The sequence below is a fragment of the Drosophila elegans genome, unplaced genomic scaffold, assembly GCF_018152505.1.
Source record: "Drosophila elegans isolate 14027-0461.03 unplaced genomic scaffold, ASM1815250v1 contig_468, whole genome shotgun sequence".
Lineage (NCBI taxonomy): Eukaryota > Metazoa > Arthropoda > Insecta > Diptera > Drosophilidae > Drosophila > Drosophila elegans.
In genome coordinates, this window is record NW_024545855.1 from 1,275,452 (window position 1) to 1,504,708 (window position 229,257).

A 229,257-nucleotide genomic window follows, 5' to 3' on the forward strand; every position below is an offset into this window, starting at 1 on the left:
CCTATCCCCACCCGTTTCTATCCCATCTCAGCCCACAATTAGCCAAACAAACTTTAATTAAAAATCGAGATCTTTTCCATTTGGATAGTCTATATATCATATTAGGAATCATTCTGGATGGGAATAGTTTACAATGTCTGCTATAATAGATCACCAGTGTAAGTTCCGTTTGGAACCACCTACGCAGAACTTTTTGCAGTTCAAAATGTGTTAATGTTGACGGTATACCAGCTTGCGTCCATTTTATGCGTTTCGTTTCGCGCGCACATCCCAAAATTCAAATGGGCCGCAACGAAATAATGGCAAACCAACACAACACAACAGAAAACGAAAGGAAAGACTATGTTTTTCTTGTTTTTCCTCTTCGGTAAGTGTGCGAGTACAGTGCGTAGTGAAAATGTAATGCAGAAACCAAAAAGTCTATTTCAATTACCGAGCTATTTTGTATATCTTATCGGAAGAGCAATCTAATCAGTCGTTTGAGATCACAATTAGGAAAAAACTGTATTGCCCAGTTACTTTTTCATATTTATCATATTATCAAGAATAAAAAAATATATTTAATTTATAAAAATACAAACATAATTTTGTAAATGGTAAATGGTAATGGAACATTGAATTAAAAATCATAGGGAATCATTTAGTAAATCATATTTCTGTCTTCCCACAACACTTTTGTGACACACTGCCCATCTGCGATTGTGTGGAAAATGCAAGGGAAAATTCATAAAGCGGCGGATGTTTTCTTAATTTTTAATGCTTTAGTTTTATTTAAGTGTTTATGGAGAAATAACTAATGAAAAACGCCTTGAATTGCATATTCCGCCGCAGTGGGATATTAATAAACGGGCGGCGTGCATGGGCCTGTGCTTGTGTTAAAGCGCAACATGATTCGCTCGATTTAAAATGCATTTCCATGCCAATGGCAACGCGCCGAGTTGCCGCCCTTTGATTTATAAAACAGGCCGTTGCGTTGCCTTAGCCGATTCCCCAGTCTCGGCCTCATCCCATCCCAGAACTTCGCTCCATGTCGCCGCCGTTTGTTTGCTTAATGTCAATGCAATTAAGGGGAAATACTTTTGGGCAAATATCTCATTGCCAGCGACCGTGCATTAAAACAAATAGGCAGTCTCGTTACTTTACAGCCAGCTTCTCTTATATTTCCACGCTTTAAATGCTCTTGCGAATGTTCAGTTTAAACATGAAATCTTAGCTATTCTAACACAAAACAACAAGCCAGGTTGTGGATTGGGGTGTTCCATGTTGACCAGGTATCCGGGGCAAAGCTATGGAAGATCAAGAGGGATTGGTTAGAGATTTGTCGATTTCTGTTAAATATTATAGGAGCACAACCAATGTTCTGTTTTTAGTAAGATAAGAGACTAATCTTACTAAAGCATTAGCACTTTTTAAATATTAAGTAAGCATTTGAGGTGTTATTAATTAACTGGTAAGAAAATTATTTCCCTAGTAATTAGATATACACATCCTCAATTTTTACAAATAATCTAAATAAATAACTAGCTTTGTTTGTTAAAATCAATTTTATGTTTGAAAACTGATACTAAAACATTTGTTCAACGATATTTATAAGTTTTAGGACTTCTCCATTCTACTAACTTCATTGATTAAGATCAAATGGACACTTAAACTTTAAAATATAATCCTTATTTTACCGAAGTATAACAAATGCAAAGGATCACATACAGATTAGTTATTTGGGCACACAAATAATTAAATAAAGTAACGAAAACCCAGCATAAATTAAGTTTTTGCGACGATTGGTTGTGCTATGCATTTCTGCTGGAAACTTACACAATCAAAACATCGAAATATAAGGGCGACTACACTGAATCACGGATCTTGCGGGTTTAGTGGCTTAGCTTAGGTATGGGGACTCCGACACTTCACTCCTTCTTGGGCACACTCAGGTCGTAGAAGAGCTTGCCCATGCCGCCGATGCCGACCAGAGCGAGGGCCATCGTGATCCGGTAGAGCACCTGGTCCATGGCGGAGCCCTTCAGGAAGACGGGCTTGCCGTCCTTCTTCTGGAAGTGGTCCTGCACCTTGCGGATCTCGAAGTATCCCTTCTCGATCTGCTCCTTGGGCACGGCGGCGGACCTTCGGCCAGCGGTGGTAGCGAAGCTACGGACAACAGCCTGTGTGAATTGTACAAAATGTGCGGTTAGTTCTGGGCGCTCCAGGGAACTTACGTAATTGCACGGGGAATTCTGTGTTTTTTGGACACATGAAACTCGTGCTTCTTCTCCAGCTTGGAGCCTGGAGTACCATCAATACACCTATTTACTTACTCTCGACAGATTCATCATCTTGCTTGCGTTTATTTTTAATATTTAGCAAAAATCGAGCAGTTTTCCTGGGCGAAAAATATCGAACCTCAAATATGACAGCTACAGCTGGAGCAAAATCGATGTTCTATCGATAAATCAATAATCGATACTTTTCCAGCACTTTTTTGCCATTCACCTGAAAGTTTATGTTTTTAGAAATAAACAAAAACTTACGCAGCTGCCTATTAAACGTTTAATTTATAATATCATAGCTTTAAAAAACACAAATCGTTGCCATGGGCTTTCTCACAGTATTAAAAAAGATGCGCCAGAAGGAAAAGGAGATGCGCATATTGTTGCTGTGAGTTCTTTGGATGTTAAAACAAGATTAGTGATTCATAGCTGGCGTTTCCTTTAGAGGCCTGGATAATGCCGGCAAGACCACGATCCTGAAGAGATTCAACGGCGAACCCATAGACACCATCTCACCCACACTGGGCTTCAACATAAAAACCCTAGAGCACAATGGCTACACCCTGAATATGTGGGATGTTGGTGGCCAGAAGTCCCTGAGATCCTACTGGCGGAATTACTTCGAGTGCACGGATGGCCTGGTTTGGGTGGTGGACAGTGCGGACAGGATGCGCCTGGAGTCCTGCGGCCAGGAATTGCAGGTCCTGCTGCAAGAAGAGCGCCTTGCAGGAGCCACACTACTGGTCCTATGCAACAAGCAGGATTTGCCCGGTGCCCTCTCATCAAATGAAATCAAGGAGGTACACAGTTTTTACTTTAGAGATTTAACAACATATTTAATATCTCTTATCCCTAAAGATACTACATCTAGAGGAGATCACCACGCATCATTGGCTGGTCGCCGGAGTTAGCGCAGTGACTGGGGAGAAGCTACTCAGCTCCATGGATTGGTTGATAGACGACATAGCCAAGCGTATATTCACTTTGGATTAAATATAACTTCCTTACTTCTCCAACAAGTACATTTTGTATAGTTTCTCCTGCTTTTCGTCGGCAAACTCGGGCTTAAAGTTCACTCTGTGTATGGATTCGAATCCTTCATCTAGTGCTGGTTCCTGATACTTCTTCTTCATCATGTTAAAGACCATGTCCTTGATTTTGGAGTGCTTGGAGTCGGATAACTCGCGGAAAGCGATGTTGTGCTTCACCTGAGCCACGGGCACGTTCATCACAAGACAGCGGCAGGGAACCTTCATTTCGCTGGCCAGCTGCAGGAATTTCTTGCGAGATGCTGGATCCACATTGGTGTTGTCCACCACACAGGACTTTCCCGAGTCGAGGAAGCGTTTGCAGGCAGTCAGACAGTTCTGAGTGCTTCCCAAGGTGTCCGCATTGACCATTTTGTAGCCCCGCGATTGGAAAAAGGTGCTGCAGAAGTGACTTTTGCCGGAACCAGGCAACCCCACCATTATCACCATTTCACAGGGGTGACCCTCGAAGGTTAGGTCATCTGGTTCAAGCAGAGCCAACTGGTCATTTACGGCAGTGGGATCGAAGTCCGGCTTGTTCCACTGCTCCACTCGTTTGCCCAGAAAATGCACCTCTGGCGTGTAGAACGAAATTCCAATGTTGGCGGCAAAGAGTCTGTCGGCTAGAGAGTGATCCTTACGCTGCTTGGTGACTCCCTTGCCCGTCTCCGGTCTTCCAGCTGCATCGCCCACGTAGAAACAGCGATCTTCCTTAATCTCCAGACCTTCATTCATTTCGTTTTTAAGATGCTGCCACATTCCAGTCAGCGGTTTGCGGTAGAAGCCATCTCCAATGGCTATAAATACCTGAACGGGAACTCCTAGTTTGGCCACAATTTGCTTGATCTTGACCTTAAAGTCATCATGGTTGACTTTTCCTCGAGCTATGCCACCTTGGTTAGTGAAGAAACAGATCTTAAACCCTTCCTTGTGAAGGCTCTTCAGTTTCTCTGGGACTTCGGGAAATATGATCTGCCAATCGTCTGTGTTTTTGGGGAAAACCAGTCCCGATTTAGTTTTAATAATGGTGCCATCCATATCGTAGCCGGCTATCTTTTCAGAGGGTCTCACGCCGTTGCTGGTGAAGATTACCAGTTTGCCATTGCCAGCAGAGTCCCATTTCTCGGCCTTCTCGGTAACCAATGATGACGTGGGCGATGGAGCAGCTTCCTCCTGGTCATCCATTGGTGGCGGACTGAAAACCACCTCGAAGGGATGCCTGCCGTAGACGATCTCCACCAGATCGCCGTGTTTCAGCTCACATACCGAATCCTGCATCACCATCACGCCATTGACGCCGCAAGGATTCACTCCCAGAACTTTCAAGGCCACAACGGCCTTCTTCATGTCCACCTGCAGTTCAATTTGCCGCTTGGAGCACTTGGCATCTCGGATTCCCGTTTCCCGGCTGCGTCCCACGAAATTCTCGCCGGCGGTCAGGTGAATCACTTGGTGCTCCGGTTCCGTGGGTTTCAGGCTACAGATCCTGGCAGCCACATCCTTGCCAGCTTTTCCCACCGAGCGGTTCAGGTACTTAGCCATGGACATCTTGTAGCATTAACTTCCAATTAAAAAGCATTGTTTGATTTCAGCGAATTTGTGGAATTAGCGCGTTGCAGTGCGGCAATAAAGAAGAAGAAATTGTCATTAACACAAAAGAGAAAACAATCGCTGTGAATGAAATGTACGGTTTTAAAAAAGAAAATTTGAATTTTAAATTAGTAAAAAACAAAGAGTGCAAGATCTAGCCAAATTAAAGAAGGCTTTTTATAAATTAGCAAACAATACTTTATCATTTCAATTGCTTTCCAGTCAAAAGCAGTCAAAATTTCGTTTAAAATAGTCACACGTTTCATAAAATAATGCAACGAAATTGCCTCTCATTGCGCGTAAGTAAATTTTAGTCTTTAAATCATTTATACAATTTGAAGTTATATTTTTTACAGCCCCTCCTCCGGGGAGTCGGTGAACTGGGACCATTATGTCCACCCACTTGTCTATTTCGCAACTCTGCAGCTTTGAAGTATGCCACTGCAGCTCCAAAGACAGCTCCTGGCAAAGTACCTGAGAAAATGCTCAAGTTACGAAAGCAATTTCAAGCGGACAACGATTTGCCTATTTTTCTCAAGGGCGGCGGAATGGATAATATTTTGTACAGATCGACCTGGGTACTTTGCATACTCGGATTAGCTGGCGATATCTGGTTGTGGCTTGGCTATATTATCGCCTAAAATAATAAAGGATCGCGCAGATAATCCCGAATAAAAAACCGAACACTCAAATTAATATGTATTAGGAAACAATGTTTTACATTCTGTACATTCTTTTGGTTAATTACTAGTATCGTTTCTGTACATAACTAGTTTCAATACGGCAAATTAAACACACTTACATTTGAACATTATCAAGTTTTTTACATCTGTTACATTTTCAGGTCTCTAAAAGGTAATTATTTAAATCGTGGGACATGCATGATTGAAAAGCTTTTCAAAATCTTTCGAATCAAATTAAGCCGAAATTCAAATTAACCCGCCATTTACTGGCCATTCGCATAACATTAATTATTATTTAGGATATTTTGAATCTTAAATATATTTTGTCGTAGTGCAGCTGGTCACACTGCTTGCACAACTTGCAATTTTGTCGGCATTTTTTTACTGCATTTTTCTTACTTTCAAAAGGTACGTAAGCACGAAATTCCAACTAAACTATGTATTTTTACCTGATTTAACACTTTTGCCGGAGAGGTTTTCGTTTGTTCTGCAATTGTCTAACCATGTAGATTTATAATCACTCACATTTTCCCAAGTGAGCAGCTAGTTTTCACGTTTTCGGGCTTCATTTTAGCCATAGATTTTGGTTTTCCATATTCTCTTGGCAAAAAACCCCGCTTAACTGCCACATCTGCAGATTTGTGGGTTGGCCAGAGATAAAGTGCATCCATCATCAAGTTTCAATCATGTGTTCCCCCAACTCTTTGGCTTTTCTTCCAAATTAAAGTAGCATTTTCACGTTTTCCAGTTGAGCGACTCAAGTGTCATGTAAATAAAGTCTTCAAACGAAAAGTTTCGAAAAATTCCCCAGTAATGTTTTGGCTAAAAGGGGTCCAGAGGTCCCGGCAGCAACTGAACAGGCTCTGCCAGTTCCGTAGTCGTCCAAATTACGGGAGCAGTCCCAGTGTCCGGGCGATCCCATCGCCAATCTCCATCTCCAGAAGCTCAGGATTTTGTAGATCCCTCGTTCGTTTGTACAGGTACTTGCCAGGTGATATCTCTCTCTATGTAAGACATCTTATCCATCCCCATCTCCTGCCATCTTTCCAGTTGCAGTGCAAATCTTCCCCAACCCGCTGAGATGGCCAGTAAAACCGCCCACTTCGTCCTGCCCAACACGCAGCCCATCGCCGATCTGGACTGCAAGACTGCCTTCGAGAACCTGACGGACAAGGAAAAGCTCTATGCCCACCACTTCAGCAAGGCCTCCTGGGACGGCGGCCTCATCGCCCTGATCCAGTCCAGTCCAGAGGCACCGCTCATCTTCTCCCTGCTGCACCGCATCTTTGTGGCCGAGAAGCCGGCGGAGCTGAGGGCCAAGGCCCTGGAAGCAGGAGTCTCTGCGGATGACTACACGGTAAGGGGTCTATACAGTAGGGCTCCTAGGATCTATTGAGAGAAATACCTAGCTAGTTTGCTAGTAGATAAGTGCACTTATTGTATTTCTTAACAGAAAGACACAATTTCATTCAAACTTTGATCTAAAGATTATAAAACAAGTGTACAAATGAGATAACTAGGGTGTGTGAAACCATCTTTAAAAAGAACAAAGCTTGAAGACAATACTCCAAATGTTTATATGACAGCTTTAATATCGTTTCTATAAACCGTCCTCTTTTCAAGATAATACTCTAATGGCTTTTATGGAATTAAGTGTATGAGTATTTCCACAATTTTGATAATAAAAAAGTTCTCTAAATACATAAAAATACTAATTAATGGACTATTCTGTACTTTCAGGGCTTCCTGGTCTACACCTGCGGCGTGTTCGCCAATGCGGGCAACTACAAGGGCATGGGTGACAGCAAGATCGTGCCCAATTTGCCCGAGAAGAAGTTCGAGGCCATAGTGAAGTCCTCGGCTGCCTACGCCAACGAGCCGCGTGTGGGAAAGATCTTCGAGAAGGTCAAGGATCTGATCTATGCACTGGAGTCGCGCAACGAGATCCTGGGCTTTGCTCCCGATGGAATCACCACCTACTGGTCGGACAACTGCACCAAGGAGGACTCGGAGATTGTGAACTCCTGGCTGACCTCCAAACGCATCGAACCCTACATGTGCCGCACCTTCAAGGTGTCCGAAAATGGTAAAACCATCTACGACGTGAAGCTGGGATCGGTGGCGGACTCCGCGCAGGACGGGATCACACTGCCGCTGGAGGAGTACAAGGGCAACCAGTTCCGGGTGACTCGCGGCGACTACCAAATGCTGCTGCAGCGCGTCAACCAGCATCTGCTGGAGGCCCAGAAGTACGCGGCCAACGACAACGAGTCCAAGATGATCGAGCACTACGTCCGCTCCTTTGAGCAGGGCTCGCTGGCCGAGCACAAGGACGGATCGCGTTGGTGGATCAAGGACAAGGGACCGGTCATCGAGACCTACATTGGCTTCATTGAAACGTACAGGGATCCGGCCGGAGGTCGTGCCGAATTCGAAGGCTTCGTGGCCATGGTGAACAAGGAGAGCTCAGCGAAGTTCTCCGAGCTGGTGAACCGCGCCGAAAAGCTGGTGGAGTACCTGCCCTGGACGGAGCCTTACGAGAAGGACTCCTACCTGAAGCCAGACTTCACATCCCTGGATGTGCTCACTTTCGCCGGCAGCGGAGTGCCAGCAGGCATCAATATTCCAAACTACGACGAAATCCGACAGGACGAGGGCTTCAAGAACGTGTCGCTGGGCAATGTGCTGGCCAACATCAACCGCAAGGACCCCATTCCCTTCCTCTCCGAGGAGGATCAGACCCTGATGAAGGAGTACAAGGTGAAGGCTTTCGAGGTGCAGGTGGGACTCCACGAACTCCTGGGCCACGGCAGTGGCAAGCTCTTCCGCATCGACGAGGCCGGCGTCTACAACTTCGACAAGGAGAACACCAAGAACCTGATCACCGGCGAGCCCATCGCCAAGTGGTACCTTCCCGGAGAGACGTACGACACCAAGTTCGGCGCCATCGGCTCCTCGTACGAGGAGTGTCGCGCCGAGGCCGTCGGCCTGTATCTCTCCCTGCAGCGCGACATCCTGGAGATCTTCGGCTTTAAGGACAAGGTGGAGCAGGACAACATTATCTACATCAACTGGCTGAGTCTCATCTGGAACGGCATGGGCGTGGCGCTGGAGATGTTTAACCCCAAGTCAAAGCTGTGGCTGCAGGCGCACTCCCGTGCCCGCTTTGTGATCATGAAGGTGCTGCTGGAGGCGGGCGAGGGACTCGTTAAGGTCGAGGAAACCGAAGGTGGCAAGAACCTGCTGCTGACAGTGGACCGCAGCAAGATCGACACGGTGGGCCGGAAGGCGCTGGGCGACTTCCTCACCAAGCTACAGGTGTACAAGTCGACGGCCGACATCGAGGCGGCCTCCAAGATGTACGAACACTACTCAGAGGTGAACGAGAGCGGCTCGCATCCGTGGGCCAAGTGGCGGGACATTTGCCTGGCGCACAAGAAGCCACGCATGATCCTCGTCCAGGCCAACACGGTGGTGGGCAAGGACCAGAAGGTCCAGCTGAAGACCTATGAGCCCACGCACGAGGGCTACATCCAATCCTGGGTGGAACGCTACCCCACCACCGACATCGACGATCTGCTGGAGACCATTGTGGAGAAGGACAAGAAATACTTCCCGACTGCCTTCAACAAATGAGAACATTTCGCATTTAACAAGTTCGCCTGTACTTTGAAATCCATTTGTTAACTACAATTCTGAGAAAAATTATAATAGTCATTTAATGACAGAGTAGAAATTTTAATTTACAACTTGTATTTCAATTTCACTGAGAGATTTGTTCTGTAAAGCAGGAGAAAGGCATATTTATATGAAATATTTTTTGTTTTATTCAAAAGTAATTTGTTTTTAAAACTATTTTTTACAATGATTTTGAAAAAAAAATGTTTAAGAAAAATTAAAATTAACCTCTATTTATTAGGAAAATTTGAATTAAAAGAAAATGATCTTTTTAAATATTAAATGATCCCATAGTGCTTCGTAGTGAATGATAAAATACTATTCCTGGTCGCGGTTGCCATTCACCGTTGAACGCTAACAAGGACCTGTTGCTAAATATTTGTATTATCCAAGATACTGATAATTGTATATTTACATATATAAACAGACTTAAAACCACAATGGAGTTTGTAAAAGTAGCTAGCAATCTTTGATTTCAAAGTGCTCATAGTTATTACCCAAAAATATTCTGTTGTTTATTTTATTTTTTTTGTTTTGGTTCCCCTGGATTTGCTGGGTTTCTGTTTGGACTATAGCAACCACCATGGCAACCGCAAGAAATGGGCGTGACCAGGAGGACTCCGGAATTTTCAGCATCGGAAAACCGCAATTCAAGTTGCCACAGTCGCTGCGCCTGGAGCACGACTTCTATAGCTCCCGGCTCTTCCAGAAGATGCAGAACGACCTGGAGAAGGTGAATCGCAGTCTGGAGCTGTCCAAGGAGAACCCAATGACCAGGGATTTCATTGAGAAAGCGACCATGACGCAGGAAATGATGCAGATGAAGCACGCGGAATTTGTGGAGAAGAAACGCCGTCAGCAATTGCGACGGGATTGCGAGGAACTAAGGGTTTTGGCGGAGCAACTGCGTCTAGCAGCCATTTCCAAGGAGCTAGCCGAGAGTCTGGAGGACCGGAAACGCCAGCGACAGCTGTCCGTGAAAGTGGAGGCCCAGGAAGTGGCCGAGGAGCGATGCCTGCTGGAAGCCAAGGAGCGCGAAAGGGAAGCCGCTTTGAAGGAGGAACAGCGACGCCTGCGTGAATCCTTGGCAGAACAAATGGAGGAGAACCGGCGACGTCGCCAGCAGGAGCACGCCCAGGTGATGAACGATCGCGAGCTCAGCCAGCTGAGACAGAAGCAAATCCAAGAGGAGGATCGCGCCCAGCAGCTGGAAATTGAGCGGAAGAAGCTGCAGAAGCGCCAGGACATGCTGCAGTCCATCAAGGAGAACCAGGCTCTCAGGGAGTGGCAGCGGGCCCAGAACAACCAGGAGCTGGGTGACCTAGCCCAAAAGCAATCGGAAATCGAGCGAAGGAAGCTGCAGTTGGAGGAGGAACGCCAGGATGTGCAGCGCAAGAAGCAGGAGATTAGCATCCGCCTGGGTCAGCAGGTTCTGGAGATAGAGGTGAGTCATGGAAAGTCCATCATCATTAGACACTCATCCCATTTTTTTGCAGAATAAAAAACGCCATCGGGACAATCTGCTGCTGGATCTGCTGGAGGCGGAATACACGGCCAAGAGTGACGAGCGATTCCGCCAGCAGCTGCAGCAGGAGCAGTTGTCACGTCGGCGCACCAGACAAGAGTTGGATCGCTACCGCCAGGAGGTGGAGCACCGCAAGATGGCCCAGATGCAGCTCAAGCGGATGGAGTTGGCCACGCAGCAGCAGGAGGCGCCGGATGTGAGCAGTCAGGAGGCGGAGAAGCAGCTGGAGGACTACCGCAGGCGCAGGGCCCATGGGGCCACCTTGCTGGCCATGATCGAGGATAACCAGCGGAAACGCGCGGAGGCCACCGCCGAAAATATCCAGTACTTCGATGCTAAGACGAAGACCGATGCCGAACAGGAGGAGCGTGTCAAGCAGGAGCGGTTGGCCATGTTGGGACAGGTTCCCGCCTCCGTTCTTCGGTATCTGCCCAAACATGTCCTGACCTCCAAGGATCGCGAGCATTTCTGCCGGGAGGATGTGCAGGCGTTGGGCGGCGGAGATTCCTAGCCTTCTTCTAGATTGTAGTTTCACAATGGACATGTAATATTTAATAGGCAATTCATTTGAATTGGTCCTTGGCATCTCAACATATATAATTCAAATTTAAACCGCCACTCTGCGTACGTGACGTGTATCACTTCGGCATGTGGCGTTGCCAGATCTTTGTATTTTCCCATGCAGCTGCCACACCTACGAAAATGCCATGTTCGCACCAAAGAATAAATGTCCCGATTATTTGGAGCCGGAGAAAGTACATGGAAAAGAGTTTGCAAGAGGGGAAATACCCTCTGTGGATGGAGGAAGGCGGATGGTGGCTCCGTCTTGCTTGGATGGACTGAGCTATATTTCTTGTCACTGTTATAGCCAAGTTACACTCACAGACGTGCGTGAGTGACAAGAAAATATCGTTAGAGACGAATACACATCGATGTGTCGATGTTGGCATCGATAATCTGCCAAACATCGATACGACCGATATTTCGGAAACATCGATTCATCGATATTGCCATCGACCACCTCTATGGCGAACGCTGACGCTTACTGTAATTAAAAATCTGACGTACAAACAAAAACACGGAAATCGCAGTGAAAGGGCGGTGCACAAGTGACAGTGTTTTGGCAAAATGCCCGGGCAAGTTTTGATTATGTTTAGCAGTGCCTAGAAGGCAAAGTGCGCGACGCTGAAACGCAAGAATCGCGATCAACCGAAACGCGGAAATCGAAAAGTGAAAAAAACCAAGTCGCAGACAGCGAACTTTGGACACAGACAATCGCAACAAACACAGACGGAAAAACAAAGAAAAAGCGAAGAAATGTCGGCGCAACGACTGAATGCAGCGGAGCGGGATCTGGAGAAGTTCATCAAGTTCCTGGTCTTGAAGTCCACCCAGGTGGTGGTCCAATCCCGGCTGGGCGAGAAGATGCAGACGCAGTGCAATCCACTGGCGGGCAGCGATTGGTTCAACATTGCCGTCCAGGATCATCCGGAGGTCCTGGACGAGACCAAGCGGGCCCTCAATCTGAAGACCGGGGAGAGCATCCTGCAGCGCCTGCCGCTGTGCGTGGAAATCTCCCTGAAGACCGCCGAGGGCGACCAGATGGTCCTTGAGGTGTGGTCGCTGGACCTAATCCCACCCCAGAACGGCTCCTCCCCGGCCACAAACGACCTGAACCCCGAGGGTCAGACGCTGAAGGCAGCCCACGCCATCTACAACCGCATGGGCATCATGCTGAAGTCCCTCATCTCGCTGACCCGCACCACGCCCGCCTACAAGTTGTCCCGTCGCCAGTGTCCCGACTCGTACGGCATCTTCTACAGGATCTACGTGGACAGGCCTCAGGTCCACACCCTGGGCGAGGGCCACAAGCACGTGAAGATCGGCCAGCTCAGCACCATTGTGGGCTCGTTGGTCATGTCGGTGGCCTACCGCACCAAGTTGACTATCTCGCCCACGGCAGCGCAGGCGGAGAGCAACACCATCATGCTGAAATCGGACCACTTTAGGCCCGCCACAGATGCCAGTTCACCGGTCAACCAGCAGCAGCTCCACAATGGCATTGCGTTGGTCAAGAAGCTGGGCTTAGGTGGTCTTAATTCCGCCCAGAACCCAGCAGATCGACGCTTCATCGACATCGAGAAGCCGCTGCGTCCGGGGGCCTTCACCGATATGGGCAAACTAAAGCAGTACACGGAGGATGACTTTGTGCTGCCCGAAACACCGCCCTTCGAGTGGCTTCTACGTGGGCGCGGCTCTGTGGAGTCCCTCAACCGCCTGGATAACAATACAACCGCGAGTGTGCTCAGTAGCAATAACAACAACAATCCACAGGACAGTAAATTCAACCAGAGCAGCAATCTCAACAATAACTCCACGGGCTTCAAGAGTTTTGAAAAGAACTCGGGCAACTCGGTGTCGCCCATCAAGAGCCTGCTGATCCCCGCCAGTGCCACAACCACGTATCGTCACCATTCGGAACCGGCGCTACAACCGCCGCCCGATGATGATAATCTGCTCAAGGAGCTGCACTTTCCCTTCGCCTCGCCCACGTCGCATGTCAACGATCTGGCCAAGTTCTACAGGGAATGCTATCATGCGCCGCCGCTCAAGGGTCTCAATGAGCTGCAGGCAGAGATTTCCTCGGTTTGCTCGACCTCACCGGTAACCAATGGCTCTGGCGGCGGAGCAGCATGTGGTCCCACGGCAGCGGCAACGGCGATTGCCACCAGTTCCGCCGATGCCAGCGCCATGGATGACCTGTCCCGGCAGTTGGAGCAGTTCGAGACCTCGCTGGAGGACTACGACAAGCTGGTCTCGCAGTTCGGACTCACGGGCTCCTCGTCGACGGGCAGCCGCAGCAGCGGTGGCCTCCAAATGAGCAACTGAGTTGGATTATACCCCCAGACGTGTCATTAGTTAGACCTTATTTATAGAGGGGCGGTCAAGGATAAACTGAAAGTGAAGAAAACTATTTTAAGAGAACTGCATGGAAAAGTATAGGTCTGGTAGTTTAATTGGTTACTGAAGAGTTAACAATTATTCTTTAAAAGATAAGCATTCAAAATTTGTACAAATAACAAAGTGGAATATTTATCATTTTCTACCTTATCATTATAATCAGTTATTTTCCATGAAAGTTTGTAAGAGAAAAACGAATTTTAGACCTAATAATTCCCCTAAAGCCTTTCTTAAAATTGTCCAAAGATTGTCAACTAAAAATTTGACCCGCCCCACTTTTTATGTATGCCATTGTGTTAAGTTGAGTTGATAGGCTGCTTTTTGATATTACCCGCTATGTAAATACTATATGTAAGGCTTTTGTAGGCTCTAGGTCCGTCTAGGTTGTACATAGGAATAGAGAGCTCATGTCACGTTTTAAAGTTTCCGATGCAGCAGTTTAGACCTTACATTAGTAAGTGCCACATGCATATACATATAGACGGCTATAGCTTGTGCATATGGTAGTAAGTTGGGCGTACTCGTCGCTTGTTTGTTTGTTTGTTTCTTTGTTCAAGTGCCTTTCGCCTGCTTGTAAGTGAAAAAAATCGTGTATGTACATAAATAACTATAGATAACAGCAATTAATCAGAAAGCTAAAAGGTTTATTTGTGTTGTAAGTGAGCAAAAAAAAAGCCAGATGGCCGATTTAAAAACGAACTGTTCGATGGTATATGCAATGCATAACCACTAATCGAAAAAGCGAAACTATTCGAAAGACTTGAAGCATAACGAAATATATCTATCCTAACTTAGTTGGTACTGTCAGGAAGTTGAAAAGAACAGCTAGTGTTTTCTTTTAACTTTAATCTTGGTCGCCGTTGCTATTTATTGGTTTTGAAATTACAAAATTATGCCTACATATATGAGAATTGAAATTCGAGTATACATCAAAAATACACTTAACAATAAGAGAATAATAAAATTTATACATACATATAAACAATGAATAAAAGCAATTGTTAATCAAGACACTAATCAAAATGTTTACTTCACTTTAATGAGGCGTGTCACTTGTTGAATCTGTATGATCTATAGTCTATGCCCTAAAGTTAACCTTGCAAAAGGCAGAAGAACGCCCAGATGTACATATATGCTGTATCTTTTAATATCTAGACCATTCCGGATCGCTCAGGTCATGTGACTTACCTATACGAGATACGAGGTAAACACTCCCCCCAAAGGGTTTTTCCGCCGCCTTAAACCGGTTTTTGTTTGTTTTCATTTTGCATACTTACTTTATCGTACTGGAATAGCATTCTATCAGTCAATCAGTTCGAACAGTATTGTATAATGTACGTCAGAGTCAAGAGTGTTGCGCTGCACCTGACTAACTGCCAGTTTGTTGTGGTCGTTATCAATTAACATGCGATTAGTATGCTCGATCTCCCCACAGCTGACGACTCTCCCAGATGACTGTATAGTATATATCTTTGAGCTAATCTCTGGTACTATTTGCGCACTCCGGGGATTGCAATATTTTCGCATTTCAGCCGCCATTCCATGGCGAATTAACGTCACTATGGCAACGGCAACGACATCGCAAAGGCTAAATAGTTTTATTTTTAACTAAGCACATATACTATTTTTTGTTGTTTCGCCGATCCGATCCGCAAGTTATCTGCTGTTTTGCTTTGTGCCCGATTCTTTATTTCGAGTGCTAATGACATTGTCATAGTGCAAAACAAACGGACAGCTGTACACGCTTTTGGTTGCCTTCACGTGAGTGGGTGGAACTAAGAGTTTGGGTGGTGTAGAGTTGATAGCTTAAAAACACCTGTATCTTAAGGGTTCAACAATCGACAGAACATGTTTTGTAAAGTAGTTTTAGACAAGTGAAACAAAAGAAATGTATTAATTTCTGTTCTCTGTGATTTGAGAACCTGTCTTAAAATCAAACATAAATCTAAACTAAACGACAACAAATAAATTGTTTTGGAAAACAACAGATCAAACATTTATATTACTTTTAAATTTGTTGTAAACCCGTACAGTTTAAAATAGCTTGATAAAAAGCCAACCTTCTTTCGTTATCGGAATTTTTTGGGGTCAACCTAGCACAGTTCTAAAAGTTCCAACTTTGGCAACAATTTTCCTAATTTCTGAGTTGATAGTAAACCAACTACTTGTTGTCCACTTTATAATAATATTAAAATGCTTTTAGTTTAACAACCCCTGTTGATTGTGTTAGCTGGTGTCAAAAATAGAATGCCGGGGAACAGACTAAACTACAGGCTATTCTGGTAATGAACTTTGGTAACAAGTCCGAAAGATAAAACTTAACGATCGCACCGTGGCGACAACAGGTCGCCGGCACTGCATTTGTGTGGGGACACCACCTCACCTCACTCGAATATATATATATATGCACACAGATTTTGTTTTGGCTTTCGGTTTTAATTGTCCAACGTTTTCGCCGTCCGCCTTTGTTTGAAGTTCGCTGTTGCCAAGCGCCGAAAATGGTGACGCGTTGCCAACAATTGAATGTATTTATTTGCCTTTTGGCTTCGGACTGCATATGAAATGCAAACTTTGGCAGGCGGGAAAATTGCTTTCGAGTGATTAATTTTTACTTTTTTGTATCTGCCGGTGCCAACGCTCCAAATAATCTACAGCTACCCACGGGAACCGGATTGCACTCTCTCCCCCGGTTTTTTCCCTTCTTCCGGCGCCCACGCACCTCAAATTGAATTTTTTACAGTATGCTTTCAGTGAACTCATGATAAAATGAATTCGCATAATTAAGAAACCTCAAATACCATTAAGATTTATTTTTCGGGACTTAATTAAATTGATAATATGGTCTTTTCAACAAGATGGGTTTTTTTCCTTACTAAAATAAAAAAATAAATTCTTTCCAAATGTAACCCATTTATTTATTTTACAGTACACAAAGCTGTTTTTAAATCATGTTTGTTTTTAAGTAGTTTGATTTATGGAGGTCAGACTGTATCTTCTTGAGGCAGCGGAATTTTTTGATTGTATTCACGTGCCGAGGTAAACCGTTTCAGTTCAAGTAAAATCCCCCGCAAGGTGGATTCGTGTTTCGAAATTTCTTGATAAGCTCGCCCGAGCAATAACGATAAACAACAAATGGCGATAAAGACAGGGCCCAAATGCAATGCGGACGCGGTCAGAGCTATAATTGCGTTTTTATGCAACGCGCGACCGCATATTTGAAATTGTTGTTCCAAGCTCGCTTAGAAATCGACAAAAAAGATGAATGGACGAGCTTGGAAGCTCCGATTCTGAGCTTTCCATGCAGCTGCAATGGGTTTGTGCAACTCCAAGAGAAACCCACTCATGTCTACAGGGGCGTATAAAAGAGGGCGGGTCCTTGGGGCCAAGTACTCTCTTTACAATGGGGTCAAAATATCTATTCTGAGCAGATTTAGTGTATAATATAATTGTGAATACTAAATTAGCTAATCTTTAAGATAGCATTTGATTAAATGGATTATAAAGTCCACATACAAAAAAACTATCAAAACAATACATCTATTCTTAAACATTTTCAATTTAATAATAACTGATACTTTATTTCTAATCTCTATAGAGAGATAATAAAGTTGATTTCGAAAACTTTTTGTAAACAGAATTTTGATAAGATTAGATTGATATTTATCTTGATGACTTGATGTCATTAAACTTATTGAAAGTGTATATTTCACTTGGAAAAACTGTATGCATTAAATATGTGTATCTTTATTTACATTTATTCATCTAATATTTATAAGTTTCAATTTTTTTTTCACCAACCCCTTTGGAAAATATTCCGCTTCTACCACTGCAAGCACTGGTACTAGTTGTCCATCTGGTTTGCCGGCTTTGGAAACCAGCTGCAATAATAGTGAGCATAATTGAATTTATTTTTAGACACCCACTGCAACTGCATCTGCATCCGCTTGTAGTTTCCACATTCCACACCGATTTCCATATGTTTTAACATGTTGCTCATACGCCCGAGTCACATTTTCATTGCTTTTGGGGTTGGGGGTTGGGCTGGTCTGGGCTGCCTTGGCGAATTTTTGGTAAACAACAGCATAAAAACATGCGTAATAAACTTACAGCTACGCGTTGCTACGTGCCGAAAGTCTCGAAGCCGCCCGGTTTCCAGGTTCCACCAGCCCACTCCCTTTCCACCACCATTTTCCAACCATGTGACAATGTGCAGAGAAAAAAAAACAATTTTTTTTTATGGATTTTCTATTTATTACTTTGAGACTAGATGTTAAGATTTTAATATTAAAACAATATATTAAAATAAGAACAATTTTAATTGTTTAACAGAGAAATAAAAAATTGCAATATTTTATATATTTTGTAACAAAATAAATTTTAATTATTTTTGATGAAACATTATACACAAAACGAAAGGTAATAACAGATTAACTAAATATTTGATTTATTAGTGATTTGTTCTTTTCTTTAAGTGGTGTGGATGCTATCAATATGATATGGGAAGTGGATCCAATGCTGTTCTTATGGCGATTGTTGTTCTGCCATCTCGTTCGCACACCCTGCGGCCTTGCCGGCCACCTTGTTTGTTTTCGTTATGCTGGAAAAAAACTCATTTTATAATAATAAATAAAGGCGACTGACAAAAGAGTGAGATTGATAAACAAAGAGCGCTGATCGATTCGCCTGGCAACCCGTTTTAACGGGACAGCGCTCCATAAAGCGAGATATAATGAATAAAGCAAATGAAAAATAAGGCAAAAACCGAAACTGCAGCTGGAAGTTTTATCTCATTTCACATTGCGGAAGTCGGCGAGGGGTGTTACGAAAATATGACCCTCACACCCGCAAGCCGGAAGTTTGGAGCAAACAATTACAGACGAACGCAATTGTTCGGAGAAACAATTAAAACAAACGAATAATGAATGCATTTACATGAACCTACTAAGATCCATCAAAACGAAAACTCGGCAAAAACTAATTAAAATGTTAGGAAAAGTTCTTTTAACTTTAAGTCTTTGATGTTTTGACCACTTCAGTTTTCTATTTAAACAACGGCTAAAGATATTTTCCTATTTAAGAAAACTATATTTATTGAGGAATTTCGTAGTTTTTTTTTACCATTTCAAAATGCTATTGAAAAATAATTACTTTTAAGAGAGAAAACTAGTTTTATTTTTATCAAAATTAAGTTTTGTATTTTTCTTTTCAATAATTGTTAAATAATATTGTATACTGGCATTGATGTGGTTGATTTTGTTATTTGTACATAGGTTCTAAAGATAGCACTAAAAAATGTCAATATTGCATTCTGATTCATGTTTTTCTTTATGCCAAGAAACATTTGACAATTCAATGTCAAAGGAGTTTTCCTGATACAGTTTTAATTAACATGTGAACGGAGCTTGTTTATAAACAAATAGTACATGAAGGTATAAGTAAAAGGTAGTTTCGCTGATAAGACCGCGTTACGAAACATTTTCTAAGAAGAACAGCAGTTGGCCAGCAACTGATAAGAAGGTGAAACAAAGAAGCAAAAATGCCACAAGGCGATAAGTGTGGCGCCGTAAATCGTAAAATTCTTTAACAAATGTATTTTGGTTATTTGGACTAATCGCAATGTGTTTAGTAGATAATAATTTTCAAATTGGCGCTCAATAGCAGCAAATCGATTGGTTTTTCAGGGCTACCTTCCACACAAACTGATAGCGCTATCGATAGGCAGGTATTTATTGGGATTTTTTAGTATCAAAATATACTTGGTTTTTCTGCGTCTTTTTCCACGGAAGCTGTTAATTAAATGAAGTGAAATTAATTGCCATCGCGAAGTGGCTTTAATTAAAAAGCGTTCTTAGAAGGTAAAGATGGCCCCTTGTGTGAATTGGAGTCCTTAAAATGTGAAATTAGCAAGTGAAATGGGTGAAATTCTTGTGTTGCGCCTATTTTGGCACGGCCCATTGTTGTTTTTGTGTTGCGGCAGTGATGCGCAGCCTGTCCTCTCTGCTGGAAATCAACCGGATCTAGCTAGAAACCCGCCCAACTGACACCGCCAATAGCCAGAAGACACAGATTGATCATTTTTATGTTTTTGCAGTGTTTCGCTCGTCGTGATCCGAAAAAGTCGTAGACTAGGTGCAACAGGTGCCAATCGCAAGTGAAAGCCAGTCGAGAGTAACAGAAAAAAAAGAAAGGCCACAGAATGCCGCCCGTGCAGTAAGCAGATTGTCCCGCCCCACTTTCCAAACGTCCTTGGGCCTAAAACGCCCATTTATTGCATCATTTGGCAGGCCAAAAATCATCGTTTCACATTCGCATAAACCCGCATTGTGCTAGTTGCTAGAATCAGTAACCATTAAAGGCTAATAATGCGTATATCATGCCCTCATCCAACCTTAACCCTCTGCAAGCCATGCGGGCGAATTAGAGCCCTATGGAATGCAATTTTCCTGCCAGATGTTTACTCCATCGGTGACGTCATGGCAACATTCAAATTTATTTTTAAACGCCGCCACTTGAGCGATTGTGTGAGTGTGCGCCGTGTTCGTGTGTTGTTTACTATTTGTTTGTGCGTCTGTGTGTGTCGATTTGATTGAGATTATGTGGGCGATATTCGTGTTGGAGGCAAATCCAAATTTGAATTTGTTGCTAGAATTTCTAAACCATTTCATTGATTAAAACAGTAGTGTTAACCTTAGTTTCACCAAGGAAATGATTTGTATTTATAATTAAGGGATTTATCTTAATGTAAGCTCTTAAAAGCAAGCACATTGTTTTAGGAACTTTAAACATCGGGTAAACATAATTTATACTTTTAAAATTCAGTAAGATTTTTCCAATGTCCAACAGTGAATATGGTTGATAAATTCGAAAACACTTACCGAGTTTAGAAATCAGCAGTCGATCAAATATGATAGTTATTGCAACTTCAATAAAAGATTCATTATTTCAGCTTTTAAGCTATTTTCAACTTTGTGTTCTTAAGACCACCACCATTTACACCATTGTTTAAATGACTTAAACCAAGCCGGCTATGAAGTAGATAAATAAAGCAATCTTTTTGCGACGATATAAATATATAAAGTGCACAGAACCTGTTTAAAACTGATATCTTACCCATCACTGAAGTCATCACATCCGCACTTTTTAACGCTTGATATCCAACTGCCATGCGACACTCGCTGTAACGAAAGCTACAAATCCAAGGAATGCCAGAAAGCTCTTTCGCTGGGCATTCGATGGAAATATGATTCAGCCAACGTCAACAGAGCCGGCAAAGCGATAAGTCTCATTGTTTTGTCCAGTTTCTCGCTTCACGCCCTACCCTAAAGTTGTGCTCCTTCGCGCTATAAAAGCTATAATCATGATGTACTCCAAGGCTGAAGTGTAAAGGCTTCTAAACGCCATTGCTTTACCCCCAACTAATAACGATCTTCTTCTGACTTTGCAGAGTCCAGGCAGCAAACATGTCGCTAAGTGCAATGCATTGCACACGATGCGCCGATGGATTCGAACCCACCGAGAAGATCGTCAACTCCAATGGAGAACTCTGGCACACACAGTGCTTTGTGTAAGTATAAACTGTATAAATGTGAAAAATTCTACAAGCTCAGCGCAAAGGAAATTTAGGAAATTATTTGTTTAGGGTGTCCTTAAATTTTCGGAAACTTTTTTTTTAGTTCGAAAGATGTTTTATCTTTTTAGTTGTATTCAAAAGTTTAGCTTCAGCAAACGTTTTGAGTTAGAGTAATGATTATTGAAATTTTTTGCATTAAAGAAAACATAAAATTTCAATATAAGTGTATATTCAATATATTTATGTGTAATAAATGTATAATATAATTTTTAAAATTTTTGATGAATGTCGTCATTCTCGATAAGAATTCATCATCGCAGCTAAAAAACGTTCATGATTTATACAAAGCTCGTTTATTTAAGTTTTTATCAGTCCCTTTTTTGACTTGCAAACATAGAAGGAGAGGCTGTTTCATTCGCAAATCATCTACTCATGCTAAATTGTTTTTCAGATGTGCTCAGTGCTTCCGACCCTTCCAGGATGGAATTTTCTACGAGTTCGAGGGCCGCAAGTATTGCGAACGCGACTTCCACGTGCTGTTTGCGCCCTGCTGCAACAAATGCGGCGAGTTCGTCATCGGGCGGGTCATCAAGGCCATGTCAGCCAGCTGGCATCCGCAGTGCTTCCGCTGCCAACTGTGTGCCAAGGAGCTGGCCGACTGCGGTTTCATCAAGAACCAGAACCGCGCCCTGTGCCACGAGTGCAATGCCAAGGTGAAGGCGGAGATCACCGGCCGCTATGTATGCCAAAAATGCCAGTAAGTTTTGAGGCTTTTTGGCTTGGAAACGTGTGCTGATTCATGTGGTTGATGGTGGTGGTTCTCTACTTTTCAGTGGCCTCATCGACGAGGAGCCATTGCGATTCCGCGGAGAAGTGTACCACGGCTATCACTTCAGTTGCACGGCCTGCGGCACTGAGCTGGATTCCACGGCTCGAGAGGTTAAGAGCCGACCAGGATTGGCCGCCAACGATATGGTGGGTTTTGGGTTGAAAAATCCAGAGCATTATCTGATACTAGTTCCTATCATTTGAAGTTGACTTAAGTTCACAAACCATTTAACAACAAATGTACATTATTAACAATATTTGTTGTTTACATATTCCATAACAGAACGAACTGTATTGTCTGCGTTGCCATGATAAAATGGGCATTCCCATCTGTGGCGCTTGTCGTCGGCCAATTGAGGAGCGAGTGGTCACAGCGCTGGGCAAGCACTGGCATGTGGAGCACTTCGTGTGCGCCAAGTGCGAGAAGCCCTTCCTGGGCCACCGGCACTACGAGAAGAGGGGATTGGCCTACTGCGAGACGCATTACCATCAGCTCTTTGGCAACCTGTGCTTCGTATGCAACCAGGTCATTGGAGGCGATGGTGAGTGAATCTATTTAGTTTGTGTGTGTTCTAATGCAATTCTTTTCTTATATTGAACAGTTTTCACTGCCCTGAACAAGGCCTGGTGTGTTCACCACTTTGCCTGCTCCGTGTGCGACACGAAAATGACACAGAAGTCCAAGTTCTACGAGTATGACGAGAAGCCGGTGTGCAAAAAGTGTTATGAGCGATTCCCCAACGAACTGCGACGACGTCTGCGCACCGCCCACGAGATGACGATGAAGAAGAATGTCTAAGACAGTCTGGAGCCAGTCTTTAATCCACACCAAACAGTGCCTTTGTCGTTGTAGACCAGCTTTCTCTATCATATTTAACATTCGAGAAACGAAAACAAAACCAACTAAACCCAATTGTGCGTGTCTTTTCAATCTGTTGTAACCCTGTTGTGTGTAATTTCTAATGTAAAAAACGTGAATCAACGGCAGCTATAGCTAGGGAACAATAATTGTCTATTAACAGCTTTTAACGTTGTTATTTAATTGAATTTTATTTATATATAAATGTTTTTAAAATGATTTCAAACGTAATGCTTATTTGGCTTATTTGGGAATAACAAGTGGCACTAGTAGTGCCATCTTTTGTTCAAAAAAATATTTCGAGCTGCGGAAACACAAAATGCATTTTTCTGGTTACAAACTCATCAGTTTGGCGATAAGGGATCGGGCTGTTACAATGGCTATGTTGTTCAGATAGTTAATACCATCAATATGAACTATTTGGTGAACCTTCAGCACCTCCGATAAATAAGAAATCTGTGCTGGATTCGGCTTATGTGGAAAGTCTGTAAGTACCATAGATATTACATATAAATCTTAATTTAAGTTGAAGTAATACAAACCTTCAATCACGCAAAGGTTTGTGTTACAGGGAGTTGTGAAGTCCAATGGATAGCGACGAATGTCCTTCTCGGTTATATCCTCCACATTGGTGTAATCCAGGTACATCACACGACACTCAGTCTGCGACTGCTTGGTAGTTATAATCTGCTCCACTCTGCCACGATACCACAATCCCTCGAATCTGGCGAGCACATATTCTCTTGCGCTGTCAAAAATGGAATTAAAGGGATCAACACAAATTAACAGGAAATAAATAAACAAAATAATTACACTGGTTTGTACGGCTCCGAATTGGTAATTTCCGACAGGCGAGAATGCAAGGTGGAAAACTCACAGGCGTAGGTGCTGTCAAATGCCCCAAAAATACCGCGAGCCATTTTCGAATTATCCACAACGAATACATCGATACCTTCCTTACTTTGGATTGAAAAGCGACGTAGCTCAAAGGGCTAAAAAGAGGAACATTTTTTTTTTTTAATTTTGGTTTCTAAAAAGAAATACTTGAATATACTTACAGGTTTCAGCAATGGTTCGTTTTTGGGCTTTACTATCCCATTAACTTGCGGATTATTTCTTGAGATAGACAGCAAATCCAATTTTTCCTTAAGTTGTGGCAATCCCAAGGGAATGGCTTTATCACTTGTTGAAGTAGTTTTTGAAACTAAGCATTGTGTTAAAAATTCTTTGACTTCTTCATCTTTAGATTTTGCTAAAGTTCGAGGAGCTGTTTTGATTTCTTGATGAGCGGAAATTAGTTCTACATCTTTTCCAGGCAACGCATTATCTTGCGAATCAAGAGCAAGTTTTTTTGTGTTGGGTTCGTCTTTAATAAATTTAATTTCTTCAGCTTTAGTTTCTTCAGGTTTTTTGTCCTTTTCAAGATTTAAATGAGTTTCCTGGGTAACCTCGGATATATTTGAATCTTTCACATCCTTTAATCCTTTACAACGTAGAAATTCCGCCAATATTTCTCTTGGACTCAGTTTTTTTATATCCTGTTCTTGAATATCGTTTTTATTCACAAATGAGCGGAAAAACTCGCTGAACTGTTCAGTTGGATCATCGGCCTTTACATTATCCTCAGCGGTAGGAATTCTTTCTTCTTGATTCTTAATTTCAGCATTCAGTGTTAAGGGTTTTAAGGGTTCCTGGGACACAATATCTGATGTTGGAGACTCAGTTTTTGGTGGATCATTTTTACAGACTTCAGAAATAGTTTTAATAAGATTAGATCGCGAAAATTCCTGCGCAACGGCAAGGATTGTTTCTTCTTGATTTTTAACTTCGGCGTCCAGTTTTTTCAAGGATTCCTGAGACTCTTCTTTTGGTGGATAATTTTTGCAGACTTCAGAAACGGTTTTAGTGTGATTAGGCTCAGCAAATTTCTGTCCAGCGGCATCTCGCATCTTTGCATTACTAGCCTCTAGGTCTCTTAAGAAATTCTGAAGCTCTATTTCTCCTGGTCGAGGATCTGATTTTTGTTGCTTCTTAGTTTGACTAGTCTCTTGGTCAATAGAGAAATACGGAATCATTGTTTTTCCTTCTGATTTTTTTGGGTTATTAATAAATGAGTCAAAAAACGTTGATTCCCGCCCAGATGTGGAATTAGGCAGACTTGTTGCCTTATTCTTTGAGTCTATGAAAGGCAGCATTTTTTTAAAATCCTGTTCTTTGATATCCTTACTTAAATTCTCTGATTGGCCCAGAACTTTTGCGTCAGGTTCAATATTTTTTACAAGTTGCTGGTGCACAACAGCTGTAGCTTGAGACTGAACTATTGGTGCATTAGGAATCGATTGTTTCGTTATAGTGGATTCCTGTCCAGTTGGGGAATTCTGCTGCTTTGGCACTTCATTCTTTTTGTTGTTAAAAGAATTATGGGTTTCATACACCTTTCTATTGGAACAGAAATCTCGTATCTTTGCATTAAGAGACTGTTTTGTATCCGGATACAGCAGTTCCACATAGATGCATCCTGGGGTTTTTTCGTGAATTGCAATAAACTTTTCACCTTCAAATTGAGAGACGAAGGCGATGACTTCGTCGGTGATGGCATAGTTTGGCACATCCTTAAGCTGAACCAGCAGACTTAAACAGGGAAGCGAGACCAGTTCCATGTTAATCTCCCGCATATCCGAAACTGTTCTTGACTTTGTGATTCCTTGATCGATGAACAAAAGGCGAGCACTGTTATTGGATAGGAAGTTCATCACCCTGGCACGCTGAAACATTCCATTGTGACGAGCTAGGCAGAGACCAGGACGTGGCTTTACCATATTGGGCAACTCATTTCCAATGGCATTAACCTGCGAAGAGTGCAAAATGTGTTTCATAAGAATACTCATCAGAAATGTTCCCTAACAACGAACTTTCTCCAAAGTAGTTTTTAAATAATTTAAAATTGCAAATATTAAGGTTCACTTGATTGAGCATTACGAGTTATGAAAAAAACCAAATAGGGCGTACAAGTTTTTAATCCTTTAATTTGTAAAGAAAATTTTGAAGTTTAATGAAGGCCATTTTATATTCTATGAGATCAAGGGGTGATATGTAAGTATTTTGTATTAAGTATGGATAGATATTGAATTTTTTAAGAAGCTCTGAAACCAGAAATATACGTTCCATCAAGAACTTGCCATAAACTACGTGTTTTTGCAAAGATTTTACTTATGGAAAGTTCGGGTGAATGAAAATTGACTGTATTTGTATACAATACCTTCTCGCACACTTGGGCAAATGCCCTGTCAGCAATTTCGCTGGCATCGCGTATGTTGCATCGATTCGCGGATCGGAATCCAGTGATGCACACCAGACTATTGCTGGGCGGCATGATCGCATTTGGTGGTGAATTATTTTTGTTTTTCGTTTTGATGCCGCTGATATTTGAGGCGTTATTGTTGATTGGGATGGGAGTGGGATTCGGTGTAGTAAGATTGCCTTTGGGAGCAATGGAGCGGGTGGTATTGACGTTACTGCCTATATCAAAGCTCCTAATATCAGGAATTATGGTTGGAAAGGGGGCTGGAGATGGAGATGCCCCTACTACGGTTTTATCAGTATTAACCACCGCACATGCTTCCTCCAGCGATAACTCCTCGCTCGTCAAGTGCACCGAATAAGATTTGGGGTGGACCAGAGCGGGCAGCGGGAAGCAGATATAGCGATGACGTGGCCAGTCCTTCAGCTGGCAGTCTTTGGCGCAGTAGAAGTCCCCGCAGCGCTGGCAAACTCTAGCCGCCACGGCTGCGCAAAGGACACAGGTTCCTTTTCCCTCCGGCAACTGCAACATTTCGATTTTTTTCGGGTTTGTCTTGGTTTTCTTAGGGGCTTCTATTGATTTGATTTTTACCTGGGCACCTGCGACTGCCTTCGGGGCTGCCATTTTTTTCATTCAAAATTTCTGAAAAATTCACTAGAAGGACGATTTAATCAACGTCAAAGCTCCGACACAAAAACCCAATGGCCCGCAGTGTAACCGTCTGTTGAAATCGGGGTTTCCCACTAAATTCTTACGCTTTCTCAAAGAAATCATACGGTATATTTCAACAAAAATACTAAACTTCCGTTGGACGAGAAAACAAATGCGCGGGAAATTTAAAAATTAATTGATAATAATTTGTTAGTTATATAAGCCAGGAATAGCGATGCATAAGTTTAAGTACTTATTTTTTTACAAACTATTATACATATTATATTATACATAAGATAACAAAATGTTAATGCAAAACAATTTTATTAGAATGGAAAAACTACTGTAAATGTTAGGGCCGGCAGGTGTCGTATTTGTAGCACAGTGTAAACAGCTGTTAGACTGCCGTATTTAGTTATCGGCAGAACTTGTTATCGATAACGCTGGCCAATATTCAATTCCGCTGTCCGAATTGAAATGTTCGTTAAATTCATTTACAATTTATATATCTCATTAAATCGTTGGAGTCATTAAAGTTGGTTATTTGACGAAATATTTTAACTATTGCTTTGCTAATTCAATAATTATTAACTGATAGTTTGACTCCAGAGATGTGCACCCAAAGTTCTAGTGTCTGGAGTGATCCAACAAGCTGCGCATCGTGGCCAGAACTGCTGGATGATGGTTCTGTCCACTTTCAGACATTACAGAACCCTTGCCAGAGAAGGAAATCAGCTGGAGAGGATTGCCTGAAAAACTCACTGAAGTTTCGAGGCTAGTTGCCAGAATTTTGACACTTCCGGCACATTAAAGAAGGCCATGACCCTGTTACCATATGCGATTGTAAGTAGTGCAGCGGGTTTTATAAAGAACTCGTGGTTTTCAAAACCACAGCTGCTTCAATCCTGGATCGCAGAAAAGTACCCTTAGTGCTCCTGCACCATCTGGGGTGTGCTCCTACGCCTGCGTCCACTGGAACCGGAGTCACGAGCGCATTCACACCGGCGAGATGACCTTTAGTCGGACGGGGCAGCTCCGAAAGCACGAGAGGCGTCACAATGATAAGCTGGAGACGCCGATTTTGGCCAGTGCACTCTGAGTCGCGGTCAAGGTGAGCGCTATCTATACAGTCTAATCAGTGGTTTTGGGAGCCTCCTTCAATGCCCAGGTGATGCTTGCAGCTCACAACCGTTCCTATTCTCAAACCGACAAGATGTTCCGATTTAAAGCGATGCTGGTTGTCATCCTGGTGATGCTGATTGCTGAAGGCAGCCACTCTTTACACAGGCAGACGCGTGGAGTTCACGTTAAACTGCCAAGGTAAGAACTTATCTTATATTATAGTAAAATGGTATTCTAATTAAGACATCTGTTTCTGACAGTGGCAACTCGGCGGCAGTGTCCAGTGCAGTGCGCAGTTTAAAGGAGAAGGTTGAGCAGCAGACAGAGGTTCTAAGCCGCCTGACCAATGCCACGGAGAAACTGGCGGATAGCTCGGGGGCCATTCTGCGTAACTGTGCCCTGACCGACAAGTACGGGTACACCCGCATCCAACTGGAGGAGGGCAGTCGTCCGTTCGATGTCTTCTGCGAACAGGCACTCGACGAAGGAGGCTGGACATTGGTGCTGCAGCGATTTAATGGCACGCAGCGCTCGGCGAAGGAATTCCGCGATGGCTACAACAGCATCGCTGATGGGGAGTACTTCCTGGGCACCGACAAGCTGTACGCGTTGACTCATTCGCGCGACCACGAGCTACTCTTCGTGATGGAGTTTGTGGACATGACCACGCGCACCTATCAGGCGCAGCGGTTCATCCTGCAGAGTCCCACGGCTTACCTCACTTGGGGAAAAGAGCAGGACACCGCTCGCTACAGTTGGTCTTTGTGGGAGCAGGAGATAGCACGCTTGCCAGCGGGAGAATCATGGGAGTCATACGAGGACTGCTCTTCTGATGTTTGCGGCCCGGAGCGCTTGTGAGTTCTATTTGCTTACGTACCATTCCAGACGAACAAGCTAATTCCCTTTTCTTAGCATTGTCTTCCTGCTAAAGTGGAACTTTGCTCGGCAGAACTTTAGTCCCATAATGGGACGTCCGGCTATACGGCTTTACAAGCTTCTGCTGCGCCCATCCAATGCCTACTGGACTGTTCGAAACCCATGATCTACCATAACTTATACAATCCTGGTTTGATTTTCGTTCTACTTGTTTTACGTCTAAATGCTCCCTAAATTAATCTTATGCTTAGCAAACCATTTGTTTGTGAAGACATTGTCAGACTTAATTGGATTAATTTTCCACTTCTAATTCTACTTTTAATTCCGTATAATGAACGCTAAAAGTCTACCTTTTTAACCTCTGTTCCACAGAAAGAAAACACACACATGAAGAAATTTGCTTTTTCAAATGTTTTATTGCATGCAGGTAAGAGTTAGTAATGTTTCGTCTTGTAATTGGTTTACATTTGCTTTGATTTTGCAATTATCCTACAAGTTACAACAAGTGACGCAGTTATATGCTATATATATCCGAATAGTGTATAGATGTATATCGGGATTGTATGGTATAATCTTTGATGAAATTAAATAATAATTGAAGAGACAAACTTGTACTCGTTAATAACTAGGTTGAGAGCACATAAGTTGTTGTTTGATTTCCATTCGATCCTATTTGTACAATAATGTTTATGTATATTTATATATGCTTGTATATATATAAATATGGTTAGTCATCTTTTGATTTGATTTTCATGCATTTCGAGTAATGTATCGTACTTGGCTTAATTTAGTTACGGGTTAACTACGAAATTAGTTTAGATCTTCGGGTGCTATTCCTCTCGTATGGCTCAATTCTCTTTGGGTTTGCATCGGGTCGTATTCGTATCTTTGTCTTCCATTATGGCGGCGGGATAGCTGCACTTCCACTTCCACTTGGGGTTCGGTTTGGGGGTCTTGATCAGAGTCAAAGGTAGGGGTCGGGTCATGGGGTCACTTAGTCTACAAAAGCGTTGCCTCTGGGTAAACGGAAATATGAAAAGAATCGGATTTAAATATCTAGCTGGACATGGGGGCAATCAACTTGGTCAACAGGTGAGAGAACAGGTGCATAACTGGGTGCCCATGGATCCTGTTTAAAGCGCCGAACCCAGCTCCATCCTGCGCTGATACTTACGCGCCTGCACGCTCAGATCGTCGAGTAGTAGTTCGCTGGAGGACTTGGATCGCTTGGGGAAGATCAGGGCCTTTCGCAAGGGTGTCACATGGGCAATGGCCACCTGGGAGCGGGACTGCGGCTTAGGCGGTGGCCTTGGCGCGCGCTTCTGCTTGTGCGAGGGCTTCCTCAGCTGCTGCACAAAGGACTTGCTGACGGTGGAGCCTCGATTGAAGTCCTCTGGAGTCTGGTTAAGCGTCGCATCGCCAGGATATTTCTGCAGCGCCTTGTGATCCTGCGACTTCAAACGCTCGAAGAGATTGGTCAAAGTGCGGGAACGGGGTGGCGATGGAGCGGGATACTTGTTAAGATTCAACTGCGGAGTGCTGTGCTTGGGCGTACGCCCCGCCCCCACACTCATGGCCGTGGGTGTGGTCGAGGCCGTCTGCGCCCGACTGGCGAACACCTCGTCATCCAGTTCGCTGAGGCTCACCAGCATGTGCTCGTCCTCGAAGAGATCATCGGTGTTGGTCTGCGTTTGCGTTTGTGTGCCCTTCTCGTCCTCGTTCTCGTTCCCGTCATCGTAGCAGGAGAAGATCTCATCGAAGGCCGCATTCACAATGAAGGACTCGTCCTGCATCTCCTCATTGTCCTCCAGGCTGGCATGTTTGCGCAGGGTGCCAAACAGATTCTTGCGATAGTCCTCGAAGGTGGACTGCTGCAGTTGCTCGCGGGATGGCTGCCAAAGGTGGCCGGAGGTGGCCAGTGTTTGGGTGCTGCAGCTGTTCGTGAGGACCCCCTCGTGCAAGGATTGCTGCTTTTGCGGCTGCGACTGTGTTCGTGAGCGTGTTTTTTGCTGATGTTGCTGGTGTTGCTGCTGGTGCTGCTGCAGGTGTTGCTGCTGCTGCTGCTGCAAGCGCTGGCGGTGCAATTGCTGCACCAGCCGCTGGCGCATCTCCTGCGAGCGGCGCTTCAGCTGGCTGTACCTGGTGCCAGAGGTGCCGCCCGAGGTGCCCTGCTCATACTTACTCAGCTCCCGGTCCGCATGGCGATCCTCCTCCTCCGCCAGGCGCCGCTGCAGGGCCAGCGTTTCGAAGGTGTGCACCACACTGCCCACGTGCGTGCTGATCTCGGGGATGCCGAGGTCCCCGCTGAAGAGGTCCGCATTGCGACGCGTCATCGTGGCATGGTGCCCATGGCCGGGGGCGTGGCAGTGGCGCAGGGGCGGCACTGGACAATCCCCGCCCGCGAGGGTGGGAGCATATTGCTCCAGGAACTCGCACGAATCCTGCTGCCAGAGCAGATTGCCCAGCTCATCGTGACCGCTGCTTCTGGCCTGGGAACTCGACTGGAGGTGTTTGTTGTTGTGAGCAGTGTTGTGGTTTTTATGGTTGTGTCGATGTTGTTGTTGTTGTTGTTGTGTGGTTTGAGTTGGCAGATATTTCAAGCAATTCGTTAATGAAACAAATAAACAAAACTCTGATTAGCCGAGTTGGGGACAAAACACGGTCTGATTTTTTTGGGTGCACTGTTATATGGTGGCTGGTGAGCTTTTTCTCTTTTTTTTTGTGGAGACAATGGGCCAAAGGGTCTGGGGGTCAGGGAGTTAGGGGGTCAGCGGGTCAGGGGGTCAGGGTTAATGGGACACTGGTGGGCCTGGCTTAAGTCTACAATAGAAGTAACTAGCTTAATACGCTTATCCATTCTATGTACACAGTTAACAATAAGCTTTATATATGCCATTTCAATGGCTTTCAATTGCGTTTCGACATTTGCTACCAACTAAATTAGTTTATAGACTAAGGTAAATATTCAATTCATTTAGAGGCTATCCATTCGTAAACAACAAGCTGCCCAAACAAATGGCATTCAAAACACTTAAACTCTTTCCAAGCCTTTGCTGTCTCAATATACCTATGATGCGGCAGCTGTAAAAATGCCAGGAATCGTCTTCCGGCAGCCGCAGCATCAAATTTGCATTGCAATCAGGTATGCGAATGCATCTTGCAGCTCCAAGTTCTATTTGCAAATTCTCTCAATCAAATGAAAACTTTCAACCATTTGGCGAACACAAATGTGTGAGTGTGTGTTTGTGTGTGTGCACAGGTATTTAAAGGATGTCCCAAAAATCCATCAGTATTCCATTATTTAAATATGTAGGTCCTACTTCAAGTACAATGGTTTCAAATTGCAATTATAAAAGTAATTAGTGAAACGACTGCACTTCATGTGGAATTTTAATTCCCAAATGCACACCAATTAGGATAATGTTAAGTAATACCAATTAAGAAAATTTAAAATAATAAGAAACAGAAATTACAGAGTTATATAAATGGAAATGCATTGTATACTGCAACGACTGGGTTGAATTTCCTTTTAAAACATTGTTTCACTGCTTAATGTGGCTGTATAATGATTTTAAGAGTAGCAATTACCGTGCCCATTTACCAATTATACAAAAGGCTTATATGTAAGTGTTAATTGGAAAGAACTCATTTTTATGATTGTGCAATTTATAATAAGCTTAGTTCTAGAGATGAGTTTGAGTTCTGTGAATTTTGTTTGTGCTCCAAACAAAAATCAGTTTTAGAAATCAAAGAAAGTAAATCAGAAACCTAGAAAAATGTGTGCAAATGCAGTTGAACTTCTATAACTCAAGCCAGGCAAAAATTGAGTTCTTTGTTTTATTATATTATAATTTAATGGTACCACTTCTAGTCCGGGCAGTTTGAGTTATGGAAGTTCCCTTTGAAAGTACTAAAAACAAAAACATAACTGCTGATTTTAGGGGACACCCTTAACCATTTTCCGAGTTAATAAGTGTGTGTGCTGGTGTCTAATAATAGTTATTATCAAATGGTAGGCTATCACTAGAGCTGGAGTAGTGCTGCTGCTGTTGCTGCGGTGGCAGTGGCAACACTTGGTTGCTGCAGCCATTGCGCTTGGCCGGCTTGCTGTTGTTGCCGCTGCTCTTTTGCTGTTGTTGCTGCTGCTGTTGCTGCTGTTGTTGCTGCTGCTTGTGCATGACCTTGAAGTCGTCCTGCGACTTGCTGCTGCTGCCCTTCGAGCCGTGCTTGCCATTCTTGTGCCCCTTGCCGTGCTTAGTGTGCTTCAGGCTGTGGTGCTGCTGCTGCTGCTGATGTTGCTGGTGCATCTGTTGCTGTTGCACATGCGGGTGGCTGTAGCGATCGCCACCGTGTTGCGGATGGTAGTGGTGCTCGATGTGGGCAATGTTGCTGCTGCTGTGGTAGTGCTGGTGTTGCTGGTGTGTCGCCAGTTGCTGGTGGTTGCTGTTGTCGCTGGCGGTGCCGCTGCTGCCGTAGCTGTAGATCTGCGACTTCGACTGACTGCGCAGCGGCTGTTGTTGCATCGTGGCCACACTGTAGTGGTCCAAACTGTCGAAGGTCTGCAGATAGTGCGGATTGATCTGGGTGCAATAGTCGCCGTTGTTCTGCTGCTTGCGATCCAGTGTGTTGCGCGAGTTGCTTCCGGGATGTTGCTGGTAGCTCAGGTGTTGGTAGTGCGACTCCTGCTGCTGCTGCTGTTGCTGCTGCTGCTGCTGCTTGGCCCCGTTTTTCATGGGCAGCGGGGGCGGCTGGGGCGACTTCCGATGACCGCTCGACTTGAAGCTATTGTTGCCGCTGTTCAGGGTCAAACTGTTGTTGCTGTTGCTGTTGTTGCTGTTGCTGTGGTTGCTGCTGCTGCAGTCCGATTTCGTCTTGATGGCCACAAACGCATTGGGCAGCGGCGGCAGCAGGGGCGGCGTACCGGTGGGCGTGGCTATCGTGGTCGAGGGCGAGCTGGCCACGCCCACTTCCCGATCCCGTTCGCGCTACGCGATGTGATGACCGCCAAATGTTCGAAGCACCGGCACGCTCTGATTTTTGTGGTGTTTTATTTTTTATTTCGGGAGGGGTTGTTGTTGTTGTTGTGGTTGTCGAGTGGGTGGTGTTACAATTGTGGTGTGCGTGAGTGTGACGGTTAAATGCGCATTGGTTGGTTGTTGTTATCGGAAAATGAAATGTCAGAGCGTAAAAAGAGACGAAAAAGGAAAAGAGTAGACACTTATCATATAAATTGTGTATGATATAAGTATTTAAATATTTTTGCTTAAGAAGAGTATACGTAGGTGTCGTGTTGTGAGTGTTAGTGTTAGTGTTCGGTTTTGTGGGGAATCGGGAAGTGCGTCCGTTGACATTTGTCTTTACTGTGTTTCTTGTTTTTCTGGTCACAAACCGATGGCGGTTCAAGTTGTTACTTCATATATACATATATCATAGCTAAGCTCGACTCACGTACAAGTGACAAGTGACTGGGCTACATGGTGCTCATCAAAAGGTATACAAAAATAAGAGTTAAAACAAAAGTCTAGCATTTGCGGGCTATACATATATTTACACAGTGTTTTCTTTTTGGTGGTCTATCTAGGTGCACAACGCTTGGCCAGCGCCTTGTGAGCTTCAAGACAATAATTATGCAAAACGTTCCACTTACATTAAGAATAGCTGCAGGTGCTTTTTTTTTAAGGGGGGCGTGGCTTAATTCGTTGGGAATTTCATGCAAGGATGCAATTGCAGGCAGGCGAGGGGAAAGTGCTAATTGGCGACCAAAACTTATTAAATTTTAGCTGCTGGAAGTTAAGCCAAGTCACACCCACACAGTTACACATGCATTTACATAACACTAATTAACCAGGCTAATTTGAGAAAAAAGCGAGCTGCAAGTTTGCATTAAGTTAAGTTAAACGAAGTTGTCGCATTTAAGGGCCTTAAGTAGTGACTTCTGTTGAGGCTGCTCTGGCTTCTTAGGTAATTTGTACATTAAATTAAAAAAGTTTCCGCGACGCAGCAGTAAGCGCAACTGTTTCTTCTGCCTTTGGCAGCTTTTTTCTGTCTGCGAAACACTGTAAATGCACTTTATGCATAGTCAAAAATGCACTCACACACATGAAGGCGGAAAAATGGAGAAATGGGGGGGAAAAGGAGAAAAGCCGTGGGGTGGTAAAGAAAACTTTCAGTCGCTCACTCAATGCACTCTCAAAGACACTACAGGGTGCACTTGTCGAGCAACTTGGCTCAACGGAAAAGTTGACAAGCATTGACATAATTTTACGCGCAATGACGACTTGAAGGAGCCGCAGGATGTGTCTGCATGTCGGTTCCTCGAGTGCACAAGTGCACAAGCACACCCCACTTACACTACCCTCTACCATTGCCATTGCCATTGCATTTTCTGCACCGTTTAGCTACTGGTATATTCGCCAAATTGATGGAGATTTAATAGACCTGCCACATAATTGTGGCTAATGATGGATGACTGCGAATCAAAGACCATCTGCTGCCCAGAAAAGTCCGCCGAAAATCAGGGAGCGGCGGAAAAGCGGTAGCAGCATCATCAACAGCAGCCGGAAATGGGAAAATGGGAAAGGGAGCGGAAAGGGGAACGGGAACGGGAAGAGTGGGCGAATGCTGGTGCTTTCGCCGGAAGTTCAACTCAGTGCCACAAAAATTTGAAAACTTTGTAAACAAAACTTTGAACTCGGCACTTTTGCTGCTGGCGCGAAACGAAACGAAACGAAAAACATCAGGCGACGATCCGCAGGACCTTTAGGATAAAAATGGCTGAGCTTCCCCTTCCCCTTCCCTCTGGCTGTCAACTGCACAAAGTTTTCCACACGGCAAATGGTAACTGAACTTGCTCAAAACTTGGACCAGGACGACGACGAGGACGAAGACAGGCACTGGAGTTCAACTGAAATCCACTCTGCATACAACAACAAAGGCGTTCATCAATTGTCCAGCGGATGTTGAGTTCAGCTGAAGCGGGAATGGGGTTTTAAAGGAGCAAAGGGGACCAGAGATGCAAATAGTGAGTGAGCAGTGACAACGACAACGACAACGGCAACGGCGACAACGACAGTTGCAGCCAGGCTTCCGCTAAACTCGGCTACATCCGCCCCCCAAATCACCGAACCACCCAAAAACGCCAACACAATGAAAAAATTCCCCTTAGTTCCACTTCTTTCTCAGTAGAACTAGATTCAAACACTTACAGTTTGTTTCTCCATCTCTCAAATCCACCAATTTCATTGCCAATAATAACCAAATTTTTTACTTAAAGCAGAGTTTCTTTTTTTTGCAAATTAAATAAAAGAACAAAACAAAATTTTACGCCTTAGGTCTTTCAAATATTTTCATTTTAATTTAATATTTTATTTAATTTATTCAAATTTATTTGCTTCCCCCATTTTGTCTCGCCCTTTTTTAAAATCAGAATAGTAAGCAACCTAATTATAAATTTGTTTCTTTTAAAACGAGTCTTTAAAACAAATAAAACGTGTGAACAATTCTAAAACAAAATATAAAATTTATAAAACTGCCGATTTAAATAGTAAGGCTTTTTTTTCAGTGCACCCATACCCGCGCACCGATCAACGCTAACTGCACTTCAAAAATGGCTTCTATCTGCCGTATACTAAACTACAAAGTAGAAATACCGAAGAAAAAGTAAATTTAAAAGAATATTCTTTTGTAAATATTACTTTGTGCTGCTGTTGTAGAAGTGGAAGATGGCTCAGCTCGTTCTGCATTTCATTTGAAGAGAACGATACAAGTTTTCCTACAGATGCTGCTGTCCACCCCCCTCCTCCTTCCTTTTTGCATCCCCTGTACACCCCTCTTTCACAACCCTTTTCCACCCACACGCATGAGATTGTTGTTGCCGCTTTGTGCACTATTGTAATAACTATCTCGGCGAGTGTTTGAAATGCGTTTACCGAAAACTTTTACAGCTCTGCCGCTGCGAGAGTGCAAGAATGTTTACGCTTTTCTTTCTTTTCTTCGACATTTGGGTGGGAGGTAGTGGGATGTCATTTTCTTATTTCAGATTTACATAAAACGGCACGTCGCTGTATTGCATAAAAGATGCCAAAAATAGTGCGCTCGATTTCTCCCGGGGAAATAATATTGCGCTTACTTTAAGTTGCACTATCAATTCGCCGTAATGAACTTATACACAATTTGAATTTTAATTAAAGTATAATAATATATGATTTTAACCCGATACATAATAATCAATATAAAAGTAACTCATATTTTTCACAATAACTTATTGGAAAGTTTTAATATAAAAGTTAACAAAAATGGTGGAGAAAACAAAACATCTTCTTAAAACATAAAATTCCACAAGAATTTTTTGTCATTTTTCATTTATTTTAATTTTTAAGATTTAAATAGAACGCCAATTTGTTGTGGTGCATTAAAGCTGCCCAAAAGAGTATGCAACGCCTTATGCGCTTGCACAATATATTACGCATACGCCCCGTTGTAAATACCCAGTAATGGCCCATAAAGATAGCATATTGGTGTAGTAATTGTCGAAACCCAAATCACGCCATAAATAACCGAAATGTACGTCCGAAAAATATGCGCAGCGAGCGCAGTTTAATTAAATGATTAACACAGATATTTACGGCACGAGACAGACGAACAGGCAAAAAAAAAAAATGAGGGGCTTTGCACCTGCAAGGACTTCCGCTTTTACGTCGCACACGAACACGGGTCAACAGGAAATACAAGTTGCGGTCGTGTCGCTTTCAACGCCAAAACCTCCTGTTCCCCGGAATTCCCGATTCACTCTACTATGGATACACCGGTGTATAGTGTATGCCATATCGCAGTGTCCTGGGAAACGGTCAATTGCTTTGCTTAAACATTCGGCAGTCGGCGGTTGGCCGGCGTTTGTTTTGTTTGCTGATTGCGCAAATATTTGCGCAGGCATTAAACGCAGAATTGATGGCCAAACGGGACGGTGCCGTGCGTCTGCCGTGACCAGCGCCCGGCCGAAATATAAATTTAAATATTAACGCCCCGACTTAACCTCGATGAGTCGCCATAGCCCTGCGTCGTCTGTAAGCTTTTTTTTTTGTTTCAGTCTCCTCCGTCTGACTTCTTGACCAAAGTGAAAGGCAAACGTTTGCCTTAATGTTAACAGCCTCGTTACTTTTTATTGCACGCACCGCGCCAAGTTAGAGGTCGAGGGTAAGCCCAAATTTTCTGTGTGGTCATTACAGGCACAGGCAAAAGCTTTGGGGGAAAAAAGGTACCAAAATTGTGATTATGGACACAAATTTGCGCTTAAATTGTGGGCATTTCCTTTCGCTTCTGTTGGTTAAGGCGTTGGCGCATTTTATTAAAAACCGCTAAGTCATTAAATTTTATTACAAGTTTAATTTTTCAATAAGGCCGCATAAACGGAGAAAAGGGAAATCCAAACGCGGCACATTTGCGGTTGTAAGTGAATTTCAAAAGGGATGAAATGACGTGGCCAGTTCACGGAATGATAGAAGTAAGTTCATCATTAACCTTAGTTTATTTTTATACTCAATGGTTTTTGTTTTTATGAGGACCTCATATTGTATTGAATTTTTAATCGGAAATAATGGTGGCTTGCTTAAAGAGATTGATGAAACTGTTAGTTTTAAAGATTCACATAAATTGGGTCTTGGGAAATAAGGTTAAATAGGACCTTTAAATTGGCTTGGGATCTCATATTACTTTTATTGATTCTTTTTGTAAAAAAGTATGATACCTTACTGAGAAATATGCGCCTTTTACATTTATCAACTATCCTAACAAGTATTATTTGATAAAGTATACATTTTATAATCCACATTTGATCTAAAGAGTTATTACTATTTTCCTCAGAGGATTCCATCAAATTAGTTTAGAAAATCTAACCGCACAAGCTTTAATATGTTTGTTAATTTAATGTAAAGGACAAAAAGTCATCACAAAGCTAACAGTTTAACTCGTGCATTACCAGTGTTGTCAAAAAATGACTATATTAAGCGCCGCTTAAGCAAACACAGATGCGAATGATGCCGAAAGGTGAAAAAGTCGTGTGCGGGTGCGTGTTTGAGTTAGCTATACGGCCACTAGTTGTGTATATTTACTATTTTACTTGGCCAACCGAAGGCGGGAGAGCGAGACCGTAAAATTCAAATTTCATGTGTTGTTTGCCCGGAGCATATTAAAAAATAAAATGCACCTGCAAACACAGAGCCATGCACGCACACATAAATTACATTTATAGTGGTACAGCCGGCGGAAACTTAGTTCTCCCATGGAGCATGCCATTTATGACATCCGCGCTAAAGTGCCGAAAAAAAATAGACGGAAGGCAAGGAGTAGAGTAAGGCAACGCATAAAAAGCATATTAAATGCCTTTTGCTTTTGCCTTTCGCCGTTGTTCGTCGCCATTGTCTTCGCAGTCTTGTAAGACTATGGACTATGGCTCGAATCAGAGTCTGGAGTCTGGAATCGGGAATCTGGAGTCCGGGGGATTTTTGTTTGTCATCTTTTAATGGCGCAATTAGAGCGCACAGAATGCGTTTACTGAAATCTGAGCGGCGGCTGCTACTGCGTCTGCTTCTGCTTCTGATGCTGCCAGGCGTCATAAAGGATTTTTAATAATAGCGCTAAATTACAATAGACAATATACGCAGGCAAACACAAACACAAGCACAAACAGATGGGCAAACACATGGCAGCAAATTGCGTATACGGCGTGTGGCACTTTGAAACAAAAACCGAACCACGACAATGCAAAGTTCGGTCGTTGGGCGTGGCAGTTGTCTGCCAAGACGAGTTCGACTCGCTGTTTGTTGTTAGCTGTAATTTGATGCGCCATTGTTTTCCTTAATCCCACTGCACCAGCCATTTCCCCCCACGCTTTTCCGCACCCGCTTTTCCCCACTGTCAGTTGAGATTCTTTTTGCCACTGCGTTTAGTTTTCGCTTCCAAGCCATTGCTATGCAATTTCGGGCACCGCCTTGAGGGTAATTTATGCGCGCATTGTTTCTTCATTTTGCGGGGTCTGTCATTAGTTGAAAGTGGGAGGCAGTGGGCGGTGGTGGGCGTTTGGTGTCAAAAGTGGCTGCAGCAGCTGCAGGAATTTATGGTCTCCGAGTTGTTTTGTTCACATGGCCTGTGGCTCAGAAGTAAACTTTCCTGCCGCCACGTGAACTCCTCTGGCTTTCAAATTGTTTTCTGAATTTCAGACAGAGCTTACTGCCAAATGGCTGAATTAAACTCTTTAAGGCAACGAGAATCGCATTGCATTGCATCGACTGACTCAATAAACTTGGAGCGGAAATGCACACGCAATAAATTACGGCTTCTGGAAGAGGGTGAAGGGGAAGCCGAAGAAAGGGCGGCAGTGCAACATAAATCCATTTTTGGAAATTTATGGTGCATTGAACTTATAACGAAATACAATAAAATCTGCTTGCCCCTTTCCAGTGAAACGAAGATTCGGAACCTCTCAAACGGAAACAACGAGTGATAAAAATAATACAAATTATTTATGACAAAGAAGTGAACTACCTTTACGTCATTGATTGTTAAAATCTCTTTTTTCAAAGTGTGGCTCAAAGTTGAAAAAGATAAAGTTCATATAACATGTTTTATCCCAATATTTTAAAAACAAGATTTACTTTATTTAATTTATTTCCTGAAGACAGAAAGTCTTCAGATTTCGTTTAATTTTTTGGCTTATATTAATAGTACTATAAATGCGATATAAATAATAAATAGCTATTAAAAAAATTGTATTAAATTTAAATTGTTTTTCGTGAGAACAATATTTTATGAAAATATGCATAAAATATGCATAATCAAGTCTACAAAAAAATGTTTGAATATAAATTTCGTTCAGAGGCAACAAGAAGCTTGTTATATTTGGTTTGCATACAATAACTATTTTAACTAAAAAGGAGTATAAATGCCCAAAACATTAATTTTTTTTGCTTTAATTTATAATAGATATTTATAGTGTTATCAGTTATGAAAGTGATTTCTTTGCAAACATCCATGACCTTAGTAACGGAGAAAAAAAATTGATTGGTCTTCAAACGACATTAAACAGACAAAGCTGGACCAAGAGACAATCCATAAGTGCTTTATTTTATAGGGTACACCTAGCGCTCGTCAATATTCGACAATGGTTTTCCTCTGCATTTTCCGAGTTGTCCTTTCCCAAGCTCAAGAAGCAGCAGGCAAATGGCGTATGAGGAGGTGAAAGAAGTCCAGCAAAAGATATAATATTAATGTCACAGCCTTATATGTTCTTTCCCCGACTCGACTGTCTCCATTGCCCTTCTGTTTGTCAGTATGTCGACGTGTGTTTGTCAATGCAATGAGCCATTAAAGCGTCGTTGAAGGAAAGGCTCGCAACTAACGAGGCCATAAGAAGGCAATGACGTAGAAGTCAAGCATCGAGGGAATAAATCATATCAGGCCATATTCAGGTCAGTACGCACTTAAGCCACGTCTTCAGTTGAACGTTAAAGGGAATGCGATATTTATGGAATTCTTCTGAGGAGCTATCATCAGTACTTACGCTGTTTTGGCTACTGAAATAGGGTAAGTTCAACTTTCTCTTTGTTTTTGATAGCTCACAAGGCGCTTATTTGAGCTGGAAAATCTTATATGCTTACTCTACAAATACCATTCAAAAGTTTCAATCAAAGTGGTGCAGAGTGCAACGAGCTTTTTATTTAAGTATTTTTTTGTGCAATACTAGTGCAGATTGAGTGAGACAGAGAGATGGTCTGGTAAAATTATAATGCAACTAGAAAACTTATAATTACTGATAATAAAATCATAATTAATTTTTGCCAATGCAGAAAAACAGCTTCAAAAAAAGCACAACATCGAACGGGCGACAGAAACGAGATAGACAGACAGTATTGGGATGGAGTGGAATGGAGAATAATATAAAATTATAATTTTCAGTTATGGCTGCAGGTGAAATGCTTAATTCAATTTAAGTCAATTTATGTTAATGTTTTTTGCTAGCTAAAAATGTTTAAAATTGCAATTAACCGAAACGCAAAAAAGTATGCTATGTACGTACATTTAGAAAACTTTTATTTTTTCTCTCTCCAACTAGTTAGCAACAACACGAAAAAATAAAGCTAGAACGAAGTTGCTTGTTGCCATATGTAAATTACTTTGGGGGTTGTGGGGCGAGGTGGTGGTGCACATCTGAAGCTCTAAGGGGCTGAGGGTGTTAAAGTGCACGGGTAATTATGCCTGGCTTAGAGGCTACGACAACAAAAGTGTTGAAAAAAAATGTTTAGTAAACGAAAAGAGTTGGTTGGAAAGGGGGCATGGGTGTATTCTTTTTTTTTCGGCTTTGTTACTCTTGTCTCTGGTGCAAAGTTGGTGGCGGTGGGTGGTGGTTTTGGGGAAACGTTAATTCATTTACAAACTTAAATTGAACGTGAAATTATTAATTGCTTGCTTAATTAATTTATAATGAGTTTTTCAGTGGCATCTGTTTCGCGTCAGTGCAAAAGAGAGATATAGCAAAAGAGTGGTGGTGCAGCTAGGCGAATTGTTGATATCAAGTATGCGCAGTGTGTGCCATGATCGGGGAGCAAAGGTTTAGAAAATGTATGGAATGCCGTGTACAGAGTGTATTCGAGTGTTTCAAGGTTTTTTGTGTTTTGTTTTTTTTTTAGAGGGGTTTAGGTTGTGTTAGATGAAGAGTTAGAGTTTCGATTTTTCTGTGGGGACTATTCTTCGGTTATCACAAGAAAGACATTCAGTTTAACATTACATTATGCACTGGATGAAGCGTACACTAGTGGCTAGATCGTTGGATAATTCATCGTTAAGGTAAATATTTATTTATATATATTTGGTGTATATGTATATATATTGGACACAAGTATCGAAACGAAAATGACTTGAAAGTAAAACTCCAATAAAACGTTCGAATGCCGCTTGCACCACATAACAAATCATGACTCAGCTCATCGAAATTTGGTAGAGTGTGAATGGGGAATATATAGAGTATATATAGGTAGTATTGTAATTGGCAAACCACGATCATCAATCATCAATCAGCGAGCGAACGAGCGAGCGAACGAACGAGGAACGAATGGCAGCAACTTCCGGCAGGATATATACGTATAGATTTATATATTCTTGTATTTGTTTTTGCGGGTGTGACTTTGTGTGTGTGTGTATGCTTGGAGGTATAAATATCAAAGAAAAAATTCAATTCAGTTCATTCGCTTATTATTACATCATCGAAAGTTCATCAAAAGATAAAGTAAAATGTAATCCTTTACATAAATATTCATATTCATTAATATAAGGTATACATGTCGGTATAGGTGGATTTTATATATATATTCAAGGTCAGTCATCAATCAATCAATCCATATCAATTAAACAATTTACAAGTATGCGTATATATATATATATATATAAAGAGAGAGAGAGACAAGAGACAGAGAGTGTGAGAGAGAGGAGCAAGACGAGGGGTTTTCTGGCTGGGTGGGGTTTGCTCACCAAGTCCACGTAATGAAAATTAAAACACACTTAAACCAAAATTACTTCGAATGGTCTTTAAAATATTTGACTTGGCTTCAACTTAAAAACTGTAAGTACTCGGCAGGACTTTTTCTTTTTCTTTTATTACTGCTTTCACTCTCGGAAGAACTGGTTTTAGATTTTTTTAGATTCTGAAAGCTTTTCTCTAGCCGAATCCTCGCTTGTTTCCGGTGGCGTTCACTTGTTGTTTTCGGAACCGCTTGAAAGAATCTCATACGTGGAAATTGGTGAATGATTAGTACTAAGTTCGGTTAACATAAATCACAGACATTACTTAAAAGGTTTCGCATTCAAAGTCATATTCAAATTCAAATTGAAGCATATGCCAAGTGGTCAGTGTGAGTGTTTGTGATTGAGTGACTGGGTGGGCGGTGTTAGTGACGTGAAAGTGGGCGTGGCCAGATTTGTATTTCGTATTTTCGTATCTACTAAACTCGACCGTCAACAAACTGCCGGCAGCGTGTTTAAAAAGTATTTGTTTCAATCAACTAACAATGTATGGTGAAGGAGGGGATTTTAACTGCGCGCAGAGATTTAAAAAATTCATAACGATGTAAAGGGTGAGGGGTAAACTGATAGCTCTGCGCTCTCATGAATAAATCAGAACGGAAAAAAAATACTGAGGGGGAAAAACATGTTTTATTGTTCCATATCCATCCATACATACAAAGAGAAAATTATCCAAACGTTTGCACAAGGCACATGGCACACACACACGCATACGCAGACACACACGGCGACAAAGTGGGAATACAATGAACGAAATCAATATTAATAATAATGCCCGATGCAATATTAATGGGAAACTCAACTGCAAAAGTATTAAGGCACACACAACAAAACTGAATACATGTGAACACGAGTATGAATAAATATTAACACGCACACACGCATTCGCAATTAAATTGTTTTTATTCGTTATAAATTTGTTTCATTCATAATGTGTTACTTATGCTTTCTTCCCATCATCGGTATAGTTTTTTTGTTGTTTTTTTGTAATTGTTCTCGCATTTTCTATAAATTACTTGCTCTGCATTATTAGTAATTATTGTATAACTATTTATATAACTTATTTATTTGCCGGAGTTTTGTTTCAGTTTTCTTGCTTAACAATTCCATGAAGATTGCTAAAAATTAAGTACAAACAAAATAGACAAAATGCCACAAACACGAGACAGAGCTAGAGCGAAAATTGGAAATATAATGGATTTTAAAACTAAATAGTAACATACATATGTGAGTTGGTTGGTTTACGGAAAGGAATAGAAACTAAAGGGCTATTGGCTAGTTAAACTAACTTTTTCTGCAGGGACGGTAAGTCAAGGTTCTATACTATGAATAATTCTTTAGTTTGTTCAAATACATTTAAAATGGGTAATATGTAAGGGATCTTTACCTAAGCTCCAGATGAAATTTGAGTGGTTTAAACTAATAAGAAATTTGGCTACATTTCGTTGTACTGTATTTTAAAGAATTTTCAGCCAATTCCCATTAACTTTTTAAGGTTAACATTTTTTAATATTTTCTTTATATAGTAAAATACGAAATCACGACCTGCAGGGGAATGGTTTGTTTTTCGACTTAATTACGGGACAACATCCCAACGTAAATGAAAATTTGAAGAACTTGGTGCAAGATATTAAACTCGACAAGGGGTGAGTAAAACTTTAGAGTACCAGAGTTGCATAAGTTAGTTAAAATAAATAAAAAACGAAAACATAATGGGATTACAAAAATCAGATTCATTTTATTGAAATAAAATTGATTGCTTTTGCTAAAATAAAGACTAAGATTAAATATTAATAAATTTATTGTACATTAAAATAAATTAATACCAGGTGCATACATTTATACATTGCATTTAATTGAGGCCCAACGACATGGATCATGTATCGCTCTCGTCTTTCGGCAAAGCCAGTTCTTGGCTCGACTTCGTTATCTGAATTCTAATTGGCGTCTGCAAACGCTCGGTTTCGTATATTTTGACCTTCAACTAAACGGAAGGGGGATAAATGTAGGTTTTCTTAATACTTAGTTTGGTATAAAAATAACACACAAAATACAAAAGGTGTGGTAGTAGGTATAATTTAATGAACATTGAACATACAAATCAAGAACAAATAATCAAGCTCAGAGCCACTTAACCGAAAATTGGTTACACACAGATGGAAAACTTTGATCATACCATACAAATGAGTTTGGCAAATAACGAAATTAAATACTTTGGACAAATTGTTACTCTTTGCCTCGCACGCAAAACAAATAAAGAACGTGAAATAAAACTGAATTGCGCTATATGAATGTGTTCAAACAACGGGCCGGGAAAAGATTCGAAAATTGTAAAATAAATGCGGCGCATTTGCTCTTTTTCGATTTCCGTACTTCCCTTGTGATTATTAATTTTATTAAATAAATAAAGCGATTTTTCGATACATTTTTTTCTTCTGGACTTTAATTAATTTCTGTGCGAATGCATTTAAAGAGAATTCTGCTTCACAATATACGCATTTATTTATTGCTGAAACATGAATGCAAACCAATTTTATGACTGACAGCGGAATGAAATTATTAAAATTACGCATTATGATGATTGCTGTTGTGGTAATGGTGTTATTATTGTTATTATTTGCACTGCTTTCTGATTTGTTTGCGCCCCGATGCGAATTATTCGGGCTATCGAGTGGTTTGTTGGATGGATGTATGGCTGAATGAATCGAAGAGCTTATTTATGTCCTTAATTGCTTGTAATTAACTGCCATAATTGCGCAAAAATTCGTTTGAACTCAAAGTCCGTGAAATGTCGACGATATGCGTGACTACAAATATTGGAGCTCACTTCTGGGAAATCAATTCATGCTCATCTCTCAAACGAATTAATTTTATTTCGGGGGTAAATTAGGCTTAAGATTATTTTTTCTTGATTCTTGAGCCATATTCTTGTGGGTGTTAACGGGTGCTTTTCGAATTTGTGAAGGTGAGCATTTTGAGTGCAATCATGCGTGTTCCTGTGCCTGTGCCTGTGATTGTGTTTGTTCTTTTTTGGGGTGTACGATTGTGTGTAGCTAGATGAAATACCTGGCAAGGCTAAAGTGGATTTGGATTTGGCCAACTCGTTAGCTGTCATTAATTTTTGCATTGCGTAACAAACAGGACTTTTCGAAACTATCCAAGTGGCTCTCAAGGCTGATTCCCAGATATATGTTGCACCAAAAGTGTTGCGGCAACATCTAATTGGATTATGAGATTAGCAGAACTTTCACCAGTCAACCATGCCGTTTTTTCTTGGCCTGTCTAGACTTAAACTTGCATTGTTTGCTTTTCGGCAGAAGGCGCGTTAAATTGTTAAATGGTGCACACAGTTGATTCGGCCAAATTACGCTGCGCTTAACAAATTGCATGGAAATGTTTGCCCCAGCAGACGGATGGGCCAAAAGTTTTGGCCAATTTGAGTCGGTTCGGGCCATTTGTCGGCCAGAAGTTGCAAGTTGCTTGTGATTTATGCACTGACAGTTTGTGGTGCGTGTCTGGGCCTTTTATTTATGAGTTTTGTTTCGCCCTGGCCTGCCTCGCATCGGGAACGCAAACAAATGCAGAAGTATGCAAAAGATAATGGCATTTATTCTGGCCTGTCGGCCGACTTCAATCCGCCTGTCTGCTTTCTCTGCTCTGTGGTTAATTAAAACGCAAAGAAAACTTTCGCATCAAATTGGTGAGCAACACAAAATACACCCACACAAAATGCAAAGTACGGAAATAACCTGGTCATATATGTAAGCACGCACAATGTGTATATTGTAAGTAGTAAACAAGTAGTAAAATCTGATGTATGTACCTGTAGTAATAAAAATAATCACGTTTGGCAGGAAGCAAGGCAAAATCATAACAAGAACAACACGAATAAGGTTTTAGTGAGAGGCAAACAGAGAGAGAGAGAAAGATGGTGTAAGAACACACAAAAATCAGTTTATAGCAATTCACATTCGTTGCGGTTACATTCTCAGTTTGGCGGAGCCAAATAAAAACGAGAAGAAATGAAATGAAAGGGCCAGTATGAAAAGAACCGAAAGAGGGGCTAAAAGATAAGGCCAAAAAATGTTGCAGGTTGTTAATCAAACAAGCAGGCAGACAAACACACGACAAGCAAACGTTGCATGTTGGACAAAATGAAAGTGTAAATATTTTACACGCGCGCGCCCAAAAGCAGGCAATAAAAACTTGATTATGGAATTCGCATTGCTGACTCGAATCGCATGACTCTGGTTGTTGCTAAACACTGTCATATACAAAAGTGTGTGTGTGTGTGAGTGTGTTGGACGGAGACACAAACACAAATACAAATACAAAATGCAAACGGAAACGGAAATCAGAGCAGAAACAGAAACAGTAACTGTAACAAAAAGACTAAACCGAAATAGAAACCGAGAACTGAAAACCGAAAACCGAAAAAGTAAAAGAAACCGAACCGAAAATATTTGGGAACGTAACTAGAATTGTTTTGAGTTGCACAAAATGCATCGAGCACAGACAGTTGGTTACTGGATTACAGCATTACAGCATAACTGGAGTACTGGATTACTGGATTATTTGCTTTGATTTAATGCTTTACATGGTTCTTTTGAGGGGCGGGCAAGGAAAACATTCCGCTTGGTGTAGAGTATAGTACTTTTTTTTTTTTTTTGATTTGTTTTTTTTTTTTGTTTTTTGTTTTGAGTATTACAATATAGTTGTCGCACCTTCGGGAATCTCAATCTCATATCGAAAAGGAAAACTAATCGAATCGAATAAATTTTGGTAGTAGTATTTTGTAGTAGTAGTAGTAGTAACATCATTAACATAAGTTATACATACATATACATAATGTAAACTAAATGAGCATTAGCATGTTAACGTAAAACATAATGAATGCGTTCAAGATCACCTACACATACATACGCTGTATGTATCAATAGGTACGGTACTGTACTGTATATATATATATATATATATATATGTGTGTGTGAGATGTTTAAAATGTACTTAAGTAAACTCGGCCAGGGGCCGCTCATTTTTGTCATTTTTTGGTTTTTTTTGGTTTCCTTCTTCTTGCATTACTTAAACGTAAACAAACGTAAACACACGAACATAGGGCTTAGGCATTATAAGTATATATGTGTATAAGTATATAGAAATATATAGAAAGGTGAAAAAAATTCAAGTTGTACAAAATGCACGCTTGGCGGCAGTTTGTGTCCTGAACACAGGTTTTCAAATCGAGTGTGGTTGGTTGTATCTGTATTAGTACCAGTAACTGTTGTATGTGTCATCTGTCATCAGTCGGTAAATAAAATCTAGCTCCCTTGTTCACTCTTCAAATGTAATGCCTTTTGGTCAATGCACAGAAATGGAAAATCTATTCATTTAAATTACCAAACCTGAATTCAACTAATTGGACTGCTGGTCAAAAACATAGATTCGAGCTGAGGCTACGTAAAAGCCATTGAACACTTGCCATTATAAAGTCAAGGAACAAATCTACCAACAGGGAGATTTATGGCCGACCAACGATCGCCAATAATGATAAGATACTTGTCTGGCACTCAACCCCATCTTAATGCCCATCTCCATGACAATCGCAACGGTCCGTTGTCATCAAAGTATGTAATTTTAATTTGACTTTTATTAATTTATATGTTTCAGGCGGAGCGACAGATGCGATGGGCGGCAGTTGCGACTGTGCCGATAAGTTGATGGTCAGCCATAAAGCAGCCAATGAATTATTGTTGTTGCCAGCGAGCAAACAGCCATTGAGGCGGCATCAGGCATTGCATTAAGCCTGGCAAGTCCGAAAGAGGGGACAGGAGAGGACAGGAACGTTGACAGGAGAACTTACACAGAGTCCTGGGCATGCATTATGCAGCAATTGCTGTTGTCAACTGACAATGCAGCGAAGGCAGCTGCCGCCTGCCAGTAAATTAAGCGGAAAAGTGTGTTGCGGCATGCGGAAGGCGTGGAGTGGGGTGCTTTCGATGGGTGCCAGGGGGTCCTGAAGGACAAAAAATAAGGCAGGACACTCACATACAGACAGACCAATGCGATCTGGACGTTGGCTGGCAGTATTATTTGCTGCAGTCGGAAATAACTCAACCGCAAATGAGATAAATTGCGCGCACACAGATAATTGCATGGTGTCCCCCAGACGGCGTTGTGGCATGGAAATGAAATACATTGCACATACGCCGCGTTGCCTGAGCCTTTTTGTTTTTTTTTGCCCCTCATCGGCGAGCTCATTGCTGTTTTTATACGCGAGTGTGTGTGCTGCGGCGTCCCAAAGCAATCGGCATGTTTGTGACCCTCCAGTGTGTGCGTGAATTTCCTTTTTCGGCCGCTGTACAAATATTTATGTGGTTGCCAGCGCAAACGACACCCGGACTCTTGTAATGAGAAAAAATTGCGCATACGCACCGTGTACGCTCATTAATGGCGATCGCTGATGGCACTCAGCAGGCCGGCTCGGTAATAGCTAGTATTATTTGCAATGCAAATCAATTTCGTTTAACCAAATTATGCCTTTCCATTGCAAGCTAATTTTTCGGTTCGTTAAATCGATTGGAAGCTCGTAACTGCTTGATTTTTTCCCATTGCAATTCCACAAACTTCGGCAGAGTTAAAAACGAGCGTAGATAGTTATGCATATATTCGTAGTTATGTACTCTACGGTACGTGTGTAGTAACTTTGCACGAGTTTGATTTGTAAAATGAAAAAAAAAACGGATACCGATAGCAAAAACTGAACTAGCAAGTAATTGAACTGGAGTTTGAAGAACATTCGAAAAACTCTTTATCTTTATAGGATGCAGTACACAGTATTCATATACACTTTACGGATATACATACACATACACATACACATTTAGGAGAACGCTTAACATGGATGTTTAATTGATTTAACTATAAATTTGATTTATGCTGCTTCAATGTATGTGTCCTTCGCTAGGATTGTGACTAATAAATGTATGCTTTGCTCTATGCTAAATACGAGTTGCAAATTCTTTATCATTATCCATATCTTTATCAATTTTAATTGAATTGTTGCATTATTGTCGTAGTTTACGTTAATTTATCTCCTAGCATAATCAAGTGGATAAGCATTTTCCTATGCAAACGATTTAACTATCCCCTTCTTTTCTGATATGATACGAATAATTGGCTCCTTTTCCTACTCCTCCTCCTCATCCTCCTCCACTGCATATATTACATACTCTATATATTTGTACACACGACCATGAGTCCTAATCAGTGTAAAAGCAAATGTGCCAATTTGTAATTGTAATTTTTGGCAAGGCAAACAAATGGAAATAACTAGCAATCCTTGCTCCCCGATCGATTGCTAACACTCGTACTCCAGGATAAAACCAGGATCCCCCTTGGACGTGGACGTGGACATGGACCTCGAATGTTGCTGATGCGGCAGCAGCAGTGGCCCAGTTGTTGTTATTGCTGTTGCCGCTCCACTGGACGACGATGTTGCCGCTGTCGCTGCGGCTGCTCTGCTTAAATTTACTTGTGACAACATTGCGGTGGCCGTTAATTTGCCATTGTAGGCGAGGGCGGGAGTCAGGGTGGGCGTGGCCGCGTGTCCATAGTAGTTGAGTGCGGAGGTGAGCGGCTGCTGTTGCTGCTGATGTGGCTGCTTCCCACGACGATGTTGCTGCTGCTGGTGCTGCTGCTGCTGTTTGGCCATATAATCCGTGCTCGTATTCGCCGAGGCATTGCGCAATGTTATGAAGGCGTCGAAGTTGTCGGCGGTCGAGGAGGCATTCGAAGTGCTCGAGTTTCGGCGGTTGCCCAAATGTTGTTGCTGCACTTTGGGCGCGGTGGGTTGCAGGTTCAGATTGAGCTTTAGTTGTTGCTGCTGCTGCTGCTGTTGCTGTGACATTGATGAGTTCGATGAGGACGAATTGGACAAAGAGGAGGAGTTGACGGAGTGCGCGGGCGGGTGTTGCTGCTGATTCGCATAGTATTTGCGCAAATTCTCCAGCATATAGCGATTGTTTGCATTTCCGGCTGAGCTGTTGCCGGGTACCGATGTAGCTGATGTTGCTGCTGCCGTTGCTGCTGCTCCTCCATCGCCCAATCCTAACACTGCCTCTGGCTTTGGCTGATGGAGATGTGACCCTGCGGTTGGCATTGGCATCGTTATCTGCTGCTTGCTGCTGGTGGCATACAGAACATCGGAGCTTTGTGCCGGCAACGCCAAATTGATGACACTGCTGCCTGTTGCAGCAGTTGGCATTGCGGTTGCTGCTGCTGCTGCTGTTGCAGCCGGGATTGCTGCGTGCTGTCGCTCCATCTCGAGCCTGGGCCTGCCCTTGCCGCGACTTGCTCCTCCCGCCTGATAGCTGCGGGCATAGTGGGCCTCCATGAGGTCGGCCCTTCGCTGTCTGGCCACATCCGGCAGCTCTGCCCCTCCTCCTCCTCCTTCTCCGGAGGTTCTCCTGCCAAATCCGTAGAGCTCGGCGCGTTGATAGGGCGTCGGATAGGGCTGCCTGCTCCGCTGCTGCCGCTGGAAGTGCTCCAGGTAGCTCTCCCCTCCTCCTCCCACCAGATGGTCCCCACCATCATCATCAGCCACCTCCTGGCGTTGCAAGTGCTGATTGAGCGACTGGTAGAATGTGCTCTCGGCCAGATTCTCATTATAGGAGGTCGCACTGGTCGCTCCAGCCGGCTGATGCCAATCAGCATCTTCGCACTCGTTCACGCTGACGCGGATGCGTATGTCGCGGGCCATATAATCCGGCCTGCCAGCTGCCGTCACCTCCGTTTCACCCAATCCTCCAGCAATGGCAATCCCATCGTCATCATCATCATCATCCTCCTCCTCCTCCTCCACACCCCCATCGTCGTAGAAGAATCTCGCTGATTTGGCGCTTTCCGCCAGCAGCAAGTCCTCACTCTCCTCCAAAGCCAGAGCATAGCTCGTTAGGTTGTCAAAGTAGTACTCGCACATTTTGTCCGGATGCTCGTAGCGCAGTTTGAAGTCTTTTGAATCGGGCACCTCCTCATCCCGCTCCCGCTCCCGCTCCTGGCGGAGATTGGTGGTGGGTCCACTGAACACGGAGGCATAGTCGGAGCTGCTCATCGAGTCCGAGTTGAGGGCTGAGCTGCGCCCCTTCGACTTGGAGGCAATGGGCAGGGTGCCGAGGTTCTCGTAGTTGGCCGCATAGTTGCCCGCCTGCGATTGACTCCGCTTGTGGCGCGCACGACGCGGCGTCTCGGGGGCAGGACTGGGCTGCTTGGCCAGGGCCCTGCGCTGGGCTCCACTCACCCGACCCACGGAGTGGGCCGACTGCTTGGAGCTGCCCAGCTGGTGGTCGAAGTTCTGCTCCAGGTAGGCATCCAGGTAGTGCAGATTCTTGCTGAGATCGATCTCCGACTTGTAGCTCTTGTAGATGGTGGCCTGCTTGCAGCGCGACTCGTAGCTGGAGATGTGTGCCCGGTCGCTTATGAAGCGGAAGCTCTCGTCCTTGGCCAGCGTGTGGAAGCCACTGAACTCGGAGGAGGATCCTCCGCCTCCTCCTCCTCCTACTCCGCCCTCGCCACTGCTCGCCTTGAAGTTGCGGCACTTGTCGCGTATCTTCTGGATGCCCTGCCGCGTCTTGGCCTGCAGTCGCTCGAAGTAGTTGGCCTTGGTCACCGGCGAGGTGGCGTGATTGAGTCTCGGGTGGTAGGCAGTGGTGTGCTGGATGTCATAGCCGCCGCCGCCCGAGGCCCGCATGCTCTGGATGCTGTGCGTCCGGTTGGGATAGCTCAGCCTGAGCTTTGGCAACGAGGGGGGATCCTCCGCAGCTCCTCCTCCTCCTCCTCCTCCTCCTCGTTGGTGTAGTTTCCTCAGTGACAGTTGCTTGAAGATGGCCTTCGATCGCTTGGGTTTGCCACTCGAGGTGTTTGTCCTCCGGCCAAGCAAATCTCCCGAGTCGTTGTCAAAGTCCTGCCTTTCGAATCGCCTCACAGGCACTCCATGCAGATAGTGATGTTCGGAGGGGGGGTTTTGATTGCGATTCGATTCAAAGAGTCTTCTCAAACCCCTACCTTGCCGTTGGGGTCTGGAACTTCTGGCATTGGCCGCATTTCTCAATCGCGAATTAACACTAAGCGTGAGGATCTCATCGTCGTGGAATATGGAGAAGGGATTCGTGATCACCGTGGAGCTGTCTCCCGCCTGATTGCTGGCCGAGGGACTGCCCCTCAGGCTGCTTATGGATCTAGTCTTAAGGCTAACGCTACTCTTAGGCCTACTTATGGCTACTTCCTGCTGCTGCTGCTGCTGCTGCTTACTTCCTAGTACTACTACAACTTTGGCTTCACTGTGCTGCTGTGTTAATGCCACCTGGCCCAAATCCATTTCGGATCGGGAGCGGACTTGTGGCAGGATCGACCTACGCCGCAGCTCCTTCAAGGAGTTGCTCTGCTTGCGAAAGCGATAGAACGGATTGTTGATGCTCAGCTTTTGCAGCAGGACCTGCGTTTCCTCTGGGGTCAAAGGTCCTACTGGCAGGGGATCCGGCTCCGTACCACTCGTCACATTCAGGTGGAGCAACTTGGAGGCAGTCACCACCGGTTTCATCTCCCTGTTCATATTGTTCTCCAGATCCCGCTTACTACTCTTGCTGCTAGTCAGCGAAGAACTATTGCCCTCACTGTTGCTGTTGCGGTTGCTGTTGCTATTGCTGCTGCTGTTGTTGCTGCTGTCGCTACTGGTTTTGGCCACCTCTGAGGTGTTGTTATTATCGCTATTGGTCAGGGCAGTAGTTGTGGATGTGGAACTGATTTTGTGGTTGTTATTATTGTGGCTTACATTGCTACCCTCGTCCAGTAGTTGCTGTTCGTTCGGTGTTGTTGTTGTTGTTGTTATTGTTGTTGTCGTTAGTTGTTCGTGTTGGTGTTGGTGTTGCTGTTGCGTCAGCTGTTCGTTGGATTCGCTATTATTGGTGTCAATTGCCTGCTAGACCCTAGTGGGCGGTTGTAATATCATTGCAGCCATGCGTACCTTCATTGCCTCCGGCGATCCATGTCCCGGATACTGTTGCTGCGGGTGTTGAGATGCGGCATGTAGAGCGGCTGCTGCTGCCGCTGCTGCCTGCTGCTGCTGCTGTTGTTGCTGCTGCTGTTGCTGTTGCTGCTGCTGCTGCTGCTGTTGCTGGTGATGATGGAAACCCGCGGGCGTGGTGTAAATCGAATCACCTTGAGGGCCACTCGTGCTATCCGAGCGTGATTTCAAATCAGCTTTCTCGCTGCGGGCAAAATTGGGAAGAGAGAAAAAGAAGGGGACACCAAATCGTTATCGAAAATTGTTTGCCCAAGTGACAATTGTGTGGGTGGTGGCTAAGTGCTTGGGTGGCTGTTTCGGCTGCTATCGCTGATTGGCAAATTGTATCCCTCACGATTATCTGAATATCTATTTAGTTTGTGTCGCTGCCTTGCCTCGCCGCAGGCCATTGTTTACTTGGGGCTTGGGAAATTAGATATTTCCCCATCAACTCACTCTTGAGATGAGCCTGCAAAACGAATTTTTTGGAAATGTGTGCAGAATGTTCTTGAAGCGGAAATTCTAAATCCATTTCCGTTCCCTTTTCCATATATATCCATACATTGAGGCTCTGAACTGGTCTGTGCATAGTTTGGCAAACAAAATATAGCAGTTTTAAGCTCCTAAACAAGGAAAACAAAAGGTTGGAGAGGGGCGTATGGCCAAACGACCGCCCATAACTCATAATTCTCGGTGAGAGTTTGCAACAACAATGAGCGATAGGTTGTACCCCGATTTCCTGCTATTGGAAAATAAAAAATTATTCATATACACTTTAAACTTAAAATGGAAATGGAAATGTGCTAATGAATGTTATTGGTTTTATGTTATTTTGAAAGTAAAGATGGATGAAAAACACCAAGTCTTTAATTTTTAATACTTCTTCACTCAGCCATTCTAAAGCTTAGTATTGATCTTAATAAAACAAAATTTGGAAATGAAAAACTCTGCTCTCTAAACTCTAGAATTCGGTCATGAATTCTACAATTTTATTCCATTGATCCCTTATAAATATTATTTTCCATTAGCTAATCCGTTGCAAACATGATTTACTTTTTTCGAACTTTTAAAAAGGGTATTTCAGCTTTTTCTTGGCCAAACAAAAGTGCTCGTTCGCCGGTGCATATATTGAATAAATGAAAAATGTATAATATTTTATGTCCCCCCCACACACACACACACACACACCGGCGAACACATTTTTCATTGTTCCAATTCTGTACGTGTGTGTTATGTGTGTTTGTATGAGTGAGTCAGTTCCTGTATTCGGCCAGTAGGAGCGCATAAATTGGCACGCCAGCGCCACCTGTTGGCTGCAGGATGCGGCTGCATAAAAATATATCAAAATGGTCATTTATCTATGGTTCTTTCTTTCTCTCTCTGTGTATGCGTGTGAGAGTGTGAGTACGGGAGTGTGTGGGAAGGAAAAGGGTGTGTACGTATTACGCTTCAACTTACCTGTCTTTATCCGATGATTTATAGCCCGTGGAACCTGTGCCATGCGAGAAGTGAAACGAAAAAGAGAAAGGGGAAGTTTCATATTAGAGTATGCAATATTCAGGAATATAAATTCCCCCCATTATTCTCTGAAGGGTGTGGTTGCAAAATAGTACAAATTAGCTGTGAAAATACCGCTGGCAATTTACAAACAGACAGCTAGATGGTATTTTTTTTTCCAATTCGCCCTCGGAGCCGTGATAAACGAGCCAAGGACTTATTGATTGCGAGGAACGTGTAAACTCCCGTAGAGGTGTTTGCAAATTTTGATGGATATCGTCGAAGGGGTGAAGGCTTCCCAGCTCGGGAGATATATATGCTATAGTATCGGGTCGCACTTGAGAGATCTGTCAAACGCTATTTGACAACTCGGGAAGGCAGCTGCAGCAGTCAGTCAGCCAGTCAGCCAGTCAAATTGACAGCTTGATTGACAACTGAGAAATTGCGATTAGGTGGCTCAGCTTGAAAAGTGCTTACAGATGTGTGCTGGAATGGCTCAAATGTCCTTCAGCAATGGCAAAGTTTCCCTTGCTCTTTTGCAAATTGTTTTACAATAGTAAAAAGTTTCACCGCTTTTTGTCTGCGTTTTGATTTCTAATTAGGCTGTGCGCGCGAAAGCACTGTTTTTTTTTTCCTCAAAGTCGGAGAGATGAAAATGTTGGCGCAGCTAAAACAAAAAGCTGCCACGAAACCCTTAACCCTTTTGTGTAAGCGGGGGCCTGGCTGGTTGGTGGGGCAACAGGAAACGGAGACTGACCGCAGGCGTTGGACGCTAATGAATATTTTATGAGATTTATTTGAGTTTCGAGTTTCAAGGAGAATAGCAGGGCAAACAAAAAAAGAAAAAATAAGAAAAAACAGAGCCGACACAACACACACACAAAGCGAAAAAGAGACGCATCCATCCTGGCAGCCATTTTTTCCGCCATGACCGCCTCCTTCTCGCATTTCAGTTGCCAGTGCTTTGTGAGCTGGCAAGTTTTTGTGTTTTTGCAATTAGTGTGACAGCAGCCTCTAGGGGGTTTTTTGTTGGAAAGGGGGTGGCATAATCAAGGAGGAAGTTTTAATTGTCGCGGCCTTGACGGCACTGCCAGTGCAATTAATACGGGTCCAATGATGGTTAGGATTTCGGTTGAAATATACCATAGAACCCCCCATTTTTACTTACCCTTGAAGCAGCATCTCTTGCTCTTGATCGCATAGATACACAGGCAGACCAGCAAAAGGATGGCAGCCATGCAGCCCCCGGCCACGCCCATCAGATAGCTCATCTCGTAGGGTTCTGTCCGGAAATTCCATACGATTCGATACACGGATTGGTATTCGATGTAAAGGTGGTGGTGGTGGTGGTGTTGATTATGCAAGCATTAAGAGGAATTTTCATTTTCATTTGCACAAGGTACTTTATGCAATACATGTATTGCACGTCGTAATGATTTTAATTAAAAGCATTGGGCTGCAATGCAAGGGATTTGGTTATGCTTAATGTGCGAGCGTTCTCTTGACTATTTCGCTTTAAAAATACTTATTAATATGTTCATTTCTATCTGTATTTAAGTTTGGCTTATATATTGCAATAATGGCCTATTTAGACTTTAAATAGTTTGTTACACAAACCAAATTTGACATATACATAAATACAAACAATATTTATTCTATTTTTTGTATGAATAATTCCATTTAAATGAATTATAAATATGAGTTTATATAAACCCAATAATGTTTGCACAAATTACTGAAAATTTGTTCAATAGATTTTTATATTTAAACTGCGTTAAAAAGAGTTTCAGAGTTTGATGTATAATTTTTCGAAAATAATCAACATTTAAAACAGTTGTCTATAAATAATGGTTATCAATATCATAACCACATAAATGGTGGTACAATTGAGTTTGATATTTTATTAAACTATATTCCAAAAAGTTTTATGTTGTAGCCTCTTATTTTGATAGACAGACTTTAGAGAGTAAACTAAAAAATAAAACAGTAGTCAACAAAACTTGCTTCTTTAGTCTACCCAAATAGTGATAATAATGTTTGTATGGTGCGTGAATGTGGAATGTTTGTCGAGATTGTAACTTAAGGGTGCATTGGGATAATGTGGGTTGGGGTAAAGAAAATTAAGAAAAGTCTAAGCACCTGCAAACGTACCCTCCACAATCAGGTGTATGGCATGACGATCGGTGCCCCGCTCGTTCTCCACCACCAAGTAGTAGGGCCTGGAGTCGTGCTCGTCCGTGTGGAGGATGTGCAACGTGGACAGGTAGCAATCCTCGCGGGTGTCCGGCTGCATGTCGTCTGCCCGGAAACGATCTGTGGGGGGTTTCCAAAACAAAAAAATAAAAGTGAGTTCTTGTTTCTGCGAATTGACTTTCGTTGGCTAAGTAATTGCACTAGAATTGCACACAATTTGTCGGCATCCGACATTAATCATTCGATTCGATGGGCTAACTAGCGTTGGGTGCGGAGGAAAGGCGAAAGGATTGGTCGGTAATGCGCGCCGTTTGATTTGTGTCAGTGGCAAGGAGAGCACGCAGGATTACACGCACGAAGGACGACCAAGGATGGACACGGACGGACAAGCTGAAAATGAAGAATAATGCGACCCACGGACCAAGCATCAGTGTTGCCAACTTAGCTATTTTTGGGACAGCCTTTTCACAAATTAAGTTTATCGTTTTGGACGTAAGTGTCTTAACTACACAGTTCATAAGTATATATATTTTTTAGTTTAGATATTCAATTGTGATCGAAGTTGTTGATAAATTGTAATATAATTTTCCTAAGCTAAGTAACTAAAATTGTTGACAAGGTAATATACCTTTAAATGGTAAAATCAATCAGGAAACATTTTATAAGGTTTTTTAATATGTGGAGCCTCCTTAACATAAAATGTATTTGTTCATACCAAAACATTTTTCTTCGAATTTTTAAAGAATTATTTATTTGATTTATTAAATAGTTCCTAAAAAAAATTGCTTCAAGCTCTTGACTTAGCATTTGTAATTTAATCTACCAATTTTCAGATAAATTTAATGCTGACAGTCAATATTGGCCAGGAATAGGCAACACTGGCAGTCGGGGATGCAGTTCAAGTTCATGGAAAATGAGGAAATGGCCAAGATGGAGCGATGCAGCTGCATCTGCTGGCGGATGTTCATCCGAATATAGTTTCAGCTGGAAAATGAGGTGTGGTGTGCCTGTGTGTTGCCTGTCTGTTGGAGCTCGGATTACCGGCGACTGACAGGCGTGGGAAGTCTGCTCGAGGCATCCTCTCTTCCTCGACCCCATTCCCATTCCCATTACCAGCCCTTTTCCAGCGGCCAACATGAAACTGGCTGTTTCTTGTCCGACTCTGACTCCGTTTGGTCATGTAATTTGTCTTGATTTGCGGAACAACCCGACGCGACTCGCGAACGTTTTTGTGTCTGGGAATGGTTAATCTAATGAACCCCCGAGCGGGCAGAGCCAGCGTTCGGCATCCTGTAGAGCGGCGCTAATAGAATTCCGTTCCGAGTAGGCAAAACTAAGACCAGCGCCTAATTGCATTACCATTAGCGGGCCAATGGGGCGGATGGGTGCCCATCAAACAAGTATACGCACCGATGCCCGAGCCGGCCTCCAGACGAAGCGAGCCCCATTCCCAAGCGACGCGTTGTGGCCGCGGATCCGCACAGACGACCATTGTCAGGCTGGCCGCCTCTCCTCGCTTCACGGCCACGGTGTGCAGGGAGGGGTGCAGGCGCAGCACCTGCGGAGCACCTGCAAGGACACAAGTAAAAAGAGGTGAAAGATGCATAAAGGAGGCGCGTCCAGTCCACACGGCCAGATGGCTTTTTAATTGAGTTGGTGCGGTGCAACGCATTCGCCAAGCCATACTGCCAAAGATAATTATATAGAGTGGTTACAGGGTGCAGGTACAGGGTGTCTCCGCTTGGTCCAAGTCAATTGCTTTAGGGGTGAAAGGATCTTGGACAGGCAGTCAGGCTAAGTAACATTTAAAAGAAAACTTTCTTTTTTTAAGCCGCGGCAGTCAGACTCAGAATCATTTAAAATTATTTAGAGACCGAAATATACATTTCACCCTATTGACTAAAAAATTTTTATACGATTTCAATCAAACAAAAAAATGTTTGAAAAATACTCAAAGAAATTTTATTTTGACAGACAAAAATCCTTTTACTTCTCTTATGCTTTAAATTTCTTGTTTTTTCTGATCTACATGTATTTTGTAAATTGTAATTTGTATCTATTTAAATAGATAAATACATCCATTTAAGCCAAATATGTACATTTCATTGTATTGATTAACATTGTTTCAGTAGCATTTCAATCCAACAAAAACCGTTTTGTAAAATACTTAAAACAATTTAAATTTGTTAGATGGTATTTCCTTTAAAATTAATTGATATTTGCTTTTAACAATCTACAAATTTTTTTGTCAAACTAATGGTTGATTATTTGTGATTTTAATGAGTTTTACGTTGCTGTATCTTTTTAATCAAGAATAAATACATTTATTTTTGTCGAATAATGAGAAACGGTAACTTTTCCTTTTTTTTGACACTCTGGCATACTGTCGCAGTTGGTTAGTTATTTTGTTAGTTGCTCGACACTCACAAACATACACGTAGATATGTATAAAAGTGGTGGGGACTTTTTTGTGTGTGTAATGTATATTGTTCGTGTGCATGTTTATTTTTGTGCATTTTTTTTGGTCCCCGGCTCTGCTAAATTGCTCGTGTCCTTGGTTGGTCATAAATTATGTACGTTCTGTGGTATTCAGCACTAAATTTAAATATTTCTTGCTGCTCTTTTTTCTAGAGTTTTTTCTATTTTTTCCCCCTTTCAGTTTGCTGTACAGTTTTTTGCCCCCGGCAGTTGCAGCTCCATTTTTTTTCCGCTGGCTCTGCGGTCATAAGTTCATTTTGATTTTGTGTTACGTTTTGGTTTAGTCCGTTGGCCAGTTGCAAGTTGCCAGCCACCGCGAAATTGTATGGCCATGGCCATGGAGGAAAATTTAGGGGAAAGTAGAAAGTGGAGAGCGGAAAGCGACGAGGAGCAGTGGCAACGCAAGCGCTTAAAATGTTTTGCAGGCGCTTTCCGGCTGCAGCTTTTAATGGAGTTTTGTTAGTTGTTTTAAGTGTGCATTAGTTGCACGGGAGCGGAGGATTTAAATGAGTAGCCCGAGGAGGAATAGGTTTCTTTTTTTGTCCGCTTGCGTTGTCACCTTCTCTGCGGCTATGCTGGTCATCTCCATGACGCTTTTTTCCATTCCCCAGTCGGGGCTAAAATTGACATCGAAAAAAAACAAACGAGAGCTGGGCTGGAATGCAGATTTATGACCGCAAACATGGTTCGTTCTTTAGCCCGTGATACTCTTTCCGGTGAGTCCGATGGCAAATCCTTGCGGCAGTGCCGTTCCAAATGTCAGGTGTAAAAGAATGCATGTTTCGAGCCATGCCCTGTTGTCGTCATATTTTGTGGCTTGCGGTTTTTATGGGCGCACCACAAACACAGAAGCAGCAGCAGCAGTAGCAAGCTCTGCAGATAGGAACTTACCCACAACCTGCAGCGACACCGGATCGGATATGGCCACCCGCTCCTGGCCATTGATGTAGCTGGTCGCCCGGCACTCGTACTCGCCCTGGTACTCGTAGGTGACGTTGTCGATGACCAATCTGGACTCGGAGCCCCGCTCCACGTACTTCGATCCATGGGCCATTCTGCAAGGTAAATTGAGAAAATCAGAAAATGCAGTCAAGTGTTTACGAAACAAGATACAGATCAAATAAAGAAATAGTTCATTAAATCAAGTAATATGCTAGGTAATTAATTGAAAAAAAATTTAAGTTGTCATGGCCTGTTATAAAATGACTTAAATTTATTTATGGATAGACGATCTAAAATCTTCCACAAATTGTTTCTTTTTGTAATTTCAAAGCTCTTTTTTCCTTCTTGCCGCTGCTTAAAACCCATATGTTTATTAAGGGAGCAACGCTCACTGATCATCATCATGATGTTTTCTTAAATATATGTAGAGATAAATTAATAAAAACAATTAGCAAAAATACCTACTTATTATTATAGTTGCTTTTTTTTATTTAGCGTTATTTAAAAAAGACCGCAAATGTATAGGCAAAACCATTTTGTAACTAAATTTGTAAGTGGATGTTTAATGCTTTGTTATATACCACTATAATTAAGTTAATTCTATTTTTACTAAGACAAACGAACATTTTTTACTTTTATTATTATCAGTTAAGGGATATCTTCTTTGTTTATATGTATGTGCGGCGAAATAAATTAAACCTAAGTTCAGCAATAAATCATTATGTTTAATAAAGCTTTTAGTTTTTCTTTTATCGATATTTAATGATTAAATATTATATTAATAATACTACATTACGACTTTCTTAAGCTGGCAAGCAAGAAAACGCTTCAATATTCACATGGGGTGACCCAGTCGAAGCAGCAATTGATTATGATTATGTGCAACTAATATTGGAATTCCATCTGGTCATGGTGCATGTTTTACAGTACGCTCTTTGAGCTGCTTTAAGTCGTGCAAAATGAAACTGATGCATTCAGCAGAGGCCAAACCGCCTCTTTCCCTTTGAAGCACCGCAGCTCTCTTCCAAATGTCCTGCGTGGCTGGCGCTGCAATCCTTGCTTGGCAATATTGAAAATTGCGTATGCGTATGAGTTATTTTTCGGTGCAGGCTGCCTGCCCGGACTCACAGACGAGTGAGTGGGCCAACGAGCTGGCTCAAAGAAATATTTGATACATTTTTAATATGAGAAATGCCTTTCAGGCTGCGAAATGCTCTGGGCCCCTACTGGCTCATCGGTCTGCCCACAGATTCTTTTGAGGCAGCCGCAAAAAGATGGAAAAAACGAGGGCCAACAAATATTATGCATTCATTGCCATGGCGCTTAAAGTGACAGCAGAGATCTTTAAGTCGTTTCTTGGTAGCCAGCAATTAAAAGCAATAAATTAGAAAGCCATTCAAATGCAAATCTCCGAAGTCGAAAAAGTTTGGCAAGCGTTTTTTCGTTTGGGTTCTATACCATTTCTCCACTTCTCATCGAGGTCCAGGCAGAGTAGAGAGTGGAGAGTGGAGAGTGGAGAAATCACGTAAATCAAAGTGACAGAACTCCGTGTCCTGCGTCGTGTCCTTGGGTACCTCATTTGCAAGGCGTCCGGCCAAGCTCAGTTGCACTTGCAGCCCAGTTAAAGGACACCAAGGACACTGGGCCAAGGCACCTGGGAGGTGGAGATTAAGGAGCTGCCGAGCATACGTCGCTTTTCCTGTCAGCGGCTCACTCCGTGGCATTGATTTATTACCCCAAATGGCCCCAAATGGGCGACTCCCGCTGTTTGTACAGCACGGCACGCGCCATTTAATTCTGTGGGTGGTGGAGTGGGCGGCGGAGTGGGCGTTGCTGGTGTTTGGAGAACATGCGTGGAAATTAGTTTTCAACAATTGACATTTAATTTCTGATAAACACGCGCGCATTCGGTTCATTAAGTCAACACGTCAATGTGTTGCATGTGGCATTCGTTATTAGATTGCGACACCTTCGCATTACAACTATTCCGAATCCCATATCCTATATATCCCCCGATCACGATCTGGCATAGCTGCGTATGTTTTATGCTAGTCCGATTGTCTGGGGGCAAGTGCAGACAAATAGAATCACAAAAATCACGTACTTACGTGGCAGCGTCAAAGAGCTCTAAGGGCCAGAAAGAGACAGACAGGGAGGTAGAGAGAGAGAGTGAGGGAGAGAGAGAGAGGGAGCTGTGCACAGTCATATGCATGAGGAGTGTTTCGATTTTTCCACAGAATTTGCCTGCTTTGCATACTAATGCACGTTGCCATCAACGAGGAAAAGAGAAACGGAAGGAGCATAATCCTGCAAGTATTATGGATGGTTTCTTGCTACCCTAACAACAAAAAGGGTATATGCAATGGAGTCTACAATTTAATTGTATAAATTTAAGACCCAAAATAGCATACAATAAGTGAATGCAATAAAATTTTTGTGTATTATTAGTAAAAATGTAAGTACATTCGAAATTAAATTAACACATTTATTCTGGCTTACATTCTGACTTCAAAATATTATAAATTACAGGGTACTCCAGTAGTAGTATGTCAAAAGAAGACCTTCTTCCGTGTTGTTTTTCCTCGGTTCAAACAATTTCCGAAGAGCAGCTAATTAAAATTACGCGAAATATCATCAGCTCTTGTGGCAAATGGGCGTGGTGCCGCATAAAAAGGAAATGTGCAACAGGAAACCTGCTCATGTAAGAGGAAAATTCCGTTCTTACAGAAAAAGCTGCCTTAAAAATAAAACTCACCGAAGGGGCTGCTAAACATACACAATTAAAGCATAGAGCGTGACAAAATATTTAGCATACGCTGAATAAGTCGAGTTTAATTAGAGCTGCTATTCAGCCGATAACAATGAACATTTCCGAGACCAGAGGAGTTTACAAACGGGCAAAGAACTTAATGCAAAGACGAGTCAAGTTTTTCACGGAACCAAGCAGAGGCTATCAAAAGTATGAAACCCAAACTGCCGAGGAACTCTAGGGAAGGCTACCGCAAGTGGGATATTTTCACAATTTCAACAACACTTAAAGAAACTGTTTTTTAAGAAGTAGATTTAGCTCTTGAAAATCTGAAGAAAATGTAGCAATTAACAGTCTTATTTATAAGCCTTATCCTTCTTAGCGCAAACTCTCAGTAAAATTAAAAATAAATTTTATATCCTTTTTTTTTGGGGGGAAAATGCTGGTAACCCTTTAATAACAAGTTCAGGGAGTACAAACATTTTTTAGAAACCAACAATTCGTTTTGCTTTATTTAAAAGGGTATGCAACACCTGGCCTTTATTAATGAATCTATCGGACTTCCGAATTCAATACAAATGGTTGCATATTTTTAACAAAATTTAGAAGTCCTATTTATAGCTATTTGTCAGTGAAATTATTAGAAATAACCTCTTCTAAAACCGAAAGAGCTTAGCGCCCAGTGTATATATGTGTCGATGGACTCACCTCTGTACCCACTTGAAGGATGGCAGGGGATTACCATCAGCCAGGCACTCAAATGCGGCGGGACTGAATAGCGGGGCGGTGGTGAGTCGATCCGGACCAGCTGAAATAATTTTGGGTGCATCTGGGAAGGGAAGGGAAGGGGGGTTTGAAATAAAGCCGAGTTCGTTGAAAACTTTGTCCAAGGTAAATAGTGAGATACGTACATTTCACATCCAACTGTACCGACAGCTGCTCAGAGGTGCCCACCGAGTTCTGCGCCTGGCAGGTGTACAATCCGGCATCGCGACGTCCGACGGGACGCAATTGCAGAGTTTCCTGCCGGGCAAAAAGGTGGAAAGCGACGAGAACGAGATCAGCAGGCAATTTAATACAATTACAAATTCCTGCTACACTTTAGATAAATACCCGGCGTGGGGAATCAATTTTGGAACAACATAAACAAGGGCGAAGCTGGCTGACTCACCTGCAAGCTGGCTATCTCGGAGCGTCCGGCCCGCCGCCAGACGATGCTGGCCGGGGGATTGGCATCGGCCACGCAGCGCAGCACCAGGGCATCCTTGTCCTCCTCCAAGTCGATTTCCGGTGAGCCAATTAGACGGATGCTCGGCGCGTCTGCAAGAAAACAGAAGCGGAGACGTTCAACTTGGTTAGGCAAAACAAAAACAGCAATACAAACTACAGAAACAGCAATAGAGACTAGAGAAACACACAGAGTCAACAAGCCGGGCAAGTCGAGCTCCTCTGGGACAAGTCAACTCTTGAATTGCTCAGCAAAACAGGAAATTACAGCAAATTGTTGTTAATTTAATTGTTACAGCTCTCTGTCTCCGATTCGGATTGGGATTTTGCTGTTTCTGCAGTATCTGTGTTTAGTTAGCAGTTAGCCCGGACTTGGAGTCCCACTTTAAGCCAAATCTCTTTGGTGACCCCGATTCGGGATGCAGGTGTGTGGCATCACAGCCAGAGCCAGAGCCAGTGTTTGCCCATCGTTATCGCAACACTCACATTTCACGTCCAGCCGCGCCTCCACCGCCACCGATTTGGCCGTGTAGGACTCGTGGGAGGCGGCGCACCGCAGGATATCTCCGTGGCGCTCCCGCATGGCCGACACCTGCACCACCGAGGTGGCCGACCAAGTGCGTGGATTATCCGGCTCGGTGGCATTCATTTGCGGGTGGATGGCCGAGATCTCCTGGTCGCCTAAAGGAGGGAGAGAGAGAGAAGGAGTAAGCGGGATATGCGAATTAATTAACATTAACAACTGCCGCTGGATAACAACTGCAGTGGGATTATGCTCCACACCCCACTCAAAACAATTTTAGAAACTAAGTTAAAACATAAGGACTGCTACATGAATAAATATGAGAAAATGTAATATTAATTATTTAATAACAATTAATTAGTACTAAAAACTTCAAAGAAAGTATTGATTATTATTATGTAAAAAGCCAAATAATCATAGGGATTATATCATCATTTATAGAACAATATTTTCAGTTTCAGTAACAAGTATAATTTTATGTATGTATATATATTTTTTTAATCTTAATCTACGAATTAGAAAAGTTAATTTTTATGACAACTCATTACAAAGTGATTTTTTGTAGGGCTGTTTGAAAAACTCTGAATACAGCAGTCTAGACATCCGTAGTTAAATAATTTTAAACAATATATTCCGTTGTTTTTTGTTGTATTTAAATTGGAACTATACTCTTTTGCCTTCCAAATAAAGTTAAGCACAACGAAGCGTTCTTAATTTCAAAACTATTTTAATACGAAAACTATATTTACTTTTAAATATGTTCTACTGATTTTAATGTTTCTTAAATAGCTCTTAATATACAAGTATCACATCAAATAAGGGCAAAGAATTAAATTCAGAAAATACCATTTAGTTGCTTATTAAATTCTTGAAATCAAATTTTTGAATTTAAAAGTTAAATAAGAACCTTTATATATATATAGTGGATACAGAGCCACATTTTTCTCTGGGTGCATTGCCCATTTTGCAGACTTAAAGCTACATAAATTTGGTGGGGAGTGGTCGGGAGGAGGAATGCCGGTTCGGCACATACCCAAGAACCATTTGAGGGTGGCCGGAGGATTGCCGTAATGCGAGACGCACTTGACCGTCGCCAGGGCGCCGGCGTCTGCGGTGATGTTGTGTCCCGGCGGCACGTGTACCGCCTCGTATTCGAGCCTCGGCCGCTGCGGCGCCACTGCAAACAGAAGATTAGTGTCCTTAACAATTAGGTCCTGGGCATTTACGGTGAATTGGGGGACACTTTGCATGCGCTGTGTGGGAAATGGCCCTTCAATCGAGTCGATCCACTTACCACGTACGACAAGGCGCACTGGCTGGCTGGTGAGGGCATCCTGGGTGGTGAAATCACTGGCCGTCACTTGGCACTCCCACAGGCCGTCGTCGAAGTCCAGCGTGGCCGAGCGGATCCACAGGGAGCAGTCGCCGCCAAGCTGCACCGCCGGCGGATGGAGGTCCAGATGCAGGACGTTCCCGTTGTCGCTCGTCGGCATACGTGAGGCCCATTCGTACTTCTTCGTGTAGATGCCAACGGGCTGGGGGCAAAGAAGTGGATTGTGTTAGTTACACACGGGGAAAAAGCAAGGACTAAATTGAAAATAAACTACAGACAGTATTAAGTATCATTCAATACTAAATACATCCCCATACTCTTTAGTTTCGTTTATAATCCAATGAGTCTAAACCTATAATCTAAGTCCTTCTTATTAAGCCAAATATGTTTTATTTTCATACTTTCATGGTTTTATTTTAAAACTCATCTTATTGAGAAAAATTTTCCAGGTGAGAATAGTTAAGTTTCTATGACATGGGTTAAATAATCAAATATGTAATAATTGTTTTTTTATGCACTTTTGAAAATAATTTGTTTACAATTTTAATGTGAAAAACATTGTTTTTATTGTTACCAACCATTTTGCATGTGTTCATACATTTGTTTCCGTGTAAAATAAAGGCGAAATGATATGGATAGGGAAGAAAACGACGATGGTGTTGAAATGAACTGGGCGTTGTCTACGACATGTTTAGCATGTTTAACTTTTCGATGCAGTCAGGCGTCTAATTTGGTCTCCAATTTGCCCAAACATTCACAGACAAATCGGCGTGCAGATGGACAGGAGAACAGGAGCACAGGAGCACAGGAGCACAGGAGGTGGTCTTTGCCTGAAATTCCTCCCCAAAACTCCACCCCTCACCCATTTGCCCACCCACTACTACGTGTCATTTAACTCCATTTTCAGCCGTCGTCCCAGTCGCTTCTGTCTGTAAATTGGCATTAGTTTGTTTGCTAATTGGAAATTAAATTACAATTAGTGATCTCTGAGCGTGGCATCGTTCGCATTTAAGTATTTATGGGAACCAGCACCCAAAACCCCCGGAAACAGAGCAGCTTAATTGCATTTCGGCTCTGAGCGTTGTCTGCGTTGCTAGTGGCGTAATGGGTTAAATTAATTGCTACATTGAATTTTCCTGCACCAGGGACAATAACAACAATCGGCTGAAACGAGAATTCAAATTTATTTAAAGAAAACGAAAGGAAAGGCAAATGCATAATCTAATCTCTGTTGCCTTGCCATTTGATATTTAGTGTTTAAATTTGCGGCAAGTGCATTTTGTTTGTCCGACCGAAGCCGATAAAATAAAGGGCGACATGCATCTGGCCACCTTGAGATGTCTGGCCAGCCAGCATAAAATACAGTATCTCTGTTTTATTAAACAGCTTGCGGCTGGCATATAGTAAATGTCAGATGTCCGATGTCCGAGATACTATGCCATTTGATTCCACTGACCTCAGGCCACAGGGAATAATCAATGGGCGGTCGCTGGTCAACAAGGGTTAAGTTAAGTTTGGGCGGCTTTGCGGCAACAAAAGATATGGGCTCAATAGAAGACCGAGCTGCCCGAAAAACAATTTCGGCTAGCAGATAAAAAATCCGAAACCGAACAAATATTTGGCTGTGGCCCATTGATGCAGCTATTGCTGCCAAAACATTCTCCAATCGATACTCGTATCGGCATAATTCTCTGCATTTTCTAACTTCAAAATAGAAGCTGCAGGCACAAAAAAAAGTCGAGGGGAATAAAAATGTGCGATGCCCAAGAATTACATTTATTCAAATGGCTGGACTTGGTTGTACTCGAATATTCTCCATTTGTGCTTTGGAATTATCAGGAAATGCACTGCAAAGAAAACACAGATGAGGCATGGATAGAATTGAAAATTTTTCCGCAAACATCCTTTGGCTAAATTAGAATGCAGCTCGTGAATGGACATAGCTTTACTCCGCTCCCCGTTTTTTTTTTTTTTTGCTTGGGACAAACCAAATGTCACTTCTTATGATAACTACACATTGAATATAGGGACAAAACAACTATATATATATATATATATACATAAAAAGAGGAAATTGGGAAACGTTAAGCACACATAGGAGAAAAGGAGAAAAGTGGAATAAGTATGCAAAAATAGGAAGAATTTTAAATGAAGCCCGAAACAGCAACATCAGCTTGTTTGTGTGTCTGTGGGACGCTCGATGCATGCAAATGTTGTTTACCCTCGCCCTTCGTCCTTCGGCTGTTCGCTTCCTTCAACTTGTTCGAGTGGAGACTCAAAGCATGTAAACATTTAAGTATGTGATGCAGAGCGAGAGTTTGCGATGCGCAGCATATGAAAAAGGACATTTGAAATGCTTTCTGATTTTTGTCATACAATGGCGTCGAGGGGGTCCGAATCCACCCGCCCCCCCATCACTCTTAGGTACCAGTGTGCATTTGCATAAGCAACTACCACAACAAGTGGGGAGCTGAGACACTGGCACTGAGGGCGGCAAATAAATGTTATGCTTCAAACGCACACAATTGCCCTGAATAACAAATGCCACCAACACATTCCCGCTCGCCTGCGCCTGGAGCGCTTCCATAATGAGGCCACTTTGGATTGGTATGCAAACGAAGGCGCTCAAGGTCTGAGATCAACTACTCGCCCACAATGGCCATAACAAATGACCACTAACTGCAAGGGTCATACTTATATTGAACACTAAAATCAATAGATGGCGGGTAAAATAACTATGTTGCATTCAACTATGAGTCTGCTAATATGGATAAGATTGTTGATTTATCTCACATTGGATTGGTTTTGTATGCAAAACAAAGGTTTGAAACAGAATTCCTGCCCACTTTGAAAAAACATGACTAGAAACAGAATTCCTGCCCACTTTGAAAAAACATGACTAGAGCCACTTTAAGCTGATCAGGCTACACATATTCAATTTAACAACAAATGTTTTTATCGAAAATATAAGGATTAGAGCTCAGGACTTTATATTTAGTTTATTATTTAAACTCCTAAGATGAATATTTAATAAAACAAATTCTTTGGTAGTCACATACTTTTTAACCGATAGTTAAATTTTGGGTATATTTTTATTCTTTATCTAGGCCATTTGTTAGTTGACCGGTTTCATATATCACAGTATAAGCTAAAATAAGTGCTGCTATATAAAGTGGCCAGCGATTGACAGCAGAAACCAATCAATTAAAACCAAACAATTTTTTCTTTTGTTTTGTAGGATCAACTGCTAAATAACATTACACCGGAGAGAGAGGCAAACGATATTTTCATGTTTGCGCTGGCATGAAATCCAATTGGGCTTAGCCCGCTGCTGTCACGCACTTTCGATTAAAAGTTGTGCCGGCCAGTGTTCTAATCAACGGCCAAACAAAGAAGGGCTGTTTGGGGTCCTGTTCGCAGGTCCTGTGACCCCTGACCCCGTGTTCCCCCCGTTCACGGGCAACTTTCATTATTGACTCGTCCTGGTCAGGGTGTAAATTACATTCGCCACATGTGGAGGCCAAAAGAACAACACTTAATTGAACCGCAGGACGCGCCACGCATATGATATGAGTTTTCTAGCCAGAACACGTCGGTGTGCCAGAGTGTTGGTATGCGAATAAAGTTCGCTTGTTTGTGTTCGGTGAGACTTTCGGCCAAGTTATGAGTTTAATCAAAATGTTTATAAACTGGCGCCATCGATAGATGGGCCCAGTGAGCAGATATAATTACCTTGTTATCCTTTTGCCAGGAGCACGTGCCGCGCTTGTCGATAACTTTGCATGTGAGCAGGGTGTCCTCGGCGGGATTCACCTCCGTGTATTTGGGCTGTTCCGAGAACCGCTGGAAGCCCTCGATTCCTGCAAGGAGAAATGCGAAATGAGAGGTGAGCAAATGGCAACTGGCAACGGACGACTGGCAAAAATGGAAGAGGATAAATGCCGGTTCTGTCATCAACATAAACTACTTCCGCCCGCTGCGCATGTAAGTATGCTACCCTTTCTATAAAATCGCTGGCTGCATTTTGTCACGCCCTCACACCAATACAGCCTCTCTTACACACCCACACACACACACACACAACGAAAACGTGGGCAATTATGAACGCTTAACAGAATGGCGGCCATTTGCTTATCTCCATCAGAGTGTGTGTGTGTGAGTTTGTGTGTGTGTATGTTAGTGCTTCTTTCATTATCATTTGGCCGCGTCTCCCTTTTTTTCACTTTATTCTTGTACGCGTAGCGGAGAATTTATGTTAATTGCTGGCATGTTGAATATTTTCTCCGCACTTGCACTCAATTACACCAATTACAGGTTGAAAATTACACGCGCTGCTTGCTCAAGATAATGGATGTGGGCCCTGTGGGTTGCGGAAGGCGTGGCCCACAAGTTTGTGTTGCCTAATGATAAGGGCGATGTACGTAAGAACTTGCTGAGACATTCTCCCCACTTAGCACCACTGACAAACATTCAAGAGCAAAAGGCTTATTAAAGAAAAAAATTTTCTTTGTAAATGGTACACAAATCCGAAAGTAGGATATTCAACTTTAAAGGATTTATTTTAGAGTTTTTAATCCACAGCCATCATATTTAGCTTTAGTTAAGGATCACAGTTGTTAATCATAATTAAAGGACTGAAGTAGAGACGTAAAAATAAAGATATCTGATGTCTAAGAAACAGTTTCACATTTTTACCACATTGGAAAAAGCTATTGGTAATTATTATTTTTTGAAAAAACACCCAATTTGTTTTAGAATAAGGACATACTTCTGAAACTTAAGACTAGTCCGCATAAAATATATTCAACTAATAAAAAAAAGGCAAGAATATTGAAACAAACAAAAAAAGGCGAAATTTATTTTCCCGAATGTTCTTTCTCTCTGTAAGCAAGTCGTTCTGTTGGTCAGCAGGTCGTGGCTTTGGCTTTGACTTTGGCTTTGCTTCGATATCAAGAGGTCAAGGATTAATTGAAGCCTTTTGGCTTTTTAATTGCTGTTTGTCATCGCCCACAATGGGCCACCGCCGCTTTTCGGCTTTTGTTTGGCTGTCAACTCGTGCTTTTCATGCGTGTTTGGGGAGTTTCCCTGCGTTGTGGGTATAGACGGGGAGTAAAAAAAGTTGCTTGGTCTTATTGCGTGCGTCGGCCACACGTGACTGCCGTTAGTCCGTCCTTACCGCCGACTGTTTGGCCTGCCAAATGCCAAACAAGTGTATGTATCAAATGGGTGCATGGAAACATTCGCTCACGCAAGGATTTATTACGCGTGATTGGCGTGATTGCCACTTTGCTGCTTTATTTCAGTCTTTCCCCTATGCCGGTGAAGTCGGTTCCGCTTTTATAGGGTTCTGTATAAATTGGCTTTGTATTTCAATTATACAGCACTGCCTTTTAGGGTCTGATTTATGCGGACTGGACTTAGAGCGCTGGTACTGGAATTCCAGCTGGGCTGCTTAATTTCTGCGTGACCAAACAGGAGGCGGCCCACTTAATTGAAACGCATTGGAATGCAAAGATTTGCCCCGCCGGAAAACCACGGGAAAACAAAAAAAAAAGCGATGCCCATAACAGCGAAAGTAAATAAAGCAGAGCCGAAACCGCCGCAGCCTATTTACAGGGCAAATAAAAATATTAAAAATAAATAAGCAGTAGCAACGAAATTCGAGCCTCAGCAGAGGCTTTTCCGTAAAGGAAAAGTGCTGCTGCCCCAGCTGCGAAGTGTCCTCCTCCTTCACCGCCGTCCTCTCCTTCACTCAAGGCAAATAGACAAGGATCCGGGTTCCGGAGCCAGCTGCGATTGCAGTTTTAGCTGCCCGGGCTGGCCCACTTGTCCAGGTCCCTGGATCCCGGGATCCTAGGATTCAGGACTTCAAGTGCGTGCCGCTGAGTGCTGCTTATGGGATTGTTTCGCCTCCTGCAGCACGGCTCGTGCCGTGAAGTGGCGTTGTTGTTTAGCCTGTTCTCGTTTGTCTACCTCTCTCTCTCTCTGTCTCTCTCTTTCCATGTTTTAAGGGGCTTGCGTGCCTGTGCACAGCCAGCAGGGATATACAATTATTTTAGTGGCATGTGCACCATCCTGTGCCTCGCCAACTGCTGATGCCTTCAAGAGATGCCCTCCAATACTGGAAAACTGCTAAATTGGCAATTTTTTTTAAATATGCCAATATGCCAAAGAACATTAAATTCTAAAACTCGACGACCCCGATCGGGCTTAATTTTTTACCGTTTTGCACGTATTTTTTTTGGGTGTAGTTCGATTTTATAAAAATTATAATTTAAATCATTCCTTTGGAACATACATACATATTTTCATTTTTTTTCACTAAAAAATATTAAGTTTTGGTATAGTTGCCGGGAACAAGAATACCGGCATGCGAGGCTTAATTGTTTTCTTATTTTTCGTTGCGCTTATTTAATCCCAATATAATGGAGATAATGGTGAACTTGAAAACCAACTCTTTAATTTAACCTTTGTTATTTTATGGTAGTCAGAATATTAAATAATTACTACAGGGTAGTTACACTAAATTTTCATTAGTTCCGTTGGCTTTGAGTTGGTTAATTTTTAAATAAACGCCCGTTTAAAGTACTTTTCGGGATTTTTTTCACTTTCTGTATTACGCTGCGTGCTCTGGTCTGAATTTATAGTTTCTCCCAATCGCCCATCGTCCAGTTTCCACTTTTCCGGCTCTTGCCGCTCTCCAATATGTCAGACGCACATTTAGGGGTACCACCCTTGTCCCGCCATCCCATTCCCATGCCCATCCTCAACCCCAACCCCACCCCACCCACCTCCACATCCCTCAAGCTGTCTAGTGCCAAGCTGCTTTTGCTTTTGCTGCTGCTGTTTACTTTTGATGATGCATTGCAGCGTAATAATTTCACGTAGACGTCCACGGCACGCAACAAACGACAAATGGCCAGGGGAACTACACTCAAACTAAAATTAAGACAAATTTGGGAAATTCGATTTATATATATATTTTTACTTAAAATCATAATTTTGGTTTTTCAAAATACAATGCCTGAAATGCTTAAAATTTGGTAAATTTTTTCAATACGAATAAATTGCTTAAATAAAAATAAAACTTTGTTGAGCATTTTTTGATAAGTGTATGAAGCGGTAGGAAATCAAGTGGGTCAACTGCTCGCGGACCGGCTCTTAGCATCTGGTCAGTTATAAAATGCTGTTTGGGCTCTACATCTGCCGGCCCACAGCAGCATTACTCATACGCAACGTGTCCCAGGGATTTTTCTCCCCGGCAGTTTAACTTTGCCGGAGCACAAGAAGAAGCTGACGGAAATTTAAGAGAAATTCCCACCGGCAGTCAAAGCGCTTCGAGCTACCATTCACACACACTTTCCCAACATCCACTCTCACCCACCGAAGGTGCCACACAAAGTCCCCATTCACCTCACTCACTCCGCCTTTGTCGGCAATCAATGAAAGCAATTTGTGAATCTCTTGTGCAATTCGGCGACATACAAACGAGCTCAAGGACACCCACACAAACACCCGGGAGGATATCCCGGCAACGGTATTGGCAGTGGCGATGAAAAATCTCGTATGCAAATCAAATATGCAAGATGATTTGTAAATTTTTCCAAATGTATTACATAAAAAAGCCAACAAACGAGTGGAGTCCCCCGAAGGAACCGTCACAACAGGATTCTCGGGCTTAAACTTTGTAAACCTGTTCCGCATCATCGACCCATCGGTGCTAAGCAAACATTCAAGCTGTGAGGATTATAAAAAGTAGCGAGGAAGGCAGGCAGCCACAGGATGCGAAAAAGGATAGCCCCGACAAACAGCCACCCCTGAAAATAAAAAAAAAGGAAGAGGAAAGGCACAAACAAATCCCCACACTTCCCAAACCCAGTTAGATCCCATTTCTTTGCCTCGCATGTTCGCATGTGCTAAGCTTTTTGTAGCTGCCACAAAACTGCTGCCGCCCCGCCTCTTCAACCGACCGCCTACTTAGGCATAATGATATATTTAGCTTGCCAAGTGATTGTTATTTGATATTCAACAGATTTCTGCTCTTTGCCAGACTTTGTGACTCCCTTTTTGGATGGGCCACGCCTTGTAAAGGTTAAATCGATGCGTGCTTGTATTATTTCATGAGTTTGCAAACATTTCTAACATCTATGGTGTATATAGTAGGTTCCTATCGGACCACGTGGCGTATGCGTAACGCCTGTCAAGTGCCAGTTGACCAGTCAACTGCACATGGAAAGTGATTTGTAAACAGACAAAATAGCCCGATTCCAGAATCCCTCTTCAAACGGCATATTTTTGGATAGACAATGAATGACACGTTTTGTCGCTTACATTTTTCATATTTTCATAGCTCATTGACTGTCGAGCGAAATGGCCTGGAACGGTTCAACCTGCTTACCCTTGCCACTTTTGCCGCTTTTTCCACACTTTCCTTGTTGTTTGACACTCGAAGTTTATGCATTTATTTGTAGCAGGCCGACGGGCTGCTGAGTTTGCCCGAGTCGTTGATTTAGTGTATTGTACTCGCTGCCATTGTAATATTTGTGTCTGAGAGCCCCACTTGAACGCTGTGTGTATGTGGGTGTGTGTGTTGTGCGAATTCATATGGCAGTCAAGTGGCCACTCGAGTTTATGTATGTAATTTTTATATAATAACTAGGACCGCCTTCAACTGCAGTCGCCGCAAAGTTTCATTTGCTTTTATGGCCCCACTTAGCACCATTAATGTCTATGGCCATCGATCACGAAACTAAGGATTGTATTTTAAATCCGCAAACAAAGGGTCCCAAAAGCGGAATATTTTCCGGCACAAGGCTAAGTCCCCCACAGCTCACTAAATATGCAAAAAGGGGTTTTCCGCGGCAGGCTTTACCTGTCGCATGCGAGGCAATTAGGAGCGAAAAGCGAAATGGACAGGTCCGAAGGCAAGGGATCCCGAATGGCTGATAGAACAGCCCATCGAAATTGTGACTAATACGCGGCAGTAACAATTCATTTAGATAAATCAGCCAGAGCCAGAGCCAGACAAATGAAGTTCATTCGTGACCTGTTCGAGTGCCATAAATAAGTCATTTAAAGGGGCAAGACTCAGAGTTACTAACTGGCCACATAAGCCACGTTGCATTGGCAATCAGAGCTGCTATTTATGCCCATGACAAACAATGACACTCAATTTCCGGGGCAACTCAGCTCAGTTCAACCCTTGTTGCTTATTAATTAAACTGATTAAATTGAACGTTGCGTGTGTCTGGCACTTTCATTGATTGGCCACCAACCACATTTGGGTGGAGAATGTGCCTTGGCCGGGGCTGGAATTCGGTCTGCCAAAGTTGTAATGTGGATAATCAGAGTCGTCATAATATCAATACAATTAATTCAAGCGCAAATTGAATTATTTGAATTAGGGGTCGATGCTTGACTTGGCTGCTGATTGAGTGACTGAATGCCAGCCTTGATTGATTAGATTCAGAAGCAACAGTTTAGGACAGGTCATTTCGTGAGTACCCTCTTGTAGTTGCACTAACTGGTTGCATAAAATGTGTCGCATCCGGAAAACTCGCTGCGCTTTGCATTTGGGCCGGACTTGAGCACGTTGTATCCATCTTTCAGCCAACCCCTGCGTTTTGCTCCCCTGGGCTGTTCACTTTGTTGCCCATCTTTTGCAGGCACTTAATGCGCTGCTGCTCCATCACCACCACCACTTCCACCCACTCGTTGTGCGATTCCCATTGAAAAACAATGCAGTGGGTACATGGAATGACAAGCAGCTGCAGACACAGGCGAATTTCAGCACGGAAGCGGAAGTCATTGTTGTCGCACAAAGGCGAACGCGTCGCAATTATAATAATTTTGATTGCACGCCGCCAGCCCCGCCAGCTTGTTATGCTTGGTGGTGCAGTGGTGCGGTGGTGCAGTGGTGCGGTGGTGCAGTATCCTGAATTATGCAGTCTGGCAGGGAAGAGGGGGGTAAGGACATCATCATCGTCACCATCCCGGGGATGAGGGACACACGTGCCTCACTTTTGTGTTCGCCCGTCGCTTTTATGGCTCTTTTTTTTTTAATTACGAGTGCTAGACAACGCCTGTTCGAAATGGAAAATGGAAAAACTGGAGTATGAGGTGGGCTGAGCCACTCTCTCGACAGCATCATCATCTCATTGAGTTTCCCCACCATCTCGCCCTGCTATTTGCTGGCCATACCCAACTAATTAGCTACACAAATAAGCAATTAACTGGGTGCGGGGCAGTTGCTGGCCCCTTAATTACACAAATTATTTGCCACAAAAACCTCGGAGTCGAAGGCATCGACTCAAGTGCACTCAAGGACATGCAGCTAACAAAGCAGTCCAGATCTAATAAGGAGCTATGAATGTGTGAGTTTCAGCGCTGTCCAGGACTGGGTCCTTGGTCAGCGGTTTGACCAGCAGACCGGCAGAAAGAAAGGAAAACAATTTTCTTGAAAGCTTTGATTTGACTAAGTAAACTGCAAAATCCCGTTGAGCAAAGTCGGGAAAAGGATGCAGCAGAAAAAGGAGACAACTATCATTTGCTTTTAATTTGACTCGAGGGCGTAATTAAAGAAAAATGCCAAGCCAACCCAAAGTCCTTTGATTGTAGGCCCGGGGCCTCCAGTTGCCACTTCTTCTTCTCTCTGGGCTGGAAATGTAAATCAGGACCAAAGGACCCACTGCCTGCCAGAGGAACAAACACGGAGCAAAGATGGATTTGCCAGCAAGGAGGGAAGCAGCAAGGAGGGGTTAAGGGCAGAAGGCCGTAATACGTTAATTGTTTTAAGAAAACAGGCTGAGACTGCATGTCTTGAAGGACATAAATCCCGTTTAACCTGACGCTGCAAAGCCAGAAACATTGGCAAGGAGAGGGCGCTGCAGAGAGGTTGCTGGCACAGTCCTCCAGCTGGCACATAAATTCTGCTCCTTTATTCCAGTTGCATAACATGTCCTGCGACACCGACAAAAAAAAACTAACACAGTGAAACCACCCGAAGACAGACCGACAGACGTGCTATATATAACGGCAACTTTTGCTGCTGACTTGGCTAGAGAGTTTCAAACCCATGAAATGATCGAATGGAATTTACCTAGCTTAAATTATAGCTAAAATGATAAATTAATTAATTACTTTATAAAATTTTTTATTTTTAAGAAATAATTCTTGGGGATTTTTACAATGCTATTTACAAATATATTAAAATATAAAACACATTGTATTTTACCAAGTCAGCTAATAGCTTTCATTTATTATTCAACTTGTTGGCTTGTGAATCTTGTGAAGATATCGATCTTGCATCTTGCCTTTTGAGAACTAATATATCATTGTGAAAAATTAGGTAGGCATACATTTTTTACTGACTGCAATAACCAAAAAAGTGTGTTACCTTTTCACAATTTATATACAATTGGTTGGCATAAATTCTTCACTACTCATCTAGCTCAAATAAGATTCCTTTCGTGTTTTTTTTATGGAATTCAGTTCAGCTTGACATAGGCAATGTGATATCTTAGATTTCAAAATAGTTAAAAGGTTACATCGTCTTAAAATCTGTTTAAAAGTCTTCTTAATAATAATACATCCAAGTGCTTTTCAAACTGAGCATACCCTTGAGTATATTGCATGCAATGTGCATGTGTTAAAAAAAAAGTGTCAAAAAACTAACAAGTTTAAATAGTGGAAGAGGAAGGAAGTTGGAGGATCTGGAGCTCCGACAGCAGCAGACGAAGTTATGCAAAGTCAGCAGAGGACATTGACATACCCGCAGGTCTGTATGTGTGTGTGTGAATGTGAGTGTGCGAGTGTGCGATTCAATTTGCAGTTGTGACACTGGAGCCAAGAGCAGAGTCACCCACACACACACGACAGTCAAATTGCCATATTTCATCTATGACTTTTATGACTTTTTCTTTTATTTTTCAACACTTTTAAGCAGGCGCCCAATTTAAGTTTTCAAAAGGACACAGTATGAAATTTTGCAGATTTCGGGTTGATTCCTAGGCGAGATTGGCTTCAATGTCGCCAACGCACTGGCTAAAGTATTCCCTGGCCAATCGACACTCCTCGCTGTCCACGAAAAATTGGCTGGGACACTTTTGCATGGCATGAATGCGTATGCATATAGTGAGCTGTAAAGCGAAAGGATTGCAGGACTCCTTGATGAACTCAATATCCGGCAGGTGGAGAGTGAAACGTCCGCCGTGCAGCGATCGGAAAAGCTCGCACTTGTTATAGGCATCCACCAGGAATGGAATCGATTCCAATTGAGGCTGCGGTGCAATGGTCTTCAGATTGATGCGAACGTTGGCCAAATCCAGTCGATAGGGTGGATCGATTTCAATATAGCCGGAGCTTATATAGTTGCACTCCTCAATGCACTGTTGCGATGCGAGATTGATTTATCTGGGCCTAATTCAATTTACCTGCTCACCATATTAATCGTATAGAGTTCGGCAAAGTTGAATTTTCGGTGGGTCGGCAAGTTAAGGCTTTTTCTGCACTCGACATTGCCTTTGTCCAAACTGGGGCGTGTCAACTGACAGCATCTGATCGATAAATCCTGATAGAATATTTATAAGTTATATAATTGATCTCAAAGCTCAAGGCTTACATACTGCTGCCTTTTTCCTATGCATTTTGCACTTCATTTCACAGTTTATCAATGGCTATTATTTAAAATCATTATTTATATTTTAATCATTGAAATCTCCATAGTCAGTTTCTCTACTCACAAAAATTAAGAAGACCTGCAACCGATTAGACATTCTAAACCGAATGCTGCTCCAACCCAGTTTGTTTCAAATGTGTAGAGCAATATTGACTAATTAAAATATGTTTAATTGACCAGAGTGAAACGAATTATTTAACGGAAACGTGTAATCAAAAAATACTCTCACCTCCGCGACGTTATAAGCCATTAATGCCTATGCTGGCAAAAGTGCAATCCAATACGGCCAAGCCTCGAGACATCTTGATTAATTGGGTTGGCACGCCATCAGATTACGTATACGTCACGTTGCCAGCCTCAAGGTCAAACCCCTTGGCCCGCTGTGAGTAAATAAATTGTTTGGCGTTGTTAACTAAATTTTGATTACCCCAGGAAAGGGCAAAGGGGCGTGGCATCGGCCAACACTCTTTTTCTTGATTTATTGATATGCTAATTGAGTATTTGCACGTTGGTCTTGGCTTGGTCCTTTTTTAATGGCTCAAAGAGTGCGTCGGCGTGTGGGTTTCGGTAGCCATTGGAAGTTATGAGCCATGGCACGCCATTTGCATGGCAGCGTGTTGTTCAAATTAATTGTAAATGGTTGTAATTTGCTGTTGCCGCCAACGCCGGCCGTCGGTTCGCTTTTCGCTTTTACAGTTTAATTGCAGCTTAAGGGGGAGGGGCCGCGAACTTGGACCTTCGAGAGAGCAGCGGGCAGGCTTAATTAATTTATGGCCATGGCCAAGTGCCCGCCCCCTCCACTCCCCGTTTAAATACACGTCATTTGAAGTTTGAGCGTGTTTAACGTGACGTATGAGTGATTTATGTTGATGGAGTGCACATTAAGCGAGGTTGAGGCAGTTAAACTGCCAAAGGGTCATCAATTGAGTTGATGTGCAAGGACTTAAGTCGAGTCCTTACCTCCCCTCCCGTCTTCTGCACTGTTGCGTGCCCACAATGTCCTGTCAATTCCAACTTGCCCCCACCCTTTCTCCAAGTGTCTGGCCGGCAAGCAGCTTAGTTCGCTTTGTGAATTGCCGATGGCTATATAAATAACATGTTTATGTATAATGAAGCTTTTTGTGAATAAATGACAAGGCAAATATTTAAGCCCCCTGCTGACAAGCGCACACGAACGTGCATCAGTTATGCTTTTCCGCTTGGGGACTTTTTTCCAGCATAATTACTTAAATACAAGTGGGAAATATTAAGGTTTCTGTTCCTGATTTTTGTTGCTGGGCCAGGAAATGTTTTCTAATGAAATTATTATCCTCTCGTGTCATACTCTTCCTAAAGCAGTATATTTAATTGGTAATTTAGCTTGTAGTTACAATATAACATTACTATATACATTTTATTTAAGTTTTTTTTTTATTTAATAAAAATAAATGATTAAATAGCATTAATCTATTATTAATAATAATATTAATTCCCTTAGAAAGGGCATTAAATCTAGTCTTTTTCAGCCATACTTACTCCCCAAACTGGTGGTTAGTTTGGCACGAAATTTAATTATATCTACAGGATTTCCCCCTCTCAACAACGAAAAGACCCTGGCTGTGCGTTGAAATTAGTAGGAAATTGTTAATGCGATAACAGATTTTGCCAGAGTGTGCACCATGTAGGGCTTCTTTTGGCCTGGTTACCTAGTTGCCTTGTTGCCTGGCATCCGTGCAAAAAAGGCCTAGCGGAGTGTGCGGATATTTTTATTGTGCCAAAACAGATTTAAGTTAAGTCCGACTTTAAGCGGTGGAAGTTCGTTGGTACGAAATGCCACAACACGGCACATAAATCGTTGGCAGCTCACGAGAAAGTAGAGCTCCTGGAGCAAGTGAAAATTCAATTGAAAATGCATTTGTGGCGAAATCTGGAGGAGGGATTTCGTTGGCAGCTAAATTAAAGACGCAACTCACGTGGTTGCTGGCCAAAAAGGGGCGGGAAGCTGTCGCTTTCGCCCCCTCACATAAATCAGTTTTAAATGCGAATAAATAAATTGGCCAGCAGGTGGAGTTGGAGTGGGTGGTGGTGCACTTCCAGCCACTGCGGCCAGGCGAGGTCACGGTCTCTCGAGCTCACCGCAAGCACAACTCCCAGCTTAATACAAACACTTCGTTTTCAAAATTTATGCGCGCAGATTGCCAAGAGAATGTAGAACAAGGGGGACGCACAAGCGAATGTGTCGCCATGTTTGTCTTGTATCTTGGCTGCTTAGCAGCCACTTGGTTATTTATTTAAACTTTGAGTACACAGAGGAAAAAGTTGCATATATTACAAAACAAAACAGCGGGAAAAACCTGTGCAAGTAATATATAAGCTTTATTGTTGGTAATCGTATTCAAACAGCTCATTAATTTGTGGCAGCAAATATTTAAGTAAATAATTAATTTGAATTAAGGTACCCTTAGAAATTGTTAGAGGTATAATCTCAAGAATGATTTAAAAATAATAAGAGGATTAAACTAAATATTATATTTAAATTTAGTAATTGTTTATATTCGTACAAATATTTTCTCATTTTCGGCCTGATATAAATACTTAGTCAAGACTTAAAAGTATTCATTAACTAAAAAACACTCTGTAGCTGCCAAATATTTAAGAATATTACACCCCTTATAATCCTTTCAGCAAAGAACCAAAGATTCATTAACTAAATGCAACTGAGCATGAATATTATTTTATCCGTGTAGATTCTGTCTTTGAGCTCCTCATTTCACAGCTACATCTCATCCACTTGGCTGCGTTTAATCAAAGGGATTTTCGTTGCAAAATTTAACTAATTTACTTTGTTACCATTTTGTTTTTTTGGCGTTACAATATTTGGCCTTTCACTCGCGAACATCCAGAGCGCCCTATTGAAATTTCATAGTCTAATTTTGGGCGCAAATTAAATTTTAATTACGCACCCTTCCCTTTTCCCCATCCACAAGCTTTTCCCGTCCATTTTGGCTTTTTGCAGCTCGATTGGCTTAATTGGAAACGCTCTGTGCACGTATCCTATACATATGTGTGCTGGTGTGTGCGTGCTTGTGAGCGAGTGTGTGTGGGCAGGCACTTTGATGCCTTTGACAACACTTGTGTTGGGTGCCCGAAACGCGTCATTTATTTTTAACCTTTGCCCTGGCCATATTTCCAGTCGTGGCAAACAAGATTAAACCATTTCCTTCTGGCACGCAGACATTTGGGCGCCCCTGATAAAACAAATATATTATACATGTGCAGCGGAAAAATTGTACTTTCATACGCAACCAAAAACCAGAAAGCAGAAGCCAAAAAATAACGCAATTAGCCGCTTTACTCTGTTTGTACAAGGCGATGATAAGTGAGCCACAGGAGAAGCCAACAAAACACACACACACAGATAGTTTTTGCAGATGTTTCGGCTGCAACTTATTTGGTTTTTGCTCAGCAGGAGGAGATGATCGCAATTCAGGAATTTGAAATTAAATTAATTTCATTTGGCAGACGAAAAACATCTATTGGTGTTTTTGCACTGATGTTAATTGGCAGCCAAGGACCCATCTTCATTTGCCTGCATTTAATCAACTTTTTTGATTTTATTCAACAAATTTGTTTCTAATTTGGGGCACAGAATGCGGAGCACAAACATCAAGGGGCTCCCAGCTCGACCAATTCGGTAGTGGATCATATTTGCCAGCAGTGACAGGTTCAACATTTGGCTATTTGCATAGCAGGGAGATTGGGAGCAAACTGCAGACAAACGAACTTCATCAGCAAATTAAATCTTTGCTCTCGTGCTCATCCCCTCAAAATACAGAGAATGTCGAAGGACATATAATGGACCCCTGTTTCAAGAGATTCTCGGTGACAGTTGGACATTTTACCCCAGTGAGCCAGTCATAATTACATCCAAATTGAGAAGCCAACTGCAATGTCAGTTGCACTTCATTGAATCAAAAAAAAAAAAGGAAAAAAGATGGGATATTATGTGACAGGACGGCAGTAAATATGCAAACTTTTGCAGCGTTCGGCTAATGAATTTCAATAAAAGTATTCCCCATTTCCGCTGGCGCCATTGTTGAGCGATCTATCACGCATTTCCCGGCCTCAACCGCTTTCCCCTCTTCGCCACCATGTTGACATTGACAAGTTGGCAGGCGAAGCGGAATGCAATCAATATCCAATATTTACATGTATTCCGTACCCCATTCCGACATGTGGACTAAGGGGGGGTGATGGCAAAATTGAAATGCAGCTGCAACATAAAATAGATGTCAATTCTGCTGGAACTGACAACAATACAAATTGAAAAGAAAATGGCAGCAGAAGGATGGGGGGTAATGGGCAGATAAGCGCACACACACACACCTACAGTTTCCTCCCGCATAATTGTAATCAGTGTTTACAATCATTTGCGCCATTTGCCCATCGAAACGCAGGACGAGTATGCAATCCGAAAAAGTATGCAATCCTTCCGCAGAAGAAACAACGACCACATGCAACTCAATTGTAGGCTGACCCCTGACCCCCTTACATGTGCTGGCTGGCGAGAAAAAGCAGCTGGGGTAGGAATAACACAGAGGAGCGATGAAAAAACGAAAGCGCCACTACTATGAAACAGCTTCAACATAAAATTTTACGAGTCGTTTACACAAATAGCAACACTGTTGCCAATAAACGCCGCCCCCTCAACCCTTGACCCCACTCTCTTTTAGGGCTTGTACCTTTACTCCCCCCACCACCCCATTCCAACTATAAACCAGCCACACACCCACACACCGAACCACCCAACCACCCATCCACCCACAGCGTCCAAGAGCATTCGTTTTTGCCATTTTTATATTGTTCCAAAATGTTTTCGTTTCAACGCTTTTATATTTATTTTGTGCACGGGAAAAAAATTGCTTGTAGCTGCATTGGCATTGTAAAAGTGAGGCGGGGTGTGCGTGTTGTGTTTGCTAAAATAATGGATTTTTATGCGCATTTGTTTGCACGATGTCGACGACGGAAGTGGCGGCACTGGATGAAATTGAGGGCGGGGGAACGGAAACGGGAGCTGCCTCGGATGGCTTTGTTCTCGGTGGCGCATTCGCGAAAATGATTGGGAAAATCAGTAAAGTGAAATAGAACGAAAAAGAAATGGCAATGTGACAACTGTGAAACGAAGTTTACGTATGCTCTTAGGGAAATAAAATTCTTACAAAATTTGCTTTTCTAAAAATACATCCTTTAAACCAACTATAATATAATTTAAACGATAAAAAAAACTGTTTTAGAGGTTTATAATTTGCCAAATGGAAAATCGAACCTACGGCTGTCAATTCAGTTATTTTCAACACAAAGTTATTTATAAACAAAATCTTTGTTAAGGACCTGATATTAAGCTTTTTATAAATAGAGGGTAAGGGAAGTTCAATTTATATTAATAATTGTATACATTTTAAATAAAAAACAAACTGACTGCCAAAGTTGCTTAAGGCTTTCTCCCACTAAGAGTATACAAATTGTACGAGGAAGCGTGGTAAAAATTCATGCTCATGAATCATGTGCCCGTGGGTCCTTGAACATGTGCTTGTGTGAGTGCGGCGGCAAACAATTGAATGCTTATAGCATCGACTTTTGATTGGCGTTATGAACGGAACTGCGGAGTGGTTTTGGATGTGGAAGCCAAGGCACGCAGACAATGAGTGTAACAAGGCAATTAAATTTTACGCATACGCACCTGGAAATACGCAACCTGGAAAGCTGCCTCAACCTCGAGATGAAACTTAAGGGAAAATGCAGGTGGAAAGTCCAAAACACGACTGCACCGACTAAGCGTGGCCCAGGCAAATATTTGACAGTGAAAAACAAGAGAGCAGCAAATGAAAATGGCAAACAACAAGTGAAGGGAGTAAGTCGAGTGGGTATTACGAATGCACCCGCTGCTAACACTCAGTTTCAAAATGCGCTCACGTAGCGATAGCATATAGAAATAAGCGCAGCTTCAAGGAATGCCAAATTTACGTGTAAGCTCAGTTGACTTAAGCCGGGATCTTCATTTTGAAGTATACGAGAATGGCTTGGCGTGTGGGATATGGGTCAGATTTGTTAGCTCAATTCTTTTTTATTCGCAACAAATTCGGAAACGAAAATCTCCTTGAGGGAGCAACGACCGCAGATCATAAAATATTATGTTATGGCCAACTCGACGGCTGCTGCTCATAGACAGGGCCCAAAGTGATAACGCTACACGGTGCCCACACACACGACTAACAATAAACTACAAATGGCTTCCAAGCACATAAAAGGCATCCCTTGCAAGTGTGTGTGTGTGTGTGAGAGTGTGTTGGGTGTTCATATGGATACACTCGTTCACGTCCTCACTTTTTGGCATTTTTAGCGTTACCTTTTCCTCGGTGCCCCGTTTCCCCACTTTTCCCCAGTTGCCTTTGTCAATGATGTCGTTTTGTGCGGCTTTCACCTAGTTTAACTCTGTCTTTCCACCCCCCTGATTTTCCCTACCCCACCCTTTCTCACTACGGTCCTCTGTTAATAGTTTGCCTTGCCGGGAAAATCCACATGCCCCTTTTCATTTATTTTTTTTTTTTCAGTTTTTATGGGGAACGCGCTCGCGAGCTCCTTTCGTTGGCTTTGCGCTTCTAAATCCATCTTCCCCTCCCTTTTTTTTTGTATATTTGTATGTCACAGTTTGTTGTTGCCATTACTTTTATTATTTCTATTTTCATGATATTCTTAGTGTAAGCCTTTCCCACCATTTCCCCACTATCAAGCGTAGCGAGTGCGTTTGTGTCATTTTGTCACATAGTTTTCATGTTTTATTTAGCCATGTCTGATCCGATGTCCCTTCCAGCTCCTTAATTTACGGGCTGCCCCCCGGGCAACTTGGTACTTTACAACTTTGTGGCCATTCGACGCCGAAACGCACCTTACTCATATTTTTAATGGCCCCGGCTGCCCAGAGATATCCTCTATCTCCAGAGAGTGGGTGGAGAAGGTCTAGCTCCAAAGTCCACGCCCAGTTTTAATTACTTATCAAGTTTTAAATGCCCGCTTTTCACAGCCAACTGCCTTTTATTGGGTGGACATTCGGCTCGCATTGTTTGTCTCGTTTTATGTCCTGACCGGTTCCGCACTGCTGCGCACTCTGTCATAAAATTGTTAATGTTAATGTCCTTTGGCGTAAAATGGCTTTTGAATGGCTCTGGCGGACAGTCCGCGATTACGTCTCCCATTTCCCCGCCTAATTAAATGTAAATTTCAATTGATTGTCCTGATTTCGCTGATTCCTATGCCCAACCGCCTACCACGGGGCAGGAAACTAAGCCAACAAGTTCTCGAGTACATAAGTCCTTTGGAGAGCGCATGAACGTAGTATGTAGCATTCTAGTTCTTGGCAAGGACTTGTCGTAGTTGCAGTCAAGTTGTATTTAAAAGGATTATGCACTCGTGTGTGGCACTCAGACGACTCCGTGCCGGAAATGCATTGTAAGCAGTCGCCCTGCTTTTCTCTCCGCTGCGAAGATAAATAGCCCTTCAAGTGCAAAACAATTGAACTGACAGTTGAGCACTACACGGGAAAAAAATACAAATCAATATGATACTAATGCATTAATATTGATTACTCTTTCTTGATTTCTTGTTGTGAAATCTCAAGGACTTTGGAAGTTTTAATTGGGAATTGTTAGTCAATAAACTCATCAATATGGCCTAGCTTTTCTCTCTCTGCAGGAAACTGCGACATCTTGTTGAAGGTGAAGTGGAGCCGCGAGGAAAATAAGAGCAGTGCGAGATGGCACAAACAATTGCAGTACGATAAACTTTTATTGAAAAACATTTTAAATGTATAGAAGTTTGTTTGGCCCTTGTTTCAGCCCTGACCCTTTTGGCACGGCTCTCCAACGCCCCCAAAGGAGAAAGTTTTGCGAGCTCCAGAACCGGGGCGACATTATTCATCAGCTTGTCACACACATGCTGAGGGAGTCCGCCGGAGTCGATGTCCTCTGATTGGACAGATCCTGGCCACAATGTCCGCTGCATTTGCCAGGTTCTATTCCTATTTCCATTTCCATTCGAATTGGAAATCTTGCACTGGCATTTGACGTTGAATTTAATTTGATTTGCTTATTTTTTGCTGACTTTTAACATTTTCCAAGCGAAGCGTAATTTTGATTAAATTAATTTCTGCAACTAAAGCAAAATTGTTCAGTCTGCCAGTGGTTGGTTAAATTTATGGGAATCCAGTTATTTTCGATGCTCATAAATTTTTCCTTCTCAACATGTGCATCATTGTTTATGTGCATACTCATTCGTACGCATCGAGTAAGAATCATTTGGCTTAGGTATTGTACATGTCTTGCCAGGGGTATTGTTATTCCAACGCTTGTCGGCAATTTGTAGGCCGAATCAAATGCCGATCAACATGAACTACTTTCCGATTTACATGCAGAACACTTGGCTAATCCGGCAATCGACTACGTCCTGTTTTCGGCCACATTTGCATTGTGTGTGCATGTGGCTGATACGAGTACGAGTTCGAGTACGATACTCTTTTAGTTGGCAGTTGCCAAACTGGCGGTTGCGGGGCACTGGTTTCAATTTTTGTGTGCTGTTTTCTTGGCCTCCGCCTTGTTGGCATGGCATTTGGCCAATTGTGTGGCATCGGAACCTGCTGAGTGGGGACAAACAACATGGAGAGTCACCGACAAACAGACAGGACGTGGGCTTTCCTTTTTGGCTCCCTTTCTCTGTCTCTCTTTATTGTTATTTCTTGTTGTCCAGGGCAAAGTTTGTTTTGTCTGCCGCAATCCTCATCGAAATGCATATCGAAGGGTCTGCCTCCTTGGCCCTTGTTTTTCCCCTAATCCTTAGCACTTCCCAAAGACATTAATAAAGCAAAGATAAACTAACCGAAAAGAGCATTAAAATTTACTTACTGGCTTAACCGACCATAAACACAGCTCCCCGCCCAAATCGGCCAAAAACAAAAAGGATAACGTCTGACCTACTGTAGCACACTTTACGGCTGACATTTGCCGAAAGGAGGAGCCAGTACAGGTGGACCACCACATGTTAAACAGACGCCTTCGCGTTGGAGCATAAGCTCGCTTTTCGCCCCAGAAATCCCTTTTAATAGCAAGCGAAACGAACACGTAAATGAGCCAGCACATTACACATACGCAACGGGGACCGGAGCATTATGCACTCGCTTTTGCCGGCCAGGAAAGTCCATTTGCTCCGGCGATAAATTAACAACAACAAAGTCGAGAAAGGAGGGGAGATTGAGTCAAAGTGCCTGTTGGCCAGTCGGTCGGTGAGTCAATGAATGGAGTGAAATTACTTAATGGTACGAAATTGTACTTTGCTTAATTACTTGGCCACTGATACCACAAACAGAGCACACACAAGGCCACACAGGCATATAGCACATATAGCATACAGCTTATAGCACACAGCACACAGCAAAGCTTGTATGTCATTCATGCGTCGCAACGTAGTCGTGGGTGCCGTAAAAACAACTTTACGTATTTCGCCCAAGCTCGTAAACTTAAGCAAGTGTGTGTGTGTGGCCCTTGTTTACGACACTCGCCTTCTTCGCAGTTGCCTTTCTCCTGGCGGACTTAAATAATTCCTAACCTACTATTTAATTGGCACGCGTAAGCGATGTCGTTGCGCATACGCCATGTATGACATTTTAAATTGTTTATGAGCAGCCCGGGGCTAACTGAGCGTAAACTGCGGCTGTCAGTTGAAGGTTGGCACCCACCACACCACACCACACCACACCACACCACACCACTCCAGCCCATTGGTTAATAGAATAAGGGTAGCCCCGGCCGGTTAATTGTTGGGAGAATTGCTCCGCTGCCAATGGAAACGCGTTGCTACTTCCTGATTTGCTTGGGGCATTCGGGTTATCACTTTGGGTTAAGTGGTTCTGGTTTAATTGGCAAAGTTTTTGGCCAGCGCCTGCTCCTCCTGGGCCGCTTGTTGCGTCCCACATCCGCTAGCGTTTACCAGCGGTTTCCGGCCATTCCCACCCACCCTGCACACTGTGTGCAAATATTTGTTTGCCAAACTCAACTCATGGAATGGGGGAGAGTTGAGCCCCATGGTAGGTGTTGCTGTGACAGTGTTTGTACATGATTTGTTATGTGAAATGTACACACGAGGGCAGGGTGCCGGTCGGCTGTCTGTGTTTGTCGAGCGGCTCGAAAATATTTTAATAATAATGCCAGTGCATTAACTCTGGGCCGACTTGTAATTGCATAATAACAATGTTCTGCTTCTGTTTGCCCGCCGGCGTCAAATCAATTTTGCGCCCACTAAACAAACAATGAAATTACGCAGGACACTCCTTGTTCCCCTTCCCCTTCTCTTTATTTGTTTGTACTATATGTTTGGGTAAATTATTAAGGCCTCATTTCATGTCACTGCTGTCCGTTCGATTGTACATTGTGCCATTTTATTAGTTTCGAATTTGGGTTAATTAAAAATTTATTTCGTTGTTTTGTGCGCCACTCTGATTACCCACACAAGTGCATACTCCATAATGTGGGCATACATTATGCTCATTGCATATGCCCATGCACATACCCATGCCCATACCCTCTCTACCATATAGTCCCCTGGAAAATGTTGCGAAATGCAATCGATTTTGCATTCCGACCGAATTTATGTCCTTTTCATATTGAAATAGCCTTCGGGGCGTTGGCGTGGACCCCTGCTCTTATCGAAGTAATTAATATGAATTCATTGCAAATGTGTTGCATTCTTAAAAGCTGGCTCGTTACAGCATTAGGACTTGTTCATATTTATGCGATCAATTTGCCTTTGAATGCTGTATAGTACAAAAGGAGCTGCAGCGGCAGCTGGAGCTGGAGAACATTTTCCAGCAGATATCACAAATCAGCAATGGAAAAGTAAACGGCTAACAAATATTTATGGCAAAGGGAAGCAGCGAGCCAAAGGAAGTGGAACGCCTGCAATATTTATTACAAGTTGCATTCAGTCAACAAGCACAATGGCTGCCAGGCGAAAGAAAACAAACAGCTGAAAGCAAGAGCGCAGCAGTCTATTGCCATTCAAGGATCTGACTCCCAAGCCAGCCCCATTTGCAATCCCAATTCCAACCCAGTCCAAGGCGGCCTGCAGTGAGGAGAAATCATTTGAATAAAAGTCAATGTCATGCCATGTAAGGAAGACAGCGAATAAATAGTCGCAGTCAGAATATCAGGCACTGAACTGTTTTCAGACATGCTATTGGGGACGAGGTGTGGGGGTTCTTGGCCAAGTGGCTGGCACGAGCCTTCATTCTGGGCCAGGAGACTTGGAAAACACGATAAATATGGGGCGTATGTGTAATATGCTAGACAGCGAAAATTGTATAAGAAATGCGATTGCAGAGGCAAAGTGAGGCGGTCCGTGCTTAATATATGTCCTCCCACACGGAAAACAAAGTTACTTTATATATTTATTCAGTGCACATAAATACATTTTCTTGCAGAAACATTCTCTGTTTTTATTTGGATTGCTTTAATTTTAAAATCTCAAAAACTAGATTTTTGTAAAAAAATCCTTTTTTCATAAAGAATAATGGAATAACATATGGGAAAATGCAATCTGATTGGCAATTTTATTACGATTTAGAACTGTTTCTTCTATTATTTTAAATTTATTTGGAATGGAATATATATATATCTATATATATTGGTTTTCTTAGTTTTCTGTGGAGTTGTTAAAAGAATTTCAAGAAACGGAGACAAGGTATATTTATATAGTATTTTAACTTGACAAGTAAAACTTAATTCTTATGCATTTTTCTCTCTGTTATGGGACCCCTTACCCCGTGTTCTAAGCAAAAGGAAATCTCGGTCGAGCTGGAAGACATTTAATTTGGCATAAAATGAGCCCCGCTGACAGATGGCCCAACAGATGATGGGGGCGGCGACGCAGGTAGTCCTTTCATGGAAGGAGCCAGCAATGATGCTGACGTCGCGACTGGAGCCATTTCTTCGACTGGGTTTGCCCTCTAATGTATTTTCATTTTATAGGCTCATTAAATTACGCTTTATTGCCGTTAAAATAAAATATTATGTGATAAAAATAACCGTTCTGGGGCAGGGTGGACCAGCGGTTGTCGCTTGAGTGCCCGGCCATAAAGCGGGGCAATGAATACAGCACATCTGTAAGGCCATATGCACATATGGTCGCTTGCATTCTGCACTTCCTTTAATAATTCCGCACTTTCTTTAATACCCCACACAGTATTCACTAAACATTGCCATCAAAGTGGGTTGGGCCGTCTGGCTGGTTGGCAAATCTAGTTTCCATGTCGGCCCAATTTGGTGCATGTTTGCTGGGATAAATTTATTTCTCCGCTTTCACGCTTTTTCGTTGTTTTTAATTATTCCACTTTTGTTGTCTGGCCAGGGAATTTTCTTTTCCTTTTGCCTTTTCGTTTTATTTTTATTTTTTTTTGGGTGGATTTTGTCGGCTTGTCACATTTGAATGAAATGAATGAATGAGCCAGCAGCAACTGGGGACCACCGGCTGCACTCTGCCGGGCCAAACTAATCGGATTAGTGTGTCCTACTCCCCTATTTTTTTCACCCCGTTTGTACCCCGTTTTGCACGTGTGACGGATGGGTCCTTGTTCACCGAGGAAGGATATTTTCCGGGAGTCAGGCAGTGCGACTGCCGCTCGTTAGCCCAAGTGACCTCCATTCGGGACTCGGCACGTTTTAGTGTAATTAAAAAGATATCCTGGCAGACAGTCGGTTGATAGTGGTTCAGTCACACAGTCAGTCAGGATGGATTCCAGCACCAGCAGCAACGCTTTTCAACTGAAAAGATTTCTCACACCAACAGGAACAGCGAGTGACGTGACACGACTGCAGGAGGAAATTGTTGTCATTTCAAATGGCGAAAGAACATAATTTCTGACGTATGCGATTACGGAGACTTGCATTGCGCAACGGCTCACGAAAACGATGGAAAACAGGACGAGGGACGAGGGACGAGGGACGAGGGAGGACGGACGAAGGACGAAGGACAACTGAACCGTAGACAAAGGCCAAAACGAAACAAAAAGCGACAAGCAATAAAATGAGAAACCGCGCAGTAGTACGGCTAAAGCCAGGCCAAAAGCACATCAATCAACTATGGTGCGGGCGGTTTCCACAAAAGAGTGGCGAGGAATGTGAAAGGATAAGCGTATTGTGCGAAAGAAAGTATTCGCCCTGTGTGCATTTGTGTGCTCTGTTCTGGTTGCTCCCACAACTGCTGTTTGTTGTTAGTTTCATGCCGCACTGACGACCACAAAGTACCTACAAGTCACGACTAGAGTCACGGCACTCACGGGCGGGGTTGCCACAAAAAAGGGGCAGCGGGGCAGTAGGGATCTAGGGGTTTTGGGTGGCCAGTCAGTCAGTTAGAGAGGCAGCCAGACAAACACGGGCATAAATATAAAATATGTACGTGCGTGTGTTGCGGTGCGCTCAACAAGATTAAAGTGTTGCCAGCTCTGGGGGCAGAAACAATAAAAAACTAAAGGGGATTTCGCTTGGCTTAGGCGAGCAGAACAGGGAATACCCTAAAAACATTGGCTGCAACAGCTGCACCTCAAATATTAAATATTGATTAAATCTCACATAGAAAAAGTGTCACAATATTTGTGACTTTGACTTATCAAAACAGATACTTTCTATGTTAAAAATTTATTAGCTTGAATGGAATTATTTTCAAAATAAAGGAATGGAACACAAAAAAAAAATGTATCAAAAAAGTGCAGTCATTCAAATAGAAAAATGCTGTAATTATTAAATGGTTTGTGCTTTCAAAATGTAATCTAACTTCGATTTAATGAATATAAAGAAATGGAAAAATAAAGTGCATAATAAATGCTGTAATTATTAATTGGTTAGGTATTTAAAAATAAACGGTTGAAGTACAAAAAAATCTTATCTCTTATTTATTTACGGAAAATCAAAAAAATATATATCCTAGCAGTAGCTTATTAAAAGCTCTGATGTTTTGACTTGTTTGGTATTATATAAAACAATACTGAGAGATTTATTTTTCTTATTATTTTAATATGTTTCCGGCACTAAGAAAACAAAGCTGCCTTCTCTTGTCCTTTACTCAGAGGGAAATGGCAAATGGGATTGAGTCAACTTTCAAAAGTCGAATGAAAAGAGGCAGCCTGAGTAAGGCGAAGAACATTGTTGCCGCAACACAATTAAATGTGGCAATTTCATATTCAGTTCTGCCGTTCGTGCGCAAGTGCGCGTGTGTGTGTGTGCCCTGATTAAGATGGCTGGAACACACACGAAAAAAAAGGGGGTCGGTTAGCTGACCCAATTCCTGCCACGCCAGTCATCCAGTCAGCCAGCCAGCCAGTTGAGCCAACAATTAATCTCTGCTGGGGGACAGTGGCACATCGCACATATAAATGCCGGTGGAAGATGCATGTGGGTATTATTTTATGGCTCATGGTAATTACAGGTGTCGCTATAATAAATTATCTTTGAATTTACTGTTTGTCGTTCTCATCGTTCTCGTCGTTGTTGTCTGTTGTTGTCGGTATCGTTATCGTTGTTGTTGTCGTTGACGTTGCCATAGTTAATGTTGTTGCTGGTATTTGGCTGTACGTTGTTCTTGTCACCGGAGGAGTCTTGTCGGAGGATCCTTTGGCCAGGATAGTCCATGGGTGTGGGAGTGTGAGCGGGGATAATTGGCTGGCCAACTGGTCCTGCTGTTGCTGTTGCTACTGGTGCTGCTGGCAGCTCACAGCTCACAGTTCGCATGTCCTGCCATTGATAAGCTTTATTAAAAAGGATAATGAGCCTGTGGTTGTAAGCTTGCGCCAGTGTGCGTGTGCCCGTGTGTACTGCGGTTTTGTAGTTTCGTTCGCGTGTGTGTGTGTATGCCCACTGCCCCAGAACATACATGTGTCCATTATAAGTTTCGCCGTTGTTTACGAGTTGTTGTCGGCTGCCGTAGTTGTTAATAGTTATGAGTTAATGGAGTTTTTGCCACCGCTACCACTGTTTGTTGCCTTCCGTTTCCATTATTATTTTCGGATTATTATGATTACTTTTGTTTGGGCGCATAATCAAATTAACTGAATGCGAGCCCTGCCACTTCCGCTTCTGTTGCTGTTGCTGACAAACAAGTTTATTTTTTTACACGAACTCATGCCCTGCAAACACCCCTATAATTGCATAATCAAGCGCCTTTTTTTGCGGGGTAACTTTTCTCAAACGAGTTTTTGATGTAACTGATTTCGGTTTGATTGGACTCCATAAAGTTATACGGATATATCGATCGATGGTGTTGCAGATGTTGTTTCGTCTCCTTTTTTTCATACTCCATAACCTTTTGTGACTTACTTTTTTAAACGAAAAGCCCGTAAAACAACAACAAATGTTATATAACTATTTGAAACATTTTTAACACAGTCTAACTTCAAAGAAAGAACGAACTTCAAAGCCCATGACATAATCCATTGAAATCGGATTTCTGAAGGACTCAACATTTACAGTTTGTGGCTAAATAACCAAACTTCAAATGTTTTATTAGAATTAAGGAGTGAAATAACCTTTAACATTTGTGGACGCTTTAGTTTTAAATCGTCATAAATGTGGTGGATTAACAAAGAGCTACCATCAAAACCAATCTTCAAAGCCACTTACTTTCAAAAGATTGAAACAAATAGCAAGAATAAAAGGTAGCTGAAATATATAAATCTACATTACGCTTAGTATTTCTCATATATTAGAACACTTCGTAAAGCTCTTGTTGGTAGAAAAACATTTTTTTTGGTTACTCATTCGGTGGCCCAGTTAGTTTATCCACAAGGCTCCAAACCTTTCCCTGGCATTGGACTATTGATTTTGCCGGTCTGCATGGGGGCGGCCTTGTTGTGTCTGCATTTCAACTGGAATTTAAATGGTTTTCGAACCCGAAATCCTGTCGAGAAGCACGTTTCGAATGCACTTCACATGCAGCAAAATCGCTTCCGTTTCTGGATTTTATGGACTTACGTCGCCGCTTGCCGTCTGAGTTTGCCGTTTGGGATTAAAGTGTCCAAGTGGGAGATGGTTAGAGGGGCACCGCTGGCAGTAGGTCGGTGGTTTGGTGGTTGGGTGGCTGGGCTCCCAGAGGTGGTTTAGCTGCTTAGTGCGGTTTGGTCAAGGGTGACAAGTACATGAAGCTGTTCGGTCTGTTTATGCATGTGCTGAAACGGCAATTTAATGAGCGCGCCAGGCGAAATCCTCCTTCCTCCTTGGCTTTGCCATTTGCGTGGCGGGACAGGACGAGAAGGACGAGCAGGACAAGAAGGACGAGCGTTCGCCTGCCACTCGAGGCGAGCAGGAAACGGAAATTACTTTGCAAACACTTTGCACCACCTTCGCACCGCTTAACCCCCGAGATCCTCGCGTGGCGAATGCGCTGCAGGAGTCAAGTGAAGTCAGGGAGCGTTAAGGTCCTGCCGCCTTCTTCGTCTTGCGTCATTTTCATTTTCTTCACGCTATTTCAGCCCTTTTTACGGCCAACGGCGGTATGAAATATGAATTGCGGTTACTTCAAAAATCTCCTTCATTCGCCTGGCTATTTCGGAGCCAGGAGCCAGGACTCAGAACACAGCAACAAAAATCAACTGCATTTAACTTTGTTGTGCTTTTTCGTCCCTAGTCGCTGCTGCGGCACATTGCCATTTTATGGCTAAATCCACTTTGGCAACACACACACACACACACTGAAACAGTAAGGAAGGAAGGAAACAGGACACGGCCAGGTGGCCAAAAGGGGGCTTCCACCTATGGCTTATTGAAACTTGTTGTAAGTTAAATTATGGCCGAAATGCTGTTGGCTGCTGCTGCTGCTGCTGCTGCTGTTGCTGTTGCTGTTGCTGCTGCTGTCGATGTTGCTGTTCCACTCCTCGCCAGCCAGCATGTAGTATGTGTGTGCGGGTTAAAATTACCTTTAAATTGAAAATTATTGTATGTGCGCGCGCTCGACTCGCACTCGAATCGCAGTTCCTTCAGCGTTCACCAGGCTAAAACATAAATTTCTGTGGTTTCTGCCGCAAATTGCGTTGGGTGTTGGCTGTTGGCTGTTGGCTGTTGGATGTTCGTTGGGTGGCAATGGAATGGGACCCTGAATTACTTTTTCAATTTAAGACTCTCGTTCTCTCACTCAGCACAGCGGCAGGTAAATGAATTAATGTGTGGGTGGCGGACATCTTAATTTATATTCATAAACATGAAGAGGCTGCTGGAAGAGGCAGAGATTTAGAGGCCAGGCCGAGTGATTGGTAGGAAGGAGTCCGCTCTGGACACCAGTTGTACTTTTTGTCCATTTTGAATGGCTTTTAAAATGATTAAATTTCATTTGTGAAATATGCTGCTGTGACAGGCGAACAATCAGTGGGACAGCAGCAGGGAAGGCAGCAGCTGGCTATCGGTTTCGATTCGATTTGTGGGACATGTTTATTTAAGCAGCACACTTTAAGTGCGGCCTCTTTAAGGATACGCACTTTTCGGCTATAACTCCTGCTCGACGGCTGGGGTTCAAGAGTTTTGAACTTGGCACGCGTTTGTCGTTTCGACAAATTGTCGTGGCCCCCTGCTTTCGAGAATTTTCCACTCCTCACGGGCTTGTTTGTTTGCCTGGCGGGCTCGTAAATAAATCATTTGATAACTTGACGCGCTGCCTTCCGCCCCCGATACTGACCAGCCCCCATCACCAACCCACGTGTCCTGTATCCTGTGTCCTGTATCCTGTGGTCAAGGCTTCACCTCAAGCGACTCTGGCGACTTGTCCGCCGCCACAAGATATTGTGATTTATTTGCTTTCGCTTGGCTGTGACGTGACGCGACGTGGGGAAGTATCGATTGGGGATGGCTATACGACATACACGGGAAAATATTAAAGATCTGTGCTGTAGGTATACTTCTGCTTGGTATTTATGATCGCTCCTTGCAGACTGGACTCTTTGCAGAGTAAGGAAAAGCTTTTTTTTTAGTAGTATTAGGCCAATTGTTAAACAATTATGTAAAGTATCAAAAGTAACAACGATAATATTCAAATAGAACACGTATACATAATATCTAATCTGGTTAAGTAAAATGACTTAACCACTTTTGTTATAACCGAATCAGCTTATTACTTTATTTTTATACTTTTTTTGAGATATTTCCTTATCGACTATCATGTGGTAAAACATTTTTTACTAGTGCATTTCTTGTTCAGCTGGCTTACCAATTTCCAGTTGCCACTTTGTTGTTCTGGCCTTATCTGCGCAAACTTTTGGCGAAACGCAAAGGGAGAAATAGCAACGGCAAAGAGTCGTTAATTTTTACTGATACTGCGGGGGTAAAGTAAAATTCCGTCGGACATTGCCGGGGCAACCGCTCGCAGTTCGCAGTTTCAATTATCTAAGTCCTCTCTTTCATGTGGCTACCGACAACAATTTACACTGGCTTTTCGGGCGGACCGGCACGCCAAATAGTTTGAAATCCCCCAAAAATAGATTTCCTCTGTCGTGGTCGAAAGACGAATGCCAGCCGGTCTCATCTAGGGAAAGGCGAAAACTTTGGCCAAAACATCGAAACGTTAAGCAGCCCTGCCAGTCGTAAAAAACTCTTTAAGCTTTTCCAGTGCAAACATAAGGCAACAACAGGGTTTTCCACTTAGACTTTGGGGTAGGGGATTGGGATCGGATCAGGTGGCATACGCCCGCTGTCATAACCGAATCAATAGAAGTCAGGTGCAGCCTGGCAGCTGAGCCAATCAGCTATTAATAGAGCTGAGAATCAGCTTAGACGGCAGACTTATGTGGGAACCGTTCAGGTTTCGGCACACACTCGCTTGACCCCCAAGAAAGCGGACAATTTTGTATTTATAATCAGGTTGAAACGGAGACCTAAGCCGAGGAGTCTGCTGCTCCCTTTATACCACCACCTACTACTGGCACGGGGATTAGGTATTTGAAAAGTTTCTGACCCAAAAGGCTTTGGCATGTGTGTTAAGGGAGAAGGGGAAGACAAAGGAGACGAGTCCTGTGTCCGGACTTCATAGACAGAGATATATCTCCTCTGTCCGGATTTTGTTTGCCTGACTTTGTTGCCACTTGCCAACAATGGCAACCTGTGTCCCTGCCTTCGGATTTGCCTATTTGCCTGAATGCCCATTATCGTCATCCCCATCATCGCCATCAGACCCAGCTTGAGCCTGGGTTTGAGCCCCTAGCCTAGCCCCTTTTTGCGTTTTTGATCTATGCCCCAAATCCCAATGCCTGAATGCCTCACATCCAGACAAAAGTTTACAGTCGCCACAAAGTTTTCGGTGGCTCTGCCACTCCGGTTTGCCGCTCAGTTGTCATGGCAATTTTGAAAGGAGATATTCAATTTGGCTGGCTTCTCGTCTCCACATAATACTTGGTAAGCAGTTTGAAGTTTTAGGGCCACTTTAAATGGCCACAAATTGATGCCGGAATGCCGATGGTGCAACTAATTTGATTAAATTAACCCAAGCACTCGGTTCACTGCATGAAAATGATCAACTCATTAACAAATTTCGAGTTGGACTTTTAATGGGAAAATGTGTATAAAGTTTTGATTTATTTCTGCCCCGTCTGACATAATTAAATTTGAAAGTATTATTCTTTCCGAATGCCAACGGTAGGCAACAAGGGACTTAAGCCTCTGAGTTGGTAAAAATTCAAACAATATGGCCAAAAGCTCATCAAGCGCATCAGTGGGTCTTAGCCTGGCCCAAATCTGACAGCATCTTAGCCGGAACGAGGAGCAGAAAAGCCGGAACAGGAGCTGTGGCTGTGGCTGTGGCTGCCACCAAATCCATTTTGGCAGCCGGCTTGCTGAATGCAAGGTAGTGAAATTTACAATTTAAAATGCATGCATAATGAATGTTGTTTGCTGCCAAAAGACTTTCTGCAGGGCAGTTGGGGAGACCATGACCTCATGTCTCGCCCCAAAGCCAAAACACCCCCCTATTGCCATTGGGGTCGCCCCCAGCCTTTAATACCCCTTGGCCATGAAACAAGCAAACGAAAAAATACACACAAATAATAACAACTGAACTTGGTCGACTCAACTTCAAATGCAGCTGGAAAAATCCCTAATCTGTGTGAAATTAAGTAATGCACAGTGAAATTGGTAGATGCAATGGGAATAAAGAGAAATATAATACAGGTATTACAAAAGCTATTATAACACCGATACCAAAGTGGAATAGTAAAAATATATATTAACTATTTAATTCAACAACATATTTAAAATATTTATTTAAATTAAATAATAGATCTTAATATAAAATCCAATGCATCTTAAAATATTTCAATTAATGTGAAAGGTATTGTATTAAAATCTTACAATTAAATATGTTTTAAATTTTAATTAAATTTTCAGATGTTAAATTACGAAAAGTCATATCAAAACTTTTACAAAATTGAAATATTGTCATGTTTAAAAAAAAGGTCTAAACACCGCAATGGCTTAAATTCAAATTGACAAATATTTAAAAATGTAGTACCAGTGTACCAAATATCCGTTTTCTATTAATAATGAAGGAATTTAATGGATTATAATCAAAGATCACTTTTATTAATTTTAATGAAACATTACTTCCTATTATGTTAATCTTAACATTGTCAAACCTTACCATGTATTTCTTTCTGTGTGGGGAACCGAGAATAACGGGTGGAGGATGAATAGGAGCTGGAGGTGACCATGACTGGCAGCTGGATAGATGCTCCCTTTGGCCTTTCCTTTGTTTTTTGGCTTACTTTGCATTAGAAAAGCACCAACATCCCGGGGATGAGGGTGTGTTCCACTATTCGCTCCTCCTGTGGATGTGTGTATGCACATATTTGCTCGACTTTGTTTGCCAACACACACGCACATACATACACACACACAGGAGCAGCCACAAGAAGCACAACTACTGTTAAAAAATTTGTGCATAATTTTGCAAGACGAAAATATGCTTTGGTGCTTGAAAGGCGAAAAGCAGGGAAATCGATGACGGGACACATGCCAAGGCCCACTCCCGCTGGGATCCCTCTTTACACTGTCTTTGTTTGCGGATTATGATGCCATTGTTGTTGTCGTTCTCTTCCTCGTCGTCGTCGTCGTCCTGGTGCCACATTCCGGGCACCCAGAGAATTCCCCACTCTCATCTGCATTCGCAATTGAGCTCCAAATTTTGCCTTCTCTAATTTAATTATCCGCGTGACGCAACTGGAAGCTGTTTGCAATCAGGCGTCGCTCACAATCGCCTTTGGATCTGCACACACATTCAAGTTGTAGCCACATCCACCTCAACAGGATATTTATATATATATATATATTTACATGTACGCAATACTTTCATTACGTGCTCGGTACCTTGGCAACCGTCAGCGAAAAGTTTTTCCATATTTTCCACTCTCTTCGCCACGTAATTCTGTAGGTCGCGATTTTCTTTAATTGTTGAACACACGTGACCACGATTAATGTGTGTTCGCATTTTCGGATTCTTTATACCCCTCCCAAGTAGTTTTATTTCCCAATTTATTACAATTGGCATTACAGTTTTATTTCCCCTAAAAATCAAAGTTTCTGTTTGCAAAACAACATTTAAACTTTGTTGTCAGAAAAGCAAGTAATTAAAAGATTTAAGAATTTCTCATTCTGATTTTTAGAGGGCTATAAAACAGTACTACGTTTCCTATCACAATATCGATGTAACTAAACCTGAATCTGTTACCTGGAGCTGGTTTGATTAGGTCTTGGTTTTCATTATTTTAGTGTGCCATTAAAAGTTGCCACTCGAACTTTTTCCGATTTAAACTTTTCGGATTACAAGGCGGATGGGTGATACAGCTCCAATCGCCATTAAGAGTCAGCTGTTCGCACCCACTCACACACATGGCATAATACTCCTCCGACTGAAGCACATTTTTAAACACATTCCAAAATTGAAAAGTCATGTTGAACGTTTTTCGTTTGCTGCTTTTTTGGCCAGTTTGCATGATTTGTATTTATCTGGGTGAGTGGAAAGCTCTTATCGGCCACAGTTGAGATAGGGGAAAACTTTCAGTTTGATTACTTAAGAATTTGGTCAATGATTTCGAATAAAGCCCAATAGTTGTCCGAAGTTCAAATGGCAGAAAGGGGGGAGGCAAGGATTGTCCAACTCTCAGAGCCGTAATAAATTTCCGCCTGCTTGAGTGCCGCAAACACATACGTACATTCACATTGGGGCATGCATACCATACGTGAGGAACTCCCGACACCATGATGTCCTGGCCATTATCCTGCATATAAAGTCGTTCATTTCCTTGCTGTTTTTGGGTCATTCCTGCTTTGATTTGACCGTTGTCGTTTTCATTGCCAGTGAGCCATTGAGCCGGAGAGTGTGTTTGCCAAGTCCCCATACCACTGCACCCCGCAGTGTGTTAAGCCCATTGTATTGCATACATAATAAATTTTATGAAACGTAAACTTTTATTGAGACCAATTTTTGTCGCTGCCATAAAAGCGAACATGAACATGAAAGGAAAAGCTCGTTCCGATCGAAGCGAAATGTTTTATTTATAGCTTTGGTTCAATTTGGAAATTAATTTCGCATTAACTATTTTTGGGTGGCGAATTAGAGGAGCCAGGGCAAACACAAACAGCGATATTGTTAGTGCTTCGCCCTTGCCCTCGTCCTCGCTGGGAACCAAAAACATTTCAAATAGTTCGAATTAGCAAAACAACACACAAATGGAGAGCAAATAAAGAGCAAATAGAGGGCAAAGACAAAACACAAACACAAATAATGCCCCGAATTCGAATTTGCTGCTGTAAATGAAAATATTGCAATTCAAACGAAGCGAGCGAAAAAAAAACAAAGCCAAATAAAATGAAATGAAAGGGACTTTGAACCGTGCGACCGAAATCAAATGACAAACGCAGGGCCCAGCTGATGATTTGTGATGGACAAATAAAAGAAATTCTACGTACCACCCCCATCCATCCAAAAAACAACCAAACATAACTATCATTGACGTTTGCGTCATTGTTTTGCTTGCCGAAATGATTTTATGGGTGTGCTAACGCTGCGTATACGTAATCCCCATGTGAACTTGGCATTAAATTGGTCATTTTGATTAGGAACGCAGGCCAATTGAAATTAAAATGATGGAATGACCTCTTTAATTTTAAACCAATTGGTTTCAGTAATTGCCTTGTGCCTCTCCTGTGATGCACTGACGATTATCGGATTACACTTGTGAGGAAAAAACATTCAGGATAATGGCGTTTGCATATTCATAGCACGCAGTAATATTTATTGAAAAGATTTTTGTTGTTCGTGGCTCACACATTTAAAATTCACCAGCGAAGCTGCAAAATGCCTGAATAGTTAATGAAATAATGAATATATATGAGTTAACGGGCTGAACGGCTTAAGGGGCTTGCAGGCGAGTAATTATATTTCAATTATATGGTGAGTGCCCCCAGATCTCCTGGTGACCCAGATCACCTCTAGAGCTCCATAGCTTCTCTAGAAACTGTTCGCAAAGAGAGCTAACTCATCAGCTCACGGCTCATTAGCAGGGGTTGCGAAAATAAGAGCAGCCAGACAACTTGATTGAACTTCAATGAGCTCGAAGATGCCTGCTCCTCGCAGCTCAAGATTAATGCTAATGTGACAACTTAATCGAAAGCCATTTACAAGTCATGTCAAGTGGAGAGCAGTGGCTCTGTGAGCTCGTTATTATGACAGGACCTCGATGTAGGCTGTACGAGAAGCAAGGGAGCAAGGGAGCAAAGGAGCAATGACGACGACAAATCCATAAAAAAGCACGTTAAATATTTGCATTAATTCCGGGCCTGGCTGATAAGTCGGCGATGCTAACAGGAAACCGGAGACAGGGGACAGGAGTCAGGGACAGGGACTGCTGTTGACACTTACCCGGCAAACATGATGCGACGGCGATGCCGATAAGGAGCAATAGTTGGCCCATCCTCGTCCTGCTGCTGCTGCTCCTTGTGCTACTGCTGCTGCTCCTGCTCCTGCTGCTGCTGCTGCTGCTGCTGCTCATGTTTTGGCTGCTCATTTTGCCAAAGTCGTTTGGCTCTTATCACTAAATGCGTTACTTTGTCAACGACCCGACTTCTCGGGCTGTTTTGTGTGGACGTTAGGTGGGGCTGGCTGCTTGGCTGGTTGGCTGACTTTGACTCTGACTTTTACTGCACGACTCACTCGCTTTCGCACTGGCACTCGCACTCGAATTTCAGTGTTCACGGCTCAATTTGGTGTGTATCAGTCAGATGTGTTTATGGCTGGGCGAAACGCAAGCGGCGATCTTGCTGTTGTGCATAAACAATAAAAAATATAGCAAAATGTAGGCCCGAACTGTCATGACAGAAATTGAAACACGAACTGCGCCAGTGCTTTGATGCTTGATTACAAAAAAAAGTTCTTCGATATTAGATATTTGATATTTGATACTCCTTACCAAGTTTCGCTAGATCGAATTAAGTTGTGTGGAAACTGGAAGCGTGAATCCTTTTTTTGGATGGATATTATTTTACGTTTCGCGCCTCGCGTTTGTTGATGGTTTCTTGTTGCTTAATCAGAAATTTACACAATCCACAAAAGGATAAAAGAACAGTGAAAATTTCAATCAAAACTTCACTCTTTTTTTCCCGCCTTTGTCTGTCTTTTTGTTTGTTTTTCTTTTTCTTTTGTTGTTTTTGCTTTTTAGCGCTCGTTAACTCTAGCGATTCGTTTCGCGTCTTTGTTTGTTCCGTTTTTTGTCTTTTCGCCGCTTTTCGTTTTCTCAATTTTTTTGCTCAATTTTTAATGCAATTTCCACGCTTAACTGCACTTTTTGCCATTTCGCTTGTTATTCCTGTTTCTTCTGATTTTGCTGTTTCAGTTTTTGTATTGCATTTATTTACGCGAAATGCACACACACTCACTAGCACACACACAGTTTCGCAGGCGACCGGAAACAGACAGAGACAAAATATGTACACAGTTTGCAGCGCTCTCGTTCCCTCCCGGCGCATGCACAAATTCAAATTACTTTGGCCGCTATTCCAGTTATGGTTATCGCTCGCCTTGTTCAATCCAACAAAGCAGATCAGAGCATAGCGCTCCAGCCGCTCATCAAGTGGCTTTTGTCCTTCTCGAGGACTTTGACTCGCTTCTGGACTGGGGATCTCGGTCTGGACTCCGTCAAGAGTCGAGCCTTCGCATCTTCTTCATATATATCTGAAAAAAAGGAAAGGTTATCGGGTTAAAATGTTTATTCTTTAATTTGTATGTATTTTGAAAAGTATTTATTCATGTTTTTTATAAATCTTTAAGTGTTGTCATATAGGAAACTTAAGTATTGCTTAAAAATAATTATTTTTATACAGAAATATTTTAATATGCAAAATACTGTATAGATTTTAAATTCCACATACCAAAGGTTTACGGACATAAATACATAATTAAAAATAACCCGATTTGTACCCCTGTTTAATTACTCTGTGGATACATATTTCCTTTTCTAAGAAAACGAGGCTTATTTTTGTGGCTTCTGCTAAGAGTATAAGAAGTAGCTCCTCATTTGGTATTTTCTTTGATGGTGCTTGGGGCTTTTGCATAAATTATAAGCACATTTGGAGATTTTTCTCTTATCGCCGTGTACTAAAGCCGAACGTTAAGTGAACTTTGCTGATGGCATTGTCAGACGAATAATGCGTCAACTACGCACCTAGAATTTTCATCTCCACTGCCTAAATGACAGACGTGTGTCTGAGTTCTGAGTTGTGAGTTCCATACCCTCAACCCCACCCAATGTTCAGGCCTTTGTTTCTTGGCTGCAGCCATTATTATGCTTTATTTTCCGCTTGACACCTTTGGGCTGCGTTGCGCATTTCCCTTCTGCACCCACTGAACGAGTATTTGTGTTCACCCACGTGGCATTTATGTGCGACTCTTTTTCCCATTTTCGCATTCAGCGTTTTTCCCCGGTTATTCCGACCTGGCCGAAAGGCCTAGCCAAGGCTAAAGCAACTGCCCCAAGCTGCGGGCATATAGAGGAAAGTGGGAGGTGGGAAGCTGGAAGGGTTGTACTCCTTCTTATCAACATGCACGTCGACGTGAGACAGAGACGTCATGTCGTCGTCTGAATTGAAATTTATTATTCTGCTTTGTCGTGCATGTGTGCGAGGCCCCAACTTTTTTACTTTTTTACACAAAAAAAAATTGAGTACTTAGCCGAAACATACTATTTTAAAATTAATTTGTAATTAGAAAATGTTAATTCTTAAAAATTCAATAAGAAATTTCTGTCTTAGAAACTTAAAATATGTGTCAAAAACTAAATTTATGGTAACGTTTTAATAAGTATGTTTATATGTAACTTTTAAAATAGAATTGAAATTAGAAAATGTAAGTTCCTTAAAATTATTTAGAACTTTCCGTCTCAGAATCTTAAAATATTTTACATATATTACGGCAACGTTTTAATAAATATGTAATATTTTTATACCCTTGCAGAGGGTATTATAATTTCAGTCAGAAGTTTGCAACGCAGTGAAGGAGACGTTTCCGACCCTATAAAGTATATATATTCTTGATCAGCATCACTAGTAGAGTCGATCTAGCCATGTCCGTCTGTCCGTCCGTCTGTCCGTCTGTCCGTCTGTCCGTCCGTCTGTCCGTCTGTCCGTCTGTCCGTCCGTTTATATGCAAACTAGTCTCTCAGTTTTAAAGCTATCTGCATGAAACTTTTCCAAAAGTTGTCTTTCTATTGCAGGTAGTATATAAGTCGGAACGAGCCGGATCGGACGACAATAGCATATAGCTCCCATAGGAACAATCGGAAAAATAAATGAAAAAAAATTATAACTTTGCTGTTTTTTAATTTTTTGTTTAGTTCTTCGACATATAATAATGGTTAAATATTTCCGATTTACGGTTTAAATTTCATTAAAATCGGTCGACTATAGCATATAGCTCCCATAGGAACAATCGGAAAAATAATTGAAAAAAAATTATAACTTTGCTGTTTTTTAATTTTTTGTTTTGTTCTTCGACATAAAGCAATGGTTAAATATTTCAGAGTTATGGTTAAAATTTCATCAAAATCGGACGACTATAGCATATAGCTCCCATAGGAACAATCAGAAAAATAATTGAAAAAAAATTATAACTTTGCTGCTTTTTAATTTTTTGTTTAGTTCTTCGACATATAGCAATGGTTAAATATTTCAGAATTATGATTAAAATTTCATCAAAATCGGACGACTATAGCATATAGCTCCCATAGGAACAATCGGAAAAATAATTGAAAAAATTATAACTTTGCTGTTTTTTAATTTGTTTTTTAGTTCTTCGACATATAGCAATGGTTAAATATTTCAGAATTATGGTTTAAATTTCATCAAAATCGGACGACTATATCATATAGCTCCTATACAAATAATGAAAATATATAAAAGAACAATCAAATAATTAAGCTGCAAATCTTCATAGCTTCAATGTTTTTAAACATATACGCAAGTAAATCATAATTTTAATGTTTTCAAAAATATTTAATTCTTGCGATAGCTGCAAGGGTATATGAACTTCGGCTTGCCGAAGTTTGCTTTCTTTCTTGTAAAATTTGCTGTAACTAAGACATATTTTGCTTTAAGTGCACACTTCCCACATTTAGCAATCCCCCTTGGCCCCAGCATTTTTCAAGCAGTTTTGTGAGTGCCTGGCACTTTTTTGAGGTGGCCACGTCTGCGTGTGCCCCCTCCAATTTCCCCTTTTCAAGCATTTAATATTTTTTATTTCTCCCGACTTTTATTTTCTTTTTACTCCGACATCCCCAGTCAGTGCTCGCTCGCTTTTACTTTTGTTAATTGCTTTTCATCTGGGGAAAGCTGGCAAAATGTCTGGGGGCCACCTTTGATGTGCGACCTTTCATTGAGTTGAGCTTGTTGTTGGTGCTTTGGGCTCTCGCACTTAGGGATATTGTTCATATGTCTCAATTATCCTTTTGATTTTGTACACAAGAAAGCGCCCTCCAAAGTTTTGCGCTTTTGTTGGCCCAATTTCAAAGAAAAACCTGACCAAAGGTTTATGGGGTCCTCCATATTGCTTTACAGGCCAGTTATTATTAAAATGTTTGTATATCTCGTTTCGTCCACCCCAAAAAGCAAGCAATAAAATCTGCATATTTAAAACATTTCTATGCGGATTATGTGCGGGGATAAATCGGATCTTTCCTGAGAAACAAATGCCAAAATAGCCGTGTCCAGTTGAACAAAAAATTGGCATGAAATTGTACTTAGTTTGTTTTCCTGTTTCTGCTGACACTGGCCTTTTTTGTGGCTTAGCAAGTGGAAGTGAAGTAAAAAAGGCGCAGACAAAACGAAAGGAAAACAGTTGGAAATTATGCAAAGATTGTGTGTGCAGAAGGAGGTATTGGTATGAGGATCCTGATTGCGGGATTCTTGGATCTCAGATGGAACGAGCAAGTCAACTTGTCGCCGTGGTCACGAGTGCTCGACAAAGCTGAGGTGAGGTCCTGGACCAGGACCAACTTAAGTCGAGTGACACGTAAATCTAGCCTCAGGCTGCGGCCACGGCAGCTGCTGTTTGGCTCCCTGAAAAAGAGTTGCGGGCAAAAAACAGCACCGAGATGATGATGATAATGCGGTCTTTCCAGACCCACTCACACCCACAATTCCTCTCGCCTGGCAATCTCACCGCCCATTACCAGACACCATGCCCAGGAGCCACGTTTTCCTTTCTGAAAATCAGTTAAATGAGTTTGTTTACATGTTACGCCAGTGTGGCTTTTTTTATGCCGACGATTTCCATCTAAGGGCGGTAAAACGTAATAATAACATGAAAACTTTACAAGGCGAAAGACAAAATACCCTTGGAAAGGCAGCTGTCTTTAAAGCGAAGATATTATCACAGAGGTATTCTTGCTCATTTACGGATCTGTCTTAAAGGCAATTTAAAAAAAACAAACATTTTAAGTTTGATTTGAATCTCTATATACTAAATTTAAAAAATGAAAGTAAAAATTTAATAAACATCAAGTACCTTGAAGAACTTTTGTATCGCAGAGGCTAGTCACTAGTACAATTTCATTCATTCCGTTTTCAGCAATAAGTTTCTCAAACTTGAGCTCCTATGTTTTCTTGGTGGGAAGCTCAACTCAAATACCCTCTGCAAGGGCAGTATGAAACGAAAATACTTTAAATGTATGTATGCAAAGTGGCGGCTGGCAGGACCTGAGGAAAGGACGCCTATAAAGGACCCAGGAAGCGACGCGACATTGTCTGGACGCCGTTTTTCTGCGGAAATGAACGTGGGGGAAAGTCCCCATACAATTTACTTTGGTAACTCGATACACGATGAAGTCTGAGTCGCAGGCCTAAAAGTATGCAGCATATAATTTGCGTTTGTTTGCCACTGCTGCTTGCTTTTTGTAATTTGCATGTAAACATGTGTTTCGCGCTCATGTGAGTGTTGGCCTTCTGGCAACACAAACACACAAGCACTCAAGCCCTGCACTGCTGAAAAAATTACGCCCAACAGCCCAACATCAAATGATTTTGTTTAACATATTTTGTTATTAAGTGTGGAAATGTGCATATTTCGTTCCGCAGTTTGCAGGGAAGTTCCCCTTACTTTACCCCTTTTATAACCCCTTTGCTGTTCGTGCCTGCAGTAAATTTCCGTTTGCCATCTTTTAGGACGAGGCAGGCAGACCTGGCATACTTCACTTGAACTTTGTGTAGCGTGAACTTCTTAAATTATTGGCCTAGGTTCTCTGCTATATATAAATTGCAGGCAGCCGGGCCCACAAACGCCCACAAAATTCAGTTTCGGCAGTGGCAGTTCTCCCAAAGGGCTGGCGAATTATGTTTTGCCAAGTTCCAAACTTAGTTTGCGGCCCGATTCGACCTGCTGCCTTGGCTTTTGACAATTGACAGTTCGATGGCTCGACGAAGTTTTACCAATTAGCCCTGGCTCAGCGCCCCGTTTCCCTGTGGTTTCTTGGGTGCATATCACGTGCGGCTATTTGTTTGCTCCTCCTTTTGGCTCCGTATTGTTTTCTAGCCACCATAACAAGCCAGGGAAAAAACATAAGACACAAACCACTACACACACGGTTGATATATAAATAGAGAAACGACGGACTGACGGACATTCACTTGCACTGGGTCATAACAATTTCTTGAACCTCGCTTCCAGATCCACATCCACATCCACATCCAGACGTGGCCGTACTTCCTAATGCCACTTGCGACGCTCTGATGCAGCCCAATCAACATTGCTGCAACATTATTGTTGTAAGCCGGAGAAGATCCCATTCCTTTTTATAGATTAACACTGCTAAAAAGTATTAGTTCTTAGCAAAAAATCCTTAAATTAATGCCCTGACAACTGACAAACTTTGTAATGTTTAGTTTACTTGTTCAGATTAAAAATAACTAAGGTTTTTTAACTTTATTATAGAGTGAGTGGTATATTTTTAAATTTTCGTAACAATTTAACATTTACTTTTATTTAAGAAAAGGGTAAATATATTTTGAGGCTTTATTTTCATTCGACAACTGGAATGTTTATTTCACTAGATATAAAATACAGATGTAGACTAGTTTTTTATATTTTTAAAGAAACGTTTTTTAGTAAGAGTTTGTGGATTATGTATAAAAAGTTCGTAACAATACAATAATTTAAATTTATTTGTATTTAATATATTTACGAATAAATAATTTAATACAAGAAAATCAATCACAGAAAAGGTTCTTTTGAAGACGTTTAAAAAGTTTTAAAGCATTAAACTTCTAATTAATCCTTACTTGTATTGAGCTAAAGCTTAACATTTTTGTGAGGCTTTTCTTCATGATACCTAAACAGGGATTTTGGTTGTATTTAAATTACAGACCAATAAGTTTCCCCGAGTGCAGCTTTTCTTGCCAGGGTGGATGTGCTTAAGTCGTTCTGCCTTCTCCATTACTATTGCAACGAGCATTTCAATTGCTTTAGCTGCGGTAGTAAATACAAAGTGTTAAATGCCCGGGGCTTACGGGGCGGGAGCAGGAATAAGCTAAGCAAATACTGCCGTATAGCCCATATTGAAACTCAAATTCAAACTGCAACTCCGTTTGCTCCCAATCCGGATCCAACTTGAAGTTAAGTCCAAGTCGCCGCGCCCGAACAAAGGCGTCGTATTCATTTCTTATTTAAAACCACCGCTCGTTGGATGGGCAGCCCATCAGATGGATGGCTGGGTGGTTGGATGGTTGGATGGATGGATGGATAGTAGGCCATTAGATCCATGACTTGGCAGCTTGCCTCGGTACATGGAGTTTTATTTATTGAACTGTGAATAAATATTTTGCCGTTCCTGAAGCACCTTCCTCCTAAGGGTGTTGAGAACATAGAACGGAGAACTGAGAACGGAGTTAAGCGCCCTGATCTGTAGGCAGCCATGGCTGCAATCCACAGACACCCATAGACAAGTGTGTTGACTCTGCAGTTTGCAGCTCCCAGTATTGACTGTAGTAATGTGTAACCCAATTCTGTGGCTGGCTCAAATGGTTTTACCGTCTATTGACTTTCTGCGCCTCCTCATTTTCGACCCCCAAAGCCAACTCTCATCTCATTACGGCTCCGGCTCATCAAAGGCTCAGGGAAAGGGAAAAATGCCACCTACATGGCTCAGTCCTGCCTCACTTTTCCAGCCATATCTCTGTGAATGGCACAGCTGCTTTCATTAGAGCCGAGAAAAGATGGAGGAGGAGCGAGCAGCAGCAGGATGAATCGCTCACAAAGGGCTCTTCAGCTTTATCGCTGTAATCAATTGTCTGCATTTGAATAGTTGACAACCGATTTATGGACCATTGAGTGAGCAGCCAGAACGCCGATGACTGAAGGCGATGGTAGTGGAAGTGGAAGTGGGATTGGGGTAAAGTACGGCATGTTGGGTGGTGCTTGCTGGGTGGTTACCAAGCAGTTCATTTCTTTTGTACTTGCGGTTGCCCCCCGGTTTTCCTTCCTCATTTCGATCTTGGACATTTTTTTGCCTTGTGTGGCCAGTATCCTTTTCGGAAATCAAGTGGAATGACCCGCACTGTCTGTGTGTTTTTGCCCCAGCCCCCAAACCTCCGAAACCTCCGAAACCTCCGAAACTTCCGAAACCCCCGAAATGCCCTTTGTTGGAACTTCTGTTTTTGTATGTTTTACGTAATTTCGCCAAGCAGAGGCCAAAGAAGAAGAAGAGCAGCCGGAAATGGCTAGGAAATTGAGCCAACAATAACAGCAGCCCGAGTGGCATCCGCATCAGCAATAGATGAAGCTGATGCCGTAGCTCCGGCTTCAACGGCCATAAGAATAATAACGAAAATGTCAGCCCGAGCGTCTGTCATCAGTGGGTCCGTCGTCAGTTGTCAGTTGGCTTTGGCTTGGTGGGCCATACTTTGCTCCACTCTACTATACAATACAGATGGATACAGCATGGTCACTGGCCCAGATAATGTACTGCCAAGTGTTTTTGACCTTTTTCCCTTCCTTTTCTTCGGCCGCCTTTTCTGCCCTCGTTGGCCATTTCATATTTCGGTGACTGGCACACACTGGCACTTGTCCTGCTTTCGCTGGCTTCGTTAGCTTCAAATTATTTAAAGCGCAATGCAAATGAAATGGCCAAAAACGCTGGGGTACCCTTACAATTGGGTTCAAGTTCAAGGCATCACCATTAATGCTAACTATGCGGTGCTCGTCCCATTGTTTGCACAGCATTAGGGGGTTTTGTTTGCAGTCTTTAACTTTAAGACTAACCGAGCTTTAAGGGCCTTCAAGTGGATTAGAAATGGTTTTCTTATTTAGGCAAGGCATGTGTTGTTAACTCTAAGAATTTAGTACACCAATTATCTAAAAATGTATAATTACTATCCATCTATTGGTTGTTCTTTATTTAATGATTTAAATTGACTAACATCTTAATGTTAAATTATGATATTATATCTTTATTTTCATACCCACATATGTAATTAATGACTCTCTCACTCAAAATATTCCCTATTTATACCCATTTCTTATATAAAATTGCCTTGGCATAAGCACATCTGGTCTTGTTTTATATAATCAGCAGTGAATCCCAATCGATTAAGCGGGCCTTTTTGAAATTATCCTGATTAACGTCATCCTCCCTGAGCGGGAAAAGCCTTTAATGGTTTTTCCAATGCCAATTGAGGTCAACTAGCGAATACGTTCAGCTAATGCGATCATTGGCAAAGCCGTCTACGGATTCCTGCCTGCTGGTATATGCATAAGTGCTCGCTTTAAGCGCCACGAGACGGCAACTTGCAACTGGCAACTGGCTGCCTTCTGCATTGCATCCTCATCAATTCCACTCGTCAGATGCGGGCGACACACACAGATACACCAGATACACCAGATATAACAGATATAGCAGATATAGCAGATGCACCAGATACACCAGATACAACAGAACTGCTCACACATGCACACGTCCCGTGGGCATTTACTTGCCAGGCTCTTGGCACGGCTTTGCATTTGGGTTAATGTAGTATTTGTGTGTCTCGTGCAGTCGTCAGTCGTCAGTCGGCAGCCTAAGCTCCAAAGTCAGCCAGGATATTGGGGGTCCTGCCTGCCTGCCTGCCTGGCTGTCTTGCTGCCTGCAAAGGTCCTGCAGTCGTGCGACAAAAGGGGGGCGCACTCTATTCCAAATGGCATCAACATTTTGACTACTCGCTTCAATACAGGTTGATGATTGGTAATGAATATGGGATTTCTAAGCGCTGAGGGTAATATAACAATGGCTTGCCCCCTTTTTGCGCCGCCTCTGCTCTGGATCATTGCAATGCGGTAACGGGCACATTTTGTCAGCGGCCTGGAAAGTAATGCACTGCACGTTGTCAAGAAAAATATGTCAACGTCTTGCTCGCTTTCGCTTAGATTGGCATTGTCATAAAATGCCGTGCTACATACGGAAAATACGCTCACATATCCAACCCTCCGGAGCACTGTGATTCCGCCATTCCATGTGCCAAGCGCCATGTGCCAAGTGCTATGTGCTATGTGCAATGTGCCACTTGCATGGGCGAAGTAGAGTAGAAGTAGAAGGACATGCAGCCTGCTTAGAGAATGAATTGCACTTTATTGTTGGCATTCCGCAAGCCGCCCCGTCACGTCCCGCAGTTTTAAAGCCCAAAAACCTCAGATGGATTTCCTCAGCAGAACGTGTTGCTATTTGCCAGCTCATTTTTGGTCAGCCTCGAAATTGCCAGCACTGGCCGGGGCACTTTGCAAAAAAATTCAATCAAAATTGTTGCCATTTAGTTTGACATTTCATTTTGATGTGGTGGGTGGGTAGTGGGGGATTCTCAAATGATGATGAAGTACCGGCAACGAAGGGGCGTGGCTGGGTGACCCAAGAACGTGGATTCCGCACCCCATCTTTTCCGCTTTTTCCGCTTTTATAGAGTGCCAAAAGCTTCACAGGAATTTCTTTCTCTTGCGCAGATTGCAAGCAAAAAATGTCGAGCTGACCGCAAGTTGTGTAAAGTTGGCCAACAGCAAAAGTGGTACGGGGGCTAAGGGGGTAAAAGATGTCATTGCTTTCGGGTTCCATTGGGAAAATTGATTTTGTACTCCAAATGTTTGGGATGCGATAAGAATTTGCCTGCTGCACAGCGTGCTTTTCACTGCACTCAATCAGGGTTGCTTCTCATAATTTGTCAGCGGAAAAGCTGTTATTGGCTTTTCTTCATTGCTTCATGCTCGTTTCTCATTTCCTTCTGGCTCTATCATAATCATTTCCGCCTGCGTATATATATCTGCCATAAATCAACGCCAGCGGCTGCTTTAAATTCTTTCTAATGAAGTTACTCAAGCCTGAAAAAGAAAAACTTTTCCCATACACACATCAGAATGGGGTTGAAAGTGAGAATGGTCGGGGGTAGTGGGCGAATTCTTTCACATGTTCGCATTTTCTCGGCTTTCTCCGCAGCCACGCTTGAAAGCACATGAAAATTCATAAAATTCACAGCCTACATTGGGGGGCTCTCGAAAATGGGTGGCTGCTAGGGGGTGGAGTACACAGTATATACATACACACACATGAACGCTTGGCATAAGGAGCTATCAAGAAATCACAACAAATTTACAAGTGCCACACAAATGTTTGACAAAAACTTTCTGAAAAGCTTTCCACTGATTTCACAACGTCCCAGCGATTTCTTCTGTCTCGATGTTTTCTGTTTTTTCGGGGGCCAACTAGGGGGGTGTGTTGTCTGGGGAGACATTTATGGTCCCACGATGTTATCGGGTTGACATAAGTTAAGCTGCTTTTCCTTTGCTTTTCGACTAAAATCAACAACAACAAATATTGGCTAACAAATGCGTAAGCAGTGAGAAAAGTTGTACTTTAGCCCAAAAAAGTGAATGCCAAACATGTATAAAATGGAAATACTCAAATAAAAGTAAATTAAGTTTTTTAATTAAAAACTGTTAACAATAATATTACAAGTTTTAGGGAAAAGCTTTCTCAGATTAATTTACTTATTCTAAAGTAACAATATATGTAAGTCAACGTTTTTCTTCTCAGTGCATAAATCTTTTGCTCTGCGCATATAAGTGCATATGTGTGTGTGTCGACAAACAGTTGAAAAGGATGTTCGAAGTGTGTGCCAAGAGCGCGTAAATTTAGCTCGAAAATATTTTTGAAAGACCGAACCGCAAAACAACTGCGCGACATTCAAAAGTTTTTAGGTGGGGGCAAGTTGAGTCCCGGGTACAAGTATTTAGACTTGTCTGCTATTTAGTGTTGACACGCAAGGCAATTTGGCGAATGCAAACATTTTGCTACGCTGCCTGAGCGACCAAATAATACGCATACGCCCGGGTGTGCGCCCCCGCATCCAAGTCGCTATCTTTGTTTGTATGGCATTGCTTACGGATATTAAATAAAGTTGCGCCATTTCTGTTTCGCGCCTCGACAAAACCACAGCCCCGCCCACTACGCCTCCACACCCCCACCCTCTTTTCGTAACTGTTATTGCTTATTACATTTGGGCGGCGATGACTTTGGTGCGGGCTTAGTTGTGCCGTGTGGTGAGCAAATCGTGAATGCCTGTCAGCGGCATCAGCCCCCATTTCCTCCCCAGAAATCTAGGGGGTTGAGTATCACAAAAGAAGTGATTTTAATGCCTCTGGCTTGAGCTGGCTGCCTTTGGCTTACATCTGCTTAGCTTAGAAGTGTGTACAATTTAACTCGGTCCCTCTCTTGAAAACCCACACACACTGGCAGTGAATTTAAATAAATGGCGCAAAAATTGTACACCCCGCAGTTGATTTAGCCACGAGAACTCGCTCAAACTTATGTAACTCAATTCAGCGCAGCTCATGTGTAAAATAAACTCTCGACCAGCCCCAACTTTAGCTGCAGTCTGATGAAGTTCGTGAAATTGATATGCTAGCTGAGTAAAATGAGTTAGTGCGAAGTATCCGCTGGCAACTCGGGCGTATGCGTAATAAAGCTTCACCGTTCTTATTGCTAATGAGAATAGTCAGCATCTTCACGAAACTGCGACAAAATCGCGATATGCGCTAGATAATACTGTCGAAAATTGCCATCACGTAGTCAACGCCGAGAATCTTTATGTTTAGTGCAAGTTCCAACGAGAACACCCACAAGAAGCGTAAAATAAAAGTAATGGTGGTTCGTATTAAGTCGACTAATTAAATCCCCTTTAAATTTTTGGAATGACAAAACAAAATTAAGAATACAAACATTTTCAAACTAGCAAAATTATTTATTTTAGCAGGACTAAAACCAGATATTATTAACAATTTTTAAGTTTAAATTAAATACGAAAGCTCAAAACTTTTTAAGTAAAACAATGACAAATTGTATTCCAATTTTCTAGGGCCGATAAGTTATGTTTTCACATACTTAGCAAAATGCAGCTTACAAATTTTTAAAGAAACCATACTCAGCTTAAACATAAGCCCAGAAATGAAGTGCTACTTTCGCTTCCCCCAAAAGCCATAATACCCATTCGGTTGACGCTCCAAATGGGATAAAACGAGGCCAGAGCTCTAAGCATTTAAATGCTAAATAGCTGGTAAAAGGATAACGCCATATCCTTATTGCCACCTAACTAGTTCACGCTGTGTTGTGTGCTGCGTGTCGTGCGGCGGGGTCGCGAACAGAAATTAAAGTGTTACCAAAATAATAGCAACAAATTGCCCTGCCTGAACAGCGTCACAATACAGAAATGTCGCGATTCACCCAGCGGGCGACCTTTGGCTCGGTGGCCGCCGCGGGTGGTCAAGAGGTTGGGCCTTGGCCACATGGTGTGACATTTATTTAAATTAAGCCAAACGCGATGGAAGGATAGCGGCTAGACATGCGAGTCCTGCCAGGGGCGGCAACTGCAGTCAATATTTGCTCGGCAGCCAAATGCTCGAACTCCATTTGCAGCGGTAATCAAAAGGAGCCGTCCGTGCTATAAACGAGACTCGTGTAATTGTTTAATGTCGAATTTCCCCCCACTCAAATGCCTCGTTTTTGCACAGTTTCTTGTATCCTGTTCGCTCTCGCTGACATTTTTCCGAGGCGCTAAATATAAATTAAAGTGCGCAAAGTGTTTCCTTTTAATGGCCATTTCCATTTCCATGCCAGGCTCCTTGTTGTCGCTCCTTCTGTTTTACAATGTCTGAGCTAACAAAGGAAAGCCTTCCCCCTTTGGTTTTTCTTCAGCCGTTTCTTTTGTTTCTTTCTTTTCTCGAGCAGAGTTGGAGAAAAATGCAGCTGGAACGTGAGTCGCGTTCAGCGTTCGACGGATATCCGTTTGCAGAGAGCCGGAAGGTGAGACGCAGTAGCAGTCGCAGTTGCAGTTGCAGTTGCCATTTGCAGTTGCCACTTGCAGTGGCTGAATGAAACCTAAATGCCCGGCAAACGGATATGTCGCGCAAAATGGTGAATGCCTGGAAGCAGGATTCTGGATTCCGGCTGTGGGATGCAAAGTAGAGCAGTAGAGACCGTTTTAATTATAATGCTAAAATATATATGCCAGAAAATTGTGCAGCCTAATTGCCAAGCAGCTGCTTTTGAGGCGAAGACCAACGAATTAAATGCATAAATTGATGGGAATTTATGGCCGTCGAGCAATGTGCTCGACTAAGATTTGTTTGCCGGCACGAAACACAATTAGTTGAGCCGTATCGGGGGCCGACACCAAATACTAATACCATACATAATGCCTGGCAAGTGCACACGACGCATTCCATTGCCAGGATGCCAGTGCACCGCATTCCCGACTAAATAAACACACGGCAATATAATGTCGAGGACGAGATGTGAATTTCGGTTTGCTTTGACATTTGTTTAACCTGCTGCCAGGCTCTCTATTTGTCCCAATGTCCATCTGCCTCCGCATTACGTATACGCCCACCTGGATGGCTGGCTGGCAAAACCAAACAATCAGCCTGTTTCCAAGCAAACACGTCGAATGCGTATGCTCAATATTGCATAACCCCGTATGCATTCCAAATGCACATTAACTGCACACACAAATACGGATGCGCCGCCACCTCACCCACACAAGCACACAATTGACCCACACATGCCACATGCCACACACACACACACACACTGGCACAGATTGTGTCGTTGGCGGTTTCCGGGAAATTGCTGCCTAGCGCCTCCTAGCGATGCAAAATTGAATTATGAATAATTACGTTTTCCTCGTTGTTGTTGTCGATGTTGCTGTTTTCATGACATAGTTTGTGTGCATACATACATCAAAATATAAGTGTCAATACGAATCATTGAATACTCTCTCATTAAAAAAATAACCATGATTTACGCTCTTGCATTTATTTTGCATGAAACGTGGCAGTCTCACAAGTTTTATGCGAATATAGAAATAATAATAAAAGTCATTTATTCACAAATTTCTTGCAGTGTTTTTCGGAAAAAAAATTCAAAAAAGTTATCTTGAAAAATAATGGAAAAAAGAATGACTCTGCTCCTTAAGATTTTAAAAATGATCATTTTCAGTCATTTTCAATCGATTGCTTTAAGCTTTATTATTGGATTTTGTATTCACTTAAAATAATTAATAAATGAATTAAAAAATTCATTTATATACAATCCATAATGAAGTACCTTTTTTATACAGAGTGTTCATGCACAAACAATTGAGAAATGTTTTCGAATGGAACTTCCAACAAAGTTCTTAGAATCCTCTAATGAATAAAACATAAGTATTTATGAATAAACCCTTAACCCTTAGTTAAAGTAAACCTTAAGTCGTTGTACCTTAAACTCAGCACTCAATAGAATTTCAAATAATTTTGCAACCATGAATGAGGGGAAAATCAATTTTAAAGGGAGTGTTCCCGCAGTTACCCTTCCGAAGAGACTTTAATATTCCGTATTCATGCCGCGCCGCTGCATCGGTGTGTTTGCCTTGGCTTTCGTATGACACAGAAGCCACACTCAATGCACGTGCTCCGTGGTGCGGTTGACGATTACATTTCATCGGCATTGGCATCGGCATTGGAGGTAGCAGAATTTGCATTGCCAGCACACCGACGACTTGTGTTTGTGCAGGCAAACTCATTTGGCTTTTTGGCACATTAGGCGGTTAGCAAGGAGCTGCCAGCTCCTTTCTAAGGGACTAAATACAAGGACGAGGCAGGCAAAGCCGTCGACGACAATGGGGGCAGCACTGCGACCGCTGATGGTGACGGTGATGTTGATGCCGCTGTAATTGGCCCTAATCTACTTAGCTCATGGCAATGAGGGGCCGCTGTCCCCAAAACACAATGCCCGCCCTGGACGCACGCTTTCACAATGAGCCTTTGCCGAGCGCCAGTCATTGTGTCCTTCTGTACTCCCCAGGATCTGCTGCTATTTCCACTACTCTCCTCCTTCCACCCTCCTTCCTCCACCCTCCTGGCTCCTGGCCATTTCCTTGTCCGTCCGCCAACGTCTAACAAGTCCAAACAATTGACAAAATGAAGCGACAACGCTGAACGAGTCTGGAACGGGCCAAATCTAATTTAGCGCAAGTGATGGCAGTAGTCAGGTCAGGTCGGGTCGGGTCGGTGAGAATTCGTGCCAAAGCGAGGGGCAGTGGCAGTGGCAGGTATCCTGCCTCGAGATGCTGCACAAAGAAAAAATTGTCTACAACTCGAGGTTCTGTTACAAAATAGTTGTTAGACTTGTATAGCTGAAATAGCCATCCGAATGCTGTTATTTTAAGATTTGTAGCTTAAAGCCCAAAACCTATTCAACTAAAATTAATATATTTAAAAAATGTATAACAAATCCTATCCTTACAAATATTTCCAAAAACTAATCACTATTCCTTTTGACTGCTTTGTGTATTTGTGTCCAAGTGTTTTTATGTTAAAGTATACTTCAAATTCCATTTGCTGTGATGGGATTGCAATTTTTAACATTTCTTTTGACCTGAAAGGATTCCTAGAGAAAGACCGTTGGGACCTATTATTGTTAACAAAACTAAATATATACAAAAGCCTTTTAAAATAATGTATCTAATTTGTCTAAGAGTATGCAACGAAAAATAAGGCGTCTTCTTTTGAGATAAAACTGTAGGACTTCCAGACTACAAACATATTGCATATATTCATTTTAGAACCTGGTGATTCCAGATATCTTCATATTATTTTTTTTTTACTGTGTGCTCTGGCTACGTGATGTGCTGTTGACAGTATTTTGGTAAATATACGCTTAATTTTTATAAACTTTGCGAAGCAATTTTTGTCGCAGCTTTTTTTTACAGCTTTTTTTAGGGAGCATATGTGTTTCTACTTGGGCCGTTCCGCATTGTTGTAAAACGGCAAGCAGATGTTAAGCATCAGCATCAGCATCCGCATCCGCATTCGCATCATCGTCATCATCATAAACCCCCATCTATTACCGGGACAATCTGATTCGGAAAGATGATGAGGCTGAGAGGCATTATTCAGGGTGCCGCTGTTGTTGATGAGCGTGAAAAGCAATTGTTGCGCCTAATAGGCATTGAGTCGCGCCCAGCTCCTTGTCTTGGCGTCCTTGTATTTCCTTGGGATTTGCGTTGTCCCTGGCATCAGAAAATTCTACATATTTGTACTTGAATTATATTATGTCCTTGGCAGACATTCAATAAATTCACTGGGCCATATGATTACGCTGGGGCGTTCACATGTGCCTACGCTCACATGCCTTGTCATGCCACGCCCCCCTACCCGCCCCTAACAGGCCACTTTCACATTCAATTGTAATGCCAACGTCACTCGAGTGGCATACAATTATGGCATTTTCCATTGAAATCCGCTTAAAAGTATTTTGCTTGAGCTGCTCCTGAGCACTTCAGCAGTTGGCCATTAATTTGGCAAACAAAGCGAGGGAGGGCGAAGAAGTACCCACTCCAACCCCATCCAATTAATTAGCATCAAAGAGGCACAAATAAAGGAAGAACAAAATAAGAGGAGAAATGCGCCGTGGGCAAGCAACAAGAAGAGAAACAACAATGACAACGAGAACATCTGACGAGCCCTGACCGACTGCTGCTGCAATGAGCTTTGACACCAAGTGTCAACCGTGCTGCTCCGCTGCTCCGATCTGCCACGCCCACTTTCACGCCCCCCTCAAAATGCCGTACAAGAAAATCTACTTAGCGAAATTCGGAGCAAGACAGCAATTAGGCAGGCACCGCCGCTCGAAGGGAGCTTCTCAAAAGTGTCACCTGGCTGCCGACTGACGCTGATTGTTAAGCGAAGTTGGCAGGTCCCCAAAAAACTATTGCGAGGAGCCTTGTTCCTTTTATACCCACCACCAAGTCCGCTTGGTTCAACGATTTTTATAAGCTGCCAAAAAACTTCTGCCTCATGCCTTGAGAGCGACTTTTAAGCGGCCTTCGACTAATTGAAACTTCACTTGATGGCAAAAAAATAAGCAAGCAAAAACTAGTGATGCCCTTAAACTTAGTCTTTTGGCTATGGAAATATAAATTTATTATTCCATCATGATAAAATCGATTGCCATAACCATAAAAGTTTAATGAAAAAGGTAATGGGTAAAGAAAAAAATAAAACCATTTAACATTTTCTAAATCTTTTCCAAAACCTACTACTTTTGCTTATGCTAAGTGCTTTCAATAAAAATTTAATAATGTATTGTACATAGAAACCACAGCTTTATGCTTATGTTTGTTTATTGCATAGTCATTGAAATCTATTAACAAGGCCATTAGCTTATGAATTAAAACAAATGTAAAAGAAAAGTATGTGAAAATTAGGGGTTTAATAAGGTATCACCATTAAAAATTTTAAAACGTTTGGTAAAGTTTTCCAAAGCCTTTTATGTTTGCTTAAGATTGACTGAGTTTTTTCAAGAATCTAAAATCTAAAAATGTTCCCCAATTTTTAAATAGCTTTCCAAAACCTACAACGTTGGCTTAAGCTTAACTGGGTTTTGCTAGAACATAGAACCAACAGCCTGATGCTCTAGTTTTTTTAAGGGAACGCATATTTGTCTAGCGGCCTCGAGAGTACCCCATGCACGAGCGCCTAAAAGCACACACCACATTCATATACTAGATTACGTGCAACAGTGACGGGGCTCTAGTAGAGTGAAAATGGTGCCTGCAAAAAACCTGGAGTGATGTATCTCGTTGTGGGTGTGCGTGCGCAAAAGTTTTCCTTCAAGCTTCAAGCCAACAACAACACAGAAATTCAGGCTGCAAACGAAAAAAAAAAACACGAAAACCGAGAGAAATATAAGAAATAACACTTGACATTGACAAATTAGTTGCAGAAGACAACACGAGCACTCCACCTCCCACTTCGACTGCCACTCCCACCACTTTCTGTGGGTGGGTTAACAGGGCGTCAGCTGTGGGGCCGCGTCGAGGTTAAAAATAATAAAATACCTACTGACATGATAGACACGAGAGACTTTTCCTTTTATTTAGCTTAGATTGGAAAAGTTTCGACAGTCCAGCTGGGCGGTAAAATGGGGGGTGCTACGCGATGGAATCTGACTCTGCAGCACTTGCAGTTAAGCAGCGGTCGAGTCCACTGAGCAGAGTGTCCAGCCGCTCCGCAGCGATTTACCACGAACATGTGTAGCTAATGCTGCTTATTATATAACTTTGCCCAAGCCCCCCACCCCACTAACTAACCCAGTCTCCAGCTATTTTCCTATGTGGGTCATGGCTATATGGCTGGCGGAACGGAGAGGAGGACACAAATTTCGCAGAATTTATTGCATAGTTGCAGGCGCAAGAGTAGTTAAAGTAAATCTCAACATAAACTCCCGCAGCTGGAAACGCTTGGTTTGGAGGGGATGGCGATGGGGATGGGGATGGGGATTCGCATTAAACTTTTGCCTAATGAGTTATATGGAAACTGCTACTGGGGAGTAAGGAATGGTGAGTCGAGCAAGTTGAGGCACCCGACCCGGGAATGGAAAACAATTATAAGCGCGCCAAAAAGTATGCAAGTAATTTTTTACAAGCGCCTCCACAGTACATTACTTGCAGGGCAAAACTTTTACGCTCCACTCGGTGTGCTACGACAGACAAACTTTTGTTGCTTTCAATTTATTTTGCAAGTTTTTCGCCCCACTTCAGACTTGAGGCTTCAGTCCAGCAGTCCAACAGTCCAACAGTCCAACAGTCCAACAGTTCAGGCCGAGTTATGCAACAAATAAATCACGCGAATTCCTCGAAATGAGCAACCCCAGCAGAGTCTATCACAATCTAAGCTCTGCTCAATGTATGCGAAAGTTTTGACAACTTGACCCATCCCATCGCAGGCTCTTCTACGGAAGAGCTAGAAGATATCTGTCCGTTGGCCACTGATTAATATTTACGAGTATTTCAATTTGCTAGATTGTTTGGCCGCAGTCAAAAGCCATAAGCGCTTTTCCCGGACACTTTTTGCTTTCGGGCAGGGACTGAGTAACGAAAAATTGTTTTTCAAATTTTTATCATAAAAATACGTTTTGAATCCCGCTGCCAAACTTTGCAATTTCAAGGGGAGATGCTCGAGGGCTTATTGAGGGGCTGTTTTTGCTTTTAGGCGCTTTTTGACATACTTTTGAGCTGCTGCTGCTACTGCTGCTTTTCGGCTTGAAGTTTATTAAAATCGAGCCAGGGTGCCGGCTTCTCTCTAATTTATCAGCACTTTTTGAACGTTCTTCCTTCCAATCTCCACCCTCCAGTCAGCATTCAGAAGTCAGCACTCTTTTTTCTTCAGCTGATGGCTTTCTAAGTGCGGCACTTCATTTGCATTTAAAATGTTTTCGCCCGCTCTGTTGCCAGTTTCCAGTTTCCAGTTTCCAGTTTCCAGTTGCCAGTTGCCGGCTGAACTTTGGCCGTTCATTTGGCACATTGCTCATTGTTGGTGGGAGTGGGTCAAGCGTTTATTTGTTTGGATTTGCCTCGGTTATGGCCATTCCTTCTGCGGTCTTTCAACCTCAGCCTCCACCTCCTTGGCCTTTTTGCGACGGTCGAGAAGGCTTCGATTTTGGCCTGCCAAGTCCGCAATTCTCTTCAAATTAAATTACCTTGAATAATGGCCAGCAGACAGCCCCAACCGCCGAAGAGGATTCCAGGGTCTGTCCTAAGTATGCCATAAAACGCTACGCAAAATACCTTACGAGAATTTACGCATTTAAATGATTGTGCAACAAGGCAGGGCATTAAGATAAAAGAGAGCCAAAAAGGGTCCTTTAATTTATAAACATTTCTCGACTACCTACCTAAACACATTCTAAACATATTCGGGGACGTGGCACATCGTAAATTAAAGGCTAATTGCAGCTTTGAAGATGATGAATTACGGTGACTGGGGCACATTAAAAATTAATTTACATTTTTTAATTTATTTATTTTCTGTCTGTATATTATGACCACTGTCCACCGGCGAATCGCAAGTGGAAATTAACTTGCTGCTGCCACTGTAGCCTAAGGCGAGGTCAGAGAAAAGCGAGAATAGAAGCTGCAGACGAGCTTTTTAAAAACGGAACTGAAAAGCGGGATACGGTGTACAGCAGTTATACAAAGAACAATTCTAAGAAATTCCCGACTTAAAATATAAAAAGTATTTTTATAAATATTTCATTTTAAACTGACGGACACTAGGGCTTTAACAAATTTTTTTGCGTGTCGGGATAAATGCCGAGCCATAATTCTTTAATTGTACATCAATGACAGCGAAATTTGTCACGTTCTCAATGAGTGTTAATTTTTTTGTACAAAATAAAACAAAGGCGAATAACAGTAGTGTCGGGACCATTTTATCAATTGTGAGTGGTAATTGTATGGAGAATATTTTTTTAAAAATTATTGAATAACAAGCAGTTATTTATGGTTCCCATGTGGTTACATGAAGTATTTTCCATTGTGCAATGTTTATCATTATCGTAATGCTATTATTGTGATGGTATTTTTCTCGCTTTTTTCCAATGCTTCCATAGAAAATTTCTGTGTAAAGAAGTTGCTTTCATAAACAGTTATATTTACAACTGCCGGGGAGTCGAAACTTCCGCTTGGCAAGGCTATCTTTCCCTCCTGTTTTTAATGAAAACGATATTTTGCTTGATTGGTTTAAGGGGGCCGAAAGGAACCCGGCCACATCCGGATCCACTTTCAATGCCACCTCTACTAGTAGCTCCAATTTCCCAATCCGCCTGCGCGGAGAGACGAAAAGTTCGGCGTGGCCATGCAGCAACTTTGACACTTCCCGAAATTAATTACTTTAAACCAACTTCCCCCCGGTGCCACGCCCCCTTGAACACAGCAGCAGCAGCCGCCGCTGTCCGAGCGAAATTAAATAATAAATTATTATTTCTGTGCGAGCCAATGAAGTGTGGCAAATTTAATGGGGCGCCACGGCCCTGCGAGTACATAGTTCGGCTAGTGCGCCACTTCAAAGTAATTGCAAAGGACGAAGGACGAAGGACTACCGCTACCGTTCCCCATTTCCAAATCCTGTCTGGGATCCACACGAGCGCATGGCAACGGACGGGGAGCAAAACAAAAATAAATAAATTATAATAAATGACTTTAATCTTTCAGCATAATTTCAGTTCTGGGCAATTATTGACGCCCCGCTGGCTTGCCTTGCTTTAAATTAGATTTTCATTTTGTTTTATTTATACCCATATTTCTGTGATTTTCTCCCCCTTCAAGATTTATCAGAGCGAGCATCGAGAGTACTGTTAAGTTCTAAACGAGTGCCGCTTAAATTTCCAGCAAAAAGTGTCCCTCATCATGGCGAAAATATTTTTTTTTATATATATATTTTACTATTTTGTGACTTCTCCTCCAATTTCAACAAGTGCAGCGACTTGGGCAGATTTAACGTTAGAGTGCACACCTGGCCAAGTGCTGGTGGCATTGTCAAGCCGGGCCTTGAAGGCAACTCACCAGAAACTCCACTGCGATTCCATCACTTTGGCTTACCTGTAAGAGGAGAAGAGAATGCACTCTTGTTAGTGAAGGAAAAATACAAGAAGACTGGCTTGCAAAACACAAAAGAGGCAGCCAAATGAGAATTGATTGCAGGCCCAAAAAATATATGCCACCCCATTTCCGCTTGCCAAACCCGAGCCCAAGCCCAAACCACCAAGGACAATCCCATTAGACTGTGTGTGTGTGGGTCTTCGTCTGGAATAAAAATCGGCTTAGAGCCCAATAAGAATCAACACAAAATGTGTCAACACCTTTATGTTGCCGTTGCCACACCCCAAGGAAGATCTCCGAAAAAATGAGTCCCGCTGTGCCAGTGTTTTCCTTCTCGTTCGTTCGCTCCCTGCTTTTAGGGACAACATGTTTTCCGATGGCTCAGAACGCATATTTGTGCCAGCGCAGTGGGTGGAAAGGAAAATCTATATTCATAGGACGCAAACACACGGCGACATACTATACACATGTATACACACACGCATAAGCAAATTATGAGCCATCGCTCCCCAGTTGAGCGAACCGAAGAAAAGCAAAAAGTTTGCGTCGGCTTAACGTTCTAATATCCTTCGAAGACGAAGGGTGAAATATGCTTTTTAAATAAATAAAAAACAACGAATATAGCAAAGAGATTTTTGAGTAAGATTAAGAGTAGTGTAAAATACTTATTATAAAAATTTGTCCAAAAGTTGAGAAGGTATTTTTGTCTTAAATATTCTGGTTTACCCGCTAAATGCAAAATTATAAAGATTAAACTATAAAAATATAAATTATAAAAATAATATAATAGCGTTTGTATTATTTGTTTTTAGCTTATAGATTGCCTTTAGTATTAAACCAACTTTACATCAATTTATTAGGTATTTTAAGTGTATGCAAAGGTCACTCTCTCATTTATTGGCGATTTGGCTCCTATAAAAATATTTTGTAAGGCTCTAAAAATGTAAAGGATACGCCATCCCCTAGGAGCCAAAACCTTTTTCGAAGGGTAATCTCTTCAGCTGCTTCGTTCCACTGCGACAGTGGCAAGTCATCCGTGTAAGTTCAACCTGCCTAACTCGAACCCTTTGCCCTTTTCCGCTGGCAAAGGTATTTGCATTTAGTGTAAACGAAATTTGTGAGCTGGCCTAAAAACAGATTGCCCTTTGCCCCGCCGATAAGTGGGTTGGTGGTCGGTCGATGGTTGACGGGTGGTGGCAGGTGGTCCTTAATCCAGCGACTGTCATAATTTGACGTGCGCAAGGATACTTCGCAACACAGGATGTGTGTGTGCGTGCGTGTGTGTATGGGTTTATGGGTGCCAGCGGACACAGTGAGGCGTAAAATTCTGTTGCCAGATTCATTCGTTCAATTCGCGCCAAGCTTTCTGTCATCCCTTCGACCCCGCAATGTCAATGTCAACTCGTCCACCCCCTCATTTCCGCATTTCCACATTTCCACATTTCCACCTGCTGTCAAGGTGTTGGCGCTCTTTTATCGCCGCTCTGTTGTTCTTTTCTTTGTTGTTCTGTTTGGCCTGTGCAATTTACGTAATTTTCAGGTTCATTTAGCGTTTAATGCTTGTAAAGAAATTTTAATTTTATGGCCAACAGCCAAAAGCGCTCCAAAAGCGGCCGCCAGAAGCGGCTGCCAGAAAGGTGAAAACAAATTTCATAAAGGATTATGCGCGCCTCACTGCATTTTTATGCCAGAATGGGGAGCGAGTGTATATCCTTTATATATCCCTAAGCAGCGGAAACGGGTGGTATGGTATCATCGCCTTTGGCCGCTTAAAGTTTAAGTTCTCGTGTCAAGTTGACAAATTATTTGGGTAAATATTTGTATGATTTTCATAATGATGTTAGGTTCGGTTCGGTTGGCTTGAGTTTCACTCGTGTGCGTTTGGCATTGTTGTGGTCGCTGCGGTTCTTCTCGCGTGCCTCCAAATACAAGCATACATTTTGGTAAATACCATACATTGTGTGCGTATTCGAAAGTGGGCGAGCAGTCAAGCCAAACACTATTAATTAGCTGATAGTCACAGGCAGGGGCTGGCCTCACATATTGAATATTAATTACACTTCCCCCGGCAGTCACCACTAACCGTCCGCCGTTCTAAAGCTAAGTAAGCGACCATTGATAACGACAACAGCCAAATGTGAGCAAGGCAAACACTTGAATGCAAAAACACTTCAGGGCATCGCTTGAATCAAGATAGCGCTGGAACACATGGAATCCTTTCGGGGGTGTACAGTGTAATTAGCACCTGACCTGGCTTCCCTCAAACAAGGACTTTGGCTGAACTAGCCGCGAGCCATGGCCCCATCGATGGAGATTCGTGGGAAAGTTGACTGGCTAACAAAAAAGACACTCAATGTGGACTTGACCTACGGCAAAGAAAGAAAAGAATGACGGTTCTGTGCAGAGAGAGCTTTCCATCTTGAATGTTAAATAATACAACTGTAAAATGAAGTTGGAGTACAAAGTAGTTTAAAATGTTGTAGTCAGTAACTTGCGAATAAATATTAAACAAAATATAACATGTCTTGTATAACTCTCTTGACTTTATCGTTGTTTCAAGTGTTTCATGCCAAATTTCAGACTCAAATTTGCCCTAAATTCCAAAAACCGAAATCATATATTGATTTAAACATGGTTTTTCTTGTATTCACATTTATTAAATTAATGATTTCGCTTTGTGTAGCCTTTCCATGACCGTGGCGCAATGGCTAAAGCTTTGGCTGTTCATAGCCCCGCATCAGACAAAACACTTTCTAATGAACTTTTCGGAAACAATTCTGCAGAAAATCTAAATCTAAATCTGAATAGGTATACGAATGTGGTGGGGTGAAAAGAAACAAGTAAATTACGTGGCCATAGACCATAAACCCGCAAACAGAGAAAGGTGTACTATGCTGCACACCGAGTTATAGACAGGGCGAGAAAGATGGAATTGGACGGTGGATGGGGTTTTGTGGGGAGGTACTGGGTGACTAACAATGGCGAAAACTGTTAGCCAGCCATGACGATGACAACGACAGACAGACGGACGGACGGGCGGACGGTAGCGCAAAATTGAATGCAAACTGGCAACGGAGGCAACCGAGGAGGGGGAAACGAGAAGGGGTCACAGAACGAAGGGCAAACTTTTGTGCGACCTCAGATATAATTTTTTGGGAAAGTAATATAAAAGGGAAAAGTGCAAATTCCATCCCGCTTCCCCCGGCACTCCTAGTCACACTATCTGTGGCCATCTCTGCGATAATGATGACTCCGGACGAGCTTTTGGAAATTAAAATTGCATAAATTATGCAAAAATGTTTGAAACTCCGGCCGTCGCAACTGCAGCTGCCACAGGTCACACAGATGAGCCGGACCCTGAGATGCGAGTAAATCACTTTGATTGCCCTTGGATTGGGATTGGTGAGTAGGTGTGGGTGTGTGAGTGTGAGTGGAAGCAGTCCCCTGAGGGAGTGCATTATTTTCTGCTTATTATTCCGGCACACACAAAAACGTCCAAGGAGCAATCAAGCCACAGGCGGCGAACAGGGGTTAAGGGGTATGAAGCGCTGCCAATCGTTGATTCATCATGAGAGGAGTGGGAGCCATCATCGATATTCATGCTCCAGCCGGGTTAACATTTCAACTCGACGTCCGTATTCCACACGCAGAAAAAATAACCTTTTTAATTGGTCATACATTATTTTACATAAATACAAGGCTAAAAATATGACAAACTAAATGCGAAAATTTCGAAGGTTTAAAAATAATTAGTTTAAGTTTAGTAAATAGAATTTTTATACTTTAAAAATATGGATAATACTTTAAGATATGCTTTTCTATTTACTATTTTCTTTTAGAGTGATATTTTGCCATATCCAAAGTTCAATCGTTTTTAATATAATAACATAAATTGAGTTTTTTTGTTATGTTGGTAATGGCTGATTTTCTTCAGTGCAAATATCGTTGAGGGGTTCGAAGGCTGAATTCGCTGAATTGATAATTGGCAGGCGCCCAGCCTCCGCTCACCGATTTTCCGTCTGCCCCGAGGGCATTAATTATTTATAGACACAGCAAATTGTTTGAACAGGACTCGCTATGAATGGCAGCGTTTTGTTGGGCAATTGCAGGTCATTACCAGGTGACTCAGTCGCTGTCTACCTGTGTTTCTGTTGTTATCAGAGGGAGTGCATTAAATGTGCATTAGTCCCTACCTGAGGTCGCCGTCTCTGGCCGATTGTCCTACACAACGGGAAAAAATATGTCACCAAAAGTTGACTTTCAAATGGTTAACTTTCTACGGCTTGATGTTTTCCAGGCTAACTATGGTAACTATGTAAAATATGTTATTAAAAACATTTCATGTAATTATCATTTCTCAAATCAATTATGGGTAACAAATATACAGATCTTGTTAGGAAAATTGTAAACATTGTAAATCATATATTCTTTCAACTAAGGTCCTTACCACCTATTAAAAAATGTTTTTATTTTATTTTATTTTATTTATTTATTATATTAATATTTATTTAAATTTTATTTGAGAAAACTTCCATAAATACATGAAAAATCTTTGTCAATCAAGTACAGCAACTTTAAAAGGTAACTATTTTGTTTTAAACATTGATATTCTCATAAACTAAGGTCCGTACCACCAATTAAACAATTTCGCTCAGTGTACTGTGTACTGGGTATGCGCAAGTCAATGGCCCGGCTTATCAGGCTCGCATTTCCTCAAATTGTCGTGCTGTCATTTCCGCCGCACGTGTGTAATCACGGAGGCGTAAAGTGTCGTCCGAAATGCTGCCAGCGCATAAATCCCGCTTCCTTTGGAACACTGTACCGCCGATCTGCAGGAGGGACAGCCCCGACGAAACAATCATGACATTCCCACCGACCGACCGACCAACCGACCGACCGAACAATTAAAGGCATTCACAAAGCAACTAATTTGGCCCGGCAACGCAGCGCTCAAATAACAAACTCATCACTCAGTCTTTTTGTTGTGTTTATCGAGTGGGGGCGGGGCCGAAAATGAGTCAAGCTGTGCACGATGCTGATGAGAAACACGACCGGATTTCATTTTTCATAGCCCAAACAAACGAATCTTTATTTTGTAATTTCGCACTTCATTTAGCGTTAAATTAACAGCAACAAACATTCGTTCGTTCGTTCGTTCGCACTCGAGAACAAGAGACATGGACTTCTTTGATTTTAGGCACGAAATAACCATAAAGCGTTGGAGGTTCTGTGGATGCTGGAGAAGACCAGCAGACGGCGGAGGTGACTCGCACGAAATGCCATTTAATCATAACTCAGCAAAAGTCGGATCGGATTGCTAACTAATGTGGAGGTAAGGGAAACCGGGGAGACTTTGTGAGCAAAGAGGGAGCGTGTTGCAGCATAAATAAGAATCAGCACGCGGCTGAAGCGGCCGAAGAAGAAGCGGCACTCAGCCCGTCAGCGGTGATGCGCTTCACTGCAGCGGAACGACAACAGCAACTACAACAGCAGCCATAAATGCAACTACGGCAGCAACTACAACAACAACAAGCACACACAGTGGCATAGCTTTGTGCCATGTTGTACAAGCCGGCAAAAAACAAACGAAGTACGAACGATTGAAAAAACAATAAATAAAGGGGCTAATTTGTAGGCCGAAGTCATGGATACTCTACACCAGACTTATTATTACGGGTTCTGCCGCAGCAGACATGGCAACCGATGACGAATCGCTCGCTCAGCAAATGAAATTAGAAGACAGGGATTGTCTGTACTACACCACCAAAGACGTCTCCATTTCATAAACATTAACATAAACAAGTGTTTGTCATTGTTTGTGTTGCACTTCAAGTCAAGTTTCGAATAAATAAATAAACCAATCTTTCCAAATTAATTCAACGCTTTCCATATTTCTTGTTGCCCTAAAGTATCTTGTATACTACAATAATACAAATAGAAAGAGGCTTAATTAGTTTTTACGATTATTATTTTGTTTACTACTCCTTGAAAATTAAAATAAGATTGCGATCCTGTTTCGTTTAATTAATTACATCAGCTATGTGGATACTATAAGTTTTAATTGTTTATTACCAAGATGTAGTGTTTTATTCAGCAAAGTGCTTAAGGTCTTGCCTGTCGGAATCGAATGTCATCTACCCTCTGGTACGAAAAGGTCATAATGTGCACATACAGCCTAAGATACCTCTGGAAAATCCAGTTTAGCTGCGATCTGGCAGAAGAGTCGGACGACTGCGACTCTCGAACGACATCTAACCAAACAGAGACTCATAAATGCGCAGTCTCAGCGGCAACTTCGACAGCCACAGCAGCAGCAACAACAGCAACAGCAACATCGACAACGGCAACAGCTACAGCAGCAACATGAATGGATTGTTAAATGTGAAGGCCGCATGCCTGGGCCAAAGAAATGCCAAACGATGCCCAGTCGCTGGGAGAAGATTCGGCATAGCCAAATGCAGCTGTGCAAGCCTACTACACTGAGAAAAGTGTATCCTTTCAAGTATCAAATTACAGATAAAACAAGCAGATTGAAAATATGTATGTCAATACATCTCATACTTTAAAAACTGTTGAAGCTTTTGAAAACTTATGTATCACTAAATTTTCTTATTTATCCTTTCCATAGAATTTTGAGATTTCTTATTGAATATAAATTAAAATTAAATTATAATAATGAGAATTCCTTTTCTAATCTTTTTGTATTGTGATAAAATAATCCTACCATCGATCATTTAAAATTATGAAAAGGTTTTTCCACTTGAGAAAACAACTAGCAACTCAAATATTTTAAAAATATTATGTTGACGATTCCCCCTCTTATCTCTGTGTTTTGTGACTAAATTATCCCCCCATCGATCGCTTAAAATTATGAAAATTATTTTCCGTGTGGCACCCTCGACCCCACGATGAACGACGCTAACGATGCTGCCATTGCTGTGCTGGCTGCGTATTAAATGCTCAGATTTCTTCGGATTGAATAAAGAGTTGGCCATTCTTCTGGTGCCCCGGCTGCTGAGGTTGCTGAGGCTGCTGTTGTTGCTTCTGCTGCTGCCGCTGCCGCTTCTGCTTTTGCTGGCCAGGCAGCCTTTCATAATCGCAAATTGATGTGCCAGCCGAGCAACATCTTCGTCTCCTCGGCTTTTTCCCCCCACAGCTGTGCAGTGGAGCGTGGGAGCGCTTCGAATGTGGAAACTAGCCAGGGAAGCGGGCTTACCGGGCGGTGGGTGGTTGGTGGGCCTAAGAGGGGGGGTGTGCGGGGGAACTCATTGGCTAATGCCATCTATAGTACGGCGATGCCTGCTTTCGGCCAGCTGTGCGTCGAAATTGATAACCGCGAAATAACAAAAGCGTCTACCAACTGAAATTCGCATCATTCAATTTTTATTTATGACTTCTTTTGGCTTTCATTTCAACTCGGTTTCGCATTGGCTTTGGTGTCTATACACTGCCGTTGAGGGCATAGTAATTGGTAAGGGAAGCCTTTAAACCTTGCAAATTGAAAAAAGTAGAATTAAAATGTTTTCAGGGAAAAGAACTTAAACCAATTAACTATTTTTTTTAATTTTTTACTCTTGATCGCTTTTATATTTTTTCGATTTTATTCAAATAAATAAATTGATTTGATACTCGAATCAAGTAAATATCTCATAAGAGGATTATTTTACAACTGATTCTAGGCTTAGTAACCTATTCGTAGGGTATTCCCAAATCGGTTTTCGGCATCGTGCCGCCTTGATTTTTCCGAGATTTTGTTTGTTTTGGCTTTTCGCATTGATTTCTTGTTAATTTTACATTTGCAGTTCGCTGGGTTTCCTTGAGAATTTCCCGCCCGTTCCCAACCACCAACCCCCTCCCATTGTTTTATCTGCAACTGGCGCCCGCTTTTGTCGGCTTTTGTTTTCGCTTTTCTTTTATGGGGGTTTTCTTTTGCTCATTTTAGTGTTATTCTTCTGCTCCTTCGCTTCGCCAGGGGGATGGGTAGTTATTGTTTTAGTTAAGTTGACCATTTGTATACGATTCGCTTATCTGTGGACCTCCATGCCAGCCATCCCAGCCATCCTCCGCTCGACATTTGCGGCCTCATTTATTTTCATTTTCTTTGTCATAACAATCTTTTTATTCTGCTCATTTCTGATGCTCCTCCTTCCTTCTTTTTGACCTTAACACATTTTTCGTGTATATCTGGCCGGCCCGCTTTTTATTCGGTTCTTGTGCTAATGCAATTGCGGCAACAAATTTTATTTGACCATGAAGTGACCGAAAAAAGCTATGGAAATGGCATCAAATCAAATTAACATAATTGCCTCAGATTTGTGACTTCTTTGATGGGTGATGGGTGGAAAAATGAGAAATATCACCAAGATGCTTTCTTCAGCTGTCCAGGCTCATTAGCAGTCATCTCGGAGTCTTCTCGGAAAGAAGATCCATTCATCTGGTAATTTTCTGCTGCATTCCCAGGAATCTCATAAGCAGCTTAATATTGTTTTTTTTTTTTTTGTTTGAGGGGGCAGGGGGCACGAATGAGGCACCATAATAATAAAGTTAAATAAACGGACAAACAATAATGACAATTGAAGATTTATGAGGCCCCGAAACGAAGCGAAGGCAACGAGGTCTTGTCATTTTTGTTGTATTTTAGGATGAAAAACCAGTTGTGATGAGGCATTTTAGCATTCAGCAGCCGCACGAAATTGTCGGATCATTACGAGTTGCACGTTGCAAGTTGCTCGTTGCACGCTGCACGTTGCACGTTGCACGCTGCTAATTAGATTGCAGTCAGAAATGTGAACGTAGCCGTTGCCGAGGCTCCACTGCGCTCCTACACATTTGAGACGTGATCAGTGATCACTGTACCACGCGGAAAGGCAAAAGTGTGTCAATGTCTGTGAACTGGAACTGGAACTGGAGCGTTGAAACACCGATCTCGACTCCAGTCGACTCGACTCGTCTCGCTTCTCTGCTTTTTTCTGGCTGCATTTTCATATAATTTACAGGCAGAAGACGAAGGCCCTGAAATGGAGCCGAGCCAACACTGAAAGCAGTCAGTCCGTCTGCCGGTCTTTTGTATTTACCTGTGATTTAAAACGGGGGAGAGTGCGCGCCAGTGGGGGCGGCCCTAAATTGCCCACATGTGTGCCTGTACAGGTGCATGCAGCAGAGCGGCAAGCTCCGAGATTCGAGATCCAAGATCCAAGATCCAAAACTACAGAGCGGCAGCGTGACCCGCCACTTTAGCCCATTCTGATGGCATTGGAGTCACGTCGTCGCTGCAAATTGCATTCCAAACTGCCATTGGAAGACCATCCTCATATCCTCAATCCTCACCATCACCACTCAGTCCCCCGCACAGCCCCCCTAATTAATGTGGGCGTGTCGGGCAAACAAAGTGCTAAATTTATCTGCTCTTTTCCTCCTTTAGCCAAATGATATGTGCCGCCCAAAAGGACCATTAAGACGTTTCTCAAATTGGCTGCAGTCGAATAAAAAATTATGTCACCTTTGAATAGTATTCATAATTGGCATTATGGCATTCCAGGATTCCATTGAATTAAACGACTAAAATAACTAGATTTTAATTTTCTTTAAGAAAATTTAAAATGTGGTTTTTTAGAATTCTAAGAAAAACCCTTGTATGCTTTTGAGTAGCGTTAAAAATTTTACAATTTAAAAAAAAACTAATTTTAACTAAAACTAACTTTAATTAAATATTTTAACTATAAACTAACTTTAATTAAACATTTAGTAAATATTTTATTATGTCTTATTATCAGAACATTTCGTTTCAAAAATACCCAAAGATGAAGGATTATGCAGTTTATTCGAAAATCCCATACATTTTCGAACCAATCATTTTTTTTCACTGTATCTAAAGGCAGTATTTACCAGTTCAAGGGTCGAACTGGAGGCGTTTCTGCAACACGTGCCTTCACATTCGCAGTGCGTGGCAAATTGCGCGTGGAAAATGTGAAAGCGTCTCAGTGAAGATCGGAATCTTGGGAAGCTTAGGCCAAATCATTTGGGTAATGGCCACAGATGACGAACTATGAGCTGGCACAAATGACAAGGCAGGGGGATCGGGATGGGGATCGCGGCCCATCAATCAGAGGCAGCGACAAATTATGGAACTTCTGTAAACGAATCGTGGACAATGTTCGGCTGCCAAAAGGCATTAAAACCCAATCAGAGGCGAGACAACTCGGGGGGAATGGGAATGGGCTGTGGCTGGGACCATCAAAGTCATCAGCTAATGAGACTTTGACTGCGTTTAGTTTTCGATTTGCCAGACAAGGCAGTCGCAAGCTGAAGCCAGCAGCAAAAACTATGCCAGGTCCCAACTGTCAACGCGTGTCAAGCGCGGAAGAAAACATTTGACAGGCCTCCAAAGGGAGGGCGGAGTCGCTCAATTAAAGCTTCTTTCGGCCGGTTCCCCATCTCATCTCATCTTGCCCCAAAAAAGAAATCAATTAGTGCGAAATTAGCCAGGAGAGGCGAGTCAGGGTCAGAATCAAACAGACAAGGCCCTCACTTCGCTGCGGAGTAAATCATTTCGGTCTCTTTCAATGGACACTGCCACATTGTGGCTTTATGGCTTTTGATATGGGTCCGGCGATTTGTATCTAATGAATTTTTAAGCTGAAAATTATTAGACATTTGACTCCAAATCTAATTTGATTGCCATCAGCGATAGCCAAGACGATCTGAAGCCCGACTTGAAAGATACCCGTCAATCAGATGCAGTTATTGGGGGTAAGCAACAATTTATTAGTTTACATAATTAACTATTTATGAAATAGTTATGGCCAAAGCAACTATTAATTTTAGGAAATTAAAAAGATACAAAATTCAGTCAGTTATGTTGTTAAATTTTATATTTTTTTTTGAAGTTTTTGAAAGCAATGAATCTTAAATTTAATTTAAAATCCATTCTATGCAGTTATTGGTTGGGAATTAACTATTTTTTGGATTATAAATAATTTATTAAGAAAATAGTGGCAAATGCGAATATTGTTACAAAAAAAAATATTAAGTCAGTTATGTTGATAAATTTTTTTATTTTTATACTTTCTTCAAATGTTGTAGATTTAAAAATATCTGATTTTCCCATCTATTTTACACCCGAAGCCCTTCAAACAGAGGTCTGCGTCATCATCACAGGCAATCACAACAATGAGCAGCATATTGATAAGTTAATCTAAAGTGGATTTGGCTTTTAAATGCCAGACACATGATGGGAGATCATAGCCCGCCTGTGGTGGGCTTCAAGTGGAAAACCCCGACTTCCCCCCCCGATATTGCCGTCTAATTGCAGCAGCCACTGTTTTCTGGCATATCTGGTCTAGGGTGGAGTAACCCTCACCCAAAATACTCCCCTTTGCACTCGCGATTCCTCTTAGGATCGCATAAATCACAGTCGAGTGCATTTAATTAATTTGTGCCTAGTGGGGGAAAAAAAAAATATATATATGAAATGAAAAGTTGTGGAATGTGTGGCAACGGGGAAGGGGGGAAGTAAATTCGACAAAAATATGAGGAAAAATACAAAATAAACTTGGAGTACAATGGAAAAGTTGCGCATGCAGCTGCCACACACAGAACAGAAATTTGTTTTTATTTGCATCTGGCTGTTGTGTTTTTCTAAATGGAAATTTGAAATTTTAGCCGCAGACGCTGTGGCAGGTGCCATTCTAACGGTTACTGCTCACTTTTTGTTTTCCATTTCTATTTCCATTTCCATTTCCATTTGGCTCGGTTTCTTGCTCTTCTGTTTTTTGCCGCTTTTCTATTTGGCTGTTTGGCTGTTAGCTTGTTTGTTTGTTTGTTTGTTTGTTGCTTTGTTTATTTGCCTATTTGTTTTTGCAATCTCTTCACGGTGGCTAGTTCGGATTTCCAATTATTGGATTTCAACACCCCCGCAATGGAGTAGCTCATTAGAACAAGTACTATAGATCGTTTGCCAGGGGAGAACGACTTCCGATTGCCCATATTCAATATGCAAATTGATGGGGCCAACTAAATCGCATCTAATTGCCACTCTTTTTCCACGAAGGCGAAACCCAATGCAATCGATTTCGCGGAAAACACTGCTTCATTCAAAGGCGGTGGAAGCGATGGAAATTCCCGGAAAATTTAGCCAACTAGAGTAGGGCAGTTATTGAGGACTCAAGGACTCTCTTTGGCGAACCAAAGACCGAACTACTGTGCATATCAATAATTCCCATTAATTGCCCTCCGTCCACGCAACCGTTTCCCCTTTAACTCGGCGCATTTCCGTTTCCGGCGAACTAGAAGAGAAGGAGGGGGTGAGTGGGCGGGCCGCACTTGCTGCACTTGGCTAATTCTGTTTTAATATTCAAGTTTGGATAAAAAAACCAGAAAATATCTGGGGGTGGATTGGTGTGCTAGTTCTGTTCTGCAGCTACATTTGTAGATGCAACATCGAGCAATTGCTGCAGCAGAAACACGAGGGGTGGAAATTTCTGTTGCTTTTCCAAACTTACGCCACATGCACAGCCAAAAAAATGTTTTCAAAGTGGTTGTCTTTTGGGCTATACATTTTTCCTATTTATTTTCGCATTAATTATTGTAATTGCATTGAATAAAACAAAAATCTTACCTTATCTAATTTTACACTTTTTAAATGCTACTCATTTAATCATTTATTATTATTCTTACAAAAAAAATGTATATTCCATTTTATGATGGATTTTTTGTAAGTTTCTTGTAAATATTTGGTTAATCATTTCAAAAGAAAATGTTGCTAGGCAATCTCCTATTATTTTAAGTAAAGCCTAAATTTAGTTTCTCAATTTTGATTTTTACATATATGTACTATTTAAAATAGAATTTTTCAAGAATTTTTTAGACAACAAGACATAATTGAAATGTTTGTTTTTTTTTTTACACAAATAGACTGAAGACTGAAAGCATTTTTTAACCACAAAATGTAATCGAAATGTGTTTGTATGTTTTTTCCTGTGCACAAACTGCAGACTGAAAGTGAGCCGAAAATGGAATAAAATCCAACGCAACGCTGAGGCGTTCTGCTTGGCTAGCTACGGCAGCAACAAAAGGTAAAATCGGCATGTGAGTGTGTCGGCTATATGCTATACATTCGTAAGCGGGCGAGTTTAACGAACTAGGCTTTGTGTTTTGGTCCACTCTACTCTACGCTCGTACTCGCCAAACAAACTAATTTGGCCCCCATTTCCGCCCCTCCGCCCAACTGCATGCTCCTCTGCACACACACACACGAACATTTTCACATTTTCACCATTTCGCGATTCTAAACATTTCACTTCGTTTTAATTTGAAGATAAGTAATTTTTGGACTTCTTGGAATTGCAAGAACCAATTTGATTTGCGAACATTTTAAATTCGATTTGCAGTAAGCCTTTTCAGGACTCTGCTGTCAAGGACACTGCAGCACGGAAATCAAATAAACAAATCAAATATGAAATGTTCCATTTGAGTCCGTTATTCGGACCGAATGTCGTGCGAAATATGAAATCATTTTCGTCGTGCTATCTTCCTGGTAAATGCAGATTGGGTGTCTGGAGGAATAGGATTGGGGGCACCTAAAATAGGGCCGGTAGATAAGGATAAAGCCGCCCTCTAACTTGCCGCCACATGTGCAAAAGATAAAACCCCGATATTCGTGTGGTGCTGCAACATTTTTCTTATTTACGAGCCACATAGCCATAAAAGGCGACATAAATTTCGTAGAGTTGCTCCTGCTTGCCGACCAAAAAAAACGGCAAACGGGATATTTTTCGTTGCCAAAATGCAGGCGGCAGTCGAAAGCCGTGAGGAATAAAGAAATTGATATAAATGCCGGGGCAAAACTCGCACATCGCCAGAGATAGAAGGAGAACTTCGAATAAGGATAGATCACACACATTGCGCCGAAATTGCGCGAAATGTCGTCAAAGTTTGTCAAAATATTTAAACGAATGTGTAGTATTTTTGATGCGCGGCGGCATGATGATTCAATCAGAGGAATAAATTCCCAAGGAATCGCACTCCTGACTTAAAGTTTTTTAAGGCTTTTCCTAATGGCAAAACAATCCTCGATTATTACACCAGTCGAGGCACGGCAATAACCATTAATAAAAATGTTTGGCATTTTAAATTAAACGACTACGCCGCACGTGCCGCCTTTTTTTTATTATTTGTTTTTTTGGTTTTGGGGCAAAACGAAAACTTTGAGGCAATTTCATTTCAATTCAAGTGTGGAATTTAAGGCCATTTGCATATCAAAAACGAGGAGAGGCAAGAGTCCTTTCGCCGCGCAGCTGGCGACGATTGCGAATCGCCTCCTTTTCTCGAAGGAAAACAATTAGCGGAAAATAACTTGGCAGCGGAATTCGCGCCCAACGATTCGACGTAATTGCAGATAATTTTCGGCTTTCAAGAGGGGGTAAGTGTTTTCCCCCCGGCACTCCAAATATCATTAACATGAATTTATAAACAATCGCGGAGAGGCTTAATTAAATTTCCCCTCCTTTGCGGAAGGAGCAAAACTTATGCAAAGAAAAGGGTTGGGGATTCCATAAAACATTCACAGACCATAAATGTGTGTGAACTTTCGGAGTATGGCAATTTTTTAAATAATTGTCCATAAATATAAGCGGACATAAAAAGGGCAACCGAGCGCTTAATCCGTTGTCGCATTTAATATATTGGCCATCCCGGCGAATGGAGTAAGTAAAGCGAGCTCCGAATCCTTTGGCTCGTAAAATGTCAAGGAAATTTTTATTGATGAGCCAAAGGCGAACGACGGCGACGACGACAATGACTACACACAACGCTTTCGCCTTGCCGAGATTTCCTCGTCCTTGCTGGTGGTACTGTAGTTGTAACTTTTTTTTCGAGGACACGCCATAACCGATGGCCGGGAGTTTGGGCCCGAAGTAAAAGTGTGTCAAAGTGTTTCCCGGCACATGTATAGAGTATAGATATGGCACTCGTTGGTACACTGACTAAAGGCAGGGCCAACCAACAATCCGGATCAAAATTCCGCTGACACGTGACTCCAAAAAAAACAACACTCACACACTTTGTTTATCATATATAACTCATTTTTGGCTATACCTTTTTCAATATCCATGCGATTCCGTATATGCAACAATTCTCGGGCTGCTATTCGTTAACCATCTAAATCACAAGTCACTGTTCACCACGCCAGATGTTCTATCCGCACGATTTCGGAACATTTCTTTTTTAAACTGATCTTGGGGTATTTCCAGTGATTGCGCGATTTAATTGTTGATTTTTCTAAACGTATTAGAATTTTGTTCGGAGGCGAAACACAATTTGCTCAGAGCCCGGTGCCCGGAGCAGCACGTCCAAACGGCGAAACAGCGAAAACGTATTTGAATTTAACGAACGACCAGCGAACGACGTTTCTTTCCCGTTTTGGCCGCTAACAGAAGTCATTGTTTCCCTAACATTTATGTTAAGACTCTGCGTTCGCTAACAGAATTGAGAAAGGTTGGTTGTCGCAACTGAGAATATTTCTCTCAGAGAATCCACCCGAAGCCGACTTCGTGCGTGGGTGCCGACGGAAAACGAGCGACCTATACCAACCACTCAAACCTGTTAACGCATTTTCTCGCCTCTCGACCATGTTGTGTTTACGTTTTTTACAGTGGCTCAAACGCGGTTTCGACTCAAAAAGGTTTGAGCATGTTGCAGACTTGGGTTTTGGTGTTGCAAGTCTGGGCCTTAGCAACTTGCGCACTCAGAAAAAAAATATGTTAAAGTCTACCTTAAAAACACAAGACAAGAGAGATTTTAGAATATGACAAGAAAAATTTGTTAATTTTCTTTTAAAATTTTAAAAAGGACTTTCATTTGGTGTGATTGTGGTTCGGTGAGTATTAAGCTTTACGGCCTAAAATTGTTTGTATTTCTGTCTATGCAGATTTGTTTAATCTTAAAACAGTTAAAATAATTATCGTATTTTGAAGTGTATCGAAAGAGTAAATATTTTGTTATATCTTTTGACAGTAAGCCCTTTCCTAAATTGCAAAACAAGCTATAATTTCTTTATTTTAATCCATTTCAAATATGTATTTTATTTTTCTCACGACCTTTAGCCAATTCAAAACCTTTCTGAGAGATTTAAGCAAAAGTTTTGTGTTCAAAGAATTGCCAAGCCTAATCTTTTTTACAAACATCGTTTATCACATTCCCTGCCAAAATTGTGCTTTTGTTTCTACGAGTCAATCTTCCGCGCACCGCTCTTGTGATTATGTCGCGTCAAACGCTTGGCTGACTGTGGGTCCAACCTTCTTTCGAGTGGGTAATCCGAATACGTTCTCGACTTGGCTCACTCTGGTCTACAATTAGTTTTCACGCTCGAGTGACTCGAGAGCAGCCGCCCCGAACCCTGAACCCTCCTAATCGGCCATACACACCCTGTTGTTAAGGAGACAACGTTTAATTAACCGTTTTGGGACCCGCACGATGGTCGTAAGACCGTTAAAGTAACTGAAAGTAACTGGGATTTTTATGGCCTTAGTAGCTGTTTTTCAATCCCAAACTAATTTAAAGTGGATGCCCCTGCTAACCCATTTTCCAGCGCAGATAAGCCGAATAACTCACATGTTCAGGGGCAGGGACCGCCGTGCTCCTATCAGGCCTTCCGCATGAACGAAGTCAGTCAGGTGTCTATTAACTGCCAAGATTTTTGAAGCATGCCATCGCGAACGGCCCCCAAAAACCCCCAACAACCCCACCATCCTTGTTCGCCCAACAAATTTCCCATTAAAATCAAATGGAATTTCATATATTCAGCGGGGTGGGGCGACTAAAGGATGAGGAGGCAACAGCTGCAGTGACATTCGCCGGCGTACTTAATGACTAATGGACTCTTAATGATCTAACAAGGTACACACATTCTATACATACTCTATAGCATTGACACCTTTAGCTGCATCTTCCGAGCAATGAGGCAAAAGGATGTCGCCCCTGCTGATGCTGTTTTTGTTGGGCGGATGCACGATGTCGCCTCACAACAAAGTTCAAAACTTAATAATGCAACATTAGTTGCCACGATGTCGACGCTCACATACACAACAAGAAAATATGAAGGACCTTAGCGACCTTAAGAACAGCGGCTAATTTTTCAAGAATCTGCGGTAAAAATTTGCTCTTATATTTTATGTCAATTTTCTGCGCGATAAAATGAAATTTCATTTTTCAAAAAATGGCTTTGCAGTAAAATTACTTAAGCCAGCATTTTTAAGGCCATAACTTTTTTTTTCATATTTCTGGATTAAAAAGGCATAATTTAACAAATTGTATGTGGAATAAATATCCAAAGCAATTTTTGAAAACTTTTAAATAAAATCAGGCGCAAGTAGTTGGTTTAATTTGACAGTTTTTCTCTCTTGTGTAGCTTGTGGGGGTGTCCCAGTGCTCGGCGTTCAGTGCACGAAACGTGCCACTTGCATCAGTCGCGAAATGTTGCAAGTGCCACGGGCAGCACGTTGCCAACATCCTTGAGAGGGGTAAGCGATTGGGTGGTTGCCCCATATAGATGCAACGGAAGCGGGTAAGAGTCGCAAAAAGAGCAGGCGAAAAACGCAACCAAATTGCAAAAATTAAATTAGTAAATTTTGTTACAAACTTGCCGAGGGAAAGAGGGTGGCTTTTTGGCCATCTAGAGGGGATTTTGGCCTAGGTCAAGGGGGTTGCTGTGCTATTTTGTCGTGGAGTCTTGCGATTTTGCTGCTGCTGCTGCTTCTGCTCTTGCATTTTGTGCCGTTCATGCGCTTCATTTATCACGCAGCTGTCAAGTTTCGCCAGAACCAGAACCGTGACTCCCAGAAGGTGAGTGGAAATGGGCGGAAAATGTGGGGTAGCGGGTAGGTGGAAACCTTACGAACACAGCTTGGCCAAAATTAACCTTCGACTAGCCCCCAAAAAGCCAAGAAGCGCCGGAAGAAGAAACCAAAAACAGTTTTACACGCCGCCGCACAAAGCAAACACCTCGAACATATGTCAAGTAATCAGCCAGCAAAGTCAGATTAGAGCGGGAATAGGAATTGGAAACGGCAACTGACTGCCTCTCAGTCTGAATCTGAATCTGTGTCTGAATTTGTGTCTGTAACTGTATCTGTATCTGAATCTGAATCCGCGCCAGACGCTGGGGCAAAGTTTACCTTGGCGGCACATGCCAAGCATAAAATTGAATATGTATCTAAGACTTTGCGAAATGAATCTCCAAACGGCGGCCAAGAAGGTAATGTTTATGCTAGACAAGCCCCGCCAGTGTAAACAGGCTAGATAAACGGAAAGGGACGGCGGCGAGGCGGTCGTCGCCAGAAGTTCACGGCTGAGCGGTTTTGCGTTTGCGCGCCGTTGCCGACGTCACCGGCAAAATATGGGGAGGTGCACTTAGAAAAATATGTATAAGGTTTGTAAAGTCTCTCAACATATACACAAAAAAACATTGAAAACAGTAAAAAAAACCTATAAGTAACGAAAATATTTCATTAAAAACTTGTATTGATTTATTATAATTCCTTAATTTAGAGCAGAAAAAAAGGTGAGTAATTTTTACGTACACTAAGGTTTTAGAAACTTAATAAATTCATTAATTTAGGAAAGTATAAAAATCGAGAGTTTCATGTATACATCAAAAGAAAATATTCTCCAATTGTTCTGATCATTTTTTAGGGCTATACCAGAATTAAATAATTTTGAATACAAATTCGAAAGTAGTATTTTTATAAGTGTAAACAGAAGGGTGGGTAAATTGTAGGAGGGTGGATGGTAGGGAGGTAGCCGGGCCGGTTACAATTTTTGACTCACCGGTCCGCTCGACTGAACTGTCGACTGTCGAACGTTTTCCGTTAGCGCTTTTCGCTTTTACCATTTCCCATTTTCCCCCGGCGCACAAAACCCACGGTGACCGCAAAGCAAAGTTCAGGGTTGGAACGAGGAAAAGCATGGGAATGTTTCCGTTTTTTATGCAATAGAAACCGATGAAAACTAAAATTTACCAATAAAAACAGAACAAATAATTGTGAGAAAGGGCGGCAAGTGGCCTGGTGGCATTTCCCTTTTATTATGCAGCATAATCAACCATCCGGTGCTGCAACAAGAGTCAACCCCTGCCAAGCTGCAAATGTTTAACCCGCCCCTGCAGCTCGTGCCATCTCGCTTTTGTAAAGACATGCAGCAAAGTTGCCGTTCTAGCCATTTGGCTACAATTTGATATTTTTCATGTAAAAGTAATTGCAAGGTAAACAATTATATAAATAACGGTTTTGGTAAAGCTATATTTTTATTTTTTTTTACGCCTTAAAACTTATTTATTTATTAATAAAGCGTTTTAGTTTTGGTACAGTGTTAAATAGAGAATTTTTCTTAGGCTTTGAAGCTTAAATTTAACAAGTTGGTTTTAAGCAATAAATTCTTTAAAAATGTACAGTGTAAAGGATAATTATAATAGTTATTAATTATAATAGTAAATAATAAATGAAATGCATTTTAAGACTTAATGGCACTATATGAGTATAAAATTTCAGCCTATCATGCATTGCCGTCTGATTTAATACCGTTTCAAAAGGCATTTAATATCTTGTAGTCGATTATGTAAAATTGGCGACAGATTTATACAACTTTTCCAAATGCTTCCAAATTACAAGTTGTAATTACCAATATAAGCGATATATGTATAAGATATAGTTCAATTTAGAAACTGCAGTTAGTAGGTTAAAAACCCTTTTGCTTGAGATATCTATTTTTACCCGGCAGTCAGTAACGGGCAACTCAAATTAGGAGGCATTTTTTGTAAGCTTTTTGTAAAACTGTGACATCACTGTGATGCTGCCTGAAGCGCTGCCGCTGTTAAGTGCTTTCCACCTGGCGGGCAGACAACCTCGACACCAGCATACCCCCACTGACACACTACCTCTCCACTCCCACCCCCACCCCCACACCCACTCACAAACACACACACGCGCCGCACAACAGGAAGCGCGAACATTTTTGCTCATTTGTTGCCCTTTCTCATTTAACTAAGTGCGATGAAGTCGTTCGTTGGCCCCACGAGAGGTGGGCGATGTGAGAAGTGGTGCTGGGGCAAAGGATTCTAGACTGTCTGAGATTAGGATGATGGTAAATTCACTTTATGCAGTCCACACACAGGCGCTCAAAAAAAAAGAACACCTTAAAAAGTGTTGCATACAACAGCGCGCTGGCTGAAATTAATTCATCCCCAAATTGTTTTGGACTGTGACAGCGGCAGAAGTCGTTGCACTCCGCCGCCACACTTGTGTAGATCCCCTACCCCCAACCCCTCCTTGTTTTTTTTTTTTTTGCGCCCCTCACAAGTGTCCACATGTGGCGAAAAAGTATTTGAAACTTTTTTCTCATTCAGCACCGTGCACATTTAAAATGGCAGCCAACGCTTGACGGCTGGCCTGCCGCTCAGGTGCGCTTACAAGTGGTCACATGGGGCCAAAGGGATGCCAAAGGGATGCTAAAGGGCAGGGTGGTTGGATTGGGTGGCAACGGCCGTTTTGCGCCACTGTGTAGTCCCAACAACACTTTCACAGGACAGCAGGCAAACGCGACAAATTAAAGGGTGAGAAATTAAAAAATAAGTAAATTAAAATAAGTTAAGTAACCATTTATGAAATTGTCTTTTTTTAAGCACTTAGAACTAATTAACACAACATTAGATAAAGACGAAATCGTAAAAATATAACATTTTTTAAATGATTACTAAATCCTTTTTTTTCTGAGGAATATTTCTAAATAAGATGACTAGAAGATAGAGCGGTTTATATAATAACAAAGTTAAAGATACAGGTGCCACATAAATCAATGGTAAGGTATTCAACAATATCACTCCCAAACGTTTTTAAGATTCCAATAGTTTCAGAAAATTAGAAAAAACAATTTAAAATAACTTCAAACCATTCTCCTTTACTTTTCTTTAAGTGTATACCAAAGAAAATGAAGTATTTTCAATTATAAGTAAAATATCATAAATAAAAAGGAGTACAACTACCATAGTTAGGGGTGCAATCCATTGTCATTGGGTAATCTTTTGAACGAGATTATTTATTCATACAGTTCCATCAGACAACGACACCTGGGGTCATTTTTCTACCGACCTTGGGTGCCACAAACAAAATGGTCAGTGAGGTGATAACTTAGGCAAGTAATTCAATTTGCACACTTGCATTAGCTTTGCTTTAGATATCTTTAAATTTGTCTGAGAACAAGCAGACAAATGCTGCAATTAAGACTCTATTCTTCGAGTTGGTTTCATTTGAATGCTGGGATTTGGCACTAAGCTTTATTAGACAACTGCAAAATCTGGTCTTTGCCGGGTTGCTTGGCACTAGTTGTTGCTGCGAATCCGAAATCCTTTCCATCAGCCACCCCAGTCCCACTTGCCTTTCACACTTTTCAGTGATTTGCTGTTAAGCTTTTGCGTACTTCTTGGCGCTGGCTACTTATGGCTTTCTGTTGACTTTTAGCTCTCTGGTTTCCGGCTGTCGTCTGCGGTCCAAGTAAAAAATCCAAGCTCCTCGACAAACTGCCCATTAAGTTGCCAGCGTAAGCAAATTTATTACAAACTTGTCTGGGACTTAATACTCGGGTTATTTCCCCAGTTGGGTCGGCTTTAAGACTTTCCGTCAGCTGCATTGACATTTGCTGGTCATCGATTTAATTTCGTCACTCGAGTAAAAGTCAACATTTTGGGAAAAGCGTGGAGTTGGGTGGTCTTCAGGGGGGCGGCTGATGACTTCGTTGAGTCCGTAGAAAAGGCAACAACAATGGCCCCGCACACAGAAGTTGTTGACAGCTCACGTTCAACGGACGATGTTGATGACGTCCACGTTGCCCAAAAATCCAGATCCCACAGCCTGTTGTTTCTGCTTGTTTCGTTTGCGTAATATTTGGCTGCACGCGCTGACCAAACGAACAAAAATATGAGGGAAAAAAACGCACAATAAAGAAAACCAAATGTATCACAAATATTACTTACCATGTGCAGTCGAAGAAAAAATCAGCAAGGATGGGAAATATTTATTGAAAGTATATATAAATTCAGTATGAATTTATATATTAATTTGTACTTTTAAAGTTTAGGTTTTAATGTCAATCGACACAGATTATTTTTTTGTGTTCACATATACATATGTTTTTTCCCACAAGTTTCAAGAAGTAATATTCACCTTAGCTTTGACAAACAACAACAGATTCAAATAAAATATAATAGTTAAAGCACAAATGGTCAAGAAAAGCAATAATCTTTTTAGTAGTGTGTATTTTTCCCTCATTTTTCCGTAGCTAGTGTGTGTGTTTTCGCAATCTCCTTCCTGTTATGCGTGTGTGTGGGTGAGTTCTTTTGTCCGGGGCATGTTTCTTCATTTGACACTTGCCCGTTTCCGTACCCGTTTTCAGTTCATGTTTTTGGAATTATTTCATTTCATTTTTGAAGTCACTCGGAAAACTCCCCCACATGTCTTTGTGTGCCGTTGGCCCACTCATTTTCCTCATCCCCTACTATTTGTGCCGTCCAGCCCAGTCGTTTTATCATTGTTCTTGTTTGTTTATTTATTAAATTGACACATGCTGTCAGCAGCCAGATAACGGCAAATGGAATGGAGTGTCAGGAGCAACATGGACGCAGAACCAGCGGCAGCAACTGCAAAGGAATCGGACATTGTGGCAGCTTCCACTGACTCGAGATGGGGCATAAATCACTCGGAAGTAAATGCTGTTGGCCCACATAATGAACTTGGCCCCCTTTTCGCCCCCTAACGAGCCAAGCTGGAGTTGCAGTTGCAGCGGCGAAAAGGAATTTTAATTTCTCGCAAAATTAACTTCTGTTCAAATTATTACGTTGTGCAATGCAAATGCCAGCCACTCGTTTGCCCGAAAATTCACTTAGGGACCCAAGGACTCCAAGCTTCAGCTTCAGCTGCAGAAAAGAATAGAAGGAAGGGCTAAGCCAAGCAAGCCATAAAACAATAATTGCAACATCAGTTAGAGAGGCGAAAGGGTTATTTTCTGTGCTTTCGCCACTAGTCCCCCGATCCCGCGATCCCTCGACTCCTTCTTTTTCGCTGTTTTGTCTGATTAATACAAATGAGCGGCGATTTGTCATGTCACTGCGTTTAAATTTATCATTTTCCACGACAGCCGCGAGTTTTCCAGCAATTGTTGTTGGTGTTGCGTTGTTTTTTTCGCCGCCGCTGTTGTTTCCTACATGCCTTTTCGTATCGCAGCTTTATTTTTATGTGCTTTTCGGTGTGGTTGTTGTTGCTCCTTCCTTCCATAACATTCTCTTGTTTGTTTTTCCTGTTTCCGGCAGGCGCTTCCTCCTCCCCTTCCCCCTTCCCACCACCCAAAATCCACCCACCTCCCACATTCCCATTGCTCGGACTTTCACCCACAATGGACGCAACGGCGCCAAGATCGCTAGCATTGCACATTTTGGCATTCGACTCGCTTTCGTCCTTCATCCTTTGCGCCTCTCTCTTTCCGACTCTTTCTGTTTCGCCCTTTTCAATACTCTCACAAAGGATAATTGAGTTTTCTCCATTAATATACCTGGTTGTGAAAGACACAATTTCTGCAGTTATTGCTTTATCCATTAACTTTACTCGTTTGAGTTGGAGAAGAGAGCAAGGACAATATTCATTTTTTCATTTGCAATATTAAAGAAAATATTTTAAGTCCTTAGTTTAATAATAAAGGAACATAAATTAACTACTAAATAACACCCATCCTTTACTCTGTAGTTTTATTTAATAACCTGCTAGATTAAATTAATGTTTTTTTTTTATTATTTTAATATAAATGGTACTTTGCTTTAAATTCACAACTAGCTAAATGTACCGACAGTGAATCATGGATATTGCATCTAATATTGGCCTATACCAAATATATAAATATCCTTTATACTAAAGGAAAGTAGCGTATACGACAAGCGGTTAACTCTTTAAATTTTCGGTCCGTTCCGCTCTCTATCTCTCTTTTTCGCTGGCTTAGGCGCCTGACTCCTCCATTGTTGCCTCTGCTGCTGCTGCTGAGTGAATTTTATGTGGCATATGCCGAGGCGCAACATTTTTGTTAATGGCTTGTAAAATTTTTTCGCATACACAAATCCTTGCTGGCTTTTTCCTTTGCCCAGTAACTTTTTGCCGGAAACTCCGTGCCGCTGCTGCGTTGCCTTCTGGCTCACTTGCTGCTTGGCTGGGCGTTGACATGACGCTGCACATAGCACATAGCAGCAGCAGGACCGGAGCCATAAGTCCAACCATTCCAGCACCCCACCAGTCCAGTGATTTACCCTCCCACCCCCGGAGATCCAATAATTGTTTGGTAGTTTTTGCCGGCTTCGTGCAGCTGTTGTGGCATTTGCCAAAAGCATAATTCGATTAGCTTTTATCGCAGCGTGTTCAACTGCAATCATTGCGGAAAAATGCCAATTAGAAAAGTTACAGCTACTCGCAGAACGCGTCCACCCGCAGCAACCGTTTGGCCTGAACCGAATTTGTCCTAGTTTTTGCCATGTCAGCGCGTCCTTGTGCCTGTCAAAAATATTTTTGTCTAAAAAATCGGCATTTTCTATCGCTTTTGCTTTGTTTTAATTTCCATAACTGCCTCGGGGATCCATGGATTAGTTTTCAACGTGTCAATTGGATTATGTGAAAATTAAAGGTTTTTATTTGGTTTTTACAGAAAATGGTTGTTTCTAATAATTTTAAATAAAGTAAATCTAACGGGATTTAAGTTGGTATGTATTTTTACAAAAACATTTTTATAAAGTACTTCTATATAGTTTTATTTATATTTAAAAAAAAAACACTTGAAGCTTAAAATTTATGCGTTTTTTATTGTACTTAAATGAATAACTGCAGTAAAAAGAATTATTTTTCTAATACCAGATCTTTATTTTATTTAAGGTAGAGATACGAATATAAACTACCGTTTAAAATAAATGTATTTATATGTTTTACTTATTACTTCTTTTTGGCACATCCTTTCATTTCACAAGAGATGTGGGGTTTCAAAGAAAGGAAATATTGAAATATAGAAGGAAATATAAGATGCAATAGTGGGATACAAAACACACACACACACATTTTCGGAGAAATTTGTGCACCATAAATTTCAGGTTGAAAGCAGCAGAAACAACTATGAAAATTGACAGCTGAAGCTCAGATGGAGGAGGAAATGGCAGTCAGTCAGGTAACTAAAACTATCCAGCACAGCAACAGCACCTGGAATAACATGAGCTACCCATCTTTCCGCCAGGAATTATCCCCCTCCCCATCACTCCCCTTTCGTCTAAATGAAACTTAGCCGAGTTTTGTTTTCACTTTAATCAACAACTTTTTGCCCCGCCACCGAAATTTGCATTCATTTTCTTTTTACGCTAAATAAATTATTATCTAAGCAGTGCTAGTATGCGTGTTATGTGCACGAGTACGTGTGGAGTATTTAGCCGAGAAGAAAGTTAAGCAACATGTTGGTGCTTCTGTAAGTTGATGAATCGAGCAAGAACTCACTCGAAAAGGGAATACTATACACGAGAAAAAAACCAATATAAAATATTGTACTTCTAACCCTTCTATTTATTTTGAAAGTCTTAAATTTGTTTAAATATTTTCTATTTGTGGTAATAAGTATTTTTTTAGGAAATTTAAACTATGTTTTGATTAGTTTAATATCTTTAGAATGCTAGAGTAGATTTTGAATTTGTCAGGGTAAGTAAATATTTACTTTGAGATACATTTTCTATTCCACCTAAAAAATCAAATAAATTTCATACAGATACAGGTGTTCAATAAACTGTACTTATCTTTGAATTTTAGTAAAACATTTTCCAACTTGAAGTCTAAGCAGAGAATTAACATTTTTGAAAGCGCAACCCCTTTCAAACTGGAATTGATTGATTCATGGTTGGCTTTCGAAACCAACTCCGGGAGACGTTCTTCAATCCTGGCAATGACATGAAAACATTTGCCCCAAAAGAGTCTGCAATTAATAAGCAGGACTTGCAGTGGGCGTGGCAGGGGATGTGGAGCAGCTGCCATGTTCGCGTTCCACTTTGACTGGTTGAGATTAGTCCTGCGGAGCGACGGAGAAGGACACATGTTGGCTGTTGGCTGAATGCCTCGCTGCTGTTATTAGTGTATCTCTCTGTCATTTAAGCTGCAGATATTCCGCCCAGATCTCGGGCCAGCTCCTTCACAGCCATTTGTTGTGCTGTTTCTTCTCCTTGCGCTGGCACATTTGCGGCCTGGCGAGGGGGCCGGGAAACTGCGTTTTTGATAACATTTTAATGAAAACTGTCAGTTGCAATGTGCCTGTGAGTTGGCAGTGTTCCGCCGCATCTCTCGCCAACTTCACGCCACGCCCAAACGCCCTCAGGCAGCTGCTTTGTCAAGTGTGAATTCAACACTTGTGACTTGACATTTTTAGGCGAAATGCAGTCGTGCCAGTGCAGCGCAGCCAACAAAAAGCGGCAGCAACATCAACAGCCGTGCTGCAATCTTCATAAGTTGCGCATACGCCCCGTATACCCCGTTTGTCCCATTTGTCCCGTTTTTGCCGCACCCTTCACTCTCTGGCCGCAGCTGTGCATTAGGCAAACTCGCCTGCGAAATGACTTAAAATGAATGCGCGAAACAATTCGGCGGGCTTCTTTGTTTGCCCGGACGAGGACTCCACTACACTCCACACCACACTCTTCACTCTCTACTGCCGACTTGAACTGCGGCTGCCGTTTCCACCACTGCCTCATTTCGCCCTGCTGCTGCTCATTTCGGTGGCTAAATTAAAATTGCATCCCGGCAAATGCGATGGGGTCGTCGAGGGTCTGATGTGCAGCTCGGAAAACCATGGCTGTCTTATTTAAGTTTTACCCAGCCACCGCTGCGGCCGCATGCCGATATTTGCTTTCGCTTTTTACGCAAAAGCTGCGAGAATTCGCCTTAATTAACGAAAAATTTAGTTTCTTACTACTGCAATTTTAGTGGAAAGAATAGAACGAGTACAATCGGGGGTAAGACTCTCAGTACTCTAGCTGAATTCGGGAAATTCCGGATAAAAAAATAGTTTGACTTAAAATGACCTAAAAAGGCTGGCCAAATTATACTCAGAAATGTCCTAGAAATAGTTTAATTAAATGTGAACTTTTTTGTCAAGAACTTATATGTACAAAAACTGGCCAAAACACAATATACAAAACTTGATTAGAAGTCTACAATTCTGATGAAAAAATAGATTTTCTTAAATCTCCCAAAAGTTCCTGTCTAAATTAAATGTGCAAGAAATAGTTGACAATTATAATAAATAACTACTCTATTGTGTAGATCATAAACATAAAAAAGCTGGCTGATTAAAAATCTACAATTTGAAATGAATAAATTGTTCAACTTGTTCGGTATAAAAAACGTTATTTATAGAAAATATTATCTTGAAAACTTAAAGAAATATTTTGTCACATTGTTTTTTATAACCCTACAAAATTGAAGACTTTAGTATTCTAAAAACCCTGAACTTCTAGAATTTTCCGTTTTTTGTAAAATTTTCTAGTTTGGGGAACTACAAAGAAACGATTAGCATAATTATGTTCTTCTTCAGGATGGTTGCCACCTGCACTCGACGGATTATCATTTTAATTGTGGCAGCGGAAATGAGCTTGAGCGGGTTTCGAACGACTGGGGGTAAAAGGCGTCAAAAAGCGTAGCCAGAAGCTTTGGGGCTAGCAATCAACCTGACCGCAGGCAACAATTGCATTTCCGAGTCGAAAAATAGGATCAGGGGAAAAGGCTACCCAGCAGTGCAAGTGCAAGTGCACCTGCAGCTGCGTTTGGCTTTTGTTTGCGCATCAAATTGCAATTGCAATTGCTTTTTATGCATACATAAGCAACGGCAGCAGCAGCAGCAGCAGCAGCAGGTGCATGCATACATATGTGTATGTGTGTTTGTGGGTGGCCCAAGCGGAAATAAAACCAAAACGGATATGCTTACTAAGTACCTGAACACAGCGGCCACATCCGGCGGCGCTCGATGTGTGTTGTATGTGGCTGATGGCTGATGGTTGTTGGCTGTGGGTACTTCCCTTTTGATCTCGCTGATGTAGATGTTGTAGACTTCAGCCCCCTGGACAGCCGCGCTTCAATCGGCTACTGTCTGTTTGCATTTACTGCGGTATTTAGTCCATTGATTTCCCCTCGCCCATCGGATTGTATATCTATCAAAATTGATCTGGGTTGCGAGGCGAATGGAAGGAATTTCTCCAGCTCATTGCATTGCCATTGAAGGGCGAAAAACACTGGCTGAGTAAATTTAAATCCACTCAAGCAGCAAGAGCAAGACGTACTCTGGCGAATTGCTGTCGGTTTACTTCAGTTCAGTTCGGTTCATCCGGCTCGTTTCGTTTCGTTTTGTTCCGTTTTGGTTCGGCTTGGTTCGGTCAATGGAGAGACACACAGAGATTGAATGTCAGAGGGAATATCATATGCGCGACAAAGCAAAGTTTGCAAACCAGATAGCGGGAAAGGAAAGGGGGGAAAACGTTGTCTGCGCTGGCAAAACTTGCGGTGCCAAAAGTTTCGAGCAAAGCTGAAACTAAGTTCCAACCCCACCGTTCGTTATCCTTTAAGTTGCAGGCGAATTTTGGCTGGAAATGCATTTGATGCTCCGCCCGAAAAGTAGATCACACCTTTCGCCGCCGCCACACTCCATTCAGTTTGCCAATTATTTGCCAAGCAAGCAGTCTTAGTTCATTTTGTCTGCCAACCGTTAAGCGCCGCAAAGCCCACCCAAATTAATCCCTTTAGATGAGTTTCCAGCGACCGACAGCTGCTCATTTCACGCTGCCTGACCTTCATCACATTTCAGCGAGTAAATTCCATAATTTCGAACTGCCATGGGAAATGAATGCAAGACACCCGAGAGCACATGCCGCAAACGGGATATGGCGAGAACAATAAATTGAATATCATTTGTTTATTCGCTCCAATGCCTTTGTCAACTGACATGGTCGCCCAAACACGCGCACACATCAGCAGGCGCATAAAATGTAATAAAATGCGAGCATTGCAGGTGTCAACCGAAAAACCGACGACCAACAGTCCGCTGCGAGAGCACCAGAGATGCAACTGTAGGACCAGGAGCAGCAGCGTTTCGCAGGCCACACTTTGAGGCCAAAAATATGCAACAAAACACACGGAAAATGGCACTGTGGGAAAAAATGGGTAAATATTGATAGCAAAACAGTGGGGTAATGTGCTCCCAGCTTGGGAATACTTTTTTAAAATATTACCGTTCCATGGGTCTAAAAGTCGTAAGTTCCCAGATTTGAAAATTTTGTTAAAAATGTGTCATTAATAACCATAAGATCTTTTTAATTGTAAATGACGGCTTAAATATACTTGTTATATCATTTGAAAATGTATAAATTTGTTTGAGAAATAAGGTATTAAATAAAAAGCATTTATAATTGAGAAAAAATTCAGAAAGAATCGCAATAAAATGAAATGACATTGCAATAAAGTAAGAAATGTGACATACCTATGAAAACCTTTGCAAGCTCTGTGTTCTAACCTTTGTTGAACAAAATAATCTAAGTCTTATATAAGCTTTAATTTGTTCAGAATTTTCTGAAATATGAGAATTGCTTGACTGTCATATCATATAAATCATATTAAACAATTACGGACAAATCCTTTCTATCTAATAAGTCTCTCAGTGTATCCGCACACACAATGATGTGCTCATATTTATGCAATTTAAAGTAAAACACAAAACTGTTGCCGCTGTTGGTCAACATGGCGTATAAGCAATGTCTGCCATGCAGCCTGTCACACACACACACAAGCGGTTTCGAAAAGAGAGAGAGAGGGAGAATGGGAAAAAGGGACGCGTTTTCAATGAAAGATACGCAGCATGATGGCATCCTATCCTGCTGCTCACGCTGTCGTCCTTTCTCCTGCCATTTTTTTCAATTCTGTGCAAAAATGTCGAACGCGCTTAGACTTGGCTTGGGCGGCCAGCGGCGACGCTTTGACACGAAACAAATTTAACTTTTTCATCTCCAGAGCGCTCGTCACTGCCAACGTGTGTGTGCGTGTGTGTGTGAGTGGGTGTTGTTTTGGATTGAAACACCAATCGGTATGCCACCCTTTTGCATGCTTCACGCTTTGCTGCATACTTTCAGGCGCAAAGCGATTTTGCGTTTTTGGCATAGGACAGCCAGCGAGTGGGTCAGAAGAAGAAAAATAGAGAGGTACGGCGCAAAAAACGGGCAAAAGCGAAGTGAGCAACGTTGGGAAAAATGCATAAAATATGCACATATATAATTTGACTAGGCGTGCGTCCACCAAGGTGTGTCTGTGTGTGTGTACAATATAGGTGTGCGAAAGCCACTGTTGTTGCTGCCTTTGGTTGCATTACGTTCATAAATATGCATGGGGCATGCGGCAGTTTGTGCTTTTAATTAAAATGCAACGGCGCTCCAGTACCAGTAAAAAAAATACAAAAAACAAAAAGCCCAAAAAAAGGACGAGCGGAACTGCACACATATTTGAAGTTTGCCTTGCAATTGATTGAATTCCTTGAGCTCGTGGCCCCGTTTTCTATTTTCTTGCCGTCTCAGCTATCCTTGGAAAGCATATTTCAATTACATAGAGTGCGGCAAGGGGCGTGGCAGTTTTGGTCAGCTAATTTCAGTCACTAGTCCAATGGATTTCTGTTCAAACTTCCAACTACGAGTTCGAGAACGAAACTTGTGCTAATTAATTCATGCAAATGTTCCCCCCTCCGAAACAACTGTCAAGAGTTTGAGGCTAATTATGCGGAGCATTCTCCACAAAACAGTTTTCCTCGGCCCCCCTCCAAAAAGCATTGACATTTTGTCAATGTTGTCAGCGTAAAATTCCAAGCAAGAGTGTCATAAACTCTGACAACAGTGCGCAGTTTTGTAAAATTAATTAAACAAAAATGTAAGAAAAGTACAAATAATTTTCCGGCGCTAGTACTTGAAAGTCAGCAGCGTAAGAAAAGGGGGAAGTTGTTGAAAGTCCAACTTAAATGAAATTTGGGTGGCAGCACGGAGATAAAAACTGGGGAAAGATAATGCAAAGAACGGGGAAATATTTATGGAGAAGGCAAGGTTGGGATAGCTGTCATATGCCCTGCCTTTTGCAGCAAAATGGGCAGTGGTTCTTAAACAATTTTTAAACAAACCTCAAACCCCCTGCCAGGAACGCATTTATGCCAAGATTAGTGTGAGAATTGCTTTGCTTGGAAAATGCTGTCTAAGTCGGCCATAATAATAAAGTAATTTGCAACAAAAGGTTGCACGCGGCAGTCAGAAGAGCTAAACAGAGCTGAACATAGCCCAACAGCCAAATAAACTCGGGCAAAACAATGGGAATTGCACTTAAGAAAATGAATTGCATGCAAATGAGGTGCAAGAAGGCGGCGGTTGGGGTTGGCAAATTGTGAGGTTGAGGGGGCGTGTGCCAGGCAGCCACAAAACAAGACCACAAGTCAACCAGCGAACAACCAGCAACAACAATTGCTCGAGAGGTGTGTGTGCACAGGAGGATTTTCCAGGATCCGCAGGGGGTGAAAGGGGTAAAAAGGGGGGCAAAGGGGTTCTCGGGGGCTGTGGTCTCAACCAGGCGTTAAAATGGCATTTACAGCGCGGCTCTTTACTGGCAGAGCGCAATAAATTTTCCATGGAAAATTTCGTACATTTGATTTTCACCAGCTTTAACGACATTTTAATGTGCGTGGAAAACACAAACAGGAAAACAACTTTCCCCCCCAACCGCCCGCCAACCCTTTCGCTCCAATCTCTCGAACGCTGCACTTCCGCTGGGGAAAAAGAGGGGAAAAACGAGCGGAAAATGGGGAGCCGAGTGCTCGAGCGAGAACTGTAAAGTTTTCTGCGTGTGCTGCTGGCAAATAAAAGTGCAGACTTTTAATCAAATTAATAGTTTTCGGTGCCAGGACCCAGGTCAAGTATCAACACGTATGCACAGCAAAAAAATGGACAGAAATCATGTTAGTAGCTCAGTTGGGTATTGTTTAGAAATCAATACCATGCATACACACGAAAAAAAATGTTTATTTCAACACCCAATTTTTGGACTCTTTCTAAGTTAAAATCCCTTAATATTAATATTGCATAGGATATTAAAATTTAAATGAACTAACAATGAAAATGTTTGAACTGAATTTTTGATCAGTAATTTCAACAAAATGATATTCAACATTTCACTTACAATGTTTTATACGTAAAATACGTATCTTACATAAATAGAAAATAAACTTAAATTTCAGTGCAATAAAAAAATGGCAGATCTAAGATTAATTCATAGTTAATAGTCTTAACATCCAATAAAATAGGAAAATAATTTTATACACTATCATATTGACCACTATTATATTGATTTTTTTAGTGCTGGTATGAGTAGAGTTTTAGCAGTAAAAATCGCTTTTGGCAATCAAATGCGAAATCAAAATCCGAAATCGAAGTACGCAAACAAAATTGTAAAGTGGATTTGATGTCGAAAGTGTTTAAAAATCGTTTCTGCATTTGCCGCCTGCCAAAAGTTGGTGTACAATGTTTGTGAGTGTGGGTGTGGAATTAAGTGCTAACTACGGCGGGAAAACTTTCAACACTGCCACACTGCCGACCATAAGAATGAACGGTCCGAAAATACGTATCTCTAATCAATCAGTCAAAACCAACGCAAGCAAATACACAAATTCACCACCGCACTCGATTTATTGGTTAAATGTCCTAATTACTTTAAAAAGCCGCTTGCCCACGATCTGTCGCACTTTCCCTAGTCATTGTGCGATATTGCCAGCTATGCGTTTTTATTGAATGTTTGCAAATGAGCATAAATAAATAATTCAATTCAATTTGGAATTTCGCTCGTTCTGTGGGTTATTTGCCCACCCTATTCGACTTCCCTCGGCCTTCGACCAATAAATCATTCATTAAAGAGACCCACAACTAATGCGACAAATGTGCGAGGCGGTCGCATAAATTAAAATTAACATTTGGTCACCCGAATGAGCCGAATGAGCCGTCCTGTCCGGCTGTCCTTTTGGCGCATAGTATGTGTGAACCATCATGTGAATTAGTAAAATTAAACCCCAAAATGCCGACCGCAAGCTGCCGCAACAGCAGTGCACGCAGTTTAATGAGTTCGGTTGCAGTTGCCGCTGCCATTCCACGTTCCACTGCAGTTGCAGTTGCAATTGCATTTGTCCTGTTTCGATGGCGATCTCCTCCCCAAAAACACACATTGACCGCAACTGCCATCATGGCCAAGAATTTCTCTTAGCTAAATCGAATTAAATCGCAAAGTAAAACACAACTCGTACTTGTAATGGCTGCAGCCCTTGTTATTCTGACAAAGTGCCTTTAATTTAAATGGTTAGATGGGCAATCGATACCTGTCTGTGATATCCTTTATCTGTTTTGTTAAGGTCAGAAGCTAATTCATAGATATATTTCTAGTCCCAGTCGTAGATAAACTTTCAAATGGGCAGACAAATTACTTTGGGATAAATTAGATACATATTATTCTCATATTTTGTCTTGTGTGGTATTTAAAAATTTAAGAACCATTTTAGGAATTATTTTATTGGCAATACAAAGCAGGTTGATACAAGACATTTTTTTTATGCTTTGTTAAGCTTACTCACAAATATAATTTTAGACCCAGTTGTAGATAAACTTTCAAATGTGCCGATAAATTACATTGGGGTAATCTAGATAAATATTATCTCTTCTTTTGCTTACAGAAATCTGTCTTTAGAGGTATTTGAAAAATTAATACAAATGTAAGGAATTAAAGTTCAAGTTTTTTTAAATATTTCTAAATAAATAAAGTATCCCTGTATCTCCCGGCAAAATCCATTAGTGCGCCGCGGGTAGAATATTAAAACGAAAGCCGACCCAAGAAAAAATATTTATATGGCTATCCCTCCATTGAGAAAACAAAAACTTGTCAAATTATGCCGAAAAAAGCCTAAAAAATAAAGCCAAAAACAAATAAACATTATAAATTATTTATGTTAAACGTTTCAAAGGGACATTTTGCCAGAGGAGTAGGACTGGAGGCCACACAACCCACTCCCCAGTTGTCGCACCCGAATCCCCGATCTGGTCTAAAAAAAAAGGCACCTGGCCAGGCGGCAAACTAAAACAACTACTACAAACAACTTGGCAGCCTCAAGGCGATGAAAATTCTTTGAAATGAATAAATTATACAGGAGATACGGGGCTGAGAGGGTCCTTCCATCTCTTTGGGCCACTTCTTGGGGCACTTTTTGGTGTTGTTGGCCAGGCTTTTGTTTATGGCCCTGCTGTTTTGTTTTGTTGTTTGTTTGCGATCCTTTTGGCTTGAGTGAGTTGTTAGTGCCACGCCTGCGGTGGGATTTTATAGTTTCTGACCAAACACTTTTGTTGTTAGGGCATACGTGCTTTCCATGCCTTTCGAGTGCATTTTAGCAACTTAATTAGTATCATTGTTGGCTTGAAATTTGGGCTCTTTCATTGCCATTTATATTAATAACAATAACATAGCGGCAAATATGCAAATGTAATTGCATGTTCTGTGCACACTTTGAAATGCTACATAAACATTATTTGTTCGCAATGTCAACTGGCCATTAAAAATTTTCTAATTTATGCCTTATTATGCAGCTGTGTTTGTGGCTGTTTTTTTTTTTTTGTTTTCGTTTTGAACGAACGCAATCAATCGCAACAAATGCCGTTCGACTTAAATACAGAACATTCAATATTCGGTATATTTTTTTTGCTCTGCTAGATTTTAATTTCAAATTCATTTCGTCTATAAATGCAATTTTCTAAATTGCATTGATTTGTGTGCGCAAAACACACATCACAGCACAACCAACCGGCCAAGCTGCAAAAACCATGGCAAATACCGAAATTGATTTCTGTATGCCATCAATAATTCGAATATTGCGCATTTTTAATACTAATTTAAGGGAATTTAATTTGAAATTCCATCGGCGGCCTGTTAAATTTTGTGTCGGTGCCGATGAAATGCGCAATGCAAACAGCCCCAAGCGAAAAGTTGAAAACATATTTGCAACTTTCTGATCCTTTCGTTGCTGGCCAAATCATGCTGGCCCCAAGCCAAACATCAATCAATCAACAGCCTGAAATTCTGAGACTAGCCCCAGCTGCGGCCATCGGACGGAGTCCCCGAAAGTATTTACAACATATGCAAGTTGTACGTACAACGGGGCGTATGATGAATACATAAGGATAGGGATTCCCAAAACAGGGGAGCATTTCATTATTACACATGGCCAGCACACGCCACAAAGCTTTCGCAAATTGTCTAGTTGGATAAGTCCAAGGGATCAACTTCTCGACAAGGGGCAAAACTTTATTTCCTGGCTCTGGTGTTGGTTATTCGGGAGTCGCAAAGTTTTCAGCTCGGATTCTCTGCACCCGAAACCAAAACCGAAAATCCGCCAAAAAAACTTCCACTACATATTCTTTCTATTCATGAATAATTAACGGCATTGTTGTTGTTCAATGGCTTTCTGCGGTTCTGCCTACCGAGAATGACTTTGAAATTGCCAGCCGAAAAGTAGTTAAAGAATTGCAGACGTCTTAGATGTGAAGATGTGTGTGCTGGAGTATAGTTGGTAAACTTTGAACTGTACCCTTGGGGTGCTCGTTCTATGCAAGTTGTACGGCTTATAAAACTTAATTGGTTTTTCGCCGGCAATAGCAGTATGAATTGATTGCAAGAAAATGCAGGAAAACACAAGTGCGGCAAGGGGGACACAGCTGAAAAGCAATTTTTCCTTTTTGCACCCCCAAGTCCCAGCTGGCCACTCATCTGTGAACGCACTTTAGCAGAATGCAGCCAGCACTTAGCTAACTGGCGCCTTTTATTGCCCCTTTCCTCATTCATTGCTGGCCGACAACAAAACGGTTTAATTTAGTTTCCTGCTCCGATGAAGCTACCAAGCGCTCACTGCTCGAATGGCGCACGTGATTTTTGATACCCCGGCGAGATTTCCGTTGAAAGCAGCACATTCACATGGATCTGAATGGCAGAGTTAGCTAAACCCACCCACAAACAATGAAAGCCGAACACCCAATGCAGTCTGTATGCGTAGCATTTACAGAAGCGCGAAATTTAACGCCCCGAATTGAGCTGCTTCGCTAATTAAATGAATTCACACAATGTCAGGACTTTCGGATGACAAAGGCAAAAGCAAACGGCAGCAGCAGCAGCCAACTTCCATATCCGCTTCCGCTACGTTTCTGTCTCAGTTACTGCTACAATTACAATTACAATTACAATGGCGCGGCATTAAACAATTCAATTATTTAAAGGAGCGCCCAAATGAACAGCGACAATCTTTCTGTATAAAAATTATTAAAGAGCCGGCTGTCAAGGGTTTAAGGGTTCCCCAAGGACCGGCAAAATGAAGTCTTAAATCACGGCATGTTATTTCCGTTGCACCATTGCGAGTTCCCCTTCCGGCACAACTCCCACTCACCATCACCAACACCAACCAGATCACAATCAGAAGGGGAGAATTGTTTTCGTGTTGGAGTGCGATTGCGATTGCGATGGCGATTGCCTTGTTTGCCTTTACGTTTTATCAGCAGCGCCTTTTATGTCATCATAACCGCAGCGGGTCTGAGTCCCAGTCCGAATCCGAATCCGAATCGGAATCGGAATCCTTGCCGGATTCTGTGTCCGGCGAATAAGAATGAGAATGTCCGTTTACATAAATTTTCACTGCGCAAAAAAGGGAAGAAAACTGTCGAGCGAGCAGAAAAATGAGATGACAAATGAAGTTTGTCGGCTAATGGCAGCGGAAATGCGCGAAGGGAAGGGAAGGGAAGGGACCGGGAAAACTGCGGAAAACTGGGCAAAACTGGGAAAGCGGGCCAGATCGTTTGAGGTATGCACCATAGCTTACACTTTTTGCGGCGTGGCAATGAACGGAAGTTGAAACAAACAAGTAAATAAATGGCGCCAATTTGGGGCGGCCATGGCGACAGCGGCTCTTTGAAAGGAAAATGGGGGTGGAAAGAGGCGTCACCCAGTTGCTTGTTGTTTTAAAATTGGTCAGGGAATGTGGAAATTTATTCGGTAAGCCGAGCTGACTCAGGCGGGGCGATTTTAACGAGAGTAAACAGAATCCATTTTCGCGTATGATTGGTGGCCTCTCTTTCGGTCCATCGCCATCTGATCCGAGCTGGAGCTGAGGCTAGCCTGCTTGCTTAGCTCCACTCAAAAGTGGTCCAGACAAACAAGTAACTCAATATTAAAAACCAATATGTCCAACTTCCGCAACACTTTATTACACCAGCTAAGGAAGCCGCAGCAGCTGGATGTGGAAGTGGAAGTGGAACCAGATAGCTACATATTACGTGTGCCTTCTAGGGGTTTGTGCCATATGATAATATCCCCGGGAAGCACATGTAGCCATTGACCCTTGCTCACTGGCAAGTAGAGAAGACTAACTTTAAGATAAAGCCCCTTAAATACTCTATAAATGGAGTATTTAGTAAATCAATAGCATAAGAAGGTCACAATAATTAATCTACTTAATACTCAGGTAAATCCTATTTCAGAATAAAACCCTTTTAAATAATTAATTACACAAAAAAAACTTAACTTGCAGTTATTATTATTATTAAAAATTATGATCAGACTTTGAATATTAGTTTACCTAAAATTCATTCAATTCTGTTACCATTTGATTTAAATAGTGAAAAAAGTATTTGGTATTTTATAATTTATATGTTCGACGGACTGTTAAAATATCCAATCCTTTAATCCCTTCTTTTTTGTAAAAAAAATATGTATTTAAAACTTAAATTAAATCCTCAATTTTTTTTTTATTAATAAAGAATCGCATTACTGCGTACTAAAATTATATGTAGATTTTAGGAATAAAAAGAATAAAAGCTTATTTAAGTCACTAAATAAAAACTGCTTACCAAACTAACGCTTTAGGGCCTATTAAATATACCCCTCACCCAATGGCAAATGTTATGTCAACTCGGAAATCTAATCGCTGACTGCGATCAAAGTGTGCAATTGTACAGATATTGGGTTATACATTAAATTGTGAGCTCGACAAGCGCCTCGAAGTCGGCCGGACACTTTGCCATCGATGGCCACTAAGTAGCACAGCATGCCTGTCCGGCCAACGTTGCGTATACGTAATTTGAGGGGCGACGTGCGCCATAATGTGCCATCAGGCTGGATATTCTCCGTTCCTATGACTGGACATTAAGTATGCCATAAAGTTGACTTTGTATGCGTGTGAGTTCAGATGAGTTTGTGTGTGTTGGGGTAACCTTTGGGCATTGTAAATATTATTCTTATCATTCGCTATAAATCTACATATGACAATTTCAGCTTTAGTTTGCCTTCAGACAGAGGAAACCCAATCCAGTTGGTACCTAACCAAACTTAAATTATTAAAGCGGCTGATATATTTTGCTCTTTCCGTTTTTAATTAGCTTATCTGTACCTTCATTATTTCCTGCTCGGCTACTTACCACTCAAGCATTCGCTTTGGCCTTTGATGGGCAGGAAACTTAATTGGCTGCCTCCGCCAAAGTTGCATCACTTGCAATGCCCTTCATTAAAAAATAAAAAAAATTGGTATTCCTCGCAGTTTGTTTCTGCACCTGATGGAGATTCAGCACAAAAGCGGCTAACGAACTGCCACAAGCAGCTGACCACTGCTGACTTTGGCTTTGACTTTCCCCATCCGGTGGCCGCTTCATCCAGATCCTGTGGTGCGGACTAACTAGCTAACCGACCTGAAGGTTGTCTGAAATGAGACTAGTAGCAGGAACTCCATGGCGGGACTAAAAGCTGCGTCCAACCCAAAAATGCGGACAAAAGTCGCTGCAACATGTGTCAGCCAGGCGGATTAATCACATTTTTTTGTGGTGGCTGCTTTGGATTTATTAAAGCAAAGTGAGCGGGCTGGAAAACCTACCTGTAGAAAAAGCATTCATCAATACATATTACATGAAAAACCTTTGACAAGATATAGAATTGTTTCTAAAGAAAATTCATTTAGTGAGTTCCACAACTAACAATATTTTTTTGAATACTTATATATCAACCAGCAAATCCATGGCCACGTTCAAAGTTACTATAACCAAAATAAAATAAAATAAAAATAAAATAAAATTCATTGTTCGTGCAATAAAACGAATTTACATTTTTTTTCAATAGCGATATAAAAAAGTTCCTAAATGTTCCCAGAATTTATACAGCCAAAATCTCACACATATTTTGTATTAAAATGTTTTTGTTTATCAGCTTCAAAATAGTACAGGGAAAATGCTTTTCCACTTTAAAATATGTACATTTTTGTTCTGTATGCAGTTTTATGTTAAACAAGAGCATTGTTACTTACTTACCAGTGGTCTAGGTGGTCCAACCATTTTATGTAATAAAAAAATCACCCTCTCCTCCATATAAACATTATTTTTTTGTGACTTGACTGTGGGAGAGTGCAGCAAAAATATCTGTGACCTCGTGGCAGCCACCAAGGCAAAACAAACGAGGCCAACAAAGGTGAAACCGAACAACAGAGTAGATAGAGGTAGAGTTTGGGGCTGATAAGACGCATAAGCGTTTGGCTCTGGGCTTGAGTTTGAGTTTGGGTTTGGTCTACCCCGCGAGAGGCTGGCACGTTGATTGCCCGGCCAAAACAAAACAGTTTGGAATAGTGCGGAATACGGCGGTGGATGGAGGATTGTGGCAAAACCAGGACACCCTTCTTGTGCCGGATCCGTGACTGCCAGTTAACTTTGTCTTGCCTAACGAACGTGCGTTAGTTAGCCAACTTGTGTGGGCGGACGTTTTGCCTTATCAGCGGTCAACGCAACGTGGCCTCCACCACGCAGGAGCAGGACCTTCGCCACGTCCTGGATTCAGTTGAGTCGGGTTTTTTCAACTTTTTTTGTTTTTTTGTTATCCAGGCTGGCGGCGGCAGGGCAAGTTGTTGACACTTTTATGAACTCCACAGATTGGCCATGTTGCGTGGCTTTTGTTGCGGTCTGTTGGCCCGTTACAGCGACCGCAGACCAACACACAGCAACAGCAACAGCAGCTGAGGCAGCGGCAGCAGCTGCAGATTCAGATAGTCGTTCTAGTGCCCCTGGCAGTAAATTCTGCAAAGCCCTCGTGCTAATTTGAGGCTTTATTCCGGATTCTAGACCGGCGATAGCCGTCTACGGCCACGTCACCTGCATCCATATCAAGGATGTAGCTGCCTCAGTTCCACCAGAACACACACCTTCGCAGCCCAACTCCGCGCCTCGCCACTTCGACACCTCAATGTCATTGTTTTGGCCTCCTGCCATAGCCCCTTATGCTTAGACAGTCGCTTTTGCCGGTGACACCGTCACTGACCGCGAACTGTCCTTCCAAACAAAGCACTCTGAATTTCCGGCGAGATTGGTATTACAGGAGATCATGGGCATTCCGTTTATCGAACACAAATGTGGTAAACACACTTTGATTGCTAGTTTTATTACCACTGCTCTTACAGATCGCACTGCTCATAAATCAGCTAGGCAAAACTGGGACCTTTTTATATATTTTATCATGGAAAAATATAATATTTAAATAACCAATTTATAACTTTTTCAATAATATTAAAATATTTTTTCCACTACAAGCTATTCATTGAATATATGCAAGCAGAAATTTAAATTTTTTAGGTATATATAAGCTGTTGAAGAACATTAAGACATATATTTATTAAAATATTTTATATACAGTCTTGGCTCTACAAACTGAATTCTATAAAGTTGAAATACTTGATGTGCATTAGAAAGTTATAACTTAAAAGTATTTTTTAAAGTACCCAGCTATACTAATTGATTAAGAGCATATATTAATTATAAGTTTAAGTTTAATTACATCATGTGTAATAAAGAAGTAATGAATTAAATACCAATTAAGAAATGCATTCCTTACTTTTAACCTATCTTAGACACATTTGTCGTCATTTACTTAGTCCATGGAGAATATTCTCGCAGAACATTTTCGCAGACACAGCAGCGTTCCTTAAAGGAAACCCTGCGGCTGCGAGCAACTAATGAACGGATCCCAGCAGTCTAGCGTACATAATTGCTATGCTGATAATGATGATGGCCCATAAAATACGTCAATTTTAATAAATACCCATAAAAAAAAATCTTCAGCACTGGCACTAAGCCGTGCTGACATTTTCATTACCCAGAACGGCTGCAGTTTCGCCGATGCCAAATATGCCACAGCTTCTCCTTTGCCAGTCGGTTGTCAAGTGCGCTTTGTTTCCTATGTCTCTCAATGGCATTGACTGTGATTCGCCTTGGCAGGACGAAGCCAGGAGCCGCAGGAGCTGAAGGAACCGAAGCGACGAAGGAGCAGTGAATAAGAGCCACCGGGAACACTCAACTACAACCACTACCACCACCATCAACATTCTGCATAATGTCGTTTGCAATTTTTTAATTAAAAAATTTCCACAACTTGGTTGGCTTCTATTTGGCTGCTCATTTCGGTTTTTTCTTTGTTTACAATGCACTGCGTGTTGAATGGCCCATCTTAGGGCAGTAGTGGAAGTTAAGTGACAGGATGACAATTGTCACACAAGCAGTACTCGAGGCCAGGCACAAGGCCAAAGCATTCTCAACCTCCGAGAGCACAGCACTCTATAAGGCAGAAGAACAAGGCTCGAGAGTCGATTTGTCAGGCTTGAGAAATTACCCCAAGCACACAAACGTGTAGTTCCTTAGGAAAAGTCTGAAAATGCACAAATATGCCCTTTGGTTCTGTTTTTTAACTTTGGCAATAGAAAATGTTAACTCTTTGGGCAAAGTACGCCTTGTTCAGACCATTTTGTTTATCTATCATGATCCTCACATGAATTTCTTTGCGACTGGTTCTTAGAGACTTACATTTCATAATTTTTCCAATAAAAATAATAAATTTTAAAAGACAATTGATTTAAATTAATAAAAGATTTTTATTTGGTCCATTATCTGTATTGTTTTGACCAACAAATTTGTACTTTTTTTTTAAAGTAAGAACGTATTTCGATGTAATTTAAAAAAAACAAGAAAGAAAGCAAACTTCGGCAAGCCGAAGTTCATATACCCTTGCAGCTATTGCATGAATTAAATACTTTTGAAAACATTTAAATTATGATTTACTTGAGTATATGCTGAAAAACATTGAAACTATGATGATTTGCAGCTCAATTATTATATAGTTATTTTATATATTTTTATTATTTCTATGGGAGCTATATGATATAGTCGTCCGATTTTGATAAAATTTAAACCATAATTCTGAAATAATTAAACATTGCTATATGTCGAAGAACTAAACAAAAAATTAAAAAACAGAAAAGTTATAATTTTTTTTCATTTATTTTTCCGATTGTTCCTATGGGAGCTATATGCTATAGTCGTCCGATTTTGATGAAATTTAAAACATAATTCTGAAATATTTAACCATTACTATATCTCGAAGAACTAAACAAAAAATTAAAAAACAGCAAAGTTACAATTTTTTTTCAATTATTTTTCCGATTGTTCCTATGGGAGCTATATGCTATAGTCGACCGATTTTGATGAAATTTAAACCGTAAATCGGAAATATTTAACCATTACTATATGTTGAAGAACTAAACAAAAAATTAAAAAACAGCAAAGTTATAATTTTTTTTCATTTATTTTTCCGATTGTTCCTATGGGAGCTATATGCTATAGTCGTCCGATCCGGCTCGTTCCGACTTATATACTACCTGCAATAGAAAGACAACTTTTGGGAAAGTTTCATGCAGATAGCTTTAAAACTGAGAGACTAGTTTGCATATAAACGGACGGACAGACGGACAGACGGACAGACGGACAGACGGACAGACGGACGGACAGACGGACATGGCTAGATCGACTCTACTAGTGATGCTGATCAAGAATATATATACTTTATAGGGTCGGAAACGTCTCCTTCACTGCGTTGCAAACTTCTGACTGAAATTATAATACCCTCTGCAAGGGTATAAAAAACAAAATTGTCTAGTATTTTATATATTTTTGTAAATGTTGTTTAAAATATTAAGTAAGTAAACAGAGCTCAAATAAAATTCTAAGTAAATTTATCTATCGGAAGCAGTAGCTCTAATTGATTTCGCTAACAACAACAACTTAGAATTTGCAGCTTGAAACTCACTTTTAGAAAAAGCTACGCCTCCACAGAATGCCTTGTTTTAGGCCAGAAACCAGAGCCAGGCTCGCAGCAGAGTCGGCTAGTAACCCACTTACATGACACAAACTGACGGCCAACATGGCGTATGCGTGTTGCCTGCTGCCTGTTGCCAAGCTGCAAATGCCGAAGAACGCAACGGGTGAGTGGGAGCGGTATGTGTGCGGGTTGGTTTTATTAATATTTGCCTGTTTTTGGGCAAACAGTAATAATGAAAAAGAATTCCACTCTTAATTGCAACACCAACTGAGAGAAAGCAGCTGCTAAAAAGTAATTAAAATTTGTCAACATTTTGCCAAGAGACACTTTTTCGACTAGGCCTAGATTTGTTTGAAGTGCTTGAAACAAAATGAGAAAATTTCAGACAGCCTCAAATTTACCACGAAATTAGAGCCGCAGAGAGAAAAAAACGTACGGAAACTAAATCTATTTTAAGCCGATTAAAACGCAAGTAGACTTCAAATGTTAAATAACTATTATTTGGATAAGTAAATATTTGCCAGGACTGAATGTTGACAAAATGTTTCCATTTCGGTTCACTAGTCGAATGAACATGCATATTTTTATTTATATTATTGTAGTCTGATTCAAGCGATAGAGATTCAGAGCGACAGCGAGTTCCACTATAATTAAGTTGATCCGATTCCATAACGCATCACGGTCATCCTGCATTTGATTAGTGTAAACATATAATTTATAAATAAATGCACGAGCACAAACACATAAATATTGGTATATATTGTGAAGTTTATTCAACCGTGGGCATCATTTAAATGCAAGTGGAGAGAACCGCTGACAGTTGGTGGCCGATTTTCGGCTTATAATTATTTACACGTGACACACCAAAAAGCTAATCCCTCCCCAAATCTATTAAAATTTGAACGAAACCCCATCGATTCCGGACATATGGGGTGTCAGACTTAATTTATATATATAGAAACTTTAGTTAAGTTCAACCCATTGATTAAAATTAAATAAAATGCGCCAAAGCTTTCAATATAAAGTAGTAGACTATTAAGAAACTTTTACTTTTTATTATACTTATATACTTTGATATTTATTTCCTTTGGTAATAATGGTTTTACTATCGACAATAAACCTTTTAATTATCATGCAGTTGTTATACCTAAATGTTGTATACCAAAAACACTTGTTAATTGGTTAATTCATAAGTTTGGTTGGGCGACTAATTTAGATTTGTAATTAAATCGTCTGTTATGTTTATGCAATCAGTGGCCCAGCGGGTTGTCTGTGTATGGGTGGTCATTTATGTATCCATGTGTCTGTAAATGTATCTTTGTCGGGGGGTGAATGTGTGTCAGTGTGTCCCTGCCGGCCTAATTTAATTACAATCGCCAGAGAGGCAGAAAAAAAATGGTGCTTCGATACTTTTGGCCAATAACTGCGAATTTTAATTAAATTCAGATGCGTGCAAATGTGTTTGTGTTTTTTGGCGTTGGTCTATCTCTCTGCGTTTGTGTTTGTGTGTGTGTGTGTTTTTGTGTGAGGGCGTGCTTGTGTGCGTGTTTGTTATTGCATATTAAATTTGCACAATTTGGGACTGTTTGATGTTTGCGTGTGACTTTCGAATGGCCACAGCAGCTGAACGACTGGCGCACGAAAGTATGCAGCAACATTTTCAAATCAAATTTTTGGCCATTTGATGCAATTATGCATGCAATTGTGGTGTATTTGTTTGTACTTGCGATGTGTGTGTGTGTGTTCGTATTTGCTGCATTTGATTTGATTTCGTTTGTGGCAATTTAAATTTTGCTGCAATAGTTTGGACTTTTTTGCTGATGCGGATGCTGATGCGGATGCTGCCGCTACTTTGGCATCGAACGTCCACAGGCGACCATAAATGCCACTTCAAAGTAAATTATGACACACGCACACTGGGCACAGGGAGATATACAGCTTGTAGCGGCAGCTGCGGTAACAGTGTAACACTTGCCACCACGAAACTGCAACGTCGCCGGGTGAAAACATGGAAAAGTCCTTCGCATCCTTCGTACATCAACATCAACGCCTGTTGGGCGCATGTTAAACACTCGAATGCAATTTGTTAGACAAGATATGTGGCAAGCGCGCCACGAATGTTGCATCCTAGTCGCCACTCCACCGCCTGTCCCTCCATCCCCCCCTCTTTTCCGGCATTTCCCGCTGCTGCAATACGCCCGGAGCTATAGCTATGCTGGCTGTGGCGAAATTTATGCAAACGCATGCGGCAGCCGAACGCATAATTCACATAATTTGTAGCAGTTGCATTTTTCGCCAAATGCCTCGTGGTCGTTATTGCTGTGGCTGTTTCTCGCATTGCACACTGGCTGTCGCTGTCGCTGTCGCTGCTGCCATCGCTGAGTTTTTGATGCATTCTGCCAAGGCGAAGCAGCCGCCACTGATGCTTTGTTGATGGTCCGAAAATTTGCCACAAGTTTAGCATAAAATCCAATGCAAATTGCCTCCCCCCACACACATACACACAGAAGCACAACAAGCACTAATACAAACACAAGAAAGAGGGTCATCAGTGGAGATATTGCCTAACCTTTTGGGGCTCAGCTGGTAATGATTTGTGGCATATATTCCTCATGCTCCACTGGCTCTCAGACATATAGCTAAGTATGGTTGGGGCGGGAATATCGCCCGAGGGATGTCACCTGAAATGAAGCGCAACTGTGGAGAAAACTCAAAGGGAAATGACACAGATCAGTGAGCACCTTACAAAAAGTTCAACTTCCTGCTCCAGTTTTCGCCAACTTTTGCGATTTCATAACATACGATGGAGTGTTGAAAATTTTAAAACCAGTTGAACCGATACTCCAAATATGTTTACCTCCACCAATTTTTTTATTCTATTTATTCATTTACAAAGTTTGCCTCCTAGTTGGGCCTTTAAATGTAAATACTGAAATTAATTTTAGTTTTAAGGTCTCAACTTTAGATTAATTTTGAAATTTATAACAAAATAAAGTAAATAAATAAACTCAAAAATTAAGAAATTAAAAATAATAATAAACTTAAGTAAATTGATAAGTAAGTTTATAATAATAAACTTAGGTATGCAAGTTTAAAATTAAAACGAATATATGTTTTAATTTTGTACATAGCTTACAGCCAAGTTGGGCCTTTAAATATAAATACTGTTTAATTTTGATAAATATACTTCAGTATATATAGACCCTAATTTTAAAATATAAACAATGATTTCTATATACTTGCGATTTATAAAACCGGAACACGCCTAAGGCCTTTTTAGTAAGCGACACACAAAAAACAACTGTTGAAATGAACAGGTGAAAGGAAGGGTCATTTCGGGTTGACAGGAATTTCACATACACCTGCTGTTGATTCTGGGGCAAGGATAGCCATAATTTAAGGTAAGCAGTTGACACATGGATCCCGACCGCTATCCCCCATTAATCAATCGACGAGGACTCTCTCCTCGCTGTGGGGATAATTCGGCTCGGCTCTGCTCTGCTCTATCAATAATGCAAATTTATGACTCAGTGCCTGGCCTTCCATGCCTTTGTGCCGTGCCTAAGTTTTAATTAAAAATCTGCCAATAAATAACATCAAAGAAATTACAACAAGAATCGTTGCCTCGTTAACTGATTATGCAAAACACAAGAGCCACGCCCTTCCGACGACCGCCCGCGCCGACAAGTGCAATTATTGTCAGGCATTTGCTATGCAAAGTTTTTCTAATTGAAAATGCAAGCTCAAGAAGGCCATGGAAAAGGGGCGGGGCTGGTGCTGGATTATGGGCGTGGACCACAACAAAGCGTTTGGAACAACCACAACGGCAAATACAAATAATAAATTTAAAATGGCCGCCAAATGGCTGCGAAGCGGCAAAAACAGTGGCAGACAAAGGCGAGCGTGAAAGCGCGAAAATACAAAACAACTGGGACAAAATGGGTAATGGAGATGGGGATGGAGATTTCCCAAAAGGGACGGAAAATCCAAGAACAAAAGGAGCGGGAGGGGGTGGTGGGCGGTGGAGGGGGAGGGAGTTACGACCATGATGCAGCCGCAATGCAAGTGCCCCGGCAAGTCAAAGTCTTAAATTGAAAATGAAACTTAAATTAAAATGCCAACTGGAGTGGAACGAAAATGATATTAAAACTGAGCCACAACAACAACAGCAGCAGAGCCAGTAACAATAACAATAACAACAAAAGGAGCGCCTCCTGCCTGGCCGCCTGCATTTTCATTGATAGCTGACAGTGGGCGTGGCAATTGTGGGCATGGTCGTCTTAGTGGCTGGCCACAAAAGCCTCGAGTTTGTCAACAAAAATGAAATTACTCCTTGCCCCTGTTGTTGTCGAATATCCTGATATTGTTGTATCTATTTGGAGCTGCCAGTCTACACGAAACACTTTTCTAATTAAACAACAAAAGGTATGCACACCGAGCAGGTAAAGGCAGTGGAATACAACAAAAATATGAAAAAGAGCCGAGCTCCGGCATACCCGTACACCTGGCAATAAGTTCAACTCATTTCCGATGGCCGGGCTCCTTTGGCTCGTTAAATGCATAAATAACCAGGATACAAAGGGGGACACAGCGAAGCGAAAGAGGAAGAAGGCACGCACTCCTGTGTCTCTGCCACTGAATTATGAATTTGCAGCACAAGTACGAACATTTCTCATATCAGGAGCACTGATAGGATACACCGGATCATACAGAGAGCAAATGTTTCTGGTTTTCATTGGTTTCGTTAAAGCTCATTCCAGAGAAATTTTTGTTCAACCAGTTCACATAGAAATATTATTTTTTTCCTTTGACAATTATAATTAATCGTTATCATTTATTTGTTTGCTCTTCTTTAGTTTAGTTTTGTATTAACTTTGCAAACAATTTCTTAAATATTAGGTAAACACAAGCTTTTTTTCAGGCTTCTAAAACAAAGCAAAAAGAAATGTGTGTTTTTTTAATGCACTATTTGAAATCGTTGACATTTTAGACACTGTAACAAAAAACTGACATTGCCCTGGGTATCTCCCAGTGTACAGATACAGAACCGTCTTTGGTAGAACACAATGACCTGGCCATCGGGTGGCAGCTGGCTTTAAAGCCGTCAGCCAAGCCTCTTACGGGCTCCACTGACAAACAGTTTAGAGTTGGGACAACGGCACTCTATGGAGTTGCGTTTGCTGTCTTTGCCTGCAGTGCAGTCAATAAAAATAAATGTCATAAGAAGGAGCTTAAGCGACAAATGCATCAGTGTGCAAATAGACCAGCTGGACGAGGACAAGCACTCGGACGAGCAGGTCCTGTTCGCTTCCAACGCTTTGAGCTGGCAAACAAACAGGCAAGGAGCTTCACAACTGGATGCCAATGAAAGAGCTTTCGCTTGACATTTGCTGTTTGGTCAGCTGGCTGGAAATTCCAAGGGAATCCATACAGAAGTCAATTTGGTATGCAACGACTAATCAAGCCGTTGCCACTTTAACGCAAACTCAATTTGCACTGGTGGTAAGAAAGGTGTCTTCGCCGTCTTATACCGACCGCACCTCCAGCAGCAGCAATCATAATCATCGAGCCTGTCCCGAGGAACTCCTCTATACATACTAATGATGTGCATGCCACACGAGGCTGATTTAATTTCCTTTCCACCTGCAGCACACACACACACACACACTCGCAAACACAGTGCCACACACGCACCAAGTTGCAAGGGACACCACCGCAGGTCTCAACACTTACAGGAGCCACAAAAGTCAACATGAGGGGAGAACGGAGCGAAACTTTTCCAAGCACATATATCGAGCTACTAACACTTAAAGAAAACATTTTTAGGAGGTGGATTTATATAAGAATTTCCTTTACCTAAGCCAGAAATTAAAATTAATAGCAATTTTATTTGAGTAAATAAGCGATGTGAAATGTTTGGGGGGAAAAGCATTTTAACCTTTGTCAAATAAAGTTTGGATAAACAAATGTTTTTCCGAATAAGACAAAAAACATATGTAAAATTACAAAATCTTTGACAATGACTTGGAAATTTCACTGTATTTCTTCTCAAATTCTTTTGTAGACTCTTAAGAATTTATAAAAAAAAGGAGTCATAGTTAAAAGAAAGCTTGTATATAAAATAACAAAAATAATAGCTAGCTCCAAAATGTTTGCCAATTTATGAGTCAAGTGTAAGTATGTGCGAGTTTGGGGGTTTTGCATCAAACTTTAACATAAACTTGGATGTCGCTTCCGTTTCCGCTGGCAGAGCTCCAGACGATGACAAGCGCACATTTTACCGCCTTAAATACACACACACACACACACACATTCCATCTAAATGTTCTTCTCACAAGTTTTTTGCTCACGTGTTAGTGTGAGTCCTGCGGTCGGCGGTTGTGTTGGTATATGTGCAGGTGTAGTTACGCCTTGTAGGCAGCCATCATTTTTGTTGCTACTGTAATGTGGCATAAAAAATGAATTATGTGCACATGCATTTCTTATGTGCTCGCAGCCACACTCTTATTACTTCCTTTTTAGCCAGAAAAGCTCACACCCACACTCCCCACCCCGCCGCCTCCGTGTAAGCTGTTGAGTAATGAGCAAATGAAATCCCTCGCTTATCTTTGCGCGTCTTTGTGGCCGCTTTGTGTGAGGCTCAGCAACCTACTTAGGGCCTAAGCCCTGCTTACGACCTCCCTATACTATACCCTCCACTCTCCTCTTTCGCACTTAATAAGTTTTACTGATTGCAACGCATTACTTTTATATAGATTCCCGACTATCGCTCGCATTACTGTCACAATTATCCAGATAAAGGCAAACATCCAATGTCGCCGCCGCTTTGACAAATCGTTTCGAATATGAATGCTATTAGTTGGCCGGTGAAATCCACTATTAATGGCCTGCTATAAGAAATCAATAAGCCAACGTTAAATTATCGGCAATCATAGCTCAAAATAGCAGCAACCCAAAAAAAAATGAAACCCATTAAGAAATGTTGTCTTGCCGCAAAATCGGGACTGAGACAGGTCTTTCATTTTGGCCCACATTCATGGAATGCCATACCATTTGCCTAATGCAAGGCCATAAAAATATCGCTGCGGCCCCACTGCGTATGAGTAATAATGCTGGAAAAACTAATTTAGAGGCTTTTAGTCTCCATTTAGAACGCTACCATATTGAGTGTGCCGTTGAAAAGGATTCTCCATATAGATACGTGTGGATTTTCACACATTCACCCAACACCAAAGAGCAGGATTCCTTTGATGCGAAAACTAAATGAAACTCGAACCGATTTTTGTGCAATTTTCGCGTGGCCAAATTTTTAGTATTTTAGCATTTTTCCGTGGACACTCAAGCGTATGCGCCGCAGTCAACTTTTGACAAGAAAAACTGCTCTCAAAATCAATAAATCACGTTAGATCACGGGCTTTTGGGGGTTGCAGTGGGGGCTTAGATTGGCGCTAAGCCGAAACTAAAATCCCCAGCTCGAGGAATGGCAACATATTGTTTCAATATTTGAATTCAATTTAATGGCAGCTAATTGAAAAAACAGAACAGCCAGTGCGCGGCCAACAATAATGCACTGCCCCCAGTTTGTCCAGCGATTGGGTCACATACTATAGTATTTTTTCCTTTGCTTTTCTGCAACAATGCCATCGGTTTTTTGCCAATTGGCCATTGAACACGCTCCACTGGGTCATCATGGCACCAGTTGCCATCACCATCACCATCAGCATCACCCCCTGAACCATCGCCATCACGTGTTTGTCCCTATCCCGGGAGTTGAGTTATTTGCACGTTTTGATAAGTGGACTTAACAACCGCTGGCTGACTGGATGGCTGAAAAGCATTGTGAGCGGGTGAAAGGCCGAAAAAAGATATGATTTTTTGCCATTTCTCCTTTCGCTCTGCCGGTCACGATGCATTTTGCATGGAAAATGCAAATTCATATTTGCCCATAAATGACAAAAATGTTTATGTTGATAGCCATTCGGCTGTTCATGGTCGTACAATTGAATTTTAAGGTAATAAAACAGGAATCGAAGTGATGATGAAGTAAGTGGATAATTGTTTTATTGAAATGAAACTTTACCTTTGACAAATAAACTGCAAGCTTTTTCTTTTGGTAAAAGATAAACTTTTTAAGGCTATAAAACAACAGCAAATAAATTAATCAAAACAATTTAATGAAATAACTTAATATATTGTAAGTTGAAGAGGCTGGCAACAGATACCACTTTTTTTAAAACTGCATTAAAATTAATTTTGTTTGGTTTTTCTCTCAATTTTTTTTAAAATTTGATTTTTATCAACCATATCAAAAACTTAAATCAGGTTATTAAATTTTGTTTACGAAAAAGCAGGAAAAACGCAACCTATTTTGGTGACACTCTAATTAAATTTGTTTAAATATTTTATTATTTTTCAATTAGGCCAAATATAAAGCCTAAAATGTAGTAATTGGTAATCATCGACCACAAATGCATCAGAGTAATTTGAAAATATTGCAAAACCCTTATATTGTGTACTAGACTTAGCAATGTTGTTTGGCTATTAGCTAATTTGTTATTGATTTATCACATGATTTTATTTCATTATTCCATGGTAAGCCGCATGTGAATGCTAATTTGAATTCGTTGTCCTGGCGTGGATTATTTTCTTGGCGCCAGGAAAACCGTGACAGTATCAGTAATTGACTTCACCTGATATGATCTTCATGCTAGCCATGGATTTGGGATAGGTTGGACAGATATAAACATATATATATATATATATATATATATATATATATATATAAACAGGATAATAAACGTGACCATGTTTGGGCGCCTTAAATTATGCAATATGACAGCGTGAGATATTGAATGAATTTTTCAACCTTACTTTCTGTTGTTGCTGTTGCTGTAACTGTTGCTATTTGAAAATCGCCCAAAACGTGACCAGAAATTAAATTGTAGCACATTTGGAGCTTTATAAAAATTTCACAAGAATGAAAAATAAATCCCCAAAAAGAGCCACATCGCACACAGCGACGGAAAAAAAGAACAAAATAAATAAGAAAGTAAACCTGGCACACAAAAAAATAAAATATGTCGTATTCAGAGTAAGGGAAATTGACAGAGTTCTGGTTTTCTGGATTGAACTGTGGGACGGGAGTGATGGACACAAAAATAGGATTTCATAAATTTTATGCACGCGGGCGGCCTTCTCAAACAATAACTATGCAGGTGATGTCAGAGTCCGTCAAAATTGAAAATATTATGTGAAAAACTCCCACATCCTGGCCCTCCTGTCGCCCATCAGCCATCCACAGCCAGGACACGCTCCAGCGCATAAATTGCTAATATTGTTGAGTGCGTGCACACAGCCACACATCATGGGAAAAACTGCATTAGATGCCATCAAACGGTTTCGTTGTCCACTGCCTCCAGAAGGAGCTTTCTTTTGCTCCGCTTTGCTTCATGCGCCAAACTTAAAATTGCAAAAAAGAAAACATACACCAACAGCCAGCCAAACTGAATTCAGGATCGAAGTGCCAAACACCCTTGAGACTAACAAAAATCTAACATCTTACCTAAATTGAAGCTCATTGAAAAGGTGAAACTTACGGGCTGTCAGCCTTATGAGAATTTTGATTTTGATGGTCAGATAACAACCGCTAGCGAAACATTTAATAAATAATAATAATAGTAACTCTTTTGGTTGTGCCCCCTTAAAACACTTAATAATTTTCCTAGTTAAAAGTAGTTTTGCCTCTGGAAATTAGAAGAAAATCAAGTACCCTTTAACCCAAAGCAGAGAAAACTCATAAGCACAGCTTGTGTGTGCAGTGAAGTGTAAAATGTACTCTGCAATTTTCTTTTGTAGCAACATATTTGCTCGCTCTCCAGTGGAGCCGTAGTATTGCCTTTTCAGTGGCAGCGGCGAACGCTAGAAAGATTACTACGTTTTTTCGCTGTGTCGAAGCGGCGATGGACATGCGTGGAGCTCGTGCCGCCGCATAATTAAGTTCGCTTTGAGCCTTTGAAAGCATTGTATGGGGCACATAGGATGGGGATTAGGGATTGAGGGATCTTCTTTGGACACACCCATTATCCCTATTGGGCCTTCAAAGTGCGCCGCACGACCAAGAACTTGTAAGCTAAAACATAGATTCAAAGCTAGGAAAAATTTGAAGATTTTAGTTTCCGTCATGTTAGACCTTATACTTCATGAACTTTCCTTGCTTTAAATTGTTTATTTTATATAATTTTGAAAGAAAATTCTATGTAACGATTCCTTTTACTAACTGTTCATTTGGCTGCCATATATAAGAGAAAATAGAAAATAATAACTAACTAGACTTGCCATAATGCTAACTTGATTTAGGACAATGCTTTCGAAAAGGTCTGCGTGTATTGTCGAAGTAACATCTGCAAAGGTTCAAGGTGATCCCACGATTATAAGCTTTCGCAACTTTAATTATGTCAAAATAAATCATTCATTATATGTAATTAAAACTTAATTGCAATGAGCATTCAAAACAAAGGAATTTCATAGTTTGTGATCACTGACTCAAAAATATGAAAGCCTGATAACTCACGAAAAATGCCAAGTTAGTTTGAATAAGATTTTATTTTCGCACCCCCACATTAATAAAATAAACATGTTCCTTTTTTTTAAGCCCATCAGAGATTTATTTTTGTGTTACAAATTAAATTCTAATTATATGTACTAACAACTTGTCTACCGTGTAGAGTGGGCATCTACATAATTATTTTATATTTCATCTAAGGACTAGGAGTAAATTGAATTCTACATAATTACTTTTGATTTCGTCTAAGGACTAGAGCTAAATTGAATTCCTTTAATTTAATTTATTGACCGTACATGGTGCGTAGCAAAGCGAAGAACTTGTACGAAATCTGAAGAAGCTATAGTTAAAATTAAGACAAAATTATATTAAAGAACATATACAAGAGTGTAAGCCAATAAACTTACATCCGTCATTGTAGATCTGCTGATGTCCAAAAATATGGTGGCCTTTAGATAAGTCAGTTTCTGAGCCCGAGTGATTATAATAACCAAAGCTCTTTTATAGCGGATGTCAGCATGAGTCCAATTTTGTCTATATGTAGCCACCGAAAGGCCAAAACTCTACAAAAACAGGACTCTAATAAAGCGATTTTTAACTTGATTAACTCACCGCATCGGCCACCAGCTGACCATAGTGGCAAATCAAGTAGACCTGGCTCATGGACGAGAAGAGGAACAGGAACAGCTTAGTAATCATATCCGGTGAAACTCCAACAGTCATCTGGAATCCCACAAAGCAGATGACAAACGAGGACACCATAAAGTTGAGTAGCAGTGGTATCCCGAATATTTCATTCACCACATCGGAGAGTTGAAGGATCCGTTCGTGATACCTAACAGTATCCGCCAGAAATTGGGAGTCCTGCTCCCAATCGCCACTTAGTTCGTGGCTCTCCATACTATGTGAAAGATAATCAAAGTGCATTACAACTTGAGTGGCCACTGCGCAGAGCAAAAGATCGGAGGATATTTGTCCAGCAGCTGCCGTATATCCTGCAAAGTTCTGCGAGAAGAGCAGAGGGTAATAGGTCCAGTTGTCCTCCCATTTCCAGGGAATGTACATGAGGTATGGCAATGTTTTGCCCACCACGCGAATGTTAAGCCACTTCTCGTAGACCAGAAACTGCATAACGCTGTACAAGTTGAAGGTCCAGATGAGCAGCGAGTAGAGCAGCGAATAAGTAAAGCTGATCCTGGAGCAGGATTTAAGATGCTTCTGCAGTTTGTACCTCTGCTCCTGCACCTTTCCCCGTGGGTACATTTCCTCCAGTTCTCTGACCATTCCATTCATAGCTGCCTTCTTCCACCAGATGAAGCACATCTTACTCATGCCCACAATATCAAATCCAATGTAGGATAGCACAGTGACGGCCTCCAGAAGCTTTCCATTGTTGTAGGCACTGCGAAAATATATACTCTCGCCGATCGCAACCAGAGTCAAGTTAATCACATTGGCCCAGAAGACAATCCGGGTCTTAAGACTGTTCTTGTGCTCCAACAAGTCCTTTTTATACGGCTCAATACCCACAGCCATGTAAAAGAAGTTGGCGTACTTCATGAACTTATCCATCTTCGAAGAGGGTTTAGCTACTTCCTTGAATAGAATGGGGCATCTGAATTGGTGGGATGCCTTTTATACCATTTCTACTTGTCACGCAACGCAAATATATAATCAATATTGATTTGATGCAAAAACCTTGGAATTATATGATAATTATAAGCTTTCGGCGAAGGTATACTTTTGTAGACCCTGTTTCTGTAATTTATATATTTGTGTCGAAGAAATTTGTTTATCAAATCGAATATTTACAATTATTGGTGTTTTAACAAAGGAAACCCGGCTATCGGCAAAGCAAAAGCAGAAAGAAACAAAATTATTATTTATTTTAAATTTTTAATTATATGAAGTATACATGACCAATTAATATTTGATACTATAGTTTCATTAAATAAGTTTCGCCCTAAATGGATTACTTGATATACATGGTACGGAGCAGAGCAAAAAATTTGTATGATATCTGAAGCAGCTGGAAAAACACAATAAATTATAATTTTAACAAATCGAAAAAAAGCCAGATGGATCTTACATCAGTCATTGTGGCCCTCGTTATATTCATAAAAACTGTGGCCTTCAAATAGGTAGTTCTTTGGGGTCGAGCTATAAAGAATACCAATGCACGACGATAGCGAACATCAGCATCATTCCAGTTCTGTTTGTAGGCAGCAATGGACAAGCCAGAGCTCTGAAAATTAATAAAACATTAATGAAATACATTACAGATCGTTATCTGATTGCGTAAGCATTACCGCATCGGCAATCAACTGGCCGTAGTGACAAATCAAGTACACCTGGCACATTGAGGAGAACAGGAACAAAGAAAGCTTAACCATGATATCTGGTGGAACTCCCACGGTCATTTGGAATCCCACAAAGCAGATGACAAATGTGGACACCATGAAGTTGAGCAGGAGGGGTACTCCGAATATGTCGTTGAGGACATCCATTAGACGTAAAATACGCTGGTGATATCGAACAGCCCCGACCAAGAATCTTGAGTTCTCGCTCCAGTCCTCACCCAAGTGATGGTTTTCCACCACCCTTGCCAGGTGATCGAAGTGCATCACCACCTGAGTGGCCACTGCACAAAGCAACAAATCCGTGGCGATCTGTCCCGAGGCTGAAGTATGTCCTGCAAAGTACTGACTGAATAGCAGCAGATAATAAGACCAGCTGGCCTCCCAGTTCCAGGGAAAGTACACAGGGTATGGCAGAGTCTGGCCAACTACGCGGATCTTGAGCCACTTCTCGTAGACGAGGAATTGCATAGTGCTGAACAGATTGAAGGTCCAGATGAGCACCGAATAAAGGAGGGAGTAGGTTATACTAATACGGGAGCAGGATCGCAGATAGCTATCCAAGCGATAGACCTTCTCCTGATCCTTGCCTTGAGGATATATGTGCTCCAGTTCCTGAACCATATTGCTTAGGTCCGGTTTCTTCCACCAGATGAAGAGCATCTTGCTCATTCCCACGAACACAAATCCTATATAGGACATTACAGTGACGGCATCAATTAATTTTCCATGGGAGAATGAAATTACGAGGTGAAGAAACTCGCCAGTAACAATCACACTCAAATTGATTACGTTTGCCCAGAAAAGGAGATTCGACCACAGACTGATTTTCCTTGGACGAGAGGACTTCGTATACGGCTCAATGCCCACAGATTTGTAAAAGAAAACTGCGTACTTCATGAACTTCATTCTCTGAACTAATTGAATAAATGTTGCTCGGAGTTCTTTTATAGACCTTTGTCCAAGGAACACGCAGCCTTTGTTTTGCCACGTAATGACATAATTATAGAACTGTTTACAGTTAATGCATAGAGTTCAGTTTATAATTCAGGGCTTTGTTCACAACTTAATTATTGATTTCGTGTACATAAACAGCGGATAATTGTTATGCCTAGGCAAACGCAATCACGATTCCCATCCAAGTTCCCTCATCCTTTTCAGCCCGTGAAGGCAACACAATAAATCACTCGAAGATTGAATCCGACGGAAAGCAATTGAAACGTTTGAAATGCAATTCGAAAGCGGATCGAAACCAGCGCATCAAACCCAAGACCCGGACGCAGTCCAATTCGGGGAAAGTGAAGTCTTTTTCCCTCGCACTTGAAATAAATTAAATCTTTTCAGCTTTCAGCAATTCAGCTTAGCCAGAGTGAGAGAATATAAACACAATGAATTACGCCCGCAAAACACGTTAGCCCAATTATACAACGCGGTCGGACTAAGATATCCACAGTAAAGCCCGTCAAGACAACTTATTTTTGACAATTATTTAAAATACGAAATATAAGTCCTATTAAAATAATATTAAATCTAACATTTCCAGTGCTATCAGTCTACTACATAGTCACATGACGAAATTAAAAGATAGTTTTTGGGATTAAAAATATCCAAAATATGCGGGTTAAATTATATTGTTTAATATTTCAATGAAAATAAAATTAAAAAAACGCTAATGCATAAATAAGCAATTCGAATGCATCATCCATAACAATAAATGTACTTTTAAAAGTTTACATTAAATTTAAGTAATACAGAGCTGTCTTTCGTAGAAATTAAAAAAATATTTTGTAATAGTTTCAGTGATTTGTTAATAAAACATAAATCAATGTTTAATAAACTTTAATAAACCATAATTCTTATGTACTCAACTTTGTTAAAAACTATGATATTTTCAAGTATGTGTGTTTAATAATATAAACTTCATGAAAGTTCAATAATCTTTAATACACTTGAGTCATTTAAGGATGGTACCTCTGCCACTAAAAGTTTCGTCAGTACCCAGGTTTGACTGTATGCAAAAGTCTTGCCGATGCAATTCTAAAGCTAGCCATATGCGTTGCCCTACAGAACTGTGCCACTAAAATGCAAACAGAGCGATTAAAGGGGAAAAAGAAGGCGGGCGGGGGCGGTTACTGGCACCACAGTTGGCCAAAAGAGATTTTTGGGCCAAATTGAAAGACAAAAGCCCTGAAATGTTGCTTCCATTGCGGACAGCGAATCGCAGCGCGAAAAGCAAGCCCATCGGGTCAAAAGCAAACGAAAGAAGGATTTTTGCATTTTTCCATTTATCACGCATGGAAATTGAAGTGCTCTCGAAAAAAGTGGGCTGATGGGCGGGTCCGAAGAGTACAGCCTGGAACTTGAAATACAATTAAAGCTTTGGGACCCACCACTGGCCAGTCAAGCGCCAAAAACTTTCCATGTCTCAAGTCTCGAATCTCGGGTGAAGAGCCATGTAGGGTAACCAGGTTTCCGGTGGCTCCTTCTACCTGCCGAAATTCCCAGACCCACCTTTTACCTGCCAACCAGCACCCCCAATTTATTCACCCACCGGCGGCAAGCCAAACTTATTATATGCACACATACCCCCAAAGTTTACCTGGACTTTGGCGTTGGAAGTGAAAATGTGGATGTGGGCAGCGCAAACTTCGAGGCAAAGTTTTATGAGCAGCAAACTAATTTCGTTTGACTTTGCTTCGGGAATATTGCACCACGGCTGGGACGACGGGAATTGATTTTGGTCCTGTTGACGTTGCTGTTGTTCCTCCCAAGTGACCACATTTGCATATGAAAACCAGAAAGAGGGTTTACACCAAACCACTCAAAGGGCTCAAAGTCCCGATCCCTTTGATACTTTTTAGATAATACAATGTACTCTATGAGCAGAGAAATATGTTGTGTGATTTGCATGAAGATTGGTCAAATCTGAGAGTCAAACACATTCGTTTTTAAGGTCGTATTTGCTCTCGAACGTTGATGCTTATCAAATGTATTTTTAAATACAAATCATTATAAATAAATTAGAAACATTGTGTCAGTACTTGAACTGAACTATCAATTTTAGTTTAGATTAATTTAGAAATTTGTAAGAGTTAATTTTGTTTTTTTCAGTTAAAAACAAGAAACAGTGAACTCGATAGCGATAGCGATCCCCCTTGTTTGAAACTGGTTGATATCCAGAGGGACTAAATAGTAAAGGCCGAGCATAATTCATTGTTAATTTCACGTTTGCCAACAATTTCCGGCATTTGCGGCAATTGTCTTTCGGTTTGCTTGGCTGTGTGACGTTTGACACATTTACTCCTTCGCCAAACGGACGATGGAACATGTGTGATTTTGCACCAAGAAAACAATCATGGTTTGGTATTGGGGTTTTGGTAAACTGTCTGTTTTGACACTCCTTCGTTAGCAGAAGCCGCAAAATGTCTATTTTGAACTGAAGTCAATGCGGTCTTGGCCACATTTTTGGGTGGCAAAAGTGGAAAATGGGTAAATCGGAAAATGGGATAATGGGAAAGTGAAGGGACGATTTTTGGGCTGACTGTATGGTCAAAGTCTTCCCACAACCATTGATGATTCGGGGCGAACATAGCAGGTTAGGTTAACCAACTTGTGATCGTGGCCAAGAGAAATGAAACGAATGAAAGCAATTAATAAAATAACAACTTTGTGCAAAATTAATTGTGTATTATGCAAAAGGCTTGCTAATGGCAGGATATGCATCAATGTACGCTGCTGGTCCTGGTCCTGGTCCTGGTCCGCATAAAATATTACAGTGACGACAATGTCTCCTCCGGCCGTAGATCCTTGTCCCGATTCTGCTGTTTCTGTAATGGCCGTGCGCACCAATGAGCAAATGAACAATTTATTACCGCTTAATTGAACACATTTGGACGCAACCACACAAACACACACACACATACCCTCGAAAAGGGGGGCCTAAACAAATGGCCACATGCAGGCGGCATCCTGAACAGGACCTCCGCATTAAGCCATGCCAGAGGGGCTTGGGTTTTGGGCTTCGGGCTTCGGGTCTCGGGTTTTGGGCTTCGGCTGGTTTGTGGACCAGGATAAATGAGCCCAAGACAAGTCTATAAATGCCGGAGTCCTGTGTGGTCAAGCAACTCAATGAAAACCCAACCCCTAGCTGGCTGAGTATTCGGAAAATCCGTTCCTTGAAGCCTCGCTGCATATTAAACGCACGGCTCGCTGGACAAATTGATTCCTAAGTGGCTGCCGGATTGACAGCTCACAAGGTCCTTGTGTGTGGTGCTGTGTGTGTGTGTGCTCCGCCTCTCTGCCCGCCAGCAATTTCCACAATTATCCTGCACTCGACCTGCAACCTGCAACCTGGTCTGCACACCCGGGCTAATTGCCAATTGAACCCCAAAGAAAGCGGGGCAACTTTAGATAAGCAACAACAATAAGGGAGCTCGCCGCTTGAGTGCTTACCTAACGACACGTCAGAAACAGGAATTTATTTCGGGACAGGGAAAGGGAAAGGCAAAGGGACAGGGACAGGGACACCCGCTAAACACCTTGAGTAAATTAAGTGAGTGCCAGGTCCTGACAGAGTAAAGTATATTTGATATACATGGCACTCTCCTTCGCCTCCGCCTCCGCCCCCAAAAAACGACACTCTGCCTAAGCCAAAAGGCAAAAACAAGCGAATCACACAAAGCAACCGCAATTTCGCTAAGCATTTGAGCGGCAAGCAGCAGAAGTGAAGCTACGCGGCGACCACAAAGGAGGAAAGGATCCGGACAGGACTCACCCCATCTGCTTAGGCCTTCTCCTGAATGAACTACTTAAGCGCTTTTGGCTTTTCAAAATAAGCCATGCCACAGGTAAATGGCAAAAGCAAAAGCAACAGCAACAGCAACAGCAGTGGGAGCAGCCACAAACAATAACGAAATATTTGGTATATCCACAGTGCCGTGTCAATACACTGGGGAAAATTGGGAAAAATATATGTTTATAATTAAATTGCGTACTAAGTTAAATCAATTCATATTTTGACATTTAACCAACAGTTCGTAATTAATGCACATTTTAGACCTCAGGTTTTTTAAAATATTTATGTTTTTTAAAGGTAATAATTTATAGCATATAGTAATTTTAAGCAATAAAGCAGCAATTCCTAAAATTTTAAGGTAATCTTTTTCTCTAGATGGTGCTAACTATTTTGTATTTCCCTAACGATTAAAAATAAATACAAATCCTGAAGTGCTACAGATATTTCGATAAAGAATTTTGTTAAGTTTGTGATAGAGTAAATTCGTTCTGACTTAATAAATAATGTCTGCAATTAATTTGTTAAATTTTGCCTTTAAAAAAGTAGGTTTTTAATATTCCTTTTAATTTGTTGAAGATAATAATTTTGAGAGTCCTTTTAAAAAAGATTTACATACATAAATTAATAAGTTCTTATTCTCGCAGTGCATGCGTAAATGAAAAGAAGCAGAAGGAAAAGGACGAAATGGAAATGGAAGTGGAGGTCTGAAACCTGAACAAGAGCTCAGCCAGAGACATGCACAGATACACATTATGAACTACAACCGAAATCCAATTGATTGCACTGGCACAGCCACAGTCTTTGGCGGAGTCTACTTGCTGCTCGAAAGGCAAACAATTTGGCAGGCCAAGTGCTTTGGTCGTCAGGCAGCCTGAGATAATGGTTGTGGCACGAATTGTGGCCTCAGAGACTGCCGCAGGATTCGCAAATGAAAATTTGAGGCACGCGTGGGCGGCAGGACGCAAAGGAGCGTTGGTGGCGGATGGGGAGGGGAGGGGTAGACAGCCCAAGCAGATTCATTAGCTTGTCTAGATAATTTTCAGCCAATTAAGTTTCACTCTTGGCTGAAAGTGTGATTTTAATAAGGAACAAGTGAGAACTCTATTTGCATTAACATATCAAGTAAGTAAAGTTAGCTTAATAAATGTAATTTCCATAAATATGGGTTTATTAGAATTAGATACTTTATACAATTATTCTAAAATATTACTTACTTTGGCTTCTTTAGCTAAATGACGGTGACATTTTAAATAAATTTTAATTAAATAACACTTGATTTATTGTATTGAAATGTATGCATTTACAAAAATGTACTTTGAGTTAAACATTTTTATAAAAATATACAAAATTTGTCAAGCTCATAAGTTTTCAAGCCAGCAATTCAAATTCGCGCCTATTTTCGACAGCCAAGAGCTGATTGCTACAGCACTCGCTGGCATGTGTTCTCGGCACGATATATCGATTACCGATAGGCAAACGGGCGCAGCACAGCCGATGACCAGCAGATTGCTTATTATTGTTTACAAAACGCGCAATTCCCGTCAAAATAAGGCAGATAAAACAGTGATAAAAGTCGCGCGGCCAGTGGGAAAATGCTGCTGAAGGCCTGCTAAGACAAGCAGCATTTGCTGCTCGAAGGCAGTGGGTGCAGAAAGTGTTTTCCACCCCGCCCAACCACTTGTTGTTGTTGGACTTTGCCGCCGCCCCATATAACACCATCCATTATCCACTATCCATTAAACTCGCAAGATTTCTCATTCGATGTCGAGTGGATCCGGAATCGGGGCAATCAGGGCTGTTCACCCAAATCACAATTCGGGGATTTCGACGTAAGCTGTCACACATTGTCAAATTCTCATTCCGGAACTTGGAAACGTCGTAACGCCAGCAGCAATCTCGAATCTGGACAAATATTAAGCAGCACATTAAAAAGTCAGCACTAACCCATATCTCGAATCAAGTTGGTGATTACCGACTGTTCAGTTTATTGCCCGCCGTCAAGTGTCCAGCAGTTGAATCGTAAGTACCTCTCTATATCATTCGATAATACAGATTAGCAGTACGGAGTACTGGGTATTATTCATAGCACTCTCCGTAAGATTGCGCTAATGTCTCGAATCGACATTGACCTCATGCAAATCGCTATATCGGGGCCTAAGGTTAAAATATAATGAGGGAACTCGTTCAAATTTCGACTTTAAAATCCCTAAACAAATTTATTTTAATCTAAAGTCTGTCTTAGGTTAAGGTTAATCTTGATTGTAATGACACATTATCAAAAAAAATTCCCTTGGTTCCCCAAGTAGACATTTTTAGAGAGAAAGTTTAAACGATTTTGAATTTGTTGCTGTAATGTGTTATCAAATAGTGGATTGCTGCTACTTTTATTTCACTCAATGTCGTAATGTCATAACAAAGGTTTGGTTTTGTATTCTTCTTTTTGAGAGTATATTATATATTACTTATTAAACATTTCACCTAATTACTCATTACATTGTGGCGAATAAGCAACGTATTTTGTATATGGAAAATGAGTAGTTGACTTAAGGTCTCAAATATCGCGCTTTATTTGGTTTTTTTTTGCAGGTACATAAGTATATAATGATGAATCACCTTAAAAGATCCCACTTCTCACTCCATTCCTTTATCAACAAAAATTGACCAATCCTAATGATTATGTAGAGCCTTTGTTCATGCCTTTGGCAAATCCCCCGCAGCGGCTAATCTCGCGTATGTGTATCTTATCGATAGACAGCAGTTAATTGCCATAGATACCCACCGAACAGCTGTAATCCGCCGATCCAAGCCAACTTTCCAAGGTTTGCCTTGGGAAACAAGTCAGTTCTGGCCCGTCCAGCAGCAGTTGCAGTCCGCCCCCTCAGCGAAAAAAAGAAGTATAAAAAACAAAGCAAAGTTATTTTTGGGGCTATTTTCAAGTTCAGTGGAACAACCGATAGGAAAATAATAACATCTTGCATACCCGTGGCCTGAAGATAAGATTAAAGGTTAAAAAACGGACTCGGACTCGGCCACCCCATATACAGTGATTAACAATTGAAATTATTCCACCCGCGCAGAAAGTTTTGATTTATTAGTTTCTTATCAAACATATTCCATTTTGTACCAGGCGTATGAGTAGGTTTGATTACTATGTTTGCTATCGTCACTACCTATGGGGTAATTTCTTATCAAAAACTAACTTATATTCACATTAACTATGGTTATCTTATAAATTTGGGTGGTATAAATTAAAAAGAGACTCCTTTCATAATTATAATGTTACCAATTCCGATAAGGTCTAAATATAAATTATGGACTGGTTTCTTTGTAATAAAGAATATTTTATTAATACCTTTATTTTTCTCTCCTCACAGATCTACATTCCACAATGGCAGGGCAGAGCAAGCTGATCAACCCACTGTCCATCACCTGCAAGGAGTTCCAGCATCCATGGACGGACCACTGCATCAGCGCAACCGCAGGAATCCTGCTCTCGACCACACCCTACTGCTTAAGGGTCTACACAATAGTGTACGCTTTGTCGCTTCTGATGCGCCACCGCATTCCCAGTCGCGAGGATCTGCGCAAGACACTGCTCGGCATCATCCAGTCGACGGCCTTCCTGGTGACCAACGCCTACACCTTCATCCTGTACAACTGCGCACTGCGGCACTTGATGGGCAGCTATCACTTCTCCACGGTGGCCTTTGTTCCATGCTTTTTCGCCTCGTTTTCGGCCATTCTGGTGGAGCGACCTGCCCGCCGTCCGCTGCTCACTCTTTACGTGGCCAATGTGGCCACGGAAACGCTCTGGAAGATGGCCGAATCGAGGGGCTGGGTGCGCTCCATACCGAATGGACAGACACTCATCTTCGGGCTGAGCATGTCGGCGCTGCTCTACCTGTATCGAACTGGTGCCGCCAAGGACTCCATCTTCAACATTCTGCGGATTTTCGTGGGCAAGGAGGAGGCGGGACCGGTGGCCAAGTCAGGTCCAGCAGTTCCTGGCGAGCAGCCCGCTCCCACCCGGCGACGTCCCACCGTCAGCTTCTCCTCTGTCTCTGACTTTGTGCGCGTCTACAGCAGCCTGATCCGCGCCAAACATGACAGCTGTCGGCACCAGCAGAGCTGCATCGGCAACTCACTGATCGGTGGCATCAAACCCTTCGTGGGAGGAGTGGCACTTCAGGTGGCTCTGAAGCTGGTGATGAACGTGAAACGAATCACGGATGAGAAGATGGCCTGGAAGAAGCAGATTTTCAACCGTGGCACCCTGCAGCTGGGCATCTTCATGGGCAGCTTTTCGTTCCTCTATAAGGTAGGCGCAAGCCTTACAACATTTGTAACCAATAGCCCATGATTATATTGCATCTTTGTAGGCGGTGTCCTGTTTGCTGCGGCACAGTTTCAACCGGGATGATGCCAGGTTTGCCATTCCTGCCTCATTGATAGCCTCCGTGGCCTTCACTCAATATCCTGATAACACGGTGGCCTTGTATGTCATGTGGAAGGCGCTGCAGGTGAGCCGCTTATACAAAACTAATGTTTGAAGAAAGCCAGTTAAATACCTACTAAATCCCCAGATCCTGTGCACTATGGGTCAGGAGCGAGGCATTCTGCCGCGCATTCCCCACTTCATGCTGTTCCTGTACTCCTTCTTCACGGCTGTACTCTTCCATGCGGGCATCCTGGAGCCCAAGAACCTGCGTCCCAGCTACTTTAAGTTTCTGCAGGCCATCTCGGGCGATCGGTAAGCAAAGTTCGCACACGCAGCTCTAAGAAACCGATTAAGAATCGCTTCTCTCCATCAGATTAACCAAATTTAATTTGAGCGCCTTTGATGTTTTCGGACTGAGCAGTCAGCAGCAGGCGTGGGACACCATGAAAAAACTAAACATTGTGGAGAAGTCAGCGCTGCCCGCCTTCGCATTTGCCTCCTGAGCCAACAGTAGCGGAATTTTTTAGACTTGTCTGCTTTACTGGAGGCCCCATTATATCTCCATATATCCGTGTTTTACAGCGAGTTGTATATACGTCAAGAGTCTCCCGCGCTCAAAGAGCGGCCAACGATTACTAACCTAAGCTAGTATGGGTGGAATTGTAAATTATGTTTTATTACTTGGTACCAATAAATCTTTCAAAAATGTAAATCACAAGAATACCTTTTGAGAATCATCTTCTTACTTAAGTGGGTGTTATAAGTTTTACGTTCTAATAGTTTCCAACATTTTTTATTGGATTTTTATTTTTGTAATGCAAACTTTCTACGATTGGGTTTCTTAATGTATAATAAATAAAACAAGAACCAATAACGTTAATAAATGTGAAAATAGGAACAACCTTCAAGCTTTAAAAGCTTAATTTTTTTGGAGTAGCCACTTAAGAGAAATACAAAATTAAGCTTTGAGAAATTAACACACTTTTACTGGTGAGAGCTCTTAAAATTTGATAAGGAATCCCCATCGTCTTGAGATGATTCAGCGTAAACAAACCTTAACGACCCGATCAGCCACAAATTTCGTCTGGCATGGTAGCAATAAACCATTTCTCAGACAAGCTTGTGCAGATTAGGAATTACCTAAAAAGGAGGCAAACGTAGTTTTATGTAAACGTATGTTTAAGTATTATGAAACGACTTTAAAAACAATGTGTACTGATCTTTCGAAAGTAGTATTAAATAACTATCGTACTATTTTGACTTGGGTAAAAGTCACTTAGGTATTGTAACTGAGTACTTCCTCTAAAGAGAAATATGCATCTAAGAGAAATCAAACACTGGGGCCTCTTTAAAATTGATAAAAAATATACCATAGTTATTGCAACTGAGTACTTCCTCTAAAGAGAACTATGCATCTAAGAGAAATCTAACACCGTGGAGACCCTTTAAAATTGATAAGAAATACACCGGCTAGAGTGACGCAACGTCAACAAACCGATCGCCATTGAGCAACTAGCCAACTTTCTGCTCGCGTGTGTAGTTTGCGATAACTGGGCGCACTTCAGCCGAACCATTTGGGGAACTCGGGGGAACTGTGGGGCACTATTTTGCTGTTTACGGACGGAATGGAACTTCTAAGGCGCGTCTACACGCAGAACACTCTTGGCCAAATCGTGGCTAATTGTAGGCAGTCAGTTGTATTTGATGGCCGACCAGGCCAGACCGTAATTCCCTCGGAGGAGAAAATATTAAATACTATACATTTGATAAACAAATTTTCAAAAGGTTTGTGTTATACATACAAAAGGTTTACTTGTCCTTTTAGTTATTTCCATTACGAATAAATAATGTAATGTGCTCTTTTTCTATGTGTAAAAACATGCGACATCCGATCTTCAGTTAAAACTAAGTGGATTACCAGCGACAGCTGATTCAAGAAATGCCAAATGCAATAATTTCTGGGAATCGACGAACTTGGAACATAGAGATTCAGATTTAATAAACGTTTTTCAGAAATTCTCTGGCTGAAATTACGCAGGAATAATAAAGAATCTGGAAATTCAAATATACATATAACCAGAGCATTTCCGTGGCGCATTCGGACTATCGACGATAAGCCCCTTTTCTTGATAAGCTTTATCATCTTGGACGGAGCCAATTCGATAATCGTAGACGGCAGAGCATAAGTCGATTTTCAAAGTGGATCATGGCAGCCCAAAGTAAGCTGGCCGAGATGGCCTTGAATTGCACCTGCTATGAGTACCATCATCCGTGGACCTCGAGCTGTGCCTGTGCTGCTGCGGGCATGATGATCTCCCAGATGCCCCCCGCTCTGCGTACCTACGTCACTGTTTATGGGGTGAGTTAATGCCCCCCTTGTATTATAAATAACAAGTATTTTTCAACTACCTTAGTTACGCACTAGAGTTGAGTTGATACGAAGTTAAAGAACTAGGTGCAAAGGTTATGTATTAGTTCTTAAGTTTAAAGTTATTAAATTATATTGCAGCTTATTGATATTAGTAAAATTAACCTTGAAAATAATTTAAAACTTTATTTTTGCTAGTGAATGCCTTTCCAAATACCTTTACTGTAAAAACATTACATTTGATTTTCCACCCACAGTTGGCCCTGATTATGCGGAGACGCATCCCCTCGCTGAAGGACCTCGGACGCACTGCAGCTGGAATCCTGCAGTCGAGCGCATTCCTTTCCATGAATGGAGGTCTCTTCGTGTTTGCTGTGTGCTTGCTGCGCCAGCTTTTCGGTGGTTTCTACCTCTGGACAGTGGCTTGGTTGCCCTCCTTCCTGGCCAGCTTCGCCTGCATCGCCTTCGAGCGTCCTGAGCGCCGTGCTCCACTGGCCATGTACGTGGCCAATGAGGGCATCGAAGCTTTGTGGAATATGCTGGAGGCCCGAGGACTGGTGCGATCCATTCCCAACGCACAGGTGCTCATCATGGGCCTCAGTGTCACCGCCCTGATGTACCTATATCGCGTGGGGCTTCATAAGACCGTGGCCAAGGATGCGACCTTCAAGGCCTTGGGCCTGATCGTGGGCAAAGAGGAGGAGGGTCCGCTGAAGACTCCCGTGGTGGCCACTTCGCAAAGCTCTCGACAGGCTCCCCTCAACATCCGCTGCATTTCATCGTATCTGCAGCTCTACGACCGTGTGCTCAAGGCCAAGCATCCTAGTTGTCCGCACAAGCGAGGTTGTGCTCCCTACGCCCTCCTGGGTGGCCTGAAACCTTTTCTAGGGGGCGTGGGTCTATCGGTGGGTCTCAAGCTGCTGCTCAACATCACCAAGATCTTCCAGTTGAAGATGCAGTGGCGCAAGCAGATCTTCAACCAGGGCTCCCTGCAGTTGGGACTTGCCTTAGGCATCTTCTCACTGCTTTTCAAGGTAGGTTTATAGGAAATTAAATATATAATATTTTATTTAAACTAATTAAGTTACTTTACAGACAACTTCATGCAGCCTGCGTCACTCTTTTGGCTACGACAATGCTCTCTTCGCCATTCCGGCTGGCTTGATCGGCTCTATAGGTCTACTGCGTTTCCCCAACACCACAGTGGCCCTGTATCTGATGTGGAAGGCGCTACAACTCTTCTATAACTGGGGCAGTGCTGAGGGAAAATTGCCCGAAGTACCCAATTTCGCCATGATTATGTATGCTTTCTTCACGGCCGTGCTCTTCCACGCGGCCATTCTTGAAGCTCGTGCTTTGCGGCCCAGTTACTACAAGTTCCTGATGAAAATCTCGGGCAATCGCATCAGCCGCTTCTATGTGAAACCCTTCGAGGCCTACGGACTGAAGAGCCAGGACCAGATCAACTATGTGATCAAGAAACTGCGCATCGATATGACCTCACCCTTCCCTTTCTACGCCCTGACTGTCTAGGTTGTTGTTCAACCCAAATACTGTAGAATAAAAGTAAAAAACCAAAAGCAATAAATGTGTAACACAACGATGCAGCAAAACTTTAAATTAAATGCGCGACGCAGAATGGCCATTAAGGACTTTTCAGTGAGCAGCCGCAGAGTGGGCCAACATCAATCACAGAGTCAACAAGCCGCTGGCACCCCTTAGCCCCCCTTAGCCACCCTTAGCCACCCTTAACAACCCCCTGAACCCCCCTCACAAAACCCTCTCTCAACCCCTGAGCCACTGGCCTCACCGCTGTGACAACTCTAGACGGCGGCTCCGCGCTGCTCAATTATTTACATTTATATGTCATATAAATTTATTGCCCACCATAACTCAGCCGGTCCGAGTTGAGCTGAGTTGAGACCAAGTGGAGATACCCGAAATGCAGCTACAAATTCACTAAAAACAAAAATAATAATAAAGCACAAAGACGAATGAATAAAATGAGATGATATGCCATCAGGGCGTCGAAACTGATAATACCCTAACATAATTGTATCTCGCAAGGATAAAAAGTTGGTATCACGGATGTATACACATTAAAGTTTAAACTGTAAAAGGTAAAAGACACGTAAAGAAATAAATAATGCTAATATTCAAAATAAGTTGTACAAAGTTTGGAGCATTTGAAACGTAAATTTCCCAAAAATCAACATTAAATTTTAATAATTTAACATTTCAACTTTATGTAACAGTTTGAAGAAAAAGAAAAAGAAAGAAAGCATTAACTTCTTTATATGGCAAAAATTCGGAAGTACTTATTGGGTTAACAATGGGTTAAAACATTTCCACACATATCCTTCATTGGAGTAAAATCATATTAAATATATTGCTTATCGCTAGTATTTAATATGTTTGTTGTTTATATATTATCATTGTAACTAAAAAACATTTCAAAAAGTTGTAATAAAATTATCCATGTTAGAGTTAACAAAAATCAAAAGAAAAAATAAGTTGAAAAGCTTAAGCTAAAAATAATTGTTGCATTAACATTTAATAAAAACTTTTATACTTGTGTCTCCGTCTGCTTTACTTATCGTGTGCATTTTTTTTATATCATATAATTGTTCGTTGTGTCTCTGTTAAAACACATACTCCCATTCTAAGTGTACAACATTAATGGCATGCTCTGTGTGGTGCATCCTTTCCAGGACGAATTTCCTGTGCCCAAGGAACAGGGTACACAGTAAGTATAAGCCGTCCTTGGCCCCCGTCCTAATGATCATCTTGGCCAGCCATGGAAGCGGAACTCAAGCCGAATCCGAGGCGGGCTTAGCAAATGAATTATAGGCTCGGGTAAATTTAATGTGCCACTTAGTTATCGGTGGGGGTATGAGGAGCCCATGGCTTTTATTTTTATGCGAATCATAATAAGGCAGGCCAGCGACTAAGCGACTTCCTTCCGCTTCGCAGCCTGACCTGCCGCCAGCCACTGTTTGTCTTTGGTGATTTTCATTTTTAAATTGAGTTGAAAATAATGAAAATGCAAATTCGCAGGCCAGCTGCTGTTGGACACGCCACTTGGTCGGGGGTCCTCTTCTTCTCGTCGTGCAATTGCAGGCTCCTTGGCATTTATGAAATTTATATGCATGTCAGTGAGCTTCGGCGGGGCAGGGGCTTCTAGCCCAGTCAACAGCATGGAAAATACAAATGAAGCCAGTGACAAATCTCATTAATCACAGCGCCGGAAGAGAGGCGGTAGCAGGCGGGAAGGGGGGCGTGGCTCTGCCTGAGTGGGTGCAGCTGTTGGCGCCTTGAAATCTGGGATTATCAGCTTAGCAGTTGCAGTTGTTTCTGTTGTTTCTGTTGCTCTCCTCGAGGAGTATACTTGTTGTTACTCCTAGGACGCCTTAAGGAACTGCATAAAAGTGCATATAAATTGAATATTATAAATTTTCTTATACTGCAACTGCTGCTCTCACTTAGCTGGCTGCTGCCAAGTTGTAACTTCATTTAAGTCAATCGCTCTCTTCTGTGGCACACAAATTGTAAACAAGGGAATTATGCAAATGGATAAATTCCCGACCCCAAGGCAGCGTAATGAAATATTATTGAAGCGCCGTAGTCGGGGGGGCGGGACGCAAATCGAACAGAAAATGAACTTTCAGCTGTCAATAAAGGCGAAATGGAGAAATGGCGAAATGGCAAAAAGCAGTGCAAGTCTAGTCCGTCGGAGAAGAAGTTCTCACCACTTGGCCAAGACTCCGGACTGGCCATAAATTTCGTTTTATATTTCTATGAACTGACAAGGTATGTCAACGCAAGATAAGCAACCCCATGCTGTCCGAATTCTGCCCCAAATAAATGACACTTTTTTGTGCGTTCGTAGAAGAGATGAATTTTTAATTAAAATTTGCAGTTGGCCGAAGATTAAATGCGAAGTTCTACAATGCTGGACAATCTAGAGAGGTGTATAACTCATAAATTAAATTTCTATAGCTTGGAATACTTTAAGCCATCTATTATTCTTTAGCAATATTTAAGCAACACTTTGTCATTTGCCAGGTTTTGCTTTAACAAAACAATCCCACTTGTGTTTTTCGACAAACTTGAATAATCTCTTTCTGATTAAAAATGTTTTTTATCTTACGAATTTTAGACCTTGAATTTATTTTTTTTAATTAACTTATATAGATTGTAAGCAATTTCTTCAACCTTTCTTTGTTCTTTATAAAGGCGTTGATTTTGTTGTCATTCCTTAAACCCGCTTTGGTACAACACTTTGTATTGACTTTCGTCGTTGATTTACATAATAATAAATATTCAAAAGGCAAAATAAAAAACCAGACTTGTTTTGCTTACAGCAGCTTATTACCTGATAAATAATTTCAATAAAGCCACAACCTACTTTATTTATTCTACTAGACTATATTTAAAAAATAAAAAGCTTTCAAAAATTTTGAAACTGGCTTGCTTTTTCTTTACATTAAATTATTAACTTTGTTGGTAGTAGATATGTTATATTTAATCAGTGCATATTTGGTTATTTATATATTTGGTTATTTATAACCAACTGTTAATTTTGCAATTTTCAACTTAAAATAATTTGTAATAATCACAATGACCTTAAATCGTAGTTGTAGGTAGAAAGTTTAACAGCCCTTAGAAGGCAAACATTCGAATACTGATGGCTCCCAGAGTGCACTCGCCCTCAAATTCGCGTTCCTCGTCTTCGATTTGGCGCAGTCTTACGAGGTTTAGGGGTACGAAAACCCTGAGGAACTCCAGTCCGGCATTGACGAGTCCCAGCTGGAGCCAGATGAGCGAAAGCCAGAAACAGGTTACACCGCCAAAGGGAGACGTCATTGTGCCGACGAGTTTGTAGACCTACTGTGGGCTCTACATTGTGGGATCGTTACCCCTCGTAACCCCGTCGAAAACGTGTCGCTACCAAGCGATAAGGTCCCAGAACCACATTAAATCGAGGCGATAGCATATTCATTATCTTTTGAGTCTCAACATTATCTTTGAGTCTCAACATTTGAATGTTGCTGGGAATTCCGCTCAAACTGCTCCATCGAACTTCTGCGGCAGCGATTCAAACTTCGTGCGTTTCGTTTTGGGGTGGACCGTATTCGGGTTTTTGCATTCGGTTTCTTCAGCTTCGGGTGCGTTCGCAACAGGATGCGCATTGTGCCAGGACACATGTGGCCCAGCTCCATATGGCCCCCTCTCCGAGAATCCAGGATCCAATGCCAGTTGTTCCCCAGACTAACTGGGTTAGTGGTACAAGTTCAGTTTGACGCATTCGCCTTATCGATGGTTCCCTGTTCCATTCGTTCCGCTCATTCGGCAGGGATTTGTGCATACCGCTGGTTGTTCGCATTATCCTTTGGCCAGGCTAACTTTGGATTCCGGACTAACTGAATAACCACCGCGTTCTTATGCATCCGCAGTCGTTGCTCAAAGGACACCGACTTTCTCAACAAAGCGACTCCTTATCCCGCCCTTCAATGCGCTTCATTGCGCACTGCAGCCGCCTTTTCCCGGCACATCCTTAATTGAAACTACATCGTTTACCTACTTGTACCATCCATACCATCTCTTTGTCCTTATCTCTTTGCCTTTTGGGGCCTTTGTTTGTTTTCCCCAGAGACATATAGCAACCTTAAGAGGTTGCTATTGGGTATGGGGTTTGGAATGCATCATTTCGCGTTAACGGGGGACAGCTCCCAACGTTTATTGGCAGAGCCTTCCTGGTATCCATCTCAGTGACGCCTTTGTTCTGTTCATCCTTCTGCCACTCCCCCAACTTTTACTACCAAAAAACGCTTCCTTTGTTATGCCAGCCGCTCGACGACAATTGCACTTGCTGATTGCCCTCATTTCAGACTTGAAATAATATTAAAAACTTTTACTCCGTCTCGCCGACGTACTGCCTCCCGTCTTTTCGTCTTTCCGTCTCTTTCTCAGCCCCTTCTCCCCTCCCTTTCGCTGCCCGTTCTTGTGCCTTTGTCTTTGCCAATGCCGCCTGCCGCTTACTGCTTGTTGCAATTGCAGTCGCATGTTGCAGTCCCTATCCCGGTATCCATATGCTTACAGACTCATCCCACATCCTTGGGTTTTGATTTCCTTGCTTGTTTTAGTTCTTGTTCTTGTCCTTCTTTTATTTACCACATAAATCACATGCCAGCAGGATTGGAGAGACATTTCTATATCTATCTACTTAAGGTTTTCACTGCCCGACTAGGAGCACTTGCAGGCTCGACACTGGAATAAAATTTAATACAAATTAAATCATATTTTTACAAAAATAATTAAAAAAGATTGAATTTTATATGCCTTTACATACTCATGGGAGCATAAACAATTGTTAAATATTTATTATTTATATTTTGAAAGCGTTTTTTAATGGATGAATGGCTCAAAACTAAAATATACCTACAAAAAACGAAATTTAAAAGTATTTTATTTTATTTTATTATTAATATTTTCTTTAATTATATTATTATTTTGTCACTAAAAAAAAGTGAGATCTAACATTTGACTTAACTTTAACAAATTTACAATTTGTATATTTAACTTTCTAGGCTGGGCTGGTTTTCTGTACCTCCTTTTTCTCAGTGCACTGTTTGTTCTCCTTTTCTTCTCAGCTGGCCCTGCTTATCTCCTGTTCTCGACTTTGTTCTGGTCTCAGTGTGGCCGAGTGCTTTTTGGATTGTTAGTTGCTATTTTTACGATTGCCCATTGTCTGGGCCGGAGTTCCTAGTCCGCTCAGTCCGCCCAGTCCGCCCAGCTCCTAGCTACCATCCCCCAGCTCCTCAGCGCCCTCATATCAGTGTTCCTCTCTGCTGCTTTTCGGGATGCGATAGGACACGTATCCGCTTTTGGCGATTTCTTGGCAATTGCACTTGTTGTAGCCCGGCAATGCTAGTGCGTGGGTGGAAGCTGGCTGCTTTTTGTCGGGTAATTGATGATTTACAACTTATTTACGCTTCGATTGTGCAATAATTGAAAATTGCTCTAAATTCATTTGGGCATTCCTTGGGAAATATCCTCGCTGTTTTGCCAATGGCAACGAAAATGCCAATTGGCTTTGGTAAACGTGAGAAAAAGTCAAGTCAGCGGTATAATATATATAATACATATTTGTTATACGAAAATTGGAAAAAAAGTTGAATATTTATTAATCCATATGGGAAAAATTATTTTTTATTTGACAAAAAATTTGTTGAAAAAATTGAATTCATAATGATATAATGTCTGTGTTAGCGGAAGGATCTTGTCTTTGCAATAAGTATAACCTTTGGGCAGGGTGTAGTTAATCCAGTTGCCGCTTATTAAGCTTCCTAAAACACATGGCTGCTGCAGCCCCGATATGCAGCGTGGAAAATGGGAAATGGGAAATGCAAACGGCCGGCGAGCGGATTAAGCCGTTGCAGCACAAAGGAAGCTCCAGTTGCAGCAGCTGCGGTGAAAACCTTCCAGTCTGCGATGTCTGGCAAGCGGACAAAAGGGAAATGTTGATCCTGCGGCGGTCAGGAGGCGCAAGATGGGGTAATGGGCCACTAACCAGGGGCTGCGGGAACACATCTTGGCATTGCGCCACGACCACGAACACACACACAACGTGAAATAGATGCTAGCCATGGCCAGCACTGACTTTAAATTCAATTCGGAGCAAATGAAGCGGCTCAGGCAAATTTCTCAGGGTCTCCTCCCCCTTTAACGGCTTTCGTTTCGCTTCGACTTGGCTGCGACTGCTGCCAGCAAATGTGGCTATAATTTGCGGCAACATATGCCCCAGCTTGTGGCAGCTGGCAACTGCTACTCCTCACGCCCAATTGGCTGCAAAATGGGGGCGCTCCCGCACAAAGAATCGTAAATTAATTGCAGCCTCAAAGTTTCTTTGTTGCTCTTTAAGCTGCACTACGGACGTCGGCCTGGCCTCCAATTATGTCATTAGACAAGGTCCAGATGGGCAGCCATAAATTGCCACCGGGACAACCATAAACAACAGTCAGGTACGACAAATGCCGTCCCGGCATGAAAATGTTGACAAATTTTTCCTTCGCCCATCCCATGCGGCGTATACGCAACGTTGACAAACTCTGCTGCAATTCGTCGCCCAGGGAAAGGCTCATAAATCCACCCAAGCCACGCAAATGCACTCCTTTTTAGTGCCGGCACAGATCAACGACCCTAGTCCGATCCGTATCTGAATCAATTAATTTGCCCCGATACGGATGAACCCTGCAAAATTAAACTACTGCCGCAGTATACTTCTAATCTGAGCGAGATAACAACAGTTTGACTTATTAATGGACGAAAAATAGTAAGCTTAGATTTTGTTCATTTTAAAAATTTTGTTAAAAAGCTTTTTTCATATAAATTCTTATCTCCTTTAAACAATTGAAGGCCAATTTAGATATTTTTGCCTAAATTCAACAAAGTGGATAAATTGCACCGCTTGAATATCGCATGAAAAATGAATTTATAAAAGTCCCAAAAGTAGGTTGCGCTTGTAAAGTGATAGTGAACCAACAAACACATAACACATTGTGAAAATAAAAATTTACAGTTTTGGATGGCGGAAAAATACTAAATTAAATATTTAATCTGACTTTTAATTAAGCATACATGAAATCCTGTTTTAGGCATTTAAAACTTATATATATACAAGACTGTATACAACTTTAAACTGTTCCTGTTTTGGGTCATATTTTTAGTAAACGACATTTACTTACATCAGTTAAGTTTTTCTTACACAACAAGCAAATAAAAGAAAACTTTTTATAATACGACAAATATACAGATCTTTTTCTTTGTGTTTTCTTTTCTTTACCAAGTTTACGTTTTATTATTACGTATACAAAACAGCTTGCAGAAATATAACTTCTGTGACAAATTTTTGTTTCCAGTTTAATATCAAATGCAAAACTTTGCAGTCTCTTAAAGCTGAATGCGAACAGAAGTTCAGCAGGAGGGTCACTTCGGAATATTTTTGAATGGCCCTTCGTTCCTTCCCGGTCGATTCTTATGTCGCCATGGGGCACAAACACACTCCCCGTGCGGTCAAAAATAATGCTCGCGGCTCATGCGGCGTAGAGCGAAATGGCTGTGGTGAAAACAGCGGCACTAACAGATGCATTAGCTGCAGACCGGTCAGAATGGTCAGGAGCAGGCCAGAATGCCAAAGGATAGCTCTCTGGACCGGAGCTCTGCACATGGCTATTAGATTACGATGCGGCCATTGAGCAGGCAGCTGTCGCCGTCGACCGATGGCAACTTTTGCGCCTTGGCCGGGCTAAAACTCCACGCACGATTGAACCCCTCAAATCCGAATTCGAATCCGGATGCCATTGGCCAGAGCTATGTGAGTTAGTAGTCCCGCTCGGTATTTCCGCTCTGGTGATTATAGTTGCGCTCCATTTCAAATGAAATAGAGTCGCGGACCGAAATTAACCCAGTTTTGGGATGAATTCGCCCGGACATCGCCAACATCGCCAGCATCTGCAACGGGCGTTTGCATCAATCTGTTCGCGCTGTCCTTTCAGTTGACTTCATTTAGCAGCAGTACCTCATGCCGTATACACGATATTCATACTCAATTCTAACGCTCAACTGATTGCAAGTGGATTTCTGGTGGGGCGGTGGTAGTAATCGTTGATTCCACTCCACATCAAATGAAACGGAATCGTTTGCCATGCTGGACGTAATTAAATGTTGCACTTCCGTCATCGGCGGAAGCGGAGGCGACGATTTACGGCTTGAACAACGGCTAAGTGCAGCAATCATTGTCGACCAGCAACAGGAACTGAGCGGAGCTGAAAAAAAAAACTGAAGAAGAAATAAAAAACCCCAAACGGGCGTAAAAACACAGCAAATTAAAATTGTCGCACACTTGGCCAAACATTTGTCCAGCTCTTATCAATTGCTCGAGTCGCCGTCGCAGTCATCGCAATTTGTAACTAACGAGACGATTTTACAGCCACTTGATAGACTCTTCCACCATCTACAGTCAATCCCCTGAGGGGGGAAATCGGAAAAATCACTAAATAACCAAAAATCTCTTTAAATCACTGAGTACTTTATTTCCTAACCAAGGGTAGTTTATAAATAAACAAAACCCAAACAAATATTACATTTTTTGTTAATACTTGGTGTAGATTTTATTTAAATTTTTAAAATGCTTTTTGATTTTTATTTAATTTGTGTTTTGTCGAGAGATTAAGCCTGTTACTATTACTAACTTTGCAAGAACACTTTAAAACCATTTGTTCTACTTGTTTTCAATTCACATAAATGCAAAAAGAATAATTAATAATTCCGCAATTCACATTAGTAATTCTAAACACACTAATGGTTTTTGTCAAACACAAGTTATAAATGTTATGAAATCTTATTGTTTGCAAATGTTTTATTCCCCTTTAGGCAAAGGATTATCAATATTGATATATGATTTCTAACAAAAATTAAAATAATATATTTCCGCAGTTCAACTTGAGCAGGTATGACTATGTGATTCCCTTTCCCGCCATTCACCTCTGTTTTCCAACACTTAAAACGGAAACGGAAGTGGAAAGGGCCCGAGCAAGGGAACGAGAACGGAAAGTGAGCGAGCTGCCATTGTCAAGCTCAGTCGAAAACTCGGACTCGGCCTGGCCGAGTTCCCTTTTTCCATTTGCCAATTTCAATTTCTGCTGCTTTGGTCTCTGACTGACTCTTTTCTGTTCTATCAGCTCGCCTTTTTTTAAGCCATCGCCTAAATACTTGGGCTAGAGCGTGTTAAAGTACATTTGATTTCATTTGATTTGTTGTCGACGTCATGGCTATCGTTAATGGACATTTGGCCGGACCCGGGCGGCGACACTAATCGCTCACTTACCCAGTAGCAACCCCCTTCGGCCACTCATGTCTGTCTGTCAACACGGTGAAAGGGGGGCGAAAAAGGGGGCAGAACTGTTCGAGTGCCATGGAATTTTTAATGCAATTTGTCTGATTTGTTGTTGACGTTGCTGTTGCCTTGTTGGCTTGTCGTGATTTGTTGCTGATTTTGTCAGTCATTTAGTCATTATAGAGTTTTTCTGCACCCTGCACCAGCGGTGGGTTGGCATCGGTGGTTTACATTGCCCAGCCATCACTAATTGTCATTCAAAATTAAGTGGATTTAGCGTTTTAATTGAAATCGTTTGCCCTGGGCTTTACTGGGCATCGTTGATCCCACAGACATCATCCTCTTCTGTTGCTGCCTTTAAAGCCAAATGAGGCTAATTTAAGTGGGCGGCATCCTGTCATCTGTATTAAAGCCACCTAAAATGTTGGGACCATTAAAACAATCAACCGTCTGGGAATTGTTTCCGTACCGATTGACCAGTACTAACCATAACCACCTGCCGTTTGAAGCCCGCAAAAATTTCCTTCTGTCAGACGACAGCCAAAAACCAATAATGTGTTCACTTTTGAAGTTTTGACTTCTAAACACCCTTTTTGTTTTAATAGAAATATCCTTTTAAATAAATGGTTTTCACAATGTTATAAATGTTATTTTTATATTTCTGTCAATTAATATACAAAAGAAATAATATTATTTTAGTTGATTGGTTTAGTTTTAATCATTGGCCAATAACAACATTTATGTTTAACCTGAACTTAATAAGGTTTTTAGCAACATTTCTGCAATTTAGTTATTTAATAAAGAAATTCAATAGGTAATTAATATAGTAACAACAAAACAGAATGCTTAGACTTTTCAATGGTGTGCAATAGCCTTATAATCAGTTTCAGTCACTAAAACATTGTCACAGTCAGAAAATTTTATATAATTCATGTTTCTGAATATTAACAATTTCAGTCTACCTCATTTGAGCCCATGAATATGAGCCTTCTGTGGATGCCAGCATTGTGATGCCAGTTGTAAGACCTTTTGGAAAGGGCATAATGGCATGAGTGCTTGTCCTGCACTGCAGTGTTAGCCCCCACAGCAGACTGCCCCAATCCTGGCCGTCGTTAAACAGCTTTCAGCTGGAGCTTAGGGGAAGAGTCCTTGGGGCCAGGACTAGACTTCCTGCTCCTACAATGCTCTAATGTGGTTCGGTCAGTGCGTGTGCAGCAGACAATTACATGGCCAACGGCACCACCTTTGCGTCCACAGCCCACAGCTGGCAATCAGGGGCAGCAATGAGGCGATGGGAAAAGCCTGGTAATTTTCTTAAGTAAAGGTATGGCATTATGGTGTTGGCCTAATGAGCCTCATTCAGCAATCGAATCTGTGTGATTTTAATGGGCGAGAAGAGGATGGACGGCCCCATCCATCCGGCGGTGGCTTTAACGGCATGCAGCTGCACTTTCAACTGCCTAAATGTCTGTAAAGTAATAAAACCTCAAAACTTTTTGCCTACTAAACTAAAAACTTGATTGTTAAAGGACGAGTGTAAGTTGAGCAGAGAGCAGGAAATTGTTGACAGGATGTTAGGGGGCGGATGCGATTTAATTTGTATATTCAAGCTATGCTGGGGATTGTTCTCGAAAACTTTTCGGCCAGCCCAAGGACATTAGGCGGGCGGAAGTGTCTGTGTTGACTTCATTTGTTGCAGTTACAGGAAATTATTTAATTATTCCAACAGCCCGGATAAAGGACCCCAGTGAAGAGGACCTGGCCGTCATTCATTCGTCACATGACTTAATGAAACGAGTGTAGCAAAAACGAAGTTATGACTTCATATCGTTTGACTTTGGCCCAGCAGCTTGTCTTTTCTGTTTTTCTTGGCCCAGCATGTGGCGACCCCAGGAACATCAACACCTAATGATGAACACCATCAGCACATCTTGGCTGCCAGCTGGCAATTATGGCCAAAGACGAGAGTCACGTCCTTCCACAAAATGATTTCATCGGGGAGCCTCCCTTTATGGGGAAAGGGGTTAGTTTAGAAATGGTTGATTCTTCTAGACGGTTAGTTTTGCCCTAACGACCCTTTAAAGTGTCCCCTCGACCACTTGTTGTGCTTCGGTTATTAAAGAATCTTCACAAATGGTGGACCAAATAAATTAAGTAAACGTAGCGTGGTCGATTTTGCGTGTGCCATTAATCAATTGCTGTCAGCAGGGGGAAATTTCTGGAAGACGGCTAGGTCCAGCTACAATAATAGCCCGAAATGCCCATTTAAAGGGATCTCCTCCGAGGGGTCGAGGGAGCCTCAGCCTGCCTACCAGTCGGGCTCCCAATCAGGTAAACAGGCCCAGATTGGACGACAAAAGGCCGCCTCCTTATCGCAGCCAGCCAGGACATCGTCGTCCTGGCTTCGTCCTTTGGCAATGCCAATAAATAAAATGTTGTGTGTGTGTGCTGTGTCCATAGTAAAGCTGAACGAGTATTTGCACAATGTTTTAAATCAATTTATCAGCAGGAGGCCCATAAAAAGGAAGGGAGAGACAGCGAACCGGGGTGTCTGAAGTGTTTGCTGGTTTACAATGCAATTGTAATAATACACACAGTGTAAGCACCGATGAGCAAATGACAACAGAAAGCGGAACGATTTCCATCTCCATTTCCATCTACACAACAGGAAATAGGTATCATCAATTCTCATCAAATTACTATCATTTTAGCGATGATAACAATGCTGCATGGAGTTGGGAAATATATATTGTAGTCATCAAAGTATATATATTTTATATATATCAACTTTAGTTATTTAAAATTAGTACTCAGAAAATGTTTGTATTATTTGGTAAGTAAGTTATATTAATTAGTATTTATTTATATTCCGTAATAAACATTAAATAGGGTATAATTGTGACTTAAATCAAACTTCTCGGATCAATCCTAAGTTTACAGTCCTATTTAGTCTCTTTTTATTATTTAGTAAGGATATTCAAAGCAAATGAGATGGCATTGCTGCTGCTATTCTTGTTTTCTCAGTGCATTATCGAGACAGAGTCATTGGAGTTTATTGATACGACTGGCAAAGCCAAACAGTTTTACAGTTATGACTGAACACCCGATTAAGTCCTAATATGAATTTTATCGCGATGCCACCTCTGCAGTCAGTCAGTTAGTGAAGCTGTCATTAAAAGCGTTTATTGTGATTATAGGGCAGGAGAGTGCCGAAATGAGTAATGATTCGCTGGGAAGGCAGAGGGATGGGATGGCGGATTCACCGGGGTTTTTATTAACGCCCGGCAAGTGGAAAATTTCGTCGCGTTGATAAAGATTGATTGATGGCCCGACGTACTGTGCTCGGGACAGCGAATCCTGAATCCTGGTTGTTTGTCAAGACAAATTGAGTTTTCATAATTTGAATCTCGTTCCCTGGTGAGATTTGGGAATCTTTAATCAGAGAAAGTCATAATGCAGTCCCTGGGAGTATTTAAAATCCACATGTGAGCGAGGCTACAGCATAAAAAATGTACATCAAGTATTTACGACGAATGCCAACGGCTGTTACTGCAGTTAAGCGTTTATTCGCCACGCATGCACATTAAGCGCGTAAACAGTTCGCAAGCTAAATTAAATACTGCTGCACAAATAACAAATACAAATCAATGAAATGAAATGTAATTCAAACGCAAAAATATACATTGTACTTGTGAACAGGAAATTAAGTACATGGTGTCGCCACCTGGTGGGTCCATTACGCAAAACGCAAACAATGTGCAATCACTGTGAAAAGTTATATGTGGGGGGAGTACGCGAATTCTACAGGAAGAGCGTGACTAGAGAAGCCTGCTTTAGATGCATTCGTCTGAATGAGGCCACTGATTGCCGAGTGCTGGTTGATTAACGCAGCTATGTTGAATGACTTCACTTCACTTCACTTGCCACTTGCTATGTGCCCCTCTATGCCACACACGTCGCGCCCACCCCTTCTCCACCGCCCCTTCAGTGTTTGGCCATCGGAGTGGACCTTGTAGGCATGCAAAATGTAAGGTCAAAGGCTCTCTAACAAAGGTTGAGCTTTTCAATGTTTATTTCAGACTATTATGTTCAGTTAATGCATTCCCTTAAGGTGTCTGAAAATATCATAAAATAATTGTTTGATTCTTATTTGCTGAATTGCCATCCCTGCAATGTGGTATATTTTTAATTGTACTTATTTGAGTTGTACTTTTAAATAGATCAATTTCTGCTCTGTAATCAATATGAACATTAAATATTTAATTCTCAAAAACAGTTAGTATTTGTAATGGTCCACCCTGGTGAACATGCCATCCCTGCAATGTGGTATATTTTTAATTGTACTTATTTGAGTTGTACTTTTAAATAGATCAATTTCTGCTCTGTAATCAATATGAACATTAAATATTTAATTCTCAAAAACAGTTAGTATTTGTAATGGTCCACCCTGGTGAACATGCAAATGCATTATGATGCGTTTTGTGGTTGCGGGGGAGTTTTGGGAGTGTGCCAAGTTCGTGGGAATCAAAGGAACGAAGAACACCGCCTGGCCAAAAGAAAACAATGTCAGACATTCGCAATTGTTGCCAACTGTCAGGCCACTTGTCGCTGTCGTTGTCGCTCTGGATGTCCTCTTGTGTTTGCTGGTGTTTCCCATGGTGTTTTGGAGTTTTCGTGGGAAAGGCATGCGACTGCAGCCGAAATGGTTTATTGTCTCAGCCCGTTGCTCACCCGCTCCTTCTTGGCATCGCTTTCTGTCTCAGCTGTCAGCTCAAAAGAGTTGGCACGGCGAAAGGGGTATTCGGCTTAAAGCACTCGTCGCCCGTATCAGCCATTCTCCGAATGTTGGTTTTCAAGTTCGATCCTGCCACTGCTAAGCTTCTTTTGCCTGAGGTTGACTGTGGCTATTAGTCCAGGCCGATGTTCTCGACAATCTATCAACTCTTAAACACCATTTGCAAATGCATCGAATACTTTCATTGGATTTAAGGTACCCCTTTCAAAATTGAGGGGTATGCTGATGCTTACGATTAGGTCGCTAGAAAGCCTGAAAAGGACGTCAATGCCAGTAATGCCGCTAAAATATAAATATATATAAACTAAAAATGTTATGCCTTTAATTACAGATTTTGTTTAAATTAAAAATTTGCGAAATATGTTAGGAAAATATTAAATTACTTGGAAAGCTTTCTAAAGCAATTTTACAAAAGGAATAAGCTATATAGGTGTTTTCAACAAACCGTTTTTAATTAAAAGAAAAGAAAAGAAAGAAAACAATTTTCTTATTTGAAATACCATTTTAGAACTGTTTTTCGTTTACTTCTCTCTCACTTGAGACTTTCGAGGGGTACCACCGATGCGGGAAATGTCGATCCACTTGCGGTTGGAAAATCAAAATCCGCTTTGCCACCCAGACCAACGCACTTTGCTGCCATTAATAGCAAGAGGGAGCGTCCGACGAATATGGAAAAGGACTTAAGCCCGGCAGTTGTCTTAAAGTTGACCCAGGCCGTAGAGCACACACTCACGCACTCGGGCATGCCTCTGCTCTTATAAATAAATATATTTAAAATAACTTTTCCCTGTGCTCTGGAGTGCATTTAAGCTTTTGACTCCTGGCCCCCGACCAGTGTTACAAATACAGAAGTTAGCAAACCACAAACTCACACACATACGTCGAGAATCGAGAGAGGTTTCTGGCCAAAACCTGCACCTGTTTGCATCAAATTACGAGTTGAGTCGAGCTCCAGCTTCAGCAACCTCAACTTACCTGTGCTGACCTCATCTAGCATTTGTCTCTACAAAACTTGCCATGGGCTCCCAAATTTCCTTTACCATTTCACATCCTACGCACTTTGTTTTCCATTTTCGGGCTGCTGTGTGTGTATATTAAGTTACCATAGTGCAAATATAAATATTTAACATTTCAGTGCAAATTGTCGAAATTCCCTTTTAAGCTGCATTCCAGAAATGGAAGAATATCACGTTTTAGTCTGTTGCAAAATATTGTTTCGATCACATGTCAAATAAACGTTTGGTCTCTAACACACAAATGTGGACACACAAGTGCAAAGCTTGGGAAAAGGGCAAACAGATAATCAAACTAGGCAAATATCTGGCCAAACTTAAACAACCAAAACTTTGGCATCTTCTAGTTTTTAGTTGCTGTTCTCATTTCTTTGGGAAGTGAGTGCTACCAAAAAAATGTATAGGTATGTGTATTCAAATATATGTGGAACTGGGATACGAATGTATGGTACCCACTTTGGATGCATGCTCATGTAATGACTATAAAAACTCTTATTACAATTGTACTTCGAAGAAAGATCTCACCTACATTAGAAGTTTTTTTATTTAATGTTTAAAAGTTTTCAAATACGTCTCTATTGAATTGGCAGTATTACGATAATACGATAAGTTTATGAAAAGTAGAAGTATTTTTTTCGATTTTTTAAATCAGTAAATAATCCAAAAGAATAAATATGAACTTGTATTATTCAGATACGTTTCTTTAATATCGCATACACTTTGTTTGTACCAAGAATGAATTGTGTATAAAAGGGGTTGATGACATCTATCTCAATTGTCAAAACCCGTGCGGTTATCTTTTCTGCCAATGGTCAATATACCCGAGAATGCAGCCGTCAGTGGGAAGAAAGATACTGAAACTGAAGGGAAAGCACAAACAACTTGGCCACTCTCCAAGGTTCTGGGAGTCAAGTGGGTGGCAAAAAACAGTAAGCAGAAAGCTTTTGTCGGTCAGCCGCAGGTGATAAAAAGTTGAGTGGGCAATGGGGAAATCCCCTTGGCCGATGCTTTTTGCTGTGGCATCTGCAAACGTTTACATTATGTTTAACAACATTTGTGGCTGCAGTCAGCCAAAGCAACAATTCGCAGCAATTCGCCAAATAGTTTCATTTCTGGCGCTTTGTTGGCTTCAAACCAATGCCTTTGACCAAACGCCGAAAAATGCTCGGAACCGCACAAAACCGCAGAAAACCGCAGAATCATAAATATTTTATGCTGCGGCTTCTTTTATTTGATTCAAAGCTACATAGCTCTTCTTCTGTTAAATGCCTTCGTTTGGCATGAACTGTTTCAGTCGGAAAAGCGGAAAACAAATTATTCAAGTTCTGTTCGTTTAGCTTTAATTAGAGAGAGTGTTCCGGCCACCGTAATTAGCACAGTGCAGCAACCAAGCCAGCATTCGTGTCCTAATCCACGCCAAATAGGGGAAAATATGCGCTATTTCCATCTATGCTCCTTTAGTCAGCTTTTAATACCGCACTTTGACACCCTAGCTTCAGTTACAAGGGTTTATCTAAATAATTATGCTGTTGGCTTATGATCTAAAGCTCAACATTTGCTAAAATGTTAATAACAAATTTTTTAAATAAAGGAAATAATATTTTCGATTGCCCTTAAACCAAAACAAATTAAGATAAGATAAGAAACCTATTTTTATTAGAAAGCTTTTTAAACTAATAATTATTTTAAAGAAATTAGTTTGCTTAAAAACGAAATTAATTAAATTATTTTAATGTTTATATCATTTTATATTATGTCATATACAATTGGTTTGTTCTACTTCTTCATTTTTAGTCTAGTCTGGCAACTATAAAGGGTATCTAAGCAATGAACTTATTAAAACATTCCTCGCATTTTTTTAAGCTCCCCTTTCTTCTCTGAGGCTGCTCGTTAAACAAAGCACATTAAAGTAATCAAGCTCATTGCACTGGCCAGCGCCGAGATAATCCACAAAGAGGAGGGGGGGACTGCGAGAGATTGGAGAACTAGTCGAGCCCGGAGCTCCGGCGGAGTTGCAAACAGTCGGTGCCGTAGTTTGTCATCTTTTAGCTGCAATCATCCTGCACAATCATCCAGCCATCCGACGTTTAAACATCGATTGACCCATCTGCAAGGTGACCCAGAGAGGCGAACATTGGCAGTCTGTGGGGGTGGTTGGGCCATTGTGAGACACAGAGGCACGGGAGCTGGCATCCTTGGTCCTTGGGGCACCCATTTGGGCCCAGCGTGCACCAGCTGCAGCTGCAGTTGCATTGCATCCATTGCCATTGTTGCAGCTGCACAGCTGAGACACAGGAGGCAACTTTGTCCTTGCCGGCCGAAATGTTGCAATTACCATGCACATGGCGTGTCCTTCTGACCAGTGATGAGAAGGAATTTTATTGTACACTTACATTGGAATTCTTAATTAGAATGGCTAAGTATTTTTTATTTGCATTAAATAAAATTTTAAGTATTAAGGAGGCTAAAATTATCTTAAAAGGTGTCTAAAAGTATGCTGTAAAAATGGATACATATTAAATCCCACGATTTAACTGACACAAAATTTATTGTTGCATACTTTTAGAAAGTTTATTATGTATTTTCAAAATCCCAGTTAGTTTTGTAACGCACCACAGTTCGCTTAATACAAGAGTTTACCAAAACTATTGATCATTATTTAATAAGTTCATATTCATATTTCCACGCCAGATACAACAAACAGTATAAGGATATATGGTCATCACTGGATATGACTGTTGGTTTGGCCCCCACGAAAAGTTCAATATGTAAATAGGTGGGTGTGCGTGTGTGTGGCGGGTCTGTCAACACATTGCCAAACGAAAATGAAACAGTCACCTTGGGAGCCATTGCTGCGGCAACTGTGACATGCACATTTTGTGGGTCACTGCCTCGGTGGTTCAGTTGGCGGATCGTTGAATCGCAGCATCGGTGGGGATGTCAACTGGCGGCTCGCTGCTAATGCAGTATTTAAAGCGACCAACTTAAACTCGAACGCGAAAATCCACTTTTGGCACATGCGTCGAGGCGCGATGGCAGCAAATCATTTGCGAAATGTTTAGTCCATGGAAATTTTGCGTGTGCGTGAAAATGCGCAAAAATCGTCCTGCCACACACTCATATACAGTGCCAAAAACAGGCAGCAATTTCCACCCTCACAGCGCATTAATTAAGCAGAGATGCCACTCAGATATTGTTGCTGCTGCTGCTGTCGTTTCTGCAATTCCTGTTGCTGCTGGCACTGCGTGTTGCAGCAACATGCAACGCTGCTGCCATCACTGCGGTCTCTCCACTCCACATGCCGACTTAATTAAAGAAAACTTAATTAAATGATAACACAGCAGCAGCCAAATAAGTTATGCCGACTTTTTCCACTCTTCGGGTGGTTCGGTGCACTGCCATCTCACAGCTTGTTGTTCACATTGTGTGGCAGCAACATGACCGACAAAGACAGATATTTCAAAACTAATTGCAACCCTCGAACAACAGGTGATGGGATGAAATTGTCCACTGTTATAGTCTCAATTATGGCCTAAATGTCGGCGATTACTGGAGCATCGCAAAAAGGTATGGTCAGAAATCGTTCGGAGGATTTTGTGCTCAATACCCTAAAATACAAAAGATCTTTTGGTTTGTCAGAAAACAATTGTGTTTATATTAGATTGCCAAAAAAAACTAGTAAGCTATTTAAACGATATATCACTGTTTTATAACATTTTTATGCTAAAGCACTGACCCACAAGTATGATTTCAAAGATACTCGGATTAGCTTATATTATCATAAATAAAAACAAAATATTTTCAAGCAGCTTCTAGTTTTCAAATGGAGTTTTACAATTTACTACATTTTCAGTTAAAAGCTGTTTGCCAAGCACTTAATAAGTTGGGATGAATTCTGTGCAGTCGAATTTCTATCCATTTCGTATGAGATTCAGGCTGGAAAATTCGAAAGGGGCTTGGCAATCGTTTCCAATTGCCAGACCACCGAACACTCCTATTCACTCTGCACACTTTAGTCGATGCACACCTCTTTCCGCCCATCCGGCAGAACAAAGAAAACAGATATATTAGCGACCAAAAGCATACATGCACTGGAGCTGGAGTATCTGTGTGCGGGTGTGTGAGAGGCAGCACTTTTAGATGACTATGCCGAAATGGCTCTATAAGTGTTTATGCAACTGTCCTCGGTGCCAGTGAGTTCCTGCCTCCTGTATTCTGCCTCCTACCACCCGCCCCACCCACTCCATTGCTGGCCAAGAAAACAGTGACACTTTTCTGCTTGTTACGCCTGTTGTTAAAATTGTTTGCATTCAGACACATACAGCTGAGGGGAAGGTAATAGCACTTGCATTTCGTTTATTATTATTCCAAAAGAATATAAAAACACATATATTTATTCAACCCTTCTTAAATTTAAAGAATAATTGAAGCTATTTTTGCGAACTAATAACTTATTCAGCTTATAAACATTGGCTTAAAATATACAAAAAGTTTTTTGGTAACCCACTACTGTAAACCAAATTATTCGTATAAATTGATTATATAACTCGAGAACTTATCGACAATGTGTATCCCTTAAATAGAAAACTTACCCAAAACATCAAATTTATATTTATATATATATATTTAAAATATCAAATTTATGAAAAAAAAGTCGACACTTTTATTTTGACCGCGAGTGTGTGCGCCTACAGGAGCCACAGTCACTCGCATGCAACACAGCATCTGCATGCATTATGCCATTGTCTCTGTCAATATTGTTGTTTCGTGGCACTGTCCCCAATTCTACGTCTATGTTTGCGTGTGTAGGCGGGTGTGTGCGCTTGTGTGCACTTGTGCACAAGTGTGTGTGTGGTGTGGTGTGTTTGTGTGCGTGTGCATTCAAGTAAGCCCCAAAAACATTTGTTGCAGACTTTCAGGCTCCTGCCGCAGTTGCTCTTGCTGCCTTTTTGGTAATTTGTGGGCCGCTTTAAAGTGTTCATCTCTGCATTTAAATGATGTAGGCTTACGAATGGAAGTGTGTGCACATTTACCGATCCTATTCCAACTAACTTTTCCGTTTTGTTAGAGATACTCTCCATCTGACTATCTGTTTTATGATCTCAAATTGTGCCTGGGCCGGCTTAAGTCCTTACACTTGCCAACGACACAGTACTTCGTGTCGACAGCCAGCCAACATCCGTTTCCGGCGGAAGTATGCTCGCGTGCTCTGCAAAGCAAATACTTTCAATCGTTATCCTGACTTTTCCTCGGTTTCAGTTGCATCAATCCTTGCTTATGTGCACCGACACCGATGCCTATAAAGCAAAATGGAATTTTACTACCATTCATATCCGCGACCAATTATTTGGCTTCAACTCCCTTTGATTCCCAGCTAAGCAATCACTTTTTTACCATCAACTGATCAGACATATCGAATAAAGTATGTGTACCCATTAATTACCAATTTTTTATATCCTTTCCATATCCTTGCAACTATCAACACGGCTTAAAGCTTAAATTCAGCCGTGCGTATATGATATTTCAATATTGTTTTGGGATACCATTTTTTTGTGGCATTTACTTTTAACTAACGTTGGCTGCAACACTCTTCTGCATTTATTTTTTGCGTTTGGTTCAGTTTGGCTTGTAAACTGCAAATGACGATTTCCACTCTCTCACTCGTTTTTTTTTAGCTTTCTCCCCTTTCAGTATCGCATTCTGCAACTGTTTTTTATGGCATGTGGAAATTAGAAAATCATTTTGTTTGGCTTTTCGAAGGCAGAGAGTGTGTGTGTGGTGCTTTTTGTTCAGCATTTGTTGCTAAACTTTCCATAAATAGTTGCAAAATCATCACGCACATACACACACACACTGCCGCCCAAGCACTCAAACTAACACTCGCACAAATGTCAAATTAAACTTCCTGTCCGTCCGTCGCCTGGCCAAATGGAAAAGTTTACACAAATGTGTACAATTCGCATTTATTTTATTGCATAAATTTGTCGCTTACCGACTTTCCTACGTTCGCCTCACTTTTCGTCCCATTCCCAGAACCCTCCATTAAATCACAAGCAAATTTTTGTTCTGCTCTACTAGTTGAAGTGAATGTTGTACAAATTGATTTTTGATAAGGCAAAGCCAAGGAAAACAGTCGCCCAAGTCCAAAGCGAGTGGGGGAGTCAGATTAAATCCCAATAAACAGTGAAACAATGCCGGAAAACAAGGCCAAAGTAAGTTGAAGTCGGAAAGCGCTGGCAAGATATATGACAGCCGCAAAAATATATTGTTTGCAAAGTTTTATAAGCAACATGGCGCTATCTCGACAGTGGAACAGTGGCCGAAAAAGCGGTGCCATCCTCATAATGAAAATGCGTTTTCATAGACAACTTTGCGCTGCCGGCGAACGTTGATTGATTTTGCGTTTTGGTTCAGTTGACAGACAGCTGTCAGTTTGTGGGAGGGGGGTCGAGGTTTGCAGGGCATAGCTCAGCAGTCATCATTTATGGCTTGGCGATCACTTAATTAATAGTAAACTTGGTGGTACAAACAGAGCTTTACTCGAACATTGCGATTGATAAAATAATAAAAGACTAACGAAATTACTCATTGTTTATAATAATAATTATATTTATTTCATTTCATTTATTTCATCAGTTAAAAATAAATTAATTTAATTAAATATTTAGTATTCCAGAGAATATTGCAGCATTAACATAACAAAAACTAAGCAGTTTCTGGATAATAGTTACCTTATTATTTGTTTTAAAGGTCAGCAATAGGCTATTGCAGAAAGTTTGACAAAGTTAATGCGCTAAGGTATCACTTTCGATTATGTTAATTTTATTAATAAATTTGCCTGTTACCAGCTGATTCAAGCAGTGAAGCCCGCACAGGTGTACCTTGTTTGTAGAGCCAAGGTGAGCAGAAACAAATCGACGCACTGTTTGCAAGGCAAAAGTTTTTAATGAGCTGCGACAGGGCGATGGCGGCAAGAATGTAGAGAAGCCGCAGGCTGACAGAAGCGTGCTGCTGATTTTTTCCAATAATTTAACTCACGTTGCGTATACGTCGCGTAAACGTCGCACAAAAACGCAACCGCACATGCCACTTGCTGCACAATCCAATCAAAAGTTTACAATTTACGCTCGAAATGTTGCGCCTGGGAGGCGGCACACATTGATAGGCGTCGCGACGTCACCCACCCAAAGCGCCACCTTCCCACCCACTCTCCATAACGACCCTCCTCAGAAATAGGCACCCACACCCACACCCAACCACTTCGCAATCTGTGAGTGCAGGGCGTAAAAAATGTATTCATCGCTTTAAATATGTGCAGGACAAAGTTTTGCCGGCGGGCCTAGACCTCACAGTCAACGAGTGTCCTTGTGGCTTTTAGGGTGGACCCTACAAACCAATCTCAAAATAAAAATACCGATTTGTTAAATTAAAAATAAATTTTTTATTTAAATAAAGTGATTTAAACTTTAAATGAATGACTTTTAGTCAATTTTTTTTTGGTTTTTCTAAAAAAAAGGCAAAGTCTAACACATATTTTGTTTTTATTTGTTGCACTATTCTAATTTCCTTTGGTAAGGCCAACTAGTTTTCTTCATTCATTTTTTTGTACTTCTGTGTCTTAGGATGTCTAAAATATGTTCATCAGACTATGGTCCATCCTCATATCCATGGAGCGCGAAAAAGCCGCTTAGCAATCTCAGTCTCGTGGTGGGAAAAGCAAGCTTAACGCGTGCTACATTAAAAATAATTTAAGAACAACCCAGACACACACTCCTCGACAGCTTATTCGTCTTCATTTCATCTTCAATGATGATTATGATTTAAGGTAAGTGGCCACGCCCCTTAAACATGCATGCATGAGAATTTATTTGCCTGAAAGTCGGTACATATGTTTTAACACTCAATTACAATTTACTTTGCTCGCATCGTTTGTGAGAAGTTTTATTATGCAAATATTGTGGAAGGGAAAGTCAAAGGAGGCCGATAGCAATGCGCACATTTGACCTGGCTGTTTGTGATTGTGTGGCCAGTCCGTTGAGCAGGGGTCAAAGGTTATTTGGCCCATAATTAATTACTTTCAACACAGGTCCCGCACAAAGGGGCTCAGTGATACTGCTGGAGAGGAGATGATAGGTGCAATCGAATGGTAATCAGCAGACTGAGACACATGAACATGTCCGTGAAGGTTTACAGGAAGTCATCCGACTCGGTCGATATATACAGCATATATACAGCAGGGTGGGCTTGTTCGAAGAAGCAACGACACAGTGACGAATCTTTAAGGAAAATAGTGGTTTAATTTCAAAGAAGTTTCCCAAACAAAGTTTGATTCCATTTCTAAAACATGCCTGTCTTGGATGTTATTTGACCTTGTGTTTTATTTGTACTAATAAAGTTTTTATCAGCAAAGAAATGTAGTATTTCATTGTAACTCCGAGATTCTTTGAACGATACTTCTTTACTTCTCATACACGCTACTAATAGTATAATCCCTGACTTTCAATCTTAAATGTAATTAAAAATTTTGATTTTAATATAGTACTAACAACTTGTTCTTAATTTTAAAGTTACACTGGCAAGATTGCAAAGCATGAATATATTCAATATTTCGCTTTTGCACACTCTTCAGTTGACAATACTGCAGTATTGCCTCTTGTATTGCCACCGCTGCTTGCGACATTGTGCCAAGTGCAACTCTATTAGGATCCATCAATGTCAACCAATTTATGCGCATATTAAAAATGCGGTCTTCGGATGACAAACACACCAGAAGGAGAGCACGAAGGAAGCAGAAGGATGCAGCAAGGACCCTGGCAGGACGCACGTGGCGCGTACATTGGCAAACATATGACGATGCGCGAAATTGAGGAACAACTCGCCAACGTGACAAGAGCAGAAGCGCAGGCAGAACCTGAGGAGCTTTCAATCTTGTCGTGGTAAAAAGGGTTGGGGCTACACTAAGAAAAGAAATAGTTTGAAATCCAACTATCAATAAAAGCTTTTGTATTACAAATTTGTTTTATTTCAAATCGTGAGGATTCTATGTTCAAATTCTAATTGTTTGATTATTTACTTTATTTATTTACTTTATTTATGATTATTTAAATATATATGTGGCTTTCTGTCAAGACAAAATTATAAGAAACAAAACAAAACAATCTTTTTATAAATAGCAAAGTTTGTGTTTGATGAAAATAGCTAGATAAAACTTAATTTAACAAGATCTTTATTTTCCACACTTTACCAAAAATTATTTTAGAGGAGCTTTTCTCAATAAAAATATAAATAAATAAAAAAGGCTAAATTTTTGCAGCGTAGAATTATAAAGTGCACCAAGAACGGTATGGAACATTGGCTGGGTAAAAAGTAACTTTAATGCAACTCGGCAAAGGAGCTCATGATACGATTAGTACGCGTGTGTGGGTGAGTTTTCAAGGGAGGTGGCGAACGGCAAATAGGAAAACGAGGAAGTACACACAGTTGCCAATTATGACAAATGCATGAAATCGAGTTGAAGCTGAATATCCCCATCGACGCCACGGGGACACCAGTCGAATGCGAATTTCCTCTCAGCTTATCGAAATGCGCAGGTGGGTCCTTCCGTGTGCGTCATGTGAATCCTTTATCCCCCTGCTGTGAGAAACTACTACCAACCAAAGACTTAATTTAATCTTGATTCGATTTTCTAGCAAGGCTTCCGCTTTAAAGATTATTAAGATAGCCCAAGGCATCGGATGGAGGTGGTAGTTCACAACACAAATCAAAATGCAATTCATTAACTTTATAGCCTCAGAAAAGAGCTGACCACAGACCAATAAAACCAGAATGAAATATTTACAAAAAGGTTGCCTCTTGTCGCAAGTGCAGCCAATTTTGCAATTGAAGTCAAGCTGTGACACAAAGTGTATATGTATGAATTTATATATATACATACATTTATATGTTTTGAATATTCATCAATTTGCATGTCTACCAAAGCACAAATATATTTCAATTCATAATTATGTACTTTTATAATAGGACATTAATATCTGCATTAAAATTGTGTATTATTGTAAGGTTAACCTAAAAAATAGTAATAGCAAAATTTAAGGTAGCTACTAACGTAGACAAATTCTTAGTATTATTATTATTATCATTAATATTTATTAATTTATACCAGGGACCATTTTCATAATAAGATAATTTATCTAAAAAATATGTAAGATAACATTAATTATCATTTTAGATTGGTCCTTGTGCAAACTTCGCGTAATTTAGGTCAATTGTTCTAATCAAACGACAAATGTTTGATTCTGTGTTATGAGAGGCATTGTACTCGAATGTGTCTGACATTAGTTTACTGTTCTTTAATTTATGCAAATTTGGCCCACAGTCAGACGAAGCCTTTGTTTATCCTCCCATTGTATTTGCTCTCTCAAAATGCATTCTACAGTCTGTTTATGTGTGTGGCTGTTTAATATTTATACAATAATTTGCTATTCATCTCTACAGGGAAATGCTGCAACGGAGAGCATGTCCATGCGCAAATTTAGGTCATGGTGAGCATTTGTTATGGTTATTAATATCGCTACTAATGGTATAGGCTTTGTTTTTGCTCCAAATATGGCCACTAGACTTGTTCACACTGTAATTTCCAGGCCTCGGGAAGTAAGTTAAATGAAAAATACATACGCAATGCATCGCACGAAATACGGTGTCACGAAACATATGATCAATGTGCTTAATTTGATGGGGATATAATTGAAGCCATTAAAGCATTAATCTTTTGCTCAGCCGACTGCACGGCTCATTGAGTGCACACATAAGTAATTCCATTCCGACTCATTATCTCGTTTGATTTGATTTGCCGTTAATCAAAACATAACAAAGCTCAAAAGCACAAATAAACCATCCAGTCATCCAAAGTCGTATGTCTACATGTCTGCAAGTGTGGCAAGGACAAACATTATAAGGAGGCGACAGCTGGCAAACAGTCTACCACCCCTCCATCTTCTGTATATTTCCCCTTGGCAATTTGCACGCTCAGTCAAATTCAGACCGCGTTTGCGAAATATTAACCAAATTAGTTAAATACCAGAAAAATGCATTTAAATTGAGTTTAACACTCAGACGTGAAAGCGCTTTCGCCCACGTAAACGCCCAATAAACTGGGAGCGCAAAAGTTCTTTCTCGTCTCGGAAAAAAAGTTTGCAGAACTGAAGGCAACTGAATGGGTTGAAATATGGAGCAACTTGTTTGGAGCGTGCCCTCGTGAGGATTATTAAATCACACAAGGTGTGGCAGGAGTAGCTTAAGGATATCAAGCTGTGCCCAAAAATAAAGTAATCAAATTTTCATAGTTGCAGGAATTATTATATTGATTTGGCTGATTGATCAATATGTATTATGATTGTTATTAAAATTGTATAAATTTCTAAGGATCAAAGGATTTATAATCACTAATAAATCAGCCTTAAAGTAGCATTGAAAAATAAAACACTATTATTAACCACATTCACTGTTCAATAAAAGAATTTCAACAAGTTATTCAGCCACCTAAAAGCTTTTATTTCGCAACATCTAAACTCAAATTAGGTTTATTATGCTCGCCACGTGAAACGGAAAGAGGACACCCTTAGCATGTGTGTCCTGCCACGAAATGTGGCACACTGCCAGCAAAGGGCAATGGCAGCAAGTCGAAAAAATAATATAAATATAGGGTGGAAAATACGGCATGGCAATGGTAAAAACAAAAAAAAAACACATCGCGGTCTTATCATTGCACATTTCTGTGTTGGTGTAACAATTACACCAAAGCCAACAACATTTGGCAAGCATTCAAAAATGCCAGCAGCCAAAATATACACACAGACCCCACCATTTCCCCCTCATATCTGTCCGCTAAAATAAAAACCCAGCTCTTCGACCAACTCAAACTCTTCCAACGGTCTGTTTTCCTGCTACAAATGTTTTTGATAATATGCAACATTGCAACAAACTAACCAACAACGAGAGTTTGCAACACACACAAAATAAATGAAAATGTTTATACTCGATATATGCATATGTATGTACTTACACCTGAGGTCCAACCACTAGGATTAAAAATGTATTTTTAATTCCGCAAAACCTTATATAGTTAAAAAAAATCAAAATAGTAAGGTAAAGTAACGTTTTGGCAAAAAATATCGAACACTTTCCAACTTTTTAGGTAATGTGTTGATTGGATTTTTAGAATTTTCTGAAAAGAACTTTTTGAACAAATGAAGTCAAAATAATAATCTCCTAAAAAACAAATTTTAGAAATATTCCTTTTCTTATTCCACTTTTACCCTTTATATTTGCTTATTTGTTTACTAAATGTTTGGGTCAAGGATTCCTTATTTTTAGGCCATAAATGGTCTTTTTTCCATTTATAGGTTTTTATTTCTGGATGTAGTGTTAGTACTATTTGACCGTAATTGTATATATAGTATGCCATGCAAGTTACATATACACATAATTGCTTTGTTTACTGGGCATGGGGGAAAAGAAAAAGGGGAAAGGAAATAGGCGCACAGAACCCCTTTTTTGTCTCTGGCCCTCGCAATAGATAAACCCCACGAAAAGGGGTCGGCCCCAAAATGCAAAACGGAAACTCAAGGACCTTGTTCCACAGCCGAGGGGTGCTGTATGTATGCCATCTGTATGCAGAATAATCTGCATAAGTATTAGCTGGAAAACGAGTTGCCGAAAAATCGAAAGCTGTTTTTGCTTAAAAATGAAGCTGATTACCATAAAATGCATTTTCAAGTTCGTTATTTTAGCTTCTTTATAAAACTGCAATTATAAAGCTCTAAACAAGAAATTCTTTTGAGACTTCATATTTCTTTTATAGTTAATAGCAAAAATCGTTTTCATTCTGATTATCCCACAAGCACCTATATAAAATTGGTTTCTTAGTTAAGATTCCATATACGATTTCAATAAAAATTGTTCTCTGTTAATCTTGTTTGTTACCGACACATTTGCAATGCAAATGCCCTCCTTATTAACTTTTTATCCGAGTGTTGACAATTACTAAAACAAAATAATTAAAATCAATAAAACCTTTTTGTTAATACTCTTTTTTCCTCCTTATTCCAATCACTTTTTTTATGCATACATAAATCGTTAAACATGTCCGTATCCAACAAAAACAGTAGACGCGCTGCCGCCGCAAAACCTTAAAGTGGAAAATAGAAATGCATTAAAATTACATAACTCTGACAGACATCGAGGACGGCAACAGCCATTTATTAAATTAATTTTGGTTTAACATTACAAATGCCATTAAGGAGTGAAAAATGGCCCCCTACATGGGATAAATTTAAAATGCTAATTGCATTTGAGAATAAATCTCATATGGCCATATATATGGTATGCTACACATACATGCAGCTGTGTGTAAATGCTCTTCATTAACATTGCTGCGGCGTAATAGTCATGTAAATTTCATTAGAAATGCGATACGCAAATGAGGTCAGTTAGTCAGAGTCAGATTCCGTATCAGAATCAGATATAGGATAAAGAAGGAGTTCGCCGGGCTGTCATCTCTTCGCCTCCCTGAATCGAATTTAATTACAACATTCCAAGGACTTTTTGCATTAAAACAAACGAGCAAATAAACATCCAGTGGAAAGAATGCCAGCAAATTCAGCATTACTCGGAGGCAGCAAAACAGTTGATCCAGACATAAACTGGGTGTCATCTGGCCAGAAGAAATGGGAATCCGAATATGTACATTGCCAACTGGATGTGTGTAAACAGGAAATAGGCAAAAACGAAGAACTCATGTCACTGACACACACTCTTACACCAGCAAGTGTGTCAAGGAAGAAAACAAGGCCAAAACAAATGCAATCCAAGCTATAAAGGAAACACATAAATGGATCTCCGAATACTTGGAATCATCTGAATAGAAAACAAAGCGTCAACAACAAATCTTCAAAAGCAAAAAAAAACTTTTCACATAAGAGTAAGACAAAAAACGAAAATAATATCACAGAATTCGGAAAGTGAGTTAACTCTAGGAAAACAAATGAATTAGAAAATCGGTATAACAATACACATAAAACAAAAACAATTATAAACACTGCAAATTCTAATGTGACCCCTAAATACACTTTTAAACTTATATAATAAACCTTAAAGTTATATAATAAACCGTATAATTACAAAATTCAAGAAATAAATTATAGCTTTAACGTTGGAACTTTAAGAACAATTGTTTCTTTTAAATGTAATGACATATTGATGAGATTTTATTGGACTTTCTCCTTTTATAACATTTGAGCACACTAAAAATGTAATTATTTATAAGGCAGTTGTCTTAAGCAATTTAAAGGTATATTAATTTGTTTTAAATTAACCTGGGCACTTAGAACAAATCGGGGCACGTGAATGTTCTGACATTTGTCCATTTGAATGCTCACCCATGGCCGAACTAATCGCAGCCATTTGTGAGCAACTGGAAACGCTTAATCGAGGGAGTCATCGATTTCGACTTAGGCGCAATTAACCACGCCCCAGGACGAATGGAATCAGGATTGGAAATGGTAATGGAACCAACTGGCGGGTTCACAACGCCCTAATTGAGAGATGCTCGCCGTGTACATGCTAATCAAGTGGGCGTGTCAATTGTCGAGTGTGTGCGGCAATAGTAAATTATTAAATCATTGAACATTCATTTTGGTACATATATAGGACCAGCGACACGGGAAATTTGACAATAACATTATGGCAGCAATAAGGAAAACTCAAACCGTTGAGGATCAGGAAAAATCGGAGCCCATTTCGCTGGCGAGCTTTCTGAAGTATGCAAATGTTTTCTATCTGTCGATTGGCATGCTGGCCTACGATCAAAAGGATAATGGTAAAAGAAGGCAGCTCCTGCTTCACTGGACATTCGTTGCCCAGATGGTGAACCTGAATGCAGTGCTCCTTTCGGAACTAATCTACGTATTCCTGGCGATTGGCAGTGGTAGCAACTTTCTGGAGGCCACCATGAATCTATCGTTTATTGGTTTCGTGATTGTCGGAGACCTCAAAATCTGGCACATTTGGAGGCAGAGAGACAAACTCACCCAAGTGGTCAACGAATTGGAACATTTGCATCCGCAGCGACAGGATCAGCAGGTGCCATACAACATTAAGGATCACCTGAGTGGCTATAGACGCTATAGCAAGTTCTACTTTGGCATGCATCTGGTGCTGATCTGGACGTACAACCTCTACTGGGCCGTTTACTACCTGGTCTGTGATTTCTGGCTGGGAGTACGGAAGTTTGAGAGGATGCTGCCTTATTACTGCTGGGTGCCCTGGAATTGGAAAACTGGACATAGCTACTACTACTACCTGATGTATGTCTCGCAGAATATCGCGGGGCAGGCGTGTCTCTCCGGTCAATTGGCGGCCGATATGTTGATGTGCGCCTTGGTCACCCTCCTGGTGATGCACTTCCTCCGCCTTTCCGGGCATATTGAGGGGCATGTGGCGGGTGTGGGATCGCCCCAACGGGATCTGCAGTTCCTTCAGGCGGTGGTGGCCTATCACCAGCGGTTGCTCAATATCTGCCAGCACATCAACGAGATCTTTGGCGTGTCGCTTCTCTGCAACTTCGTCTCCTCGTCCTTAATCATCTGCTTTGTGGGATTCCAGATGACCATCGGCGGCAAGATCGACAATCTGGTGATGCTCGTCCTCTTTCTCTTCTGCGCCATGGTGCAGGTTTTCATGATTGCCACATATGCCCAGCGGCTCATCGATGCGGTGAGTTCGATTTTGGTTTAACATTTTTTTTATTTTATTTTGATACTTTCGTGGTATTAATATACAACTGATCTTATTGAGAAGTTTGTCATACCCAAACTCACAAAATTCACGTTACTATAGTTCAGTTTCTATGTCAATTTTTTTTTTGGCTGTAAATATATGTTCTTTTCTGACTAATATTACCCTAATTTCAGAGTGAGCAGATAGGTCAGGCTGTCTACAATCACGACTGGTACAACGCCGACTTACGCTATCGCAAAATGATAGTACTGATTGTTAAGAGGGCACAACAACCAAGTCGCTTAAAGGCCACCATATTCCTGAGTGTGTCACTGGTCACCGTGGCGGATGTAAGTTGGATTAAATTCTCTATTAATCAGATGTGACTTTAATACATCTATTCCCATCCCTTTCAGCTCTTACAACTATCCTACAAATTCTTTGCCCTGCTGCGCACAATGTACAGTACGTGAAGTGGATGCCTTTTGTGATTATGGCCACAATTTAACATCCAAACATCAGGTGGCAGTGACATTGTGTGGAGCAAAGGTGCAATTCATCGCAAGCCAATAACTTACGCCAGTTGCCGCACAGAGTTGTGGTTTTTAATTAAAGTAGTAGCTGAAATGATTAGCGCGAATCGCAGGTCACGGAATAAAATCGAACCGCAGTAGCAATGATTAATTATCGCCAATTCGTTTGCACAAAGAGCCGATGCCAAATGCCAGACAAAGCATTGGTGCTTTTAGAATTAGCGACTCCGTCAACCTCTTTCTCTTTACATTTCACCAGGCATTACCGCTTTACCACCTCGTGATCAATTTAATTAAAGATTCCCGAATCCTAACTGCTTGCCAATTCAGTATGCCAACAGGGATGCAAAATAGTGAATTGCTTACTTGGGTTTATAAATCAATAGTTTAAACCATTTGAATGAGTTATACATAAATTAGTAATTTATATTTAATTAGGTACTACTACTTTATTATTTTACTTGTTTATACCTCTAAGCTATTATGCTATTCTTAAGTTTTTTTTTACTTTTGGAAAAGCTTGAGAACTTTGGATTAAATGCAGATTATTTTTGTATACGTAATATACGCATTACAACCTCTACTTAAATATTTTTAAAAACTTGTATATTTTAAAAATATGATTATTTGATATTTTAAGCTTTTCTAATATCCAGCCCTGCCTCAAATCAATCGCATAATAGCCATTTAGGCACGTTGCTTGACCCCATGCAGCACTTAAAAGTAATTTCAAAATATCTTTGCGCCCAGTGAAGTGGCTGGCAAATTGCATTTTTTATGAATATTTAATTGAAAAGTTGACACAAACAGACAACTGGCGGTGGATTTGGCGGGGTAAGGGGTAAGGGCCAGGGCTAATTACATTTCTACGGCTGTCGGCTGATAGATGGGTACGGTCCAGGGCCAGGGCCAATCTGCCAGTCAGATGGATGGCAAAATTGAAGAATTTTTTCAATTAAAATTACTTAAAACGAGCAAAGAAAAGAAGTCGGCCCACGACCAAATGGAAATCAAATTGGTACTGTCTGGATAGAGTGGGGTTTGAACAGAAAAAAAATATTTTTTTAAATCAAATAACACGAAATAAAAAAATGCCTGGATATGTGCATTAAATATACAGATGAAAATCAATGATCTTGAAAAAAATGTATCTCAGTGTGACTATTTACAAGTACAATAAAAAGTTTTAAGAAACCCAAATGGATATTCTGGAGGAAATACAACTTTTCAATCTTTTGAGGATGTGTGTTATGGAATTTCAAAACTGCATATTTTAGAAATTTAGATACACATTTTTTTTCTGTGTAAAGCTTAGGTGTGTCCTTTTGGACCCTCCCGAACATAATTAGAAATAACGCGCGTCACGAACTTGACTTTGCCAGGACCAATGTGAATGTAAAATCGGTTGAGGAAGCGGATGCCTTTGCGATGCCTATGGAAATTGGCATGGAACGGCTGGCCTCCTCATTGCCACGGAAATGCCCAAATAGTTTCGACTAATTTTATTTGCGTTTGCAGTTTTCGCTTGTCAAAGTTGAGCGAGTAAAAAGTTTCCTTTCGACTGTCATTCCCAGTTCACTGGTCCCTCATTCACACTCTGCGGCAAATAGTTAAAAGGGTACTGAATGGGTGGCCAACCGCAGGCATTCTTAGTGGGTGCCAAACCGCCATTAATCAGAGTAATTGCAGCGACACAAAGGTGGAATGACCCACACACCTCGGCTAATTAG

At 41.5% G+C, this 229,257-nt stretch overlaps 18 protein-coding genes across 29 annotated transcripts; 10 read left to right on the forward strand and 8 right to left on the reverse strand.

Moving 5' to 3' along the window:
- Nucleotides 1-1,134: 1,134 nt before the first annotated feature.
- On the reverse strand, nt 1,135-2,438 carry LOC108143766 (cytochrome c oxidase subunit 7A, mitochondrial). The gene is made up of 3 exons (XM_017268295.2): nt 2,313-2,438; nt 1,816-2,159; nt 1,135-1,286 (listed from the first exon to the last, which is right to left on the reverse strand). The coding sequence occupies exons 1-2, from the start codon at nt 2,328-2,330 to the stop codon at nt 1,908-1,910; spliced, it is 270 nt and encodes an 89-aa protein (XP_017123784.1). The 5' UTR covers nt 2,331-2,438; the 3' UTR covers nt 1,135-1,286; nt 1,816-1,907.
- A 43-nt stretch (nt 2,439-2,481) lies between these two features.
- On the forward strand, nt 2,482-3,283 carry LOC108144060 (ADP-ribosylation factor-like protein 2). The gene is made up of 3 exons (XM_017268705.2): nt 2,482-2,652; nt 2,710-3,064; nt 3,123-3,283. Exons 1-3 carry the CDS (start codon nt 2,588-2,590, stop codon nt 3,255-3,257), a joined length of 555 nt encoding a protein of 184 aa, XP_017124194.1. The 5' UTR covers nt 2,482-2,587; the 3' UTR covers nt 3,258-3,283.
- On the reverse strand, nt 3,073-4,930 carry LOC108144059 (uncharacterized protein F21D5.5). The gene has a single exon (XM_017268704.2). The coding sequence runs from the start codon at nt 4,838-4,840 to the stop codon at nt 3,269-3,271; it is 1,572 nt and encodes a 523-aa protein (XP_017124193.1). The 5' UTR covers nt 4,841-4,930; the 3' UTR covers nt 3,073-3,268.
- Nucleotides 4,931-5,061: 131 nt separating this feature from the next.
- Nucleotides 5,062-5,691, forward strand: LOC108143807 (cytochrome c oxidase subunit 7A1, mitochondrial). The gene is made up of 2 exons (XM_017268330.2): nt 5,062-5,181; nt 5,239-5,691. The coding sequence occupies exons 1-2, from the start codon at nt 5,155-5,157 to the stop codon at nt 5,521-5,523; spliced, it is 312 nt and encodes a 103-aa protein (XP_017123819.1). The 5' UTR covers nt 5,062-5,154; the 3' UTR covers nt 5,524-5,691.
- A 201-nt stretch (nt 5,692-5,892) lies between these two features.
- LOC108143978 (dipeptidyl peptidase 3) lies at nt 5,893-9,307 on the forward strand. Of its 2 annotated transcripts, XM_017268588.2 has the most exons (4): nt 5,912-5,973; nt 6,314-6,545; nt 6,616-6,922; nt 7,306-9,307. In XM_017268588.2, exons 2-4 carry the CDS (start codon nt 6,379-6,381, stop codon nt 9,199-9,201), a joined length of 2,370 nt encoding a protein of 789 aa, XP_017124077.1. In that variant the 5' UTR covers nt 5,912-5,973; nt 6,314-6,378; the 3' UTR covers nt 9,202-9,307. The 2 variants fall into 2 exon arrangements, with proteins under 2 accessions (XP_017124078.1, XP_017124077.1); XM_017268589.1 differs by lacking the exon at nt 6,314-6,545 and having other exon boundaries at nt 5,893-5,973.
- A 123-nt stretch (nt 9,308-9,430) lies between these two features.
- On the forward strand, nt 9,431-11,386 carry LOC108143979 (meiosis-specific nuclear structural protein 1). 2 transcript variants are annotated; one of them, XM_041709066.1, is made up of 3 exons: nt 9,431-9,723; nt 9,819-10,687; nt 10,740-11,386. In XM_041709066.1, the coding sequence occupies exons 2-3, from the start codon at nt 9,827-9,829 to the stop codon at nt 11,277-11,279; spliced, it is 1,401 nt and encodes a 466-aa protein (XP_041565000.1). In that variant the 5' UTR covers nt 9,431-9,723; nt 9,819-9,826; the 3' UTR covers nt 11,280-11,386. The 2 variants fall into 2 exon arrangements, with proteins under 2 accessions (XP_041565000.1, XP_041564999.1); XM_041709065.1 differs by having other exon boundaries at nt 9,431-10,687.
- A 412-nt stretch (nt 11,387-11,798) lies between these two features.
- Nucleotides 11,799-14,746, forward strand: LOC108143971 (autophagy-related protein 13 homolog). Its single transcript, XM_017268575.2, has one exon. It carries the CDS (start codon nt 12,086-12,088, stop codon nt 13,655-13,657), a length of 1,572 nt encoding a protein of 523 aa, XP_017124064.1. The 5' UTR covers nt 11,799-12,085; the 3' UTR covers nt 13,658-14,746.
- Nucleotides 14,747-19,484: 4,738 nt separating this feature from the next.
- Nucleotides 19,485-23,205, forward strand: LOC108143992 (LIM and senescent cell antigen-like-containing domain protein 1). 3 transcript variants are annotated; one of them, XM_017268610.2, is made up of 7 exons: nt 19,489-19,584; nt 19,821-19,939; nt 21,174-21,293; nt 21,751-22,056; nt 22,133-22,274; nt 22,411-22,669; nt 22,730-23,205. In XM_017268610.2, exons 2-7 carry the CDS (start codon nt 19,926-19,928, stop codon nt 22,924-22,926), a joined length of 1,038 nt encoding a protein of 345 aa, XP_017124099.1. In that variant the 5' UTR covers nt 19,489-19,584; nt 19,821-19,925; the 3' UTR covers nt 22,927-23,205. The 3 variants fall into 3 exon arrangements, with proteins under 3 accessions (XP_017124100.1, XP_017124099.1, XP_017124098.1); XM_017268611.2 differs by lacking the exon at nt 19,821-19,939 and having other exon boundaries at nt 19,485-19,584; XM_017268609.2 differs by lacking the exons at nt 19,489-19,584; nt 19,821-19,939 and adding an exon at nt 21,003-21,109.
- LOC108143991 lies at nt 23,159-27,008 on the reverse strand. Its single transcript, XM_017268607.2, has 6 exons — nt 26,879-27,008; nt 26,246-26,809; nt 24,045-25,835; nt 23,800-23,978; nt 23,529-23,734; nt 23,159-23,471 (listed from the first exon to the last, which is right to left on the reverse strand). The coding sequence occupies exons 1-6, from the start codon at nt 26,918-26,920 to the stop codon at nt 23,320-23,322; spliced, it is 2,934 nt and encodes a 977-aa protein (XP_017124096.1). The 5' UTR covers nt 26,921-27,008; the 3' UTR covers nt 23,159-23,319.
- A 1,111-nt stretch (nt 27,009-28,119) lies between these two features.
- On the forward strand, nt 28,120-29,362 carry LOC108143830 (angiopoietin-4-like). Its single transcript, XM_017268376.2, has 3 exons — nt 28,120-28,258; nt 28,321-28,914; nt 28,973-29,362. The coding sequence occupies exons 1-3, from the start codon at nt 28,152-28,154 to the stop codon at nt 29,100-29,102; spliced, it is 831 nt and encodes a 276-aa protein (XP_017123865.1). The 5' UTR covers nt 28,120-28,151; the 3' UTR covers nt 29,103-29,362.
- LOC108143828 (hemicentin-2) lies at nt 29,333-142,059 on the reverse strand. Of its 7 annotated transcripts, none has more exons than XM_017268370.1 (17): nt 141,789-142,059; nt 104,690-105,450; nt 104,143-104,540; nt 71,235-71,362; nt 67,464-67,704; nt 67,203-67,346; nt 66,133-66,327; nt 65,591-65,739; nt 65,331-65,442; nt 65,128-65,248; nt 61,620-61,783; nt 59,661-59,819; nt 58,197-58,370; nt 57,226-57,339; nt 56,019-56,052; nt 54,522-54,765; nt 29,333-31,437 (listed from the first exon to the last, which is right to left on the reverse strand). In XM_017268370.1, the coding sequence occupies exons 3-17, from the start codon at nt 104,285-104,287 to the stop codon at nt 30,070-30,072; spliced, it is 3,492 nt and encodes a 1,163-aa protein (XP_017123859.1). In that variant the 5' UTR covers nt 104,288-104,540; nt 104,690-105,450; nt 141,789-142,059; the 3' UTR covers nt 29,333-30,069. The 7 variants fall into 7 exon arrangements, with proteins under 7 accessions (XP_017123859.1, XP_017123862.1, XP_017123861.1 ...); XM_017268373.1 differs by having other exon boundaries at nt 29,333-29,952; nt 31,119-31,437; nt 104,143-105,450; XM_017268372.1 differs by having other exon boundaries at nt 29,333-29,952; nt 30,111-31,437; nt 104,143-105,450.
- Nucleotides 79,481-80,146, reverse strand: LOC108143724. The gene is made up of 3 exons (XM_041708953.1): nt 80,126-80,146; nt 79,942-80,070; nt 79,481-79,888 (listed from the first exon to the last, which is right to left on the reverse strand). Exons 1-3 carry the CDS (start codon nt 80,144-80,146, stop codon nt 79,508-79,510), a joined length of 531 nt encoding a protein of 176 aa, XP_041564887.1. The 3' UTR covers nt 79,481-79,507.
- A 38,781-nt stretch (nt 142,060-180,840) lies between the features above and the next one.
- LOC108143741 (odorant receptor 85b-like) lies at nt 180,841-182,129 on the reverse strand. The gene is made up of 3 exons (XM_017268274.1): nt 181,170-182,129; nt 180,965-181,120; nt 180,841-180,897 (listed from the first exon to the last, which is right to left on the reverse strand). The coding sequence occupies exons 1-3, from the start codon at nt 182,127-182,129 to the stop codon at nt 180,841-180,843; spliced, it is 1,173 nt and encodes a 390-aa protein (XP_017123763.1).
- A 390-nt stretch (nt 182,130-182,519) lies between these two features.
- Nucleotides 182,520-183,823, reverse strand: LOC108143955 (odorant receptor 85c-like). The gene is made up of 3 exons (XM_017268553.1): nt 182,867-183,823; nt 182,647-182,802; nt 182,520-182,586 (listed from the first exon to the last, which is right to left on the reverse strand). Exons 1-3 carry the CDS (start codon nt 183,821-183,823, stop codon nt 182,530-182,532), a joined length of 1,170 nt encoding a protein of 389 aa, XP_017124042.1. The 3' UTR covers nt 182,520-182,529.
- Nucleotides 183,824-189,204: 5,381 nt separating this feature from the next.
- On the forward strand, nt 189,205-192,859 carry LOC108143953 (transmembrane protein 135). 2 transcript variants are annotated; one of them, XM_017268550.2, is made up of 5 exons: nt 189,205-189,728; nt 191,084-192,027; nt 192,089-192,229; nt 192,293-192,459; nt 192,521-192,859. In XM_017268550.2, the coding sequence occupies exons 2-5, from the start codon at nt 191,098-191,100 to the stop codon at nt 192,648-192,650; spliced, it is 1,368 nt and encodes a 455-aa protein (XP_017124039.1). In that variant the 5' UTR covers nt 189,205-189,728; nt 191,084-191,097; the 3' UTR covers nt 192,651-192,859. The 2 variants fall into 2 exon arrangements, with proteins under 2 accessions (XP_017124039.1, XP_017124040.1); XM_017268551.2 differs by lacking the exon at nt 189,205-189,728 and adding an exon at nt 190,547-190,603.
- A 953-nt stretch (nt 192,860-193,812) lies between these two features.
- LOC108143954 (transmembrane protein 135-like) lies at nt 193,813-196,115 on the forward strand. Its single transcript, XM_017268552.2, has 4 exons — nt 193,813-193,932; nt 194,047-194,506; nt 194,773-195,549; nt 195,611-196,115. The coding sequence occupies exons 2-4, from the start codon at nt 194,354-194,356 to the stop codon at nt 196,046-196,048; spliced, it is 1,368 nt and encodes a 455-aa protein (XP_017124041.1). The 5' UTR covers nt 193,813-193,932; nt 194,047-194,353; the 3' UTR covers nt 196,049-196,115.
- A 2,941-nt stretch (nt 196,116-199,056) lies between these two features.
- LOC108143956 lies at nt 199,057-199,420 on the reverse strand. The gene has a single exon (XM_017268554.2). The coding sequence runs from the start codon at nt 199,379-199,381 to the stop codon at nt 199,178-199,180; it is 204 nt and encodes a 67-aa protein (XP_017124043.1). The 5' UTR covers nt 199,382-199,420; the 3' UTR covers nt 199,057-199,177.
- Nucleotides 199,421-223,498: 24,078 nt separating this feature from the next.
- LOC108143740 (putative odorant receptor 85d) lies at nt 223,499-227,777 on the forward strand (the record flags this gene model as incomplete). The annotated part of the gene is made up of 4 exons (XM_017268273.2): nt 223,499-223,570; nt 225,927-226,991; nt 227,189-227,344; nt 227,411-227,777. Coding segments are annotated over 4 exons (1,350 nt in total), but the record flags the coding sequence as incomplete, so codon positions are not given.
- Between the last annotated feature and the right edge of the window lie 1,480 nt (nt 227,778-229,257).

Bases quoted from the DNA above. Each gene is read 5' to 3' on its own strand.
- LOC108143953 (XM_017268550.2), top strand. From the start codon at position 191,098: ATGGCAGGGCAGAGCAAGCTGATCAACCCACTGTCCATCACCTGCAAG. The intron at 192,028-192,088 runs GTAGGCGCAAGC...GCATCTTTGTAG, and splicing joins GCTTTTCGTTCCTCTATAAG to GCGGTGTCCTGTTTGCTGCG. The intron at 192,460-192,520 runs GTAAGCAAAGTT...TCTCTCCATCAG, and splicing joins CAGGCCATCTCGGGCGATCG to ATTAACCAAATTTAATTTGA.
- LOC108143954 (XM_017268552.2), top strand. From the start codon at position 194,354: ATGGCAGCCCAAAGTAAGCTGGCCGAGATGGCCTTGAATTGCACCTGC. The intron at 194,507-194,772 runs GTGAGTTAATGC...TTCCACCCACAG, and splicing joins CCTACGTCACTGTTTATGGG to TTGGCCCTGATTATGCGGAG. The intron at 195,550-195,610 runs GTAGGTTTATAG...GTTACTTTACAG, and splicing joins TCTTCTCACTGCTTTTCAAG to ACAACTTCATGCAGCCTGCG.
- LOC108144060 (XM_017268705.2), top strand. From the start codon at position 2,588: ATGGGCTTTCTCACAGTATTAAAAAAGATGCGCCAGAAGGAAAAGGAG. The intron at 2,653-2,709 runs GTGAGTTCTTTG...CGTTTCCTTTAG, and splicing joins GAGATGCGCATATTGTTGCT to AGGCCTGGATAATGCCGGCA. The intron at 3,065-3,122 runs GTACACAGTTTT...TTATCCCTAAAG, and splicing joins CATCAAATGAAATCAAGGAG to ATACTACATCTAGAGGAGAT.
- LOC108143955 (XM_017268553.1), bottom strand. From the start codon at position 183,823: ATGAAGTTCATGAAGTACGCAGTTTTCTTTTACAAATCTGTGGGCATT. The intron at 182,803-182,866 runs GTAATGCTTACG...ATTAATTTTCAG, and splicing joins GCCAGTTGATTGCCGATGCG to AGCTCTGGCTTGTCCATTGC. The intron at 182,587-182,646 runs GTAAGATCCATC...GTGTTTTTCCAG, and splicing joins CGAGGGCCACAATGACTGAT to CTGCTTCAGATATCATACAA.
- LOC108143741 (XM_017268274.1), bottom strand. From the start codon at position 182,129: ATGGATAAGTTCATGAAGTACGCCAACTTCTTTTACATGGCTGTGGGT. The intron at 181,121-181,169 runs GTGAGTTAATCA...CTGTTTTTGTAG, and splicing joins GTCAGCTGGTGGCCGATGCG to AGTTTTGGCCTTTCGGTGGC. The intron at 180,898-180,964 runs GTAAGTTTATTG...TTTTAACTATAG, and splicing joins GCAGATCTACAATGACGGAT to CTTCTTCAGATTTCGTACAA.
- LOC108143992 (XM_017268609.2), top strand. From the start codon at position 21,087: ATGATGTACTCCAAGGCTGAAGT. The intron at 22,057-22,132 runs GTAAGTTTTGAG...TCTACTTTTCAG, and splicing joins TATGTATGCCAAAAATGCCA to TGGCCTCATCGACGAGGAGC. The intron at 22,670-22,729 runs GTGAGTGAATCT...TATATTGAACAG, and splicing joins CCAGGTCATTGGAGGCGATG to TTTTCACTGCCCTGAACAAG.
- LOC108144059 (XM_017268704.2), bottom strand. From the start codon at position 4,840: ATGTCCATGGCTAAGTACCTGAACCGCTCGGTGGGAAAAGCTGGCAAG.
- LOC108143807 (XM_017268330.2), top strand. From the start codon at position 5,155: ATGCAACGAAATTGCCTCTCATTGCGC. The intron at 5,182-5,238 runs GTAAGTAAATTT...TATTTTTTACAG, and splicing joins GAAATTGCCTCTCATTGCGC to CCCCTCCTCCGGGGAGTCGG.
- LOC108143724 (XM_041708953.1), bottom strand. From the start codon at position 80,146: ATGCATAGGAAAAAGGCAGCA. The intron at 80,071-80,125 runs GTATGTAAGCCT...ATATTCTATCAG, and splicing joins TGCATAGGAAAAAGGCAGCA to GATTTATCGATCAGATGCTG. The intron at 79,889-79,941 runs GTGAGCAGGTAA...GCATCGCAACAG, and splicing joins AACTCTATACGATTAATATG to TGCATTGAGGAGTGCAACTA.
- LOC108143971 (XM_017268575.2), top strand. From the start codon at position 12,086: ATGTCGGCGCAACGACTGAATGCAGCGGAGCGGGATCTGGAGAAGTTC.
- LOC108143978 (XM_017268588.2), top strand. From the start codon at position 6,379: ATGTTTTGGCTAAAAGGGGTCCAGAGGTCCCGGCAGCAACTGAACAGG. The intron at 6,546-6,615 runs GTACTTGCCAGG...CCATCTTTCCAG, and splicing joins TCCCTCGTTCGTTTGTACAG to TTGCAGTGCAAATCTTCCCC. The intron at 6,923-7,305 runs GTAAGGGGTCTA...CTGTACTTTCAG, and splicing joins TCTCTGCGGATGACTACACG to GGCTTCCTGGTCTACACCTG.
- LOC108143828 (XM_017268370.1), bottom strand. From the start codon at position 104,287: ATGAGCAGCCAAAACATGAGCAGCAGCAGCAGCAGCAGCAGCAGGAGC. The intron at 61,784-65,127 runs GTGAGTCCATCG...TTTACCTTGCAG, and splicing joins TCCTTCAAGTGGGTACAGAG to AATGGCCCATGGATCGAAGT. The intron at 58,371-59,660 runs GTGCGTATACTT...AACCCCCCACAG, and splicing joins GGAGGCCGGCTCGGGCATCG to ATCGTTTCCGGGCAGACGAC.
- LOC108143956 (XM_017268554.2), bottom strand. From the start codon at position 199,381: ATGACGTCTCCCTTTGGCGGTGTAACCTGTTTCTGGCTTTCGCTCATC.
- LOC108143991 (XM_017268607.2), bottom strand. From the start codon at position 26,920: ATGAAAAAAATGGCAGCCCCGAAGGCAGTCGCAGGTGCCCAG. The intron at 23,735-23,799 runs GTAATTATTTTG...CATTTTTGACAG, and splicing joins TCGGAGCCGTACAAACCAGT to CGCAAGAGAATATGTGCTCG. The intron at 23,472-23,528 runs GTTTGTATTACT...TGGTACTTACAG, and splicing joins AAACCTTTGCGTGATTGAAG to ACTTTCCACATAAGCCGAAT.
- LOC108143830 (XM_017268376.2), top strand. From the start codon at position 28,152: ATGTTCCGATTTAAAGCGATGCTGGTTGTCATCCTGGTGATGCTGATT. The intron at 28,259-28,320 runs GTAAGAACTTAT...TGTTTCTGACAG, and splicing joins GTTCACGTTAAACTGCCAAG to TGGCAACTCGGCGGCAGTGT. The intron at 28,915-28,972 runs GTGAGTTCTATT...CCCTTTTCTTAG, and splicing joins GTTTGCGGCCCGGAGCGCTT to CATTGTCTTCCTGCTAAAGT.
- LOC108143979 (XM_041709065.1), top strand. From the start codon at position 9,827: ATGGCAACCGCAAGAAATGGGCGTGACCAGGAGGACTCCGGAATTTTC. The intron at 10,688-10,739 runs GTGAGTCATGGA...ATTTTTTTGCAG, and splicing joins AGCAGGTTCTGGAGATAGAG to AATAAAAAACGCCATCGGGA.